This window comes from Polyodon spathula, chromosome 13, assembly GCF_017654505.1.
Source record: "Polyodon spathula isolate WHYD16114869_AA chromosome 13, ASM1765450v1, whole genome shotgun sequence".
Taxonomy (NCBI): Eukaryota; Metazoa; Chordata; class Actinopteri; order Acipenseriformes; family Polyodontidae; genus Polyodon; species Polyodon spathula.
Window position 1 is genome coordinate 8,309,554 of NC_054546.1, and position 288,358 is coordinate 8,597,911.

Below are 288,358 nucleotides of genomic sequence, written 5' to 3' on the forward strand. Positions count from 1 at the left end.
AAAGATTCTGGTTTGGGATCTCAAGCACAATAGGAAGTAAGAAACTCTAATGTACAGGTAAGTAAGTTGGGTTGAGTTGAGTGGGAGATGGAAGGGGGTGATATTGGGGCGCCAGAATCACCATCTTGAGGTGGGCTAGTTGACAAAACACAGAGGATGGAAGGTGCCCACTTGAAGACCCCAGAGATGTACCCTACTTAGCTCAATCCAGACGGTTGACATGCTGATGAGCTGGGTAGACCGCACTGTGGTTGATCCCCAGAGCCAGCATCATAGTGGTTGTGTGTGCTGACGTACTGGGGAGAAAAAAATAGACTGATCCCTGGAGCCAGCATTACACTTCAACCATCAACACCAGGCAGAAGGATATCTACATCATCAAGTGAAAGGGGAAACGCAAATGGATGGAGATGCAGATGGATCACATTAGTTTACTGTAAAGCTACGTCTTAGTTGGTGCTTATCTTGGAGAGACCCGAGTTCAAATCAGCATGAAGTTTTAACATCTAGTCCCATGTAATGGAAACCATGGTCATGACTTTGATGAGACGTCTCACCATCTTACGGTCTCTCCAAATGTACCAAGAATGTGGTTTCAACATAAATGTATTTATTATAGGTTGCGTAAGTGTGGTCTTTAAAAAAAAAAAAAACCTGGTCAAGTGTGGTGCCATTACAATATTGTTATTTTTTATGTTTCATAAAAAAAACATTGATACATTGAACTTATATTTAAAAAACACAACACATTTTTAGAGCTCATCTTTATTACAATATAACTCAAGGCATTTGTAAGTGAGTGAGAATTCACAAAACTGTTTCTGCACCTGCACAGAAGTGATTCTCTCAGATTATATCACTGCCATGATTAAATAAAGACTTTAATGGAAAGTTGCTATAAAGAGATTGCATTCTTCTTAGCTTGGCAGTGAAAAGAGATCTAAAATAAACACACTGCTGGTAAAACAGTGTAGGATGCACTCTGCACAGAATGTGCTGCCCTCAGTTTAACTGCGTTGTTCTGGTTTCAAACTGGCGCACAGTGAATTCTATAGGGGAAAAAAGTATTTAGTAGAATCATTATTTTGGTCTGAATTCTACTACATATATTAAATTGCACACATTTGGAGAAAATAAGTGTTAAGTAATTCACATTCTGATCGATTGCCACACATTTACAAACTTGGTAAGAGTTGTTTTCATAAAGCAGTACCGTATATAACAGACAAGGACATTAAAACCAGAAATGCTGTGATTTCCTTTCAGTGTTCATTTATATTTCAGGCTTTACATCTCTGAGGCGCGCTGTGTGAGGTTATTACAGCTATCTGCAGAATTACCATACAACTGGAAAATTTCATTTTTATAGAAATATGTAATGTAGTTGGTTAGATAAATATGTAAAATAAGAACTTCAGTTTATAAAACTGAAATATATTTCAACAGAAATACATACTGACAGCTGTACCCCGCCAAGGGGAGATGTTACATCATTACCATAGACACACTTCCACACCAATAAGATGTACACCACCGACCGGACTGGACTTTAAACCCATTGCAGCTCACTTTGCAACAGGAATAGCTCAGTCTATATCTGTGATAGGTATCACATTCAACACTCCCAGGTGAATTGCCAGCTCTACTTCATGCCAGCTCGATGGTTTTCTACAATATTACAGGAAATTATACAGACATATCTGTTGTGTTCCCAAGAATGTGAAGCATCCATTTGGAAATCTATTCCTGTTTGTGAGGAAATGAAATGGTATCCCCATAATCATACTGTTAATTAAAAACAATATTTCAATGTATTTCGATCTTAACCCCTGAAGGTACACCAGCAACTGAGCAGTTGATCAAACGGTTCCTTCTTAAAATACATTTGAAACTCAAGTATCACAAGGAAACTGACAATTTGGATGACCAGATAATCTGTCAGTACATTTTAAATCCCATTTTGTGCATCATTTTATTTGTGGGACACATATGTCCCTTGTACCTTAAAGGGTTAAAGGGAAAGTTTAAAACAAATGCTTGGTGTACACCATTTCTGAGAAAAACCTTACAAAGCACACTACTGCTAATAATAATAATACATGACCTGAACAAGAAAACGCCAAGCAGGATCTAAACTTAACATTGCCCAAAGGGGCGGTTGCAAAGTAAATATCTCTCACAAGCTTTATGACATCATACAGAACGAGGAGTTAGTTTCACTGAGGATCAAAAACAAACACATTCCCATCCACTTGCTGTGTGTTAATTAGAGAGATGCAGTGCTTCAAAATTCCTTTAGAGAGCAACACTGCAAATATCTTTAATGCCAAACAAACAATAAAACTATTTAAGTTGGAAAGTAACACCTTACAGCGAGAATGGTTTGTTTTCTCTCCCTCAGTGTTTCTCACAATGCTGTCAAAGAAAGACCGCTACAACTATAACAGCAATGTGTCCTTCTACATTGGGGAGTACCAGATATCACAGACCTAGTTATAACAGCACATAACAAACCATTCTATTTTTATGCTAATGCTCTCTGTGTTTTATTCCTTAGAAATAGTAGGGTCAGCATGCCTGGGTAACTTTCCTTCATACTGTATATAATACAACTACTAACGAATACCTGAAGGAAAATGTGATTATTTTAAAGATATCAAGCACTAATTGATTGCAGGAGGTGATTAACTAACAAAGTCTTTTTGAAATGGTAGTTTTGCCATTGTATCTGAGCCTGCAACCATACCACCCTGTTAGGCCAATGTTTTGGTAGCTTTAATAATTTCCACATTTTTGCTTCCTCTTATCTCTCTTACCTTTATTTTTCAATTCAAAGACAATGCATTTTGTTCTTAGACATTACATATTGATCGATAAATTGTAAATAAAGATTTGGAAGAAGACAAGGAAGGCACAGGTTCTTTTGCCCTTCATCATCACTTAGCCACAGAACAGAAGGAGAGAGGCAACTGAAGCATGGCAGCTGTGTTGAATCAGAAGACAAAAGCAGCAGATAAATTCACCAGCAAAATACATGGAGGAGTGCAGGAATGTCTTGGAGAACTTAACTTGGCTTTGAAAGTGACACTCTGCACTGCAGTCCTGTAAGGTCTCAGAAAGCCAGGCAGCAACGTATCCTCCTAACCCTGTTTAGACTCCCACTGGTCACTGTCCAGAGCAGTGGACAAAGACATTATACTGGGCAAAGACAAGGAGCGACAGCCAAGAGATACAAGTATAACAATTTATTTAATATAAAAACACAGCTTCTTTTAAAAGATCACATACATGATTAAACTCACTAAACAGAACTCACAATAGCAGGCAAGTAACACGTGTAGATTACAATTAACATCAATTAAGTAATTAAAGATTGGATTTCAATACAAGTAAATTGCAATTAACATCAATGAAGCAATCAGAAACTGAATTCAGTGCTAGTACAATTAGCATCAATGAAGTAATTGAAGATTGGATTTCAAACAGGTAATTGTACAATTAAAATAGGCAGCTCTTAGAATCAGGACCAAGTAATTACTACACTCCAAGCAATTAAATAGACTACAACCATGCAACCCACTGGTCGCTGTGCAGAGCGCTGATCCTCTTAATCCTAACCCTCTCTACACCCTCACTGGTTGCTGTCTTGAAGACCACCCCTTTTAATTTCCCCTCTTTTGCCTTTCCCTGTGATGTCGCTGTGGCATTTCCTTGCGCTCCAATTGCAGGAATAAACTATTGTTATAAAGAAGGTGTTTTAGCATTGTGAGAAGTGCATATGGAGGGCTGGGCTTTTCTTGCCAAGAATAGCATGCTGCCAAGTTAAGATGTAAATCAAACAGAAAGACTATGTGCTGTAACCTTGAGATGCTGAAAAGCACTGTCTCAATCTGTATACATGAATCCTTCAGAAATCCAATAATTGCCAGCACTGCACAAATCATTTTGCTCTCTCTCTTTCAATATATATGTGTGTACCTCTCCCTCGCCTGTAACTCAGTTTAATAAACAGCACATCTTATCTCATTTTCTTTCTCTATTTCTATTTTGAACTTTTCTGAAGTCAAGTGAAGTTTTTAATCACTTTCAAATCCAATACCAGGCCTCTTGATTCTAACCCTGGCCTCTGAGGAGAGATACTGGCTTTCCATCCTCCCTCACACTGACACGCACACATCATGAATTGGTGAGTTTACATCACATGTAATAGAAATGTATTCTTCGAGAATGGTGAAGTGTAAGGCAGAGGGAGAGAGAGCGAGAGAAGGAGATTGAGTAGATGGTATTTTGAGGTTTCCTGCTAATCAGCAGACCATGCATGCAAATTATGCCCTTCTCATTAAAGCAAATCGCCTCGCGCTGCACGCTCTATAGAGCAGCATGCCTGCCATTCTAAATACCTGCGTTAGATTCTCCAAAGCTTCTTTAAAATGCAACTGGGTGGCAATGTTTAAATAGACATGCTCTGGAGCATTAATTGCTGCTACTACTGTGCACCATGAATAATGGAAATGTGTCTGCAGCCTCAGGGTTCGTGTCACCATACAACACTGCACTCACTCATAATTGTAAAGACAGAATCAATCAGCTACATACAAACACATTTTCCATGATAACTGAAAAAACTCACAGCAGGTGTCTTGCAACTGCCTCTTATGTATCAATAAAATGTTTTTTTTTTTTTTTTTTTTAAAGAGCTCAAAACCTCAGTCGAAACATTTAGGTAAGATTTAGCAGAGAGCTCAGTGCTGGGGATCTGAGAGCCAGCTAATTAAATACAGTCTAGAATAACGAACTCTGTACTGTACTGAGGATCAGAGAACCAGCTAATTCAATACAGTCTAGTATAGAGAACTCAGTCCTGGGGATCTGAGAGCCAGCTAATTCAATACAGTCTAGTATAGAGAACTCAGTCCTGGGGATCTGAGAGCCAGCTAATTCAATACAGTCTAGTATAGAGAACTCACTGTACTGGGGATCTGAGAGCCAGCTAATTCAATACAGTCTAGTATAGAGAACTCAGTACTGGGGATCTGAGAGCCAGCTAATTCAATACAGTCTAGTATAGAGAACTCAGTGCTGTACTGGGGATCTGAGAGCCAGCTAATTCAATACAGTCTAGTATAGAGAACTCAGTCCTGGGGATCTGAGAGCCAGCTAATTCAATACAGTCTAGTATAGAGAACTCAGTCCTGGGGATCTGAGAGCCAGCTAATTCAATACAGTCTAGTATAGAGAACTCAGTGCTGTGCTGAAGATATGAGAGCCAGCTAATTCAATAGTCTAGTATAGAGAACTCAGTCCTGTTGTTTAAAGTGTCACATAATTCACAAATAGCTCCTTTCTTTGAGTCTATGTAGATTTAACACAGTGTGTTAGAGACTGCTGGTCCGTCAATTCAGCTACGTATTGAAGCCACACTGCAGTATTCTGGAATCACAGTGAGAATCAGGCTCCCAGGTTGGTGCTCTGTGGTTAGACTGTGGACAATGCAACAGCGATTCAGCCACAAAGAGACGGTAATAGTAAGATTATCAGTCTCCCTCCAAGGTTGCAACATTGTCAGAGCTGAACAGAGTGAAGCCGCAAAACAACAGCCTTTCATTACAACCCAGGTCTTTTTCAATAATTAATTTTTTTCTACTGCAGGTAGATATCAGACAGGCAATACTCTACTGTCTGGCACAAAGCAGTGTCTGATTCTGGAAGTAATGATTGTACTGGGAATTGTAGTTTTTAATAGTAACTTTACCATGCTTCCTTCTGCCATTCTTCCCTGTGCTGTAGCATGATCCACTATGCAATACCACAATTCTGTCTGCTATGCCGCAGTTATAAGAGCTATACTATGCTTCCTTCTTCCATGCTTCCCTGTGCTATAACACCCCAGTGCAATACTTTACCAGCTTCCTTCTGCTTTTCTATGTTCCTCTATGCTTCCCTAAGCTATTCAATGTTCCCCATTGCTGCTATCAAATGTCTATACCTGCCTTTATCATACTTCCCCTTTCCTTTGATGCTTATTTTAAAAATCCAGTCCTACATTCTTCCCTTTGTACTGTTAGGCCTACAGCTGTGTATGTGCACTCCTCTGCTGTGCCTAGTTTCTGGTAGTGATGTATAGTGGTATGTTTAGCAGAGGTGAGTGGACAGGTTGATGTTTTCAGTCCTGTCACATATAAGCCAGCTTTACATTCAAATTGAACCAAGCTTCTGACAGTGCAGTGGGACTGTACAGAACAACGTCCAACCTTCAACCTGTGTGTGTGTCTGAGTGTGTGCGTGCACATGTGTGTGTGTGAACATGTGCACGTCTGTCTCAGTGTGTGCGTGTGTGTCTGGGGTGAGTTAATCACAATAGACTGTTTACACTCCTCAACAAACCCATCAGTGTAATATCCACTAGGACTTTCCACAGGAAAAAAAAAAAAAAAAACAATATCAAACTACATCACACTTGGATAATGACATTAAGCACCACGAAGTGAATAAATTGTACCTCTCCCTAAACCCTAAGCAGAATGAAAGGTGAGGGACTGTCTGTCTGTCTGCTTGTCCGTCAGCAGGGGCACAAACCCTGCAATTCTAAAACATGCATTTGCAAACAGAAAGAAAATGAAGAATGTGCAAACCTAGCAGTCTCTGAGGTAGCAGCCAGCACGGTGTGATTAAAGAGAGTGTTTGTTAAGAATTATATTAGCGGGATCGTTTGCATTGCAGTCACACTGACAACACGGTAATCCACTTACACTCATTTAAGAGACTAGCAATCTATTTTTTCAAATACATATCATCAGGAAAAAAAGTGCCAATGCTGCAGTATGTTTAACTGAAACGGGGACCAAGCCAGCGAGGATGCAGGCAGGCAGGCAGGCAACTCCTGAAGAGGATATTTTACAACTCAGAGCCACTAAAGACTAGTTTACAACTCAAAGAGCTGTAGAGAAAACAACATGTCTGCCATAAGAGGCTGGGAAAATGTTCGCCTGACAGAGATCGGGTTTATAACCATGCACTAGCCATTGACGGAATTACGTTTAAACATCCCAAAATACTGGCTAAAAACCGCCCCCTTTATAAAAATGTAATTCTGTCTATGGCTATTGCATAGTTATAAACCATATATAAGGCTTTATTAATACTCTATAACATAGTTATTAGGCATCTATTACATATTTATAAAACATTGATAAGCAGCACCTGAATATAAAGTGTTACCACATAATCCAACTGATCAACACAATTTTCAACTGATAGTCAGGCCTTTCTTATCAGTGTTTTGTTGTTAATTTTTTTTTTTCTGGGGAATCAAACTGGGTCTGGTTCATAGATGCTGAGTGTGAATGGTTGTAATGAGAAGGAGAAAGAGATAGAGAAGGAAGAGAGAATAGTAGAGTGTGGTAGGTGGTGTTAAGAGAGAGATGGGGAGAGGAGGAGTGAAGGAGGAGGAAGGAGTAAAGTGTGGAAGGTGTTTGAGAGGGAGGAAGGGAGGAAGGGGGAGAGAAGGATGGTCAGAGAGCAGTAAAGTGTGGAAGGTGTTTGAGAGGGAGGAAGGGAGGAAGGGGAAGAGAAGGATGGTCAGAGAGCAATAAAGTGTGGAAGGTGTTTGAGAGGGAGGAAGGGAGGAAGGGGAAGAGAAGGATGGTCAGAGAGCAGTAAAGTGTGGAAGGTGTTTGAGAAGGAAGAAGGGAGGAAGTGGGAGAGAAGGATAGTCAGAGAGCTATAAAGTGTAGAATTTGTTAGCGTGTAAGGGGGTGAAGCACAGTGTCCAGGGCAAGGCAATTAATCCTAATCGCTGTGTTAAAGGGCAGCTACTCTGGTCTAGCCCAAGCAGCACATAGAAATTCCTGTGAATTCATGTCATTTACCCCCAGTTAGAGATGCTCTGAAGCAGAACTAACTTCAACCTGATACAGACCTGTGCAGATTTAAAGGGACAGCACCCTGTTCTGCTGCTTTTAGCCCGAGACTATTATTTTGGTGATATATTTTAAATGGGACGAATTACATTTTACATTTTACATTTTAATAAAAGATAAGAACGAATTCTGGCCAGTCAATGATAACAAGAGGTAGGTTTTTGACAGAAATAAATCATGCAGTCTGAGCCAATGAGACAGTGTCCTGAATGCGTCTTCCACCAATCAAATGTCATTATAAGAGGAGGAATTCTCAGAGATGGGGTGTATCATTAATTTGAAGAATTGCAAACTTAAAAAGTCAACAAATTAGATTGATTTTTTCTCAAATACATTAAAAAGCAATCAGCAGAAAGAGAGCAAAGGGGTCTCTTGAAACAGGAAAATGAAGTAAATTGAACAAACTGTATAATAATGTAATAATCACCAACTTGTTTTGAGCACTTTATCATTTATGAATATCATAATAGCCTTAGTATTACAGTTATTGTTATCACAGTGATGAATGTGGGAGTGTGCGCTTGGCTGAGGTAATTTATGAAGCAATCCATCGGAGTTAGTCCATGACCTTCAAACAGCTGCTGCCATGGCAACCAGGATGCTCCCACCTGGATGGATGTATAACATATATGACTGTATTACAAATTTCTACCTACATAAGATGCATTACACTTGATAGCATACGTTATGGTACTAATATACTAAATTCAGTGTTTATTTAGAGGTGTAACTCTAACAAACATATTGACTTAGCCAGACTACAATCTATCTTTACATTTTTAAGCGATTTCCCCTCTTTGATCTGACACTTGCCGAGGGGTGGGTAATTGCATTTGCATCTTTAAGCCAGACTGCAAAGTAATTTAATACATTTAAAGTGTGTCACAAAATCTAAAAACAGTAACACACCGCATAAGTAGTCTCACTAGCCAGTCATGTAAACTGAAGGCTGGGGGAGGTTACCTATGTGTGAGTTCATATTTATTAATACAGGCATGCTTTTTGCTGTGTTTCATTCTGCTGGCTGCAGTGGCTGGACTATAGGACAGATTTCAAACAGCCAATACAGATTTCAAACAGCCAATTCTCTGTAGTTAAACAGCATTTGAAATTCAAATTTTTCAGGGTCTGACTCTTAGTAAATGATTTTCATTTTATCCCCCTAACCCTGACCACATAACTGAGATTGATAGCATCTCTCTGTATTCCACTTTCCACAATAAACCAGAAAGTTCAGTGAACTGCCTCGATCTCAATCAAGCGCAGTACTTTGTGCTCCATGCTCTACAATCGCTCGAATATAATATGAAGTGGGCTATATATCCCTGGCTCCACCCTCACAGCACAGTGTGTGATATAATAAGAGGCTGCTTCAGTCCTAACATGGTCTGTACTCTAACATTCTCCTTCACTCTCAATCTGCAATATAATCTTTGTCACAGAAGGTTGTTTTATTACCAACACTTACTCGAGGACTCTCTGACATGTGTTTCAATTCCTGGTTCTACAATAAAAATGAAATCATATTGGATTCACCTTGAAAAGTGCTGGCCATGGTATTACTAGGTGAGCACAATTTAATTATAAAAAGTTACAAAATAGAGCCGTACTTCACAAAACTATTGCTCTCTTTTGCTGGACACATATTTTCTCCTTTTAGCCACTGCAGCATTGCTGGTATCATCTGGTTTTGTCCTGAAATAACTTCACCTCAGTTTTCATTCACACTGGTTGGATATATTTAGTGTTTTCCTCTGCTCCTCTCCCTAGATTTACTGAGCACTGCATCTCTTATCACTCCTCACAGTGTGGCTGAATCCATTCCAATTCTGGGACACCACCATCATTTTTAGTCAGTTATCATTTTATTGTATTTGCCATCACTGCAGGACGCCTAGCAATCCATCCATAAATAAATTCAAACGTCCACTAAAGCCTGCCTGATCTACATGGTCATCTACACACAGGATTGCACAATACCTGAAATGTACAATCAATTGTATTGCATTTTGTGATACAAGTCCCTAGTGGTGTAACTGTACTGTAACCATGTGGTTCAACATGCAGAGCATTCAACCGGAAAGGAGGCTCCCCTGTGAGCTTCAGCACTACAATCACCTTCCATCTTTAAATAGACAACAACTTCCATAGCTGAATTTCATTAAATGGGGGGTGGCGCTGGAGGCAGGAGTCTCTTAGTGATCCAGGTTGCGTTAATAATTTGTTTCTAGCAAATGACGATAACACGATAAGATCACCATCTGTTTGAAATGATATTAAAATTCAGTTTGTGCAGCTGATCTCAGCATGTATTTCATCACCATGGCATGGTGCGGATTATAGACCAATTGTAAAATTAGACAAATGCTTAGGCAAGAATTATTGATTAGGGATCCCAAATTAGGAATTGGACTGCTTCCCTAACTGTCCATCAGCTCTAAGGACTAGTCCCCCCTGCTTCCCTTCCTGTCCATCAGCTCTAAGGACTAGTCCCCACTGCTTCCCTTCCTGTCCCTCAGCTCTAAGGACTAGTCCCCACTGCTTTCCTTCCTGTCCCTCAGCTCTAACTACAGTACTAGGGTACACTGCTCAGCTCTAATTCAGGACACCTGTGCTGTGTGTCTAGTAATCACAGAGCTATCATTTGCAGATCTGCAAGGGTCTCAGCCACCGGGATGGAGAGTGAAATTATAAATGAGTGTTTATTTAGACAAATTGAGACATACTTTTTACTTTTTGTTCCCTATGTCCCTTCAGCTGGTAATGCAACATTAATGTGACATTACTGGCAGATTGGGGGAGGGGTGTGTGTGAGTGAGGGGGTGGGGGTTGATTAACGCAAGCAGGATATAATTAGTGAGGTGCGACTAACAAGACGACAGTGGAACTCCAAACACACATCCCTTATCAGCAGAGACGAGCCACAGAATACAAGGATCTGTGTCGCAGAGATAAAATATTCTGCCCAGAATGCTACCTGGCACACACACTCATATATGTACATGCACACACACACACACACACACACACACACATATTGGAAAAACAGGAACTGTACACTGGTGGCATAATTGTACTACTTAACAGAGGCTGAATAATGCTGACTCTGAGCACACAGTGAAACCAGAGACTTCTTCACTGTGTGGATGGTATGGGTTATTTGAATAAATGAAATGGGGATGAATGTCAAATGTCAAGTAGAATGTGTTTAAAATAAAGTTTAAAAAAAAAAGGTTAATGAAACCTGAGAATATCAAACAGCATGCCTCTACATCAGTCGGGTCCCAAGATGTGACCTGTACATCAAAAGGGACACCTGAAGAACGCTTGCACATGGAGAGTTCAGAATGCTTGCACATGGAGAGTTCAGAACACCTGCACATGGAGAGTTCAGAACGCTTGCACATGGAGAGTTCAGAACGCTTGCACATGGAGAGTTCAGAACGCTTGCACATGGAGAGTTCAGAACGCTTGCACATGGAGTGTTCAGAACGCTTGCACATGGAGTGTTCAGAACGCTTGCACATGGAGAGTTCAGAACGCTTGCACATGGAGAGTTCAGAACACCTGCACATGGAGAGTTCAGAACACTTGCACATGGAGAGTTCAGAACGCTTGCACATGGAGAGTTCAGAACACCTGCACATGGAGAGTTCAGAACGCTTGCACATGGAGAGTTCAGAACGCTTGCACATGGAGAGTTCAGAACGCTTGCACATGGAGAGTTCAGAACGCTTGCACATGGAGAGTTCAGAACACCTGCACATGGAGAGTTCAGAACGCTTGCACATGGAGAGTTCAGAACACCTGCTTGCACATGGAGAGTTCAGAACACTTGCACATGGAGAGTTCAGAACACCTGCACATGGAGAGTTCAGAACGCTTGCACATGGAGAGTTCAGAACACTTGCACATGGAGAGTTCAGAACACCTGCACATGGAGAGTTCAGAACGCTTGCACATGGAGAGTTCAGAACGCTTGCACATGGAGAGTTCAGAACGCTTGCACATGGAGAGTTCAGAACACTTGCACATGGAGAGTTCACACACTGTGAACCTCAGAATACAGCAGTCCTTCACTGCTCAGGTATTTTTCAGGGGATTTCCTTTGAAATGTGACAAATATTTAAACTTTTGTGACCCAAATTCTTGCTGCAGAGAAGCTTAAAACCAAAGAAAGAACAAACGTGGTTGTCTGTACGACTGAGTTGCTTTCCACAGCACACAAGGCAACCCCAATTACACTTCTACTGTACAAGTGGGACAGAGATAGAAACAGGAAGACTGCACTGTAATCATAAGAGTTATTTATGTGGGGGACACTTTTCACTTTTATTTCTCAGTAAAGTATTTGTATAATCGCTAGGCAGTATTGAATCTCCACTAGGACCCAGCAGAAAAGCCAATCCACTGAGGGAGGCAGCGTTGGAGCAGAATGCATTATAAGTGATCTCAAGCTGAGAGGAGAAAGCAGTGCCTGCTTGTAAAGAACTGTTTCTACGAGTTTTTATTTTCTTTTCATTGTGAAATTTCTCAATTGTAATACCTTTTCCAATGTCTATGGTTTCAATACTCGACCACAAAGATTCTGAAGAAAATGAATGTTTATTTTTAATGTTGTTACTATATGCCCCAGCTACAGAAACTGTCACCTTCACTTTTGAACCAAAGTTATGCCACTGAATGTAAATGCTTAAGACAATTGGTATGTTGGTTTTATATGTTATGTACACTGGTACAACATGTATGTTGGCTAATTTAGATGTTTGTAAAGACTGTGTATGGTCTCAGTGCGATAAAGTATTGTGGATTACCTGCAAGCCTCTTGTATGGTCCCTTCATTCCACATTCAAGATACCAGGCCTAGTCTCAAACAAGTTTTTGACACCTTTTCAGACACAGACAGCTAATGAATAGCAGAAACTGTCTTTTCAAATGCTATCCCTCACAGGTTGTGCCAATCCTCCCTGCCTGGCATCTGCAGAGATGTATGAGTGTAGTAATGGGAAGGGTCAAGCAGTGCCCGGCGACAGTAGGGTTGCCACCTGGCCCCTTAATTCACTTTGGGACTGGACAGGGTTTTTAAGTTGCACTTAAACTCAAAGCAATAAACACGTGATACTGCTCAGTATTAATGATTTGAGCGGGAGAAGGCAATATAATATTAGAAACTATAAAGAAACTTTAAAATATATATTTTTAAAACTATAAATAAAATAAATAAATATTGATGATGGTACTTATTTATTTATTTATTTAATTTGTTAAAAGCTATTATTGTATTGCCTTGCTGCCTCGAGATAATTAATTAACAGAATCAATTTAGCAAAGGGTTAGCGCTCGATTTCCTTCAGTTTAAAGGCAACTTCAAAATCCTGTTCTGTCTCGCAGCGTTCCCGAATTACGGGGCCAGGTGGCAACTGTGGTCGACAGTGAAATCTCATTTCAGCAGCAGGTTCCCCTCTCCTCAGGGAATCCTCCTTCCTCTTCTCTCCTCTGCCACGGATCTGCTCTCTCTGTCACTGCCATCCCCTGCGATGCCTGGTTACACAGCAAGAGCAGCATGCTGCCAGGATGCATTCTGAACGTGCAGATCACCACCATTCCGAGGCCACACCCCATTCATGAAGCATCAGTTGCACAACTTCTACGGCTAAGATCTCATAAACTCTTTATTTGGCAACTTGTCCGTGTTATGGCAACTGAAGGGCTGTATTGGACTATATTCAAGCTTGGAATAGAATAAAACTGGTAGTTGTGTTGAAATTGTTATTTACTTTTGTCGGCAAACAAAATACACGACTTTCTTTTATGAATATTACCCCCACCCCAATCCCAGATGTTTTTGATTGTTTAGATAACTCTACTGTCAACACTCCTGACTTCCACAAAGGGAACAATCTGTACTCAAAGATATTAAGGTGTTGTAGCGAGCCTCCCATTCCCAGACAGCCGAATAGCTCCTCCTATCAGACCAGTACTGCTACTAACTTTTTAAAATGTTATGTTAGTCTACCAAAACCCCAGTTTCAAAATGTGGACTGTCAATCAAAACACAAATTTGCAAATCAGAGCTTAACAGATTGTCTATCTGTAGGCGGGACTCTGACAATAGGTCAGTGTTAAGTGACTGCTCTGCTGGCAGTTGTGATACTAGCCAACGGATGGTAAAAATTCAGCATTTAAAAATTTAAAAAATGACATGCTTTTGGGATATTAATTTGTTAAGTGTGTTCATTGAATATTGTTTTTGCTTATTAGTTGTACTGAATGCATTTGTGCATTAGGGTATTTTTTTTTTTTTATAGAAACGTTTCATACAAACTTTTGTATTTGATAACATTAATTTAAAATGCCAATTGACGTCCATGATTAATACATTTTTGTGACTAATTTGAAGCTATTAATATGTTTCAATATTAACTAAATCGAGTAATTAATCAATTGATAAATTCATCTTGTTACACAATTGATTTATCACGTTTACATATGCTGTTACTTGTCTTGTTCACAGTCATCTTAAAATAACCACTTTACAGTAAATACTAGCGCCAACAGTCGCAAAACATAGTTACCGTCAGAACTGCTTCCACATTAAATATTAAAGATTGAAATAACTTGTGAAAGAAATAATTCATTGCCGTTACTTATTTGCAAATAGTTTTTCAACATTTATTAATTTCATAATTTGTCTTGCATTGAGGCTTTCTTCCCTGTCTGCTTCCAGTTTGACAGGCTGTAGTCTGTAGGCATAAAAGGAGAACATTAGATTTATAACAACCTGTCATCTATTACTAGTTTATTTTAGTATTTTCAAATATAACAACATGTTGTATAGAACATTCCTCCAGGTGTGCAATCCTTCCACAACATTCCCCTCACAGAATAAAGGCATTCAGATAAATATATATAGAGTATTATGTGCTGCTATCAAAACACATTCGCCATGTCCTTCTCTCTCACTTCGACTCTATTTCTCCATCTGTCCTCTCCTTCTTATCTACAGCTCTCCACAATGCAACATCTGGACTTTTGACAGGTACAAATCTCCAACTGTCAGCCTCAGGATGAAGACCGACATCTGTTGAGCTGATGTATTGACCAGAGAGAGAAGTAGATTGTGGGGGGTGAAGGAGGTAGAGAGAGAAGGGAACGAGGGGGTGGGTTGGAAGTGAGATAAGAAAGAGAAAAGGGACATAGAAGATGCAGAGAAATTAAGAGAAAGGGATAAGCAGGGAAGGGGAAGTGATGAAAGACAGAGAGGAAAGGGGAAACGACACTGTTGTGTGTAGCTGTTAATATTTGATTGCCTTATAGTTTAGCCAATCACTGGTCTTCAGGCCATAAAACTATCCTGTTACTTTTAAGTGTACAGTATAGTGAGATGTAGCAACAGAGTGCAGCCAGCTATGGCAAGCTAAATGATCATTTAGAGATATTCTGAAATATTTAGAGATATCTGAAAATTAATTTGAGATATCTGAAAATTAATTTGAGATATCTGTATATAAACAATTTTGAAGATATTGTAATTTCATGTTTAGTTATCTCAAATTGATTTACAGATATCTTTAAATAATATATTTTGCTAGCATGGTTTGCCATAACTTCCTGTTCATTCAGAGATATCTATACAATAATTTAAAGATATTTCGAAATAACTGCCTGTTCATTTAGCGATAACTCTAAATTAGGCTAAGATTTCTCAAAATGGCTTCCTGTGCTCACTGTGTTATGCTCTAGCTGCTTTTAGAGAGAGGGGAGGAGGGGGAAAGGATATAGGGAAAGAGGAAAGAAGGAAAGGGGATGACAGAGAGAAAGAAATAAAGGCTGAAAATCTGAAATATTTTACATCTACTCAGAGCCCCACCAGGAAGCACAAGGACCTTTGACTAAATAAATGTCAGAAGTGCTCATAGCTAGAGTGTGATTATAAATTATTAATAATACAGACGGTCTGGAAATTAAACATTAAGAACGAGGGGTTTCCCACTTAATCTTCAAAGCCAGGTTGCCAGACAGCTGCCATGGCACATTCCTACTGAAGACAACTGACAGATATCAACAGGTGCTCTTCTATACTGGGACACAGATAATGAGGTGCCCCTGGTGGCTAGTTAGAATTACACCCCCTGAGGGCTTTTCCTGTCTGATCTGGGTATTCAGCACCTGTCTAACAGTTCTGCAGTGCCACCTGACGGAGAGTAAAGTCTCAATCACTCAAAGGCTTTTCAGTCATTTTTGCAAAGTGCCAATAGTGCAAGAGATATGCATTGTTCATAACATAATCATGATGAATCTCTGTTGGCCAAAACAAGGAGAAAATGTCTGTTCAATGATTTATAATTTATTACAAAATTTACAGGTTGAGGTCAAAAGCTAAGTACAGAACTTTGAAATTGAAATAAAAAATGGTACTTTCAGTTATGTGTGTTATTCTATTCAACCTCTTCTGTATTTAAAATGCGATATGTTGGTAAATAATCCCATTTATCAAGTGTAAATGCTATATTAAATATTTAATATTATATAGATAATCAGATTAAAAAAATAAATAAATAGACCAAAAAAGATGCTTACAATCAATATAAGATATTAAAATAGTGAAATAGCAACAGTGAACATCGTACTTGAAATCGTACAATAAAATTGTCATATTATATATTTGTACATACATCTGTGACGTATTCCATACTGTCATTTTTCATCAGACCCTGGAATTCTTGAACCAAGTTGCGTCTGTTCTCTTTGTTTGAATTTGAATTCCCTTCTCCTGATTGGCCTACACAATTAGCGAATCAAACGGAGCCAACAGGGTCCTAATTTCGGTAAACGTTATGGTTGTCCTCTGTACCTGTATGTTTAATGATGGCATATTTTATGATTAGCAAAGCAGGTCGTAATACAAGGTTTTCATATTCGTCTTTTAAAATATTATATTGTTATGTTTTTTTTTTTTCCTCTAATGATTAACGTTTCTAAATAACCAAAGAAAACGACGAATCTGTCAAAAAAAAGGCTTTAGAGTTTGTTGTGCTGTAGTTCTCTACCAATGCTGCCACCCTGTGGTGATTAAGCGCCATAGACTGAGCGGAGAGGTTTTTTTTTTATTTTTATTTTCAAACTAACCAATCAGCGCCAGAGGGTGGGAAACGTATATCCCTCCCCACCCACTTCTCAGCACTGGCCAATCATGAGCATACTAGTCAGCGCGAGGCGGAGAGTGGCGGAGGATTCAAACAGAAGATGGCGGCTGAGAAGGAAGCAGACAGAAACAAACAGAGTCGCAGGTAACTAAAGAATCACGGGACTAGATTGGAAATGAAAAATAACCGAGCTGCATACTTGTACAATAATATATGTGGACTTGAAGACTAATGGGAAAATATATGGTCTAGTTACAAATAATACACTGAATGTATTTCAGTCAACCGGGCCTTGTCACTGTGTCCACTAGTCTACAGGCTGTACTCGTACAATACAGGGTTTCTACGTGTTGAAATGGTTGAATAAATACACCGAATCACCTGTAACTGTAATAATACACACAGTACTGTATTTGTGTGTCATGCATTGAAACTAGCGGGAAAGATCATCTCAGTCAGCGTAACGTAGTTCCTGATTTACAGTACAGATATCATTGTGTATGTTACGTGTGTTTCCTTGTTGTACACATTTATTTGAGCTGATGTCAAAAGTTGCAATGCATTTGGTTAACTCGCCATTCAGTTTAGTGATATGCTTGATTGCATATCTCGAACCTTGTTCATTTATGCAGTGTTATGGAAGTCAATATTTTAGTAAATGTATTGGTTTTTATTTTCAGTTTGTAAAGGTAAGGATGTTGTTTGTATGGGGCAGGTAGATGCAGCTATGCGAGGCCGTTGCTGTAGACATTTATATATCATACCAAAATATCATCTGTTTTGACTAGTTATAAAATGTCAACTGCAAAGACAAAAATGTTGTTATTTAAAGCTAACTGCAAGGATATTATTATTTATTATTATTATTATTATTTAAAGCTTCAATTTTTGAAGTGTATAGGATGGTTCCCCAGATATTTTATCACATCAGGAAAAAGCTCAGGAATCTCTTGAGAATGTAGCTGACAGTAGAGACACAATGTGGTCGTTGTTTTTTTTCTTGCTGTCCCTGTAAATGTTTCAGCAGTTTTAACAGAGAAGGCTGTATAGCATGTTTATCCTCTTCTATTTGAAATTGGCTAGCTGGAGAAAACATGCCTCAGGGAAGGAGGAAATAAATAAACCCAACAAGACTTGAATCAAAACAAAAAGCAGTTTTAGAGCAATTGTAGAGTATTTGTGATGTTTTTCAGCAGGATACTTGTTTTAAGAAGTACACCAAACTAAACTGTAAGCACTGAATTTTTTATAGGGATACATTTTGTAATGTTGTCATCAGCCATGAGACCTGTCCACGGAGCCAGCCCATCATCTTCAATCCTGATTTCTTTGTGGAGAAGCTGCGGCACGAGAAACCTGATGCTTTCATGGAATTGGTTCTCAGTAACATCACACGGCTGATTGACCTTCCAGGGACTGAATTTGCTCAGCTCCTGGGGGAGATGGATCCCAAACTGCACAGTGGGGCTGGGGTGGCAGCAGGGTTTCTTCGCTCTTTAAACTTTCTCAAACGCAAAGGTCAGTGCAGACAAGAGTCGATTACAATCAGTATACCTCAGATGATGAAATGACTGCATTTACAGGGCTGTCATTATTTACAAATCTGAAAACAGCAAAGTCAGTGACATCCTTGTTTAGGCTTTGGACTTCAATCGGAATGTGTGTGTGTGGTGACAGGTTGTGACACTGCTTCACCCATGTTCCAGGGATGGAAACGAGACACCTATTGCATGGCAGTTTCATCCATTTCAGGTTTTAATAGAAGCTTGATCAGCCACAGTGTATAGGTAACAAGCGCATGTGTCTTTAAACTCGATAAAACCAGGAATGGATCAAAATGCTATGGTGCTCCACCAGTACTATAAGTTGCACATTGGCACTTGTATATATTTTATTTATTAATACTGTGCTAATATCTGATAAGAGTAATTTTTGTAGCACCATAATATTTTGAGAATGTATGCAAGTTTTAGAAAAAAAAAAAAAAAAAAAGCTTAAAGCAGTAACTCTAGTCCATGTTAAATGAAAAGTATGTTTCTTCTTCTAGATAAAGGTGTTGTATTTGGAGCCCCTTTGACTGAGGAAGGGATTGCACAAATTTATCAGCTAATTGAGTATTTGCACAAAAGTGAGTTTTTATTTCTTTATACATACAAACTTTCAGATCTGTGCTGTACTGTCAGTGGAATGCATATTGTTCCAATATCACATCGGTTCTTTTCAGGAGTTCTAGGCTGTTTTGTCAAAGCTATTTTTGCAACATAATTTGCTTATGTATGTTTTGCTTAGCCTTGTTCCTTTTGCAATTGTTTTTTTTTCCAGTCTTACAAAATACGATATTAAATCACTTGCCTTTTAGAGTAATGCACTTCTTTTTGAGCTGACTCAAAGCATGAGACTTTTTAATTGTGTTACAAATTGCAGGGACTTAACGTGATAAATTTCAATTTAACCCAGGGAGGAAATTTGTACCAAATGGTTTATATTTATGGATGAAATGTTTCAGACCTACATGTGGAAGGGCTGTTCCGAGTCCCTGGGAACAGCATCAGGCAGCAAGCTCTGAAGGAGTGTCTGAACAACGGCATTGATATAGACCTGGATTCTGGGGAATATCATCCTAATGACGTGGCCTCCTTGCTCAAAACGTTTCTCGGGGAGCTGCCTGAAACACTGCTGACTCATAAGCATTACCATGCTCATCTTAAAATAGCAGGTAGAGTAAGAATCAAAAAGACATTACACAGTGCATTCCTTCACAGTCCTGCAACTCAACACACCAGTGTTGCACTGCAGAATCAGAATCAACTGTTGATTATCAAGTGTGGTGTATATATTTTGAAACCCACTATCAGAAAAAGGAGGGATGATTATTTGGATACACTTTGACATTAAGACAAATTCTGTTTTTGACATTGAAAGTTGAGACATGTTTCAGCTTATTCCCCAGGATATGTCAAAACAAGCAGAACAATATGAAATATCGTTCCAATACATACAACATGGTGTACTGCAAGAGTAAAGTAATGTGTTTCAAATAAATGCCACAGGGGTTTCTGTAAGTGGTTACACTGTTAGATACAATTTATAATTTGTTTTTAGACATGACCCTGTTTGATGAGAAGGGGAATAAGACCACAGTTCCAGACAAAGCGCGTCAGATTGAGGCTCTGCAGCTGCTGTTCATGCTTCTCCCACCTGCCAATCGCAGCCTCCTGAAGCTCCTGTTGGATCTTCTCTACCAGACTGCCAGGCAGCAGAAGGAAAACAAGATGTCTGCCTCTAACCTGGCCCTCATGTTCGCCCCTCAGATCATGTGGCCAAAAAATGTAGGTTGCATTTAGATTTGTCTTTAGTATAAGCAATAGTGGTGAGTTTACATTTTTCATATAAAAACATTTAAAATGGAAAAATAAACAACTACACAAGAAATGTTCTTTTTTCTGATTGTAATTCTTAATTTGAGCCACTTGCCAATACAGGCAATTGTTTTTAAAAACGTGGACACTGGATGCTTATTTTCACAAGCAAGTGAACCTTTACAGGTTTAAATAAATTCCAAAATAGTTTCCCCATGTTCATCTTGAAGCAGGTACTGTTATGACTTGAAATGAAATATATGTGTAGAACAAACCACAAAACAAAGTTATTATTAATATACAGGAGCAATGGGGAATGCAAAATACTTGCCATGCATGATTTCTGTATGAAATATGCTGCGATTTCTGCATCTCTCCCTTTTAGTTCACTGTCATAGTGTCTCTATTTAATGTTTATCTGGTGCAGGGCATTAGTGAGTAATATAGAAAGGCAGCACTGTATGAATGACATCTGAAACCTGATCTCTGACATAACTGAATTGTTTCTTTTTTGTGTTGTATCAGCTGACGGCATATGACCTCCAAGAGAACATGATGAAACTGAACTATGGCATGGCATTCATGATCAAGCACTCTCAGAAAATATTCCGGGTTAGAACATTTTTTTCTTATTACCAAATAAATCTAATAAAAAATCGTAAGCAAGTCAAACCTACTCTCTTTCAACTTAAGGCTTGCAAACATATTTTTCAGGTATTATTGAAAGGTAATGTATTAAACCTTGATTTATATAGAAAATAATTAATAACAAATTGTTCCTTTTTTGTAGGCACCTGTTTACATTCGAGAGCATGCCAGGATACAATTTTCAGGATCCAAAATTGTTCAGTCCAAGGTAAGGGTATCTGCCTTGATTCCAGTTTCTCACAGCCTCAATGTATGTGTTACGATAACTACCATATTACAATTAAATTATTCTAGATACGCTGTCTTGTAAAGTAAAAACAAAAAAGCATACAGAATGTATCGCTATTTGGTGATTTTTACCTGGTGGTGTTTTTTTTGTTGTCTATTTTAAGAATGTGTTTTATTTATTTCTGCCTTTTCTAGGATGACTTGGACCTCTTGCCATCTCAAGTCTCCAAAGGCCTGCTCCCCTCTAAGCGGAACTGCATCAATCCACCCTGCTCCCAACCAGACGACAGTCGCTGTCACACAGAAGAGGCGCTGAAGGAGCTCTTCCGCCATGTCCACAACATGCCAGAATCCGCTAAGAAGAAAAAAATAGTTAGACAGGTACAAATACAGGCGATGGGAAGGTCTTTTCATCCTTCACCCTTTTAGACAAAGCCCATTGCAAACAAAGATGAATTGCCATACCAATATATGCCCCGATCCTGTCTAATACTATACTTTAAATGCTACATATGTGTTAACATTTAGCGTTTGGAATATTGGAATTCAACAGACAGGTAGACTTAAAGCTGCAGACATATTTCTTAAATGGTTGTCTGCCGAATTACAGAAACAATTTGGGAACAGCTTTGCACATGCTGCTATGGGCTGCAATGTACAGGGTGATTAGAAAGTAAGTTTACCACATCAACGCACCATATCATTGATGTGGTAAACTCACTTTCTAATCACCCTGTACTCTACATGGCAGCATCTGTTGTATGTGCTCGAGCTGTTTTTAATAAATAAATAGACTTTCTCTTGATTTTAACTTTTCACAGTTTAATAAGCAGACGACCCCCAGTACTCCAGTGTTTGACACGCAGACACCTCCCAGGAAGAAGCACGCCAGATCTCGCTCATTTGGAGGACTAATAAAGGTGGTGCTACTTGGGTTTTTTGTTGCTTTGTTGTGCAAGGATCTTTTTATTTTTTATTTATATGTAACAGTATTTTACAGGAAGTAGTTTTTTTTTTAACATGGTCTTAATTATATTTTTTATAATTCTGTATTTATTTTTTTAAACAGCGTAAAGTATTGGGGAACCAATTTGTAATGGAAAAGAAAAACAAAACTGTGACCCCAGAAGCAACTATTTGTAGCTCAGGACAGATAGACAAAGCGTGTAAAGAAAACATCACTCTCAATGTGGTAAGTCCTAATGCATACATCTAGTGTGACTTGTATGTATTAAAACTTAACTTTATAGAAGGGTATCTGAGCTGGTACAAATGGAATTTAATGTCCATAACCAGAAGCATAATTACATGTTCTTAATATGAATTGTATAAATAAAACAAAAAAGTATGTTGAAAAATCCCATCTAACATTATAGAATGTTTATTGTTTAATTTTGATGCAAGCGCTATTCCTAGTCGTTTCCCATGCAGAATTGCTTATATAATAGAATTATGAATACAACAGTGCCATCAAGCTGTAGGAATATTAGTTTTTGAAAGTACAAAAGTGTGTTTAGCTGTTGCACCTAATGCACATTTAAGAAGTGCCATATTAATAAAGAGCAAGCAAAGACATACAATTATCATTCTAATTATACTAGGACGTGAAGGTTTTTTTTTTTTTTTTTTTTTTTTGATCTGGGTATTATCTTCCTAATCCTCTGAGACTCAGCCCTTAGAAGGGCACTCATGGTAAACTGTGCCATGTGGACGATCACTCATGTTTTGTATACCTAAATCACATGTTTGAACTTGTTGTTTGTTTTCTTCTTCTTTTAGGAATCCTGCAGTCTTACAGGTGTCTGCTTTTCCCCAATGGACGAGTCTTCTGTTTAGGAGTTCAGTAAAATTGGTCTTTAGTTCAGCTTTGATTGTGAGATATTCTTTACACATTACCTCTAACATGAACTTACCTTATTTTTGCATGGACTGCATTATTGAGCCATATAGACATTTCATTGTACTGTATATATGTTAATATATTTAACTTTGTAATGCCATATTGCACACAGCAGGGGGATGGAACGTGAACTTTTAATTTGTATTAGTAGATATATAAGTTTGTATTCTATTGCCTGTAAGGTAACCTTACTAGCTTTTAAAGGCACAGGTGCCATTACTGACTGCTGCACCTACCTGTAGTTATCAAAGCCACTGCTTTATAGTTCGGCCCATATAAAATCAGTTTAGTTCCTTCTGTACCAGTACTTCACCAGTTAAGCTGATACTGATCTATTTGCCAACACTTTATTACATAATTTGTTTTTTGCCAAAGTATTATAATCATGCCTGGTTAACTTGATTGATATAGGCCCACAACTCTGGAAGTGCTTAGAGCACAATCTGACTGCTCCACCTCAAGAGGTGGGTTTACTAAAGTACTGGCTTGCTGTGAAGGATGTGGTTTTGTCTGTTTGCCAGTAGTAGAATACATTTGGCACCACATGAAAATACTACCTTACTCCGGGGGTCTGCCCACAATAAATGGAAAAAGATGAAACATCAATACAAGTCTTAAAAGTTGAGTGTTGGAGGGAGTTCATTAATGCACCCCATATCTTCACAACCCTTAACCAAAAAGATGAATTCAAAACCCTGCTGGAGTGCTCTGTAACAAGTTGGGTATTTGAGGGAACTGAAACCATAAGTAAACTAAGATATAGAATGATTCAGTTCAGTTGCGAATCCAACAGTTACTCTACTGTCTAATATAATTGATAGTCTTAAATTAAAAAAAATCCTGTGGTTTTAGCACATATTACTGCGTTGTTATAGAGTAGGTAGACTTTTAAAAAGCATGCATCTCTTTTTATTTTAGTCTGAAAGTCTGGAGAAGGATGTTGGTTTTGGAAAGTGATATAATGACATTGATTGGGGTACTGAATACTGTAAGGAAGGGGCTGTTTTTTTATTGCAGGTGAATTTTAGATTATAATAAACAAGCGGCAGCTATTATTACTCAACATGCTCTTGTTATTTTAAGACATACATGTCTGGGGGGGGGGGGGGGGGGGGGGGGGGGGGGGGGGGGGGTAATGACTATAGAAAAGAGACATAAAGTCAATCAGGATCATTTATTTTAGCTGTAATTTGACCTAGATGTAATGTTATGTGTAGCCTGGATAATATCCCTGGGATAAAACACCAGGTGGCATAGTAGGAAGTCTTTTTTAGAGATGTCATTTCATTGGTCCCTGGAATATTTTTTACATGCTTTTTAGTGGTGGGACCATTAATGCTGTCTGCTACTACTTAAGTGATATTAAGCCCCAGAACCAGCATACCTACTGCCTATTTACTGAATATAAAAAAACAGCCTCCATATAAAAAAATCGAGACAGAGCAGGTAATGTAATTATTGATTTTTTAAATGTTTGAGAGGTTAATACAGCTGTGGTATGTAAAACAAGAAAGGAATTGGGGGTAATTTTAGTTGAGACCAGTTTAAAATCTGCATTGCTTTTTAAGTATGTTTTCTTAACATGAATTTAACTTGTGTGTTTGTTGTTTTTTTTTAATATATTTTTGTATTTTTTTACATTAAGTGCCTTTGCTGATTGGAATCCTTTGACTTCCATTTGGACTGTATCAGATGTGTGTTTTGTTGCTGAGACTGAAGTTTAAAAAAAAAAAAAAAAAATCTGATTAATGTCCACAGTTATTACATGATAAAAATATTAGTTATGGAAACCCTCAACTGTTTAATGCGTTAGGAAGCAACAACATCTTTAACATGGCTTTAAATTCTATTGTGTGTTTACTTTGTTTTATGGTAAGTCACCCATCTTGTATCCAGGACAAAAGAACCTGCCAGAGCAACAATTTTATTTAATACGGTTTTGTTCTGTGGCCTACCAATTCTAGTTTTAGTAGTTTTTTTAAACTGGTGTGGGTACCGCTTTTCTTTGCACATTTGACCCTACTTGGACAGTTATTTACTGAAAATCTTGGTATCCCTGAATAAACAATTGCCTGATTATTTTAAAAGTCTTTATTGAGAGGAAATGTAGGGTACATTTTGGGGCATAACTGCACACATGAGTTGTTAATTGAACTAATTTGCAATAATTTGAATAGCAGACCTTATGTCCATGGATACCAGGTTATTTAGCAAGGAACTAATTAGCCCAATCCCAAAGCACCACAAACTAATAGAGATTTAAAATTGGTAGGTCAGGATATTGTGATGGCTACATGACCATTAGATATTAACTCGATCAAATCAAAATGTTATTACAGTCACGGGATCCTCTAACTTCTGTTTGCATTTAAGTCTGTTACGTTGTAACCACTATGGGGACCTGAAAAAGGTGATTTTTTTATTTTTTATTTTTATTATGATAAAAACACATGGACCTATGCTTCTTGGCTGCTCCTGGTTGAAAGGACATTAGTTGATTTTATTTGACTGTGAAAAGTCCAGGTACTGTTTTTATCTATTATTTCTATTAGCTATAATCAAAATGTAATTTTTTTAATTAAATGATGATTATAAAACCTGTTTCTCAAATAGCAGCTTTTTTTTTGATGGTGGTTGTTAAATCCAGCACTGGGAGAGGGGGGTGAAGTGAAATGCATCCCTCAATTTCTGTCCTAGTGGATTAGAGGTGTGTTGGATGTCGAATCCAACTCCTAATGTTATTGAATGGGAGAACAGATCCATCCTGGTTAGGTACCAGCTGCTGAATACATCCACCTTCCTAATACAGAGACTAAAGGTTTCAGATGTAGCCGTGTTTGGGTTTGACAGATTGCAGTTAGACAATACCTTCTATAATATAGCCAAACTAAATGATGTAAGGTTCCCTATTACTTAGGGGTGGGAATTAGTGAAATTTCAGAGAGTAAACCATCTATCCAATGTATCATTACCCTAGGGTGTAAGGACTGAGATTAGTTTTGCATATCTCTGTTGCTTGCGGAAGCCTAAGACTAGAACGACTATAATAAATACCCACGCACTTCAAACCTACAGCACTGCATTTGTATTGTATATAGCCCTTGATCATAATTAACTGGCTCTGCATTTCAGGGGTAAACTGCGAGTTCCTGACTCACCAGGAGAAAAAGAAGTATGGTCTGTGTTTTATTATTTTACTAGCTGGGTAAGAGTTCATGGCGAGGTTTGCCAGTACTCCTATGTTTGTTTTATTTAGTTGTATTTCTGGAAAAGCATAATTGTGTGTTTTTTGTATTAACAAGTTTAAAATGTTTTTGTCTTCATATTTTTATGTAATATATAAGATGTTTTGGTTTGCTTTTTATCTTGGTTTCAGTTGTTGGATTAAATAGGTTTTACCTTAGCCTGTGTCTGATTTGATTTATTTATTTAATTTCTTCTTAAACAATGTACTGTTTATGAATGATCATTTTTCCCTGAATAGACATCCTCTCAATTCATTCTGGTTTGTGACTTGGCAGTTAAAGTTTAGCTCTGGCAGTTTATCTTACCCTGCAATTAATTTTCTATGTGCTTGTGGTTTAAAAAAAAAAAAAATGGAAAGAAATATATTCCTACCTGCTATGATAAAACAGTTGGAATTATCCTTCTCTGAATAATATTTGACCCATTGCAGTAAAAATAAAAAAGCCCAATTAATATGTATTGAATGTACTGTATTTTAAACTGTAAACATTAAAATATACAATTTTTGTTTGCTTTGGTTTACATCAAGAGACTTAATACTACCTGTCTAAAATAAACCACCAAAAACCTACTAGATCTACAGGGTGGTTTTATAAACAATGTGGCATTAGGGAAAAAATGGGGACAGAATGTGCAAACATCAGAGCTGACATTCTGGAATAACGAATCAAAATATTTGTGTTCGGTCAAAGGTATAGCTTAATTTAAACATTCTGTCAATATTTCTGTGGTACATTTATACATTCTGTATTTGTCATTCTGAAGTGAGCAAGGACATTTTCTATTGATTGAGGCTGAATTTTAATCACCAGGTAAATCTAACGAAATCCACAAACTTATGTATGTGTGATTTGGAATAATAAATATTTGAACATAGAATATATTTACAAGGAAAAGTAATGTGCCAGGGGTAGGGTGTGATTTAGTCACCTAATATTGGTATAGAGTTTTTTAATTGAATTTCTAAATTACAAAAAAAAGCACTTCAAAGGAATACATTTAAAAGTTCCATTAGATCATACATGGCAGAATGATAGATGAATAATAATGTTGCCATGGTTCTGCGGGATAATGCCTTCCCATAAGAAGGATATCCTTCAGCAAAAAAATAAATAAATAAATAATTCACCTTACTTAAACTCCATTTAGCACACATGGGATGATATAGGTTGTGCCTCACCAAAGAACATATACTACCATTAAGGGGTTTATAGTTCTGGGTAACCTAAACATGCACTAACTAGGGAATTTTGAAAACGGTGAATCAAAACATCAGAACAATCTACTTTGCTCTCAAGTCAGTAAACAGTGAGCAAAAAGTATCAGAGTGATCCACAAGGGGGAGTAGGTTTAAAGGATAAAATAAAACAATGTTTTCTGCACATATAGGTAGCTATATTGTTTGTTTCAAAGCAGCTCATGGTTTTTATTTTTATTTTGTCCCACTTTTGCCCTTTTCCAAACTTGGCACCACTCAGCAATGAATGTGCTCAAATACAGCTGAAATTGCCCTACCTTCATTGGCTACCTATGTGGTAAAAGGGCTTGATCACTGATTTTTCAAAGGTTTACGTTGCAGGTCTCATTAGCTCTGATATTTCAATTATGCTGGTAGAATAGTTTGTTGTATGGTGGGTTTTTGCTTCTTAACACAGATCAACTCAATTCTTCGTTTAGTCTTTCACTTCAGAATGTATGAATACGTTTAACATTTGTAAATTGAGTGGTTTTGCTATTTTAAGCAAGAGGTCATTTTAAAAAATCTCATTAAAAAGTTTATTAAATGGAAAATATGCCAAAGTTGGTGACTGCTAAAAGTGAGTGATGCTTCTCTGTGCCTGTTTTATTGATCTGCAATTCATTTAAAATATGTCACCGATTAGAAAAGTGGGACAGGTTGAACAGGCTAAGTTGTTTCTTTGCTAATAAATGGTATGTACGTGTGTCTGTATGACACACTTACATACATGTTTGTTTCTGTATGTTCTTTTTAACATCAATGTTTTTGGTGGACTTTAACCAGTAGGGAACGCTGGCTGCCAGTCCATCAACCCTAACATATATAGCACACTACCTCCCAGTCCCTAGTTCTATTTATCTACGCTGCCTACCAGTCTCTTAACTTTAGTAACTCGGATGCATTGCTATCCAGTCTTCAACCTTGTCTGCTACCTTTTACCTTGCTTGAGAACCAAGGAAAGCATGAAAGGACGCACTCTGTTTTACAGGTTGCTGCTCTTTGGTCTGTGGGGGCTGCTGTGAGACTGAGATGAGAGATTGTGAGAATGAGTAGTTCAGGGTTCTGGGAGGAGGGGGGGATAGGTAGGAGGAGTCGGGTAGCTGCTATTTGTAGCTCCTTTTGATGGATGACTGCTGTGCGAGTTTGTGTGTGTGTGCTCTCCCTCTTCCCTTTTTACAGGCAATCAGATGAAGGCTGGAGAGAAAGGGAGAAAGACGCAAAGCAAGCGGGGAACATCTCCATAAAGAGAAAGAAGGAAGATTTCTAAGCAAACCTGGAGAGTAGCTGTCAATATTTTTATACATTAGATTTTATTTAAAAAAAAAAATATATATATATATATATATATTTATATAGAATTTTTGCTGAAGATTTTTTTTTCTCCAGTAGATCTGAAGATATCCACACACGTTTTATATATCTGTCTTGCTTTTGCACATTGGTGTGAAAAGGCTTTTTCAAAGCAGAGGGATCTGGGGGATTGGGTAGCTGTTAGCAGGAGCTTTGCACAGACGGGTGGTTCGGTATGTCTCTTGGAAGAAGCAGCAGCAGCAGCAATGAAGCTGGCACAACGCTGGCAAAAGCTGGACTCTGGGTTGTGTTGTTGGGCACCCTGTTTGGAAGCTATGCCAGTGCCTGCCCAGCACTCTGCACTTGCAGTGGCACCACTGTGGATTGCCACGGACTAGGGATCAAAGCCGTGCCCAGGAATATTCCAAGGAACACTGAGAGGCTGTGAGTATTCTTCTGTATATTGCTGTTCTGTCTTTCACAGGGGGTTTACTCACTTGTACACAAGTACACTCAGGAAAAATGAGGGACACTGTGGGGGACAACATCAAGCATATCTGTATTTCCCTTTAATTAAATGAATATGATTTCATAACAATTTGCTATATATATATATATATATATATGTCAGATGTGCTATACACATGGATAGATACATGCATGCATGCATAAATACAAAATAATATTGTTACCTACTAATCTAGTGGCGTTTCTGTTTATTACAATTTTTTGTCTAAAAAAACAAACATTTCTATATATGCACATATTGTGTGTGTAATACTGTATATTTAGTACACATTATAAGCCAATGACACAGTGTGTCCATAACTTCTTAATACAGAACACACATGTTTTGCTCCCAAATGTGTGATGACATGCATTTTATTTTCTTTGCATTCTTCATGATGCCGCAATAGTGCCAGAACTGCATCTATCTTTAAAAAAAAAAAAATGTATGTCGGTCTGAATTCTTGCAACACAATTTATATATTAATTAAACGTACCTTTACTGCTCAGGATTTGACATTTTAATTTATATCATTGATTGCAGTGTTAAATTATTTTAAATACAGCACATTTCTTTAAGATTCCTACACCCGTGTCAGCACTGAACCAAATCACTGCTAGTTCAGTTGAATTCATCGTCAGCTAAGAATTGCACTCTCATCTCTCCACTTTAAAGTAACTTTTAAGTCTTATATAGTATAGAATTAACTTGTTTTTGTTAAATCAGCCAGAAAAACGTCAATGAAACAAACAAAGCTCCTTTCGCTGAGTGTCCTTAGAGACCCATGTGCTGAGATGCATGCTGCTATCACAGGCAACATTTAAATGATGCTCATACTCATTCACCATAAAGGCAATTAAACACAGGGCCATTCTGGGCTCCCTCTTTTATATGCAAATGTAACTTGTAATGAAATAACTGATTGCAGAAAAGAAAAAAAAATCTGGTACATACATAATTATTTGGAATAGAAAGGAAGAAATAATTTAAGGATATGATGTAAAATGTACAAAAATGCATTTGGAAATTGCAAGCATGTGATATGGGTCAACCAATTTATTATTATTTTAGCATTATTTTAAATTCTCACCCTGATGAGCAGTCCTTTCAGAAAAAAAAAAGCAAGCCCATTACTGTCTTGCACTGGAGGATGATCAGGAAGAGTTCTAGAATTATTATGTCATTGTTTTTTCAAGGTTTAGTTATAGTAAAGGCAAAACCTGTTTTATAGCCAGGATTAGCACTAATCGCAGTCTGTTAAACTAGACAAGAATGATCTTAAAAGTTACATTGTTTACTACTATTTCTGTATTTTTACCAAACAAAAAGGTGTGGTGCAGAGTTCAGTATGGTGGGGTATTATACCTGAACTTATGTCACTTTGATTTTTCATTGCTATATTTAGAGACTGGCTCACCCAGTTGTGATGACAGTTTTTTGGGGTATTGCCTTTTGTTACCAACTGGCTATTGCACTCGGACGTCTGCAAGGTCCTTTATTAAGAGATCCCATTCTCCATGCTGTGGGTATAGGTTGTGGTGACACAAGTTATGTGTTATTTATATCCTTGTCAGGGATATTTGTTTCTGTGTTTCTTCATCATCTAATATTACAATGAGACTCTCTCATTGCGGCAGTAATGGAGTGTATGTGGCAAAGAGGCTTTCAGTGTGAGGGTTTCATTAATGATGGTAGTGTAATATTAAAATATTTAGTTAAGAGTCTCATGAATATCTTGTGAGCAGCCTATTATTGTGAAGAGAGCAACTCTTGCAGATTGTAGTTGTAGACTTGCATCCATTGTTTAAAAGGATAGTTCTAATCATTTGGTTTGCTTTTAAAACAGAAACTGTTCCAGGTATAGTAGGTTTTACAGAGCTGAAAATGTGTTAATAGGTGGATATCAAATCAGAATTTCAGAACTGATTTATAATTGTAGATGTATGGATTCAAAACCAGTATCTCCTGCCTCACTAGCTCCCAATCCTGCGGTCGAACCACAAGGCCACACTGCCTTTCCCATTTCTGCACTAATTTCCATTCCCCATCAATACCTAGTACAATATAACAAACTGACTCCCAGTCTCTCACTTTAACAAGTAGACTGCATTTCCTCCTGATGCCTTGTCTTCCTTCATTAGACTGAGCAGTTTCCTAGTATGGACAGGCTATAAACCAGCTGCCTAGAACTCATTACAAAGGCCCATTACTCTCCTCTCCAGCTGCCCGACACTTCAAGATCTGTGCTGACAAGGTTTGTAAACATGGAAGGGAGACAGCAGAGTCCCATTTTCACTTGTCAAACAGCCTTTCCATCAGAGCTGACCTCTGTGCAGCGCAACCAGATTCTTTAATGACTGCGAGCAAAAAAGGGTCCCTTCTGGCAGCTTTAACCATGAACCTTCTGGACAGTATAACTCAGACATTGTCTATTTAGCTAAACATTATTTATAATGTTCAACACTGGGTATTCCCTTACTCTGCTTAACCCTTTAACTTCATACAAATTTGAGATCATTAAGTAATACTAATGAACTACAACCATTTGGTTTTCAGTGGCCTTTCATGTTCAGGCATAATCTCCTAGTAAATAAATCAATCTTGCTGGTGTGGTGTTTAGAGATGGACAGTGGTAATGCAATGCTGTTTGAGTTGTCACTCTTGACATGAGATTTAAAATAAGTAAATCCCCATAACACTTGAAACGAGCAGGGACTTGACCCCTATTGAGCTGCCAACATTCTCTAAACCGGTGTGAAAGCTGCAGTTCAACCAGGATGCTAAGAGTGCTGGGTGCTCTGTATATTTATTTGTAAATATAAATAAACACATGAATTAATCTTCAAACAGAGGCTGTTTGTCCTTTGATGACTGGGATGGTGCTCAGATGCCTTTGGCTGTTTGGCATGGCACACTGTCTGGTTAACTGACAGCTTTTTATTTATCTGAACTATTTTTTAATCCAGACAAGATGGAACAAATCCCTTACAAGGGACAGTTGCTGTTACCCTAATGAGGATGAACAGTTGACAGAAGATTCCTTGGCACTGCACAGAGGTGCTAATCCACTATGAAGGATTAGCACGTTTCTGTCAAAGGGCAACAATTCTCCCTCTTGCCAAAAAATAAATACTATTTTGGCAAAATTATTACATTTTTTTTATCAGGCTTGGCTGCTTCTCTGATGTTGTTGTTATTTATTATTAAACGACAGAACCAACAAGAGTGACAGTGGTCTAATATGGTCAAAAATGGGTTTGTTTTTACACTAGACTGTTGTAATGGAAGATCAGAAGAATTGCATTGACATTGTGTGTATACTGCTATTTTCTGGCAATTACTTGTGTGCTATTTCCACAGCTTGATCCATGGGTACAATAGCTGTATGTGCTTGGTGACAAGCAACATATTACCTTTGGTGCTAGTTTACATTTTGTATACTATCTTCACACCACTGTACATTTAAAATGACAGCAAAAAAAAAAAAAATGAAGTAATGAATTGAGCAGAGCACTATGCGAGTACTGACGTACCTTGGGTTTCTTAGACCATGGAAATAGATGACTGCCTATCAGCCCATCTTGATTTTGACTCCTGGTGGCTTTGCCAAGCAGCCCACAGAAACTGTTCTGTTGTTTTGCTGCTTTGGTTTTTACAATGGCAAACCTTACATAGTTAAGGAATTTAATAAATGCATTCCTCAAGAGAACCACCACACCCCCAACAGTAACCAGGACCCATAATATCCAACAGCCTTGCCAAAAAAAGAACGGATCTTACTCGCACCTATTTTCTTATCCTTGTACAATATAGAAATATGGCTGTTTGTAGTCCAGTAAGCCTTTTTGGTAGAAAGAAATTGCTCTTATTAATTTTCAATACAGACTTCAATGTCAATTTCCTAATGTTTCCCAAAGACCATAGGAGTGAGCTTTATCTTGAACCACAATATATGCTCACTGTACATTTCTCCAGCTTGTATCATTTATGTTGCAGATAGTGTAGCTGGTGTCCCAGGAGTGTTACCAGCCTCATTTTCCATCCCAGAGTCCCTGCGATCTTGCACATTAATGTGTGGCAGTGTATCCACAAGGAATTGAGCAACAATCTCCAAACTCATTCCACGTGTAGGAGGCTGAGTTTGACCTTGGATTCAAACCGTTATGCCACCTGCCTGTCCCCCCTAACAGCCCTCCAGGTTTCATTTTCTGTTCCGTGTGGGTAAAATTGAATTTGTGTTCCTTTGCCCTGAGGGTAATTTGAGAAAGCCATGTGCAAGTCAGTGCTGATAAGACAAATTGCCCGACTACACTTTTACCCACCATCCTGTGGGAGCGGTCAGGGCTGTTGGTGTGATGGGACTGTGTTTTTTTTTTTTTATCGACTGACTGTGATGCCCTATCTCATTCACAGAGGGGGGGCTGTTTGTTCACATTTTTAGAGCTGAGGTGGGACTGACCTCCACTCCTCTCAACTGTCCTTGAAAGACAATTCTATTCTATTATAACACTTTTTCCTTAACAATATTTTCTATTATTAATTATCAAGTACAATTGTGTAAAAAAGAAATTGATATACATATATTTACAAGACAGTATAAAACATAACAACACATGTTTAATTAAAACCTCATATGTTTTAACTGGTCTGAAGCAGTATTACATATATCTATAAAAGAGTGGTTCTAGTAAACCATTTTGAACAAGTAGAAATAAATGACAGTATTTGGTTTGCAGCTCATTTTTCCCCCACAAAGCCAAATTCATGTATTAGATTTAAGTGATAGTTTCAAAATAATATTGCATGCATTTTATTTCCTCTGTCGCCAAAGAAACTTAAATATATACAATGGATTCTTATTTTGGGATTTTTCAGGCTCTATAAACTCCTGGTTTTTCAGCAATGTTCTGTGTTGTTTCAGGTTTCTGCCTCTCGGGTTTAATCATTCATTTCCACAGCTAGGTAGGAAGCAGGGTTGTTAGCAATGCTGATGTTGTCATTTTTTAGTGGGTTGGCATTTCTGCAAACAGATGTTTGGCCTTCTCTTTAAAAATAAATGCAGCTAAAAAACTAGATGAAGAATTTTCTTTGATCTGAACGTGACCCCTCGGTGAGTACAGCTGTGCTGTAACTCAAGTGACAGACACACGGAACAGAAAAGTCACTACAAAACAAATACAAAGCCTAACCCCCCGTTTGTTAAAACGCTCTGAAATTACTTCCTGTTGTGTTTACGTGCCTTTCTGCAGTGTTACATATAGAGAGGGGCCGGCCATGGAGGGCTTTAAGCCCAAACACAACTGAACAGGTTACAAGAAGTGGCATTGATCAGTGCCGGGCATGTTAAGCAACGTACTGTATATGGCTGTGGTTATAATCTGTGGAACCCTTGTTTGTGCTGCACAGTAGTAGGGGATACAAACCTATTCATTTTTTTAAGTACCTTGAAAACTGCTCTCTTATCTGCCACAGTGGGTGTTAGTACCATATTAAAGGATTTAAAGTAATTAAATGAAGAAGAGTATTCCATCATACTACTGAATCTCCAAAAGAAAAGAAACTGCCCAGCTTGGCTGTACTGTATATAAAATAATGGAAAGTTGGCCGCAGTTGGCCACATCCTCATTATCAGCATCTTTGAATGACCTTCCATCCCTTGGCACTGCCAGCCCGGAGCTGTTTTTAACAAATATCTCTGGATAGCCAGATTATTTAGCTTGGAAAACACCCAAAGGCTTTCTATTAAACAACCGCATGGAGTCATAATTTGCTCTATTTTTCCCGCCGGCCAGGGATTGCGTTGCACATAATATTGCACAATTCGAAACAGGTCTCCTTTTATGCTTTGGGACTTCCAACAGATGGCAACCCCCCCCCCCCCCCAAAAAAAAACAAAACATAATGAGGTTTTCAAGGTTTTTTTGCAGCCTGTTAAGTTTTTAAGATCAGGTCTGGAATGAACATATGACAAGCCCTCAAGTCAACCAATCAATCTAAGATCCAAACATGACCTTGTGTTTTACTTTGAAAACAATCAAAGGAAATGTCACAAGCCTACAACCCGATAAACTGATTACATGGTGAGACTACCTCCTTTATTAGAAAGCATGTGCAAGATGTGTTGATACCATTAAAGGGATATTATTGGCCTGTAAATCCCATCAAGGCAAAATACCTTGTTTTACATTACGTAGCTTTTGAACATGCAGTTATAAATTATACAAAGAAATATTTTGGTTGTGATATTCATGCAATTAAACACTGGGAAAACATATGATTTGTATTTTGCTTTTCACCAGGGACCCCACCATAAAAAACATTCTTTGGAACTTATGTTGGCTAATAGTTTTTAAATACGCGATTAACCTGTGTTGATGACCACCTGTGTTGAAAGACCACCTGCTTAAAATGTCCACAATGAATCCTTATGTGTGCAATCCTCATGTTAAAGCACCTTGATATGAAAACCATCTGTCTACAATGACCTATTTTTATATGGTCCCTTGAGTGGTCATTATTATAAGCAGGATTGCATGTTCATTGAAATAAAAAATAAATAAAGTAATACAGCTGAGTTTTTAAATTGTGTGAGGCAGGGATCGTGCGGTGTAAGGGGTGGGGAAGGAACATCAGATCCTCATGATATCACAGATCCTGTACTGCTAACACTGCAGAGTCCTCTTGCTGTTTGTGGGCTAGCACTGGAAAGACCTGGCAATGAGGGCTCTGCACCTGCACTGGGATTTCCTCACTGCTTGTCCTGGAGCCACATCTTGCTTTTGGATTAGTTTAAATCATGTTTGCTCAGCCCAGATTTATGTAAAGATGTTCTGCGTTAGACTCCACAAGATATGGCCTCTCTATAAACATTGAGAAGCCCTGCTGTGACGATATAGGACACAAACACTCAGCTAGAAGACACTTTAATTAGTAACTTTCTTTCTTATTTATATATTCTATAATCTACTATATTCTGGTTTTGGAGGCAATGCTTTTTGCATTAAATTTTATATGCACCAATTTTAGCAAAAAGTGACAATGCATTTTTTCAAATCACACTCAATTGGATGTTATGACTTTGGCATCTGTATATATCCCCCTATATGTTCCAATGTATTTAGTTTTAATTCACTTCTTAAGGTGTACATGTTTCCTTGAAATCCAAATGGATTGTTTCTTTAAATAATTTTAAGTAGTTTACAGTGTCTTTCTTATTGTGGCTATACCAAATACCATAGGATTACGAAATTGTGTGAAGCAGTTTAATTTCTTTTAATGCACCGTAAGTAATTCTCGGTTTCATTTCAAATGTGTTCCCTGCACTATTGAACTGTGTCTCTGGCATCCTCCTGCAAAGCGTGAAAATGCATTACTTTAATTAGCTTGGAAACCCTGACGTGCCTCAATAGACAGACATGTTCGAGGGGGTTCTGATATCAGCATGACTGGGTATCTTCTTGCTGTTTTCAGGGAGCTGAATGGAAACAACATCACACGCGTCAACAAAAACGATTTTTCTGGACTGAAGTACCTCCGAGTATTGTAAGTGCTTGTTTTTTTTTTTTAATCTATAGCGATATCTGTTTATCGCTATATGTGTGTGTGTGTGTATATATATAATATATATACACACATACATACATATACACTCTGAATTCTTCCATGTGATCCTCCCACTGCACCCTTGAGCAGAAAGCCATTCTTTTCTCCTTGTGAAGTATCTTTATATAAATAAAACGATCTACCCCCCCCTCCCCCAACATGCCATTTTTAGACGTCATAGTTTCATGTTGGCTTTCATCTTGTCAGAAGTCATCAGCAAGCCGGAAACGATCCCTTTCAAGGAGGGAGTAAGCTGGATTGCTGGATTAGGGTTTATGTGCCTGTAAAACTCCGCTCCCCGAGGGACCCTAGCCTCTGCGTGCACACTGAGGTTACAGCATGGTTGTTAACATGATTAACTCTGCGGTAAAAAGACAGCCGGGGAGTGCCCAGTGCGGCCTTCTCTCGGATTACTGACCTCTGTCACATAAACAAAGAGCTGCCCTTTGACCTTCTGGATAAAGACCTGGCAGCAGGATTCCTGGAACTCTTATTTATATTAGTGGAAAGCTTCTCTAAAGATCTCTGTCGCAATCTCTTATAATGTAATTAGTTCTTTTCAATGTGTCGAGCAGTCGGGAGTAGTTTTCACCTCTCCTCTTAGAAAATGTTATGACAATATCCAATCACAGAAGCCAGATATCTGTCTTAGTGAATCTGTCTTTAGGCGGTTCAATTAAAAAAAAAAATCTGCCATTAAAATTAATAATTGCAACACAGAATATGTTTATATAAATGTAGTATATAATGCTATATATGTTCAAAAAGAAAAGCTCTTTAATTACTTTTAAACAAAGCTCCTTGTTAGTTTTTACATTTCTTTTTTTTAACTGTTTTGAAATCTTACAGGTGTTTTTTTTTTCTTTTTTTGAAAGATTGTATATCTGTCCATCTATAAAATACTCCTCATCCAAAATGTACCTTTGCTGTTGCAGTCTGAAGTTTTGTGCTCCCTCAAACTAATGTTTCTATTGGCTCCTCCCTTGTTTCTGCAGACAGCTGATGGAAAACCAGATTGGTGTGATCGAGCGTGGAGCATTCGATGACATGAAGGAGCTAGAGAGACTGTGAGTGTCATGGAGCTTCTAGCCAAAATTGCAATAACTTCATATGAACAATATTTTGATAGAAACAGAAAGTGTGTGTGTGTGTGTGTGTGTATATATATATATATATATATATATGGATATGGGTGTAGTACCTGGTTTACATTCTTGCTTGATCTAGTCAAATATAACCCAGTATTTCTCTCTCATACCTGTCACAGCACCAGTGTTCTTGTGCTTTTCAAATTACATCAATTACACTGGTGAAATCATAAGCCAGAAGCGTTTGTATTTGAAGAATGATTTTTCTATAACGGATGAAAATTATAACTAACGAAAAACTGCAAATAATAACATTACAATGAACACATTTAATAAAGAAGTTGTTAGAACATGACCTGAAACATTACAGGCGTTTGAACAAAACACAAAGCTATAAGGAATCTGGGAACTTGAATGAAGTCTGCAAACCATTTCTTGACCTTCAGTCTCACAATTTATAATGTTGTCTAAATCCCTTGATTGATTTACTGCCTTGTATTTAAAGCTTAGTCATCCGTTATAATAGAAGGGACTTGGATTGCAGTTCTCTTAATTAAGTTTTCCTGCAGTCATAATTAAAATGTGTACTAGAATTACATTTTAATTATGCACCATTATCCTGTTAATGACCTTTTAAAAAAGCACAATCTAACAAAAGCAAACAAAGACTATGAATGAAATATAATGTGTTTTTTTTGGAGGGAGGCGGGGGAGGGGGTTGCATACAGTGTAAAATAATTGTGCATTTTGGTTCTTTTTTAAAAGTTGCTAAGTTGCGGCACCATAATTAATTTTGTAAGTAAATCAAACCTTTCATGTCCAGTTTAAAACTGACATCAATGCCAGTGTGTCGAACTGAGTGCGCTAGGCCAGACCATTTATGATACAAATATTTCCATTTCTGGGTGCTATCTCTGGGATCAGTTCCCCAAATATCCTAGCATTGAAAACAGAGGTGCAACAGCATAACAATACTCACTTCCATTCTTTATTATGTATTATTTAAAAAAAAAAAAAAAAAAAAAAGTTTGAGCCAGACGTCCTTCCTCAGTTTGTAGTGAACACGCAAAACCCACTCTGGTGCAGACATTAACACCTGACCTCAATTAGTTCATTAACAATATATTCATTTAAAATTTGAATACTCACCATAATAGTGCAAGTGATGCCATTAAAATATAATACAAATATTGGAAAACATACTTATACTTTTCATTTATAATCACATTCCTGTGGTCTAATATCAGCATAAATAAATGTTTCATTTGCAAGGCACTTACATTATACTATAACTTGACAGTACCTCTTTTTTTTAATATGTTCTATTTTATTTCTATTCCAAGTGGGTGTAAAGTTTAACTGAAAGCAAACACAATCCAGGAAAACTGGGAACATGATAGTGATATGTAAATATATCACAAAGTATTGTATTCTTGTTTTTAATATCATATGCTTTCTGGTGTGTTTCTGTAATATGGTAATGCATAATTGCCAATTTTAAAAGTATGTTCTTCAAACTGTTTGAAAAATAATAATGTGACTCTGTGAAAAGTTTCAACATATAACATATAAAGAGCCTGTAAGTGATAACTGTCAGCTCTTCATTTAACAGACCTAAATTCAGAAAGTCCAAGTGTGGTTTGTAAAGAGTTGATCATTAAAGGTAATTCCAGGAAACCGTAAATGACTGGCTATTTCCCATCTGTTACCATGACCATTCTTCATCAGAAGAATGCTTCATGCTTAAAAGCAAGAATCTTGCTTGTTAAGATGTCTGGTTTATATGAATCATTTCCAGTTTCTTGCTGATTGATCAAATAAACATGATTATTTCCTAAATTGTGTCCAAGAGAGAAGCATAAATACACTCCACAGTTTTAGAAATATTATTGCTTATGTAAGCGCTGTAGAGATCATTAGACTTCAGAACTGCTAAGCCAAGTATTTCTGATTCAGTGCTGGTTCATTTTGCAATCATCTTATTAATGTGAATCACTCTCTGAGTATGAAGTAGAAGAACATAGGGGGGGGGGGGAGGGGCGGGGTTGGGGGTAGTTCCGCCGCGGACTTAGCCTTAGGCGCCGAGGTGTACAAGGGTCTCGACGACAAGGTCTTCTTGCGTCGAACGAGGGCTGACATTCATTGACTGTAAGGGACTGAGACAGGTCAGGGGTCCCCCCTCTTATAATGAACTTAACTTCCTAGATCTGTATATATATATATATATATATATATATATATATATATATATATATATATATATATATATATATAGCAACTTTAGAGACTCGATCAATTCATTTGAAACATCAGGGCGAATAGAGAAAAGCAGCATTTATTATAGATTTATTTGACGATCCATATGATCTCTCCTTTAAGATGTATTGTTTAACTTCATTTAGCAGATTGCTTCTGTTTGGCAAATAAGTTTATTGCGTTATTATATTAAAATAATATTCCAATTGAAATAATGACCTAACTGTGAAAACAACACCATATGGCATATGTGCAGTAAGAAAACCTTCCTGGAAAAAGAATCCCCCTTTTGTTCAAAGCTTCTGACAGCTTAGGAATTATCTGCGTATGTCTAGGTCTTCAGTAACGTGTCCCTGATGCCTCTATATAATTGCTCCTCTCCTGTTGTTTACCAATCCCAGTGCTACCCTTTAACTGTTTAATTGCTGTGTCAGTTTCAGGCCTGTCCTTCTGACTTTGTAGGGTCACAATGGGGCGCGAGTAAGAAACAGGCAATAGAATCACTTGCGATAATAATATGTAAACCAGGAATTAATTACTAAGTAACTACTACACAATTGAAAAGAACAGGAATTCTCTTTTAATGTGTTTGTTTAGCAGCTACCCAGGAAAGCCCTGGTGAGATACAAGCTTGCATTCCTAGTGAAGGCTGCTTGCGTTAAAACTGAGGGGCTGAGACACACAGAGGTCAGCGGAGAGTGTGAGTGAGTCAACGGTTGAGCTGGACTAGGATCTCCTGGCTCTCAGGGTTTGCTTTAATCACCAGAACGCACTGCCTCTAAGTGTGTGATATGCATTTACCTAATAAAAAAGCAATTGTAAGAACTAGATAATGACCATTATCTACGTTCGGCTTTGCCGTCCAGTACTGGATCGTTCATTCATTATTTTCAATTGAAAACGGTTAGCAAGCGTCTTTGTGTGTCTACACTGTAATTACTGTGTGTACTTTTAATGCAGGTGTTCAATAAGTAAAATGCTGTAAGGTGCTAAATAATTCAGCTTCTAGAAGAGTTTAGAATTGAACATGAGTCACTGTTTGGAACCACGCAACACTGCTGTGGAATTTCAGAAAGCCTGGGAATGGTGCAGAGGAATGCTGTTCATTAGAACAATAGGCAGGGACTGGGGCGTTAATCAGTGATAACGACGTGCTGGGATCCCTCCAGCGGTGCTGGAGCTCTGTAATCTTCTCTCCGTCTGTCTGTAGGTAGTGTGCACACAGCTCCTTCGCAGGGCAAAGGTACAGACTGAGAGGAAGGTTTGGAAAGGAATAGGTGCCCCCAGGGAGAAGCATCTGGTTAAGAGGGGTTGGGAAGGGATTTATTGTCTGCATCTCTCCCACTGCAGAGGCAAGTCTACTTGGCGCATAGAGCTGTGACGTGGTTAATAATAACAGACTCACATGAAACAAAACCAATACGTCTTCATGTGAAGAGAAGGGGATACCCAAATAACAAGGAAACTAAGACAGAAAGTGTAGCCAGAGTGCATGTCTCAGACTGAGCTACTCAGAGACACACCCCTGCAGCTTTATTTGCTATTGCTAGGTTACAACAGGAATAAAATACAGAAGAAAAAAAAAACTGTTTAATTGCATGTTTTCCATGTAGAAACTACACTGTGCCAAAAGGGTTAGTGCCTTTTAGTTATCGTAACCAACAATAGAGTTACATTTATTGTTTGTTAGCTTCCAGAAGATCGTTTAGGGTGTTTTTGCAGGTTGTTATGTCAAGTAAGAAAAAAAATTGATTTGTTGTTTTTTTTTTCACACATATATCATTTGTACAAGTGTTACATCACTTCCAAAAAAGTGGATATTACCGTCACTCTTTCCACCATGTTCCAGAGTACCTCTGAATTCCATTCCCTAGTGTACTCTCCTAACTAACAGAAACAATGTTTTCGTCCTTAACACTAGAACTACCAGAGTTATACACATACCAAGAACTACCATGAGCACTCAATTTGATATTATAATGAAAGGACAAACAATTGGATATAAGTCTTAGTTTTATGTAGGCACCTCATATAAAATAAGAAATGGGTTTGTATACAGACATGTTAGATAAAGTGCAACTGCAAAAAACGATAACAAATTTTAAAAACAAACATTTGCAAAGAAACAAGGGTATATACAAGTATATTATTTAAATATGAAACTATGTAAATAAGTAACAAAAATCTCAAACTAGATTTAACATTTCGCTAAAGATTTAACTGGCAGCTAAATCTGGAGTCTTTATGCAAATGAGGCCCGCCTGTTTTCTGCTGTCACGCGGTTTAATTGACGCCTGTAATGCTTAATTTGCATATTTCTTGATTAGAATTACCCTCGCCTCCGACTCGGTGGCCCAGAAAGGTGACTTCTCGCTGCATGAACCAGTACTTCTCGGGGGTGGAGCTTTGCAATGAGCGTTTTGTGCTCATCTCTTCATGTGTGATTATGTCACCTACCAGCCCTGCTGCTGCCTTCCCCCATGCACGCTACACTATATGCAATTACAGGCAGATGGAGACAAAGTTACAAGTTAAATTATAACCAAATTATATGTATTTAAGAAATAGTGATAATACAAAAGAAGAAAAAAGAAAAATCAACAAAAAAAAAACCCTAGGGGTGTAAATTAAAAATCTTTATTATAATATTTTACTACAGAAGAATAAAAGTAAACAGCAAATTGTTTACAAATACCGACATGACTGTCATTTACTGTCCCGGATGTACCTTATTTGCGCAAAATATCTACCTGTGGAACAGGAAAACTATGTATTAAACGGTACTGTGTATATTAAAGGCAAAAGACCTGCCTGTGAACAGGAAACCTGTACGTATTAAACGCCATATACATTGTAAATGAGTCAGTTTTAATCAGGGGAATTCCTCCATGTCCCTGCTGTTTGGCAGGGACATGCCTCCTCAGTACGTTGTAAACAGAACTCTGTTCTAACAGGATCTATTATAAGTGGCGTGTGTCTGTATTGTCAAACCACCAGTCCTGATGGTTACAAAAGGCGATAACTGCTCACGACAGACAGTAGATGCTACAAAAGGCTGATTGAATTACAGTAGACAGCTTATAATACAAGAAGCCCTTCATGTAAGGGCTGCATACTGATCTAATCACAGTTCAGTACAATTTCGACACAGTGCTGACTGATAAATACAAATAATAAAATAGAATACTGGACTATATAAGCAAAATACAATTGTTTTCTATGTAGAGGTCAGTATGATGGTATTATATCGCCCTTGTTTTTGCAACCTGGGTCTCACATTTTTGTCAAGATAATTAATACATATATTTAGGAAAAGTCAGAAACGCCCAGCCCTATATCTGCGAGACAGGTGGAGTAAATTAAATTAAAAAGAACCTCAAATAGTCAAATTGACTGCCTTGGTAGTTCTAGTGTTAATCGAACTGTGTTAATCCTTAAATCTCTTAAATTACAACCCACACAAATGCACTAAATTCCAAACTTCTCCTAAACTGACCAAAATGAAAAAAAAACATATGATGATGAATATTTTTTTTTCAAACATCATTACGTTAAACAAATGTTTAACTGTGTAAATGTTGTTATTGATTAGGATATGACTGGTATTGTCACTTTGATACTGTCTGAATGTCTTGAGGATTCCTTGATGTTTTCAGCATTTATTTAAAAAGCTGGAATTGTTTTTAATCCATTCTAGCTGGCATCTGATTTTATTGTAGGACAGTCTTGTCCAGTCCAGTCCAATCCTATAGGAGATCGTGGTCCATCCCTAGTCCATTTTGATACCCATGCTTGTTGAGGCAGAGTGATGTGTGGTTGAGCCCCCTAGCTCCCCATACCTTGGTCCTATCTCACTCTGTGTAGCTGGCATGCACTTAATAACTCGGTACGGCCTTGTCACTTCCTCCTTTTTGTCTGCTAGATAAATACCCAATAAAGCCATGCCAAGGGCTTGTACAAATCAGGGTGGTTCAGCTTCCTAGACCAGTGTTGTCATGGTGATGGAGTTGGGAAAGGGGGGGATGAGTTGACTCTTTCTGGCCCCCAGCCATCAGTCACTGACTCCTGCTTTGATTGTAGGGGTGAGGGTGGGGGTGCAGGGGCGTTCTGCATGGATGTGAGGGTCTGTTGTTGTAGGTTAATCTAGAGAGCAGGAGAGAATGAAAGAAGCTAATGGAAAGATGGGAAGGTTGTGGAAATTATGGACCAAGTCTAGAGTAAACAGGCCATGGGGGGTAATAAGAGGGTGCAATAAGAGAGAAGGATAAGAGAGATTCTAACACTGATGCTAACTCCCCAGCCCACTGACTCTTCTACTAAAGACAGGTGTCCTTGGCATTGTAAGACCTGTAGAAACTCATTGCCACTCACTTCCAAAGTTCTCCAGCTGAGAGAGTTGTATAATGTTCCATACACAGAAGAGCTCTCTGTAAAACAGAGTAATTAAACATAGCTCCCAGCAGTCTCCTTGTCAACTGTTTTCCATCAGGCAGAATTTCAGTTTGGGCCCCATGATGGAAACAGGTTTTATTCAATTATATATATATATATATATATATATATATATATATATATATATATATATATATATATATATATATAAAAGAAAGAAAGGTCCACTTTATCTGAGGTATGGTTGGAAAAGTAACCACCGGACTGAAAATCTGCAGTATATTTGTTTGCTGCTCTTCTGCTTCACCCTTTTTCAGACGGGAAAGTTTATTTCACTCTTTGGTTTTACAGCTAGTGGGATCTCAGCCTTGTTTTGCCCCCCATGAATAGTACAACAACGTCTTTCACCATACCTTGTACTAAAACTAAATAATATGGTTCACACACAGAATACACAAAGCGTGTTTTAATACCAGCTGGAGAAAGTTCAAAATCTCTGCTTTTGCACGCTCCCTAAAGTAAATGAATTAATCCTAAGAAAGGGATTTAGAGATGAGCAATGTAGGAAAAAACAGCTGAGTTAGTCGCATGCTTGTATGAAAGGCTTTCGGCTCAGGTTCACTAATCTGTTATGTTTTCCTTTGAGGGATTCCAGTAAGGGTGCAGGGCCTGGAAGTTTGAGGGTTTAGACTGCTGAGGCCTTCCATCTCCTTTCACCTGCAGGGTTAACTCTGTTCTGAGTTTCTACATGACAATCTTCATCTGAATCAGAGGTTCAGGATTAGACCGTGTTGGACAGGTGTAAAACTTTTGGGGTGTCTGTCTCCTCTCTGGCACGTGTACGTATTTGCCAGTAGAAAAGGCAATAGGAAACGAAACACTAATCAAGTTTTTACATAAGTGTTTTTACATAACAGCATTTTAAATAAGACATGCGTAGAGAGGTGCCACTCTGGCAGCAGGCCTTGTTGTGAACAGTAGTGTCTCAAATATAAACAGAGTTTTAACAAATAGAAAAATAAACAAACCACAGGGTAAGTGAGGTCCACACACACGTACCTGGAGAGCAGCCTTAGATAACAGGTCATTTCCTGCTTCTTTCCCTCCCTCTCTCTGTGTGTCTTTCTGTCTGTGTGTGGAAATGAATCATAGCCCTGTTTACCATACCTCCAGTTTATTTATTTCAATGAACATTGGATAAAATTAACATATTTCTATCTGTGGTGGGATGTAGCTATAAGGCATGAACAGCACTTCCTGGGGAGTAACTTCAAAAACTGTTTTCCAGCAATAACTGGGATCCAGTCTAGCTGTGGGCTTCTCTAGTGCTACATTCTGCTGTTGCCATGAGAACAGCTCACAACAGTAAAGCCCTTCCTAGGTTTCACATAGACTAGACTTCACAGTGTTGATCAAACGAGCATAGACAAAGATTTAGATTTCCTCAGGAAGTCTTAAGGAAGCATATTTGTTTTCTCTACCTCATGCATGAGGTTGTAATGTAACTCCAACTTTCCATTGAGCTACTTGGGCTTCCTTCCCACTGCCTTACAACACTACAGTCCATGACCACTGAGTTTCTACAACCTGCTGTCTTGTTCACTACAACCTAGCGCTAGATGTGCTCTGCCCCCACAGGACATGATATTCTCTGAAAGCATTCTATAGCTCTCCCGTCCTCCTGCCATCATCTTATTCCACCTGCTGGGCTGCAGCGTGGTGCTCTGATCTCATTATTCTCTCCACGGGAGAGAGATAGAGACAGAGAAAAGAGCCACAGGCCTGACTCTCTGAAAAGAAGCTGGATGGGGATTCTTTTTGTATGAAGAGAAGATAATTTGGGGATGCAGGAATGGAGTTTCTTTCCCCTCTGTCTGATCCCCCGTTTTTCTGAGCAGCAGGGGGCACTGTCAGTTGGAGAAGCAGATTCAGAACCAAGAGTTGAGGGTGGACTGAAGTTGAATTGTAGAACAAAGTGCAGTGTGTTACACAGTAAGAGGTGGGTACAGTTAAATACAGGTATAGTTAAACACAAAGAGCAGACACTGCCCTGGCACAACACTTTAGTCTGTCCATACATTATATACCACTGGAAAGGACATGGCTGGCAGCAGATAACACAGGTCTGTTTTACTGTCCACAGACCCAGCATGGTATATGGATATGTTTCATATCACAACCTGTTTTAATGAACACCTAAATAAGTACTTTAGCTAGAGAGATGACAAGGATTTTGCTATGGTGTATGTTAATGGTAATTTTTCAGTTTACCTCACTATTGTATGCATTTGCTACAGTTTTTACAAATCTTTACTGTACTTTTCTATGCTTCACCATGGTATGTTGCATTAAACTTCTATATCGACACAATGCTCTCCATCCTTTCTCACAGGTCAGTGTGTGTGCTGTGTGGCAGCTCAGTGCTTTATCTGCTCTGTTTTGTAAGCAGAGGAGTTTGGTCTTGGAAGCTGTCAATCCAAAAATGTTCAAAAGCATACAAATCTATAAAAGATGGGGGGAAAAAAGAAAAGCTTTGCAGTTTTTATTGGACTTGTCTCTGCTTTGAAATCTCAGTATTTTCATCTCCCTCTGAACACAGGGCACCTGGATTTGCACTTCAAAGTGCCCCAGTCGGTAGGATGCCTGTGTGATGCTGGGCCTGTGAGGATGAAACAGAAATGAAATAATAAAGATTACACCCCCCCCCCCCCCCCCCGTCTCCTCCCCTCCCCTCCCCTGTGAGGGCACTGCTTCTAGGAACCTGCAAATCCTAGACCAGAGTATGACAGTCCTTTTAATTGGGTTTGAAGCAGCTAAAGATCAGTGGCCTCATATCGGTTACTCTTTTAATGTGGAAATAGAACACCATTGATGAAACAGTCTGTTAACACTGATGCAGATTGGGTTTGTGTGTCTGGGAGCAAGCTTTAATACAGGTTAAAAAAAAAAAAAAACTAATAGGAAACTAGAGTAGTATTTGTATATAGGTGTGTGCATAATCGTATCACAGCTTATTTGAATGTATGCACATCTGTGCCTTTTTTGTGGCTGTGGGAATCTGTATGGGTGTGTGAGTGTGCTTAATATTGTCCGTATCTGTGGGCTGTTTGTCTGCATCTGTGCAATTATCTTTGTATTTGTGCATCTCTATGTGTCTGCACAGTCTTGCCACTGTGTGCGTGTGTCTCTAAGGCATGTTTTGTGTATATGAGTGTGGGGATGTCTGAAAATCTGGTTTCCCAGCTCCCTTCAGAATAAGCTTAGTGGATATTAAACTCTGGGGAAGTTAAATGCTCAGGCCTTGACAATGCTGTGGGTGACAGTCCCACAATGGATAATGGTCCAGCCACAAAGGATGGTAGATGTGTCATTAGCTTTCTCCTCCATTAGAAACTTGTGTCAACAAACCATAAAGCTGCCGGCTATACAAACAGCAAACTGTTTTCCTGAGCAGCTCCCTGCCTAGAGAGGGGGCAGGTGCTGTTAACAAGGTTAGAGAGCAAAGCTTTAGTGTGATGGCAGGAGGTTTAAACTACTCTTGTAGCACTGGTTTGCAATGTGGGAGCAAGAAAGTTGGATTAATAAGCTATTTGGTTAAAGCCCTGGGCTGCATAGTGGAAGAAACAGGTTGGAGAAACTCATTAGAGCTAGGCTGTGGTATGGGAGAAAGCTGTTTTTAAGAGCCAACTTTTCCCCCCAATTTGAGGTTTATTTAATCCCTTAATGCTGGGCAATACACAATTATACAGCTTGCTACTTGACACTGTAATCACTCTTGTTGGGAAGAGATTACTCAGGGATTTAGGCAGGTTGAATTAACAAGCCTAGTCTCTCTGCTGTGAACTGCTGTGAAATTGAAATTTTTGGAAAGAAAGAAAAAAAATAAAAACTCCTTTGCCTGACACAGAGAGAGGAGATTTGGTCAGGACTGTGAACCTAGTTTCCTAGTTTCTAGCTGGACTGGGAGGCACAAGGAGGTACAGAGTCTTTCTTCCCCAGGGGTCAGTGGCTTAGCTTAGCATCACAAGTTCAGTACACAGCAGTGAGCAGGCTTTGCGTCTCCATGAGCCTGGGGACCAGGATCTAGAGATCAGCCTGACTGGTTAAAGATTGTGTGGCTGCTGCTAACAAAGACTCTGCATTTCTGTAATTTTACAGTAAATGTGAAAAGTTTTGTGTTTTTAGTTTTAAATGCAGATTTTACTCCCACTTTACACCAGTTACAGTTGTGGAAATGTTCCATGGGGTCAGCTACTCTAAATGAAGGCTCATCATTCCATCCGGCAGTTTCACGTCCGCTCTAAAAAATATCGTAATGGCAGGTTCTCACCGTTGTTTTGATGTTGATTGTGGTTTTGGCCCACTTGCATGGTTCGTCATATGATATGATATTATACAGCTTCAGGCTTCCTTTTAGCTCAGCTCGATGTTTGTAACTCTTGTTTTTCTTTGATGTTTCGTTGTTACTGTACCCACCACAGTAACGTGCATGAAATTGATTTTATTTAAAATCCCAATTAGACTGCACCTCACCGTTGTAACTCGCTACCTGTGGAGAAAGACCAGATCAATAGCCGACCTTTGCCAGCTTGTTGAGCACCTTAGTCACTACCACTATGTTGTGAAAAGGAGGCTGTTGGCTTTCCATCAGTTCTTTACAGTGGAGGTTACATGCAATGCTTTCCTTATCACTCCAACACAGTGATTCCTCTTTCTGCATTGATTGCCAATGGTTGGGGGATGCGGTGTTGCTGACTTTGCAGTTATGTTGTAAATAGAAGTACTGCATGATCATGTGTTGTAGTTTGCATTTGAAGATGACTCCCTTTTAAAGGTCATCTTCTCTAAAATCCCTATCCCTGTAAAGCGCTTTTATTTAAAACATGAAATAGAAATGTGAATGAGCTGAGGGAGTGGAAGGTGCAGGCTCGGCTGTCAGACAGACAGCTTTACGAGGTGTCCCCCTGAAGGGAGGACCCTCTTCTGTGTGAGGGGGAGCAGGGAGAGCAGGTCTGGAATTCTTCAATACAGACAGTCTGGGGTGGGGTGGGGAGGGGGGGCTTAATACTCGGATCTCAATGAAAGATAAGATGTGGTATAGAGACATATTTGCATGTGCACCTCCTTATAGCGTAGAAAAAAAGCTTCCAAAATGCTTATTTATTCAAATAAGATTGAAAATGATTTCCTCCGCCAAGTCAGAGAAGTGGGTTTAAATGTCCAAGAGAATTACTGTACACTATATAATTCAGAAATATCAAAAGTTAGTCATTTCAGTTGTATAATACTATTTTGACACATTATGAATAATAATCTATTGTAGGTTCAAAAATATTTTTATTATAATGAGGTTAAAAAAAAGGATCTTTGCTGTTTTCTGCTAATAGAGGATTGTTTCACCTTCTATCTGGCAGAGAAATGAAGTGGTTGAGAAACATACTGTAGGACTATTGACCACCGGAGACACTAGTGATCTGTGACGATCATGGGTTGGTATTTAATCCATTTTGTTTGTATAAACACATAAGTCCATTTATGTACACTAGTGGACAAAGCATCTTCATAAATTACCCCCAAAACCAAGCATTCTACAGTGACAGTAGATGTTCTCTTATATCATGGAAACAACATTAGATAATAAATCTGGTTGTTTAATTACTATGTCCAGCTGTGTTAGTGATGATGTGTAAGTTGACCTGATCAAAATGTCACCGACAAGATGAACGGAGCAGTAACTGAAGACTGATGGAAAAATGTTTGTATCTATTAGCATTCCCAAATGCTGACTGCTAGGTCCAAACCCATTGGCTGGAGAGGTACCCAAACACTTTACCCCAGAACCTTGGTCCAGTCCCATGTTTCATTCCTTCCTCCCTCCCCAAGAGAAAGGACTGCCCTTTATCTAAGGCATATGCTTTCCCAGGGCCCCATTGTTAACCGTCGCTAAGCAACACCAAGGCCTTGCACTGTCGCCACGGAGACGAGGGGCCTGGGTATTTGGTTTTGGGTCAGGCGCGATAAAGGTGGCACAATGGAAATGGGCGTCCCCAGAACCTCCTCAGTCATTTATCAGGCTATTTTGGGCCCACTCGCCTCCATTCAGGACCCCCGGAGAGGGGGCTGGAGATGAGCTGTCAATCAGTGTGATGGCTAGAGAGAGGTTTCTAACACACACACACACAAGCATACATACGCACTTACACCTCCTGAAGCAAAGAAGGATGAGAGTTTCAGCACACAAACTACTAACTGTAATATAATCAAAATACTTGGTAGGGCTTTAATCCAGTGCCTGTTAAGTACATTTCGCTATATTGAGATGATGGGTGGATAAATATTATATTAATTTGGTGTAATTATTCATACAGTTTGTCTCTAAATATGCCTTAAGATCTTAGGACATGGTTTCTTAAATACCATAGTGCCAAAAATAAAATACAAAACTCCAAGGTGAGAGATTGTTTGTTTTGTGCCCATGGATTGGAAGAGTTTCCAGGTAGCTTTGCCCAATAACATATCAGTTATTTATAATAATATAATTGTAGGTATCGTGCTTTAAGCTTTAGGCTTTGCTTTAATTACTTTTGGCTTTGTTCGAGCTGTTATTAGACTTGGCTGATTAAGCACATTCTTTACATTGTGAGCTTACTGTAATTATATCTGGGCTTTAATTAGTCTTGATTTTTGAAAATCCTTTATTGTACATTGATAGCACAAGTAACGCAGGTATTGTGGGATATGAGTCTCAGATTTTACTCATTTCTTTTCATCTGGGTATTTTTGTTTTGCCTTTTTTCATGTCATTCATTGAAGTTGTTTTCTTGGGTGCGGTCTGCTGTTTCTGCAGGCTTGTGATCCGTTCATAGTGCACATAAGGTGCACAGACGGATAACTCTATGATTACCCATGCAGTTATCCATCGGTTCATGCATAGTTGGGTATGCTTTAGCTAATGTACTGTTTATGATTCTATAAATTTTCAGGTTGTGAATAGCAGGCGTGGTGGTTAGAGAGAAGGGACTTGTTACCAGGAGGTTCCCGGTTCAAATCCCAGCTCTGCCATTGACTCACTGTGTGTGACTCTGAGCAAGTCACTTGACTGCCGTATGCTCCTACCTTCAGCTGAGATGTAAAACTGAAGTTTGGGTAAAAATCGCTTTGGATAAAAAATATCTTCTAAATGGCTAATTTACTACTACAACTACTACTACTACTAATAATAATAATAACTGTTAGACATTCGCAGTGCTGAATTATTTACTTATTAATTTAAATGCTACATTGAACATGTATATTTTATATAAAACAGATTTGGTTTTCCTACACTGGATGGCTCTTCAGCTGTCCGACTCTGAAGTGATGGTGAGACATTCTTTTGTTTAGCCTGTGTCTCGCTCCCATTGATGGAACTGCGTTCATGTGATTGGCCTGCGTCTCGCTCCTATCGATGGAACTGCATTTTTGTGATTGGCCTGTGACTCGCTCCCATCGATGGAACTGTATTCTTGTGATTGGCCTGCGACTCGCTCCCATCGATGGAACTGCATTCTTGTGATTGGCCTGCGACTCGCTCCCATCGATGGAACTGCATTCTTGTGATTGGCCTGTGACTCGCTCCCATCGATGGAACTGCATTCTTGTGATTGGCCTGTGACTCGCTCCCATCGATGGAACTGCATTCTTGTGATTGGCCTGTGACTCGCTCCCATCGATGGAACTGTATTCTTGTGATAGCTCTATTTTGGTACTGTACGATTGGGGTGCTCTGCCTCTGCACTTTGATCAGCAAGATGAACGTTGAGCCAAATCTTCTTCTGAAAAATAACCCTTTTAACTCCATTCTGTCTTCTCTAATGGTTGGAAATCCTATCTTACTTTAAGGCAAACAGTAGGTTCTCTCTATCATTTGTAGAGAATATCTTCCTTTGAAGAAAAGACAAAGATCAGGGGCATAAACGCCACCATGCACTTCTGTTTCCATTCACTTAGTCTTTCATAAACGATGTATCTTTAAACCAGCAGTGCTGGATGTGAAGTATTTTCAGTAAGTAGGAAATGTAACCTGCGATTTCCCGATTGTGTTTTTGTATGGCAAAGTTAATTTCATATACAATTATTGATCCCTGTTTAATCACAAAGTAATGAGTAAGTGAGCAGGCTGGATGAGATCAATCTTGCCATCTCAGTGCTGAACACGGGGCGATGGCTTTATCATGGCTGCTTACTCCGCTTTTGTTTTTACAGTAGTCAACAAAGAACCCCCTTTAAACATTTTTTATTTTTAGCACTGAAAAGAAAGTTTGATGCCATGTTTTTAATTGCAGGTCGTGGATTCAATGTTAAAAAAAAATGTGAATGCAGATTTATCTCTAAATATTCATTAAACAGATGTAGTCCATCATGCAGTTTAAACAATAAGGAATTAGGATTTAAAGCTCTGATAAAATGTAATGCCCCATATCAGATTACTTTATTACTGGCAAAATTGATAGCAGATTATTTCCCGGTTGAAACACCCTGTCTCCTATTCAATACCTGGCACCCAATTTCACAACTGGGTCTATTTTAGATATAGCTTAATAGACAGAGCATAGCAAATAACGTAATATATCTACATATTAATCTTCATTATCAACACTGTCTGTATTAACCAGGCAGTCAAGTAAAGGTCTGTTAATCCAAGTTTATAAAAAGGAAAGGCTTGGCCGAAACGAGGAAAATTAATAATTCCGCTGCACATGTGGCTCATAACTTTCAATGCAATCATGCGCTTGAGTGGCAATGCATTTGGTACAAAATTAAACCGTTTACATTTTGCTAATTTGCAACAGCTGGTTGACAGCTGGATAGAGTTTGGCTGCTTATAATGGAACGTTCAGATGGACTGGAGAGGCATGATGGAAAAAAACCCCCCAAAAAAACCTTCAGCTAAATTGTAATAAATTGCTACAGCAGAGCTTAGTTACTCTGGAGATGAACTGCAGTACACCTGCGCCCGCACTGCGTTCCAGTGATCTCATAGCGCATTCCCAGTGGTCCAGGTTATTGGGCTAAACAACCGTTAAACTGCACTCCGCGGTTCATAACAGCAGCAATGGCCAAAAGGAGTGGAGTTATGCTCTGCTGTATTTCAGGGATGTAATGCTGGTACACCCACACAAGTCAAAGGTAATCAATGCATTCCGGCAGCCTGAAGCAAATGTGCCTAATGAAGTTGACAATGCCTTTCCAAACACTGCGTGAAATCAGCTTATTACTAGCTTTTCTTTCGTTAGCCCTTTTTGTCTTTCAAAAACCATATTAATGTTACCTCAACAAAATGTGACGGATGCTTTCTTTTTTTTTGGGGGGGGGTTGCATTATTATGTGTCAAGTGGCAGCAATGTTTCAGCACTTCTGAGTAACAGCATCTTTGATAAAGCAAGAGGTTACAATAAATAAACAATACTTTTTTTTTTTTTTTTTTTTTATGGGCGAAGCGTATCATTTTGAAAGTCCTGTGTCTGTTATAAACATTGAATTTCACTGTTAAACAAAATATACAGCCACTCATAGACTGCATAGATTAATGGGTTTCTAAACTGTTTAACAACTTGGAGTTTAAAGACATGCAGGCAATAACATTTAATCTTCCAAAAAAGTACTATAAAGCACTGCAGGCCAAATAGTTCATTTTCTTAGTGAATATTAGATATCAGTTTTACTGTACAGTACACAGGACACACATTAGGTTATTGAATGCAGCGATATTATAGGATGTGGGTTATTCAGGGTTCCAGCAGTAAACTGTGAGGGATATTGTCAGCCCAGCTATGGTTTCAAGAACAGGGAGCTGGTTCACACAGACCCCCAGGCCCAAATCTTTCCCCCAACCCCCACAGCCTCTGTGCTGCTAGGAAACCTGCTGGTGATCTTTAATTTCCCTTTGCAAATATAAAATTAAAGGAGGAAAAAACTAAAAAAAAGCAATAAGCAAATATTAGTCCGGGCAACAATGGAATTCCAATTCAGCCATTCTCTCACACTCTCTACCTCTGTCTCTCCCTCCCTCTCTCCCCCTCTTTCTTTTTTCCTCTCACACTCCCTCTTTAGCTTGCTTGCTTTCTTTCTTTCATTTTATGGTGTAAACTGTTTTTTCACATTTGCAAAATAAATAAATAAGTGGAAATGTATTTTCGCTGTGACTCTTAGATTGATATTTAAAGCTTTTAATAACAGAAGTGCTCAGACCCTTCTCAGGGAATGAGGTGGTGACCTTTTGCTCCGTGTCTGGAGCTCAGGACAGATTGTGCGCTCTGTGTAGTTTTGTGTGACTGGAGGAGAATAAATATGCCAAATATTACCGGGTGTCAGGGCTAGAGCAAAGAGTTATGGTCTTTGCAGCTGGGGTAATGAGACTGATTCATAGAAGTGGGAGGGCTGGTATTTTTGTCTGTAAATACTTGTTCACTGATATTGTTATTAATACTCTGTTCACTGATATTATTGAAATCTCGGTTCAAAAGTTCACTGATTTTCAATCAGTTTGGTATTGCTGTCAGGTATCTCTGCCCCTCCATTTCGCCACCTGAAAACTTCAAGCGACACTGCTCAGTAGCACCACCTGCTGTATGCAAGAGGTGTGAGAGCAGTTGGAGCAGGCTCCCCTACAACCACTGCTGAACATTGCCTTTGTCTAGGTCAACCAAACAAGGCAGAGTGTTTAAAACACAGGTCCACTCAAAAATACAGGTCTGCTCTTATATTGGCAATAAATACAGTATTGTTCTCCTGTATGTTCAGTGGTACCTTTTATAGACCAGTATTTCATCTGGAAATACGAAATATATATTTGATTTGCTCCGCGCTCTCCGTCTTCCCAGCTGGTGCATTGAGAGTGGGGCTGTGTGTCAGCAGCTCCCCTGAGTCCTGCTCTGTGTGATTGTGTGTGGGCTGCGGGCAAGTCAGGGCAGTGGGGCAGAAAATGAGCCACTTTCCCACTGAATAGCCAAGGGAGGGATGGAGAGAGATATAGATGGATAGATGAATGGGTTGATAGATAGGATGGATCCTCATTGGTTACTCTGTCTGGAGTTCATCTAACTGTGGCCAAATCCCAGCCAAAAAGAAATTTTAATGAACTGGCAGCGTGGCTCGTGGCAGAGTTAGAGAAGCGATGGATTCAATTCAAATGGGTTATTGACTTTATGTCTTTAGAGGCACCAGACCTGTGAATTTACAGAATCATATTTGCAGGTGGTGTCTTAAAAATTAAGCAAAAAGATGAGTAATACATGTTAGACAACAGTTTCTAAAATGGTTTTAAAACTGTTGGAAAAGCACTGAAAAAGCTCCTTGGCACACAATGTTAGCTGGTGATGTCACCCTTGCTTGCACTCAGATATTAGTCATAAGAAGCTTATAAACCATAGTCGGTTTTGGAAAATGAGAATTTGGAGTAAATAAGGTATATTTTATATAGATACATATTTTATATAGATACGTTATTTATTTTGCTCTGGGTAAAGGGTGTCCTTGATATGGTTTATTAAGAACAATCCCATCATAGTCTGTGCTCAGCTGGAGGAATGCTGTCACTTAGGGAAGGATGCCTTTATACAGAGCAACGTAGTGAAGGTCAGAGTCCACTTGACCCCCCAAGGCCACAAGACCGTTGTCTTCATTCGCTTATGACAAACTCCAACTGGTTTCACACCAGGGGCGTATTAGCTATGCCAACCTTGAAACATTAACTTCGCTTTAAAAAAACATCTTCATTGCTTGTATTTGGTCTGCAGTTTTGAGGGTTGTAACTCAGTGGCTGCTGGGGGCAGTCATATTAAAAGGACAAAAAATAGACAAACAGTTCGCAAGGTGACTTTGATCCTCACTTTTTTAACAGACCTGATGATTATGTGATTGAGTAACTCGATTTAATTGCAAAGCAGAACATCTCTCTTTTTTGCATGCGTTAGTGTCTGTGTGTACTTCAGAATATTATCACAGTGCTGATCACAAATGAGAATTAATGAGTGCTGGTTAATCACATAATATATAAGCAATAGTGTACACACAACAGCTCATAATAAGAATGTTATTTTATCTGGGGTCCTGGTATACAGTAGGCTGTTAGCCAGAAAAATTTCATTTTTGTGTCACTTTGATGTTATTTAATTAAATGCTTTCTCTGGATTAGTTAAAAAAAAAAAAAAAAGTGAGCTTGATACTGGTGTGGGCACTGAATGATCCAGGAAAGGTTCCAATGGATATCCTGATAAAAAAGTGAGAACTTCCCTATCTGTCAGAATATTCCAGAAGTACAGGTTTGTCCTAAACTGAGAGTAGAGTAGCCAGAACTGATTTAAACAAGGGAGTCCAGATGCACTATGTTGTTTTCCCTGATGCTTCTACCCATGCTAGAATTTAACTTATATTCTTACACTCTGGACAGTTAATGCTTGATCTGGGATTCAAACCTAGATTTTCTCAAGGATCTAATCAATAGGCTGACTTAAAGAGAGAGAAAAAAAAAAAAACACTAGACTACCTCTGTTTTTTATTTTTATTTTTTGTAGTAGAAGAACTTTTGGAACAAAGTTCCGCCAAGGGTGACGATCTGGACTCTGCTGCTGAAGAAATCTTTGCAACCAAACAAATTTCTAAAGTAGATTTGTAGGGCAGGATTTTTTGGGTTGACTGGTTTGAGTGCCGCTTCTTCAGTGTTTGTATGCAGGACCTTTCTCAGTACATTGGTGCCAAGGCAGGGAAGGGTTTAGACTAACCACAGTGCGCGCTGGGACTTAAGGAAGGTTTCAACATGATTATTTCTGTGAAACAAAGAGGTCTACAAGTGTATGATGGGTCAAATCTACAACACTGTTACTCTGTGGACCTGTGTTTGGAGTTTATGGGTTACGATGCAATGTGGGACTTCAGTATTGTAGCAGTAGGGCTTGGTGGTTGGAACTGAGAGAATGCGTAGCAGTGTGACCTATCAGTTAGAACAAACTGACTTGCAGTCAGTGTGGGATACTGGTTAGTGCTATGGGAAGCACTGTTATGTTTCAAGTATAATTTTAGCTTTATCCAGTACCAAAGGGCTGGGATTAACTGTGCAATTGAACCTACCATCTCCTGGGTTTTTGGCACTTAGCTTTCACTATGCTACAATGCTTACTGGAATTTCATTAAAATCTTCCTCCAAACACACACACACAAACAACAACCATAAAAGTGTTCCTTGTTTGTCTGAAAAGGGAAGTTTGCGTTTCTCGCCCTGGAGAGCTAATGGCTCCAGAGCCTCTGAATGGAACGCAGAGCCTGGTCAGAGGAAAACAGAATTTATGAGCTTTGGGAGAGAAAGCAAATATGAGAGGCAGGTCTATTGTTGCCATCGTCCCAGAAAAGTGACTGCAGCTAACCCCGACACACAATGCCAACTCAGCTGTTACCAACCCCATTGTTCCCCTCTACTCCCAGAGGGCTTAGTCACAGTTACAGCTGGGTACCTTTTGTCTCCTAGCAACCGCCACCTCGGCAACTTCCACGCTTTCTCAACACTTACGTTACAGAATCTTCATTTTCTGACACATCTCTTTTCTCAGTGACTGACACGCCCTCTCAGTAGGGACACATAAATCGTACCCGTAGTGATGATTTCATAGACAGTGCCCCTCATCTTTCAATTCTGTTTTCTTAAGGGGTACATTATTATTATTATTATTATTATTATTATTATTATTGTTAAAGTGTCATTATAGGCACTTAGTAATTGGCAGCTGTAAAAGAATATAAATGTAAGAAATAATGAAACTGATAAACAATATTAGTTTTGTCAACTATATATGTTTATTGGTATATCGTGTGTTGTAGTGTGTTGTAATTGTGTTGAATAGAGTCGCTTCACTCACTGATAGAACTGAGCCCTGGACAATGCATTCACTTTAGTTTTGTAGATTCCAAAACACACCCTTTTAATGATGTCATTTATGACCCCTCCTCACTATACCTGTGTACTTGTGGCAAGTTTCCAAGCCTCACAGACATTCCTTTACATCTGTTATCTCTGAGATTCTCCCATCCCCTCATGCAACCAAACAGCAGAACAGAGAACCCTTCACAAATGCCCATAAATGGTCACATTTTCTCTCCCTCTAGTCAATCCAAGATACCCCACCACAACTCTGTGCTCAATATCTCTGCATTGAAAGTGCCATACATTCCAAATATTCTAACAATATGAATATGGACTATCAACGTTCCTTAAAATAAACATTCTAACAAACACACACAATACTGCAAACAAAGAAAGGGTGTCATGTCTCATAATTGCAACAGCAGCTTCTGCCTCCGGTCGTTTTATAGTTTTTGTATCTTGAAAAGCCTAAATATTGTATTATTGAATTGTATTCTATACCTTGTTAAAACATTAATGGATGAAGCTATCAGTATAATGTATAGTGATGCGTTTGTGTACTTCCCAAGCTACACTCCTATCACAACTTTGGGCCATGGCTTGTATTAAACAAACAAAAAACAAAACAAAAAACATGGTTCTCACTCTATGGACCTAACCCTAGGTGAAATCATATTCCCTGGACTGCAGGCTGAGTCAGATAAATCTCTGTATCTCATTATCAAACATGACGTCGACAGCTTAATTACATCTCTTTTTAGGTTTTCTGCATGATTTATTTTTCCTCATTAGCAAACAAAGCAAAACATTTGTTAAAAGGATGTGAGCATTTCTACATTGCTGGGCTCAGAAAGGTGATCTTGCTTAACACTGTGTTCATTTGCTGTCAGTTGAGTGAAAGTGCTTGTTTTGTTGTTTTGTTTCGTTTCCTGCCTGTCATTTGTTGGTTGGGGGAGTTTGAGGCCTGTCCACACAGTCCCACAGAGACCCTGGCCTGGAGCTGCCTCTGCGTGGCTGTCAAATCCGTACAGGAAAGCTGTTGGTATGGGAAGCAGTAAGACGCTCCATGTAAAATTTATGCTGGATTTACATTTGTTCTGAATGACAGCTTTAATTATTCATTGCAGCTCTCGGTAATGAAAAGGCACTGACCTCCAGTTTAAATGCATATTCTGTACCCAAAACAAACAAACAACAAATTGTGCTGTGCGTTAGCACTGCAGTAATTCGAGGTGAGAGTGTCTCCAGTTTAGTAGACTGTGCTAGTCTGCACAGACACCCACACTCAGATTCTGCATACCTACAAACACACACAGGGCAGGGAGCACATACACCCACAGATAGACAAACATTCATTGGCTCATATGCATTAAAAAAAAAAATAAAAGTATAAATCCTCTTGTAATAATTAGAGAGTGTGATTATTGATTTTTTGCTTGAAGCCGAGGCATGTCTCAGAAGTGTTACCATTGTTTATTTTTTGATGACTAATTCATTTTTAACCCCTCCTGGAGATTTGTATCCCCTGCATGGGACTATAGTGAAGGCTGGAGGCTGTCTGTCTTTCTGTATGTCAAGCTTACACTTTTACAGGTGCAGTTTCTACATTGAATACCATTGTGAGCTCTAATTTTGTGGAATAGTTTTAGTTTATTGGCTTCCTCTTGAAATATCTGCTTGTATTTGCTGGTACTAGTCCTGCCAGTTTGGCTTAACATTTCATCTCTTAATTAATGTAATGAAAGATGATATCTGGGCATGAAAATCAAAAAGTGTGTGGACTTAAAGTTTGAAGTGCTACCTTTTCTTTCTATTTTGTATGTTCTGTGTGTCTTTGTTATAAATCTCACTGCAGTTTACTAATACCCCTGCTAGTGTACACAGAATTTCAACACTTTTCTGTTTGTGTGCCTGCTTGCATGTTAAATGTACTTTAGTGCTTATATTACCTCCAAAGATTCTGTTTGCTACAGTGAGCTGAATACAAAGCTGTTGCAGATTCCCCCTGAATTATTTTAACTGAGAAATTATAAGTGGGACTGGCAGGGCTGTCTCTCTAAAGCAGGGGCTTGAATTCTAGGATTGATGCAGGGCTCAGGCTGGCTGATATCTTTATTGTTTGAAGTCTTTATTTATACCCTGATCCCTTCTCCACATTCTCTGCAGCCAGTGAGGATCACAGTGCCTGTCTGCAGATACTTCTCCAGCACCATTCATCACCACTGAGTGACAGACACTCTCACTATTTATACCAGCGGGGAAGGGATCGGGGAGAGGAGGAAAGAGTGGTAGGCATGGGACAAAAACAAAGGAGGAAGAGAGAGGGAGAGTGCGAGTAGGCAGGCTACAGTCCGTGGGATGAGAAGAGAAGAGTGGGGAGGCTGCATGGAGGGGCACATCAGGTGTAGGACTGAGAGCTGTAAAAAACAAGAGCAGCAGATAAGAAAATACCAGTTCAAAAAGGGAAACAGAGGGGAGAGAAAGTGAGACAGTGGGAGAGAGACAAATGCATGTCATGGGTCTGTTTTTATTGTCATGCAAAGCAAAGCCCTGTAATTGGGATTAGCGTAAGGCATTAAAGAGCTGTGCTTAGCCCAGGATCAGACACTAGAACACGCAGAGCCAATAAAGAGATTTCACCCTTTCCAGATATGGGTTTTTTTTTTTCCCTTGTTGCATTGATGAGGCTGAATTGTAACTGAGACCTCTCTCCAGCGAAAGCACCAAACAGTTCCCTTTAATTTAAACATATTTCACTTCACTGAGAGTCAGACACCCCCTTTCTTCATTTACAAAACTACTTCAAGAGCTCAATAGGGAAACCTGTCTCCTTTCCAGAGTGTGTGGTAGGGTGTCATTAAAACCATTAGAGTCTGGGGCAATAGACTCCAGTTCACACTGTCTAGTCTCCCAGCTCTAACCACTAAGCCATGCTACCCTCCCAGTCCCTAAGCTCTAACCACTAGACCATGCTACCCTCCCAGTCAAGCTCCAACCACTAGTCTCTGATTCCTGCAGGTCTTTTCACTTGGCCGCACTACTTACCTATCCGTCATAACAATAGCGTTACCCCTTTAAACTACAATCGAAGCAACACTTTCATAGTGTTTTTGTTTTCTGCCTCTTGTCCCCTTCACCTATACCACAGACTCCCCTCCCCCAAAGGGGAATTTCTATTTGTATATTTGCAGCACCTCTATAAAAATAGTTGTGTGCCTCATTCACCACCTCTATATATCACTGTGAACTCCCAGGATAGCAGGGAAGTGATTGAGGGCGTCAGGAGGGTGTGTGAGCGGCAGTCTGGCCTTCCCCCAGAGAGGCTGACAAAGCTGGTCATTTTGTTAGAGAAAAGATTTCTCTGCAGGATAATATCACAGCTGATCTGCAGCCTCTCAGATCGGGGGAAAAAAAAAAAACCCATTTAAAAGTTCCCTGCCCTGGGAGTGATGTTGAAAGTCTGGATGTAAAGATAAACTGACTAGATTAACCTACACAACATGTGATCCATACACTGTTATTACACGCCACCTTTGCAGTCATTGAGGGATTACTTAAGGAACATTTAGTTGTGGCTGACAAAACGTCCTCCGCCTACAGTGTTGAAAGACGTACCTTCTGGGGAAGGTATTCTAAAACATAAAGGCACAGGCTTTGCACCTATTAGCAGGAAAGGCAAACGTTGATCTGTATGCACTCCGTGCAAAGGAGGTACAGCCCAAGTGCTGGTTCTTAAAATGGGTAATGAAGCATGCCATACAATACTTTCACTACTACTGCTAATAAGAAATAATAATAATTCAGACACTAAACCTAAATGTGATTTGTATCACTGTTGTATGAACTGGGAGGTAATAACTTTGGCAATACTGGTACTAGTCCCACCAACAAAGCACAATCAAATTGATTTGAACTGACAGAGATTAGAGAATGTGTTGAAGAATTGGAGAGAGGGATAAAGAAACAGATTTCGAAAGAGGGTCTGTAACTGGGAGAAAGAGAGATCAGAGCTAGGTAGAGGAAGTAAGGAAGAGCAAGAGAGGGATTAGTGAGTAAGCGAAAGAGTGTGAAGGGTGGGTTGGTGTTGCTGATATACAGACAAAACAGTGTTTGCTTATAGAGATGTTGCCAGGTCCTTTAGATGTTGTTTAAGGGGAGATGTGAGGGGCCAGGAATGCACACTTGAGTCTCGGTGAACTGAACCTCTTCCCTGTCTCCCCCTGCATTGAAATGGCTTGCATTCCTGCCCCAGACAATTAGACAGTCAGCATTCCCAATCCATGCAAAAAATAAACAACCAAGCTGAGACACACATGCAGAAGGAACAGCATCCACAGTGGGATGAGGGCTTTAGGAAAGAAAAGGGATTGTTTCACTTTAACCCTCTCCTTCCTTCCTGACTGCCCAAATCAGAAGTGATTGTTGTATTTATTTGGTATAACTGAAACTGAAACCACCAATCACTTGACCTTTAGTTTCAGTGGAGCAGGATGGTACAGCATGTTAAGTGGAGACTGGAAAGGGACTGTCCAACAGAGAGCTGCTTTATAGTGTAAAAATAGTACTGGGTTTTTTTTATGAGGGAGTGGCTTTTATGACCTTAGGGACTGCACTTTTAAGGACCACCATCCTTTTTGTGTGACTCGGTTTGAGTTAGACAATGGGACTTAACAGGTTAATGTTTTGGAAACGCGTAGAAAATGCTGCCTCTGCTTTTGCCATCCCTTCAGGGCACAAAATGAGATGATTCGTCTTAACGAGCCTTTTCCTAGTGGTTTTATGTTAAATAAATAAATGGGTTGGATTCTGTTGGATAAGGAAGGTATAAACACTGTTGAATTAAAATACATCTGTGTGGGCTGGACAGAAGCAATGGGTCCAGCAGTTAATATGGCACCCCAGAGATTATATAACATTTATATAAAGTTAAAGGCAGTGCAATTGTGTTCAATAGCAACCGATAACCTGTCTGTATATTTTATCATTTGAATAGCAATGGTAGAAACAGTGGAGCAATGTTCTTTCCTGTAAAGTGCAGCTTAACTACATTTAATTTACAGCTAAACTGGAACCCAACCACGAAACCATCCTTGCATTGCACATCTGATGTGGAAAATGTAGTGGCACTAGTCAGTGCAGACTGTGAAACTCCTGCGAAGTGTAGTGTACTGTAAAAAATAATACCATGCAGCTATTTATTGCATACCTCTTTTGACTTTGAAGCAGGGGGTTAAGTAACACACAAGGCGCTGTGCAGTACTGCTGAGACGGGGCTCTGAGGAAAGTCTCCAGACCGCACAGGCTATTCTCCCCAGGGCACCCATTTATCTGCTGTTATTACTGGCAGGGATTCAAATCCCCTGCAGGTCATGAGCACACCTCTCCCAATCAAACTGTGACAGCAGCACCCTTCCACAGTAGCTTGGGTTTGAGTCAGCCTCTATGACACACTCCCTCCTCATTTCTCCCTTCCTTTACTGACAACTTTCAACCGATAATGATAGAATTTGCTCTTTCTCCTCAGATTTCTGGCTATTGTCCTACCGTACAAAAATGTCACATTCCTATCCAGCTTGCTCAATCCTCATCTACAGCAGAAAGACTCTAGGATAACAAATTAAATAGTTTGTGTCCTTTACTGAAAAAAAGGAAAAGTTGGGCATAAATAAAGCTATTAGGTTAGTTTACTGTTCTGCAGTTTTGAGTGGAGTTCTCTTTACCAGTCCTGTCTATGAGAAGGTGTCTTATTCTCTTATCCCCTCTGCCCCTCTATCTCGTCCTATCTCTCTGTCTCTCATAGCTATTGCATCTGTGCTGCTTCACACGGAATATCAAAAGGATTCCAACAGAACACCTTGTAATTACTAATCATTGGAACTGTCGTTTTCACCCTAGTTTGTCTCCAGGGCAAGCAAACCTATTTCTTATCTACAGGCTAATCAGAGAAGTGAGTGTTCTAGTGTCCTTTAGTTTTAATTGCAAAATGCTACTGATAAAGATCACCTTTTCTTTAAAAGGGTGTGGCCAAATGATTGCTGTCAATTAGAAAACAGAACACCCCTCTTTCTTTAGATCTGATGAACTGTGAAGTGTGCTCTAGCAGTTTGAGGCAATGCAGACTGCAGAGTAGAGCTCAGGGTCGAAGAGTCTTAATATGAGTTTACTCAGAGCATATTGGTAGCCAGTAGACATTGTAATTGTCCTGCAGAGTCTTTCTCCTAAATGATTTTACTTGTATTACAACCTGGTACAAATATGCTACAATTTTGCTAAGGATAATTTAAAAATCTTTCTTAAAACATAAACTTTATTTATTTATTTTTTGGATCCTTCCTGTTAGTTTTGTATTTCTAAATGTTGTACTTGCCTTTTAAGAAGACAGTCTACCCCTCCCCAATCACAGACACTAAACCTGGCTCTGTGATGTTACTGTTTTGTGAATAGACAAAGAAGCAGGTAAGGGCTTCAGTCCCCAGGGCTATCAACCTTTCAGAGTTCTAACAGTGGACTCTTGCTATCCTTAGGCTTTCAAACTGCTCACCTTTTCCCAGGCTTTGCAGATTTCTCAGCTAGCCTTGCCTGTCTGCCCAGTGGATAGACAGACAGGGGCTGCTGGGCTGTGAATCTTCACACCTCATTTCAGCATTGCACTCGTCTCCAAAAGCAGCTCCGTGCACAGAAGCACCAGCTCGCAATCTCCCTCTGCTGTCAATGCCTAATCTGTCACGGGCCAGAGCGTTATTGAGCTGTGAGCTGCCGTGTGTGTGTGTATGTGTGTGTGTGTGGGTGGGGGGAGTGACAGGGAGGAGGGTAGTGCACATCAGTTCAGTTTGCTATCCTGTTAACAGCTTTCCACACCCCATTAGACTTCTTAATGAGCCCATAATGGTTTAATTACATGCTACTGATTAAGTGGGATGGCAGCAGTGGCCACAGTGATGAATGTCTTTAATTAAAGGAGTGTCCCTCTGAAATGAAACCGCTGATCATGTGGGCGTTCTCTGTCCAGCCTCAGTGAATATAAAGCGATTTTCTGTATATGTGAAAGGATGTGTGCATGTAATCTAAATCCATTTCTGTTTAAATCCGGTCCAGTCACAAGCATTTTGTCTCTGGTTATAGCTTTGCAACATGAGTGAGTTTTACATGGTCTAGATCTGCACTTCCAGGCCTTGACCAGCACTTAATACTTTTATTAGACCTGTTAACCCTATAATACAATGAAACTATGTCATAGGAATACCTACTGTGAAAAAATGTGTTTCAAGCTTTCATGTTGATAAAAATGTGTAGGACAGTTTAATGCATGCTTTACTGGCTAAACATTGAACATTTTGCCACAGTTAGGTTTGTTATACAGTAGTAGGAAAAGGGCCCTCCTCCCTAGATCTCTGACCCCACCCCCTTCTCAAGCATTATTGCAGTTACAAGCAGTTTACAAGGTGCTGATTGCTGTGTGTGATTTATGAGCTGAGGGCTGAATGCCAGAGCATGCTGGCCCACTGAAGGGGAGAGAGTCCAATACATCCTCTCCTGCATGGATCTGGACAGTGTCATCTCCCAGAGACAAACCCAACTCTTCTGCGATTTTGGAAACATCTTGTCCTCTGTAATGAGTGATTAAACAACCCAGGAGACTGACTGCACTGGGATAGGTCTTCATGCCAGAAACCTGCAAGAGCCAGACCTTAAACTTTGTGCACCTGTGTGTGTACTGGTGTGAGTGTAACCTTTGTTAGTTTCTGTGAATGTGTGTGGGAATGTGTGTTTGTTAGGACCCAAATCAAAATACAACCAATCAGAAGCACCCTTGTCAGCATAGAGATTTCGACTGGGGTTACTCATAAAGATGTATATGACTTTTTTTTTTTTTTTTCAACCTACCAGCCACATACTTGGTTTTATGCTGATTTATAATCTCAGATAATTCCACTTAATGCCTTAAATGTAGTATCTGATATAAAGTTTTATCTCCACATATGCCTGACTTGGCAGATGAAGCTTTCTATCTATGGAGCTGTTATATTCTACAAAGAAATTACACTTCAATAATAATATCATCCAAGGGACCCTGTGGATATCTTGTCTAGATAATAAACGGCTAGGTCTACATAGAGTAAACTTTCACATTAAGTGTAGTAGTTCTTACAGCTGTCTTTAATTTCACATGCTATAGATGGGCCACAATGGTTTCTTGAAGGCAGTTCCAAATGCTTCCCCTGTTTATGCTGCTGTGGCTGGCTAAACCTGTCCCCGGGGCAACCTGAGCGGTGTAGGTTTGACTTGCTGTGAAGCAGGCAGTATTCCCTCTGATTCACACTGTGTGAGGAATGTGACACAGCAGCAGCACAGGGGCCACAGACAATGCGTTGTGAGTTTGGCAAGCTTCCTCTACATTTACCAGCTCTGGATTTGCAATTGGCTGGTTGGGTTTAAGGGTTCAATGCCCTTGACCTTTGTAGCTGGAGCAGAAATAATAACACTGCCTGCATATTGATTTGTGTCCAATTTAGCGCTTTGATTCTGCCGCTGATTCAAATAACATTTTAGAATATGTAAAACGTTGTGTCTGTTTTGGGATGTAGATTGATTTTGGTTCTGTTGAGCTTTGTGTATGTATGTATGCATGTATATATGCATGCGTGTTGCAGTTTATTTAATAAAAGAAAGTTAGTGGCTCCCTTCCAGGTAGGTGTGTCCTGTAGTGCCATGTAGAAACTCAAAGCAGAATTGGTTACTTCCTCCCAGAGCTCTCCAAGCGGAGAGACACCAGACTCCCTGTAACATAAGCCTTATAATTAAAGGTGCTGAGCCCATATATTGATGAGTGCTTGGGTACCACAGAGATACAGAAGGCAAAGTTTAAGGTCTCTTTCAACACAAAACACTTAACACCAAAGCCACAATCCCACCGTCGTCAAGACAACCCAACATTTTCAAAAGGGAATTCTTCACAGGATTCACAGCATTCCTGAAGGACAGTATGGAATTTGTTCTGTTCTGCGGAATACCTCCCTATCCAGGTGCAGTTTGCCTCTTTTGCCTATTTTGAAATGGTGAGAATGATAGCATAGACCTGCCAAGGTCAGCCACAAAAACCTGTATAGAAAGTCAAAGCTGAGTTGTGAACTATGTCTATGTCTTGCTTGGCACCCCTAGAAATAACTGTTAGACACTCAGGGTGGAGTTAACCACCTGGTCCTGCTGGGCGCCTCCTAGCCCTACAAGTTTATAAAAAACCAAACCAGTTGAGTCCCGTAGATCTCCTGCTGTATGAGCCCTGAAGGTAATCCGCTTGCAGCACTGAGACACTCATACATGTAAAACCCATTTTGCTGGAGGAAACATTTTTGGGATCAATGCTGCCTGTTTAAGTGTTTAACGACTGTCCCGGCACGAGAGAGAAGCTGGCAGGACTGTTTGTGTTTTTCACCTCGTGGACAACAGTTCTTCTATAAACAATGGGAAATGACATGGACAAACAAACAAAAGAGTAGACATATGACTTGAAATATTGTAATTATTTGTAAAGCTTGCAGTCATTTTATTTTCAGGTTGCTTCATGATGATGAAGCAAAAATCTACAGTGACACTGCCCTCCAACAAGTAACAGGACAGCATCAGACTGCCAAATTATTAACAACACATATACACTGCCCTCCAACAAGTAACAGGACAACATCAGACTGCCAAATTATTAAGAACACAGGGTGACTAATGTAAGCTGATTACTTGAATACTACCAGAAGGCTCTATATTATAGAGTGACATAGAGGATTCTGCATGACCAAGTCCAGAATAGCTCGTTTTCTTTTAGTTTGGCTGAATATAAAGCCCCATTAGGATCTAAATATAAAGTGGAGACAGATTTGGCAAGCTGTTGTACATCTTGGCTACTGTTTACCTGCTGTGTTCATGTGGATGCAAACAGATGTCTTCAAATCCATGCAGTTGTGGGGGTTTCAGTTTGGTACATGACACGCCACCAAGAACAGAAACTGAATGTGAACTAAAAGTTATTTTCAGATGGTGGCTGAGACCTTACAAAACTGAAAACAACACTTAAAGAAAATACCGAAGCCATTACTAATCTATGTATTTTACATTTTGCTTCATTTAGCTGATTATATTGATAGTAGTCCTTTTTTTTGACAGGGTTTAGGTTTATCGGTTATTTTTAGAAGGAGATAATTTCACAGGGAGGCAACACAGATTTAAAAAATGTTCCAGGAGCCTAATGGCACATTACAACATTTCAATAGTTATTTGTTTTTTTTAGAAGGTAACGCATTTAAATCATCAGAAGTATTAATAGAGCAATAAAGATACAACTGACTAACAGTTTAAAAAACAAAATTAAAAAAAAAGATTCATTTCTGTCCCATCCTGCAATACAGTCTTTTTTTGTTGTGTAAATGTACCCTGTACTGGCAGTTGAGCCTGGAGATTTGCCAAACCCCTTCTGCAATAGGCTACTGGGGAGTTCTGTACTTGAGTGGAAGATGTTTAGTAAGATAACGATAAGACATAATTTGGAGTTGATTACAAACACTCCCCTAAATGGAGAAATTTATCCGACTGTAATCTCCACCTGACGCTTCCCAGACCCCCCCTCCTGCCCCCTGGCTTTGGGAGGACCTGTGTTTTAAAGAACCTGAACAAGGTTGTTGAAGGGAAGCCTGGTGCAAGTCCAGAGGATGATTCAGAATGCAGGGCTCTGACTGTTTAGCTGTGTGTCACATGGCTTGACACAGTTTTCACATGGCCACACGTGAAATTATTCAAAACACATGGTTTATTATTAGGGTTTAACAAAACTGATTGAAAATACACAAATAAACTGTAGGAATCCTATATCCCACAACGTACTGCTGCCTGGGTTTTATTTGTTCTGCCTCCCAGATGTAGGGTAATGTATTTAGCTGCCTCAGAGATAATGATCTCTGTCCAGTGTACAGTAATAACAGGTCCTAGCTTTGTTAGGTATTTCACATACATATAGCTAGGTAACAACTATGGCAAGCTGACAGGAAACAACACAAAGGCGTCTGTATTGTTCATTTGAATTTATGCTCTGTTAGATTTGTATTTTGCTTTTTATAATTGTACGCAAATTAATATGAGAACTTCTTAATGGAACACAGCTCTAGCATCCGATTCTGCAAGTGTTTCTAGAGCTCATTAAGGAGCAGGGTGACAGTGATGAAGAGCTGAGAATGGAGTGTTTGAGTGTTTTAACACTAATTAATATGCAGGAAGACCCAGAGGACTTGAGTGTATAACTGAACCCTAACCCTCTTCATTTCTATGACACTTAATGTACAATAACTACTAAGCTATTGGCTGACAGACCACATTTGAAATAATGAAGTTCTGTCTGATTGAATTTTATGGATGCCCTTAAAGAAAAGTAATAGTCTACCAGTGCTAAGTGACGGCAGGTTAAAAAGTGCTTTAGGCTTCATCGTGGCTCTGGAAGTGAACACAAATGCAGGCCAGCCAAGAATAGACGTACTAGTAAAACTTCAGCAAGCACTGGAGAAATTCTACCAGTGGAACTTGAGCAATTAGTTGTCGGCAGGCTCTTTAGTTGGAGATTTTGGCTGTGCAATTTAATGCTGTCTGCTGTTGTTTTCCAGAACGTGGATCTGATAATCTATTCAATTTGCATCCCATGTGATTTATCTGTGTCTGCTTGACGTTTTTCAAATGATTTACCAGACCAATTAGTTCTAGCAGCCCTGTTAAATAAATAAAGATACATAAATGTTTGTTGGGGGAAGGACGTATTGGTATTTGTCAGCGTGTGTGTGTGTGTGTGTGTGTGATAGAGAGAGGAGTGGGAGCTTGGCACGGCCTGCACTGTACTTACCATGAGGTTGAATGAAAGGCTATAGGGAAGTCCTTCTATGGCAGCTTTCATAATAAATGAATCAGTTAAAATAACAATACTAAAAAAAAAAGATTCAAACCCGATAAGTAATGGTTCTTTTATTAGAAGAGGGTTAACCTTGGCAGAAGCAGCAGAACCTCACACACGCTCTAGAAACAAGAAAGTGAAAATGTTAAATAAAAAAAAAAAATTGAAACTGGGTCATTAGGGAATGGAGAGTTTCTGTACCCTGAATGGAGAGTGGCACAGTCCCCACCACCCTCCCTGGTCAGAGACACAATTAGCCCCCTGCTGCGCCAAACCCTAATCCACTCAAACCCACACAGCCAGGGGAGGTGTCCTAGAGCTGTAAACCACAGCCAATCGCTTTAAAGCGTGCTAAAGGGATTAGAGGGAGGCTTAAACTGCTGATTTCAATCATTCTGTAATTTCAGCAGGGACCACTTCAAACACAGCTCTCCCCCAGCACACAGTAGCGTGAACAGAGTTTTGGTGAAAGGAACTGGTCAGTTTGTTTAGAGAGCCCTGTGTCCGACACCAGGGGCCACCCTGCTGGGAGGGAGTGAAGACCGTTCTGTTATGAGTTTGGCCCTCTTAACCCCCAGATCCTGGAGTCTCTATGATTTCAATGGAGCGCAGGGAAATGAAAACCCAAGGCAGTGAAAGAGTTGGGCATCAAGTGGATGGGCCACTGGGGGACGGGGGGCTGGCGTCTTCATTACTTGCCACATCTGATTGTATTCCAATTTTTGAGCTACCTTACCTTGTGAATGATTCAAGCGAATGAGCTTTGTGAAGTGACATTGAAAACACAATTCATGTAAACACCATAAATAATCATGGAATTGTCAAAAGGAATTCTAATATATCACTACCTATAGTTTGTGCAACTGTAATAAATAGTAACGTTTTACTGTATTGAGCAATACAAGTACTATACTAATGCACTGCATTACCATACTTGCTGCTGTGTCTGATTTTACATACTGAGTTATTACTGTCTCTAAGAAACATGAATAAATGACTGGTCCTTTTTCATGCTCAGTCTCATTTCCCTGCCTCTCTACTGTGCTCTGATGTTGTTCCCATTCTCTCTGGATCTCTCTGGGGGCCGGGGGGATTGAGCCTGCTCCACATAGGAAGCAATGAGCTCACTCTTCAGGGCCTGAACAAAAGCTGCCACTAATTAAACCACTGGCCAGGGATTCCTGCCTCTCTCACACTCTCTCCCTCCCTTTCTCTCTCTCTCTCTCTCTCTCTCTCTCTCTCTCTCTCTCTCTCTCTGCACACAAGTCCCAATCAATGGCTATTGTGTGGGTCTCTAAATGAGACTGACCCTTCACTTCTTAGGGGACCCCTTTACCAGGCGAGAGGTTAATATTAATGTAACAGCAGTGGAAGTTAGCCATATAATAAAATACTGTAGTATTGTATACTAATAGCTAAAACACTATCGTTTATTGTACTGTGTGAAATACTATGATATGCTATATGCTATTTTTGACTTTACTATATAATACTACAGTACAGTATTTTATAATAGTTAAGTCTAACTGCACATTTGGAATGTGTTACACTGCAGCAGTGTGAAGTGTCGGTTTACAATGAAGGCATAGCACAGCTATAAAACTGTGTTAAGTAGCCGGAACTGGTTATCCATGGCAGGCTTAGTTAAGTTTAATGAATGCCAAACCTTGTGTACCTCAGCAAAACAGACATTAAAACATTCTATTAAAAAAGTGAGAGTTACAAGTTTTTGAATAAGCTTTTCAAATATAGGTGAGTAAGCACATTGCTGGCTGTTAACATTCCCAGGCAGGTAAATAGAAATCACTGAGAGAGCCAGGGGAAGATTATCAGAGTGTCTTTCGGGGTTCAGACACGGGCAACCATCAGTCCTACCTCAACAAACACTATAGGTAAACTCCTCAGTTACCATGAATCATTGATGAGCGCAGCCAGGATGAATTATTGAAGCTCTAATGACTTAACCTGCTTTCTCTGCAGTGACCTGAGCGAGAACTTTATCCAGGCCATCCCCAGGAAGGGGTTCCGTGGAGCCACTGATATAAAGAACCTGTGAGTACACCCAGCGCTGGAACAACGCTGCCTGGGCCCTCCCTCAACACACACTGTGACACCGCCTCCCAAACCAAGCTTTCCACTCCAGCAAAACTCTCAGCTATACAAGGGCTGTCTATACAGAGAGCACATTCTGATGCTGTAGCACTCCAAACTCTGCTTCTTAAGTAAATGTACCTTGCTCTAAAATGCTCTTCTACCATAGCAATATAAGGCCTCTATCGTTACATATACCGGTAATGCTACCATCCAAGGCTCTCTGTTTGTACTTACATTGCCCTGATGTTAAGCCTTTATTACACACAGGCAATTTGTTTTTATGGTATTCTTTCCCTTTTACCACAGTTTTTATTTGTATTTACATTCACTTATAGTGGGATTTTTTGTACTGCAATTTGAACTTTTAAGTCTGTGCCATCAGTTTAAATCCTAGGTAGGAATTCATAAAATAAATAAGTTGAGTAATATGAGTTTCATCAGACCAAAAGATTGTAAGCTTCATTATGCACCACAACTTCATATTGCACAATTATAGTACCAGGGCTTTTTCAAATCTCCCACAATGAATGACACAGAGTATAACCCTAAGCTTGTCTGTCTCCTCTATGAATCAAACAGGCAGCTGGACAAGAACCAGATCACCTGCATTGAGGATGGAGCCTTCCGGGCGATGAGAGGGCTGGAGGTCCTGTAAGTAGAGCTGCAGTGTCCTGAATCCACTTTCCTATTTCCCACCCCCAGCCAGCACTCCCCACTGCAGACTTCCATTTGCAATAAGCTACTGTTATTGCACAGAGCCCACCACAAGGGGGCACAACAGTGCATCAACAAACAGGAAGTAACCTGCGCCTTTGAGTTTAGGCTGCAATCCTGCTTTTTTGGTGCTTTTATAGGGGCTAGCTATAGCTGGAGTAGACTAACAGGGGGACATACACATATATTACAGTAGCTAACAGTGCCATGCTGCCAGTGGCACACATTCTGGTTGCAAGACATGTATTAAACTTAGTCTAAAACTGAACCTTTGATGATTTTGAAATACAGGCTATGGTACCCATTGTTTGTCAGTACTCTGGGTGTAAGACAAAACCAATACAATGGACAATTTTGAGTTAAAGGGGTGTGGGGGGGATGTTCAAAGCGCACTAGTGCCATTGCAGTGAACTCTGGAGTTAAAGTTTTTCAAGCAGAAGGAAGCCAAGACAAGAGAGAGGCTGGGATGGCATGGAGGCTGTGGGGACTGCCTAGTCTCATGAAAGCCTGAAGCAGATTTGCAGTAGCTGCTGGAATCCTTTTGATTGGGTGCCGGTTTTTAAACAGTCCAGTTATCCACAAATGACATTTCTTCTATCTGTGTGTTGTCCTCCAGGACCCTGAATAACAACAACATCAGCAGCATTCCCATCTCCAGCTTCAACCACATGCCCAAGCTCCGAACCTTGTGAGTAATGCACCCAATTCACAGGCTTTACAATGCAAAATAATAAAGCAACATTGTACAGCAAGTCAGTTTCAGAGTATATAAAGTGTGAAATACATCTGGTGGTTCTGCTTTCAATACTGTGTCAATTTAACTACCACTCCTCTTTGCAAAAGTTTAAACAGGCAGCACATGCTTTTGTTTGTGGTTAATACAAACACAAATAATACAAACAGCTGCTGCTCTGCAAAACTGTTAGATTCATTGAGTGGAGCATCTCCAGAACATCTACAAGTCATGAAAAAAACTTTTTTAAAAACAATAAGTAATTCTAAAAGAAGTAGCCCAGTAGAATTAGTGTTGCCCCTTTTCAGGGGAGTCTCGGTGCCCCATTGTCACACACAGTGTGCAACTGAAAACCAGATGAAAGTGATACATTCACATATCCTCCAAATGCAAACTGACACTCCGGATCAGTGTTGGTGCTGAGCCAGTGGCCACACAGTTACCACTTCCTTCCTTTACTTTGGGGAAAACATGGAATGATGGAGCCAATTCCATGAAAACATGCTTTGGTTTATAGTTTTATAATATACTGTACTATAATATAATATAGCAAAAATGCAGTACATTATTATAATTCAAGTACTACAGTGCTGCAGTTATTAACTGTAATATTTGTGTGCAGGAACTATAATTATTGCAGTGTTACCACACTTTTGACATTTTTGCCTTGGGATCTGATGATTTGACAGAAATCTGGAAGTATGATTTCGTCAAATAAGAATTACCAGTAATAGTTTTGTAAATAAAAACCAGACAGTGGATGTTGTTATTTATTTTGATAAGCTCAAACAAGTTAAGGCAGAATTCAATTTATGTGCGCAAATGTTTTTTTTTGTTGTTGTTTTTTTTTATTTTTTGTTTTTTAAAAAAACAATTTTTGTTTTTTCTTGTTACCAATAGCGATATTACACTTTCACAGTAACTACAGGTCACATCTAACCCATGCCAATAAGATGTATAAATGCTTTTCTTTGATATATCAGTTAAGGCCATAGGCCACAATACAAATTAGGTCTGCCTGTAGGCCATTTCTAGCTGCTTAGAGCTTTTCCATTGTGTTGCCATGGTACTTAGTTATAAATCCAGGTTAGTAATTCTCTGAAGTGCCAGTCATTCTAAAATCATACATGTATGTGAATGGTGATATGATGCTTTTCAACCTGCCTGCCTTCCCAGCCGCCTGCACTCCAACAACCTGCATTGTGACTGCCACCTGGCCTGGCTTTCCCAGTGGCTGAGGCAGAGACCCACCATTGGGCTGTTTACCCAGTGCAGCGGCCCAACACAACTGCGTGGTCTCAATGTGGCCGAGGTCCAGAAACAGGAGTTCGCCTGCCCAGGTAAGCACTTTAAACACACTTGGTGCTGTCCCTTCACACCAGTGCAAACTGTGCTGTTTTTTTTGCTAAAGTAAAAATAAAATTAGCAATATTTAAAAACTAACAAACAAAGATATTACACTTTGCAATTTGGAGTAAAGACATCTGGTCCATCGGTTTACTTTTCTAAAGAGTCTGCAAATGACAAGGTACAGCTATAATTCTCTTCTCCCAGTCCCCGCACAATCATTAAAGATATTTAAAGACATGCTCCTGAACGGAAGAACAGTATCCTTTATTTAAAGAATCACATACCTGTACACTGAAAACAGAGAGAAACAGGAACATACCAGCACAGTGATCAAAAACACAAGGATGCAGTTCTGCTTCATAAGCTGAAATTGAAATTAAATGTATCCCTGAATTATAAACATATTACATTCTCTTCCACTTACTGGGAGAGGTGAGACTGGAGTGACTGCAGGGTCCCCCACAGCCAGGACTGCATTCCTTTGCTGGGGTCAGCAGTGTGCAATGGGACTTCATACACATCCCTGCACCTTTCGTTCTGGGTATTGAGTGTGACACGTGAATCTAGGTTACTAGAGCAGAGACACTTTGCATTGTCTGCAATTGATTTCTGTGTGAAAAGAGTGAGAGAGATTGACAGGCCTGGGGATTACAGTGCTTTGCAGCCTACGGTCATAGCAAGATAACCCAAACAAGATAATCCTTTAAACATGCAGTTACTGAGAGATAACCTAGATCTCCATCCACTGATACCAGCGCCCATGGTGTGTGGAGTGCCAGCTGTGCTGTTTATCAATCAACAAGCACCACAGCAAGGTGCAGCTGTGTTTCAAGGTAGGAACAGTTTGCTGAAGTATGGCGAATTCCCTTCCTCCAAATCAGAAACATAATAAAATAGCTGTGCCAGTTGTTAAGGTAAAAGGTGATTGCGTGGTAAAATACAATTTGGCATGTCTAAAAAATAACAAGCACAACTTTAATGTAAATATGCCACACCAAACTAGCTGCACTAAGCACAGCAGACCTCCTCAGTGCTGCAGGAAGTGTTCTTGATGTCATAGCTCTCTTTACTGAGAGTACAAACCAACCAATGCCACATCCTTGGGTCAGGTACACTGTGCTGTTGAAGTCAATCAGGGTCCTGTCTACCTGGACCTTCAGAATAACAATATTCTGTTTTGAAATAGTTTCAGAAAACTAATGTTTGTTCGCAATACTGTAATGTAACATCAGCTGTTCAAGACCTGTAGCATGTTAGTAGCACGTCAGCCAAACCTTTCACGTGCCAAGGCTCCCTTAACGAAGCCTTAAACCCCAGCAATCTTGCGGGCAGTAACTCAGCTCTGTGGGAACAGCCTGTCCCTGTCAGGAAGTTTTGTTTTTAATAAATGAACCAAACAAATTAAACAGAGCTCATTACGGGCCTTGTGTTGCAGGGTTTCCCCTGTGTGATTTGAATCCGCTCTGGGTACAGTAACAACCCTGCTTTTTCACAATTGCTGTTTTTCTCCAATTGGATTGAATTAGTCTCTACATCCATCATGGCTGCTATGTCAGCTGTGTGCTGATCTGTGTGTGTGGGAAGCTGTTACGCTAATGGTTTTTATATAGCTAGGTGGTATGACCAAATATTAACTCGTAAGTCGCTGAAGATAAAGAATGGAGCCAGACTTCCTGAAACTGGTCCCCACTGGGCAAAGCTCTTGGGAGGAGAGGGATACTTGGAGGTGGGGTCTGGGGATCTGGGTGGTTTTCCAGGAGCTGGAAGGTTTAAAGCTCCCATTTGGCACATGTCTTTATGTTAGAATGAGAGGCGTGAAGAACGCAGAGTTGTAAAGTCATATGTTGTTAAATTGCTTTAAGATATATGCTTGCTGGAGAGAGAAGATGGACCCCCCCCCCACCCGTGTAATGAAACTCCATATGAGAGCGCACTTCGCCATAGCTCTTGTGCTGGAGAAAGGGGATTGGTGTTTCTATTAGGATAAGCAACATGCTACTAAGCAGCAGGAAAACTTAAAACAGACTGAACAGCATAAACTTTTGCATTTGGTCTTCAATTGGGTTATTAAAGGGCCAGTTAACGTAAAAGTGCTGCGAGAACTGCCATGGATAGGGTTAAGTGTCCCGCCCCCCCTCAAACACACACACAGACACACAAACACTCGGAGCTGTGACCAGCCATTGAACTCGCATCGCATGGATCATTAGAGCCTGGCTCGCTGGCATGCAGTGCTCTCCGCAGCAGGGGAGAGAAACAGGGGGGTGACTTTTGTGCCGGGAACACCTGCGTGGGATTTGGGGGGCCTGGGCTGGATGATGTAGAGTATTGGGTTATGTTGGGGGAAAGCCCAGCGAAACCCAGACACGGATTGGATTTCAGGGCTGGACGCCCGCTGGTTAACCTGGGCTGAACTGGTTTTCGTTGTCAGTGAGTTGGAAACTGGATTTGTAGCTGTTGGGCTAATTTCTACTCTCTTCTCCATGGCTCTTGTTTAAGATTCCTGTGCAGTATTTCCTGAGGTTGTCTTTCCTCCATCTTGCATTAATTTCGTGAGGGCTGGCTATTGACAGTGAGGTGACTGACTATTGAATGGTAAAAGAACATAAGAGGAGGAATTCATCTGCGGTGAAGTTCATAGTTTTAAAATAAAAAATCTGAAAATATGTATCTGTTTACAGGACTGCTATAAAGTGACTTGGTCACTTAACTGTGTTGAGGAAAAAAAAACAAATTGTGAAGGATGGTTCTTGAGCTGTCACTAAAAATGGCAGAAACTGTATTTTCACAGAACTCAACATTTCTGTACTGCTGGTTTCCTTCAATTCATGTTCCAGTGGATGTCTAGTGACTACAGCCTAATGTTAAAAAAATTGTGCTTTATATTTGAATAATTACAGTACTTTCATGTGCGCTCAGGATTGTAACAGCGTGTCTTTGTCTATGTGCATCCTTGCATGTGTTAGTCTGTTCTCATATGTTTGTATGTTACTATGTTTGTGAATGAAGAGACACTGGGAATTCATAATAGTCTTCAAAAGAGAAAGAGGCTTCACACAGAACATCCAGGCTCTCCACCCAGTGAAAAGTGCAGTCTGAAGAGATGTTGAGCCTCTAACTAATATAACAAGCAGGTCTGTTTGTGTTCATCTTCGTCTGGCAGCGAATAGCAAATGTCTCATTTTAACTCCCCACATAGACTGAGAGAGAGAGAAAACAAGACCTATCTCTGACCACAATCACAAATCGCTTCCTTATGTATGTAATGCAAGATTATCTACTTTTATCTGGGATCGTGCCTGGGAATTTCTCTCTTCCCAGGACTGAATTGGGGTGGTTAAACTTCTTAAAACTTCTCAAAAAAAGGGTTGATTAATTATCAGCTTTTGAGATTCATGTTCCATCACTGGTGGCAAATGTTATTAGCACTGTAATTGTAAATGCTTACATAAGCAGCTGTTTATTATAAACTAACGAAATCAGGCTGAAAAAGACATTCTTTAAATACTGTAACTTGTGGGTTTGAAGTTTTGTGAAGACATGCCTGTATGTCAGTGGTGGGCCTTAATCTATTAAGAATGAATACAACAATTGCTAATGCATATTGAATGCAGAGATTGCACACACTGGCTACAGTTTACATTTTAAATCTACAGTCCCATAATGAATGTTAACAGTTGAGTCTTTATAGCATTATGTGACGAGTTTCACAGTGGAGTATTTATTTAGCAATCAAACCCAATCAAGTTAATCTCTCTGGAAACAATTAAAGAGAGCAGGCCAGACATACTGCAGCCGCAATGAGTCTGAAAAAAAAACAAACAAAAAAAAAACAGTTTCACAGCCCTTCTTGCATTGCAGACAGGTTCCATGGCTGATTCCAAGACACGGGTTACTATGGCAATCTGCGATGTCATATTAGAACTGGTTCATCTGAACCGCTCTGCTATCGGATGCATCTCGAAACAGCAGTGAAATAAAAGCAAATCTAGAGACGCTCTCCCTCATCTCACATGTAATATCGGGTGTCATTCTATCATAAGCTTTTGATTTTTCACTTGGATGCAGAATATATTGCACTGCAGTGTGCAAGCAAGGAGGAAAACAGTCACTTTCACTTGAGGAAAAGTAATGACGAGGTGAACTTGACCTTGTCATACTTTATTATGTGCAAATGTCATGTCTGAAGCAGCTGATGGCTCATATTCAATTCTTATAAAAAAAAAAAACCATCTATTCATAATACATGTCATGCCAGTGCAATCATTAGCATGGGTATATAGGGAGACAGATATCCCCGTAACTTACTGGGGCTTTACATTTTGGGAGATATCTATTTATGCCATTTCCTTTCTAGCTGGATTGAAAGCTGTAAAGCCTTGCACTGCCACTCTTCCAAGGTTATTCAAAGCAAATTGCTGTAATCTCGCTGGCAGACCGCATTGAGTGTTTTAAAATCCGATTCAAGGGCAACCATGAGTGCGAGTATCAGCTCACCCCTTACTGATTAATGTAAAGCACGACTCTATTTTTAAATCTCTCTCCCCTCTCCTAGCACATGCGCAGTCCCCACATTCACAGCCCTGCAGCCTGGTGGCCGGATCCTGTCCAGCCATGTGTACCTGCAGCAACAACATTGTGGACTGCAGAGGAAAGGGGCTGACTGCCATCCCAGCCAACCTGCCCGACAGCATGGCCGAAATGTGAGTAGACCCCAGCGCTGGGATTTCTCTAGGAAGTGTTGCTAAGAAACTGTAGCTTTTATGTATGTCCTGTATCAGGGATTTTATTATAGTGATCTGTTAATAAAATGTGATAAATAACATACAGCAGTTACAACATGTTGCCGATCTCTGCCAGATCCTGCGTTGGTCACTGGTACCAATTTTACAATATTAGAAGGATTTTTTTGCACACTGGTTGTCATCTTTCCTGTCAACCTAGTTAACATGCAAATGACAGTAAATCCCCTCCTCTCACTTGGCTTTTACCCCACTCATGTAGAGAACTTGTGAAAATGATGACAGGTGTTGTCAAAATGACAACCAAGATTACATTAAAGCTGATGTCTGATGACAGTATGTGAAGCACGGAGGGAAGGAGTTGGCTACAGTGTGTTGACACGAACCATCAACAACTGAACTTTGGATCTTGAATGCGACGCAACAGGGAGCCATTGCGGGGGCTTCAGGACTAGAGTTGAGTTTAGCGGTTCCTTAACTAATCAGTGCATCATGACACGGCTGACTGACAAGAGTGGGGGATCAGCAACTCTCATCCACAAACCCCAGGGGAGAGAATAGATGATCACCCCGAAACTGCACCAAACTGAGCAGTCTCTACTAAACATCAGTCTCTTTAATAATGCAAGGGGGTTAAGCCCAGAGGAAAACTCTGCATGTAAATGAGATCTGCTGTAGGAGATTGGTTCCAACAAGGACCCTTGATCTGCACCCTTCACCCCACCCCTGGCCGGCCCTTCAGAGGATGGAAATATGCAATGACAATATATTCATTGAAAGAAATAACAATAATAAAAATCATCTTGGTTTCTATACATAGGTTGAGGTCAGATAAAGAGGAAACTGCATATATGCCCTACACAGGGGGCAGCAGGGACGATGGTCATTACTCATTATATGTTTATATTATATAAACTCCTGTACCCTGTTGTTTGGAATCAATAAACCCCATTCTTTACATTTTGAGGACTAATAGGATGTTTTGGCAAGCTTAAATTAAAAATAAAAATAATAAAAAAATAGTAGGATTCCATGCTTTGTATAAATAATGAGAAAAACCCCACAAGGGATGGAAAATGTGCACCTTATTTCATAGTCGGTATACAATTTCACCAAGTCATCTAGCCGGCTGAATTTCCTCTTTCCTCTCCTGCTAAGTATGTAATGCAGACACACAATACTCATTTCAATGCTTTGTTTATGTTTCCTAAGATCAACATTCCCCATTAGCTGAGTTTCGAGTACCATTCAGGATCTCTTTCAAGTTTATATATGACTGGTACTGTGAAAAAAAGAAAAAAAAAAGCTTGCTGATACAGTTTAAGGAATTATAAATTGATAAAGGACAATAACATTTATAAAAAGTTTCTGTTAAATCTCTCTCTCTCTCTCTCTCTCTCTCTCTCTCTCTCTCTCTCTCTCTCTCTCTCTCTCTCTCTCTCTCTATATATATATATATATATATATATATATATATATATATATAATTGAAACATATTCAAGTTAGTTACAGAAAAGAATATATATATAAATGGCTCGAAATTAACAGTGTGGGTACCCTTCTCAATTGCTGCAGTGCCCCTTAAAATGTATGTTTGTTCACGGCCAATATGGCCGCAGTGCCCTTTCAGCTTCAGCAGAGATGCATGTAGGAAGTGTTTGGATTGAAACATTAACATGATTTTGTGGTTAAATTGCATCAGTGTGGGGAAAAAAAAACAGCTAATCTGCAAAACAAATGTGCAAAACTTGATCATTTTTTCACGTCAGCAAAAATGTTTACGATACCTTCTATGGAAGTTCTTCACTGTAACTAACTTGAATATGTTTCAATTAGTACATATATAATATGATATATATATATATATATAGAGAGAGAGAGAGAGAGAGAGAGAGAGAGAGAGAGAGAGAGAGAGAGAGAGAGAGAGAGAGAGATTCTGTGAGGTTGAGAAATACATGTATAGTTTGTATCTCTTTACTTACTGAGAGTTATGGTCTGTGTGTCTCTCAATCTATTGTGTCTTTCTCTAGATGAATAACTGATTACATTAGGTATTCCCATTCAATTAAGGCAATCCTTGCAGCTGATAAATGAAATGATCTGCATTGATTATTCACTGGCTTTCTGCTTTACCCGATTGATTGAAACTCCCTCTTGCTGATTTCTTTGCATTGGGAAACAATGCCCCCTGACCATGATTTCGGAGCTTTACTCCTGACCCAGATCAATTTCAATCTGCTGCTTTTGAATGCACAGATGTATCACCTGGGCACCTCGTCATGTCATGGTGCCGTGCTTTTTGAGTTATTGATCGCTGCTGCAGGAGTCATTTGTCAATGTTTAGACAAGGACCGTCTGTTGCTGCAGGCTCACAAATGCATGGATATTTCATGTCTGGGGCCCTGTGGTATCATATTGGTGTGTAGAATGACCTTTAGAGTCGAAAGTATCTCACGTTTGAGATGGGTGCTAACTCTCCACTGTTTGCTCTGACAAAGGTCTTGCGACCGAGATGCTAGTTTCTATTTTCTTATCAAAGTTTCAATTTGGTCGTCTATGCACCTGTACGTGGGACTAATCAGGAGTGCAGATGTTCTACAAATTTAATAATGGCTATACCAGACATGCTTTTGAGTGTTATTGAGCGTCACCAATGCACCCTGCTATTTAGTGAGACTTTCTTGGACTCCTGTCCATTGATATCTCACTATTTAATCCATAACCCAGGTACAGAAGATCATAGGTCAGTACAGCCATTTATTATCCAGTTAATGTCGGTAGTTAAATTAACGCTTTACTTCTACACTGCGTAAATCGAAGATACCAAAGTGAGCTTGGCCTATGGTTTTCAAACGTTTTTAGGTAAGTTTGGAACTTGAACAAATCCATTCAAACCTTCAACTTGTCTGTAGAGTCACACACTTTATATAACCACACTAATAAATAATGTTTTACTTCATTCTCAGCCTTTGCTCGGATATTGTAATAGGAGTGTTGCTTTCAAAGAGAATTTGTAGCGTCTCTTTCAAACTAAAGTCACCACTGAATTCATTTACGTCCCTGAAGTCATTTGTAGAATGCAGTGCCTATGTAAACACATTTCAATCTAACATCATTAGGCATGGATGGCAGCCGTCCCCTGCTCACTTGTTTCTGTTCTGAATTATTTTTAACAAGCGTCCCTTGAAAAATCGCAGTGATTTGCAGGGGAATCTGTGCCGCAACAAACTAAAACAAGGTTTCATTTAACCCTCTTGAAAAGCTGCAGAAGAAAACACAGTTTTTGGTGAATAGTATATTCTGCTTCAGATAATTAAGATAATAGATAATAAAAGCACATACAATTTGAAATCCAGCACCACCTATTTCCTATTTCAAGCAGATTTTAAGTGAAAAGTGGGTATTATTTATTGCCCACGCAACCCGGGAATGAATTTGAATGTGAAAGTAGTTCCGGGCTGCGGATGTGCACAGGGAGTGGTGCTTGCTTTTCCTCCCCGCTGTGTGGCAGGCAGAGCAGGCACAGCAGTTCTCAGGCAGCTACCCCCAACACGGGCCAGCAAAATGCTGTTTATTTATAGGTCAGTTCACAGCTTTTAAAATTCCTCCCTTAATTAGGCTTAGGGGGGTTTGTGTGTGGGTCTCGAAGGCAGCTGCCTGCACTGCCGCTCTCTGGAAAAACACAAGCCAGCCCATTAACGAGAGCCCTAATACATAGCGAGCCCCTAGCAGCCACTAATGGGATTTTCAGAGCACCAAAAAATAAGCCTTTATTGTATTCCAGGATCATTCCAGCACATCTGAAGCCGATTAGATTGAGATTTCCGAAGTTTCTGCAATAAATGAATCTTTCTTGACCGATGCAACCACACATGCCTTTAATAATGCAGGCCTGTGATGCCCGCTGCTGGCAGCCAGACAGATGGACAAACAAAAAGTTGGAGGGAGGATGCTATTTTTTTTCTGCTACTTTCTCCAGGCAGCTGGAGAGAATGAACTGGCACTGGAACATCTGTTGACTTCCCCACAGCTTATTCTGCTTTGTGTTGCACGCTCTTGGCTTGGCATCTTGCACTGCCTGTAGGATAAGCCTCTGTTGTGTTGCTGTAGAAGTGTAGTAAATTGGCACTAAAACTTCACTGCATCAACAATTTGTGATTGCGACTTCTGTTATGATGCAGATTCAGCTACACAATTATCATAGTCTGCTGTTTGCTTCAACATTCTGCACTTCAAAAACAGCCTAGTATTTACCAAGAAAAGCCACTTTGATCAAAGGGTTCTACTACTGGTAATATGGACTGGAGGGCATGGCTTTATAACCCATCTGATCACCACTAGATAAACAACAGGGTGTTTTTGAGCATTTTACATCATCATGGATTTCTCTGGATTGCATGTTCCACTTGTTTTAGGGGTAATTCAGTGTTACTGCATATAGGTAGTCGATGCTATGCAATGCTGTAAAATGCTCTAAAAAGATCCAGGTGTGGCTTATCACTGTGGATACCGGTAAAGGTTGATCAAATCGACCGCTGTGTGCCCCAGCTCTGAAACTAGTTTGAAAGAGCAAGACCAGTGGAAACAAGACGTTGCATCTCTGCTGGCTCCTGCTGCAGGGGAAATCATTTCTGACATACATGATAAGATAGCAGTGCTAACTGTGTCTGCTGACTGTTTTATCAAATTTGTTTTTGTCTTCAGACGTCTGGAACAGAATGGGATTAAATCGGTCCCACCGGGAGCCTTTTCCCCCTACAAGAAGCTGCGCAGAATGTAAGTAAACATTTCAGTGCTAAAGCAAGCTGCTGGGGAAGCAGAAGAGAAAGGGATGTACTGTACTCGCTGCCATACCACCTTGGATTCATAGGGTCTGCTCAGTAAGAATTGCCAAGTTATGGGACCTTTGTCCCTCCTGTCCAGATATTTGACCAATCCCCTAAGCAAGCAGGAGTGGTCATCTTCCCAGTGAAGCTCTGACTGAAGGTCCTGTCGACTTAATGAATCCCATGGAACTGTTTCCGAGGTCAGGGAAGAGTCCTGTTTAAATATTTCAACTAAGCTGTCCCTGGCTTATGTACCTTTGCTCTGGGTAATTTGAAAGGTATAACTTTCCTGGCTTCGGTTCCCTAACGTTGTTCTGTCCTATTTAATAACCTGCTCATTATCCCTGTTCTTTCAGTGGCTGGATATGCAAACATTATGTTCTTTTTAACTGTAGAAAAAAAAAATCTCCCAATATTCTTTTTTTCTGCTGCCTTTGTACAGTGAGTGTGGTCCCTCAACTTTGGCCAGAAATACAGGGAGATAACCAGGCTTTGAGTAAATCCAGCTATTATTCCCTGGTTCATGATATAAATCAATTGTGAGTTTATATATAAATGTACACTGTCCCAGAAATACTGCTCTGCAACAGGCTGATCACCAGTAACAGCCCTGCAATTTCTACAGGTAACACAATTCATTCCTGGAGAAAATAAACCCAATATCTGCTGTGCTGTATGTGCGTGTGTATTAAACCAGTCTGCACGCTGTTTCTCTCCAGAGACCTGAGCAACAACCACATCTCTGAGATTGCACCTGATGCCTTCCAAGGACTGCGCTCTCTCAACTCACTGTGGGTACCTTGAAAGACAAGTGTGAAAAATACCATTGGGGTACAATTATAATATCTATGTGATAATGTGAACAGACACATGCCTGGCCATTAGTATGTCTCAGCATTACCAGCAATGTGGAGCCAATTTTGCACAGTGGTCCTAGTATGGTAACACACAGGTAGAGTGTGCTGTGTGGATTGATTGTTCCTACTCCGAGTCTATCACAAAATCGGAAAATGTTTCCACCTGGTACCAGTCTAGCAGTGGGACAATTGCTGCTGCTCTTGTCTTAACATTGCCTGTTAATGCAGAATTATGGCATTGTTGTGCCACTTCATTGCCCCTGAATATCACTGTGTAAGATTTGCAGGTGGTGTGGTTTTTTTGGGGGGGTTTCTGTACTTATTTTCCGTTAATAGTATTTAATAAGTGTTTATTTTTCAGGGTCCTTTATGGAAATAAAATCACAGACCTACCCAAAGGTGTTTTTGATGGACTGTATGCCTTGCAGCTATTGTAAGTAACATAATAATTGTAATCATAATAATAGTAACATCAATTACCAAACTGTCCACTCAGTGTACTGTAAGCAGTTCACTACAGTAATTGAGGATTTCCTGCTGTTTGTGTTTGTCTCTCTCATTCCAGGCTGCTGAATGCCAATAAGATCCACTGTGTCCGTGCCGATGCCTTCCAGGACCTGCAGAATCTATCCCTGCTCTCGCTCTATGACAACAAGATCCAGACTCTGGCCAAGGGGACCTTCGCTGCCCTGCGTGCTGTGCAGACTCTGTGAGTCATTTCAGTCCGAATTTTTTTGAGGTTTATTAACCTTCTGCAATCTGTGTTTCAACCAACGAGCACCAAAAATGAATTGAAGGGCATGAAAAATGTAACTGTCCTACTGAGATCTGTGTTTGCATTAAATGTGAGTGACGGGTTACATAATTGATTTTTTGCTTGTATTTCTTTTTTAGTTTTGAGATCATTATTCAGAGTTGTATAGTACCTCTGGTACAGTAATAGCTTCCAGATAAAATTCTACCCGGACCCAAGCAAGGTTTGAAGTGGCTTGAAATGCATAATATCACACAGCATGCATGAATTAATATGCAGTAGTGGAAAAAATGTCAACCTCTACAATGATTGGAATGCAACCTTGGCCGCCTGACCGATTTTCTCATTGGCAAACTAGCCATTGAAGTCATATGAGGACAGCATTGTGTGGATAATTAATTCTGAATGATGCAAAAATGCACTTACTGTCTAAAGCATCATATAAAATACTTCTAATATGCATTACCATGTTAATCTGAGTGAAAAATGTCAGATTATCCAAACTTTACTGGTAAATCTGATGACTGATATGTGATAATCTTTCCAAATTAATTAGTGTCCTTTTGGGTTGATCATTTTCTTTGAGTGGGTGTTATGTAGGCTGTCACAGATTGTTTCTCGTTAGATCAAGCATAAATTTGGCTTTACTATTCAGGCACCTGGCGCAGAACCCATTTATCTGTGACTGTAATTTGAAGTGGCTGGCAGACTACCTGCGCTCCAACCCCATCGAGACGAGCGGAGCGCGCTGCGCCAGCCCCCGGCGCCTCGCCAACAAGCGCATCAGCCAGATCAAGAGCAAGAAGTTCCGCTGCTCTGGTGAGTCCGTTCTTCCTCTTCAACCCCTTTACTCAATTACCAAATATATTTATTTAACCAGGCAAATCAATCAATCAATCAATCAAACAGAACAAAAGCACTTAAAACAGTCATAAAAACAGGAAAACAAAATGAACCATTCCAATGTACAGCATCCCGGTCAGAGTCATTATTTACAGGATTTGCAACCCTGGTCAGATTTGAAAGGGTATTGTGAAGAGGCTGTTTTTGTGTTTGAATGCAAAGAGGAGATGCTTGATATAATGATATACAAAGGCACGCTGGGCCAGATTAGTTTAGGGATTTTGAAAGTAGGCACATCATTTGATCTTAGTGCATAGGTAAAGTTACGTGTCTCCTGTTTGTGTTAAAATCTTCTAAAGAAATAAACAACAAAAAGCAACGTACCCATTTTAATTCATAAGATTGGAGAATTCTGACTTGTATCGATTTTGAAAATATAACCAACAATTGCAGCATCGTTAACTGTTGCAGCACAGATTGTGTGTGTCTCAGCTGTGAGGTTAACAACACAAGGGTATTGGGAATACCCAATAATGGTTTCACTGCCATTTACAGTCAATAACCGTACAAGTGTATACTGTACTAATATTTTTTCATTCTGTCCCCTTGGCAGCTAAAGAACAGTACTTTATCCCAGGTGAGTAGCCCCTCTGTTTTTTTTTATCCCTTTCAGCACGCTCTATTTCTTTTCTCTGACCTCACAGTTTTGATTTGCCCCGTGTCGAGGGGGTTTGGTCGGAGCCAGGACTCCATACAGTCCCCTCCAGCTGTCTAGTAAATTTGGCAGAAGCTTTTCACAATCCTTTGGCTCTGTCAAGATGACAATAGAACTGGATTAAAAAAATAATAATAAAATGCTGGATTCCTCGCGACTCGTGAACTACTACTTTTGAGGAAAAGTCAACCAGAATAGAAACCTCAGTGGAACAAGCAACATTAGCATCCTGGGAGGTTTTACCATACAGTAGTCGGGGCAACTATCTGAGCAATATACACATTGGAACAACGTCATTGGTGTCCTTTAGCAGGACACTTGTGTGGGTAGCTAGTACTACTGTATTTTGTAACAATAATGCATATAAAACTGAACAAAACAATACAAGCTGATATGCACAGAAATACCTTCATGTACAGTATATATTTCTTATTGGGAAAGATGGGTGTCAATTCCAATACCTGGGCTGGATTTCTCCACCTCCCTAAACTGGATTTGAGCATCACCACTGTCCAAATTCCATTAGTCACAGTTTTATAACAGCAAAAAAAAAAAGATGTCATTTCAATTGTAAATTCAGCCAATAAGGCAGCATATCTCAATTAGTAGACCTGCAGTTTTAGAATTGGGAGCCAGTGTGGGCTTGTGGTGTTAGAATACAGGACTGGAGGGCAGTTTGGCCTCCTTTTTTTTTTTTTTAAGCTGAGTCTGGGAGCCATTGTAGTCTAGTCTTAGAACTGAGGGACTGGGAAGCAGTGAGGTCTAGTAGTTATAAATTATGGAAGGAAGTCATGGTTTTGTCCCAATGATTTTAGATTTTCCTAACATTTTCTCATCAATTTGATGCTCTGCTTTCTCTCCCTTTGCAATCACTAACCAGGCCTGCACCACAATAACTGTGAGTACCTTAGTCAGCCAATCAGCGTCCTTAATGACTTTCCAACAGCCAGTGGCAGGGTGTTTTGAACGCAGTGAGGCGCAGTGGTGTGCACTCAATCCTCTGCTGGGCAGCTGGAGAATCCAGGCCAGGTTTTAATCCCTACCGCTCTAAGAAGCACTGATTTTAAATGTGCAAAATGTGTGCTATGACTTTCCTGTTCTGTCCTTGAAAATGCAGCAGAAAAGTTGTAAACTTTTTGCTGCATGCAAGGCATTTTTTTTAGTCTCTGTATTTTCTCTGTCTCTGTATTTTCTCTGCGTGTGTTAGCCATACTAGATATTTATATATTTGGAGAGAAAAAGATAAGAGTGTCCAAAGGAAACTAAACAACGAGGGGTTTATTTATACTGTAGTTCAAATAAATGTAGACCTGTTTCCAGTGAGGTAGTTAAATTAAGCTTACTTACAGTCCTATTTGGACACCTGTTTGTCCGAGCACAATGTGCCACAGCTTGTCACTGACAACCATGTGCTCCTGCACAGTGTGCAAACATGGTGTCACCAAAAACAACAGAAGGGTCTCAGCAATGTCTTTGGCTTGGGATGGGCTCTCACCAGTATTCTAGAAGATTGTGTTCTAACCCTGCCTCCAATGTCAACCTGCTTATTTAGCACTTTGTGATGGTGGTACACTATGAAAGGTGCTATATAAAATCAAGATTGATTATCCACTGCCACCCTCACTCATCAAAGGCACTACTCTGACACTGTCTGATATATGGATGCTGTTTACTCCTCCACCCTGACTCTAAGGTCCACCCCTAAACTTTATCTGCTATACCCTCAGTTTAATACTGACTCAGATATAAGGCTAATGTCCATCCGTCCAACACTCAGATCTCAAACGGATCTGAGATTTTTGCTGTGCTGAGAAAAGTGACCCAAATGGACCCTCCTTGTTTCCAGCCATTAGATACTTTTGTTTGAAAGTTTGGCTCATCTAAGTCCAAGTCCCTGGCTTCAGGTTATGTATTTGCATACCTGTGTTTCAGGCACTGAGGACACGCGTCTCAACAGTGAGTGCAACAGTGACACGGCGTGTCCACCAAAGTGCCGCTGTGAAGCCAACGTGGTGGACTGCTCCAACCTCCGCCTCACCAAGATCCCAGAACACATCCCACAGTCCACCGCGGAGCTGTGAGTACTCGGAGGGGGCCTCCCCAAAAGCAGCACCTGCTTCCAGCCTTTCTCTGGATTTTTGAGGAGAGTTTCCATGCACTGGCGTTTTTTCTCGTTCTAACCCTACCTGTTCTCTCCTCAGACGTATGAACAACAATGAGATTGCAGCTCTGGAGGCGACGGGCGTCTTCAAGACTCTCTCACAGCTCAAGAAAATGTGAGTAACTGTCTGATGGACTGGCAGCATAAAGGACATTTGGAATCTGTATCAAATGAGTGGTAGAAGAGAAACCTTTTTTTTGAACAAAAATAATAAAAACAAGACCAGTAAATACTATATTATGATGAGTAACAGCAGTTCCCTCAGACCCTCAAAATCAGTCCTATGATGCATGTCAGATATAAGACCAGGATATGCCATTTCACTTTTGATGATGCTGTGAATATTATTATTAGTAGTGGCTTTACTACTCTGACTACTCAAATTATTATCATTACTGTTACTATTATTGCTGTTGTGTCTATCATCATTACAGAGTTGAAAATAATGCAAAGCTATGCAATATGAGTCTTGTTTCCATCTGTCTCATGATGATAATGAAATCGTTATTACAGTGGTCTGTGCCCCTAACCTCTCGGTTAACTCTGTTTCGGCAGTAACCTGAGTAACAACAAGATCACGGAGATTGAGGACGGAGCGTTTGAGGGCGCCATCGCTGTTAACGAGCTGCACCTGACTGCCAACCAGATGGACTCGGTGCGGAGCGGCATGTTCCGTGGGCTGGAGGGGCTGCGCACACTGTGAGTGCTGCGTCCGCTAGGGCTGGCTGCAGACTGGCTGCTCTGTGCTGCTCGCTCGTACTGAAACTCTCTATCTCTCCTGCAGGATGCTGAGGAACAACCGCCTCAGCTGCGTTCACAACAGCAGCTTCACGGGGCTGCGCAACGTGCGTCTCCTCTCACTCTACGATAACCAGCTCACAACCATCACCCCTGGGGCCTTCGATACCCTGCAGTCCCTCTCCACACTGTAAGTGGCCAGGGCTCCTGTTAATCGCTTTTATTCCATCAGAATTGTACTGCTCCTTGTTCTAGTATTTAATTAATAAATGTCCTCATCCATCTGCTGTGTTTTTTTTAGATTGATTATCAATATTTTTCTCTTCCGTATACTCATTCACTAATATTTGAAACAGAATGGTACATTGATATCAGTATATATGCTAACACCTGCTTTCTCTTGGTCTTGCACTGGTCCAGCTCTCTCATTGCTCTCCCCACTTTTCTCCTCTCCCAGGAACCTGCTGGCTAACCCCTTCAACTGTGACTGTCAGCTGGCCTGGCTTGGGGACTGGCTGAGGACCAGGAAGATTGTGACTGGCAACCCACGCTGCCAGCGCCCCGCCTTCCTCAAGGAGATCCCTCTGCAGGACGTGGCCTTCCTGGATTTCCGCTGCGAGGAGGGTAAGGGTCATGCCAGCATATGAAAAAGCTTGACCACATACACTAAACATGATCTCACCTCATGGAGACCTACCTGGCTTCTAATGATATGTTGGCATTTTCTTTAAAGGCTTCACAAAGAAATCGTCATTTTCACCTGGATATAGGGGTATATCCTAGTAACGATTTGGTATCAAAAGCTGCTTTGGGGAAGCTTGATGCAATATACCGTTCTGCTACAAGATTTATAACTTCTTACCTTACTCATCACTGCAGTCTTTATATTATGGTTGAATGGCCTTCATTGCACGCTAGGCGATGGGATCATTGGCTTAGGTTATAGAACTCTGATTGGGAAAACCCCACTATATCCGCGCAACCTATTACAGTTCTCTGCTTCAGTTTACAATTCATTACGATTCATTTATTAGACTGGTTCTTCCCAGAGTGTCCACTGTTTCTGGGTGCAATTCATTTCAGTTTGCGGCTGCTTATGACTGGAATGAATTTCAAATCAAATTAAAACTACCAAGTTTTGTTTCTGAGAATGTTTTTAATTGGAAACTGAATTCACTGTTGCTTGATGCCTGTCTATGTACATGTTAATTTGTTATTTGTTTGTTTTGTGCTGTTATGACGATTGCCTCTTGACCAGATCGCCATTGTAAATGAGAATTTGTTCTCAATCTTCTTATCTAGTAAAATAAAGGCTAAATGAAAAAATTAAATGAAAATTAGAAATGAGACACTGCTCTTTTACACGTCTTCATTTTTTTCCTAAGTGCAATATATTTTTATGTGCAAATGTACTGTTGTGTTTGAATGTGTTTTTGTTTAAGTAACTCACCTTTTAAGAAATGTCTCTTTCCACAGGCCAGGAGGAGGCGAGCTGTGTGCCACGGCCCCAGTGCCCCAGCGAGTGTACCTGCCTGGAGACGGTGGTGCGCTGCAGCAACAGGCACCTGCGAGCCCTGCCCCGGGGCATCCCCAGGAACGTCACCGAGCTGTGAGTGCGGCCAGGGGGGCAGAGCCATGTGGCTGGCTCAAGGGAGGGAAGGGGAAAGGTTTTGTGACTGGCTGAGGGTTTAAGTGTGGGCTGATTCAACGTGAGCACCACCAAAGCAAATTGATACTGAACAACCGCACTGATTTCAGAGTTTTTCCATTTTTATATGATTCATCACAATTAGTTATGTTCTCTTCCTCTGATATAGAAGTACATAAATAAACATTGATAAATGTAATTGGTCTATTGGGGTTCTAAAAATATTGCCTATGGGCATTTGCTGTAATATAGACTATTATGCAAGCTGAAAAAGATAACATTTATGGAAATGTAATATGTGTACCAAAAGCACACCAATAAAAAATGACTTCTCCACCTCACATGCTTGGAAACAGGGCTCTTTGGTGGCTAACCCTGCTACCCATCATAAATAAATATCTCCAAGCAAAACTTCATTGTAACAACAGGTCACCTCCAAGGCATTCATGCCTTAGACTTTCTTCAAACCCCTGTCAAGTTTATATTATTGTCTCACCTATGTGGTTTATCTCCCAATACCTCACGGCTGGGCACCTGGTGAGAGGACCCCTCGCAGTTAAACACCTCTGTCAATGCACCTACTGTTTCAGAGTGACAGCGTGCTAGGCTGTCATTATGGGGAGCAGGTGCTAGTGAAGGTGGAGATGATCTCAGCCTGCATTCCAGGTGTGCCCTCTCATCTTTAAAGCTGGATTCCTTGGTGTAGAAACACTGTCATTAACTGTGCGGATCATCCCCACAGCCCCCAGGCTTTAGCGCTGAGGGTGAGGGACAGCAGAGTACTGGAGGGTAAAAAGGTCAAAGTGGAAGCAGCTATTACCACTGAGATCGAGTCATGAGGTTGTGACTTTTAGTCACCCATGACTCTCCTTTGAAATTCATCTTACAGTTCAAAGGTTACAATACCAATCAACAGAGATTGCTCCTTGCTCCCATCGACTGTCATCCCACAGAAAGGAGACAGGTATCCCCAGCTATATAATGCCAAGTTGGTTTCATAGCAACCCATAAACAGGGTTTGATGCTAATTGCCACAGCTTTGCGGCTTGAAAGATGTGTGACCCTGGTAGTACAGTATCCTAAAGAAACTGTGATCCCACAGCTGACCTGCTGAAGAGAGGAGACAGACACTTTACAAAACTTCACTCCTGCTGCTGAGAGATGAATGTGACGTGGGTCACAGCTATTTCAGTCCTGGTTGTTAGAGTGACTGGAACTGTGCTCAAATAGACATCGAAGGTGACCTGGAGACCTTTCACAACCCAGTCAGAAAGCAGGCTGACTGTTTGAAGTCTAGTTCATAAACCCTGGAGTCTCGTACTCCAGCTGCTTGATGCCTTTAATGTAAGGGCGAATAGACTCTGGGGTTAAAGTTGGAGGAAACTTTGTTTCACTGGACACCGTGGCATACACAGGGAGATAGTGTGACCTGGCATTTACAGCTTAAAGGACAGGAAGGCAGTGTTTGAGTAAAACGTTGTTTAACTTGAGGAAACCACACAGCTGTTAACGTCAATATGATTAGCTCCCGGCCTCCAGTAGAAACAATATGTGTATCATTCCTTATCCTTCGGTATGGGAGTTGAGCTCCTCTAATTATTGTTTTCGTCTTTCCGCAGGTATTTGGATGGAAACCAGTTCAGTATTGTGCCAAAAGAGCTTTCTTCCTTTAAATACCTTCAGCTTGTGTAAGTCTCACTGGCATGACACACAATTAAATAAGAATAACATAATTTAGAAAGTCCAACAGGCTTGCTTCTATTAGTTTTACTTATGTACATGTTCCGGCTTTCTGCCCACATCCGTCTGTTTCAAATACACATTGTTTCAGTATACATCCCTCAGTAACCATTTATTCTGCAAAAAGTATCCTCTTTTATTCTGTCTGCTTGTTTGAAAGTTTAACACCAGTAATTGCCCAATTGTATTTGCTTGTGTTTGTTTGTTTCCAGGGATCTAAGTAACAATAAAATCAACTCGCTGACAAACTCATCCTTCACCAACATGAGCCAGCTCACAACGCTGTAAGTAGGAATCGCTCTCTAAACTTCCAGTAAATATTCAAAGCAGAATAGGACAATTGCAAGGAAATACTCAGACCAGTAATGTTATTTTACACAGAAACACTTACAAGGGACACGTGACATAATGGAATGTGTTCCCCTTTTTAATCACAGTTGAGTGAGAGCGTTGAAATGAACCACACACTGTTGCTAAAGAAATAGAGAGATGTAATTGATGGTGTTGGTTGTAACAATGTTGTCTCTGCAGGATCCTGAGCTACAACTCCCTGCGCTGCATCCCGGTCCTGGCATTCAGGGGCCTGCGCTCCCTGCGTCTGCTGTAAGACTTCCTTTATTTACAGATACATTGAGCTCTACTTAGTAATGAGGGCAAGGGCAAAGGAACATTTTCTGAAAGGAATAAAACCATTCCAATAAGCTTGAACACGTTTTACAATGTCATTCTAGTGAAACCCAAAAATACCCAGAAATACCTCCTTCAAATAATAATAATAATAATAATAAATATTTTATTTATTTATTTATTTTTTAATAGATGCCCTTACCCAGGGCGACTTGCTGTTGTATACAAACAATACATATGAAGAATTACAGTACAATTAAGAGCAAGACACAAAATACAATGACTTCAGTCCTAATAAGAGCAAATATAAAACACAGTACGATTTGATATCGGGGCAGTTCAAGAACAAGTGTTGATAGATACGTCAGGGTTAGATACAAGAGCAAGTGAAATTCAGAGTACTAGAGATTAGGTTAAGTGCAGGATTAAATACAGTAAAATATGCCAGCTGTGTTTGATTATATACTGTGCAGGCCGTTGACAGGTCTGTGAGCCTGAGAAATACAACTGAACATAAGAGAAAGCGTAACAAATCACATGACAAATCACATGACAAATCGCCTGCCACTGGAGTCTTTGGAGTAGAAAATGAGACATCATCATTCCTTGCATACTGTTTCACAGCACATTAGAACAGGCCAGGCTGACATGAAACTGGCATGTTTTTATGTGCCCTTGCTTCCAAGAACATGCATGATGTGAAATCATTTTTCTTAGGCAACAATTGCAAAACATTGTTTTAAAGGAATGCATGAGCCTGGAAATCACTGTCCTCACCGAAACACACTGCGAGGAATTGCCATCTGCCTCCAAGTGGCATTACAACAGAAATCACATGACAGATGGCATTCCGTGGATTTCAAATATTGTCATGACATTAGTTTCGGATGGCATGGAATAAAGAAGCTGTGCAGTTTACTATTGCTCTCTGCTGCATATCACTTGAGAAGAAATGAACGAATGTTGCTGGGAACAGAGTGCTTAGTTTAGTGGTTTGTAATTTTAATAAAATTGTCAGATTTACAGATTTACGTAAACAAAAACCCCTTCTCAACTGTTTTGTAACTTGAATTATTGTGTAATTATCCGCCTTGTTCAAATTACCTTCTATAAGTGTCACATTGGGACTATTGGCAGTGCTAGTGTGACAGCAAAGTGAACTGTGGCTCTGCAAGGGTTAAGAAAAGTGAAACCATCTCTGCAGCTATTGCTTACATGGCTGAGACTCCCCGTCTCTGTCTTGAAACTCCCGACCGGCCAGGGTGCCGCTGCGGACAGCAGCCTGCACTGTCTGCCTGCACCCGGGGGAGCTGGCCCTTTAAAGCAAGTGGTAACGACCTGACAGATTAAGACATCCATATTGTTTTACAGCCATTAAGCCCCCTGGCCTCGTCACCCAATCATCCTGCTGAGAGATCAGGAAGGAAAAGACAGGCACTGCGATAGAGGATACCTAAAACAGACTTTCCTAATTAGATCCCGCTCTCTTATTAGCGAGAGAGGAAAGCCGGGAGAGTGGCGATGGGGTTCTTGGCTCGCGATTAGTAACTCAATACCAGCCTGACAAAATTCCAGGGCTGCTCTTTTCCACTAGTTTAACCCTAAAATAAATAAGAAAAAACATGGCCTAAGACATTTGGCACAGGTGTTATACGAGTCAAACAGGGTTTCCCTTGGCTTTTTAAACTGAGAAAACTTTCATTTCAGAATTAACTTCTAATACTGATGTTCCTTATTGTATTTCCAGTAGTAGTGGTAGAGGAGAGGGGTTCTGCTTTTACAGCTGGGCGCGACAGATTGAGAAACGATTTAAACCACATAGTCTGGGCGCTGAGGGTGCTCAAATACTAGACAACTGCTGTTCTCTTAACTGCTATGAAAACCCTGCAGTCTAACCACACTAACAGCCATAGTTTTGAGTCCCTGTCAGATTTAGTTCTGCAGCAGTTGTTATTAATATGTGGGCTCTGATCTCAACAACAGCTGGTCCAGTTTTAATGCTGAGTAGATGGGCTGAAGATAAAAGCCCAAGACATTCTACCACTCAGACCCCTGATTGTACTTTAGTATTAATATTATTATTTTATAATGTGTAGTTTTGAAGTGAGATGTTTCATAATAAGACGATTCCTGTGTCATTGTCTGCAAGTCAAAGTTAGAAGGAAGAATAAACAGCACAGATGGTAACAGCACAGGCAGTAAAGCACACGCAGTAAAGCACAGTGAACGCATGGCAAAAGCGCAGTAAACTTCAGGATAGCATGCACGGTTATACCATGCAAACAGTTTTATTCAAATATATTTGTTCTTCTCTCCTGTTGGATCTGTAAATCAGGTCTCTCCATGGCAACGAGGTGTCCGAGCTGCTGGAGGGAATGTTCAGTGATGTACCGTCTCTCTCTCACCTGTAAGTACAGCTCCTCCAGGAGTTCTATGGGATTGCTCCCCAAACTTTGCAACCAGGGGCATTTTGTAGGATGATTGTACTTAAATGTTCAAATCTTAACACTCTCAGGTGTTTTCTCTATTTGGAGCAGCATTTTTAACTGCAGATTCGAGCCATTTTGAATATTAAATATATGCTGAATGTTTATTATAAATTCGTCGTATTCTTATCCAACAGTTCTGTATGATTAACATACCTTCTTAAGGGTGTGTGTTTTTAAAAACACACCGTGAAGGTCATTGTAGAGTTTGTTGTATAAAATGTCACCTGCATGCAAAAAAAAGATTTTGTGGGTTTGAAATGGTTACAGGTTATGTTACTGGTTAGTGATTTCAGGAGATCCTTCGTGTTACTTTACTGTTTATGGTGATGTCACAGAGGTGAACAGGTTTGCATGTTTGTGTCAGCAATTGATTTCATGTTTTCAGCTGTCACTTATGGGATTTCTTTGAAAGATGATGGTGTTTTCTAAGTAATGGAATTGGATTGATTTGGGAGGATGATATTTGGATGCTGGGAGTTGTAATCTGAGAAGGGGGTGAGGGGCAGACAAGGAGAGAAGCACATTCTGCCATGTATCTGGGTAAACAAGTAATAAGCGTTTCAAAATAACGTCCATCTTCTACATTCATTTCATTATCCTCTGTTTCAATTGTCATGATGTGGCAGAGAACATTTTTTTATATTAATTATTTTGTATTGATCCAGTAGGGTCCAAAATTTAATAACTGTTAGCCCAAAACAGTACTTCGTATAAACACTGTACAGCGCTGTATAATAAGCTACTTCTATTTTGCTGTTGGCACTGGTTCACATATGTGTTTGTCATAAACATGAGCATATGCAAATTCAATTACCTTAGCACACTTTCTTTGATTAAAATACTGCAGTGGTTTTCACCTGTAGGGCTATAGCTCCACATGCTGATTGTCTTGAGCCCAGTATCTTGAACATTATGGTCGTTTTTTGTTTAAGAAAGCTAAAATGTTAAGCAGATGCCTAATAGGAGACATAAGGTCTGCCAGTTAACACAGATGCCTGTGGATTGGGGATAATAATGGTTTCAGACCCTTGACAGAACATGGGGCTGATCTCTGGGAATCCAGTGTCCGACGTCATAAATAATAGAGAATGGAAACATTTACTGCAGTTTCATTTATCACTGGAGATGCATCGTGGAGGCACCAGTGCTCATTGTTCTACATTTGAAACAACTCACTACTAATTTTCTGTGCGGTACTTTCTCTGTGTAGCACGCATGTCCCCATGCAGGGCTATGAATCAAGCACACCTTGATGTGAATGTGGCTCTTGCTGATCTCTCTGTGTTGCCTCTCTGTGGCAGGGCAATAGGAGCAAACCCCCTGTACTGTGACTGTCGCCTGCGCTGGCTGTCTGACTGGGTGAAGACTGGCTACAAAGAGCCAGGGATCGCACGTTGCACAGGGCCGGTTGGCATGGAGGGGAAACTGCTTCTCACCACGCCAGCCAAGAAGTTTGCGTGCCAGGGTAAGAGTCCCGATTACAGTACTGGCCGAGGGAGAGTTCAGGGGAGATCCTAAAAGATACCACTTTGATTGGTAACTATGAAAAGAAAACATACCAATATATATTGGGAGCAGGACGGTTAGCTGAGGAAAAATATTGAGTATTTATATATTAAGATAAGGGTTTTACTCTGACAGGAGCGCATTTCTGTTTTGAGGGTGTGTGAAAAAGGGAACATTGCTCTATGTTTACCTAAAATGTAGAGTAAAAAGTATTAAAATTAGTTTTAGTACACAATAAACAGTAGAAGCAATGTTCTCATCATTATGATGATGCACTATTATGAAATACATTGTTCACTTTGCATTTTATCTGTAAATACATTTTGTAAAAACCATATAGTTTCCTCCCTCTGTGTGTCTGTGAGTTAGTTAAACAGAATTCTTTTGAAAAAGTAGGAGAGCAAGGACTCGCACTGGAGCCCTTTGCTGGGACAATGTTGCTCTCTGGTGGTGAATGATAAAAAGTGCATCTCTGAGATATTAAACTCTATGTTCCCACCTTATGAACCCTGAGTTTGAACTTTTGGGCTGTAAGCAGGTCCGATAGACCCTGCTGTCCTGGCCAAGTGCAGTCCCTGTACCTCGAACCCGTGCCGCAACCAGGGCACCTGCCAGAGCGACCCCGTGGAGGTTTACAAGTGTACCTGCGCACCAGGATTCAAGGTAGGCTGCTTCAACACCCCAGTCTCGCAGACACAATACAAATGCACACATGCACTACATCTGCTTTGTTTCGTGTCTGCAGGGGAAGGACTGTGAGACGACCCTAAACGCCTGCATCAGCAACCCCTGCGCCAATGAAGGAACCTGTCAGCCCAGCCCGGGGGAGAAAGGAGGATACAGGTAAGAGAGCGGGTGTTAGCATGGAAACAACAGGAGGAATGAGGAAGGGGTGGCTTTTTGTTAAACAGAATAGATGAACATGAATTAAACTTGATCAGATACTGTTTGTTTCTTCTAGTCTGGTAGACAAGCATTTTGATATGCATCTTTTTCAATGTCGGTGTACATGCTTGACTGAGGAGTTTCTTTGGTGTTTAACTGATATACCGAGTCTCTCTCTCCCCTGCAGCTGCACCTGTCCGCAGGGGTTCAAGGGGCCAGCCTGCGAGGTGAATCTCAATGACTGCGAGGACAACGACTGTGAAAACGGAGCCACCTGCGTGGACGGAGTCAACAACTATACCTGCCTGTGCCCCCCTTACCACACTGGTATGCCAGTTACAGACCTTATAGCTGTGCATAGGATTCGACTTCTATCACAAAAAAGTATTATATATCCAAAGTACTTCAAAATGTTACCGGGTCCAAAATATTGCATTATACTGTCATTTATATATTCTAGATTATAAAGTTGACCCAAATCATAATACTAGGGTTATGTACATTGATTCAACTCACCACAGAGTGACCTCCTGATTTTCGGGGTCTCCTCTGCTTCTCCAGGTGACCTGTGTGAGGAGTTGGAAGATGTCTGCTCTCCTGGAAGGAACCCGTGTCAGAAAGGCTCTAAGTGTGTGGTCACTGCCTCGGGACCTAAGTGAGTAAAAACATTCCCACACCTGGAAATCTTCTCTGTCTCTCGCTGTCCCAGCCCTAACTCTGCCTGTTTTTCTGTCAGGTGTGAGTGTGCGCCTGGCTTCGTGGGTGACGACTGCAGTGTGAACTATGATGACTGCGTGGATCATCGCTGTCAGAACATGGCTAGATGTATAGATGAGCTTAATGGCTATACCTGCGTCTGTACTGAGGGCTACAGGTAAGCACCAGCGCTGCACACAGGGGGCATTACGGAAAGTGAAAACTAAAGCTACAGGATTAAACAACATTATCGAGACATGAGATCAGCCCGTTTAGATTTACATGTATGGGTGGCGATTATTAGTCAGTACATAGATACAGGGCACCCAGTGTTGCATATGCAGACTTTTTCCTTAATCTCTTCCCTGCTTCACAGTTCATTTCTTTTGTCTCCTCTCTCTCTCTCTCTCTCTGCAGCGGCCAGCTCTGTGAGCTTCCCTTACGCTCCGCCATTCCCTCCCCTCCCTGCGAACTGATTGAATGTCAGAACAGTGCCCCCTGTTTAGAGCGGGGAGGGCGTGCGCTGTGCCAGTGTCTACCAGGCTTCGGGGGACCACGATGTGAGAAGCTGGTGAGCGTTAACTTCGTGGACCGAGACTCTTATCTGCAGCTGAGTGACCTGAAGAACTGGCCCCATGCAAACATCACTCTGCAGGTAACCATCTTCATCCTTTCAGTCAAGAACTTAGTCATTTACGACTTTTATTTAGTTACTGCACATACTATAAAAAGGTCAGATCCCGCTCTCTATTACGGGTGCGTATATATGTATATATATATATATTATATTATATATATATATATATATATATATTATATATATAATTTTTGTTTCCCCCCAACATATATAACTAAATGTGATGGGTATAACGCAGATACTGGGCATATGTCAATATCAATTGACCTAAATATGAATATAAACCTTCCAAGATATTTCCATTTTCACATATATACTGACAGCACTGATCTAAAGCTGCAGACTTTCTGTGTCATCAAAGCATTTGTTAATGCATGGTCCACCAACCGCAAAAAAACCCATTAGGAAACCCCAACAGCAACAACCTTACTATTGTCTTCTTGAGAAAACTTGGCTTTCACTTACAAAAAGACATCCATTTCAATATATACATTTTAGGGTTATTTAGATATTGATTTCATGCTGTGTATGTCACCCCTGACTCTTTGGACTCCAGGTCTCCACAGCAGAGGACAATGGGATCCTCCTGTATAACGGAGACAATGACCACATCGCTGTGGAGCTCTACCAGGGTCACGTCAGGGTCAGTTACGACCCGGGCAGCCAGCCCAGCCACGCCATCTACAGGTCTGTTAGGTGTACTGCTCTCATTCTGCATTGCGGCCCCTCTTATTCATTCACTCACACAAACTGCTTCTCCGCAGCACTGAAACCATTAACGATGGACAGTTCCACACAGTGGAGCTGGTGACCTTTGACCAGATGGTGAACCTGTCCATCGACGGGGGTGCCCCGATGACCATGGACAGCTTTGGAAAGCTACACCCCCTGAACGGAGAGGCACCGCTATACGTGGGGGGTAGGGGGCCTCTGCAGATACCTCCTTCTACCACAGGCACTCTTTACTACACTTCTGTCATTCACACCCAGCCGCTCTGATCACGCTTCACCACCGCTTGCATGATTTCAAAGACACTGTATTTGCTAGTAGTGACATATATCTTTGAAACTGTGTTCTTTAAACAGTATTTTTTACAAACCCTTTTTAAAGGGCCTAGTTAAGTCTGAAGATTGGTTTCCTTTTTGCTGTGGGTGTCCAGACAGCTGTCTAATTAACATCTGCCCATGGTGTTGACAGAGAACACACATCAATACACATACTGTATGAATTTCTGTAGATTCAGTATTGTTTATTTGCACAGCGATCCAGAGAGAGGAAAAAAAAAAACGCATTTCAATTCAGAAAGGTTTTAAATGTAGATCGATTTACATCCCCTCTCAGTGGAATATTTTGTATAAAAATTCTACTAGGCCCATCCTAACCGATACAGTCTCTTACATTTGTACAGATTTATTTAAAATGATATATGTTTTTCCGCATGGTGTTCTTACACTGGTGTACACACATCCTGGTATATTTCAGTTTTTACCAAAACATTTTGACGATAACATTGGGAGTGTGTAGTGGGTTTGGTCCATTTTGTTTGTGTGGTATGGAACTTCACAGGCATCGATTAGCAGTGGTTATGTTGTATTTTTATGCAACATGTGTTTTTTTTTTTGTTTGTTTTTTTGCACGTTTTGTATACTGTCTCCTCAATGTACATTACTCATATAACCCCCCTGCCTGTGTTAATGTTCCCACTCCCACTGTCTGCTCCCTGCTCACCGCCTCTCCCTCTCCCCATCAGGAATGCCGGTCGATGTGAACGCTGCTGCTTTCCGGCTCTGGCAGATCCAGAACGGCTCCAGCTTCCATGGATGCATCCAGAACCTGTACATCAACAACGAGCTGCAGGACTTCACCAAGACCCAGATGAAGCCGGGCGTGGTGCCGGGCTGCGAGCCCTGCCGCAAGATCTACTGCCTTCATGGCATCTGCCAGCCTGACGGTGCCACGGGACCCGTGTGCCACTGCCAGCCGGGCTGGAGCGGAGTACACTGTGACCAGCCTGCCAGCAACCCCTGCCAGGGCAACAAGTGAGAAACACAGCAAGGGACAAAGAGGGAGCGGGAGGGGAAGAGTTACACTGTGGGGAAAGTACAGTGCATTGTTACAAGAAACAGCCAATTATACTGCAGCACAACAGTGACTGTCATCTTACATCACTACAGAATTCAAACAAAACTGCAATGAAACTGCAGTCAGGGTGTAGTTAAACTTCACTGGCAGTGCATCTAAATAACTGTACCAATTTACTGCACATTGACTGATTTTTTTTTGTACCAATTTATTGCACATTGATTTTTAAAGGTTTTTTTTTTTTTTTTTTTTTTTTTTAATTCCAGAAGAAAACTTGTGAAATGATTTGTAGGAATGGTTTCAACAGTATCAGAAGAGTAGATAGTAATAGTATACACTTGTAGGTTCTTGCTATCCCTCAAGGTTTGTGTCTTTGTGTACAGGTGTGTTCATGGTACCTGCGTGCCACTCGACATGCTGTCCTATCGCTGTGAGTGCAAGGAGGGCTATCGCGGTGCCCTGTGTAACCAGCAGGTGGAGCTCTTTAACCCCTGCAATAAACTGCAATGTAAACACGGGGACTGCCAGATCTCTGATGCCTGGGAGGCCTACTGTCACTGTGACAGCGGCTACAGCGGGGAGCTCTGTGACACAGGTGAGGGCACTTGCTGCAATTTGAATGTATTAAAACATTATTTATTTTTTATAAATTATAATTGTTGGTTCTTAATTAAGTAAAGTAGTATTACAGCAAAAAAATCTTGGCATTTACAGAAATATCAGCTGGGAAGGGTGGTAGAAAATTCATGTTTTTTGTTTTTCTAAAAAGTAAGTTGCTTCAAATTGCATACACTGATGTTTACAAATGTCCCCTTAGCTTAGTATGCAAATTGTAATCATTCTGAGTGGTTTGACTATATAGTTTACAATATAGTATAGTAATACTATATAATATATATAGTAACAATCTACTATTCCTTTCCATTTAAACCTTCAGGCATCATTGTCTTTAGTTGAGTCTATTGATCCATTTATTTTCCTTTATTCTATAGTGTATATTATCTAATTTTATTTATTCTAAAACTAGGGAGTGTAGGTCATTCATGTTACGAGAGAGAAAGATTGAATCAGGTGAAAATAAAAGTTTTGAAATGTCTTTACAATATTGCATCAGGAAAGGTGTGATTTCTGTACATGTTTTCTCCATGTAGAGTTGGAATGCCGAGGGGAGCCAGTGAGGGATTACCACCAGGTGCAGCGCGGCTATGCCATCTGCCAGACCACACGCATGGTGTCGTGGGTCGAGTGCAGCGGGGCGTGTGAGACGGGTGCCCAGCGCATGAAGCGCAGGAAATACACCTTTGAGTGCAGCGACGGGACCTCCTTTACAGAGGAAGTGGAGAAGACCATCAAGTGCGGCTGCACGGGATGCATGTAGTGGAGCTGGCGGAGCCAGAGATTATATATATATATATATATATATATATATATATATATATATATATATATAATATTATTAGGGACAGCAATGTTTGTAAAATAGGGACATTACCTCCCTTCCTGGGGAGTTTGAAAAAAAGAAACAGAAAAACATACAAAAAAAAAAAAAACAGAAAAACACAAAAAAGCCATTGCGTCTATAACATTTTTAGAGAATCAAGGGAAATGCAAGTATTGATATGTTTCATTCAGAAAGATTGTCCTACTGTCACATATACACGGTCTAGTCCTCTTACCCCTTTAGCCCATAACCTTGCTTCTGAGAGGATGACGAGGTGATACAAAAATTAAAAGTATAAAATAAGCAATCAAACATTTTCCAGGTACAAATCAACAGCACAGCTGTTTATTCAACCCTGGAGATTGACCAGCTAGCCCAGAGTTTTTTGGAAGTTCAGAAAGATGGCTGCCCTACAGTGCAGGAGTTACATTCAAAGCATGACCAGGAATACTGAAGCATGAGCAGAATATCAAGTATTTAACACAGGGCATGGTGCGTCTAAGAGACCAGGAGTGTAGGTTAAAATCCTGGAGTTCTCTCCAAGAACTTACATGCAAACATACATACACACATACAGAGCTGATGAGTTCTTGTATCAAATTGCCCTTTAGAGACTTCACTACAAAAAGACTCAGCAAACTCTGTGTACTCCTGTCTGCTTTCTCCCAGGTTGGCACTGGCCGGCCGTGCCACTGCAGTGACAGAGACGAGCGCTTCACCGAACGAGTTGCATAGCAAGTGCGTTATTTCATTGAGTCAAGCCCTGTCCTCAATTTGAGTGTAACTGGATCTTTGCCTGCAGTATTACTTGTGCAAATTATTGCCTGTTTGGCACATTTTACAGATCAATATGTAGAGTTTTTTTTTTTTTTCCTAAACAAAAAAAGGGTGCAGAATATTTGTTTTTCTGTTTTGTTTTTGGTTTATTTTGTATTTTTGCTTTTTTTTTTTTTTCCCTGATGTAACCTAACTCCTTTAGTACTCTCTTTATACAGAAATGCCTAACAGATTCTAATATATATATATTTGTATTTCAGTTTGGTATAGTATTTTTATATGTTGAGTAAATCAGTGTTTTCTGGAAGCTTCTGTAGGAAACAACAATCTCACATTGGATTGGTTCCCCTAGGTGTTTCGTTCGTTTGTTTGTTTTCTTCACTCACTCGAACAAGGCGGTTTGTGATTGGTAAGGTAACCAATAGTTGTCCTTGCCCTAGAGGAGGCAGTATTGTTCTTGGAAAAAATGTTTAATATTGTATATGTCGTCTTCCTTGTGAATATTACATTGAATTCATTCGAAGGTTTCTGTGTCTTTTTTTTTCATTTTAAAGGTATTTCTGCATTTAGAGAACGAATACATTAATAAATACATTTTTTGGTTTCATGAGATTAAGGTGAGTGTTCTGGGAGTACAAAAAAAATAGTTGGAAAGCAAGAACTATAATTCTAGCCATGTAGCAATACCATGTAATGGAAATAAATGGTTAACATGAGTTTAGTACGTGATGCCTATGCTTCCTTAAAATAAGTAACACTGGGTGCATTTGCTGCTTTGTGCCCAGGTATGGCTCTAAGAAATGAATGAAGGTGCTCCCTTGAAAAATAGGTACTGGAGTATGTGCAGTGTAGTTCGAAGGCCACTAGTCCACCAATGTGCCACATTTTCATGCATCCTCATGGTGACATTACCCATGGCAGAATGACAAAACCAACCAGATCGTGCCTGTCTGCATGCATTACTGTTGCTGCAGATGAGTACCATATCTATGCAAAGCATCCTTTTTCTCCAGCATTTCCATGAGCTGGCAAAGTGACTTTTGAAGCACACTGTACTTATGTTGATCAAATGAGAGAGAGAATGAGAATATTGATTTATGCATAGCAGGAGTGTCAAAAATCATTCAACATATAAACAAATAAACCCAAGACCACTAATAATCATTCCAAGTAATATTTAATGAGATTTTGTCAAAATAAGCACATTGGAGGAATCAAAAGGCATCAACAGGGAATAAAGTATAAAGGATAAAATAGCTTGAGATTGAGAGTGTACAAGGGACGGCTTACATGCACACACCTGCACTACCTCTCTACAGCAGCTACATGGGGACACAGTGCTGACCCACCCCACTAATCCAGGAGGCTGGCGCACACATGCATTAAAACAAAACAAAGCCAGAATTGCACAAGAAACATATGTTTAAATTACAACATGTGAGTTTCATTCAAGTTTAAACAATCCAAAATTATTTAGCAATAGTAAATCTTGTAGCATGTCTGTAAATGTGTGTTCAAATGAGTATAGGAGAATGTGTGTATTTATGGACTATACACTACATACACAACATTGTTATAGAACGTGAGAAAGAAAATCCCGAGCACAGTTCAATGTATTTGTTTCTTAAACCACCTGGGGGACCTACAAGACCCTGAATAGATGTGATGAGTATGTGAGATCAACAAACATGAGGGCTTATCCATCCTGAAGGACAGAATACACAAATACAGACTGTTAGTAAAACACCCTGACATTACTCTTCCCTCTCCCTCACGCTGCAGCCTGCACTCCCCATCTTGTACACTGCACCATTTTGAGAAAATTAACATGTACAGCAAGATCTAGAAAACACATGCCCTTTAATAAATGCAGTTTTAGGACTGCTGGCATTTGTACACAATTAATCCAAGTTGCAAAGATTTAATAAATTCAACTAAATATATTTTTTCTTCCTTTAAATGGTATGTATTTGTTAATTCAAGTATTTAGTTTTTTCTTAGATATGCAAAATAATAATAATGCAACATAGTTTTCTCTGAGTGCAATTTATTAAAGGAAATATAGTTTTATACATATTATACTTAAATCACATGAAAGATTTCCCCCCAGCTTACTGCAACACACAGTATTCTGGTACTATAAAACAGAACAGCATAGAGCCCAAAATCTCAAAAAACTCTTCTATACAGAACAGTCAGTGTGTGTAACAGTGAAAACACAATAAAACGTGATTGTTCCATTGTACCATTTTTCAACCCTTTCAGTTATAAATACAAGATGGCATATTTCTGCCTGAACATATCCTACCAATCCCACTCTACAGCTGATCTACCCATACTAAGATACTAAAATATAGTTCTGCCAAACATTTCAGTTGAATAGTATTTTATTATAATTTAACAATAAGGGGCCTGTTGGATTTTTGGCATATCTAGTACACTATTTCAAATATACAGACAGACTGTATCCCTGAATACACTTCTGTGTCACTGCAGTCAGACCTGTGCAGCTGAGGAGATAGTATCAACAGTCAGTGCGATTAACTGAATATGAAGGAGTATTGCACTTGGTAAAGGCAGGGCCTCATTCTCACAGATCATCAATGCCTGGGTTGGTTATCTTTTCTATTAAATCTAGTTCCATTTCCTTTCCTGTTACGTCACATATTTGACTATGTGATCCTGTTAAGAGGAAACTGTACGGGAAGACAGAATACAAATTACAGAGAAGTTTAAATATGTTATAGGAAGCTACAGCTCTGAATTTTAACTTGCTCATTAAATTAGAATACACAGCACACAGGTCAACTTCAAACATCTATAAAAGTGAATGCATTTATGATTTCTTTCAGAATACATTTCCTTCCATGTTCTCTCTCTATATACATTCATACATTAAGAGCTACATGCAAGAGGAATAATTTATGGCAGTTCACATTACCTGGAGTATTTTCAAACTTTACAGTAACTTATACCAATTCTCTTCATGCACTAACTGCAAGGCAGAACTTGCGCTGGAATTTAAATGAACAAAAAATGAAGTGTGGTTTTAGGATAGTCTTTTCTCCAGGGGGAAAATAATCACATTGAACAAAAAATAATGGCTTGTGTTTTTAGAGGAAGAAAGTTTTAGAGGAATTGTGCTCACATTTCCTGGAGATCTGGTATAATGCAACAGTGTATTAGAGGAGCTGTAGCTGGTACCAAGCTGTACTTAACTGGAAGATATCCCACAAACACCAACAGAAAACCAAAGCATTGTTTACAGTTATCAACTTTTGTAGACTTCACCAGGCAAAAGCCCATTATAGCTGTAAATGAAACTACGAATCAACACACAAATTAATATTTTACAAACAAGGCTTCAGGCCTGTCTTTAGCTCAAACTGTTGTAATCCTAAATGTGATGATCAAACATTAGTGGATCTGTGAAGAACTAGGTACATTTCAAACACAGTAAAATATACAACATTTTTCAATCTACAGCTAAACAGAACAATTAATCTTCACAACACCATTTGAACTGTAAAATACATGCTGCATAAAAGAACGGCAACATGATAACCACAATAATTCTATTTGTATTAATGAAAAAACACATCTCATTCGATAGGGCGAGTTAACTGGGTGTATAGGAACCACAACATGTAACTCACTTGTATTTATGCTTTGTGTTTAAATTAGGTAGATGTCAGCACAGGAATGCTTGAGATGCTCATGTATTTCTGATAATGAATTGTATTGAACTTCCCTGGACTAAAACACCACGCATCGTAGTGCAGGGGTCTCCAGTATGTGGCAAGAGAGACATCGTGCTGTGTCAAAGTTTAAAAAAAAAAAAAAAAAAAAAAAGGAAAATACACTGTACTTCATAGATGTGAAGATGCAACTCTTCCTCAAAGAAAATGAGTCTCAGATTTCACTTCTCAGAACAATGCTTTCCCTTTCTCTGTTTAACTGGGGGTCATCCTGCATGGAGAGGAAGCAATAGGAAATGACTGCACTAGAAACCAAGATTAGCCGCTCAGCCCCATCGCTCTTCAGCTGGACAGAAGTGACGTTAATCCAACATCACATACACTCTCTAGTCCTACACTGTTATAATAGCTGAAGCTTTCTGCTAGAATAGCCTAGCAAAGTTTATTATATTCTATATTCCTAGTGCTAAAAAAAAAATATATATATATATATATATAAATTTCTGTTAATGATACTAGAGTACAACCAACCAAAAAAACAAATTCTCAAGTAATATTGCTTAAAGTATTCAGCATTTTCTGAATCCTTTGGGTCCTGGTGCACTACATGATTTCACAATTTAAGCCCTTGATACCCAATCAGTCTTTAGGGCAATCCATTTTATGTGAACAGTGACTGGGCTAGGAGTTGCCATTTTGCGTAAGGTCCTGCTGCAGTATCTGTAGAGGATCAGTTGAGGACTTGATCACACGCTAGGACAGTCATGTCCACACTATCTGCACTCTGACTCGGTCTCTCTGGTAGCAATCTTGTGAAATATTACATCAAGTTAAAACACGGGTGGATTTAAAAGGTAACGTTGCCATTCTTACCGTGGCACAGTAGGAGAGGTAGCATTCTACTTAGCTTGGCAGTGAAAAGGTTAAACAAAAGCATCCGACTATTACATTATTATAAAAATTATTTTAAAAGAAAATCAATCAAATGCCACGGTGAAAGCTGCCGCTTCAACCCCCTTTTAACAGGAGCGCATATTGTAGATACATATTGTATGTCTGTGTGCACATCAGCTCTGTCTTTTAATTCATGATGAGCTAAATCAAATTAACAGCCCTATAGTCCACGGAATCAAATACTTCTGAATATATGTACCAGCAGTTGCAAGGACAGAAATGAACAAGCCTAATTAAGAATTAATCCCAACATTTCTGTTCCTTTTCAGACATTTGTGGGCTGTTTTGGGCTTCCAGGAAACAGTGGAAATTATTATTATTAATAATTTTTAGTGATGCTCTTTCGAGTGGGTACCAGTCACACTTTGGCACTGAGTAACAGACTATGTCAGACATGGCTGCGGGTTCGAACTGTGTATCGCACACTAACGCTGCTCTTAGAAGTACTCATACTCTAAAGGCAACACAGCTGTATATAAATGTACTGGGCCTTCAACTGCTTTTTTGCAGCGGTGGCTATTTATAGGCAGCTTTCACTGTTGTCATGACTCCCCGGAGACAATAATTTTTTTTTTAATTTGCCACTTGTATAACAAATGCTGTGTGCTATGCAGAAAATCAAAATCGACCAAATACAGCACATGCAAAACTGTTCAAGCTGAATGGTCCTGGGTTTGAATCACAGGCACCTCATTGCTCACATAGAAACAAAGCTAACAGAATCAGAATGCCTTACAATGAGACTATTATCACAACAACTACACTGTCATAAATAATCACTATATATATATATAAAAGTTATTTTCACAGAATCTAAGAGTGATACATTGGGAGGCTATTTAAACCACTGGGTTCACATGTAAATATATTAAGGTAATTCAAACATAAATATACAAAAGTAGCAGCTTTCTAGCAAGGGGTATAAAATGGCATTGCCCTTTAAAATCATTTAAACAAGAGTAGAAGGATTCGGGTGGGACTAGCTTTATATTACTGAAGCAGACTATCTGCGTGAAGACTGCCCCTCCTGCTTGTGCATCAAGTATAAAAGCAAGCCTTCCATACCACTCTGACTAGCTATACATCTTAGAAACCATAATCAATAAGGCACTGCCCCCTCACCTGATCCAACTCCTCGACCCTTCTTTGATTGCAAGCCCAGTTTTATACCAGACTGGAGCTGTATTCTTCAGCAGCACCACTCTTCCTTCCTCATGATACTGTCTGTCTCTCCTCTCTCACACCACCCCGCCAACATGTATTGGGATATACTGTACATACAGAGGTGCTGTATATTTGAATGGATAACTGCACCCTATTCAAATGCATGCAACAGTAACTCAAGTACAACACATATTGGTACCAGTGGCTTCAATGTGGTACGAGACTTGGAAGTCCACATTCCAGGCCAAAAAATGTAGTAATATTTTGCTTAAATGGACTAGTAACTAAAGGATATGAATTTGACCATCTCTGACTTTTTCTAAATTGCTATACAGTACATGTTGCCCTGGTAACCCAATAAGAACATACTTCTAGTCTTGTATCTTCTATTTCAGAACCTTATTATTTGGTAACCATACATAAAAAGTGTATGTATATATATATATATATAATATAAGATAATATATATATATCTTAAACATATATATATATATATCTCCATCCTTTATTTTAAAACCAGTCTTGTGATTTGTTAGAACACCATTACAATAGATTACAGTTAAAACCACAGCTCCCTCTTAACAACAGCCTATATTCATAGCATCAGAAAATATACTTTAATTCTTCCATAGCAATGGTACTCATAGCAACCACTCTGACCTAGACTGATGCGCTCACCTTTTACATTAGAGAAAAAACTAGGGCAGAAGCACATTTTCTTCAGCTTTCTGAATACGAGCTTCAAAAAATTCTAAATAAAAAGAGATGCTAAAAACACCAAATATGCAGCACTTATAAACATATTCCATTTTTCATATGCTTTGCATCTCATATGTACAAATATGAAATACTGTACAACTAAATTATGTGCTCAGTAAGTGGGGTAAGACAGACAACAAATACCCCTCCCCCAGTTCTGAATTTAGTCACGTGTCCCAATATTGTTGGAGGTGTGTATTTCAGTAGCTACTACTGTCCAAATAGCCAATACTTCCTTATCACATTTTCCCAGAAACACACATTCCTTCTTGTACATTGTTTACTGGCATTTTATTTTTTATTTGGTTATAAAGGCTTGCTCAAGCTTATGGAGGGAGCTTAAACATCTTTAATGCAAGTTTTACACTCAAAAACATATAATCGCTTTACAATAGTTTTTACATGGCTAATTTTTTTTTCTATTTGTCTCCCAAAACACAACCCCATCTACATTATAACCACACAACCACCACCTCCACCTCCACCTGCTTTCCAAAATGTTTATTTCAGTTGACGCTGGACCTTCTGGTACGTTTGGACAGTGCGGGTTGTATGTCTTTCATCCTCTTTCTTGTCTGTAGCCCCAAACTGCCAGAAACTTCAAGCTTTCGCTGAGAGCGAGTCAGCACCTGATCCTGGGATGACACCACAGCCACCTTGCTAAGTGGGGGAAAAGTGCTGGTCATAGCTCTCGTCTTGGAAGACTTGCTCTGGTCTTTTGAGTCACTGGGCTCATTGGGGTTAAATCGCATACCTCTCAGCTGTGGAGTTGCTTGCATCCTATCTGCTTCTTTGTAAGTTTTGGGTTGTTTTGTGTTAAGCCTTTTGACTTTCTGTTTTGTTTCTGAAATGTTGGCAGCCACAGAAATTCTTTGAGGTTTTCGAGCTGCCACTGGTGTGTTCTTCAGCGGCTGCTTCTTGTGCCTGTTTTTGTTACACAGAGCAGATTGTCTGCTTTTGCTCTTGGTTCCCCACTCCTCTGCAGCTCCCTTTCTGGTCACAGGAGGAGCATCAACCTTGGTCATTCTGTTTCCAATTTTCTTTTCCACCTTAGGCTCTAGAGGTCTCACCCTCTGTGAACCCCCTGATTTGGGACCAGAGGCCAACATCGGAGACATATGCATGCTCTTGTGGTCCATTCCAGAGGTCTCATTTGTCTTTAGCCTGTATTGCTGCACCTGCAGCTTCCCTCGGATGTTGGAGTACTTCCTAAGGATCCTGGCGCTTGCTGGGCTCTTAACCCCCTGAGGGGTCTTCTGATTCTTAACTACTTGCACCTTGGGAGCTATATGGTTACTGCTTGGTTTAGTGGAAATACGAGTGGCAGTGGATATTTCTTTTCTTAGCCTCTCTTTGCTACTGCCATCAGCACCTGTATGCTCACAGGCTCTGGCCCACAGCTTTTGGTTCTTTAAATTGTTCTTGGCTGGGGAGGCCATTGCAAACTTTTTTAGATGTTTCTTCAAGCGCTCGGCTTGTATGCTGGGGTAGACATCACGTGATGACCCTACAACACTGGAAGAGGAGTTATGAAAACAAAGCTGAGTTTCAGATGGCAGGCGAGTGTTGATCTTTTTAACTATAACAAGAGATTTGGTTTCAGTTGTCTCCAGGAACCACTGACAAATGTTGGAAAGGTTGAAGGTCTTCATGAATAGCATCTGCACTGGGGAAAACCTCTGTTGATCTAGAGCTTTGGACCTTCTGACCCTGCGTTTGCTCTTCCATATCTCCTTGAGCCTGTCCGCTTTGTTTTTTGGTTTGGGTGCAGGCTGGCCTTCCTTCTCCAGCTGCACCCAGCCTTTGTGCACCTTCTCATACTTGGCATTGAGGTTGGTGATGAGGTCTTGGTTCTCCTCTTCTGTCAAAGCCTCCAAGAACTTGGGTGGGTCTTTCACAGAGAGGTCAACATTCGTCAAGCCAAATGGATCAGGCTGCAGACAGACATCAGCCCTAGCTTGACACTGCTTGCTTATTCCCTTTCTTCCACCTACCATGGATACCTCAGGACACTGCAAGTTGTAAGACTTAAGGACTCGCTTCTTGTGCCTCATTAATTCCTTGGAGGTCATGGGTTTAACTATTCCCCTCCCATTCAGCAAGCAGTTGCTGCCTTTATCAGGATGCATTTTGCTAGATCTCTCCAGAATATTGCCCATGGAGTCACCAGGTTTGCCTCCCACTAGTTCACTGTTCAACAGAGGTGATACCCCCTCTTCCTCTGACAGGAGCACTCTCCTCCTCTCTGAATTGGCCTTCACAGTTACCCACAGCCCTTCCCTTTTGCTGGTAAGGTCCTTTTCGAAGGTAGAGATGCTTCCACCTTCTCTGTCTTCGTCGCTTTCAAGTTCCTTGGCCAACACAGATTTGTAATTTTGTCTAGTCCGCAAAACATTCTTCTCTTCTATCTCCTCGTCAGAGCTGCTTTCAGAGCAGTCCTCAAGGCTGTTGTCTGGATCACCAATGCCCTCAAGTATGGTCTTGTGGAAGCAGTCTGCTGGGAAGCTCACTACATCTGTCTGTTTTAACTCCACCGATTTGCGGAAACGTTTGGCTCCAGGACTTTTAAACAGGGTGACTTGCAGCTCAGGAACGTGCAGAGGGCTGGGTGTGGTCTCTGATGTGGTTTCTCCCATATTGGATGGGGCCTCATCAGAAATCCCTGTCTGTTGCCGACTCCGCAGGAGCCTGTCTGAAGTGGCAAACACTTTCCGGTGCCGCTTTTTCATGCATGTACTTTCAGGAGTGCTCCTTCCATCATCTACCTCCACTGCTTCATGCTTCACGTCCATTTCCATTACAGTGCCTCTTGATTCTTCTTCCATTTCTTTATCCTGTGAACCACAAGCGGAGAGACAACTTTCACTGCTCTGCTGCAGAACAATTTTATCTTTCGGACTCCCCTTGTTACTTACTGCATTATTGTACTGCATTAATGTACACTGCTGTTCTGATTCCTGCAGCTCCATGGTCTCAACTATGGTTCCTATATCATTTCTTGTGTCCTCTACTTGTAGATTATCATCAGGAGTCATCATGGGAGATGTGGATCTTGATGTGGGTTGCAGCTCACTGGCACAGGTTTTGACAGTATTTTCCAAGAGCATCTCTGATCCCAGCTCACTTCCTTCTATCACTGCTGCTGATACTGGGATTTCTTCCGGTTGCCCTGACTCCAATTCTTTCTCATCCTTTTGTCTATCGCTGGAAGGGTCTTCTTCAGACTGATCCGTCTGGGTCACGGTTTCAGCACATATTTCGTTAGTTAAAGGCATTTTTGTCTGCTGGTGCTCCGTTTCCTTGCTTTGTTGCTTCACTAATGAAAGTAGAGCTTTTAAAGTTTGGGAGGTGCCATCTTTGAGCTGGGGTTGGTCGGTCTTACTAGTTTCAACAATTTGCGCAGCATCATGGCCCACAGCATAGACATCTCCACCCATCTCCTTGACCAGTGTTTCTTTTGAGGGTGCATTCTGGGCAAGGGTCTCGCCACAGCTGCCAGCAAAGGGTACATCTGTTGGTGGGACACTGTCTGGCTTAGCTAGCATCTGTTTGGGTGTTATCAAAGTAACAGATTCTGGCATCAAAGAGGGGCAGTTACTCTTGCCATTGGCAGCAGATTTCCCAGCCAGTGTGCGGACAGTTTTCAACTCCCAGTACTCTTCGCTGCACATGTGGCCTCTGGTGCTCTTTCTAGCAGTCCGCTGGGAGAAGATAGGTTTCTGTGGCACCAGATTGCATTCCGTAATGGGCTTGCTGATGTAAACAATGTCACACTGATTATCAAGGTCATTCACGATCTGGCAGAGAGCAGAACTACGGGGCCTCAGGTAGGGCCCCCCGATACTCTTTCGGGCTGTCTTAGGTGAAGCAGGGGAGCTTGAGCATCTGAAAGAAACGGTAGTCTTTGTTGCCCTTCTAGGGCTCAGGCCAAGCCACACATCTTTGGTATCACCTAATGAACCATTTTTTTCTGCATGATAAAGGTGATCAAAAAGCTGACCAGTCCTTCCTAGTGAAGGATGGAGGCTTCCTGGTGCCAATGCCACTCCAATACTTTGGGAAGCTCCATATAAGTTTGAATACAAAGCAGTGTCTGAGCTGCTCTGCAGATCGTCTAAAGTGCCAGCAGTGGGACAAGAGCCTATAACCCTATTTGCTACATCTACTTTATTGACACAAACGGTGCCACAACTTGGGTTGCTTTTCACCTTGTCAGAGTGCCCAATGTTCTCTCTTCCAGTTTCGCTGCATTTCAATTCTTTAAGATCTCCAGAAACCAGAGGGAGGTGGTCTAGGGGGATGGAACGATACAGGCAAGATGAAGCAGGAACTGCGTTTCCTTTTGAAGCTGTAGTCAGAGAGGCTTGTTCGATTGTGTTGTTTTGTGCACTCGTAACTTCTATGGAGTCATTAATGCTTCCCGTGGTGGTTGGAATTTCAGTGGATTTCTGAGAATCATTAAAAGGGGGATTCAGAGAGCTGGTCCCTTGCTCAGTGCCAGGGGCCACAGTTATTTGCAACTGGCAGACAGGGCTACAGTCTGTCTCTGCCATGGCATCAGGGCTCACTTTCTGTGGACTTTGAGAAGGAGTGAAGAATGCTACAGGCTTTACTTCATTCTGCAGGAACCCCAAGGCATCAACAATCTGCTTCTGGTGATGGGGGCACAGTTTGGCCATAAACTGCTCCAGAGAGGAAGGGGGCTTGTCATCTATTGCTTTGGCCTGGCTCAAGTCTTCAGAATCACTGGAAAAAAGGAAAAAGAAAAAAAAAAAACATAAAACCCTGACTTTGAGCAAAGATGTTACCAGCAAAAGATATATTATAAACAATGTTTAAAAAGAACAAAACAGTTAAATGCCAATCATGCCAAATACAAAAAAATGGTACCATAATTCATTGCTAAAGGTTTTATAATAAAAGTAGAATGTGAAGCTCTAGAATACAAACTGATCTTTGAAAAGTCTTAATTGCAGCAGGGCTCTCTACTGGGTCCATGCCTTGGGTTTCTACACATCACTGTAAACTCAAGCAGGATGTCTGAGATCTCCTGCCGCCTTAGTAAATACATTTTCTGAAGGGTCAAAAAACCCTCACATACCAATACAACTTGCTCTATTGTTGGATTTGATGCATCTGTTTCACTGTAACCTGCAGCTGCTCTCATCAGGGAGCCCTATGAACCAATCTACAATTTTACTGCAGAAATGATTTAAAGTGAATGGTTTTTCCAAGTGTCCAGAGCTGAGGATTCCTGACCTTGATGGAATTTGTGATCTTCATTAAAGCATGGCTGGTTAATGTTCCTTTACAAACTTCTTTTGTATTACCCGATTTAGATTAAATGTTGCTTTAAATCACCACACTGCCTTCCTGCCAAGATTAGATTTGAGTAAATAAATTGCAGGGAGGATGCTTTTAGCACTGCACCGAGAACAGCATCCATTTATTTTAATGTGATTCCCGCATCACACACTGGCCTGAGAGATGCAACACATGCAATGTAGATTTGCGAGGCATGACAGAAATATGGCATGCAGCACAACACAAGGTCACACAGAACACACAGCAGAACCCAAGGGAATCGTAAGATCAGCTGAAGTGGAACTGTTCTGTTTATGCACACAAACTGTAATTTGTTTTTTTTATTATATATTTTTTTCTGTCATTTTATTATATATATGACAGAAAAAAAACACAAGCAAAAGCAAACACAAAACAACATGTTATGTTGTACCAGAGTTGCATAGATATAAAAATTTACAAAAAAAAAAAAAAAAAAAGTTCTCCTTGGTTTCTAACAGTGAGTGAAGCTTGAAAATCAAGGTGAAGTATTGCACATCCCACATCAATCTCAAACCAGCATGTTGGTTTAATTTGCAGTTAAATTAAAAATAACAAAAAAAGCTGTATCCACATAAATATCATGTGATTAAAAACTTTTTATTTGGGAGTCATCTGGCCCCAGAAGTTGTGTCATTATAACAGAACATGGAAAGCAAGAATTCCTTTGTAGTACGATACCCTTGTTGGGTGTTCGTGTAGGGGTGTGTGTTTATTTTTATGATCCAGGCTGTGAAAACCCAACCTGTTACTCCCTGCAATGCACTGTGGCTTTGTGCTGGTTCTTCTCCAATACCAACAACTGGTAGACCATGACAGGCACGGCCAATTTGCTATACATGATTTCGCACAGGCTACCAGAAAATGAGAACCTGCTTTTTTTCCCCAACTAGTGGTGGGGTTCTGCTAGCTAGTGTGAGAGACTAAATAATATGCACCTCACAAAAGGACAAGCCCAATTCCCCCGTGGCAAGATGTACATGAACTATACCGGATGGTCAATAACCAATGCAAGGTTTGATGAAATCCAACCGTCCAGTCCCCAAGATTTAATCTCCATTAGAGTAACCAGATGAAAGTTAGAATCCGGTCACCTCGAGCTACATTCTTTAGGACCTCAATATTTGTAGTAAAACGTTATCTGTATCACGTTCCTTCACATATTGATTGTACGAGACACAGAATAAAAGGACAGACTACAAATATAAATAGTTACTTGGATGGAGGCCTCTATTGCAAGTCAGACTGAAAAAACAGATCACCAAGACCACAGCTGGATACTCTCTGGAAAATAAAAGTATGTTTAGATCTAAATGAATCACTGTATTCAACATCACAATGATCCATTTTGTATGCCCTGAATACTTGTAGGTCATGTGTAACTCAACATTACCCTTAATACTGGCCTCATGCGTATTTAGTGATTTCTCAGCTGTTGCATCATCTATTTATAATGAAATTTTACTCTTAATTCAGGAAAAACTGCTTGGAAACCTGCATGGTTTGTAGTTCCTCCCCTACCCCCTCTATTTAGAAGGGCAGCTTTTCACACCATGCCAAGAAATTGGTTATAAATCAAGAATAACCACAACCACATATTTTTTTCACAACAAAATTTATTAGAAGAATAGTGGTTGGAAAAGAAATGATTCTAGCATCCAGTGAGTACGACCTTACACAACATTACAATGTGTTGCAGAAATGGAATCATCTAATAGAATACAACATAACCAGTAAAATATTACACATGCACAAAGACAGAATTAATCAGCATTGCCTGACATTCAATGCAAGAGATCACGGAAATAAAAATTCATTTTCTTTTTTGTAAAGAAAAAAAAAAGTACTTCATCACATACATTAGAAGACAGCTTATTTATTTTTTTCAATTAGCCCAAGCAAACCAAAATAAAATGGAATTGCATTAAATTATACATAGTGCAATCAAACCAACAATTCTTGTGATCATTTAAGTGCTCCACTAAATAGACGTCGATCATAGCTTGGAATCACATGGTACAAAAAGAAACTGAACAAAAAATATACATAAATAAAAACCACAGTACAAGAGAAATATTAAATTATACAATTGTGTCAAACTGTAAACAGTAAATATTGAAATGAGGTCCATTAAGTTATTGGGGTGTCTGTTGTCTGAACATCTGACTGAACCGAGAGGAACGTGGGTCATTGTTTTCAAAGTGCCCTTAACTGTAGCAAATTGAGGTATTTTCAAAAGAATTAATTTCTTTGAAAGAAAACAAGCCAACTTTGAAATGATCAGTAAACAGTGCACGTACAGTAACACAGCCCCCACGTAAGCACTTCAATTAGATATACAAAGTCTGTTTTCTTCAAGATACTTGTATAAATACAGCTATTACTTCCTTTACTACCTCAATGTGTTTGTTGTCTTTGCTTAACTGTTTCCCCATCAAATTTTCTTTTCAAAATTAGGAACAAAAAAAAAAAACTTAAATGCACTGGTTCACAAGAGCCTGCTAAAGGTTTGATGAAACATTTCTTACAAAAAGATGCCACTCACACCTTCTGGGCCACTAAGACAAAGTAAGCAATGGAATTATTCTAGGCGATTTGTGACTGTGCCCAATAACAAAGTTAACATTGAAGCCTTTTACAAGGAACCCCAGTTAACATAGATTTTATTGAACCCCCATCATTAACCCTAAAATGAAAAGTCTAGGGTAGTCAAGTGGTCCAGAATGTAATTAAACCAAAGTTGATTTGATACAAATTAAAAAATGTGGCATAGGGACTAGATTAGTAGCATGCACTACTACAGCCAGCCTATATCTTTCAGCAACATGGTAGCAGTAACATAGCAGCCTAATAGAAGGTACTGTCATTTAAAAAATGTAAAAGATTGCTCAGGAGTAGTACATCTCTAGCAAGGTTTATAAGAGGTTTAAATAAACTTGTTTTCAAAAGATTAGGTAAACTCACATATAAAAAAACAATATGAAACATTCTAATAAAAACGGACAAGATGTCAAGAGAACAGGACCCCGGTAATCTGGTGAGCAGTAATAAAAAGTACAGAATGCCACTATTCAAGTGTCCGAGGCACTGTGTGCTGGAGAGTTTAATGCAGCTTTAAAAACACCGTTTGGCTAATATTTCACCTAAACAGAGTTAAAAATTGACATTCATTAAAATTTAAAAAAAAAGAAAAAAAAAGAAAAAAGCACCCTCTACCAGGCACATTTTCCTTTTTTTTTCTTCTTTATTATTAAGAAAAAAAGTCACTGCTAGGCTTCAGAATCTAGCGAAAGTACCTGAATTGAATGAGTAGTGTGTAAAATGTCCCTGAGCCTGGAAATCTGTATATACAAGTAAATTCACACAAATCTGTTGATTTTTAAACAGCTTACAATGGACACGCAGGGACAGAGAGAGAGAGAGAGAGAGAAAGAGCACACAAACAGTTCTGTATAAGTCAATAATTTTTTTTTAAAAGCATCAGGTAGGAACACAACAGTACCAGCAATACACATGGTAAGTGTGCATGTTAACAGTGAACTGCAAAACATTTTTTTTTAGTGTGTGACAGAAAAAAAAAAAAGTAAATAAAAAAATAAGTTTTGCAACTACAAGTGTTTTCTGAAGCTCCTAAGCAGCATTTCAAAGATATTCACTACCAAATGGGACTGTCCAAACAGTGCACTACAACCCTGGGGACTGCTACTGTTCAAATGAGCCATTTATTTTTTGCACCATAAGGATTAAAATTCAATGTATCATTTAAGCAATGCAGGCAGTAGTCATCTTGGGTGTCTCAGGAGCATTTTAATAATACCTTCCCTGCAAAACACAAACTCAAGGCATGGGTAGTGCTGATACTTGATTACTATGTACAAATCTCCCTTCATTTAATTTTCCATAAATATAATGATTGTAAAAAAAAAAAAAAAGATCCACTCTGCACAATAGCAGGCTTTTCTGTAATCAAACTTGAACAGATTCTCCTCAAAAAGATATTATGAACATGGCTTGAAAATTGAGGGAGAAACTGTCTGCTAACTTATTCCCTGAATTGAACAACAACAGACATTTTGTTTCCCTTATATTTATATATATATATATATATATATATATATATATATATATATATATATATATATATATACATATATATATATATATATATATACACACACACACACATACACACATATACACACACACACCACACACACACACACACACACACACACACATATATATATATATATGATATATATATATATATATATATATATATATATATATTTTTCGCTGGCGCTTCACTGTTTGTCTTAATACATTCACTTCTTGAAGTGAAGAAAAAGATTTTCTTATATTATATATATATATATAATATATATATACTATATATTAATATATATATAATATATATATATATTCCTGAATTACAGCTGTAAAAAGCAGTAATTACTTACTAAGGAAAAGAGCTAAATACCTTGCAGGGTGCCCCATTAATCCTATTTAAAAAATAAATAAAAATAGAAGCTGTAGTGGTAACAATAATTAGTTCTACTTACTGTAGGGATGTTGCAGTCACCTATAAATCAGGACTTGGAATTGGTCCAATGATTAAGCAGAATGTGAAAACATGAATTCCACTAACCCTTAGGATCAACAGAAATGACAGATCATTTACCTTTCACTTTTATTTAATTAGTCTTCTTTTCAGAGGATGACCCCTGTCCTGTTTTGAAACCATGAAATCCCCTTATCAATTATATACTATTAAAATATACGAACAAAGCAAGACAAAAATGTGAATGTTAACAGAAAAGTTTTAGAAAGTCCACTTTCCTGTGTTCGCTACAAGTCAGATAAACTGCTTTAAAACAGTATTAAAGCATATGTTAATAAACTTTTTTTTTTTTTTTTTTTTTTTTTAATATATAAAAAGAATGAATCTCTAAAATCACCATCAACTATCATAACCCCCCCTCCCCACCATCAAGTGCCCTAAGTTAAGTCCTGTGCACTACAGTGCTGCCTGTAACACAACCAAAGGCTGGCCCACAATGAGTAGAGAGACACGTTGCTGTTTGTGGATAATGACACTTGCATGGCCGTTTTGAGGTATACTGTGTTGTTAGGGTTAATGAAACAGAACGTACAGGGAATCTGCATTTATACAGTTGCTGGACGGTGCAGAGAAAGCATTTAAAATCGGTAAACACTTCCTTCATTATTAGAATCCCAACCCAAAAATAGAAAACCAGAGCTAACCATGGTCCTGTTCCTATCGCTACAACTTACACAGGTAAATACAAAACAATACATCTTTAGGTCAGACAGCCTGTCACTTGATTGCCAGCTTTAGTCTACATCCTCAAATTGTAATCTTTGGCCAGAACCCAAATAGCCATCTTAAATTTACTGGGATATTTATTTTAATGAGTCTCATTTTCTTTCTGCTCACAAAAGAGCACCTTTGGTAAACAGATCTGTAGTGCGAGCTCCAGGATATGTTTGCAAAAATCAACATTAACAGCAGGAGTGTGGAGTTTCACAGCACCAGGCGGGATCACTCTGGTTTTCAATTCTTTTAACCTGGGTCAAGGCGCAAAACGAAATCTTACTTCACTCTTAACTTTGCAAAAAATACAACATAAAAATCTAAATTGGACAAGATGGGAAGATTAGCTAGCATGGGTGCCATTCCATTTAAAACAGAAGACAGAGCGCTATATGCGATGCCTAACTAGGTCAGCAAGAATAAATCATGTCCAATCTGAGGGGTATCATTCCTGCCACTTGAAATGCTCATACATTGTTATCATTCCAACAATAAATCAAGTCACATGTCTTGTACAAATGCTAAAGGATTCAGTCTTTCCAAAAGAATCTTGTAAACCTCAAGCAACAAAATTCAGGAGCAACTTCCACTATATTCTATCAGGTCTTTTAGGGCTCATGCTGTTGTTAATTCATTCTGACCAAACACGTTTCTCTATTACAACAAACTTATGCATTTTCAATTGCTTTTTCATGGCATCTAATAAATACAGATGGTACTAATAAACATGAATCAGGCTGAGGTAGTAAAGCCTATTCTAGAACAGACATGAGTTGTTTTGATGGCAAAAAAAAGTTTTAATTAAAATAAAACAGGAGTGTTCTAATGAAAGGGAGTGTCATGAAAACACTGTTCTTACAAAGTCTGTTAAAGAGGTGACCATTAAGGCAGCAATGAAATATATGGCCATGAACCAAGATTTCAAAAAACACATTGAGAAATGCTATACAAAAAAAAAAAAAAAAAAAAAAGATACACAGCTGTCATGCGAGCACCGACCAGAATAACTGAAAACGAAAAGTTTGACAAAGTGGGCTACTCGACAGTACAGATTTGTGCCAATAGGTTTTAAATGCAGTCTCTCAAAACAGTGATAACAAAATGTTGACGTGCACCGATCCCCCGTTTTCAAAATACATGAGGAAATAGCTGTGTCTCTTTCACAAACGTTAACGAAATACCAAAACAGAGTAAAAAAAACTTGGATGCACAACAGAGATAATCCTTTGCGAACCAAGTAAAATACAACACACCACTCTAACAACCGTTGTTTGCTAGAAATCATTCCAAGTTTTCATACTGGGCACTACTTTAGAGCTACTGGTACATTACCTCTTACTCCAATGCTCAGAGCTCAGTAAAACATCTTTACTATGTAACCGAGACACTGAATCTGACAGCAGCTGAGAAGTACAAAGTCGCGAGTCTGGGACCTTTTCTATTTCATTGGCAAAACGTTAAACGCTGTTGTGTCCTTGACTGTTGTGGACACCATATGGGTGTCACTATTAGAGTAGAATTTATGTTATATAACTTTTAATAATCATCTCTGGATCCCTGATGTGTGCTCTAACTGGTAGCAAGTAGCTGTAAGACCTGATGTGTGCACAGCTGATCCGCTGCACTGAAGTAAACCTGGGTCCTGTAATAAGTAATAAAACTGCTTTTAAACAACCTGAATTATGTTCTAACTGGTAAATACCTAGCTGTTCTGAAGCCCTGGTATGTTTGAACTGTTTTACAATCAGCTGTTCTTGAGATGTGACCTGAGGTATAATGGAAGTGATATGTGGTATAAATAACTGTACTTGTTACTATAAAAGGATATGGTCATGCCAATCCATCGGTCCCACCTTTAAGCCTCCATTTAATGCCTCAGAATTCCACAAATTAGTGGAATTCTACATTCCATTGTTGGAACTACATTTTAGTATTATCGATTCTTTTCACAGAGTGGCTTGAACACTCCAGCTGGTGTTAAATGTGCCACGAGTATTACTAAATAATAATGCTATGCAGGCTTAGTTCTTCCTCAGTCCACACAGGATTCCAAAGTACATGTGGAGTAGGGTTTGTGTCACAAACTTGGTTTCTTCCCACTCTATAAAAAGCTTTGAATAGAAATGCCCTTCAGGGTCAGATCAGAGCTAGGGAAACACAAGTAGGCCATTTTGGGGGACCAGTGGGGACATTGCCCGAGACAGACAGTATTAGCAGCAGTTCTGAAAAAGTTGGGGTAGGATTGTTTGTGTCTCCAAGTTACCAAGTCAGACTTTGGTAGCAAAGTCACTCCACTGAAAGATCTAAAAAGTACTGCAGGCACCATTCTTCATCAAGTGCACACAGAAAGCTATATTCAATGTGTTTGTATTTTGTTTACATAACCAGTGTAAAAAAAAAAAACCTTTATATGAAAATGTAAACATGGTTTCAGATATGTTAGGGTTATGTATCAGTAGTCACCTAATGTGGCGCTTTGTGTTTTTAATTCTTTCTAGAATCCAGGCACCAGTTATCTGAAGCCATGAGTATACAGTATGTAAACAGGTCTGAACTTTGTCTTCTAAAGTGGCTGTCAGTAAGCAAGCACAATGAGTACTTGCTTTTGCTAATTTCGTGTAATCAAGTTAGGTCAAATACAGCAATTAAAAAAAGGTATCGCATTTCAAAAGATCTAAAAAGACATAACTAAAGTTATACGATTTAAATAAATACTTTGTGCTATTAAAAGTGTGTTAGGCATTTAATGCACACATGCTGCACCCCTGGACTGCAAATCTACAGGCCTTCAAATCTGGAATATGGTACAGAGTTACTGCATATTACTTTATTAGTATTTTGGTATCCCACAGCCAGGGTGCAATTTAAAAAAAACTTCAATGCCAGAGGTGGCCATTGGATAGTAAAAAAAAACATAAGTAAAACATACAGACAAATAGTGTAGCATACAGCATATTGTGTAGGCATACGTGAGTGTGTTAGTGTATGGAGTCATACAGTAAATCTTTATATATCCTTTATTTAATGCTTGTATTATAAGGAGAGTATATGTGAAGGTTTGCATTTATGTACGTGTTTGTGTAAACTTTGGATACAAATCTTAAGGATCTGCTACTGAAAGCTCTTAAAATACAAAAAAAAAAAAAAAAAAAAAAGGGAGATAACATGGGCTCTGGACAACTGCTAAACACATTCCCTGGCAGCAGAAGTACTGTGGTTGAGAAGTTCTCAAAAGTGAATACCTGAAGAGATTTGCTTGACAGCTAGCTGTGTTTCGTCATTTCAGACCAGGCAAAGTTGAAGGAAGTGCGATCAGAACCGAGTAAGTGCTAATTGCAGTATAAAAGTGAACGGTATGATCTTAAAACTGCTTTTTCTTTTTTTTTTTCCTGAAAACCAAAACGTGGCTTCCAGAAAGTTCCACTGTAGGGCTTTCCCCGCTTTTGACTGGGGTCCCATATCTGCCTATTTAATAAGTTATCAGGGGCTAAGCCAACGCATATACATCTGATAGAATCTCCCGTTCTTTTCAGATATGGTGGGGAGAGAATTAAAACCGATCACCAAGTTTGGCCATCTGACATCGACCAGTGTATGCTAGAGGTAATTATTTATATATTATATATATATATATATATATATTATATATATATATATATATATATATATATATATATATATATATATATATATATATATATATATATAAAAAATAAAAACCTAGGTTGGATCCATGTTTGGATCCAAGCTTTAACCTTCAGAATTTTCATTCTTTTAAAAATCAGTCACTAAAGCTTATCCGTTACCCTCCCCCTTTTAAAAAGTGCTTTTCAGAAGTTCATAGACATGAGACCCCGCCACCCCCCGTATACAAAATATGTATATACATATGAATCTGTTACTTTATGCTTAAAAGGAAATGTCAGTTGAAATGACAGGCAGGCATTTATCACTACCAATAATTATAGTAAGAGCAATAGTTATTTCCCCTAACTTAACAGCCCCCACAAAATAGCACGTGTCAGCCAAATGATTTCACCGGCAGAAAATGGAAAAAACAAAAAAATATTCACCAGGAAAAATGTAGTGCAGAAACAGCAACAAAGAGAGGTCTGACAGGGTCATCCAGCTCAAGTTAAGAGCAAAATAAATAAAAAATAAAAAAAAAGGATACAGAAAACGTGTAGTGCAAATAAAAGCAAGAGCAAAACAGAACTGCAAACTGCTTTTGTCTTAAAGACAGAAAAAAAGTGATGTTGATTTGAAAAGCAAAGTTCAATAACGGGTCTGCTTACAACTAGGTGGCCTTACTAGTAGTGGTTTTAAGGAGCAGATCCAAAAAGATAGGTAAGTGATCCTTCACTTATTTAAAACAGGAGGCTAAAAGGTTCACCCATTGATCATTATATCATTTTTTTTTTTTGGGGGGGGGGGGGGGGGGGTGCAGGATAGAAAGAGATTCATATCTGGTCATCAGAAGTAGACTGGAACCATCCAGCTTGATCCACAAATTGGTCTAATCTGTGTCTAATCAAGCCACAGTAAAGTCCTGTTCAAGCTTGCTTGGGAGGAGGGGGAGGGATACTCACTCAAAGCTACAATTTAAAAAGGTATCAGGTAACACGGTTTCAGAAACCAAATGCTTGCTACAGCGTTAAAGAATTACTGTAAAGTGAGCAAATAGTTTTTTCAAAAAGTTTCACTTAATTCTTGCGTTTGTGCTCACCCAGATACTGCAAAGTAAACTGGCACTCTACTGAAGCCCCACCCAATTTCTTTACTCGTCTTTTGAATCCCTAGCCCCCTGCGACCCTTCACCCCGGAGCGAAGGATCCGACTCCTGCCCCTCCATACTGGAGAGTTTCATTTTTTTCTTTGGAGGGTTTTTCAGTGTTCCCAGCCTCTCTTTCACTTTGTACTCCAGTGTACTGTGGGGGATCCCGTATATGTTTTGTGCCTTTGACACACTCATCTTTCCGTTCATCACTACCGAGATGGCCTCCTCCAGGATCTCGCTATTATACTGCCGGTAGCGCCCCCGTTTCTTCCTTGGCTGCTTTGAATTGGGGTCTCCCTCAGTATCAGAAGTTGGGTACTGTTGTCCAGAAGTTGACTGTTCTGCATCTGAACCCCAGAAGTCAGAACCCCTCTCAATACCGCAGCCTGTTCTCCGGTTCTGTTTGGGGAGAATGGCCCGTAGCTTCTTGCTGAGTGCGCTTTCAGAATGAGGACTCACCACCAGCGACCCATAGCCGTACAGGTCTGAGGCGTGAGAGTCCCAGGACAGGTCCATGCCTCGAACCTGGGGGATCTTGAGATCAACTGGAGCAGAGTTTCCAGGGTCCCTTTTTCCCTCCTGCAATTTTGTTTGTGTTGAACCCTTGTGGTATGCAACAGAATTCTCCAAGAGAAAGGGGAGGGCCTTCAGGTCATTAAGTGCACTGTTCCCCCTGAACTTCAGGTGGTTGTCAAAACGTGGCTTACTCCAGGAGCCTTGCCTGGAGAGAGTGGAGTGCTGTCCATGCTTTAGCAGCCCCATCGATTCCAGGCCACCTAGAGAGACAGGTGGCTGTTGCAGCTGCTGCTTTCTGTTCTGCAGCTCCTCTTTAATCTGGAGCGAGCGAGCCATTGGAGGCTTAAGAGGGCAGGAGTGGCCGTAACTCTCCCTGGTCTCGTCCTGCAAGCTTCTCTGAGGCAGCCCATCCGTATCTCTGGAATGTCCGTCTTCACGGTTGCGGTCAGCTCTCTCTGGTCGCCTAATTGAATGGAAGGAAATTGGTGTAAGCAGGGCTTGCACAGCTTAAAGGAGGGATGGGTTTGGGAAGGTAGGGTATGGCCACTCCTTTATTAGAAGACCTTGCTTGGGTAACATCACTTTTTTTTTTTTTTTTGGCAGGTTCGCTTTTCGTGTACAAGTACTTAAAAGTAAGAAAAAAAAAAGTCAAGTTATTTGAAATTGAAGTTTATTTATTTTTCTTAAATACAAAGTGGTACACTAAAATCAAAAATCATAATAAAAAAAGCTTAAGGGCAAAGAAATATTTTAAAAAGAAATTAACGGAAAATATATATAAAATTAGACAGATATCTGAACCCGTCAGCCAGTCTCAGTGGGAGGGGAAGGGGGGGTTCTCGTAGCAGAAAAGCAAAGCCTCAAGCAAACTTTCTGAAGATAGCACCAGAATTGGAATTGACAAGGGTTACTGTCCAGTAGCGTACAGCGGTTCACAAGTGTGACGTTACCACTAAACAAGTACAGCAATAAAAGAGTAAGCCAAGTGATGCAGGGTGTCACATTTCAAATGAAAGCTTGCTTACATACCCCCACACACACAGAATGCTACCAGGGAATTAGTCTTGGGGAATAATTTAACTGCTGCAGTGTAGCACGTTTCTAGCAAACCCACCCTCACAAGGCAGGCGTGCACATTATTCATTAAGCTGCCACGGCAAGCACTTTGGCTGCCCACCCTGCTTTAGCATGAACTCAAACAGGAGGCAAAAAATACATACAAAACATATAAACACACGCACACATAAAATGAGGGTTGTGATAACTTTTAAAAACACTTTTTAGCTCCAAATAACTTTGCAGAAAGACCATGCTACAATAACTAAACATGTTCAGAGTCTTGCACTGAAAAAACACTTAATTTGAAAAGTGCTTCCCAGCCAGGTGAGTTACTACTTGAGGCTTTAAGCCCATTACAAAAAGTACAAACAGAAACATCCATCACCAAAGAGACACACGGCTAGTCACGATAAAGAAACCTCATGACACTGGACTGAGTCCATACAGCAAGGCAGATTGCCATCACTGTTGTGTCAACACCACAATAGATTAATATCATAAGCCATTCAAAACAATGGGAGAACTGTTGTGTGCGTGGGTTTAAAAAAAAAAAAATGTATTATTGTCAGGTACAGATCGGCTTACAATGCCAGTTCAAGAGAGGTCCTGATACCAAGCCAGTAAACAGTTTCAAAATGAACCAATACTAGCAGAAGGAAATGGAACTAGAAGGGGAAAACTTACCAGAAATACTTTACCTATGTATTTTATACATTTACCCAATGATGGAAGATGGACTAAACAGATATTTAAAAATAAATAAATACAAACAACCACCACCATGCAGACACACCATCCCTGAAGCTGCTAAGCACTGGCAGATGGGTAAATTATTCCCAGTTTTAAAAACATTTTCTGCAGCACCCATCTCAAAAGCAGTACCAGGTTCCAATAAAATCTGTTCTATCAAACTGCTTTGGTGCTCCATGAATCTACGAGTTAGTCACCACTCACAATTTCAAACTTACCCACAGTAGTAAAGTTTGAGATGCAAAGCAGCAATTCCACTGCCTACAAAACTGCAGTTGAATGTAGCTCACCGATAATGAACTGCCAACTTCAATAACGCTTTTAAAAACCGCACATTCGTAACAATTTCTGTTCTCACCTCGAGTTCTGGCAGAAATTTCTTTCAGGTCATTTTGACAAATGTAAATGTAGGAACAGGCACAAGCACTGTAAGAATAAATAAATAAAAATAAAATAAAAAAGGGAATGAGTTTGCTGTAGTATGGGATAAGAAAGAACTCCATTGCCACTTTACTGAATCCATCATAATACAGATGCATTCAATAGCTTTTTTTTTCCCCCAATGTTCAAATTGTTGAAACTGGTTAACTGTTCTGTGTATGCATTACTCCCTGCATAAAGGACCTAGTAATAATATAAAACATCTGTGACATCTGGATTCAGAACACCAGAGGTTGACTCATGTGGTCACCCTGAGACTGTTTAGGGATAAAGGGGAAGGGGTATTTGTGATCTACCTTTCAAAAGGGTAAATGGAGGGCACATCCTACAGGCGATCAAAAAAAAACAAAAAAATAAAATAAACAAGCACCTTGCAGTTGTTGATGAATGGATGGGGTCTCAAACAAGTGCACACACTCAGAGGCAAAATATAGGGTTAATTTCACTTCACCGTCCTTTAAAAAGGATGACAGGTCAAACATTCCTTTTAGAAATGGATAAACAGTCAGTTGTTAGTCTGTCCGACCCTTCTGGTTACTAGTGTGAATTTTCTCTTTGGTAGCTGGGACAGAGTAAAGATATAAATGTGTTTTTCCTTACCCTTTCTCCAGGGGGGCTGTGGAGCAGCTAGGAGAATTGTTGAGGGATGAGCTGCCTGGGCTGGGACTTTTTTTGGTGGACAAATCAAGTACTCCGTCTGAAGGAAGTAGAGGCATACAGAGTCACGTTAGGAAAACATGTTTAGTCTACAAGTCTTAGCTGTACATTTATTTTATATATAAAATAGCAGAGGGGCAAATGCCTTATGAAGACTGCTTGTTCCATAGATGGTCTGTCACATGGGCAGGATTTAATTCAGCTGAGGTGGTTTACTCCAAATAGAATTGAAAATAAGGCAAGAACACACACAGCCAGGAATAGTCATACTCCGTAAGGCGATAATCAAATAACAAAACATAGCAAATGAGAACCAGTTAAGTTACTATGAACATGTTTTATTACTCCAGCCCTGCTTTAATTGACTAACAGGCAAGGTCTACCTTGGCCACTGGACTCAGATTCAGATTTCTTAACAGTGAGATCCAGCGGAGAGTCTTGGTCAGCCATGAGAAGCTTGCTGAGAACGGGGTTCTGTGCAGAGGCAGCAGCAGACGCGAGCGACGGTGCTTTCGGCAGGCTTTGGTCCTTGGTGCCGTTGGGCTGGATGGGGTCCTGAGAAGAGCTGGTTTTTGAGGTATATTCCGCAGCGAACTGTCGGATCATTCGCTGCATTATCTCGCGAGCCACTAGAGGAATGTGGGGGTCGGAGACCCTGGGGACATCTGACAGTGAAAACAAATTAAATAGTATGTGAGCAAAGCACATCCAATTGCAAAATTAGAGTCATCAGTATCATGGAAAAGTAAATCACCAGGGCCTACATCCACTTAATTAAAAAACATTTAGACACTGTCCATAAAACCAGGCATCTTACACATCTATTTCTGCAGCATGTCAACAAAATATATCCATAAAGAATATTTTAGCAAGTTTCTTCACAATTACATAACCAGTTACATATGGCATACTGACACCAAGCTATCCCTGTTGCTAGAGATATGCCTTCCCAGCACAGGATAAAAGCTTCCAGGTAACTAATGTAAATAGTATGTTTTTGACACTTGTACAAAAGTAAATTTGCCCTGGCTAGAAATCATCTAGAGCAGCAGTGGTGAGATCTTTAATAAAGTGGAGAAAAATAAATAAATAAATAAAATAGGAGCAGGTTACACTATATAAACCCAGATTTTGTTAATCAATGACACAGTTATCAAGTTTGATTAAATTAGAAAGTATGCCTGGCTACTTCCACTATACGCCTGACGTCTGGGGTACGGTACTAAAGGAGTCTCAAGCCTGTCATTTTCTCTGTTTCACTAAACTACGGACAGCCACACCTTTTCTGTAGAAGACTGCATGGAGGAACTCTTCCGCTTGCTTCTCGAGTCGGTGGATTTTGGAATGTTCCTGTTTGCAAAGGGCTTTCTCCTCTCCAGCCTCCGGAGTGCGTGTCTCCAACAAATGTTCCTGTTGCAAACCACACACACACACACACACACACACACACACACACACACACAAGAAGAGCATTATTAATGTCATTGTTTCAAATGAAAATGGTTCAACTAGCAAAGGTCTACAGAAAATGCAGAATTTACTAAATTCTTAAACTTACAGCAATGAAATTAAATTGTCAGGGCTCTGAAAAGTCATTTTTATACAAAAAAAAAAAAAAAAAAAAAAAAAAACAAGAAAAAAGACATAGTAGAAGTATTATCCATAGTAATCATGCAAACTCCTTACACTAATAATGTTGCTGCCAGACGGTTGACATTGAGGGTTCAGAGACCAGCGTGAAACATGCGTCTCAACTTAATGGCTGCACCCACATTCACTGTTATCATGAATAGCTTAGAAACTGAAATGTCGCAATTTATATAACTACTTCAAGGACATTACATTTGTACCTCTGGTAAATAATGATAAATACAGAAACCTCAATAGAGAAAACAGATAATAGGATATTAAGTAGGTTATATAAAAAAGTATATATAAAATAAACAGATAAAGAATCCCTTTTAAAAACATGCTTGCAGTTTATCTGTTAGCTTTAAGTAACTCTACAGAAGTACCGACCCTAGGAGAACTCATTCAAAATGTTCACACAGTCTTGTACTAACAAAATACTAATACATGGTTCCAAACATGCACCAATAAAGAAATACAAATATTTGACCGTTTCTTTCAAGAATCAAATGAAACTTCATTTAACAGGTTAAAACCAGCAGAGAACAGATGAGTTTTATTAAATCTGCCAAGCCAGGACACTGGGGATAAAACCCCTGCCCTTAACACAGAGACACATCAGTTGAGGACTGACAGTGTCCTGAGCACACTGTGCTACCTCACATCCCATTCTCTAAAACGGCAGCATGAAATACATATACACTTACAGATTGAGGCAAGCAGAGAAAGGAAAGAACAGAATGGGCTTACTTTCACTTTTTCTCGTCTTAAGCAACAGAAGAGACAGTTTTTATTGAACGACCAATCAGAAACCCCTTCTGGCTCATAATCTGTAGGGAAGGAAAAATAGCCTTAAATACATTTCAGTCAGGAATGAAAAAATAAATAAAAAATGCCAATTAAGACAGGAAACACTTATTCCAAGATGTATTTAGCAACCTGTACTTCTGACTGCTTTTCTATGTTGATATACACTACTGGAAGTAGGATAACAGTGTAAAGATGTAAAAAATGAATTCTCTATTTGCACAATTCCACACAGTGTAATTGAGTAACATTCAAGTACCGATTATACACCACAAACTTTGAACTCCCTAACTGGAGTACGGTTATATTGTACCCAATATCACATCAGGTTAATCGTTGCACATTAATAAATAGTTTTATTATCTGGAACTCAAAGGAATCAATTTGACTAAAAAAAGAACTGTTTTGATGCAGATAACAGTGCATTCAAGTCAGGGCTGTTGCCATGGCAAAGTCAATTTTCTTCCAGTATTCAAGAAGCTTCACTTGAACATGCGTGTATCAACAGAGCAGTGCTGTCAAGTGTAATGAAATGTTACAAGAGATATGACTTTTCTCCAGGCTCACCAGGTTTGAAAAGACAATTATACAAAACAGGGTCATATTTAGTGTTTGCTACAGTATAGGCTTGCTTTAATGGCTGCTTTCATTAATCTAGGCCTGCACGGTAACATTAGGCAGTCAAAGATTTGCAATTCAGGGTCTGTAAAACCAGCAGTAAATGCACAGGAGATTAAAAACAAATAGAGGTTATTTGAACTTATGGTTTCTCTCCTTCTTGGCTGCCAGCACATACAAGATATTTCCTCTGTTAATTAAAAAGATTTCAACCTAGAGCGCCCTCTTGCTGAACTTTATCTATTTGGTCTCCTCTAAATCCAGTTCTCATGTGTCAGACAGACGCATCTCACATCCCATTTTCATCTCTCTACCAAAACAAGTTTTATTCCAAGCTTTCCATGGTTGTAAAAACTTCCTCATAAATTCTCCAGCAATTGTGCCCTGCAATACCCTTAACCCCATCATTCTGGCATACCATTGTAGCTCTAGTTAAAATGTAACTGTGGTCAAACTTGAAAGATTACTGACTGCCATTCACATACTAATCCTTAAGTGCGGTTGACAAGTGCCTGATCTTCAATTAAAAAAATGACATTTGAAGCCATCTGTATTTACAAACTATGTACATACCTACAGAGAGGCACCAATTATTTTCCCCACAATAGAGAAACACAGTTTATAAGCAGACAGTCACATGTTGACAAATCAGATTCATATTTGAACTCCACCTTCTCCATTAAATCATTCAAAGATGCATGCAAGTCGTCATAAGCCTCTGCTCAAGAAACATCTATTAGTTCAAGATTGTACAATTTTAATCATCAAATATCATATTCCTAGTCTGGGCACCTTTTGTTATAAACAAAAAGTATTTAATCAAATTAAAACCATGGGTTATTTAGAAAACATTCCGACTTTGGTATTCAAACAAAATAAACAACATTAAGTCAAGAGGTGAAACAATTCCTTCTGAAACACTGATGTAAACATTTTTTTTTTTTTTTTTTTTTTTTTTTTTTAAAAACACAAGATATTGTGTTATTTGCCAAAATATTTGGAATTCCTCATCAACTGCTCTTGGAAAGGTATTCTTCCGATGAACTAGAGATGTCTGCCTCTAATCATAGTCTGTGCAAAGAGGCATGGTTTTGTGTAAAACAGTAGGTATATAGCATAATGTTTACAAAAAAACAACACGTCTGCCATTAGTAAATGGACGGATTAAGGGAATTAATCTCTCTGGTAAATCTGCGTCAATTGTACTTTGGGAATTTAAAAACACGTTTTCTGTGCATATACTAACTTCTTTAATAAATACTGATGTTGGGAAGTGATGCACGAGTCATTTGGACAAAAAATGTTTTAGGTTGTCAGTACCCTACAACATGGACATGGGATGATTAATTAGATTAGCAAGTCATAACTGTCTACTCACCCGACACTGGAAACATCCCAAAACAGAATTTCTTTATACGGAGCAGTGATTGTATTGCGTATGCCTCAACTCATCCCTTGTAAATCTCAATACTGAATCAAGCTCTGTTCATTGACGGTCTGCAGATTACCCTGCTGAACAACAGCAGCATCGTCTTTCAGCAGCATTTCAATAGGTTTCAGTTTGTACACTGCAGGTGGCATCAATCTCTCAAACAAAATGTAACCCATCACCCAGATGGTCATTACACTATATTCTTCCAGAAACGCAGCTAGCTAACCTCACCGGAGTTCAAAACATCCTTTTAGGGTGGGATGCAAACAAAATTATGGACAGCAATTGGAGCATTTCATGTATTTATTTTTGGGAGATCTACAGTAGCAACCTCCCCTACAAACAGTATTTGCTTTTATACAACCTGCTACAAAAGTACTGATACAGTGTAGCAGTGTACACCAATCTGTAAACTAATAAAATAGTGAACACAATGTAACATTAATTGTGCACACTAATGTCTAGTGCCGGTTCATCGATTCACCGCGATATTTTCCTTGACGACACGATTATGACCCCTGTATCGGTACACAGTTTTTCTTGAAGTAAAAATCTGTTAACATGAACAAGAGCATGCACTAATTTGTGTCTACACTGATAATTAGATAATATCACTTATGAGCATGAACCCTACCAGCCTCACCTACCAAATCACAGCGTTAAGGATGTTTGTCAAGTCCACCAGCGGCTGAGAAAAAAACGGAAATTCAACCTGCTCCGGCTGGTTTAAAATCCAGTGTGGACTCGCCTCATGTTCTTGATGAGACGCTGTGTAAAATGTGTACGGCTCGAATCAAGTATTCAGGGAATACAACCAATCTGATCAAAGCACATCACCATCGCAGTTACAGACATCATCGGAAGGTATGATAACGATATGCCCAAGCTACACTAGAAACATTAACTTATTCAAAACTATCTGCAAAATCTGTGTGCGCTAGCAAACTTGTATTATTATTTACAGTATTTGCCAGGCTCCAGACTGCGACTAAAATGGTTGCAAATGCGACCAAAAAAATATGTAAAACAGTATAGGGTTAGGCGCATTGGCACCTGTAACACACAAACGCTGCCTCTCCCTTTAAAAGCATGTGTCAGTATTTAAGAATGCTCCACGATGTTGGTCTAAATGGGGAAAAAACTGCTATCACATGTTTTAAATAAACTGAAGTGCGAGACAAACAAATAACAAATAAACTAAAAACAAAAATTTCATTGAATATAAAGCGCAGATAGATGCTGCATTAATACAGAATACGGTAACCCCAGTTTCATACAACAGTTTGGACGACGACCAAACAAACCCGAGTGTTTTAAAATGTTGCATTTAATATCGTAAACAGACAAACCAACTCACTGCAATTAAACTGTGAAATAAAACGGTAACATGTAATCATAAGAGCTGTCTGTGTTACATGCCGTCAGACCAGGACTTCACTAGCACTGAGCACTGGAGCTGCAGCATGCCAATTATTTCCCATGTTGCAACTGTACACAGTTAGATGCGCTGTCAATAATTCCAGACACGAACTTGCAAAACATTTAAAATAAACATGCAGAGTTCATTGCTGTCATCAGCTACATAGTTTAACCACTCCGCAGAATGTGGCAACAAACAAGTGAGTACAGACATTACACTGTTTTAGTATCACTGCAATGTCTTAACAAGTTAAGCAGTTGAATGACAGCAACCAACTTGCTCCTGAAGTGGCACCCAGCAATTTCACTTGGCAACCAATTGTTTTTAGCCTAGGTGCCATTGGCTAAACAGGAAACAAAATCAAAACAGGAGTGAAGCTTATTTGACTAAAAGTGCTTTACCAGTGTTATTGCAAACACTTGCACAAGCAAATGAAACAACTGTGTGATTTAATTTTCATGCTTAATTTAGTGTATCATGACCCTTGTATCGCGATGTATATCGTGAACTCTGCCGATACCCAGCCCTGTTAAATAGACAATTAGGCATGTCTTGTACTTCTAACTATTATCGCTCAATGCCACAGCTGTGACTGTTGCTGAGAAAATGATTACGTTTATTCATATTTTAGATCAACTGACACAGGTCAAATAATTTGCCTCAAGGCAATACATTAATTCACTTCATGTTTCTTCAATGTATTCTGCTGTGATCCCTACGTACACAAAACTACAGTATAGTCTGCAGACTGCACCCTGGTATACAGGTTGAACCCTTTCAAAGTGCACCCCATTGCATCCTGTCAACCACCATTAAATAAATGTCAACTCCATCAAACTGATCTAAAGTTGATTTTCAGACCAAACAAATGTTTCTAGAATTGGGGGGGGAATAAAAAAAAAAACCTGAACAGTCAAATTTCTCAAACTTGCCATTGCCCGAGGATTTGATTATATTAGAGCAAGCCCTGTTGACAAATTAAAACAAATGCTTTTTTCAAAATGTCTTTTTAAATTGATCTTGTAATTTTTTTAAAAACTATCAACACAGGTTGCTATGGAAACAGTAGGCTGAAAAAAATGTTTTACACCGAGGACTAAATTTATTTTAGTTTCTTCAGAATACAAATGACTCAAGAATAATCGCATCATGATGAGACAAGATGATCAAAAGCTACACTCCTAAAATGATCTACTGACAGCTAAATGTATTTGTCAGCAATGGCTACCAAACTAGCAGTTTAGAAAAAAATATGCAGTTAAGTTTAATGCAGCCATTTCCAGTTTATATAAAAAAGCCTTGGATGGTTACATATACAGTCCAAGGTTTAGTCATTTTCCACCAGATCCATGCATTGTGCTTTTAAAAAACACAGATGAAAGCTTAGACAGTCAGAATCTCATTATATTAAGTGTATTCTTTATTTACATACTGCTTAATATACCACATAGGGTATCACCATGAGAGATTGTTTGTGACCTTAGCAGTTGAAAAAGTGTGTTTACTAAAAGACATAAGGTCCCCTTAAAAGGGATTCTTATTAACAATAAACAATTACCTTTAAATACGGTGAGGTCTTTTACGAGTCCTGGTCCAAACAGCCCTTCCAAAATGCTTTCAAACCCTGGAAAAAGAACACACACAAAAGCACCTTTAATACTGTTGTAGGAGCTTTCTCAAACGTAAAATCTCACAGGATTGGTGTGTGGAGACAGAGATTGTACAATTTTAAAACAAGACTATCAGAAAGCATCATTCAATGCTACGTGAGTAGATGAGACAAACAGTTCAGATGTATAGTCAGCTGACAAGAAAAGGCATAACACAAATTACTTGACATGGAGAAATGTGACAAGTTGATAAGACTTACTACCACAACCGATGTACTGAATAGATCCAACAGTAACTTATTCAATCCCCCCAAAAAACACAGAACTAGGGGTCTGAGAGCAAGCAAATTCAGAGCACAACTCTTTATCCCCAGAGTACTTTGCTTTAAGAAAAAGAAACCATTACTTGTGTTACGATTTCAATTAGTAATACAGATTTTCTTCAGAAACCGAAGATTAACTCTACTCTGATCAAACATACCCTGCCACATTTGCTTTTTCACCAATCTGTCACTGTAGCACATATTTGTATCATTCTTATTAACTGTAAATATTGGATTCAAATGTTGCTTAGCAACCACATCAAGTCATGCATACTGCAGTAAAATAGGAGAACTGCTTCATTTCATGCAAACGAGCCCTTGGTGAAGCTTAAGCCAATTCCTGAAAAGTATAATTCAAACAGCTATATTGGGGGACTGAACAGATTTGGGGAGAAGTTATCTCCAACTGTTCTATTGTGAAAGTTAACAGTCTAGTTCAATCCAAAGAAAGATTTGCACACTTATTATTTAGCATACAATCAACAGGTATATAGTCAGCCGTGCAACTGTAGCTATCTGATCAAATTTGAGGTGGTAAAGCACAAACTGAACTGGCGTGCAGGCGATTGAGCAAATGAAAGTACTGTGGGCTGCCTAGCAGTTACTTTAAAATCCTACCGGTTTTATTCAGTTTAACAGAGGGCCTCTAGCACTTAGAAGTTTGACATGACTTTTAGCAAAACTTACCAATTCTTTTAAAAAAAAAAAAAAAAGTGCCACACATCCCACTATTTATATAATTCTATCCAATACATTCTTGTTCTCCGAGTAGAAGAGAAATCCAATTATTTCATTTATTTGCGGCAAAACTTCATTTGACACATACGGCTTATACTAAAGAGCTCTGGAAGCAGATATGATGCACCTATTTTTTATTTATTTTTTATAAAAACCGAGACAATTGTTAACCCTGTGTTGCACATCGTCCAGATAGCATATATCATAAGACACTGGGTATGGGCACTGAAAAAACATTACCACGGACAGCTGCATTTCAACTGCAGACAAAAACAAAACAGGGAGTAAATACCACATCTAGTGCTTGGTCAGACACCAATAGAATAAATGCAGCAGTAAGGCTGACAAAATAATCCTCAAGGGACACAGACTACATGACTGCAGATCAATTAAAGGTCACACTGAGCCACAGTTGTACTGTCCGTTAAACTCGCTGGTAAAAACAGCAGATCTCTCGTGTGCTTGTGGACTGCACTTCAACTTTGAAATGTCTACCACCTGTATCGCTACACTGTCACACAAACCCCCTGTGGTATAAAGTATTGTTTCATCGAAAAACACAGTCACTGCTGACAAACCATACAAGAAGATAAATTATGAACAAAAACTAAAATCGAGAGAGAGGTTTGAGGGAGTTGATTAAATAAGGGGTGTGGTGTAAAACCTTTATGATATAAAAATACATCTGTGTGATCTTGCTGTGATATCGTCTAGCCTACTATCACCTACCACAAATATACCACGATAAAGTCCACTCCTTGCAACTGGTCCGGATCATCACTTAAGCTACTGTATCATTATGAATTACATACTTCTCTGCAGGCTGCATTTACTGTATTTTAAACAACCTAGAATGCATTTGCTGATCCAATGGTACGGATAATGCTGTGTACACAAATCATTTGCTTAAATTTATTTCACCATAACTACCCGCACTAATAGTTCATTATTTCTCCATTGTTGTGCTGTAGAACACCCAAAATAATATCTACAATTTCAGTCAACTGCTTCACACCAGCAATTATCTAAATTACATTTCAAATCAGCCCTGTGGTTTTCTTGAACTGCTATGTATGTGGTTTATTAAAAAGAAAACAAAGGGCTCCCGAGTGGCAGATCCAGTAAAGGCACTCCGCGTGGAGTACCCTGTAGCCTGGAGGTCGTCTGTTCAAGTCCAGGCTTTTCCACTGCCAACCGACGAGAGCCCCCAAGCGTCACCCAGGTGGGGAGGGTTTAAGTTGGCCAGGGTGTCCTCGGCTCACTGCACACCAGCGACCCCTGTAGTCTGGCCTGCAAACTGCCCAGGGCTGCATTGTCCTCTGACCCTGTAGCTCTGGATTGGCTGCATTGCGAGCCTGCAGAGTGAAAGAATCGGTCGGCTGACGGCACACGTTTCGAAGAACAGCGTGTGTTCATCTTCGCCGCTCAAGTCAGCGCAGGGGTGTTAGCGATGTTCCGAGTCTAAAATACAATTGGCTATTTCAAATTGGGAGAAAAACAGGGTAAAAATCAATTGCCGACGAGTAAATTATATAAAAAAAAAAAATTAACTGGTGCATTTACAAATGTTGCTTGAGATACTGTACCCGATAGCATTACTTGTTAACTAGAAGAGCACTTTATTCCTTAAACAGACTCCATTGTTCGAAATTACTGCTCCAGTATTGTTTGAAAGGATTCCGCTCACATGCACACAGCACTGAGTCAGCTACATGTTGTGTACAAGCTGTGTGACCTTGCTCAATTACAAACTAGCAGGGTTATGCAAATCTAATTAGCATCTAAAAAGCCTCAGGGCAAATTAAGGCACCAGTTTCAATAGTGTAGGCCTACTTGCCAAAGTGCTTAAGAACACATTTTCGGATGATTAAAAGCTGGTCAACCTCAAAATAGCCAAATCTTTGAATATCCAACTTTCTCTGAAATTGATCTTGTTTGAATGTATTTCTTTGAGATACTATGACCTCCCCTATTGGTACGCTAGTAAATGTAATTTCAGATGTCCATTTAAATTGCTGACAACCATTTGAGTGCTTTGACGAGTTTTGTACAGTAACTCAGTGTATCAATTGCGAGAAGGAAAAAAGAAAAAAGGCCTATTTGTTTATAATGGCCACATTCATGTGGCTAGATGTGCTGGAAATACTGCATGCACGGTTACCGCAACTAACAGATATTATGAGGAGCAACTGCAGACCGAACAGGCTGTCAAAAGTGACTTCAAGATAAGCTACCAATTCTTTCAAGGGATTTGGCAATTCCTATTAAAATAACTACTTCTGATAATTGGAAGGTTTTGAGACGTGAATACAAGGCCACTGGGAGTTTGAATATTCGTGGAAGTATAACAGTGACTGTTTGCAATTCATAGAGTGCGGTTTATAAAATACAGCTCTCCTATTGAACAAAGGGGATGAAGATTTCTGTCATTTGTGAGCAAGGTTTCTATGTAATCCCCTGGCGCACACTTCTTTCAGTGTAGGTGGAGTCTATGGCAGGCCAACTCTGCAGATATTGGAACTCCTCTGAAATCCTGGAATTTGCAGTCTTCCACAGAGTCATCATATTCTGCAGCTACATCATCATCAGACACAGACTGATAAAAAATGCTTGATATATTCAAATTGTTTGATATGATTAGGGTTACTTGATTTACATCTGTATAAGCCATTATTAAATACAAATACTAAAACACACAAGATGCTCCACAGAACACTGCAGTTTTTTGCATACTTTCCTGCAGATTTGGACTGCCTCTAGTGAGGTCTTTGAAATGGAAACTTAGCCTTTACTTGTTGAGTGTGAGCACAGAGATGCATCTCTGAATACTGCCATTACAAATAACCTGTATAAATGTTTAATACATTCATAAAGTAATGATGATCTTACATCACTTGTTACAGATCTGCGATATGAATTTCACAGCACTGTTTCTTAAACAAAACAAGGCTGCAAGAAACTCCCATCAAAGTTTACATTACAGTATTCAATTGTTGATATCCAAGAGAAACACAATCCATGCAACGTGGTGGTAGAATGCTTCCGAAACGAAGATTTAAATAAAAAAACCAAAACTAACAGTATACTACAAAATGAAGCAGTTCTATCACAGACTGAGTTCCTTTGGAAAAACACAAATGCAGATATAAAAAGGGGTTTACAGTTACTGCACATGCCACAAATGCAAGCCAAGTTTAGATGCACAATACAACACTCACGCCAACAACTAAATATAGCCACGAGACGATTCTCACAAGTCGCCCAAAACGCAGACAAAAAGTATCCATAGGTCACCATAAATGTGATCACACACATTTTATAAGCTTGCAGGTTGGTGAAAAGTCTTGCACTTGTGGGATTATTCTATAACTGCCAAGACTGCATGTCATTTAACATTCCTCTCGACCTACATTTCTCTGAATTAAAGCAGGGTTGGGTTTTTATTTATATATATATATATATATATATATATATATATATATATATATATATATATATATATATATATATATATATATATATATATATATATATATAAGAATTTGCAGGGACATCTCCTCCCAGCTGTACTAGAAAACAGAAAATCCAATTTCAGCTTGACCAGGGTTGGCCACACAAATGAAGCAACGACATAGAAAAATAAAATGGTAAGACATGCCCCGTTACAGAGCCCCTGCCCCATCATTCACTCGCCGAAGCGAAGTGCAATGGGGTCCCAAATAAACAACTGAGCACTGGTGTCCCAAATAAACAACTGAGCACTGTGTTAAGACCCACTGAAACCAGGTTTATTTAGTGGTGCAAACAATAGGCCTTTTTACTGAACACACTATAAAAAGCAAAGTAGTCCTAAGTAACAACTGTGTGTGTTTGGATTGACACAGAAAGAGGAAACCAAAGAAAGAAAAGTACAACTGGGAGAGTGAGGAGGATTTTTCTCTGTCGTACTCCATTGCTAAATTCTTGTAGTTCACCATATTGTAGTTCACATTTAGAGGTTGCCACAATTAAATAATTTGCATTACTTATGTATTCACTTTAGATTGAGTCTGGTATGTAACCAGTCACAAACCACCATTTCCAACATATTTACAGTTTGGAGGTACTGTAGAGATACAACTATGGTAATACAAAAAATTCCATAATTAAAATATATATTATATATATAAATCCAATTTTATTTATTTAAAAAAAAAGCTCCGACCCTGAGCTTGACTGACTTCACTATTACAACACACACCCTCTAAACCCTGAAACCAACAGCTCACACCAAAGCATTCAGGACATTCACCTCTTCCTATTTCCCAGAAAATAGTCCAACTCCATGCTTCGACATGCAGCTGCAAGGCAAACTGCAATCCTGCATGGTCAGGACTCACATATGGTATTCCCTTAAGTGCTGTATTTCAACCATTCAAGAAAAAAGCCTCTGCACTTAACAGAATAGCAGCCAATAAATAATTAAGTAAACAAGTTAATAAACTGAGAACTGTGTTAAGTTTGAATTTACAATACCGTGCACAAGAACTTGAAGTGCAAAAGCACTGCTGTGAAACAAACAAACCAAACACAGTTTATAAAATCAAACTCAGTAAAGATCGGTTCGATTAAATAACATGTTCTTATAAAGAAATGTAATGGGATACCGCTGTAGCATCAATTTATATTCTACAAAAAAAAAAAAAAAACACAGTGCACGATTGAGACAGTTTAAATACATGACTGATCCACGAACAATGCAGATATCTAGTAAATGGATGTGCTGGTGTTGAAAAGATAAAATATAAAAATGTGCAAATTCAGATATGGTTACTACGAACGATGTGCTTAAATAAAAAACCTAATAAAATAGATTCAATAATTTCCATTCCTGGTTCACACCAGTCTATTTCCGATATTCAGAGAAAGCAAATAATATGTAATGTATAAGAAAGTGTAATGTTACACTGATGAGTAATAAAACATGGGGGGAATAAAAATCACTAGATCTGTTCAGCAGCAAAATCACATTTAGTCTCCAGGACTGGATTTAATTGGGTCAGTAGGACAACTTCATTTAGAGCAATGTTACAGACAGAAATGTACACAGTTTGAAAAAAGTTACCAGTTTCCAATTTAAATGCACATTCCTGAACTTATTTTTTCTGTAACTATTGAGGGGATAAGGCTGGGAGAATATTCTATTAAAGGAATGACTGTTGAGGACAGAAAGTCATTTTTCAGATAAAAACCATCAAGGTTTCATTTTTAAAAATGAAACAAAACAGAGAGGCCCTTCAGCCTAGCTACGTGCACGGAAAGCGTGTTTCTGGGTAGTGAGCGAGGTGGAATTAATAAATGTTGAATTGAGGCTTGCAAAATTAAAGCTATTGTGATCAATAAAATTGCTTAATCAAATAGCTGCAGCTCTTCTGAAATCCACAGCCACACACATACGAATCTCAAGTGCAGAATACCAAAGCAGAGCTCTTTAGGCCACTAGTTTGAGTTTCGCGAGTTGCACGTTGACAAGCCACAGAAATCATGAGGTCAGGTGTGACTGATTTCTGCACAGTAAACGCTGAAACGGTGCAAACCACAACCCAAGCAATATCTTGCATCATCAAGACGTAGCCTCGGGAAATGCAGTTTTAAAAGGGAGGTTTTTCTTATAAGTCTTGGTGATACAAGCATGTGATGTAGCACTGGACTCCTTTAAAAACATTATTCAGAGAATATTATTTCATTTAGAATGGTATGACAAAACAACCAATTCCTTTCAGTCTGTTTGAGACAAAATACAGGTAAATTAGTTCAAGGGAACTTCATGACCTTATCTAAAGTACACAATGCTCTGTGTAGTGTGAAACTCAAATACGCATTCGCGCTACTTAAGGGCCAGGCAGTTGGCACATAAGCACAGGTGGTCGTCAACTGAAGGACCCTGGTTCAAAGTCCTGTGTGATGTACAGATCTACATGTAAAACAGCACCAAAGGGAGTGGTGCAACCTGGCTGTCAAGAACAAATAACACACATCTGTCTTGCCAACTAAAGACCATACCAAACTAAGCATGAACTTGAAAAAGATCAAGACCACCAATTTTGGTTCCAAGTTTTTTTTTTTTTCCTGTATATATGTTACAATTAGTGACAAAGCAGCACCACAGAAATATGACAGGTAAAAAGCAATACACTAACCCACCCAGAAAGACGCACTGAATTCAATTTCTAAATATAAAACTACATTTAGTTCTGTTGGAGGTTAATCAAATCTCATAGAAAACAGTACATTACTGCATTTTCAATGCACATACTGGAAGTATGACTGATGCACATCTTAGTCATACAGTGTCATCCCAGCATACACCAGAAGATGAGCCTTTACAGTGACACGGTGTTACTGTTGGATTGGATTTGGTTTTTTTTTGACTGAAATAAGACTAGCTGTGGGTCAAGGAAGGAAATAAGAGTATACAGAGCCCAAGGCTTTCCACAAACCAAGCCGGGCTAACAAGAGTTTATTCTATGGCTATAATCTGAGGAATTCCTCACCTGGCTATCTCGTTCTAAAGACTTGAAATAAAAAGTACACGGTAGCTAACACTCACTGCTTGAAGTGGTCAACTAAAAAATCCAGTTTTGTACCAAATATAAAAAGAAATCATTACAAATAAAATTAAAATGTACTTATATTTTTTGGTTTGGTTTTTTAAAATTTTTTTTATATAAACCAGTAAATGTGTGTGTCGGGGGGGATGATACTGGACCCCAAAGATTACATGTGATAATATTTATAATAACTGGTGTGCATATTGTTTCATTGGGCTCATGCAGTTAATAGTCCCCCCAGAGATTATTAAAAAATAGTGCATGGTGTAGTGTGTGATTAATGCAAATTTAATTCCCACCCTCTGAGCAGGATTCTTGGATAAACCTCTTGGTTTTCACCCTCTGTTTATGTAGCATCCCACCCCTCGGATGCGCATTCAATTCTCATATCACACACTGCCCCGTGTATTACATGCATACAGACTGCTTGTCCCTCCTGCCGTGAGTGGCAGAGTGTGCGGCAATTGTGTCGGGACATCAAGAAAGGGCACTGGCTGTTCTGTCTTCTGTATTGTGCGATTGCATTAGTTAGTTTGTTATGCATTTTAAATGTTTATCATTCTTCATTTGTTTTTATATGTCTGCTGCGCCTTTTCATCTGCCATTTCTTTCTCTATCTTTATTGTACCATTTTGTTTGTCCTTTTACAATTCTGATGCTTGATCACATTCCCTTCTGTAAATGTTACTTTACTGTTTTGTTTTGTGTTTGTCCAGGGGCTGCTAATGATAATTAGCTCACAGCTAAATCTGGTAGCAATGCATTTCATGACACCTCACAAATGTTAATTTGTACACTGTCCCTGTTAAATATATAAATACATTTAAAAAATGATCCTCAATTTAACATTTTAGCTAGCAGTGTTTTTACAAATCATTAACAGTATATCTGTTGTTATAGATCTCACACACAGCCAAACAGACAACTTGTTCATTGTGAAAAACAACTGAGTAGGATCAAGTTCATACAAGATCCTCTGCAGTTTGGTTCCAACTGCCAAGCAGCATAATCCTTGTCTTCAGTGTCTAATTTTTACACTTGTCAATAAATAGGTCAGAGTCATGGCGCTGTGCAGATTACAAACTTGAAAACACACATTTTACACTGGAATCTTTTCAGTAAATGTTAAATATTTACCACTAGTTACAACACGGCTGAAAAAAAACACACAACCAATTAAATTAAGACCCTCTCAAGATCCCACCAAATTCACTCGCTTGGATCTAGCGAGATGATAGTAAAACGCAATGTCAAGAGGTTCCTACTGGACCGACAATCCCACAGTATAACGAGAAATGTATACAAAACAGGATACTAAATAGAAGCAGGACAATATAAGTATTTGATGAGGTGGGTATTTGAATAGTTGTGTACTGGCATATGGAATCACCGTGAAGTGAATCCCAATCACATAACATACTAGAACACGCCAAATTAAAATGACGGGGGAGGGGTTGAGGTTCAAAACGGAGACATTTTACTTAACTCGCGTCTAAAAACGTATCAATGTACACACTGCTGAAACTAGTATTCACTTAAGAAAACTTAAATGACCAAATTTGCTAATGAATAATTAACTAAATAACAGGTGTCTGAATAAACAAGAACTAGTAAAATCAATTTAAAAAGATGTTTTAAGAAATGAAAAATCATCTAACATTCAGTTAAAGGCACACGTGATAAAAAGTGTTTTCTAAACACGTCGTTCATTACAAGTGCATTTATTAAAAAAACAACAAAACGAAGGCGACTTCCCCTTTGCAGCAATGCGCGCTCGAGTGAGGGCAGCCCGGCGGCGCGCCTCAAGACCAAGGCAGAAAGGAGCGAGCGAGTCAGCGAGAGGGAAGCTTCACTCCCCCCGGGAGAGCCTCGCAACAAGAGCGGCTGCAGATTGGTGGAGGCATGTGATCCATCCTCAGTGCGGTAAATAAACTAACAGAGCTGCAAGAGAAAACCCTGATAAAACCAAGTTCGCCCACGTACAAAAACAACGTCTGCTGCAAGATGAAGCAACAAACTACCAGGCACGCGTAAGACCAAGAGCCCCATACGTGAAAACGTAAACACAACGCAGCTCCTGCAAGGGTGCGCGCATAGGCGAACAGTTGTGCGAGGCAAAAAAAAAAAAAGAAAAAAAAAAGGCTCCGTGCTGCTCCCGATGGTTGAAAACAGAATTTTTTCCTTTCTGCACCGAGTGGAAACAACGAGAGTCGAACTCCACAAACACCGGACACCCTGACGCGAGGACCGAGCCCACATGCAATGGAAAAGGAGCTTACCTACACAGTGAATTAGTTTATGCCTCCACGAATCCAGTTCCTGCCGAAAGCCGCGCCTCTCGATCGTACATTGCTGCCTTTTGCACAGACTCGCCATTTTCTATCGCCCCCCTCCCGCGGGCGCGCACGCTCTGCGTCTTCGCGCGCACGCCACCGTGCCGTCGGGTGTGGGTGGAGTTTAGAAGAACGGCGTTCGTCCCCCTCCCCGAGCACCCGAATGAAGAGTTCGCGTTTTTAAACCAAGGGCAGCACTTGACTGTTTCCGTCGCCCGATTTTTGGAATTCAACCAAGAAGGGAAAATGTAGCCAGCTGTGTAAATAATCTGAAGTAGTGTGTAATTTAAGGTCGCATTGTTTTTTCGCCTCTCTCTCTCAATCGAGCCGGTTTTCTCTCTCATTTTATGTGTTTAGGTTCAATGAGTTCGGCGTGCTAGAGACTAAAGGTATGCATACGGGAACACACATTTCCTTAGCATTTTAATTCAGATGTGTCGAATTATATCTCGAAATCCACATCGTCCTGACCTTCGTACGACAACGATGTGTAGTGTACTCACCTCTCAGTAACCCTTGGCCCTGAATTTATTTTTCAGTATCTTGAGATGTATTTTTAATCACACCGCAGGGTATTTCTAAATCGTTATTCAGAGTAGGTTTGCGCTAAAAGCTTGTGCACATCAAACTTTCGCTTTGCCAATCTACCCTACCGAGGGGCAGGGTACAGGTTTTCATTGGGTTGATTTAGTTTTTGCCTTTTCTGGAATTGTTAATCCCACCCTGCGGGTCAGCTATGATTGGCTGAAAAGGAAAGCAGCTCAATGAATGATTTATTGGAATGCACCATTTACAGTAGGTAGGAGGGGAGGGGAACAGCAATTTTATGATAATAGAAGGTTCCATTACCTGGTGTAATGCACAAAGGGATATACAGTATTTTCAAAGCATTTAATTAACTGCTATTTTTTAAAAGAGAAACATAACATAGAATCCAGCTATTTTAATCACTCTCGAATTGGTGGTTTATCAGTTTTAACACATTCTCTGCTGATAAATGATCTATCTATATATATATATGGATATTATAGATATAGATCTATATATATATTATATAATATGTGTGTGGTGTTGTATATATATATATATAATATATATATATATATATATATATTATATAATATATATATATATATAGAATACTGTATACTATACATATGTTCCATTATCACTGATCTATTATTATTATTATTATTATTATTATTATTATTATTATTATTATTTAGATTATCCAGGATATGCACATGTTTCAGATACAACACTATTGATAAATAGCTGCTTGCTGATACATGTGCTGTACGTGCAATCGTCTGCCTTACCATTGGTGTGAAACAATAGCACAGGAAGCAATTAGGGTCCAGGAATCAGCAACAATATTTCATGTATAGCAGTCTAAGGGGGGCAGTGATACAGAGTAATCAGCAGATGCCGAAGGGGAGGGAGTGCCACTACCTGAATGTAACTCTGGTAGGTAAACATAAGGATGTTTTACTTGAGATAAAGCCGCCACACTTTCCCCATTTCTAAATTCATTTACTGTATATAGTATACACTCATAATACTATATTTGCAGTGGGCGACTGAACATCTTTTTGACCTACATCCTAACATACTGTATAAAATCTGCATCTCCTTGTGGCAAGGCAGGTTCAGTGGTGAGCAAGATTGGTTTGGACAGATGTCCAGGGTCGCTGGAATTAGGGATGCCGGGGGTGCAACAGCTTTGCATGGCTTCTATCATATACCGGGGTTACAGTTTTGTTCATTGCTTTCAGCAGCTACACTTTAAAGATTGTTCCAGTGCCATTGCAGAAGCCTGGTAGGAGTAGTGCTGCCCACCACCCATCAAATAGGATTAGTAAGTTTAAAGTTCTGCCAGTAAACCTCATCTAATATGGTAACCCTGTATCATGTTGACATTGTTTTGACCAGGATGGTCACACAAGAAACGCCCCACGTGTATTGTGTGACCAGGCCTTCAGACTAGGGATGGAAAACAGAACAAGGTCAGAAGAGAAGAGCTGTTCCCAGAACATCCCTTATAACTCCATGCCTTTTTCAAGCTCCCTAATTTCAGGGGTCTGTTAATAAGACATAGTACTCATATGTTTTGTAAAAAGTGCCAATATTATGAGTAAATGAATACATTCGTTAATGCAATTGAAACACACACATGACATACAGACATACCACTTAAGCTAATTAAACCTGCAAGTTCAGCGCCAACACTGCCCCTAAAATAAATGGCCGCCATGGTAACGGTTCTTAGGTAGCTGCGCCAATCAGATATTACATTCAACACGTAGTAAGTGTATCAGCCAATAGAAGCGAGCGATATTAATATGTGAATGAGGTATTGCTACAAGAAGAGGCGGGGGCTTAGGGAAACTAATTATCGCCAGTGGGTGTACAGTAAAACAGTTGCATTGCTGGTGTGCTCGCCTCGAACTGTAAATGCAAAAACGGGAGGATTTGCATGATTTTAAGACCCCCAAAACACAGGTAAACATTTTATTAATTTTACCTCATAGCAGCGACTGTCAGCTAGTAATTTTGGAATTGGTTTATCTTTTAATTGGCTAAAGTAGCTCATTAGAAGTGATACGCCGGTGACGCGACCGAAATTGACTTTGTTACTGTAGCAACATTTACTGTATTAAAGAAGTCCATTAACGCTCGCGTGCTTAGAATACCAACATAATATTTGCACAATTGGCATTATTTTGCTCGCCTTATAGCGGGATAATCATTATTGCAAAGTGCTAACCTTGACAATGTTGCGGTTTTAATTTCTACATGTTGTTATTTGTGCTTAACTGTAACGGTAATCTGGAGTAGCCCAGGGGCATTTTTTTAAAATATAACTCTTTCTGAAAGTTTCACTGCTTACCCTGGGTTTAGCTTAAATAAGTTCAGTGATGTTGGTTTCGAGGTTATCCTAGTTTCCCCACAGTTATTTTCGTGTACAGTGGTGTATCTACCGTCACGTTCACAGAAAGCTCTCCATACACAATCTTACCGTTAGGTGTATATTGCAGATTGCATCATTTAGAGCAAACTCAGTTGAGAAGGGGTTAAATGGCCATTATCCTAGAGAGGGACTGGCCTGGATTTCTGATCCAGCAGGTGAAACAATCCCTTTGTCTGATCTGGATTTATTTAGCTGCCAGACCTTGCCTCCACTGACCACCAATTTATTGAATCCTTGATCAGTGTGCTTTTGTTTACCCATTCCACCTGCCTCTAGTCTCAGCGTAACTGTAGTGTGTTTGACTTGCAGGCAGCCTGAAACATGACACTGACGAGAGGATCCTTCACCTACTCCAGTGGGGAGGAGTATCATGGCGACTGGAAGGAAGGCAGGACATTTTAGACTTCTTTAAACTCTACCCAAAAGACTGCATCCCCTCTATCAAAGAGTGACACGTTTAAATTGCTCCACATACCTGCATCCCCAGCATGGTGTGTGGAAGCTGTGCTGTCCAGGAATAGGCTAAAACTGCTCCATGTACATAAATGCCTACATACAGATAAATAATAGAATTGTGAAATTCTTCAAGGGTAATTCAGAAATTGTGTTTTCTTTGACATTAATAGCTTGCTTTTAATTAATTATTTTTTTCTTTTAAAAATACGGACACAAATCTAATGTAGTGAATTTCTTACTTGCCCTTGGAGAATTTCTGACTTACGTCTCATTTTGCCTAACGCATAATGTGCATGTGAGTGTATCCCATTTATTACTTGGAGAAAAATCAATATTAGCATTGTTAAAGACTAGCAATAAGTATTCTGCATAGACCCAATACAGTTTGTTTCTTGTCTTCTATTTCTGCATGCTGAAAAAATGTAGAAAACTTTATACTTGTGCAAACTGAGTGGGTGTTAAATTAAGCACATGTGGAAAGATCATTACAAAACAAAGTGAGAAAGTTCTACAAATATACACCACAGTTCAGATGTATGTAACACATTTCTATGGAAGGCCTATTTAAAACAATTACTGTAGCATACCGTGGTAAAATCACAGCAAAGTGTAACAAAACATAGTAAAAGTATGGTGAAGCACAATAAATAAATTACTCACAGAAAAAAAAAAAAAAAAAAAAATAACCATGAAAAAAGACACTGACCTGAAATTGAGCAGGCTGCATTCTGGTGAGTGTGTGCAGACCAGTATCAATTAGGTTATTTTACAACAATAAGGACTTTACATGAGTAAATGTTTCTCAGTCCCCAGTTCAGACTGATCCTACCACCTGTCTGTAATCCTTTAACATGAGTGTGTTTGATTTGTGTGGCGTTTATGAGGCTGCTGATTTCTTTTTACAAGTGCCTTGTGTGATTCTTGCACTGCATTTTGTGGTCAGTGGTACAGTTGAGATGATTGTTAGGCTGGCTAACAGAGCAGTGGCAGGAGGTTCACCGCATTATAAAAGTCCACTGTTAATGGAGCTGTGAATGGTTCTATTGTACCAGTCTGCAGTTAATGTACTTGCACTTGGAACATTGGCTGACACAAAGCTCAACCAATTAGGCTAAATCCTGATTAGCTGCCAATCCATGACCTAAACAATAAGACTGGCCTACTGTAGCTTTTTAAGATCTTCCATCTTCACATACTAAGTATCTATTGGCTTATACTACAAGGGACATCTGTCTTTACTGTGCAGCTAACTGTAGGGTTTCTGTTGGTGTGGCTGCCTCTGTCTTTAGCAGGGGAGCTATGAGAATAAACTGCTGCAATAGATCAGATTAAAAACAGGCATATACATTTATTTGGCATTTTTTATTTGTTCTATATTGTTCCTTCAGGGGAGTTCTTTAAGGGGTTCTGTCAGTTACACAATAAAGCCACTGAATACTGAGATTAGGAAAAAAGTTTGCCATTAAGATAAGACGCGTAGACACCTTTCTCTGAGTGGCTTCTTGAAAACCTTGATCCCTTACGCACTTTGTAAAACCAATCCCATATTTAACTGTCGCACTTTTGTCTCCAGGTCGAAGACACGGGGTTGGGCAGTTAAAATTCTCCGATGGTACCTGCTATACAGGACAGTTTGAGAACGGGCTGTTCAACGGCAGTGGAGTCTTGTCATTTTCTGATGGGTCAAGGTCAGCTCTCACAAATTGTCTTTGCAATCAGGGGTGATCTAAGTTTAAACTCAGAACAAAAATGACCAACCACAACAGATCCAGGGCAGAGTCACCTTAACCTTTTTGTTTTAAAACAGTATTCAATGTTGAAAGCAACATTGTCACACCCTGCAGGTATAGCAATTCCAGATGTGTTGAGATTATGGTCAGGTGTGTGGCAGGCTTGACTAGCAGGGGCTTGTGATGACGGCGGTATTAGAATGTGGGGTTTGTTTATGATCAATATTTCCCCTTGGCTGATATTAATAAAGTGCTCTGCTGGACTTCCAGGTATGAAGGGGATTTTGCACAGGGTAAGTTTCAGGGGTGTGGAGTGTTCACTCGGTTTGATGGGATGAAGTTTGAAGGGGAGTTCAAAAGCGGACGTGTGGAGGGATACGGTAATTATTTATACATTTCTATTCTCTCCTGACTTTTGATGTTAGAGTTGCTTGTCTTGGAATCTCTCTCTCTCTCTCTCTCTCTCTCTCTCTCTCTCTCTCTCTCTCTCTCTCTCTCTCTCATTTTATTTTCTCCTGTTAGGATGAGAGACATTGGTACCCCTGTTGTATAATTTCAAAAGTTATTTAATCCAGGGCTAAACACTGCAGCCTGTAAGATCTGTTATTGTAGTAAGGAGTTGAGTACAGCTGGCGTTATTAGTATAGAAACACAAGTGTAAAAGCAGTCAAACCTCCTACATTCAAACCTCCAGACATGGGAGGATGCATTCCAATGACACCCCTGCAGAAGCAAAGCATTGTAGTGTTCATATATGAGAATCCCATTAATTGAAAACACACACTCCATTGAAATGTTTGCTTGAAAGTTGTATTTTTTGATCCGGACAGGCTTGTTGACATTCCCAGACGGAGCTCACGGAGTCCCCCGGAACGAGGGAGTGTTCGAGAACAACAAGCTGCTGAAAAGAGAGAAGTGCCAGGCAGTGATCCAGAGGGCGCACAGTGCAGCCAAAACAGCCCGCGGGCTGTCGGTATGACAGCAAGGAGACAGCACCCAACAGGGACCTCAGGGATGGATGACAGGGTGGCACTTTGCTCTGTTTTTGTTTCTATTCTGCTTGGTGCTCTGCAGTACTGCACTACAGTGCTCTGTCTCTCTGCATTGCTTTGTGGTAAAGCCACTTTTTGCATGGTTGGTTTTATGGGGCTTATCCTGCTGGGAGAGTATCTACTCAAAAGGAGCGATATGGAGCAGAGGGTCTCCCCCTGCTTCGAATCTCTATAGGGCTTATACTCCTGGGGCAGTCAATCTCCTTATAATTTTCAGTGTGATTCTGTTCTCTTGAGTTTTCATTACAGACTCTAATTGGTGAGTCTTAGCCCGTACAGAACATCAGAACCACAGTCTAAAAGTGCTTAGCACAAGCCTGATTTTAAACCCCAGATAAGGGCTTTATGACATGCAGAGCTACAACACTGTGTCATCCATTGCTGACTGTTACAGCATTCTAATACAGACACTCTAACCTTTCAGCTGCTTAACGTGCATTTGAAATTTAAATTAATTTATGGAAAAAAGCGTGAATAGTAATATTATTATCATTGTTCTTATTGTTGCTGTTGTTAATATTATTGGTATTGTTGTCGACATTATTTATTAATGCTGAGGAAGCTTGCTTGATTGTTTTTCACATAGTCTGAAAAGAAATACGTTTTATGCTTGTAACATTAACACACTTTTGCCTTAATATTGTGTTTTGTGTTCTGAAGGTGCAGCATGTTAATATGGGGCTACCAGTCACTTGGTCTCCAGCCAAGTGGTTCTCTGCACTTACCTGCTTTAAGTAGGTATTTGTTCTAATCAGGTTCTTAGAAAAGATTCCAACACAATACAAATTATATTGTCTCTGTATCACACACAGGCTTGGGGTCAATTTATGTTTTTAAATTCCAGTTCCTTTTTAGAATCAATTCCAATTCCCATTCTCTTTTAATTAATTCCAACACATCACTGATCAAAATTGCAATTTCGCATTATTCTGTTAAGATAGTGGCAACACATTACTTAAATTGAAGTCACTGTTAGTCAATTGCATTTGCTTCATAAGACGGCAGTTGAACAATCACAAAAATTATTAAGTGTCTAATATATCAATATCAATTCCAATTCCTTCGCAGGACTCCAGGTCAGACTTGTTGTCTTTTCACAATGACTCAGTGATCCAGTTATAGATAAGTCCACACTAGTGATCAAGTTATATAAATAAACAGGTTGAACCAGACCTGAATTTGTATTAAGAGCACCTAACATTAACAAACTAACATTCATTAGTAGTTTAATCATTTTGTATAAAAAAGCCCAGCCATCTTGACTGGTATATTCATTTAAAATGGATGTTCCAAGTCCTGGTTACCAAAGTGAGATTCAGACTACAGCGTGACACAGCTCAGTCTGTTGACTCTTCCTCATGACTACCCCTGCGTGACACGTTACAAGTAAAGGGAACTTAAAAGGGTTCCCATGTCAATATCTAATCAGGTTAAAGTCCAGTCTGACATACCTTAGGACTGTATTTGTGCCTGAAAGAAAAAGCGGTAAACAAAGTCAAGCAAAACATAATCCCACAGTTCTGAAGCCCGTGCTGTACACAGCCCACCTAGGCACAAAATCAGAAGCAAATGTCAAGAATTTAAAAAAGTAAAGCCAATGAAAAACACTGCAGTCTCCAAAGTGGAAAATCTGAATTTAAAACCCGCCTCTGGCTCATTGTACCTAGTTAGATTACAACAGCAGAATCCGTCTGGATCATCCCATCATTTAAAACATAACCCTGTATATTGTTCTTTAAACTGAGGCAGCCTTTGATGTCCTTCATTTAAAACATAAACCCTCGGGCATGTTTTGGCTATGTATAAATTATTAACCTGCAAGACTTTTTTGTATTAATTTTTTTTAAATCATCTTATTTATAGTAACCAGGAGTTGGAACAGACATGACAAGCATCAATTCTATACCATACCATATTGACTGACTATACCATCACATGTACAAAACAGTTAAACTACACAACAGTGTTAGTCCACGATTTAAACAATACTTGTGTGCATGACCTCATTGACAGAATCATATTCCTTGGCCACAGCCCATGTGTGGGTTATGGGGGGCAGTTACTGCTGCTTTTAATACAGATAAGAATAATTGTTGTTTAATTATTAATGTTGTAGATTTCATGTAGAAAACCTATCCCTTCCCTCTTCTTCCACAAGCGTCCAAATATACAGGGCACTGTTTTTGTAGTTGGTGTGCTTCTAATATTCTTCATGACCTTTTCTTTGAAATATTGCTGTGCTGCTGTTTGTGCCTTGAGCTTAAGCCTTGAAAATGATTCAAACCTTCCCCTCACCCCATAAGCAAACAGAGGCCCAGTCCTCTTCCTGACAGCTCTACAAAGCGGTCTACACGGTTATTGTTTTGGGAGGGGGGATTTTGTGTGGGGTAGGGTTGAGCTATTTATGAAAATGTTCACATGCACCATACACTGAGAGAGATCACTGAATTGCCTGCAGCATTCACAGTGCAAAAGTTATCAGGCCTCTGTTTTTATTGCTAAGGTTTGGAGTTGCTGTTTGAGAACAGGGTTCTGATTGTCAAATGGTGGCTTTAAAATCCAGGGATGACCTTGATAAGTGACTGCTGCATCATTTTTTTAATATTATGTTTTTTTTCTAAACAGCAGTGCCCCCATGTGGTTAATCTGCTATATACACTTTAGATGAAACATGGAATGTAAGATTTAAATATTGTTCACAAAGACACTGAGCTTTCTAAGTTTTTGCATTGTGTGCAGTTTGCTGTTATGTGAAAGCTTTAACACAACTGTAACTAAGGAGTACTGAAATAAATACCTTTACATTACAAATATGTCTGGAAATGATTTATTGCAATTATATTGGAATTGCAGTTATTTTACAGAACAGCACACTACAAGTATAGAGCGGTAAGAATGGCAGATAGGAATATTCTGTTTGACTGGAAATTACACAATTACAAATCACACATCTTGACATTACGTGGTATGAGGTATCTGTCGTCAACACAGAGTTAAAGCAAAATAAAGCAAAACAGTTAAATATTCAACATCCCCATCCTTAGTAGGTCGATTTTGTTTTATATTAGAACTTTTAGTGGTGTAAAATGTTGAATGGAGAGACTGCATGTGTCTTTTCACCTTTATTTTGGCCCCACAATCTGGATACACGCAGGACCCTTTTCTCAACTAAAAACACAATAGGTTACCTTATATATAGTAACACATCTAAATTCAGAAATGCAGGGAAGAGCCAATACAGAAAATAGTTTAGTGATTCAAATACAAAAACTGGTGACTTGATAAGGGAAGGGTGATTGGGGAACATTTAACTATAGAAAGATTGAGATTCCTGAAATACAACAGTGAAACCGTTTGTGCACGAGTTTCCTCAGCCTGGGTGTCCAATGCCAGCCGTTGCAGGTGAAGTCACTCCATAGCTGCTTGGTCTCGGACTCAGTAAGCAGGCAGAGGGGGTAACAACAGTTACTACCATGATACCCAAACCAGTCCATCGCCTGCTTCAGGACTGCAATGCCAAACTTGCGAGTTACCTGAGGAGGGTTGGGATAAGCTGGTTTAAGACACAGTGGTACTGTAGCGTGCAAGTCCTTACCAGCAGTTATTACCAACACATCAAGAGCAATGTGAACTAATATGTATACATGCTATACCGTTACAATGTGTCATGCATTAAACATTAGTACTATCCTCTGTGATTTCTGAACAGGATCTGTATTACTGCACTGTATTCTTTTTGGTTAACATTTTATGGTTAATGAACATTTATCATGTCATAAGGGTTATAATATTTAATTTCCCAATTAATAGCCACAAGATATTCTATAGACCACGATGCCGTGATGTTCTAGCCTGAGTAAGCTGCAGTTTCTACTCACTGCTGCACTGTAGAGCCTCTGCTTTTTCCCACTGGCCTGAAACATAGGGTTAGTCTAGTTGGCAGACTTGTTGTCCAAGGATATTTGCCAGGGCACAAATACCACCGACCGTACTTTGAGACAGAGTTATCTGCTGAACTCATTAGCCAAATTTGTCCTGAACACTTACAATTAGACCACATTTTTTCCCAGTGCCTCAGCTTATGTGACTTTGGGAGAGTTTCCATGTGTGTTCTAACTGTACTCGAGACATTGTGCTCGAGCCAAATGAAAATTGACCCTATATATTTTGGGTTTCCATTGGCTCAGTTTATTTTACTCCAGAAGACCCTCTTTTCACCCGACCTCATGAAAATGAAGGGAAAGGAGGAGTTTGATATGCAAATTAGCCATGCGCAGTGTTCTAATGCTGTTTTCAGACAGCCTCCAGTAAATATGGTTTCCATGCACAGAGAACAGCTACACCAGACAATCTCACCTGGAAATGCATGGTTGTCAGGTGACATCTTGCTTAAGTGAAACTGTTTAAAGCACAGTGTTAAGCTCATGCAATTGCAATACAGCTGTGATTTGTAAATGCCTCATGCCTGGTGTTTAATATTGTGTTTTACTGCTCTTGCCCAAATTGTTTTTCAGATGTCCATTGGTGGGTATATCATTAGTAGTGAATAATATTTCATCTAATTTATCATACGATTTATTCATTAAGGAAAAAAGAAAATAATTAGCCCTGAGGTATATAGAAACTGTCCAACCCAGGTATTGCAGATCACCATGGGTGAAAGCCAGCGGAGACATAGGATTATAAAGATCTGTGCCAGACACCTTCCACGTATGCTCACAAGACTGTCTGGATTGGGAACAGTGGATGTTTTCATATGAAAATGAGTGTAGATTTCCTGTGTTTTACATCAAGCTCACGAGTAAATGAGATTTACCCTATCCCTCTCTGCATCCACAAACCTGATCCTCTCTCGAGCTGTTCTCTCAAACGTGCGCACGCATCGCCACTTCACGTGTAAATAACCACACATGGAAACTCCCCCTCTGTCACACTGCCTCACAGTTTGTCTCACGCTGCCAGGCACCTCTGTCCCTAAGGCCTGCAGTCCAGATTACCCCAGGCTTTCCATGTTAATAATCAATGAAAAGCTAGGCTCGCTGTAGGAGACGCATGCTCTGGACCATGGGCAGGCTGGCTGTAAATACCATTCCTGATATTCTGGACTCCATCTGTTGTCAGCAATCAGCTTCCTGTGGTGTGCTATAAACCCACACCTGTTCGCTGGCTCAGAGCGCTGCACAGCTCATAGACTGTATATGGTTTGGCAAAGCCCCAGCCCCGGCAACAACACAGAGACACCGAGAACGAGGGGGAATTGAAAGGATAAACCGACACAGACAAACATACACTTATAAACAATAACACAGAGACAGAATATAGCAGTTATGTGCTACAGATTATTTCTTTGTAAAAGAAAAAATAAACAGCCTTACCCACAGAATAGGCAGCCAGCAGATCCAGCCAGCAGATCCAGCCAGCAGTTGGAAAGCTTGATTTGGGGTTTTGTGAATTATTAGAGCGATCCTAGTAATCTGAAACAGATAATGCGGTACAGACAAAACTTTGTCCATTTAATAGATACAATTAAATATTAAAGAACGCTATCTGTCTAGATCATAGTATTGTGCAATGCTCTGGCTGGCTCCAGGCAGTGGAAATGGGGCATAAACTGTCACTTTCTACCTAACATGACATGATACACCAGGGTATCTCACAGTGGCTCAAATCAGAGCTCTGCACTACTCCTGGATATAGCTGCTGTACATTATTACCTGCATATCGTCTGTCTTCGCTGTTTATTAAGCCATCCTGTTGGAGTAGTAACATGTCTAAAAACAGCAGGTTAACAGAACCATTAAACTGCAAGTGTACCAGAGCAACTATGGAATGTGACAGTGAGCCCATACTCCAGAATGAATATCATCCCTCCATCAAACAATTCCCATCTGATCTTCAGTATGCCTAAGCATGTGGAAGCCTGCCATTGAGAGTGAGTGCATGTATGTGTCTCTGTTTCTGTGAATACAGTATGTATATTAATGCCCCAATTTTGCAAAACGTTTGGCAAACAAGAACACGACCAATTATGCCTGTGATAAAATTCCATGCAGGGCTTGTTTGACTATTCAACACACTACTAAGTGATTAAGAGCTCCCTCTGGAGCCATGGCTAGCTGGTTCATGGCCAGCCTCTTGTTTGTTGTACAGTATAATCTGCTGAGCTGTGCATACCACTAAGGCCTGGAACTGTTTTGTTTTTTTTCTCTGAAGAATAGCTTTAAAATAGAAAAGCGCAAGGTGTTAAGAATGTTGCTATTTGCACAGTCTGTTATATACCTTTAAACTCAGTCTTGTTCTTTATAGAGAAGTTTAATTTAAAAAAAAAAAAAAACTCAATTTAGCACATGATTTATGTCTTTATTTTCATTATTGACATTTTCATAATTTTACAATGCAGCAAATGTTTAAACTGTCAATCCTATTCTACAAAATGACATTAATCCAGAACATTTGTTGAGATTTATGATGTGATAAAAGTTATTAATATGACCCTGCTCTGTAAGAAAGGGCAGGTCTGGTTAACCAATTTTCGGACAGCCAATCTGTATTTCTGGGAGGGTTAATTCTCCTTGCAGTACAACTCTGTCACTGATGGCACTAGGAAAATATGTGCCCTGAACCCTCACAGCCTGGGAACAGCAGCTTTCTTCTGTAGTGCTGTTGTGAATGTGAATACATGGTACAGTACACAGTACAGTCAGGAGCTATACAACATGTTGAGATCTGTATCTTGCCTTATAATGCAAGTGTATTACGTTTTTCGGCATTTCAAACTTTATTTGAGTCACTTTTATAGTCGTGCCCACTTTCCAGTATTCTAGGAAATGCCATATATGAGCGGTGTTTGTTTGTCAAAAAATAAATATAAAGAAGTCTCTGTCGTTCTTTTCTGTAGACCTGAATCCAACATTGGCCAGTTCTGACAGTCAGCCCTTCATCTATCACATAGTCTATAGGCTGACAGAGGTACAGGACAGACTAACAAGAATGTCCTTTATCCCTCCCACCCACATATCAGGGATGTATGACATGGGGAGTAAAAGACTGACACTGTTGCTAATGACAAACAGAGGGTTTCAGTCTCCAATGCTGCGAGTCCTTCCTCTTTCACAGGCACTGTGAGCAGTATGGTTGAGAACACAGTGCATTGCTTCGCAGGGCAATCATTCTCTCACATTTTGAATGTTGAATGAATCATTAAATTGTACATAAAAAAAAAAAAAAAAAAAAAACTGTAAGAAGTACAACAACCTAAACTTTAAACATGCAATTCTATTAAATAGAGTAGCTCTAAAACACAATTGAGACAATCGTTTCAATGTGTTTATCGTTTCAGTACAACACTAATTTGAAACAGACCAGAAAACACTCCCAGATTTATATATATATATATATATATATATATATATATATATATATATATATATATATATATATAGTTAATGGATTGAGGAGTGAATATACTGCATGTATCACACCTCTCACAACTGAAGGTAACAACCGTCAACATGCAGTATGGGGGGCTGAAATATACCACCAGCCAACTGCTGGACAGTCCTCCTTTGGGTCTCTCAACCCTCCTCTTCCCCTTATCAATCTCTCCTCTACCCCCTCTCTAGGCTTTTTTCTCTGCTTCAGAGTCTTTGCTCTGAACCAGTCCCTCCAGCACATCCTTGGTGTCGAATTGCCACTGCTTCACCAGCTCTGTGGGGGTCTTCCCATCCTGGAAAAGAAAGAGAGCTTGACAAGCAACTCCACTGGTCTACAAAGAGAGTAACAAAATAAAACTTCACTCCATATGCTCATCCGCCAGTACTGATCGAAGTGTCATTTTGTGTGTGTGTGTCTTTCAGGCCTTTAGCTCTTTGGCAACTGCCTTCCCCCTAGTTATTAACAAATACAGGTTACACTAAATCACTTTATTTATTATTTTTAAATGATGTATTTCCCTTGTTTAAAAACAAAAAAAAAAACTACCACCCTAGTCTTTTGAGCAATTTCCCTAATAATTACAAAAAACAACTCAAAATGTTAGTTTACCTGTTCCTGCCTGTATGTTTGTTTGTTTTTTTTTCCAGTTTTATTTTTTAGTTTGTTCCCTCATCTGCGTGTAAAGTGAAAATAAATAGTGGAATCTTTCTTTTTTATGTTTGGTCCAAGTGGAAGGCATACCGTTTGCAACCACTAGCTGGCACTCTGGCTCTTTCTCTCACTCACCGCATTCTTGGCCATCATGTTGGCTCCATGCATGATGAGCAGTTTGACGATTTTGTATCGGTTCAGACGGACTGCATCATGCAGAGCGGTATCGCCTTCCTGAGAAAAAAGAACAGAAGAAAGTGTGACAGTGGAAATGTTTTCGTAGCAGTTAGATCTGAGAGAGGGAGTTTGGACGAGGTTGGACTGAAGGACTGGAGGGTGGTTTAGCCTAGTTGCTTCAGTGGAGAGACTGAGAGGTAATGCAGGCTAGTTGTTAGAGCAGAGGGACTAGGAGAGAGTGTGGGCTAGGTAGTGTCTGTCATAAAGTTTGGAGTTCAAAATGTCTTTTAAGAAACACATTTTAAAAGCAATACTGGAGGACACCGAGGAGGAGAAGCATACCCTGTCCTTGGCGTTGACATTAATCCCACTGGCTATCAGGTGCTCCACAACATCGTAACGGCCTGTCCTGGTGGCCACGTGCAGTGGATTGCTCATGAGCTGCAGATGAGGATCAAACAGTTTGTTTTATACCGAGTGTAGCTGAGCAGTAGTTTCTATTAGAACATGCAAAACACATTTCCGAAGATCTATTCTGAATAACATTTACGAATCTCAATCATCACATACTCCATTCATATTATTCATTATCTCTATCTGTAATTAAGCAACATTATTGCCTAAGCTACAATACCCACCTTGTCCTTTACATTGAGGTCAGCTCCACTGTTCTGCAGAGATTTGAGGACATCCAGCCGGCCGCCTCGACAAGCCCAGTGCACAGCAGTGCAGTCCAGCTGGGGGGGGGGGGGGGGGGAGTCAGCAATGCCATCATTTCAAATATATTCACTTACATAAATACAGGACCATAACTGGGATGAAAATAAACATCAAATACTCTAAAAGCAGTGGGAAATGTATAGCTGTATTCAAACCTCACACAGTACACAGAGAGAGGAGGGTTTATGTTTCCCAACTGTTGCCCGGCTGAACATCCATAAGGCAGCAGCGACTTTGGGAAGTCATAGAATCTCACCCTGTCTCTGAAGTTGGCATCGGCACCTTTGTCCAAGAGTTTCTGGACGATTTCAGTGTGGCCCTCAAGAGATGACCTTTGCAGGGCTGTCCTTTTAAACTGGAAGGAAACAAGAGCTTTATATTTTATCTTGGCTAATACCTCGCCACCATTAGCAACAGGTCATATCGTTTTGTACAGCGAATGTCCTACCTAGAAACCTATAAAATACAGTAAAAATCAAAGTTGTTTTTATATATAGACTGGAGAGGGAACTAGCCAAAACATCTGTCTACTTGACTTAAGAATGGAGGAAGTGTGTGTATAAAGAGACAGCATTCCCAGGATCAAACACAAGGGAGTGCTGTGGAGACACAGTCCTACCTCATCACATGAATCTGGGTTGCCTCCATCCTCAAGGAACTTCTCAATGACTTTTATTTTCCCTTCAACAGCTGCTTTCAGGAATCTTGGGACATCAATGGGTCCTGTCTGAAATACACAAATTAGTTTTAAAGGTTGCAGTCCGAGAAATTCTGACTGAAACACAGCAGGCCATGCACTGGTGAGATACGATTGCATTTTTTATCAGCATTCTCACTTATTCTATATATCTATATATCTATGCAGCTAATTATAACAACAATAATAATAATAATAATAATAATAATAATAATAATAATAATAATAATAATAATAATTATTATTATTATTATTTCTGCCGTACTCACAATCTCCTCAGGCTCTGGCTCAGGAGGGGGTGCTACTTTCTTCTTCCGGTTCTTCCTCATCTTCCGCAGCTCGATGAGGTTCTGGATGCTGCCCACGTCGAGGATCTCCATGCGCAGGTCTGACGAGGTTTTCCGCACTCGCTCCTCAGCCTGCAGCGAGACAAGGTTTAGACACACAAGATCAGGTTCCGCAATCCGGTTTTCCAGGAGTAAAGTCCATGGTCTACATTATGTTATACTTCACCGTCATCATCATGGGTGAAAAAAACAAAAACTGAATTTTCAGGTATATGTTCACTTAATCTTTTTGGAAGGTGAGGTCTATTGAAACCATCTATACATGTACAACAAATGTACTTTTAAAGAACTGGAAACTTGTCCATAGTAATATCTACCTTTCCTGACTAGTATTGGTATTTTACAGGTTTAAGGTTTCCTAACAACAATGAATAATTTATTTACTCTAATGTAGCAAGTTTCCAAAAAAAAAGAAATAATTCAAACACACTACCTTATGGAAATAACATTCAGATTGCACAGCAGTTTGATCCATTTCTGATTTTACTATAGGTTTTATAAGACTTATCTGAACTTGTTACCTACATACTGTGGCTAAATAAGCTCCTAGTAAAACCTGGAATGGGTGAAACTGCTATGCAATAGGAGTATTATTTCCACTCCTGTTGAGTTAACTATACACTGAGCTCTGGGACTCTGACCTCCAAATGCACCTCCTGTAGGTGACCTCCCTGGATTTAGGATCACAGTACAGAAATGTTTGTGCTTTCTGGCACCCACCCCCAGAATCATGCTGAGGGATTTACTGCAGCCTCTCACCCCGTCCATGTCGCCTGTCCATCAGTTTATTACCCAGGATCTATGATTAACTAATTGTGTTATGCAGCAGCTATTTCAGAATACTTGACTGCAGTGCTTGTAAATCTTCAGCAGGCAGGCTGTTGAGACAATGCGTCATTCAACTCTTTACAACGTTAGTATCTCACCTGATTTGCTTCAGAAATAAAGTTTTCATCAGCAAAACAAGCAAAAAGCAATATGCCTGCAGTTTTGATCCTTGAACACAAAACAAATGAAATGCATCTGCCAGAACTGTGCCTGGCCTGACCCAAGAAGCATTTGCTTGTTTACTCCGCTGCCTTTTCACAAAAGAGGCTGCCAAATTGGAGAAAAAAAAGTCTAGTTTTGAATGACCCGTCCTACACAAAGCAACAGCATATCTCAATTAAGCATGGTATGTCTCCCACTGTTTAAACATTTTGAGAGGCTGTTAAACTGTGTAGCCCTCTTCCTGTGTGTGTGTTTTTCTGTAAGCCTGTTCAAGTTACCTCTTCAATATTTTGTCCACCCTGTTATCATCAGGATGTTTGTTAGTTTCACTGGATTGCCACACCTGTAACATATATATGTTGCAAAGAGAAGTGTATTGGTTCTTTGGGCTTTGAGCTGAGATTTCAAGATACGAAGATACTTCTGTAGGAAATGTGACATTCAAATCTCAGCTCCCACAAGACCAATGTTGAAGCTATGATGAACAATACAGAGTTAAGGACAAGCACTGAAACATTATTTGCTGTGAAAGACATATATGTCTCTATTTTAATGGACAAAATGGTGGCAGGTCTTAATAACTCCTAACCTGCCCTGTCAAATACACCTTCCCACAGTACAACTATATTTGAAAGATAATAACAAGCAGCCATTTTTAGCATTACTGAAATAGTTACCATATCAATCCCCTTACTTGGATTTTGGCGAGCCCCTTGATTTTTGGTTCACTGTACTTTTCCTCTTCAAGTTCTGCCGTGTCAATTTTCACAACCCCCAGCTTCCTGCAATGCGCCTTGAGTTTCTGCAACCCAATTTTTGTAGGTACAAACCAAGTTAGTGCTAAACAAAATTATGTGTTTAATAATAATAAGAAAAATGCACCATATATTTTCAACAATATGTCAAGGGAATACTCCACTTCAGCAATGAAGGCATTCAGTTAGCCCCAATTATTAGGACTGAACAAAAATATTTTAACCATTTATATATATATATATATATATATATATATATATATATATATATATATATATATATATATATATATATATACCCCTCCACTTCCCCAAACCCAATGTATAGAACTATCCTGTCTAGTTATCATGAGCACATGATTCTTACCTGTACTAAGACCGCTATTTGTTGTGTGGTAAGATACTCACCAGAACTTTTACAGAAGTCACTGTTGGCACATCTAGTTTTCAACAGTTACACAGAAGACATATTCAAGGTTTAATCTGTAAATTACTAATAATATTTGACATTCAATGAAACTTACATTATTTTTCTTCTCCATCAGCAATTTCTTGTCTATCAGGTCGGTAGCCCACTCGACTTCAGCGTCCATCATTGGGAATATAGATTAGAATAAAAAATTACAGAACAATAAACAATTTGTATAGTTAGGTGATTTGGAAAAAAATAAACAATAAAACAGTAATATTATATTAATTTTTTGTTTTTTCTGTTGGTAATTGGTATTTAGTTAACGTAATTAGATTTATTTGGGCGAAAGAAATCGTCCACGTATGTTTCCTACGGTGTTTTCAGTTCTGGATAGTAATGCTGTGCGACAATCAAGCGGGTGTCCTTTTATTTTCCCCAGTGGAATGCTGCTGGGTGCGGTGAACTTTATGCGTGTGACACTGGGGGGCAACAGGTGTGCACATGGTGCAGCCGCCTGCTTTTTGGGCGCATGACCGCGGCAAGCCTGTGCTATGAGCTCACCCTTTTTACTGTCTCCCCCACTGCGTCACCCATTGCCTTTTTGTTCTGTAACTTCATTTCAGTACATACTAACTTTATTTCATTGGTGTCAAGTGATAGCTTGTAAATACTGCGCATATTTGACAGAACCATGCGTAGGCTACTATTATATTTAAGACGGTTGGTTTGGCATGAGCAAAATGTTAATGGTGAATAAGTATATAGTACCTTGGTTGAACCTCTCATGTTTATTCCCGTGTTGCTTGGCTCGAGTCCAAGACAGCAAAAATGGACAAAATCAGTCAAAGATAAACAGCAGCATCTGAAGGTCATTTCCACGTATCCTATTGGGGTGTCCAACACGACAAACAAAGCCGTAAAGAGAGAAACATTCTTACATCACAAACAATAATCATTTATCTACTTAAGGCTGCGGTTTTGTCACAGAGGTCACGTAAATCGTGAAACCAAGTCCGTGAAATCTTGGAAATGGATGTAAAAACACTTTTGATTATGCGCTTTCTTTGTTTCCTTTAAAAATACACTATGTCTTGCATTGAAAATACAAATCTGGGAGCATCTGTAAATTGTTTGGTTGTGTATGCACGCAGCATTTAAGTGCAGCTATGTAGGTCAGCAAATGATAGGCATATAAATCGGTGATAGCTTAAAAAATGAAAAACAAAAACTGTGAATGAGCTGTTTCCTGTAAAGACAACGAGCTGTTTGTTTCAGAATCCTGAAAAACTCTAAACCCGTACAGTACTTCTGTTGCAGATAAATGCGTAACGCCATGCGCAAACAGCAAGCAGCCCCGCTTCACTGTGCGCTGTACGGGACGCATCGCGTCGCAGCCTTTTTTACTGCGCAAAGTGGTCGCAGCTGTTGTTCATACTTTAAATACAGACTGCATTCGAGAAATTGGATACATTTACATTTAAGCAGATGTGCTGAGTTTGTACCTCCATACAAGAAGATTAAATTGTTGGTACATAAAGAACCCGAAAGGAAGAATTTCAACCGTTATTCAGAGAGACGGGGGTATGTGACAGTGAGATATTTGAGGTATTTTAGAACGGCAGATGTAAATCTAAATGATCAAGTAATGGATGTTGTAAATATTCACATGTATCACAAGGGTATGGTACATCTACAGTTAATTTCTTGTTTACATAAGGGAGAAAGCAACATAAAGTTAATACAATCCTTGAACAGGGAATATCGGGACAATACTTCCACTGTATAACTGTAACAGTTTTTTTTAAATGTTCGAATAGTTTGTCATTTATACCTTTATCTTTTTGAGGTACAGCATTAGATTTTACAGTTCCTCGGTAGACCAGCACACTCCATAATCCGACACAATTTTCTGGTCCCAAGCGATGCTGGATTATGTTTTTACCGTAATGTGTTATACCTTGCCCATTACTCAGTACAATTACTCATATTTGTTCAGATTCCTTTTAATGTACTGGAGAAAGCATTAATATTACAAACAGAGGGATATTCACAAAGATGCAACGTACACTTCATGTTGATAACGTGACCTCAATTGACATGTTTACAGCTCTGCATTTGTGTGTGTGAGAGGAGAGGCAGAATACCGTGTGTGCGCATACAGTATGAAGGGTTGGGGAGGAGGGAAAGTGTGTGGAAGGAAAAGAAAACAAACAGCAAGGGAAATAACTTACCACATGGTTTCAGTATCAAAGGGCAGTGGGGCAGGCTTTTAGCACTGAAGTATAAAACTCAAAAGGCAGATCGTATCACTCAAAAAAAATCACATTAACAGCATTTCCATTGATCCTATCATAAAGGCTACTAGCAAAACGTTTCCATTGACTCTGTCCTTGTTAATCCCATTCATAGTACATTTATTTAGGTAACTGTAGTGCTGATAGTTAAAGACTAGAAATATTGGGACATGCTGTTTAGATCAAATCAGCATGGCATTTTCTTTTTTGTTTTATTTAAACCAGTGTCCTATATCATATTTAATACACATAATAATACTTTTAGAAAATGCAACCATGTTAAGACGTGTGTGTGTGTGTGTGTGTGTGTGTGTGTGTGTGTGTGTGTGTGTGTGTGTGTGTGTGTGTGTGTGTGCCCGCGCGCGCATTGGTGAGAACTAACCAGTGATTTATGTATTTATTTGACCATTGGAGGGAGTTTAAACCATAGCACATGACGTGATTATTTTGTAGGAAATTCTGAGGTTTAGCGTTTGAGGTACTGTAGTGCAAAAAAAAAAACCAAAACAACAATGAACATTTAAAACAAATATGTAGGTCCTGGTTGTGCTACAGGGAAAAATAGGTATAGGTGGGGTCACCAGGGTGTAAATACAGAACTATCTCACTCAAATTAAAATTGCCCTCTACAGTTAAAGAGAAGATTATATGGTGTGTTGATTCAGTGGGCAAAACTAGTGAACCATCAAGTAGAAGCTTGTGAGTACTATGTAGTGTAATCAGTGTTTGTGGTGATAGGAACACACTCGGCTTAGCTTATACAATTTTTCAACTAGGATACACATATGAATGTGTGCTTTTTCCAAAACCTCTCTCAATATTGACGTTGAATGATGGAACGGAAGACTTATGGAACACTGAATTTTGACAATAGAGATAGTTCATGCTAACCTTGCTTGTGTGATCCACCTCTGTAGCAGTCTTCAGCAACTAAGGTGAGTACGCGGTTTCAGTTTTGACAGTATTGCTCTGTAAGTATAGCCTGACGTCCTCAAGGTGCAGAGTGCAACAAAACAGAAAGTCTGCACCCCGACACCATGGGTTTGTTCTTGTGTGGCAGGCAGAAGAACCTCTTGTTGTCCATTGTTCTCCTGGCTGGGTGTTACACTGTACTGCTCTGCCCTGCATACTTCCCCAGGCAGCTGACAATCTGGAGAGAACACAGCATGGAGCACAAGCTTGTTGAGGTAAAATACACACAAACCCAAGAGAGACTTCAATACACAAACACCGATACACCAACTCCTGCATCTACATTGGCCAACCTAACAGGAGTCTTTTTCTCTATACACGGCTTGACATGAGTTTCCGAATAATATGCATGTCTTTCATGCACTGTTCCTTATAGATGGGGAAGTAAATAATGCTGAGAGCAATAAAGAATAGGGAATTTAGGTGCAATAAACTATTTTCAATAATAGTGTAAATTGTAGTTTCATTTTAAAACCTTTGGGGAATATTTATGTTATAGATTGTGCAATAGACAGGGAAGCCCAGTTATCCAGCCATCAAGAGCTTTTTGTTGTCCAAGGTAGTTCCTAGTCTTAGAACAGCCTTAAGAAGTTCTCTGCATTTAGGGAAATACATCAAAAGCGCTTGTTGTTTTTGGCCTTGCTATTATCTTGTTCTCGACTCAGTGAAGGCAGGACTTACTTCGCCTCTTTCAGGTTCTGCAGAACCGTTCCACCTCCCTCCTGTCCCAGTCCTGTCGCCCTGGCTGGAGCCGGGTCAAGCTCAGAGAGGCTTACCAAGGCCAGCTCCCTCCTGGGGTCTCAGTGTTCCTGCAGGGAGGAGTCTTAGGCACACTTCGAGAGACTCCCCCCTCCCCTGGGTCTGTAGGGGAGTGACGAGCAGGCTGTGCCCTGCAAGGACTGCTCCAGACCAGCCTATCCTTCGAGCTAGGGGGTGCAGAGATGGAGCCAGCTGGGACCGCACACCGAGCACAGGGTTCACTCAGGGTATGTATCACACACTTGTAGTAAAAATGGACTCTACAAGACAGATCAAATAACTAAAGAATTTGTATTTGGCATACCAGATATGCATTCTGTAATAAATCTAAACCTCCAGACTGTACAAATGACTGCCTCAAATTGATAGGATAACAAACGACCCTCTAAAAAAGGTTGGTGAAAGCAGCAGTAAAAGAGAGCAACGTCCTCAGTGTGCCATGTGTTTGTGCCTGGTAGTCTCTTTTAGCTTTTACAGATCCAAGGTGCCTGGTCTGGACCTGAGAATGCTACATACAACCTCTACCCATTATGTCACAATTCTATCATTTGTTACAGTCGTCTTTGTTATTACTGAATTCATGGTATTATTCATACCCCTCATGCCAGGTTAAACAGTCTGGTTTTGAGGAGGACGTTGGCTACAGAACTACCGTCTGTCTGACCTACCCAGAGGGGGCGCCCCACTCTGCCAGACAGCACAGCAATACCTCACTGCTGGTTGTGGCGCTGTACAAGAGACCTAGACTGGTTCACCACAGTTATGGCCAAGCAATCTGTAAGCGATCTGTATCTCTCAGTTTTTTCACTTATTTAAATTTAAGATGGGAATTCATTAGCAGCTAAAAAAAAAACACCGTGATGTTTACCTATATTAATATTTACCCCCTTAAAAATAATGCTTAGATTCAGTACCATCATATACATCACCAGAAAATCTGTGCATACAAAGTATAGCCTGTACTTTTATTAATAATTGCCTTAAAAGTACTGTACCACCTCCTGTCTAAGACTGTGCAGCCCTTGCTGACACAATTACAAAGAAAAGTAGATTCCCCCAAATGTTCTGTTATTTTCTGCAATTTATGAAGGAAATATGATCTTCCTAGAAAGACCACATATATTCTGTACAGCAGTTAAACAGCCAGAACCTTCTTATACCACATGCTGCACTGTAGAGGTGTAGAGCTCCTGTACTTCCGTTATTTAACAAGGCAGTCTTCCTTCCTTTGTTTTTCTGTGTAGGGTTGGTGAACTAAGCTGTGGTTCTGGCAGACAATGTGGAGTCTTCATGCTGAAAACTCCAGAATCCTGAACCCCGAGATCATCCGGGAGACCGCGTTGGGTTTCCTGGAGTACCCCACACTCCAACAAAGCCTAATCAGTCTCAGCCAGGTCAGCGTCACCCTTAAATTTCTGCATTCCCAGAAACACGACTGTTAATCTTGATTATGCTGATATATGCTTGCTGAATTGTTAATAAATATGCTTGCTGAATTATTTGTCAGTCCTGAGCCTGAATAATGCAAGGGTTCTATTGCCGATGTGCTGTGGCTATTTTGGCTGCTTCACAGGATACCTTGTGCAAGACCAGTATCCAACGATGTTACAATGAAAAGCTGCCAGTTGTCTCACAACACCTGTTAGTGAGTCACGTTGTTAAATACAAAAGGGGGTGGGCAACGATGCTAAAATCTAAAGCCTTTTAAAGTTAAGTTCTACTCTGCCAGCAACTAAAAACTACTCGTCTTTCTTTCTGGTAGAAGGTGCCCACTCTGGGTGTGATGGCAGTCGTCATGGTGCTTCATCTGTGTGACAAGGTCAGTCTAGCGGGGTTTGGATATGACCTGAAACACCGCAAGGGCCCCCTGAACTACTACAAGACTCTGAGCATGGACGCCATGGGGGCGCAGTCACTTCAACGGGGGAGCTGAGAAAATTCATGAGCTGCAGCAGTGAATGACCTGACTGGAGGGGGTCAGCTGGTAGCCCAGAACTCTGGTTCTGGAAGTCTGATGGATCACCATAGCGACAGCTCATGTTATCCACTAGGAACATGGAAGACTTATTCGGTTGTAAATAGAGACAAGAATGCTTATTTTAAATTTCCTGTGCACTACCATGTTATGCAATCATTTATTAAAGTAAATAAAAAAAAATAATAATAAAATAAAAAAACCTTTAACATAAATGAATGCTCATGAGGAAGCATTAACACAGATTTCAATCCAAAATTAAAAAAAACAAAAACAAAAACAAAAAAAAACACTTTGGCCCTGTTGAGCTTTTACTTTCCCATACAAGCTGTGGCGAGTTTTTTCTTTTTTTACTAGGAAATCATCTGCATTAACATTTTCAAATGTCACCAACATTGAACTCCAGGGAGGCCACGTGTTATTGTCTTATCAATCAGTCTTGTGCAATGGGGGTTCAAGATGGCTCAGCCTGGGAAAGACCTCTACAGCAAGGGCATTAGGGGGGCTCCCTGGAGCAGAGTGGGCAGCACCTCTTCAAACTAGGGGAAATCAAGAGGTTCCGGAGCAGCTTGGAGAACACTTCTACAGCAGGGGGATTCTCGTGGGCTCCCATAGCTTCTTGGCCAGCTCACAGCAGTGCTGGACGATGCAGTCAGTGGGAATCACCCCGAGGTGGATGGTCAGCAACTCATAACATTTCACGATCTCAGTGTGATGGTCCTTGCTGTAGTACCTCAGAAGCTTCCTGTAGGGGAGCCAAAAACAGGAGTATTTAATTAACAAGAAAAAAAGCCACAGGACAGTGGGGAGTGACCTGTAGAGACAGCGTGATGCAGGAAAAGCAGGACCAGATTTTAAATATACCAGTACCTGTAATAGTCACCAGCGAGCATCCCTATCGGGGCAGAGTCCTCAGACAGGACAGGCAGCTCAATCCCCTCTAACTTGTATCCCTGTGGGGAGGCAATGGTCCAGAGTAAGGTAAACAGTCATGCATAGGTTTACACAGATAGAAAATGCAAGTGCAATGTAACTGATTGAGTCTAGTCTGTAATTCCACCCAGAGGAAAATACCTGGACTTCCAATATTATATATATTTAAAAAAAAAAAAAAAAAAAAAACACAGGCCCTACCGTTTCACTCTCAAACCACAGGAAGTAGCAGAAGTAATAATCGCCATCTCTCAGGGTCACTGTAGTGTACCCTTTCTGTAGGTAGCGCCGTGCTGTTCCAACCAGAGACCACACCTAAAGAGAGAGGGAGGCGGTTATAGAAATTGGGCCTGGGCGTGTATTACTACTGTTGCCCCCCCCCCCCCCCAACAACAACAGACTTGGTATCTACTGAAGGCAAGAGGCCAAACAACTATTTGATAAAGGATTAAAGGAACATCCCATTCAGGCCTGTTCGTGAGGGGTGTCCCCTGTCTGCCTGTCCCACCTTGCTCTTAATGAAGTGAGCGAGCGGCCCCTTGCCCAACTCTGTGGTAGAGAGGTCCGTCACATTGAGGGAGGGGGCAATCATCTGCCCTGCCGTGCGATCCACGTAGATAAAGTGGACCAGTCCTGGGAAGTCCTCCAGGTAGGTACAGCTCAGGGTTAAGGAAGACACAGATCCAGCTTGGCACTGCAGAGGATAAGGAAAGAGCGACAGCGAGGAATAGCATAGAACAGCGGAGGAACCGGTATGAATTGAACACTCTACTGTACCATAACATTATTAGCTCTAGACAACTGAATTATCAATGTCTAATTACTGGCATTTATTGGGGTGCATATATTGACAGGGCCCTAGAGTAGGTGGCTACTGGACTGGAAGGATATGACACCATGGTGATGTTCCTTTTGCTCTTCACCAATAGGAAGTCCTTCCAATCCATAAGCTTTTCCCTGAAAATGAAAACAGGAAGAGGGTTACTGTTATGTAGCATAAGTGTGTCGGACTGTGTGAGTGGCAACGTTTATGAGACTAGTTTGTTTGTGACTGTATGTGGGACAGACCTGGTGAGAGAAAGGGTTTACAGTAGCAAATAGTATGAAGTGCAGAAGAAATCGTGGTAAATTCTTTATAAAAAACACAGTGCAGCTCAGGTGCTGTGTCCAGTACTGTGGCTGCCTGAAAGTACTGTCTCTGTGGATTAACTGTCTCATGTTTGATCACCTTGAGCACTGAAAACATCTCCAGTTTGTTTGATAAAAACAACCGCTTACTGCATCATGGCGAGGGCCTTCTCCTGCAGGCTCACTGAGAGGCGTTGAGGGCTCCTGTGACTCTGCACAACGAAGTAGTGCCTGTAGACAGCACACAACCAAGTCTTCATTGCACGGCAGGACATCAGCAGCCTGTGGACACACACATAGATCTTGTTTCCACTTGTAATTGGAAACTCCAGATTGAATAGAGATACAAAACAAAACAAAAAAAATCTCAACAACTCATCTGGTTCCTGGCTCGCATGGGAAGATTTAAAAATAGGTTTTAGTTCCAGGGATTGGACACACTGCAACACCCTACTTGCAGTCCCATCTCAGGAAGAGCCCCTTTGTCATACCAGAAGCTTTTTATCTGCCTATTAAGGGATGTTTTACTCACTCTCTGGAGGTTCCCTGCGCTGCTCTGGAAAATGCCTTGTTCTTGAAGTCAGTCCAGGTGTTCTGCAGCTGAGGAAACTAGGACATGACAATGTTTTAAAAATGCTCCATTTCATCTGAATGTCTTTAAATCAAGCCTGGGCTACACTGACTTACTGAAACAGCAAGGCACTGCTACCCGGTCTCTCGGCTCTAACCCCTGTGTGGTACCTGTATCTCATTGCTGCCCAGGGCCCGAATGAACTTGTCCAGCTTGTTACGGAGCTCAGAGAGGGGGGGCTGCATGCGGGGGAGCGAACCCCCCTCCTGTCCCTCACTCAGCTTCTTCTCCAGCACAGTGAACGCCTCGAGAAACTGGTATAGAGACACGGCCACCTGACTGTGTGGGATCTGAAGAGGGAGAGATACTCAATTCTCACTTTACTACAGCTAATAAAAATACATCTAGATTCTTATTCAAGCAATATGCCCTCTTTTTAAAAAAGTCATTGTCTTTTAAAAATGCCATTGCTTGTTGTCATATATTTGTAGGATTCACAGCTATAAAATTTCAGACTTAAATAAATAATAGCCAGCTTGCTGTTTAACAAGAGCACATCCCTTCAACCCACCCATAGCCAAGGCTTGTCTAACCTTGGTCAACAGCACCACTGAGATGCCCGGCCAGAGGGGCAGGCAGTACATGGAGTGAGGCATCATGGGACAGTAACCCTCCTTGAACGTGGCCTCCAGAAAGACCCTGCGGGGGGTCGCTGGGTCAGGGGGCTGGGACGCTTGGGTCTTCAGGCTGTCCTCTGCCATCTTAAAACAAGCAGAGCCATTAGGACAAATATCCAACAGGACTAAACATGAAGGAACCGGAGCCTATCAAGATAAATACAATGAGGTTACGTAGCAAGCAACTGAAGACTTCAAAACTATCAATCAAGCGATAAGGTAAAACAAAAAATAGTATACAGATGACTACTGGTGGCTGGAGTCAAGGCACCGGCAGTCTTGCACATTCAAATATACAAATAAGATGCTGTATATGCCTGTATACTGAGAGCAGAGTGCTTCCAACAGGAGGATGGGGATCAGTGTTACCTGAACATCGGGATCAACAAACTGAAAGACAGGCGTGCTCTTTCCTTCCATCTCAGCTGCATCTGAAATGAAAATACAGTGTCAGGTCAAGCCTCTTGTACCCAAGAGCCACCAAACCAACATCGAGAGGCTGCTGGACGCAGAACAGAGTTCACACAAAACCAGCCACAGTGCAGGACCAAGATGCGTTAATATAAAAACAAGCACACACACAAATCGAGCTTGTCTGCACCCACCTGACTCCCTGCCTGTGGGAGACGGCTCTGGGGTGTAGAACACTTCTGGACCCTAAAAAAAAAAAAAAAGTTTCACTTAAGATTATTATTTAAAGTTACATACAATACAGTTTCCTGTACAATACAGAGGCCAAAATTCTCCTTCAATGTGTTCTCCTCTATACCTCACTAAAACAAAACCCCAAACTCTCCTACAAACTGTACCCTTCCATACCTCACCATAACCAAGCACCCAACTCTCCCTCAATGTGTACCCTCTACACCTCATTATAACCAGGCACCCAACTCTCCCTCAACAGAACCCCTAACTTTCAAACTGCCCTCCCCTGGAAATGCCTCCAAGTGTACCTCTTGTGTTGTGCTGGGTGAGTTGGTGGTGTTAGTAGAAGTGCCCCCTCTTCCTCCTGCCCTCTGAATGGGGATGCTGCCACCGCTGCTGCTGCTGCTGTAGACAGGCTGTGTGGACAGCTGGGTGAGAGAGAAGCGGATCAGAACCAGTTACAAGTTCAGCCGAGTTGCTAGCCAATGAAAGCAGAGGGAATGGCTGACTGGCCAATGAAAAAGTTTAGCTAGTAAAGTAAGTTAGGCAAACTGTGGGCATGTTTGTAAGTGAACTGGTTAGTATGGTGTGGGAAGTTTGTTTTGTTATAATTGCAAAGGAAATTTGCAATACTTTTATAATAATAAATCACTAAACAAAGTGTATTGGACAAAGTGCCTAACACTTGTGAACACCACCAAACATGATCTGTGGTTTACATGGCCAAACTATTGAATCAGCCCTGGTGGTTCATCAAACCTCCAGGACAAGTCCTTTGGTCCTGCCTACCTCGAGGGCTGTATCGTCCAGCTCATTGTTGCTAGGATACAGGTTCTGTACCAGGAGGATCAAGGCCAGCAGGTCAGAGGGCTTGAGCGAACTGGCGTTGCGGCTGCAGGGAGACAAACGAAAGACATTAAAACAGCAGTAAACTGCAGCTCCTCCTTACTGCAGTTACCACTAGGGTCTGGTCAGCATTGAAACAGCTCGATAGGATTCAGTAGGGTATTTTACAATGATAATTCAATAAAAACCATTTTGTAAATGTTATCACAAAACAAACAGTTTTATTTCAAGCAATTTTATTTCTTAATCAAAAACCATCTGCATAAATCGACAATCAGAATAAAATACATTTATAATTACTGCATGAAGTACAAACTGAATGACTGCATGGCTAGTGCAATCATGCCTTAGTTACGAGACCAATGAAGGTAGTAATACTAGCAAGAATTATTAACAAGTGTTTTTATATAATTGGACAAATGAAGTGTTACGATAAAGAGCAGGGTTACCTGGAGTAGAAGGCGAGCAGCTTGGTGTTCACCAATATGAAAGCATGCAGCACCTCTTCCCCAGCCCGCTCGGGGCTCCCGTTGATCTGCTGCACCACACGCCGCTCCAGGAACTCGATGCACTGCTCACACAGCGTGGGGTGGATCAGCCGCTCCACCGCCTGCCACCACAGGGGGACACAGAGAGCAGGTCAGTGAGGGGGAGAGACACATGGCTAACAAAGTAAATGAAAGGAAAGTGAATGAGCACTGACAGGCACAAGAGGCGAGGCGAGCAAACAAGCTAAATCACAAACAACCAACATCACATCAAGCAGTTCCAATTCACTCCATGATTTTAATAATGGGGAAATTAATCTCCCTTTTCATGTTCCATAAAGACAAATTTCTCTCTGCTCACTTTCTCCGCTACCTCACCTCCACTAGAAAGCTCTGGTCCTGTTCTCTCAGGAGACTGTACGTTTCCAGAAGGCTTTGCAGCATCTTCCAGAGCTGAATCCGCTGCTCTGTGTCCTGGGGTCGGAGCCTGGGGGAGGAGGAGAGGTGTGAGGGAGAAACAGTTTACTCCTTTAATGAAACAAAAAGGCTACTCAAATTCAAAATGAATGAATGACAAAAATATATTAGCATGCAGCTATCTGGCCTGTACTGCAATTGATCAAATCTCAAAGCACGCGTTGCCGTTTCAGTTTTATTTTCTTAATAAAGTTCCTACTCCTTCCTCAGGAGGGCGCTGTTGAGGGTCACCATGCCGAAGTGCACCTCGATCAGCTTCTTCATCACGTAGATCTTCCTCCTCAAGTCTGCCTCAGTCTCCTCTCCATCCCCGTTGACAGCAATGTACAGGCATTCTCCAAACTGCAACACAGAAACCAAGATAAACATCACATTCTTTTATTGTCTTTAACATTCTACACAAGTCTAAAAAAAGTCTAGAGGAGATTGAAATGGTCTTGAACAGGGGAAGCAGAAGTGAGTCCACCCTCCCAAAAGTCAACCACTAATCCCTAAATACAGGCCCATCCTACAGGGATGTTTTTTTTTTGGTAATGTTAGGAACGCAATAGTTAGTCTTACATATCACACAATAAAATATGATTATATCATTATTCCACAGGGTACCTGGTGGAGGATATAGAGATGGGTGTTCTCTGTGACAAAGGAGGTGTAGGTGTCGTTAATCTTTTCAATCAGGGTGCTGCAGGAGATGATCAGAGGAGCGAACAGGGTGTTGAAGCTGTCTTCAAATGCAGGGTACTGGAGAGGGAGGAGAGAGAGGAAAGAGTAGCAATTCCACCACCTGGGCACACCTTAAACCTTCTCACTCACATGACCGATCGGTCTATTTTAGATGTAATCAAATCAAACAATTAAATTAGCAATAAGATTTGTATTTTATCTTACATCTACTCCAGTGGAAGAGTTATGCACTACATTATTTTACTGTATAGGGGATCATGGCACTAAATATATAAGGCTGATGTCTCACTGTGTCTCCCTCATACTGCCTGGGTCCATACTGATCTTGAATGTTCTGCTCGAATTCACGGTCGGCCCAGTAGAACAGAACCTCTGCGCTTTCACTGGCCACCAGCAGACACTTCATCTGCAGGGAAACACAACAGGTCAGACAGGCAGGTCTCAGTAACATCCACCATTTTGAACACATACAGTACCTGCTCGACTTGAAATGCAAGACTGGCAGAAGGACTCTACTCCATTGACACACCAGTGTTTGTTGTACACTACAATGGATCAATGCATCATATATCCTTTTTATTTGTTTTCTAAAATCTCTTTTCATTACAACTCTTTTTAGATACCATTTAACGATTATACTATTTGCAAGTACAGTTCTTAAGAAAACTAGAACGTTATAAAACTATTTAGTAAACTTACTTCTTTGTTTCAGCAGATTTCACTTCAGTCTCATGTCTATCTGGTCTTCCAGCGAGTTTCCTTGTTTCAGTTTGTTCTACCGGTTGAATCGACTTGCAGATTTAGCTCGTGTTTAAATCAAACTTCAGTGTTCCTCCATTCTACTTCTTCAATAACTTGATCTTGATCATGTGATCGCGGCCCACGTGATGTCTAAGGCACTGGGCGTTCCCCTCTTAAAGATAAACTGCAACTGTTTATTTGATAATCGTAACTTAATTAATGCCTATTAAAACTACGATATATGCAACGGTGCTTGCAAACCCCAAGCCATGGTCTCCCAGGCTTCGTTGTTGAGTGAAAAGAAATCCATTGGACTTGGAAAAGTTAATGGTAAAGTTAAACTTTGCCATATCCTTATTCACTGGGACAGTGGGCAGCGCAGCCTGTTCAACTTGTATAATGCATTTTGGTTTGCTTTACCCGTCTCAGGTAACTTTCACTTATTTATTTTCTTTAAGAGAAGCAGGACTACACTTACCAGAATGCACTGGGGTGTGAAACAGTCCGAACGGTGCCAGTGAACGTGGAGTCATATGGTAACCCTATGTATTGTAATATGTAATGTATTATTTTATTTATTTATTTATTTTACACTGTATTTAAGACTAATCAACTCAATGGCTATTTTAAGAACATTTATTTAAAATTTGGAAAGACTTTAAAGTGTATACCCACAGTGTAAAATGTCTGCGAAAAGTGTTACAATAGAAAATACATTGTGAGCCATTTTAATGCAACACAGAGCTGTAAAACTGTTTTCGATTTTGTCCACACAAATGTCTACAATACCCCAAAGAATAATGTGATGTGTTACAGATTATTACCCTGTCATGCTTTGCCCTGTGCAGGATCCTATTACAAACATGTCTGTCATACCAAAACCTACCCAGCAACTGAGAATAAATATATATATATATATATATATATATATATATATATATATATATATATATATATATAATTTAATGAAAAGAAATGCGTCTGTCTGGCAAAATTACTTCAGAAGATGACCCAAAATGAATAAAATATGATATATTTTGATTTCCCTGCCAAAAATGCACTTAGTGCCCAAATATAAAAGTCTGTGGCATTCATGTTAGTGCACTAGCCTTTCGCTATTGGAGGGCTGGGTGTGAATCTAACTTTGGCCGAATAAGTTATAGTCTCATGGCGGGCTGTAGTCTCAGAAATAGAGGCCCAGGATTGTATGGGCATGGAGACTGTGTTTTGAATCCAGGATAGGCTAGCAGTGTAGATGATTGTATGGGCATGGAGACTGTGTTTTGAATCCAGGATAGGCTAGCAGTGTAGATGATTGTATGGGCATGGAGACTGTGTTTTGAATCCAGGATAGGCTAGCAGTGTAGATGATTGTATGGGCATGGAGACTGTGTTTTGAATCCAGGATAGGCTAGCAGTGTAGATGATTGTATGGGCATGGAGACTGTGTTTTGAATCCAGGATAGGCTAGCAGTGTAGATGATTGTATGGGCATGGAGACTGTGTTTTGAATCCAGGATAGGCTTGCAGCAAGCTTGCAGTGTAGATGGAGAATTGCTGCAGCTTGTGTTATTCTTGTTATAAGCCTAAACTATGGGGGTGCTCATGATGGATGGAAATGAGCAATAAAAAGTGGCCATGTTTGAAAAGTATTTAACATATGTTCTTGACATCTTGACGTACACTTTATGGGCTCATTCAAGACATTGAATACTTCGCTAGATCTAACCTCTCAAACCTGGCCCCTTTTCAGTGCCTGTTTTCATCTGTCACCTGCACCCCCCCATTATAGGCCTTTTGTGGGATTTATCCTAAAACAAGTCCAGGTACTTCCATCTACGATATTATGTGGAATGACCCCACTATGAGCCTCTCCTGAACCAGCGTGTCAATAGTTGCACCCAGTCACAATACCGTAAGCTCCCAGGCGATTTGGACAGGCAGCATGTGTCACATGCACCCACCTGCAGCCACTCATATTGGTGCTTAGGTCACAAAGATGACAATTGTGTCCATGGAAAATGATAGGCAATTTGTTTTACTTGCGTTTAAAATAAAGAAAGCTTAGGCACATCTCATTCCAGGTGATGCACTGTAGACTTTACTGTGACTATTAACAGACGGTGGATCCCTGCTCTGCTGATAAATGGAGAGGACCTCTGTCTCCAGTGCTGCCAATAACCCAACTAAATTCATCACAAAATGAAAAACATTTACAACTTCAAGACAACATTGCGGGGACAGTTCTCCAGCAAACTGACCCAACAACTACAGGACCTAATTTGTTGTTTACAGCACCAATGACACGTGTCCAAATCTTATGTCACAGGAAAAAAATTGAAAGTCAGCGTTTGCTCTCAGAAAGTTAATAACACTTCAGGGCTTCCACTTCAGAACTGGCGAATGAGCCCACATTCCCAAAATAGATTCCCAGGACAATTATCTTCATGCTAGGTTTGGTTACCTTTTGCACGGTATAGTTATCTAAAGAGAGTTTGTCTTGCAGAGGTAGCTTTATTTACTCTCCAGTTCAATCCAAACAATTACCTATATCTGTTTACAAAGCCAAACCATTTACAGTCCATACAATAGTTCATTAGGTATATTCAGAATTGTGTAGTTCAGTATGCAACTTCTTCATGGTTAGCGTCCTCTTAAACCTTCCTGCTGTGGCTTCCTGTACCTCTATCCCAGCTCTTGTTCCCGGTTCCCTCTCGCCTCTTCCAGCCTTTCATGGTCATGGAGAGCGGCTGGTGTGGATTATCCTGGTTAGTCCCAGACTTCGGGAATGCTTTGCATAGCTGCAGGGTTTGGCAGATGGGATTGTTTCCCATCATGGGCTGCTTCACAACATTGTTCTGACAAGACAATTCCCATTCTTGCCACAACAAAGCGAGAGGCGGGCTGCCGGGAACATCTGCTGCCCTGGCGCTGCAAAAAAAGGTCTGGTTTAAAAGAACACCCCTTTGAGGTGCTAGTGTTTACCTGCGCAATAATACCCACTTTGCGTAGCTCTGTGTTTATTATCAGAGCTAATATTTTTTGGTATTAATTTACTATCACATATTTTTACAAATACGTGGAAAAGTTTAACGTTGACAGGATATATGGTTCTGAAAATGAAGAAAGAAGTGTGTGTTGAAAGGGAAACAGTCTGTATTATCAGGGAAAAAGTCAAAGTTGACACAATTTTAAAGAGAATATTTGACCTGGAATTCTTTTTTTTTTTTTTAACTGACAGTATTGTTTACCTACAGAGCAGTACAGCAAGATAACTCCGCTTTTAAAAGCAAAGACAATGTGTGGCCCTCAGTGGGAGTGTAAATGAACAGAATTCAAGTGATTCTAACATATCCAGACATTTTTAAATCTAGTAATAAACGCACAGGACATTACACATTTAACATGGATTAACACAATGGTTTGTTATTAAAAATGTTTTTATATAATATCAGTTTAATTTCCTTTTGAGGACAAGTGTGGTGCATGTTTTGTGCTTAGGGAAAAATGTAGTAAATTGATCCATTGTGCTGGAATCACATAGCTGAATAAAAAAGGTGACAGGCTTTGTATCTGGGTTGATATACAGAGCTGCTCAGCCACCATGAACAGTGTGCATGCCTGAAAACAGCTTGCTCTTCACATCTCAGTGTATCATTAAAAGATAAGTTATAAATCAGTGAAAAAACATGTCGGGAGAGATTGATCACCCCTGGGTCTCAGAAAGCAAACTTTGCGGCATTTAATAAAACACGAATGGCACACTGTCTTCTCTAACTAGTGTCTCTCTTGTGGGCTTGATTATCACCGAGTTCCCAAGGCTTGTGCTACACATTGACTGGCCAGAGAGGTGGGAGGAGAAGGCAACAAGCCAGCTACTGGTATGTTACATTGTATGTGTCTCCTAATACGATAGCTTTACATGTTGCTTGTGATTATATATCCAGTACAGTGAAAACCTCTTAATGTATGATCTTTGTATGCCTTCGTTTTGATCATGTAAAGTTGTTGACTTGATAAAATAATGCAATGTGTGTTTTGTATAAATAATGTGAAAAACATTAAATACATGAAGAAATACATTTTCTTTGCTACAATATGCATTTGATTAAATGTGCCAGTTTGACTATGCTGTTGCTTCTAGGTTATCTAATACCCAAGCAGCAGAGATTAATTTTCTCTTTTTTTCCCCAGTTGCTGAGATGCCCTTTCTCCACTCCAACTAGTTTCTCTGGATTAAGGGTGGGACTCAGACAAGAAGAGATAGCGTCCCTCCTCAGACTCATCCCAAGGTCACCGTACAGAGTTGAGATCAGCACATTTAATGTAATCAAGACATAATGAATCCCTTAATCCATTATAAACATAACAGCTAAACCAGAGGCTGAGCTGAGGTTTTGAAATCAGGATATTTGACTCCAAACTCAGCCAGGCTGCCTACTAAAGATTCCTTTTAAGGTACTTTGTGACAGTACATTACTGATATCACGTGCACAATTTATATAAGTAGTGTATTATTTTACTATAACGATACATACACCATATGGACACAATATTTTTTAAATTGTATTTGTTTATTTTATTGCTGCATAAAAACACAAAACACAAAAATAGTGGTCAGTCTTAGAATTTTCCGAAATAAAATAATTTTCTTCAAAAAGAAAATATGAACAACTCCACATAAACAATTCAAACACATTCTGAAAAAAAGGACTTATATTGGGAACAAATAGCTTTTACAGACATAGTAAACCAACAGCATGCCAGCAGATTAGTGTCTCTTACTGACTGGAAAACAACATGTAAAGCAATCTACAGTACATCACCATTCTCCCTGCTAGAGATGACCTTCTTTGAGAACCACTGCACCTGCCATGGTTCCATTGTTGATTGTGAGTTGTAAGATGGGCGAACCGCGCACTTACAAATGCATTCCTTTTCAAGATGGGTTCTGTTGTGCTGTTTTAAATTGAACCCTTTCACTCCTGAATTACTTTTGTTGAGCTAAAGAAGAAACTCCCTTATTGAGTGTACATTAGAACAGGACCTAGCAATCCCAACGTGATTTTTGGATGGAATATGCTAACATACGGCACTGAAATGAGGCAGGACCTGCTCGGACTGAAAGGGTTAACGCATATATCTATAGAATATATACAGTATATAGTTTTTTTTATGTTTTTGGTTCTGAAAATATAATTTAAGAAAGATCATTTACAACATTAATGGAGCAAAATAAGTAATCCCACTAGGATTCAAAAAAAAGTGAGCCCACTAGCTTGAGCCGCTGTCTTTTTAACTGCTGAGCTAAACTGATCACTGTCCCTCACACCCAACCATTCAAAAACACTGGCTGGCTGCCCATCTCACTATTAGATACTGCCTCCCATTCCCTCAGCTAGAACCATTAGACCACACTGACTCTCAAATACCCTCTAAAACATTTACACATGAAATCACCTCTTGCCTATTACAGCATAGTATATATTTGTAAGTTCTTTTTTTAACTGCTGAAGTATGAGCGTCTTTACCCTACAGCATACAGATGATGGCCTCCCATGCCCTTACAGTATCTCTTCTCAGCATTGTTTTCCAATCTTCTCCCATTTCTCTTTTAAGATTGAGCCCAGGTATGCAGAAAACTTCACGCAGAGCTGCATTAGAGGGAAAATGTGCCGCAGTGTGTTCCTACAATCTGCAAACAATGGGGAGTTCAACTAAACCACTTGGGTTCTAACTGTTATACAGCACAGTGCATACGTCTTCTATTAAGATTGTATCACAAAACATATCATCTTTTTGTTTATACAGATTTTGCAACTATTTAAATAGTGCCAGATGTATACAGTGACATGGCTATGTTGCAAGGAAAGTTTGAGATTTATAGCATTGCATATTAAGAGAAGGGAAAGCAGCATAACTTGGCTGTGCAGAGGATTGCCTTTCCTGTGGTTGAGCTAATCCTATCAGCCACTCCTGCCAAATCCACACAGGTCCTGTGAATGGAGAACACATTGTTGTCTAGAATTCCAGAACTGAACGTCCTGCTAATGTCCCAGAGAAGCTGTGCGTGTGAGAGAGTGTGTGCGACAGAGAAGCACAGAGGTCAAACCCAGACAGAATGCGGTCATGCTTCTCTTCATACTGCAAAACTTGAAACAAAGCTGTTTTTTTTTTGTTATTGGTTTCGAACCACACTCAGCAGGAAACTTGCGACTCTGCTTCCCTCCATAAAGAGATTTTGTAAGGAATTTGTGCACATACAAATCACATGCACCCTCAATGAAAATTGTGTGTGTATGTGTGCATGCGTGTGTGCATGTCAGTGTGTGTGGTCAGTGAAAATATGATAAGACATCCACCTTGCCGAGAGCAATATTCTTTGAGCAGATCTACAAGGTCTTGGCTGCTGTCGTTAAGGATTACTGATTCTGCCCCAGGCACCCGTCCTTTCAGTAGCCTTACAGTGATATCTGTTGGTTTATTACCCGCACATAACCTGTTTTTACACTGCATTTTATCACCCTGAAGTGTTTTCACCCAGTGACCTGTTGTCACGGACAAATAGGAAATGGGGACATCAAAAGTCATCATTTGTAATGAAACTGCTGTGAATTTGGTATGCTAGCTCACTGTAAAGCTCTTTACAGAGGCTGGTTTCACTGAAAGGCCTGTGATTGAACGCAGCATAAGTGAAAGTGACCCATAGATGACACCTTGCTTGACTGATTAAAGGAATATTCCCCTGGGTAAGCAGGAAGGATTACGGAGAATGGTGTGTGAATTCAAGTCTCGGAATGGGGGGTGGCAGGGTTGCAGCTATCTATAGCGGCAGGCGTATGCGTTGACGTTCTTGACCACGTAGAAACCGATTGTCATTGGCGGCATGACGATTGTGCGTCCAGAGCGCAGTATCTTGGGCTTTAACTGTGGGAAAGTTTCATCGTCCAACATCTTGAGAGGCTCTCCGTTTAGCTGGACAGACCTGAGGGGCAGGGAGCAGAAACAAGCTGTTTTTTATTAGAAACATAAACAAGTCTTTGTTTAAACTCCGAATCAATAAAACATAACTAGGTGCTTGGAATCTGGGGAAAGACACAACTCTGTAGGATTTAGGGCATCAATTTCCCTAAACCCCAGACTTCTATCTCTGCTTTTCCACTTAAAATAAATACAAATCTTGGTGAATGTAGACACTGAATTCTATAAAGAACAAGTCATCCACAGATTTTGGTTTTTTTTTAGGGATGTGTGTCAAGAACATGAAAATGCCTTTGGAAACCTTTAATAATATACATTTTTAATTAGCTTAAAATGAACAGGCCTCACTATCTCTGCTAGTGTCACTACCTTTAAGACAGAAATCTGCTTGCAATATAAAAGTTTGCTCACTAGAGGGTGGTGTTGTCACATATATGACAAGGAGCGTTTCAGAAGTATAAGTAATTAATAACATTACCATTGTATAGCCATTTATTTGCAATTTAAGGAGCCACTCTTAACCACCCCATAAGATTTTCAAGCCACAAATCAATCCAGGACAAAACAGGTTCTGACAGAAACCACTGAGCTCACAACTTCAACTGTACTTTATGGTGGCGAGGGTCAAGGTGTGTCAATATACTTTTTTTCATAACTTAACTTTTTGTGATGCTTCCCAAAAAATGATGCAAATTGCACTTTGGAATGAAAACCTTGATACTTGAACCCTGAGCCCATTTTGTTGGGGATGCTGTTCCTCTAGCGTTAGGGTTCCGGTTCACAGGTACCCCAGCAGGAAGTGGTTGCTTGGACTTTTAAAAGGGCCAGAAATTCCTGGCTGGTAAAGACAGATTAAACAAATCTCACAGGGAGCCGGCCTGTAACTTTGTTAGAAAAGATAAAGATAGAAATGATTTTCCCAGTTTCAACCAGTCACGTTTCACCCCCTGCACTTTTATTAACAGGGCACAGGAATAGCAGTCTTGTAGCGCTAGTCTTGATGTTTCTCGCTGCCTGCGTACTTCTCTCTCCCTATCTGCTTACCTGGCTTTGGTATAAGTCTTATCCTAAGCTTCCTCCTCCTTGATATAAATCACAAATCGAAACTGCAGCAACCAGTCCTAACCCATCTCATACTGTATGTGCTTCGCTAGTGATTGCCCCATTAACAAAGCTACCCAAAGGGAGCAGGGACCTGCCCAGATTAGCCATAATACGCTTCTGACCGAACGTATGCAGCCTTGCGATCTAGTTCCAAAAGACATGTACTGTTTAAATGGAAACAGAGTTAGTGGATGTTCTTCCAGAAAAGTGTTTATGTAGGTTTGCTGAAGGTAATAAGGTATGTGTGTGTGAGCAGAAGCAGGATGATGCCACATATTTCCTGCTTGTTTCCCAGGTTATATTGCTCCACAGTCTGAAGCTGCCAAATCCTTTCTGTTATTTCATACTGATTGTTATTCAAAGTAGTCACTAAACAAGCATTTAATCACCTGGAGCTGAGAGGTAAGACATGGGACTAAACACTGATTACCGTCTTATCACTCCCACAGCCATCTGCAGCTGATATATCACAGGCTTAGGGTGGCGTGCCTCATTTTAGATTAGCCTGTCTCCATGTTTAAATCTGAAATGTTGGAGGTTAGCATTTATTCATTTTTCTTGTAGCAAGCGTACCATAGCAAAAAGAAGAAATGTTTGTATTCACGAACATCCTGCAAGACTCAATGAAGGTTATTTATCAAGGAAAGCCACAGGTGTGGAACTGACATCAGCAATAATTCAATGACATTCTAGTGGATGGCCATACCAAAGAAAACAACCATAGACAAGAAGTGGACCGCACTGCAGAGGAAGTGATTAGATTCCCCTAGATTGCCCGTCTAGTCCAAAGTGATATTGATGGTAAAAGGAGGACCACTCAATACTAAATCCAAGCAAGACATGGATTTAAGCTGACGTCTAATATAAAGCTGCCGAGTCAAGCGCATTCAGATTTCACAGCTATTTCACAGTTGCTGGACTGAGACTGTACAGCAGTTACTTTGTTTAAGTATCATCGTACAATACTTAGTGCTAGGTATTAAGAAGAGTTTGCATTTTGATGTGATTTCTAATGTAAATTATGTTTCCATGTGTTCAGAATTTCCTTGACCGGATAAAAAAGCCAGAGACAAGTAAAACTTGGACCATGTTTGGCAATATTACACATCAAAATGAATGTAATGAATCAAAAGAGTTATTAGAGACATGAAATATGGATATATGGATATGGATTTCTCACTACTTTGAAGCTCATTAAGAGTGACAGAGCTGGAGAGCCTCTTCAATCTCTGTATTTCAGTGAAATACATGCTTAGAACATGTGGAACATATCTGGGTTATTGAATCTGCATATTAACAGTTGTGAAGGTACAAGACTTTCTTGTGTTGACAGGAGTCTTCAGCAGATATTAGCAAACATGAGACACTCTCACCAAAAGACACAGTGAGATGAATGTAAGCGTGTTACTGCGGACCTAGCTCTTTAGCTGAACCGTAAGACGTCCATCTCTGATGCTATGCTTGTGTTTTGCATTTAATTTAACAGGCTGAGACGTCAATCTGTTAGGGGTCACTGTGCCCATTGTGGAGATTTGTTTTAGAGAAGATTGTAGTTTCATTAAATAGTTGCTGTGGTCCTAAATTAGTTTAATATCATGCAGGGTTATTGTTCAAAAAAACAACCCCATTTGACAAAACTCTTCTTGTACAGTTAAGAGTTCTGAATAATCCCAGACACACACACACACACACGCAGTCCTATATTTGTGGGGACTTCTCATTGACTATCACTATATTTTTATTTACTATTTCTAACTCCAGTCAGACAAAACTACACACAGGGTGAAAGTCGACAACAAACTAAATATATGGGCACCTTTCTAAATTTTGTTCGCACATCGATAGTAATACCTGCCCACATACACACACAGGTCTTCAGACATACACTGAATGTAATTCGTTTTTATCAGTTTTTAGCCTTGGGTGCCAAGTTAATATTACATCTGGTACTAGTAAATTCTTAATAAAACTTACTCTAGCATTCTCCTCCGTGAATTAAATCTTTCAAAGACTTAAACAGAAAAGGGGCCCTTCTCCTCTAAAGGTTACAGGTTCAATAATTACACTGTAATCACATTTCAGCAGTTCGAAGGCCACATCAGATGATAATCATACAGGAATAATATATGAGCTCAATTCAGGTTTAGAGCTTCGATGTTAGAAACTGTCAAGCACATTGGCTAAGTAAGATTAGACCTCAGGAACTTTAGCCTCCAATATGCCACTTCTCCAGAAAATGAACGGAGCAAACATTGTTTTTGTGGTTGGCTTACAATCATGCCTTCTAATGAGCCACACAAAGATTTGTGACTGAAGTCCGGACTTCCAGGGCTGTTCAAATGCTGGAATTTGGGGTAGATGTGTTGCTGGTCAATTCACTGTCCCCTTCTGTTGTTTGCAGAGTGTCGGCATGTTATCAAACCACAGGTTGTATGCTACACGTCCTGGACAAGGTCATGGGAGGTCAACCCCACAACACATTGACCAATATCTACACAACATAGCAGTGAGCAATCCATCACACATGGGCTCAATATCAACTTCAGGACAGCAACATAAGTCACCATGAGAGCAAACTGCAAGAACCAGATTAAATGAGTCTGATGTGATGTAAAAATGACAAGCTGCAGATCTACAACTGACTCCACAACACTGAATATACTGTCTTGAATACTACCCAGATCACTAGCGCTGGCAGCTCTGTCATTGGGAACCTGTTTGGATCACTGATGACTCAAGATTTCATCTATCCAATAAAGATTGACATATTTCAGTTTGAAGAGCCTGAGGATAACAATTTACTCTATACAACATTGATGAACATGAACATCCCGACGGTACCTAGACACAGCCTTAGACCCTGTAATAACATTTGCTGGTGCATTCATTCCTGAGTTTGTCCTGATGCAAGATAAAGCCTGTTGTTAAACTGCCAGGATTGTCATGGATTATCTTGGTACAACAGAGGCTATGGAGAAGCCACCAAGAAGGTCTCATGAATCCAAGAGAACACCTTTGGGGTTTTGTAGGATGTTGTGTTCATTAGCTCTGTACCCTCCAATTACATCAGAAAGCTTGATGTTGCACTAACTGAAGAATGGGACAGGATCCCCCAAGTTGCCATCTGCTGCTTATTAAAAGCATGCTCCTGTCCACAGGGGAGCCTGTACTCAATACTGACATTTATTCGAACCATTTTCAAACTGTCTGACAAAATTGATCTCCAGAGACCAAGCCTATGGGTATTTTGATTCTCATGGGTCTTATGTTCACGAGTAGTATATGTCCCAGTGTTTGTTGGAGGGTAGGATAAGGTTGTGGCTGCAAGTTCTTCTGACCTTCTTATGTTTCATGTCCAACTCATCTTAAAGTGGCCTTGATCATGCAGAACACTGATAGAAATTGCAATGAGCAGTTTTATTTGATATCCCTGTCAATCTGTTCCTCAAGTCATTGTTAAATTAAACTGCAACATAAACATCTGAACTGGACAACATGAAAAGATCTTCCACGTTGTCCTTTCCAATTTTCCCATCCCTGTTCCTGAGATTCTTCCAGAACAAATAAACTTTATATCAAGCAGTTTTTTGTTTTTTTTTTACCTCTGAGGTTATTTGTTTAAAATACCCTCCTATTTGTTTTATCAACGCGTCAATAATCTGACAATCCAGAAATCCAACTTTGTTTACGTTCCTTGAGAAAAAATGTCATATCGCTTTTTCTCAGCTGATTAGAAATGGAAAAGGTCTGCCAAGTTGTGGTAACCTGGGTAGTTTTTTTTCAATACCTATGAAATGCGATACAGCCCTGGAGTCTAAAGCCGGGTAGTTTATTCCTTATACTTAGCCCTTATGGATTAAACTCAATTCTAAGTGCATAGCCACAAATTATGATCAACTGAAGCTGGCAGCCCAATACTTTAAACAACTGTATTCAATAATGTACTCTCTAACCTTGTTTACACTTGGCTTTTTTATCCCACATTGGGAGCTGCAATGAGTCCAGTGTATTATTGGATAAGAAATCAGGGTTTAAGACCCCATGTTTCAACATTCATATCCATGTTCAAACCTTGTCAATTTTTTTTTAATGAAGTTTCGATATAGCTTTTGATTGAGTTTTCAAAGTTATAGGTGATGTTATATGAAGTAGAGAGTGAGAATTTCACTTTTTCTTATTACACAGATTTGAGTGTAGGTCTGTCCCAGTCCTAATGCTTTGCATTAAGCTCTTCCTAACCTGTTTGTAAACTGACTGACAGAACCATTAATAGTTTAGAGCCGAGTTATCTGGGTAATTTGCTTGCTTATCCCCTAAATTCCCAGACATACATGCTCTTAGGTTTTCTGAAGCTGGTGTTTGGCTGCTCTCCCATCTATCTCACCACTACTGGTGCCAGGGCTTTAGGCAATTTCTCCACAAAATGATGGCCCTCTGCCACCCGTGAATCCGCTGCCTTTCAACATTATCAAAACCCTCTTCATATCTTCCCCAATGTTCAGTTTAAAGGGATGCCCCTACATGGATGAGATACAGAACTCCCAGAAAAACTCTAGTATATAGTATATAAGCATAGCATTACGTAAGTGAAGCCATGGATATAATGAAATCCACTATACATATCACATGAATAAAATTATAAGACTGTTGGAAAGTGTCACATTATGTTCTAATTCTTTTATTAAGAAAATCTGAAAAAAAAGGGTGCTTATTCTTAATTTTATATTGGTAATTTAGTACAGTTTCCAGAAACACATTTATGTTGGGGGTAATGCTTATTCTTAATAAACTCTAACAGTAGGAGAATTTGGTGGATCCCATACTTACTTTGCCTGCAATCCTTCTATGCCATAGGGCTGTAGCAGGTACTGATGCACTGCTTTGCCTCGGAGAGTTCCGACCAGTTTAATTTTCTTTCTTGATCGGTGTAGGTTGATAATATAGAGAGTTATGGATCCTCGCACATAATTGTGACTGGAGGGAGGAAAAACAGGAGTTTGGGGTGGAAAGCGTTTCAACCTCTCAATTCAGGAATTACATTTAAACTTGAACTTAACATTTAAGTGACAGTGGGTAAATGTACATAGGAATTCCATGTTTTACAGTTTAATAAATCAGGTTTTAAATAAAAGCAGGCATCCTGTTTTCTTTGCTTCATGATTTTATTGTATTTGTAGGTGGTGGGTTGGTGTAAGATGTAGTTCTTTTAACTTTTGCTACTGGTATCTTGAAAGGGTTTCTATGCCTCTGTATCTCCTATTTTAAGGGTGAGTGATAGCGTGTGGGCAAGGGGACCAAAGCTTTATACCCAATCTTGAGCTGCTCTTGAAAACTCCCTGCCCTCTTCTATACACCATTCACTCTTTTTCCAATCACACCAAGAAATATTTCTTTAGACTGCAAACCTCCAGAACTCTTGCATCCTTTAACAGGAGCCTCCAGCTGTACCCTGTTATTGTCACTCAGTATACAGCTATGACCAAACGTTTTGCACCACCTTGAATTTTAGATTGAGACCCACCCAAAAAAAAAAAAAGTATAGGAACATAATTTGCGTCTTTTGTTAAATATCATGTAATCAATGAAACTATGAAATTATATTTCAAGCCATAACAGTTGTCTGTTTTTTGTATGTAATTCAATATGTTAACATAACATTATTCAGCGAGTTTCATTCGACTTTATGAAGCAAGATTAGTCAATTCAATAGGGCGATGCATACCTTTTGGCCATAGCTGTACACAGAAATCTGCTAGAGTGTGTAGACATTCCGATTTTCTTATCGGAGCAGGGAGGGATCCAAACTTGAATACGCACAGGAATTCAGCAAACAGGTTCTAAACAGCAGCACTTGTTTTGAGATTTAGGAATTGCTTGCTAGTCATGAAGGGGAATGACAGTATCATAGATTATATTTCTAGCTTTCACACATGTTTTATAACAGTTCTGTAAAACAGAAATCAATAAAGGAACTTGTGTAAAAGAATGCAGTGAGGAAGGTGGCCCTGTCTGAAATCGAGAGTTTCTCTCAAGGCGGGGAGTGGAGAGTAAATCTATTCTGGTGTTGAAAACCCTGGGGTCGGTAAATATCGACTGGGTTAAATGATAACTGCCTTCAAAGGGTATGATGGCACTTTTTATCTTGTCACAGGACAGACCTGTATTGTTCATCCTGCAGTCCAAACGTATCTGAGATGGGATGAAGGTCCCAGGCACCTTTCAGCGGCTCTTTCACATTAAAAAAAGGGCCCCAGCGCGCTTGATAATTGATACTCGTTAACTTTTATGACTCTGCTCTCTGAAAGATTGGGTGTCTGAAGTTTGGTATTTATATATCTTTATTATTGTCAGAAAGGGAGTTATACATTTACCCTTTGCTCATTGGGTTCGCTTACCAGATGTCCCATACGTCCCTTAGAAACAGAGGTTACTGTTCCTGAAGAAATAAACCCGTGATCATGCCCTAAGAGGCTTGTTCCCTTATTTACTATATAGAAAGTTCATTTTTGTAAACAAGGTGACCCATTTGCAAAGGGTGATTGGGTATATTACTACAGACCACAAGCAGCCTAGGACCAGAAACTATTTCTGTCAACCACAAATTGAACAAGTATTTGATAACATACACCCCTGCCGCTACTATAAAGACTAAATTACAGCTAGCGGCAAATACATCGTAAAAATGTACAAATGTACACGCTGTAAGGTTGCATATATAACCAGAAGGTGATTCTCGATTACTTGTGGTAAATAACATTGTAACTACGTTTCATCACACTTGGATAAATGGTTCTCTAAGTGTAAGTGTGGTATACAGTACGTACTAAAACTAAAAGCAAGATTATATACGGTGTGTAAAACTCTACAAAGAGGTACAGGTCTGTACACCCTCGTGTCCTTGGCGGGTGCTTGCTGATCTGGGTGGAACTCACTTTTGGAAGCTGGTACAATGTGCGTAGATGCGCAGTTTGTCCCGGATGACTCTGCCAGGACGGGGTTTCCTCTGCAGACCAGCGACGTGCACGGCAAGGACCCGGGGACCCACCAAGTGCTTGAAGAGCAGCGACAGCCAGTAATCCTACAAGAAAAATGAATACCATTACAATTAAAATACAATTAGCAGTACCTCAAGAATTCTGAGTGGGGCTTTTATCGACACAAGCATTGCCAGCAATGACAAGATATTTGAGTTTGAAGCTCACTGTAACTTGTTTGATGGAGATCTAAAGATTTCTTGTTTGAATATATATATATATATATATATATATATATATATATATATATATATATATGTGTGTGTGCCAGGACAGACCTATATATAAAATATTCACATAAGGCTTTGTTATTTTCAAATGAACCTACAATGGTATCATCGACTGCAAAGAAGCAACAGTTAGTACCTTGAGTGGTACCTCACTGAGCCGGCTGGCACTATAACACAGCTTGGATGCACAGACATGCTGCTTTCCAACCTCCCCACTGAGTTCTCCTCAGCTAATCCTGCATGGCCTTCAACCCCCACTGCTGAGATCTTTATTATACTGCCCCTGTCTGGGAGGGGGGATTTGCCAGCGAACTCTAGGAGATTTATAGCATGGTGAGGAAAATGTGCCCAAGTCAGATCCGTCCTGTGGATGGACACATCAGCATTATTGTATCAAGGCAATACAAAATGCAGATAGCCATCTGTTCTTCTCATCTGACTTGGAAAGAAGTCTGTGGAATGAGTTTTGGGATCTCAATTTAGCGGTGAATTTAATAATAAAAAAAATACAATGCTGCTTTGTGACCGATGCTGTTTCCAAGTTAAATGCTGCTACTAAAGCAAACCTTCAGACATACTGTAGAAGGATATGTCACAAACATTCCGCTGCACAACCAAAAACAGCAAAGAAAATGTGCCAAAAATTCAATGAGCCCTGATTTTAAAACATAAGCTTACAAATTATGTGGAGATAGGTCATGGAATTCAGCACATTCATCAGTCCACCAACCTTCACATCAACAAAACAGTTAACATACCAAGAATTGCATTTTAATCACTGTGCCACTCTCCTTATAACTGCTTTAAAAAATGTGTAACTAGCAAAACAAGCAACATCTGTGATAAAGATAAGACACTTTTTGGCATTCAATGTAATATTAAATAACCACACACTGCAGGCAACAACATATCTAGTTCACAGTTGTATAATGAATTGTTACTATTTTAAAGCTACTATAACTATTGTTTTGTAGTTTATCTTTCTATCTGTTGATTGAGCATAGAACTTGCTTTTATTGTGCTTTAAGCGATTGTAAAGCGAATGCCTGCTGTCCTTGGGAAACAGGTGTGACAGGAGAGAGCTGTCATTTATACAGGAAGGTATAGAAGTGAACACCTTCCTTATCATACTTATCAGCAAATCAACTCTCAACGCAGTTCACAGAGTTCTCAGGTCTGTGAGCAAACTACTCGTCCCGGCTCACTGACGGTCAGATAGCAACAAGACCGCACCTCTCACTGCACACATCATTCTTCAATCCTATACATGGCACCTAGGCTTCCCCATGAATCAAATGTTGCATCTCAGTGGGTCTCTGCAGCATATCCCCTGAAATAAACACCTTCACATAAGGTAAGAAATAGGGATAGTTTTGGGTTCTAGTCTAATGGTTAGTTTTATACCGTTTGCAAAGCTGAATACATGCAGGATATATATATATATATATATATGTATATATATATATATATATATATATATATTAATATAAAAAAGTTTACGCTAATTTGAGGACAACCCTAAATTATAACAGGTGTTGAACATGCACTGAACAATTGCCAGTCTGCTGGATTTATAGTGCAAGGAGCACTCAGTTCCACTCTAGTTCTACAGGAGTTAATAATAATAATAATAATAATAAAGCAGTGTAAGCCCTTAATGATCTTTCTTGATCTGAACGAATCTTAGAAACAGAAATTACTTATTTATTGTGTGATACAATCCAGTTTGCTTTGTGGAATAGATTAAATGGCTTTACACTGTAATCCATCCAATTCAATGGCTGTTTCACAGCTCAGCAACTATTCTTCCTAATTTGACCAAAGGAATCGCGGAGATGTACAGCTACACTGCTGAGAGAACAGAGCCAGGGAAAATATTTTCCCTAAAAAGGCCCATAATCCAGGAGCTTGTCGAATGGCAGGAGGCCAGCTGGTCTGACTACACTATTCTCTTGCTGCTGTATCTCAGAGGTATACAGTCTAACAGCTACTCACACAGTTAGTTTCTATAACTGCAATTACACAGTCCCTCAGTTTTTCAAAACTAAACATCGAAACAGATACATTTTCAAGACATGAAAATCGTATGTTTGTTTCACTGCTCAGTCATCTACAACAGATTTACGGGCAAGCCTAGAACTGATTACTAACGGGCAATCCAGAATAAACTGATCATCAAGTTCTATCAGAGTTCCATCAGTTTGGATTTCAAACTGTCAGACTCCCAGTTCAAAGCATGTTGATTTCGGTCTGATGACTGATGGAAGCAAAAGGAATGAATTTCCAACGGGTTTCAATTCAATCCCAAAGGCAGCTGGAAACAAGACATCAGACCATGAAACTGTTCTAGACTGTCTAAATGTTAGCAACAGAAGACAGTTTTTTTTAAATTTTTTATTTCAAGCTGTTTATTTGTTGCATTAAAGCAGGTATTCTTCATATAACCAAAGCTTTAAGAACAGGGCCTGTTAAGATGAACATATAAATATGCCGGTCTGACAGGCAATATTTAATAAAGAAATGAAGTGATCAGCTGGCAGTGAAGTCTCTCTCTCTCTCTCTCTCTCTCTCTCTCTCTCTCTCTCTCTCTCTCTCTCTCTGACTCTCTCTCTCACTCAGCAGTTCCCAGCTTCAACACCTAATTGAGCCGTTCAGATAAACATGTTTCCATCAGGAAGTTCCCATGCAATCCTGCATATGGCAGCGTTTATGGGCTTCTTTTTAAAAGCACCTTTTTAGCTAATTTACAGCTTAATAGTGTTTATGGATTCTGGTATAAAATAAAGCTGGTTATTGGGAAGAGAAGGGACCTGGCCACCCAAAGCTGGGTGGTAACCCTTTTAGACTTACAGTCCCAGGCTACCAAAAAAAGCATTTGAGCTTTATAACAAATGCCACCACAACTATTACTACTTAATAATGCTTTCACAGCCATTAGGTTATAAAGTCGTCTGTTGTTAAAAATGTCTCTTGTGTTTATACTGTGGCTTTGGTGTCACCCCAGATCACACTGATATCCCAAAATAACAGTGACAGCTTTAACTAATAGACCTTGAAAAAGGTCTCAGAGTCTCGTAACTCTTACCGCTAGGCCGCACTACCTTATAGCTGGTTTCAGACACCATTTCAGGTAGGCGTGATGGCTATGGAGGAAATGTTGCTTGTAGCAATACATACCTATATAAAAATACTGACAATGCTGATAACTGCCAGCCTCACAACATCTGGCTTTAATGGCATATGAGCACAAGACTCCAGATGCATCTCCTTTGCTGCCAAGTTACACAGAGCTTCAATCAAAGAACAAAACCTGGATGCAGTGAAGGCAGGTGCAAAGGGGTTGGGGGATTGGCACTTTTGTAGCTAAACTCAGCTCTCCAACTCAATTCCACACACCCATCACAAGCACAAGACAACTCAGTTTTCATCTTGCTATTGACCTCAAAAGTAATTGGAATTAAAATAATACTAACTTAATTCCAGAACTGCAATACACTGCTACTAACCAAAATGCTTGTCTACTGAACTTACCAGCCCTCCAACTCTCCCATCATGTTCTGTAACGTCTACAAAATCTCTCCATTTCCTGGTCTCCACCACTGTCACTGCATCCTCACGCACACTGAAATACTGTAAATACTGGAGCAATGCTCAACCCTAATGAACAGCAGCGTGCTTCTTTCTCACTCATGCAGACCTTCGAAGCAGGACTAGTGTTAGCAGAGTAGGGGAGGGTGGTGAGGCTGTCCTTTGTTTCAGGCTGCAGGGTTTGGAGTTCTTGTTAAATTTCCAAATCCTTGCAAAGACTCCTCTCATGAGTCCCAGATCAAAGCAAAAACAGAAAAAAATGTCTTTATTAAATAAAAGTTTATAGTCTGCAGGCCTCTGTAATTGGGGGCACGTATAAAAGTAATGTGAAAATGTGCTGAGAATATTTACAGGGTGAGGCAATGCTATAAATGTTGCCTTTATGGCCAGGGAAAAGGAGATCTTTTTCTTACAGGAATGTTGAGATTATATATAATAGGTATCCTGAATCAATCCTGTTTATGCTGTGCAACATCTAGTCATTGCTTTCAGAACAAGATAACGAATGAGATTCAGCAACAACTAATGTTGTTATGAAATGATACAAATTTTGAATTAAATTTTTTTTGTTTTTTTTTAAACAAAATTTATGAACTAGGGCAAAGACCTGTCCTGTGGAATGCAGAAAGTCTGCAAGAATATTAACAGAAATATGGGAGTTGGCTTTGTATTCCTTTGAAGGTATTTGAGAGTTTGCAGTCTGTCATCTTTTGTTTGCATTCCATGAAAAGCGATGTCACTGGGGTGTGAATGTCACTGTGTTATTTAACTGCCTATGCATGTGTCATGGCTTCATATAACTGCATTAGATCCAGTTTATGAGAGCCATGACTTTATTATCGCTTTGTATACTCCCTCATTGGATTTTATAATGCAAAACAAATGGCCCGCCCACTCTGTACCCAATAAAAACTGGAATTTACTGCATATACTTTATTTACCTGTGTAAATCAATCCCTGCATCTCGATTTATCTGTAACACTGTTGCCTGCCTACAAGTTCATGAGTGCTGTCACCACCGGATAGAGACTTTACAGAAAATTCTGAACCACCTTAAAAAAAATCCAAAAGAAACAAATTTGTGGATTTTCAGGTGTTACATTCCCTTCATCGCATACAGGGAAGCATTTTGTTGTCACCCCGTTAATAAAAGAAGAAACACGTAGCTAGCTGAGCCGCTGGGTTTGGATTGTGGGGCCCGAGGCTCTGAGAGAGAGGGACTCGTCCTGACTGTTCTCTTCTCACGAGGGATTAAGGGGATGGAGCTGGGTTATAAATTTCTAGGCAGGCTGACAGGTTGAGGCTGTTGCGAATTCTCGCAGTGGGGAGCATGGCCGTTCACACAGATGCCCAACTATGTTAAAAGCATTGTGATCCTGGTAGGGGGCGATAGTTGTAGTGCAAAAACACCAGGCTTGCCAACTGCTGAACTGCTGGATACCAGGGAACAAACATCATCAGATCATCAAGTTTCGTAATACTTTTGAAATGTTTTTTTTTTTTTTTTTAAACCCTATGACACGTCAATAAAATCAGAAACACACTGTAATTATTTTTAGGAGCTTTGGTAAGGCTACAGTACGTCAAGTCCTTACACTACTCCAAATCACTTCTCCTGAAAATGACTTTGTACTCTAAATACAGATTGTCTACTGAAGTCTATTTAAAAAATTGGAGTCTAAAAAAAGCATAAAGATCAAATGAAGTCATCCTTCTATGGTGATTGATCCTACTAAATCGCTATATTTAAAAAAAAAAAAATTGCTTATTCTACAAAAATTATATAAAGTTAATGTTTTTTTGTTGGCTTTTTTGCTAGATATCCAGTATTTAAAACAGTTTTTAAAAGTCGTGTAGTGAATGATGACAATGTGGAACCTGACCAGGAGGCAGAGTGACCAGATCTTTAGAGCTTAGGCACTTAGAGGCTGGGAGAAGATGAAGAATTGCAGTACCAGGTTAGGATTACAGGACTGGGAAGCAGTCCTAGTGGTTAATGCTGAGGCGCACTTCACTGTAGCTGTCTAACAGTAAAGCGTGGTAAATCGTGGGGCTGCAGAGACTGGAATGGCTCCCTCCTGTGTGCAATGGAGGCTCGGGTTGCATGTCTCTCAGCAGCTGGCTGTTCCACATAGGGAGGACATGTGCAGAGGGGGGCTGACCTGGGCTGCCGACAAAGGGCTAATGTTTCACTCTGCAGTCAACACCATTAAACTGCTTTCATCTCAGCTAATAGCTCCCACGGGAAAATCGCAAGGTGCCAGAGGAGCCAAAAGGCTGGGCCAGGCTTCACTGTCAGGAGTTCTGAGATTCAGGGATGCTGTATGTTCTGTTTCACTCTGCTGTCAGGGCACTAACCTGCAGCATGCACTCTTTCACTTTGCTTTGTTAGGGCACTAACCTGCAGCATGCACTCTTTCACTTTGCTTTGTTAGGGCACTAACCTGCAGCATGCACTCTTTCACTTTGCTTTGTTAGGGCACTAACCTGCAGCATGCTCTCTTTCACTTTGCTTTGTTAGGGCACTAACATGCAGCATGCTCTCTTTCACTTTGCTTTGTTAGGGCACTAACCTGCAGCATGCTCTCTTTCACTGTGCTTTGTCAGGGCACTACCAGCTCCACCTGCAGAGTTCTAGCGCTTTCTGCTGGGAGGCTTTAGAATCAATGAAAACCAAATACTTCAGCAGATAGGACTGAGCGGAATATCACCCTTGAACCATAATGAGTACCTAGCGCTGTCACCCTTGAACCATGAGTACTAACACACTCTGTTCTCAATTCTTCAGCACCATCTTAACTTACAGTTGCCATTTGACTATTAAAAAAAAAAAAAACACCTTGCATGTCAAAAGTGAGGAAATCTCACAGAATTCAACTTTGCAAACTTCACAGGGGGTGGTGAAACAGTTCAGAATCACCAGAAATATTTGGTGACTGCATCAAACTGAACTTATTACATTACTACTGGTATTATCTGTGTACCTAGATTTTTCATTTTTTATTAAGCTGAGCAGGCATCTACCGGTAGGAGAAGGAACACTGAAAATAAACTTGAGATGGTCTGTGAGATTCATAATGAATATAGGAAGGTTCCAGGTGTATCTTTTTCTATGCCAAGTTAAACAGGACTTCAATCAATAAATAAAATGTCTGGATTTAGTAAAGGCAAGGTGTGAAGGGATTCTCCTTCCTCATATTCATATTTCTGTCAGACTTTCACTCTGAACCTTAATATTGAGCATTATTTCACTTTGCAACTGTTCAACCTAACAGCTTGAAGCATGCTCGTCTTTTACCCAAGGATAAGCATCCAAAATCGCACAGTTAGTCACGTCACTGAAGACATACAAACATGGCATTGATCTTTCAAACTGTAGTTCCTGGTCTTAAGTTAGTCATTACAGTGCCAGCTTTAAACATTTTGGCACATGGTTTCCCCTTTTCCCTTAATAAAAGTTAATTCATTAGGCTCTTTGTGGATATTGATCTCAAACTATTTGAGGATGAAAAATAATACCAAAACCGACAAGAAGAGCACAGTGAGGACAACAACTACGTGGCGACCTAATTCAAGCATTCAAAATTCTAAAAGGTATTGACAGTGTCGACCCAAGGGACTTTTTCAGCCTGAAAAAAGAAACAAGGACCAGGGGTCACAAATGGAGTTTAGAAAAAGGGGCATTCAGAACAGAAAATAGGAGACACTTTTTTACACAGAGAATTGTGAGGGTCTGGAATCAACTCCCCAGTAATGTTGTTGAAGCTGACACCCTGGGATCCTTCAAGAAGCTGCTTGATGAGATTTTGGGATCAATAAGCTACTAACAACCAAACGAGCAAGATGGGCCGAATGGCCTCCTCTCGTTTGTAAACTTTCTTATGTTCTTATGTTCTAACTGATCAGTGTTCTGTATTTCAAAAAGACTTGAGCAATCGCAGACTGGAATTCATACACTGATATTGATGCTCTGAAACTCACAGGTAAAGGGTTGAAATTCTGGTCCACCAAGTGATTGTACCCATAATCGAAAAAAGAGTGCCGTATGACAACGTCAATTCCTTGCATTGCAGACAATCCCAGTGTATTTAGCCACCTGGAAAATATGAGGGTGGGGCGGGGTGACGGGGGAGGAAGAGAGAGACAACTTCAATGTTAAAACTTTAAAAAGCTAATTGCAAAATTACCTCGTAAATGGTAAACAGCTTATGGCTGGTGTGTTAGCCTATTGCAGTCACTCACTTCACCTTGCTCAAGCTGATAGTTGCTTCAATGCACTGAAAGCACTCTATAGGGGCTACAATTAAAATGCTGTACTCTGGCAGAGACAGGGAGGCAGTCCAGTATAACAGTTTGTTTAGACAGGGAATACTCACAGGAAGCCGGCTGCGTAAGTGTCTGATAGGTTGTTGGTGCCCCCGGTCCAGGCTGGCCCGACTCCACCAAGCCACACCTTCTTACCCGGGGCATGAGTCTTCACAGCCTGTGGGCAATGACAGGAGGGAGGGACGGAACATTAAAATAGTATTACTGCTCCAGTGAAATATTCTCCCACATCTCCAGTTCTTTGTGGTTCTTCCACTGTGTGGTGCTAAGAGATGCTGGTTGTGGTTGAAGACCCCTGGCTGGAAATGGGCTTTTGATAACACACAGCTGGAAGGCAAGGTTGACTTGCACTGGCTAACCAGTAGCACCACAAGGCCACATCTACAACTCGGGAGAATTTACAACTTTTTTTATGGTACTACCTACCTTTTTTATTACCCAAGTGGCAACATGCAATGTCCTTCTAAAGCTCACAAATGAACTACTGATTCTGGCCCGTGGCTTGCTTTCTAGAGTTTAAGTTGGCTCAGTAGTACCATGCCAAATAGGATACCACTCCTGCGGTTGTGTTTTAAGAAGTTTGATGCCATTATGGTTATTAATATGATAATTTGGGTTTCCGCCAATACATAATGCACATACTGTAAAAGTCCTATAACATTAATAAATTGGCGATATGGTAAACTGATCAGTACGCAGTGGAAATGTCACTTTTTTGGGATACCACCATTTTACTGGGGAATAATTTTATCTGCAGGGGTTTGTCAAGCACTGTGTCACCCTCACTCAATCCGTATTCTGTCTTGTGTCCACTCCTGGTTGTAGTACAATGTTGTCCCTTGTCCCTCATGCTTTGATGTATGCAGGCTAAACCATGAGTGTATTCGAGTTATCAATTACATTTACAATACCAAAAATCTGAAAATGCACGCAATCAGATGTTGAACTAGACAAGATACTGCAGTATTGACATCTGTAATAGCACACTGATGAAGGCATGGAACTTTTGTCTGCTTGAGTTAGTTTCTTCTAAATTCTACCTAATCAGAACCAAAAGGAAAAGCACCTGTGCTGTACTAAAACATTTAAAAACATTCTTACATGTTTTTTTTTTAAAACCCTAAAGTAGTACAGCACATTCACATTCTTCATATTCAAAACCAAAAATATAAAAAGGAAATCCCATTTTATGCTTTCACTAAATGTTTGGCACAATCACCTACCTCCCATAACTCACTGAAGTAACAGTTTATTATTGAGCGATGTAGCTGCACACCAAAAGAGTGTAACACAGATTTATGATCAACTTGCCCATAAGGTGTGCCAAAATCACCTACTAATTTGTAGTTTGCCAATGTGGCATGGTTTGCAGTATTGTAATTTTTACTGTGCCAAAAGGTAATGCACATTTAGCCTGTCGAAAGATCAAAACAGCCACTATGGCCTATTGGCACACTCCCCTCGATCTCTCTCATGTGCGGAGAATAGAATATACGTATTGTAACCAATTAATCCTGAAGCATTCCACACAAAGGACGCTTTTTGTGTGCATTCAGGAGTTTCAATCCCAAAGATTGCAAGGAGACCTACAGTATCCCGAGGCTGAACTGGAAAGATGTTCCTCCTTGTCAAGTGGTTTCAATACCTTCCCTTTACTTATTTTCCATGTAAAAGGGATATTTTATATCATCTTCATATTGACAGTGTGTCATTTCCTAGCATTCTCTATTGCTGTCCTCTGTTGTTTAAAACAAACTAGTCCATCAGAAAAGTCTGTTGACAAGCAATTGGTTGGATTATCCTAACAGCTGTGATTTCCGTCCCCTCAATAATTGTGATTTTGTATAGATTTTGCATGCTAACTTCCAATTGCCACAGTTACATCAGTGGCACACCCCTAGTGGTCAATTGTGAAATAACCTCACTTTAGAAATTCAGCCTTTAGCAGTGTTTTCAGAAGGACATTAGTTTATAAGCCTGGTGAATAAGCAGAAACAACAATCAAGAATTCTAGAAAACACATTCTCCATTATATATAGTATAATGGATGGATGGTGATAAGAACTTGAACACAATAAAGTTGAAATTTTCATTTCCTTAACAAACTGTAGAGGTATCTGCCTAAAACCTTTAACACACTTATCATATCACTACAAATATTTCAGACACTGTGATTTATATCTTAAAAGTGTATTTGCCCCCCTTATCCACCCCCTGCTCAGATCACCTTCAGCACTTTGGAGATCTGCTCTGTAAGAGTGTCCAGCAGACGAGTCTTCATGAAATCAGCAACCTTGGCAACCCGCCCGTCAATGTCATAACTGTGGAAGACAGAGATCATTACCAATCAGAACACATCTATTAGATCATAAAGGGACTATGTCTGGGGCTTGAATTTCTCTGTATACATGTATTGTCAGTGGGGGTCTAACTTATTTATAGTGAATCAGAAAGCCCTGTAAGGATTAGTCCTGCAAGTCTTTCTGATCCGTTTGAAAAAACAAGCCCTCTGGCTCCTCTTTTGGAATTGTGTGCAGATCAGTTACATGCAGCATGATTGACACCTATCTTGCGTGCACTCAGCAGCATTTTATAACTCAGCCTATTAGTCAGGCAGTGTTTAATGCAGATGATCAGCCACTGAGAATACATTTAAAGTTCTCTTATTAAGCAGCCTCTGAAACTGGCACATGGAAAAGGTTTCATTTTGGGCAACCATTGAAAGGCTGAAGCCCTAGGCTCTCTTGCCATGCTTGTTTTCTTTAATATAGTTATCATTTAAATATCTTCGGCATCTTAGTCTGCATTTATTTCCACAAGATCAATTAGGATTCAAACAGAACTATTTCAATTTGACTAATCTCACAATTTTTCAACATATTCATATCTTGCATGTTTTTTTTTTTAATATCAGGTGGAATAAAGGTCATTGATTATAGAGGACTTCCAAGAAAGACCCACATGTCCTTCATAGTTTACACAGATTAGATTTAAGATTCTAAATATCCTTTCCCATTATCCAGCGAATAAAAGCTGCAAGTGTGCATTTTTTCTAATGTTCTGTGAGTTTGTACTAGCGTCCTGCTATTAGGACTCCTATTTCACTAAGCTTGCTGATTCTGAGCTGCCTCTGCTTGGAATGTCTTTCTGACTCTTCTGAAGTTCGAGTTCATTTTGAAACTATGTCATCGGGCCAGTCCAAGATAGAGTGTTATTACAGCTGGGGCTCTTTAATGAATGAAATGACTCTACAAATAACCTTATCTGTCCTGTATAATAAACTTCCACTCTTGTTGGTTTCTGTGTTGCCTGTTTGTGGAATATATTGTAATCCAAAAGGAGATTCTTTTAAAAAGTAATTTGCTTCATAAACATCTGTTTGAGCATTACTTTTGACAGATATGTGATCATATTTTTGGCACCCCTATCATCCAGATTGTATAATAATGTTAAGTAATCCAAGAAGGTCAAGTTATATTTTTACATGGACCGTGTCCTTTGCTAAAACATACTGTGTGCTAATGGCTCTCATCACCGGCGAATCTCAGAATGAGACATAGCTTGTTGCTCTTAGCTGGTTAAGCTGGATCTTACTTCCAATAGCTGTGTCCCCTCAGAATTATGCAATTATCTCGGTTGGATAGTTTTCATATGAAGCTGTTGCTTTGAAAATGTCCTGTTTCTGTCACATATTACTGTCGTGAGGAGTAGAAGATGAGACAAGTGCAGCAAATAGCAAAGGATTCAGATTAATTAAATGAACATTTTGGCATCTAATCCTTTAACCCCATGAATATTTATAAGGACCGGGCCAGCTTGTAAAGGGTTTTTTTCCTGTGTTTTAATTCTGCCCCATTTGTTCCACAGGACAGCACAGAACTGAACCCACAAGCCCTGTCTCCCTGCAACAGGATTTGAGTGGAGCAATTCTGCACAGACCATTGCAGCTAATAAAGTTCATAAACACAGGTTAAGGATTATAGATAATGAGATAATAGCATCATTAACACCAGGTGCTTAACTAATCCCTCAAGCAATGCAATACCAGATGTAAACCCCCCCCCCCCCCCCCCCCCCCCCCCCCCCCCCCCCCCCCCCCCAAAAAAAAAATAAATAAATAAATAAATAAAATAAAAAAAGTCACCTCTTGCTCCTGGTCTGTTAAGGATTAATACACACGCTCATTTCAGCATCTAGAATTAGGTGACGCTTCTGATTAACTCTGAATTACGTATGTCTCCTGTAAGGTGATTATGTGGTACAGTAACTTCCTAACCACTAGCTCTGACAGCCTAGTTTCAAATCATCTTCAAATCACAGTTCAAATAAACTTGCTTATCTGGTTTTAGCCCTCAGAACAAGCTGTGGAAATGCACATTATGATTATGTATTTAGGGGAAGCTTTTGTTTAAATGCCTCATACCAAACCTCAGAATTGTTTCTATAAGCTTCTTCTGAATAATTTACAGAAATGTATATCAGATCCCTTTGAAAAGATTACTGTGTGAGAACACACTGCACTATTGTTTATTAAAATATGCTAGTCACAACTCCCTCCAGCATATGAATGCATGCTACTTTTAAAATATTGCATTAAAAGGAACAAATAAGACAAATGCAGAATACCTACTGTTGCCATGTAACTGCATCTACAGCAGAGCCTGCAGTCTTCATGAACCTGACAAGGAAATGAAAAAGAGGTTATATTTTGAATGATATTTAAAGGAGTAGATGCAGAGTTCATCTTATTTGGGGCTGATAGATTCCAAATTCCAAACAAATTGCCATCTCAAAAGGGACTGATTTGAAATGCTTTCCTAGTGGCAGACAGAAACTATATATTATTTTTTGTTGGAAATCTAAACCCCAGACTCCATCTGCTGGTACCAGCACTGCCAAATTATCAGGTGTTTATTCTCTGTGACAACACAGACACTAAAACCTAATAATACTACTTGCTGTATAATTCTAAGAGAGAGAGAGAGAGAGAGAGAGAGAGAGAGAGAGAGAGAGAGAGAGAGAGAGAGAGAGAGAGAGAGATGTTATTCACCAAGGTGTTAGGATCACATCCCAGACAGGCATGGCAGAAATTTCCTAATTTGGAAAATATTTCCAGGAAAGGCTCTAGAAATACTCTTCCATTTATCAGCTCACACCCATGGACCCACAGCTTATAATTAAACACTCACTGATATCTGGTCAACCATCAGCCATGTTAGGGCCCGAGCCTTCCTAAATCAGCCTGTCCACTCCCTCTCTCGCTTGTCTTGTGTTTATGTTCACTCTGTCTTTTTTGCTATTAATCATAAACTGGTAGCAGCAAGTGGTGGCATCAGCATTTTATAAAAGATTCAGTTCTAAACATTTGTGGTCACCCGTCAAGATGTGCTCCATACCAAACCCACAGAGGGGCAAGAGGGGCAGGCAGCTGTGTAACTGTAAGAGTGTTGGACAGGGGCAGGGCTGTAACCATAAATCTGGCATCCCTGGAGATAACAAAAACTCAAATCTACTGATTTTCTGGAGCAAAATAATAAATATAATACAGCTGTAGTGAGCACTTATTGGAGGATTATTAGTAACTGCAAAATGTAGTTGGACTGCATTTTAGCTGGACTTCTGTTAATGGCAGGTTCTGTCATTATATTATCAGAGTGATTAAAAAGTACAGTAGGAGTTATCACTGAGGAAGCACAGGGCCTGTGATTATGCATTCGCTCCCCTTGTTGGATGGCAACCACTTGAATACTGTTTAAAACTACAGGTTACTAAACAGACCGACTAATCAAATACAAAAATCATAGAATTACATTTTGTGTATCTTATGTTTTACATAATACTTTATTATGCCTATAAAAGATAGACACATTTATATTGGTATCACAGTTTGCAAAACATTTAATTTCACTGTTTAATTAAAAATAAAGCATCAAAATATAAGAGTGAACAATTTACTGTTAAATGCAATACTTCCTTAAACCTGGGATTAATAAAAGTCCCAGAAACCTGGAGAAGCAGCTAATCACAATTTAAAATGGTACATTAACCGAAATGTCAAGTATTTACAAGGAAAACGATGTCTGTGCATTGTTCTGGTAACGCCTCAGAGTTAACATGTGGGCTAAATTATGCTTCTTTCGAGATCACAGACCCATAGCACTATAACTCAAAAACAAAGTTTAAAGACATTGCACTTAAACAAACACAACTCCAGTCTGTTAATTAGACTGTTAGAATAGTAACCTCCCTTCTTCAAGATTTAAATGGGTAAGAATGTTGGTATGTTTGCTGTAAAGTCAGGAGACACAGAGATGGGGCAGCATTTTGGCTTATGGCTGAAGCAGGTGCATTCTTACTGTCAGGCTGTGATCTATAGCCCCTGGCCGGCGATGGGAGAGCAGATGAGAGATTTACACAGGTGATTACTAATTGCAGAGCGTGCCTGTGATTAATGAAGGAGCTTTACTGGGCAGGAGCTCGGAATCACACACGCACACCCGCACCCACACACATGCATACGTGCAACTAAACAAGCCAAAACTCTCACTCAAGTTGACACACGGAGGCAAGTCTTAATCAGAGTCAACTGTGCCAGTGTTCCTCTCCCACATGAGGGCTGCAGTTCTCTCACTTCTTCTAAGCACTCCCCTCTAATTGTGCCTGAATAATGCCGTGGATATTTACTGCATTGTTTATTGTCCTGTCAGTGGTGTAGTCCTAAATTGGAAGGTAGGGGAGCACCACTAAAATAGCGTTTTCTTTCTCCATCTCTTCAGAATACTTTAGATTACACGTCAAAACGAAGCTCTCTGATAAATAGTATTGGATCTGTTCTGGCTTGACTACACCACTGCCTGTCATTACACCTGAGTGAAATGTTATAAAAAAAAAAGTTCACCACTTTCTGAGCTGCATTAGTCTGGGCTGACTTCACATTGTCTCTACAAAATGCCACCATTCTGCAGTTGATTAGAGCTTTAGTCAGTGAGTATCTGAAACATTTTATTTTCCCTAGTAACTCGTTTTGCTGTGGATACACTGTGTGCTGTGGTTGTAAGATTTGTGAGGTGTGAATGCAAACTGCTGCTCCATTTGGAGACCATTAGAAACAAAGGGTCATATTTTCAATGTGTTTTCTCCATTCTTCAATCAACTTTTTTGAAAAGGAGAAAAAATCATGTTAATGTGACCAAATGAAACACACTGCGAGTAAGTAAGAGGACTTTAAATATATAACTTAGTGGTTTGGTACTAGTTTTGTAAAAGTAGCGGGTGTTTTATGTTTTACCTCTTTCAAAAAATAGGAGTTCATTAAAAACTGGAGTAAACACTTTGAAAATATGGCCCGAGGTGTTTAATCTCAAGGGGTTTATTCAGGTAAATAGAGTTGTTCCTCATACTCAAGATCGCCTTTAAGCAGTATTTATTGACAGGTATTCAATAAATCCATTCATTAATGTGTTGATTTCAAAACAAGACAAGTTGTCCTCCCTCATTGTTTACAACTGAGTACTAATCAGTGACAATTAAATTCTGCACCGAGTGTCTCATTCTGGACGCTGACATTCTTACTGCTGCACTGGTGGACAAAAGACGTGAACTGACAATGAAAAGTACAAGAACTAGCTACATTCTCCATAAGTGCTTCTCTTTACAGCTCCACAAACCCAGCTGACACAAAAAGCTGGCCTTATCTTCAGTCAGTTGTAGCCCTCTCACCATTGTGAGGTGGTTTTGTGATGTGAAGATGGGAGCTAGGCTAAGACCACAGAACTCTGATCACTTCGAACCCAGCCCTCCAAATGTGAAAGACATGAAAGGGTAGCCTTGACTGTTTACTCCCCCTTGAATTAATACTTCACTACAAATCCCCATGTCTACAGATTATAGGCACTCAATTTGCCTGGACATTTCTCATTGAGGGAGCACAGGATACAGCTCAGGAAATGCCCGATTTATATGGCAATGCCACTTTGGAAATATTGTTGAGCAACTACCTTGACATGTCTGTCATTACCTCTTAATAGGTTAAAGGGTTAATCCCTTATCTATCAACCTATTGACACAGCTAGAGTACAACACGTGTCCTAAGATCACTGCAAATTCTCAAGTAGTTATAACTTCAAAAGGACTATCACTTTGCCTTTACAGAATCTTGAGAATTTCGATTTTAAAAGACTTTAGTGTTGGCCTGTGAGCCCTTGTAAAAGCGATGTTACATTTCAGAGGGATGACTGTGGAGAAAAACAACTACTGCACATAAATAATTCGTTTCAACGGGCAGAGCCAATTAGAATCTCTGGAGTGAGATAAGGCTAAGCTATAGCTGGCTATGAGGTAGGAGACAGCACAGATCCTGTGCTTTCAGTCTGTGTGAAGCCCAGCACAGGTGGAAAATCGCACTTTCACGTTATTAATCAAGGGACACTTTATTTAGCTGACAGAGTGTTTAATCTGCAAGGTTCTCTCAGGATTAAGGGCTGGCTTGATGCAAGATAAACATTTCCTCTCAGGCGAGTGCTACCTAAAGCAGGAACAGCTCAGAGAGGCCCCCTGACAAACAAAGACTGCAGAAGCACCTGATTAGATAAGGACTGAAACTAGAGACTATACAGGATATGGTTTACAAAAAATGGTCATAAGACTAAAAACTGAGTTATAGTCTTATCTTGTTTAAACTTAACACAAAGGAACCACTGACTCTCTTTAGAAGTAGATGAACAGCACACAGGAATTTGCCAGGATGTATAATAGCAAAAAAAAAGTGATACATTAATGATACATTCCTTTCCAAGCAATGTTTTGCTCATCATACAATTACTTTTCAGAACTCTCTACACAGCAGAAGTTTTCATAATTCCCTATTGAAGTGTGATCAAACGCTGCGTTACCATTCTCTGTCAGCTGAGATCCAGTAACCAGAGTCCTCACACAGTGCCCCCCTGAGCCTCGCACCACTCACCTGTCCAACAGCAGTATGGCGGGCTTCCGGGGCTTGCCAATGTTGGGTCCGTAGAGGCTGGCGCGGTTGTTGTAGAAGCGCACTGACTGCAGAAGTTTCCGCAGCTGGAGGTAATCCCGAGCCAGCTGGCTGCCGTTTACAGTGCGCCCCACCATCGCCCGGTAGCTGTTGGGCTCTGCAGGGAGATTTGCACTTTAAAATAATTTAACAGTATATTCAGATGAAAACAGCTTATTTCCCGCAGCGTAATTCAAGAAGGCATGAAGAACAGAATTACAGAGAACATGACATCAGAAATGAATTAAGCAATGACTGTTACACACATTCTGGAGCTGGGTGATCCAGCAGCAATACTTGAAAGGCATAAGGCTCTTTATTAACTAATCGGAGGCAGAACAAAGTTCCAAGCAATTTCTGCTCTTTAAGACAATTTAATAGATATATATAATATTGTTTCTTTTGAAGCTTAGAGATGATGCCGAACTTCACCTTTTTTGAATTGATAGCAAAATGCAAGAATATTTTTACTTATGCAATTTCCCATCATTCCCTACCTCCCATCTCAACTCTATTCCCTGCCTGCTCCCTATAGCACTCACCGTTGCCCAGCTCCCAGGAGATGTTGTACTTCTTGCTAGCGCTGTACTTGAGGAGGCTCAGGGAGCTGGATCCATTCCAGGAGTTATCAGGGTTTCGGTGCAGGGCATTGAGCCCGAAAATGAGGTGCAGCCCGGCACAGTCGGCAAAGTTGTAGAGTTTGTCTAGAGACCTGGCTGGGAGAAAGCGATTTGCAGTTGTAACTTTGTTTCTTTAATCTTTTAGAAAGTCTTTCTTTGTATCTTTGGTAGGAGTTTGGGAATGGCTAGGGGTTGACAAAGCATGAATCTTATGTCTGCACAGACCTGGATTAGGGACCGTACATGATATAGGAAGGACAATGCTAGGGACAAAGCCCTCTGTCAATTTGCTGGCCAAAATAATTTAAGAATAAAATGTTTGCATAATGACCTGCATAATGAGAAAAGTGTGGAATGTTTATATTTTGACAAGCACTACTTTGCTGGTCACACGTGCAAAAAAAATGTGAACATTTTATTAAAATACACTTTACAATTTAATCACAATTTAAGATTAGGCTTTAATTTGTGTATACTGTAATATACACCATAATACATAAATATTTCATTGCAAAAAAATAAATAAATTAGAAGCTGTTTATACACTTAACTAGACACACAAAAGAAAGATTGAATGCTTTGCAAAATATAATTATTTATAATTACACCATGAACTTAATTTGCGATTTTTATTGCCTGTTGTATTTTCAGAGCTCTTGTAGTACCACGTTCACACTTGAATCCAGATTCCAGGAGAAACAAACTATACCATTTGAATCTGGTGATTTCAGAAAGACATTTTAGTGGTGGTGTCTCCAAATGTCATGGCTGTGGACCGTAAACTCATGATGGTATGAAGCCTGCAGTAATTGTCACTCTGAAAATAAAAGGTGCTTAACCTCCTCTCACCAGCGAGACCCGTGTTCTCACTTCCTAAAGCGTGGCAGAGGTGCTGTGGACAGCCAGGACCTCCTGCACTGCACTCTTTAAAGATTGCTTTGAAACTCTATATTTTAAGAGCGGAGCAAAAAACATAAATATTGCAATGCACTTTGACCCCATTTCTTGTTGTAAAAAAGCAACTCAGAAAGTGGTTCCAATTGGTGGCACTCTAAAATACCGAGGCCTACAAAATGCATGGGCTTGTAAAACCTGTCCGTCAAAACTTAATTCCTTTGTAATCCAACAATGATCTTACAGAGTCAGTCAAGGAAGTTTGGACTGTACCACTAGCTACATTTGAAACCAAACACTTGATAGATTTTTGAGACAATTCAGTGAGATTGTCCAATGTGCAGTAAAGGTTAAAAATAGTTTTTACATATCCGAGAAGGCTGTTACCATATAAGCCCTTGTTGAAAATATCAGATCTATAGGCTTCTCCTGTAAATTCTGCAAGGCACAAAAATAGCATGTTGAAAAAGGTGCAGTGTATCATATCTATATTTCTTAATACTGGTACTTGTATAATATTTTTGTTTTAAATTATATATTTGAAAGGAGGTATAACTTGATACATTGCTGTGCAAAAGTCTTCGACATGTTGGATTTTTCTAATCTGATGCATTATGTGCTGCAACAATTTACTCAAAGCCTCCACTGGTGTTTTCTACTATTATAACAGCCTTGACTTGCATAAAGAAGGAAAAACATTGAGTGAAATAGCTCACATCACTCGATTTTCAAGGTGTGGTATCCAAAGCATAATCAACAAGTTCAGAGAAACATCTGTAATTGACAAACCCAGGACTGGAAGACCCAAAAAGCTGTCTAACAAGGATGAACAATATTTGAAGATAATATCCTTAATAGAAATAAGCGTTGAATTGACAACAGAACTAGCAGAAGGCACAGGTGTCATTGTCCATCAAATCAACAGTCCATCAACAGCATCTTTGACCATTGTTCCATAGTCCAATTTTTGTGTTCTTGTGCATATTTAGGCATTTAGTCTTGTTCCTCTTTCTTAACAGAGGTATTCTTACTGCAACACATCCTTTAAGTCCTGATTTCAAGAGTGACCTTTGAACTGTTGAAACCACAGTCCTGGGTTTGTCAATTACTGATGATGTTTCTCTGTCATTGTTGATTATGCTTCGGATACCACACCTTGAAAATCGAGTGATGTGAGCTACTTCACTCAATGTTTTTCCTTCTTTATGCAAGTCAAGGTTAAAGTAATATACATATATAAGTACTGTGATCGAGCTGCACTCTCTCACATTTGTTGCCCCTTTAAAAATAGACCCAGGACACACCGACTGGACGTTTAACACTTGGTGCACTTTTAATATTTACAAAAATAAATAAAAAGAAAATAAACACCTAGCTCTTTTTCGAGCACTAACTAAAACATAAACGGGAACCTAAACTAATTACCAGACAGCTAGGCTGTTTACCGGCTGAAAGACAAACAAAACACACAGTGTTACACATCGTACCGTTCAGGACTACGACACACAGTCTGCCTCCTCACACACCAGCCCCGAAGAGACGGGCTGCTTCCTTTAAATAACCTGCACCCGGCTCTAATTTACAATGATAGCCAGGTGCAGGGGATAATTAATAATAAAACAACAATACAATTATAATTAAACAATTAAACAAACAATAAACTCACATTTTTTATACCGGGAGGATTTTAACCCCCTCCCTGCTGTGTTACAGAACTTCAGAGTATACTTTTCTTTTATAATGCTTTTCTAATATATTATTAAGCTGGTACTCAGTCCGTAGATAAATGCATAACTCCATCTTACTGGGTTTTTGGGAACATTATACAAAGCAAACAAAATGAATGAGTTTCTCTAGTAATTATAACAGAATTCTTTCATTTTATTAGACCAATCAAGTTCCCTGTTACCTTTAAAAGATTCGAGGCTTCATAAGAATGGGACATGATATATACGTGGAATCCGTCAATCTGTTCAGTTTCACCAGCCAGAAAAAAATCTCTCAATTTGAAAAATCTCATTTTAAAAGTCCTGGGAATAATAACCTATCAATTTATCACCTCCCTTTGGGATCCTGTACTCAACATACATCTCAATGTTTTTGGCATTACAAGGCAAAAGCTTTAAAACATTGCCATTTAGTTCCCCCAGATGTCACCAGCCCTTGATGTATATGCCTGTAAAGGACAGGAGGCCAACTGTGTTTTCGATAACACTCTAAGTCCACAGTCGCTCAGCTCTGCTTCTCAACAATATAATATACTGCAGCCCTCAGCTCACCAGTACCGCCTCTCTCTATAGTTACAGTACCATTTCAATATATATATATATTCAAACACAGGCTCCCTTGTACAACATATCGAAACGTTGGGCAGCTGGCTGTTTGAGCTAATATATATATATATATATATATATATATATATATATATATATATATATATATATATATATATATATATATATATATATAAATACAAATAGAATTGTATCAAAGGGAGTGTTGAAGGGAAACAGGGCCTTGGTGTCAGAGCGCTGGATAGAGTAGGTCCAGGTGTAGTGGAAGGGTGAGTGATTCCAGACCTCCAGACACACCTCAATCCATTGTCCCAGGAGTCTCTCTGCACTTGAGCTTCCAGATGAGCACACACCTGTGCACCAGACAATCATAGAAGGGCTTAAAAGAGCAGGGCCTTGTGTAGTTCAACCTTTAGTGATAACCAAGGCTGTACAATCGCATTAGCATTCACAACGCTATCATTATCATTTCAAATACTCTGTACCAGGTACAGTGAGTACCAGGAAGCAACAGCTCAGCCACGCTTCAATTAATTGTTATGCACTTGAAAAATCAATAAATCTGTAAAAATATCAAGCAAGCAAGGGGATGAGTGGTTTGTTTTGATGTGCTCAGCTCTGAGGTAGAAGTGGTAGAAAGCCCAGCTGCTTCCTTGTTGTTTGATCTGATAAATCCATCAAGTGTCCAGTTTCAACATCATCTGTTGTTTGATAATACAGAATTGAACTGTACTCAATGGAGATTTGGTCACACCCAACATGCTTAATTGGAAGGGTCTGCTTGGTGAAGTCAGCTTGGGTAAGCTTAGCTACCTGTTTTACTCCTCTGTTGGTCTTTGTGGCACCAGGCTAGGCATCACTTTCTCTAACAGGCAGTTGACTGGATTTCATCAGCAGCAACTCAGAGCCAATGTGTTAGAACTGCTAGTGATACCAATGCTGGCCTCATTGTGACTTCAATCCAACAGGCTGACTCCAAGCAGCTACACATGGGAACTGCTGAGAGCCACGTGCAGTAGCCGAGTAATGCCCCAGAACATTCAAATATCAGTATAAAAACCACTGTGGTTTTATTTAAAAGCAAAACTCGACGAACAAGTACACCACAGTAAGTGAATATAACACTGAGTAAGACCATATTCTCTAGTGATTTAAGCAGTATCCAGATTTTAAAAATCAAACAATAACCTTCTTGAAACTGTAAAATGACTATGTAATCACACATTTTACACCTATTATTAAAACTGTTATTGTTTTTGTTCAAAACGTTGTTTGCTGACATATGGATTAGTCCCATTTTTCTCTCGTGGCACTATCACACGGCTTCCTCTGGCTGTGCCCTCAGCTCTCACATTATAACCACTTGGCTTCCCTCAGTCATTTGGCCAGTATGCCTCTAGGTTTGTCTGACCACTAGCCTGCAAGTTTGAATTCCTTTTGTTTCGGTCTAACGTACCTCAGGCACAGTGATTCACAAAAGATGGGGGGGGGGGGGCTAGAGAGACAGTGAGATCATTGGTGAGGCAACCAGGTAAAAACAGGAGGGCACTACAGCTTTAAATGAAACCAGGCTACTTCTCTGTAACCTCTCAACCATGTTCTGTACCTCATAAAATGGAGGGATCTGGACAATGTCACAACAGCTATCAGATAACAAATATTGGCAATCCGTAACCAGCAAGACTTTTTGAGAATGCCACGGCTCATTTCTGCAAGATTCTTTTTGTTTTCAGTTATGCTAATTGCGCACAGCGAGGAAGGTGCTGCCAAACCTGAAACCAAACTTCTGAACAAGCTACACTGCTCAATAAAACTTCCCTTCTTTATTTTTTATGACATATTTACTTAACCTGTCAGCAGCACTTTTGAAGAGAGGTGGAAAACTTTTTTTTTTTTTTTTTTTTTTTTTTTTTTTAATGCTTGTAACCACACCGTACATATTCCCTTGGAGACAGTGTGAGAGGTTTCCGGTTGCACAGGGAGAGAGGGAGTCAGGGAATGGGTAAATAAATAATGAAATAGAATAAAGGACAAACTAAGTGGTTGGAGTCACGCAACTTGCTAGTTGAATGAGAGTAGCAAGCTATAATGTTTTGGAAAGGACTTTGGTGTTTTTTGGTGTCCCAGTATCACTTAGTATCCAGTATCAAATTAAAAATTCTGTGGGTTGGCTTTTGCCATTCAATCTGGGAGCCACTAAAACTCATAGCTTTTTCAAATCACAGCAATCTTTATGATTCCTGAATAGGTCTGAAAACAAATGGATCCATCTGTAAAAAATAGACATTTTAGTTTATAGTTTATTGATAGTCCCTTTAAAGGCTGCCATTTGCCTGTCCAAACAAGGGCTTTAGATAGGGGAACCACCTATCCCTAAATGGGCGGGACAGTCCCAAAATGTAAAGATCAAGCCCCGGTCCTGGGCTTAATGCTTCGGTGATGGCATTTGTCCCAAATTCCTAGACATAGTGCAACCTTACAGTTTAACACCACTGTGGCAGAGCAAAGCTCTGCCGTTTAGAAATTGGCAGGGATGGGGTTAATTTCCCCTACCTGCCTGGGTTTATTATGTTCAGGTGGCTGGGGTTGATTAGTTGATTAAATGATTAACTTAATTAACAATCAATCAGCGCCCAGCCACCTGACATAAATTGGTCTCTACTTCTCAATTTGGGAGGAGGGAGCAGGTTGGTGGTTTTTTGTATTTTTGGAAAGTTTGAATCCAGCGAAGGCATCGCCCAGCCTGCAAACCTTAATTTTGTAAGTTTTGTTTTGTTGTCTCTTTTTTCCCCCCCATTTAAAAAAAAAACACTGCTATACTGCTCTGAGCCTCCTGGATGCGCTATATCCCACTTTTGCCACCAAATGTGACAGGCTGCGAGTGGAAAAAGGCCCAGAGACAGACTGCGGTTCAAAAAAAAACTAATTTTATTATAAATAACACAAAATAAATGTGCACAAGGGCAAAATAAATATCCTTAAACACAAAAAGAAAGACAACAAAACTTACAAAATTAAGGTTTCAGGCTGGGCGATGCCTTCACTGGATTTAAACTTTCCCAAAAATCCAAAAACCCAAAAACCTGCTTCCTCAGCTCCCTCCTCCCAAAGGAGAAGTAGAGGCCTCCTTTTATGTCAGGTGGCTGGGCACTGATTGATTGTTAATTAAGTTAAATCTCCTCCTAAACCCCAGCCGACCTGAACATCAATACAACCATGGCAGGTAGGGTCACTGAACTAAAATTGTTCTGCCCTACAAGCACATCATAGCACCGGGGGGGGGGGGGGGTCCTGGTTTGTATGTCCCCCCCCTGGTCGGTGCATTATTTTGCAATGCCTTGCGGGGACGCCGTAATAAAACGTTACGGAAGGTGAGCGAGACCGCCTCGGTCAACTTTGTTATTTTGAAACAATAAAACTTATACAGAATATAGTTGACTGGGGGGGGGGGGTGTGGGTGTTGGGTGTGGGGGGTCAGGGAGTCCCTCCACCCACTTCTGCTCGTCGATAGCCACTCACTCTTCGGGGGACACAGTAAAAAGAAAAAAGTTTTAAAAAAATGTAAATATACCCCAGCAAAAGAAATGGCAAGTGTCCCATTTTTGCATTTTGAAAAGGTTGTCACCCTAGCTTTAGATAATCTGAACAGGGTATTCTGTGCTCCATATAGAGTCCAGATTAAACAATACAGCCATTTATTTTCTTCCAGATGCTGTAGGGCAATGAGAAGCTAAGGAGTTAAAGAACCCTGGAGAGGATGGGAGGCGGAAGAAATATGAAACATTAAGAAATCATTTCTCCCTAACGCTGTACTTCCTGGTACCTCTCTTAGCAACAATTACATGAGCAACGGAGGGGTCTGGTATTCCTCAATAATGAGGAACAGCGTCTGGCCTAAAAATGGAAACTGTTTACATCTAAATCCCCTTACCACAGAGCTTAACTGTGGAAACCACAAAACACACTGCAGACACAACAGCAGGGCCTGGCCCAGTTACCATGTCAACCCTCTGGGGCTCCGATTCTGGCAAAACAGAAACTGTATTTTATTGAGTCATAAATCAGAATTAGAATAAAGAAGCTCTCTTGAACCAGAAGATGGGCAGTTGCAAGTATGTATTCACACAATACAATATGATTAAAACACCCCTCCAAAGCCAAATTCAGTCACATAATATTTCATAAGTTAAGTCTTACGCCAAGATACCCTTCCGAGCCAATGTCCACGAGCCCTGGAACTGCATAACCCAGATCTTTAATTACAGACTCGCTTAGCTTCACTGCAGCCTGTGGCACTCACCAGGTGTTAGGGACTGCGGCCTGCAGCAATCCCCTCCCCCTCTCATATCCCTGCCTCCCTCAGCTTAGCACAACTAGTGATAGGGCAGACTGAACCCCTTCTTGGAGGAAAATCCTTCTTTTTGTGTTTTTAAACTTCATGTCTATGTCATATATATATATATATATATATATATATATATATATATATATATATATATATATATATATATATATATATGTGTGTGTGTGTGTGTGTGTGTATATATATATATATATATATATATATATATATATATATGTGTGTGTGTGTGTGTGTGTATATATATATATATATATATATATATATATATATATATATATATATATATATATATATATATATATAGGAGCAAGATATTTATATAAAATCCCTTGCATGGTAAGTAACTCTATCGCATTAGCTCATAAAATTAGCTAATAAAACTGTCATTTCTCTCTTACTGGAAGAGTTCTCAAGCCCAGCTTGCATTCCCTTTTATAACCCTGTGCCTGTGAATGCAATCATTTCCTCCCTTTTTAATGAAAGCTGCAATTAGAGGCGCTGTGTCACAATGTGTTTCAGCCCTGGCCAGCATGGCTGGTGCAGTGTTGGGGAGTAATGCAGTAGATATGTAGTGCGGTATTGTAATCAGATTACATTTTTTGTAACTTGTAACTGTAATGGTTCCTTTTTCAGACTGATAATGAAATGTGGCAATGGATTACACTGTATGTGAAAAAAGAACATTGTTACTTTTGGTTACATTTTATTAAGAGACTATGGCTAATGCACAACGTGGAAATCAAAAAGCACTTAAATGTCACATTAATATTGTCAATTTATATATTTATAATATTTATAGCTGGATTGTTACAAATATTTTACACTACAGCCTGACCAAAAACCAAACCATGTCTTTCAAGGTAATAAGTTACTGTAACTAGGTACAATTTTGTTCAAGTAACTGTAATGGATTACTTTTTAACAGTAACTTCCCCAACACTGGACTTGAGACATGCAAATATATGTTAAAATATACATTTATTTTTACCAATCAGTTATTTGATATGCTGGGTATAACTGTACTTGAATGCACAATATCAGGTGCAAGAAATCAAGCAAAATGTTTTTCCTTGTAGAGCAAATTTTCTAAATAATGACAATAAACAAAAGATGTTGTATTCAGTGCATGCTAACACTAGAGAGCCCCCACAGGACTGGAAAACAAAATTCTGCATTTTAATTTGAAAACAAGAAATTGTAAAGGAAGTTCATCCATAGGTCAGAAACTTGATACGGAAGTGAGTTATTTTAGAACATGTAGATTTAAGGCTGCCAATATCAGTAAAGGCTTTCTTTCACTTTATACACTGCAGAAGAGCCTGAGCTGGCAAGCACGGTGTTTTAATGTTTACTTCATTAGCTGTGTATTTAAGTCTGGATAACCCAAATTAGTAACTCAACCCAGAGCATGCTGAGAGTTCAGTGAAGCCAGAACGATCCCTAACAGCTGCACTTGCTCTTGATTTATTTATTTTCTTTAGGATTCATTAAGTTAACAGGTTTAATAGTATTAATCATACAAAACCGACCTTGTGCTGTTAACAGTGTGGAACAGTGACCGATTCATATTACATGGTGCTGGAGTAAACGGGTGTCTTTTATGTGATTTCAAATAGATCTTTCTAGTTGGCTTGGCTGGTAAGTTGTGTTTGGAGCACCTCAATGTCTAACATCACTTGCAGGCTGATAAGAAACAACGTTTAGGAATGTATAATAATACAATAAACTGCACTTACAATGCCTTTGTAATGCAGTGCAGTGCTATCACAGTACAGTAATGCTGCAAAAATGCATCCAGGCTGGAACGTTGGTAATTTGCATTGTTATTTTGCAGTTTTCCCACGGTTTTCCCATGTTAATTTACTAATGTTGCTTACTACAGTGCATATTAGTAATTATACCACGCCTCTATTTGCTTTTCTAATCTTTCAGTACTTTGCAATGCTTTAATTATGCTGCCATTATACTTCACTACACATTGCAATGCTTTGACCTTGTTAAGCTTTTATGGGTCAGCAGTACAGTATGTATTTTTTGTAAGGAAGCTGTCCTAATCAGACTGTCAAATTCACAACCAGGTCAAGCCCTCCTTTTAAGGTCCTGTGAGTCCAGCAGTCCAGAAAATTCCATTATTTCTCAGACCTCTTCAGGCTGTAGAATCTTTTTCCTTACGAAACAGTCAAAATGAGCAGATTTAAAAAAAAGGAGCAGGCAAGAGTCAGGCCTCAATCTGGAACGATTAGTTGAAGGAAGTCTCTAGCAAACGTGGCAACTGAGAACAATGCAGGTTTCGTCTGGATCCTACCCTGATTTATTACAGCCCCTTTTCAGATAGCCCAGAGCACAGCTTCCAGCTGAGAGAGAAAGAGGGGTGGGGTGGAGGGGGGTCAGGACCTGGATCGGTTAGTTCATTTTGTTTATGGTTAATAGCCAGCAATTAGGCCAGGTATGCCATGAAAACAGACATTCTCCCCAACTTTATTTTGTTTATACTCTTTCATTGCCTTTAATTCATAAGCACACACTGTATTTAACTTGTATATATTGGAAAGAGCTGTCTGAAGACATGCTTATTTGGATAGAATTAAATTACATAAAGCTACTAAATTAATTTAAAACGTATTGTGCTATTTTTTTTTAAGTAACAGCGACCTTGGGAACTGTGTTTCCTATAGGTTTCACACAGGATTACTAACTAAATAATCAGTTCCTTCTATAAAGTTGTTGCCTTATTACACTGTGGCTGTTTCAATGAAGTCATTTTTCTATGAGTGGTTTGCATTACATATGAATCAAAATTGATGGAATCAACATTTAAACAAATTAGACTTTTTCAGGGAAAAGTTACATTAGCAGAAAATTAGATTAGCAAAAATATGTCAATTTCAAGCACAAACATTTGGCTAAATAGCACTGTTCTTGTTTTTCTTTAGTTTATCTATACAAACAGCTCACTATACAGCCCACATGTGGTCTGCAATCCTTTATTTGACCACCTAGTATCTAGCAGTCTTCAAATGACTCTCAGAAAATCCAAACGAATACAAACCTCTGATTCAAACCTATTATAGGTGTTTGAGATGCGAGAATTGAGGTGGGGGTCTTTTTTTGTCTCCTGAGCTACAACAGAGCATCAGTATATGTCATGCTTCTTCAAGGTATCAGGAATATATCTATTTGACTCACAGTGGCAAGCAAGTTTCAAAGGAAGGGAAATCATGTGTTCTATAGAAGCAGGTAAAGACAACGCAGTTGAAAGGTCATGGTGTCACGTGGTTTATCAGAGATAAGGAAGGACAAACGCATGGTTGCTACAAACAAGCTGAAAGAGTAAGTAGCTTGGTTCTAAAAAATATAGCGTTACACGTCCCCACGTTAAATAACGTGCTTTTTCAAAAAGGCTGCTCTAGTGCACTGATAGTGTAAGGATTTTTGTTCACATTGTCAAACAGACAACACAGAAATAACAATCCGTGATGCGATATGGAACAGAAAAGCCAGAACACTTGTTATGTTTTTGTTTTGTTTAGTCATTCTTCCTGCAGTGATTTAGAGGACAGATCTCAAATCCCAGAACACTAGTGAAAAGAGCTTTGAAACAGACTTTAAAATTATTAGTGTAAAAAGCTGTCAGGATGTTAACAAGGAAAAGACAAATTACAGGTACATTATTTAAACAGTTGTAGCAACACGTGGGGATGCTATATTTTTCAGGACCCTGCTACTTACTCTTTAAAGCCATTTAAGTGACACCTAATTAGAAAAATTAATAAAACTCAGCAACAGGGCCCCACTGTCAGATAGTGCCACCTGCTGGGAGAGGTTGAACTTCACTTGAGTGGCGACAGACTGCCCTTACAGCAGGTAGTGTCTGTCAATAGACTACTACACTTGTAACTATATTGTCCTCACCATCAACCCCACTAAAGAATCACTCCACCTTGAGGAAAGCAACCTCTGCTGAGCTCTGCTTGTAATAATGCTATAGACATATATATTAGTCTTAAAGTGTGAGAATCATAGTGAAACTCCACTCCATAGGTTTTGCAATAACACTGTACAGTGCTAGAGTCCCAGCGATCATTAAGAGGCTACATGTTATTATGCATGTGGAAAACATAAACACCTGTTTTTAGTTTATTCTGCAGTATCGTGTTTGTGTTTTCTCTCCAAACGTAACGACTATTAGCGTGACCAAATAGCTCGATTTTTGCTTCATCACTACCCAAAAACTTTGACCAGATCATCATTATCCATAATTTAAATGCTGTTTTGCAAACTTTAAGCGATTGTCCTTGTGACGTTTTCCTAAAAGTGGCTTTTTCCTTGGCCTGCGACCATTGAGACCTTCACCATGCAATACTCGACCTCTGGTTGAAATGGAAACCCCAGTCTCACTTGCAGCCAGTTCACTTTGAATATCTTTGGCAGTCAATCTCGGATTGTTATTAAAATTCCTCACAATTCTTCTGCTTGTTCTTGGTGAAAGAATCTTCTTTCTTCCAGACCGAGGGAGCGTTGTGACAGTACCATGAGTCTTGTACTTCTTGATAATAGAAATAATAGTTGAAATTGGGATACTCAAATGCTTGGAAATCTTCTTGTATCCTTCTCCAGCTTTATGACAATAAATAATTTTCTGCCTAGGTCTTCAGATAGCTCTTTACTTTTCTCCATATTGACTTATTGGTAATGACAGCTATCATCCTATGCCTAACCCTTTTATACTCTCTAAGAATGTTCACCTACAATCCAGCATTTTCTAGACTTTTTAGAATTAGGTTTTGAATTATCATATTGAAATTTCAAACCTTGTAGACAATACTATCATAGCACAAAAGGTATGAATACTTTTGAATTAGCATTTTTGGAATTATAAGTAATTGTAGACATCCATTTCATGTAACTTTTTTTCCTCATCCACAAAAGCAAAACATTTGCTACAAAAGATTTTTTCTAAAATTTCCATTGGCGTATGTAAACTTTTGACTACAACTGTATACAAGTAAATAAACAAATCAATCAGTCTCCTTCCTAGAACCAAGGCTAGCGCCGGCATGTGCTTTAGAGAGCAAAAACCATCTTTCTTTTCCTTGCACATTCTGTAATGCTTGAGGGAGGGGCTGATTAAGCTAATATTACAAGGCCATTCTCATTCAACAGATTCAAAGTGCTATCCCCTCTCGGAGTGCTTGCTATTATTATTATTATTATTATTATTATTATTATTATTATTATTATTATTATTGTTATTATCTTGAGGCCCTAGTGGCCTGCTCAAAGTGAACTGTCATACTGTCATGTTCAAACAACAATCCTCTAAACCCCTGAATATCAAAAAGTATTTAAATGTGTTCTTCATTCTCCAGCTCTAATACTATAATCGCCCTGGGATGGACCACTAATTTAAAAAAAAAAAAAAATTGCAATTAAGCGCAAGACAGCCGAAACAGAGATTCGAGGATCACCCTGGGCTCTTAGCATTGGCATTGAGAGCTGCTTAAAAAAATGGATCTGTCATCTAATAATGGACATTCTTGATTTTTTACAGATGTGGAGGGTTTTCTTGTCATTGGTTATGCCGCTCTTAACATCTCTGTTCTGAATATTTTCCAATAAGAGTGACAGGTTTTTGGTGACTATAGCCCCAGGCCAATCACTTGCTATTCTGTTATTGTGCCTCAAAATATTTTTGCATTAAAGTCACAGACTGGGATGAAGATTTTCGGCCAATTAAGATTATTGCTACCACAGCATTTAATACAGGACAGTTGCTAATTCATTGTTGTAACCATCCAAGCATTTTAAGTGTTAATTTAACTATTCCATACATCCCCCTTGTGTCATTGGCTTTCTACTCCGTTCTGAATGCACTTTTACTCAGCTTCCTTTTGCTTTTCTGGTCCTACGTTATCGTCCCTATAATGCTTCTGTGTATAACTAAGTATTTTTTAAAACACTTTATATTGAGTCTTTAATTACTGTGTATTCACATAGTAGTTACTCAGTAAATACATGTATACTTACACATAATTACCATGTTATTATGCATAGTTACAATGTATTTAATGTAGAAATCTTTTTGCACGATATAGCAATTGCATTAGAAAAGGGTTAGAGTTGGGGTTAGGGTTAGGGAGGTTAGGATTATATTGTGCATTGTAACTGCATAATATAATTGTAATTATGTGTAAGTACACATGTATTTACTGAGTAACTACTATGTAAATACACAATAATTAGATAAAATTAATGTAAAGTGTTCCCTTTTTAATTATATCTGGCTTTATTACTATTGTTTAATAATCTTTGCCCTTGTAGATAAATACAAACATTTTACATGTGCAGAAATAGAGTTTACAATAAAAGTTCCCTTCACGTATTCACTGCACTCAGAATGTCATGTTTTTGTGCTGTATATTTGATAGGAAAAACATATGTGAGGCCCCTACCCTCTAAAAGGTACAATACAATGGCACTACCTGCAGACATTCTCACTGCATGCCTAATGGATGAAACAGCCATGCACTGTATCACATACTGAAGGGTACTTCACAGCATGCTTACCTGTGGGTTACACAAAGCTCTGAATGTAAAATCACTTATTCTAGATTCCCTACAAAGAACGACTGACTGCCAATAAACAAGGGACTGATATCCTTCATGTCAAATGACATCTACAGTAACGACAGACAGACACTTTTCTAGTTTCTTCCACTCTGCGGTCGCAGCATGTGCTTTCCTGAATAATAAACTTTCTTTACTGACAGTTTCCCCACATTTCTTTCACATCTTGTAGTTGCATAAACACGAACAATGGAAAATCCTCCTTGAAGAGTAATCATGGTGCTGGAAATACCATCTAATCTAAGCTTCAGAGTTCTCGCTTGCTGCGATTTTGCATTTGATTCATTATTGAGAGCTGTAGTGTTATTTTTCAAGGCAGCATGTTATAAAACATTATCGCCACATGCCATTATTTGGCATATTGTTCACATATTTATGAAAAAAGGGTGTTCCAAAACTTCCTGTGGACGTGCTAGGGTAGGATACATTTCATCTTGTCGTGGTCATGCCTTTGCTAGAGAGCAGAGGTAGCTGCACCGGGTATTGGTGGCTTCCATCGACCCACGATGGCCATGCTGACCTGTGGTATAAACAGTTCTGTGATAACAGGCTCTGACAGGTCTAGGTTACTATGTCGCCTGCAATGCTGCAAAGCATGTTTCCCACCGATGTTTTCTGAATGCAGAAGAAGCGGGATGTTCAAAAACAGCATTTCTAAAATGCCTTCCAAAAAACGGGAGCCGTCCAAACAACTTTTTTTTTTTAATTTTTTGTTTTTTGTAGGTGGTGGTGTGTGTGTAGCTTTAGAGAGTCAGGCACTCCTATTGGGAATTGCATTGCTTGAGGAAATGATAGGGTTTCAATAAGAGTGATTGACAAAAACAAAATCCATGATTTGTAAAAACACTCTCACATTGTGGCCTCAGTGGGTGGAGGTTGGAGGTGTTAAGTGGAAACAAAATGTGTTAACCATGCACAAACAGAATGTTGTTAGACTGCAAGAGTGTGTAATATTACAGTGATCACAAATTACAATGCACTTGAGCTGCAGTCTACATGTATCTACATCCTTACAGAAAAACACCACTGGGATCAGATTATAATATCAGTGCATTACCTTGAAGAACCCGTAAAAGGACTGTTAGCAGACCATGCCATTACCAGCAATAGCAATACAATGAGTTGGTAGGGTTCATTCCACTTGGGGTTTGCGCAATCAATGCAATGTTAACCTTGTGCATATCTTGCAATCACTCTTGTTTGTTAGAGTGTGGACTGATCCAGGAAGTATGGATAATACAGGTGGTAATGAGAAGAGATTTTGGAAGGCTTGTTAAGTTTTTCTTAATAGAGCAAAAAAACCACAAAAGCCAGTCCAAAACCTCAGCCTTTTTGATGCACTAAGTCAGGGCTGGAAGCAGTGTGCACATGTGGTGTTGTTTAGAGGTGTCAGTTGCTGTCAGTCAAGTTCAAGTTTAAAACGAACCAGGGCAAGTTTTTTTTTTCTTCTCTGTTAAGGACTCCAGATCCATGCAACATACCACAGAAAATGTCATTTTACTTTTGTTCTGCTCTTTCTGGACCAGAACAAATTGAATTTTGCAGCTATGGGCCTAAGAAAAACAAATCTGAAAGGAAAAAAAAAACATAAAAATGTCAGGGTTTTTTTTTTTTTTTTTTTTTACGTGTTAAATTTGAGATTCTTGTAGAATTTAACTGCAATGGTCATTGGAGCCCTGAAATAAACTTTACAGATTTTTCTGAGCTAAGGTTAATATTTATCAAAACTGCAGGGCTACCAAACCTTGAGACCGAAGCTGCCTGCCTGTCTATCTACAGCCAAGACATAGAAATTTTGTATGTAGGTTTCCTATTCATTCGATCTCCAGATATAGCTTGAATAATAACACAGCTATGTTCAGTTTCCACCACTCAGCACTGCCAAATACAAAATGACACCCAACTACTGAAATGTTCCAGTGTCAGCTTGATTCTGTGACATAGTTACATTGCTACCACAGAGATGTAATGCATGTAAATGGTCTCCATGCATACTACTATAAAGGCCTGAGAGGACTGCCAACACAATGTAAGTGGGTTCCAAAGACCTTATTACAGACAGCAAATGCTTCAGCAGTGTACAGAGCTAAGGGTATAGAGCTAATATACCTGATTGCCAATGCATGTTTCACACTTCTCCTTCCCTCACTCCTTAATTCCTCCTAACTCAAGGGTTAACCCAGCTGCTGAAAGGCAAACCCAAATAGTACACATTCTCAAAGCAGTAATTTAATGGTACAGGTAGTGTAACTAGAGAAACATATTTATTTATATTTTACAGCTACAAGTCTGCATAAACACTTAAATTGTTATTTTTAAAAGCTGGGCTTGTCATATATGATCAGATTATTGTACTGCATTGTATAATAACTCTATAGTGATATGCAACAACAATGTTTTCTGGCACCAACATGCAGTGATCAAAGCTTAATTTAAGCCATTTAAATATATTAAAAAAACTGGAGACTGAATTAGTACACCAGAGTACAGAGTAAACTTGAGTAAAATCATTCATTTCAGGTGAGGTATTGACAAAACCGCAAGTTAATATATCTTTGCCACTCCTTGCATGAGGATAGACATTTTAATGCTTGGGGGGAAAAAGGAAAGAATTTATAGCATGAGAATCTAAAACCCTGTATCTGTCTTTCTGTCTGTCTTTGACATTCAGGTAGGCATGGTAGGCTGCATAAGCAAAAGAGGATAGCACAGCTGTTTAGTCTTGCTTACAAGCTTCACTCACGTTTTCTCTCTCATTCATACTTTCTGTATCCCCTACATAAAAGGTAAACCTCAATCAACATAAGGGAACCCTACAGTTAAAAAAAGAAAATTACTTCTTTAGCTTTTGCCAAACTGTTTTTTTTTATATCTCCCCTGGATCTTTACTCCATCATTATAACCATCAAAAATGTCAACTCAATTCGGAATTACGTTCAAAATAATGAGGACTCTTTTTTTAAAGAAAAGCTTAAAAAGAAAGGGAATTTCTCCAGGTTTACGTAGCTTCAACAAACATATGCAAGATCAACCCAAATCAGAAGAAAAACCAAACCAGTCAACTTGTCTCTTTTCAGGTACAGAAACTTAAGTGGTTTTCCTGTTTAGGAAGGCTGTTGTACTGATGGAGTGACAGCTTCTGTTTTTAATAAGAAAGGGCTCCATTGAAAAATAAAAGACTCTGCAACTCTTTTATTAACTCCAGCTTCTCCTGGAATGTTATCTTTGTTTTAATTTCACTAGTTGCACTTACAAATGGAAAAGACATTCATTTGATACAATATTATTCTTATACTGGCAAGGGTGCATGTAAATAAAGGGTTACGTGAGACTTTACAGTTAAGTAGCTGGCCAGACTCCCTAAATAACTCCTGTATTCAACATCTGGGCTGATGTTTTAGTTTTAGGAGAAAGCTCATCTAGGGATGATCCAAACCCCAATGCACATAAGCAGTCTTACAAACTGAACAATGGTGCAGCTCAGGTGGAAGATTTTTAATAGTTGTGCAGCACATTCTCAGGTTGCTTCTCTGACAGAAAATTCCACTGAATAACTAAATTAACACTTGTCATTTTCTATTGAAACCTGAATGCATACCATTGACAATCTGACAAAATCACTTGCTTTCATTAAGAACTGGTTATTCTCTCTGTTAATTGCTTCTGACTGTGCAAAACTCCAAACTTAGCATTGCTTTTACAAGACTCTTCAGTTTGAACAAACTCTTAATTAAATTTCAGCCATTCCCCTTATAAAAATGTAGCAAAGTGTAATAAAACATAGTAAAAGCATGTCAAAGCATAAGTAAGCATTGCAAAGAATTGTGAGGTATACTAAAGCATATTAATAAATATGGCAATCAAGAGTAAACTATGGAAAAATGCATAGAATATCCATGGGAAGATCATGGTAAAATGATAAAAAATACCATGCAAAAATACCTTGTAAAAATACCATGCAAAAATACCTTGCAAAAAAACCATGCAAAAATACCTTGCAAAAAAAACATGCAAAAATACCTAGTAAAAATACCATGGTAAACATTTATAAGGGACTCCTTGTAGTTTTCATTTATATTTCTAAAACAGTAAATTGTAATATATGTAGAAACACAGAAATAAACTATTTAAATTGGAAATATATATTGAGGAAATTAAATTATTTCAAACAAAATCAGTAATAAATAAGATTAAGAATATTAAGAATATCTAACATTAACTAAATTAAAGCTCTGATCTGCCTGCATTCAACACTGACGTGTTTCATATCAAAAGAAAAGTACATTTTATAGGAACATATAAATAGGACCTGTGTTATTTCCTTAAAAAAGCACATGCACTGATTTTAAGTAAATCATTGTGAAATTCATACATACACAAAGGATACTGTGCTTAACACCTTCACCTTAATATGACCAGCCAATCAAAAAATAATAATCTTTATATAGCGCCTTTCATAGTGGACCACCATCACAAAGATCTTTACAAGATATGAGACTAGGGTGTGTGAACTACACATCAGCTGCAGAGTCACTTACAAGAACATCCCCAAAGACAGAACACAAGAAGGTTAAGTGACTTGCTCAGGGTTACACACTGAGCTGGGGACCTCCTGGTTACAAGCCTGTTTCTTTAACCACTGGACCACAGCCTCCTAAATATCTCTAGCCCCCTTTGGCCCAATAAAACAAGAATTTTACCAACTAAAATTAGTATTACATAACGTTAATGCTTATTAGGGTTACCTAAGAAGAGAGGTGAACTTTGATAGAGAGTTCAAATCTATGCATGTATGTGATTAGATAACAGATATCTTACCGTACAAATGTTAGTTAATCTGATTGTATCCAGTACAGTTTGGTTTTGTGTATGTTTTGCATGCAAACGTACAGTTTTGAGTGATTTTGAGAGAATCTCTTACAGTTAATTTTATAGAAGTTGCTTTGACTAATTGCTTGAATGCTGTTATTGTTGTTTTGCTATGTTGTGTGACTAAATCATTATTGCATAAACAAACTGAATAGTCTTATTTGCAAGGCTGGAATTTGAGTCAAGGAGGAATTGATAGCCTTCTGTTTGTTTCAGTATGTAAATATTATGTTATTTTCAGAGGATAAGGATTGATATACTTTATATACTCTACATATACCTAATCCCTCAACAGTATACAACACTACTACTGCCATCAATACCAACAGACTACAATTGCTGCTGTCACTGTCTGATTCTTTCAGAAAGAATGCACTTAATCATTTTGCAATGATGACTGTAATTTAATATTTTTCTGTTTATAATATAATCTGTCATAGAACAGAAAAAACTCTTTAGACACACAGTCTTAAACTGGGACCATGCAATAAGCCATATGAAGGAATATTATTTATATATTAAAGTAGGCCAACTGCCAAAAATCCCCAAATCAGTATTTTAAGTATTTTAAAATGTTTGGCAGAGCCTTACCCCATGGGTTTTCTTATAAAGTAACGTCAGTGTGAAAGCGCAATGTAGTCATTTTGTTTTCAAGTACGGCTGCCACGACACCTTGTCCTAAAATCACCTACAGCTTTATCTGTAGTGTCAGGATGTAGCCTCATTTATGGTGAATATGCATTTTTACCCAGAGAAGACCCATTCTTCACAAGACAACGTCTTATTTTAAGAGTGCCCTGGCAGTGCAGAAGAAGCAGCAGCTGATAAAAACACAACAGAGAATAGAAATATAATACTCTTTGGAGTCAGATACATTTTTCTACCATTTTTTGAAGAGCTGCAAATCTTCCAGCGCCTGAATGGAGTTCAATGCTGATTGCTCAGCAGCTTGTGAGAATGTAAGGAATGAGAAACACATACTACAGAAATCAAGATACTATGGTGTGAGAAGGGCACCTTTCTCAAATGGCAGGAATGTAGTATGTCCCTTTTCAGGGAATATGTAGCAATTTTCAGGAAACAGATCAGACACTGTTGCTAACCCAATATCCTTTCCTATTTTAATGATTAATGTTGCTCCTCCTTGCCACACGAAATGCATTCCGACGTATGCTTGGTCATGTAATACAAATTGGTCTTTGCACGCTTTGTACTGCAGTTGGAAATGTCTTATTATTTCTAACTGCCATTATATATGCATTCCGATATGATGGAACTTTAAGATAAAAACATACTTGAGTCATCTACAGTGCTGCCACTTAAAAAACTTACTAAAAAAAAATGTTTTATATATATATATATATATATATATATATATATATATATATATATATATATATATATATATATTATATATATATATATATAATTTTTTAGTATCTGTTCAGGAAAGCAGAGGATATAAGGGTTAGAGCGATGTAAAGGAGATTTTATATTGACCTGCTATCACTTATTTTTGTTGGTCCATAGAAATGTATAATACTATCCATTTTTCTAATTCATTTCATTGGATGTGGCTACAAACACCTACCCAGCAGTAACTCATAAGAAAAGGTGATGCTCTTCATTTTTCATATTTCAATACCCAGCTTGTAGCTTCGACAAGCATTGAATTCAGAGCTCTCCACAGCAACAGAAACGGTTAATCCTTAAACAAAAATAAATGACTTCATTTATTGCTACATAAACCACTGGTGGTAAAGACATAAATAATTTGTCCCAGTGAATTTACATCTTCACTCTTTGATTATTTGAGTAATTCCCACTTAGAACCCTCATGTATCCTCTCTATGACATGTTTAAGTATGCCATCCAAATCAGAATAATTAGAATACAGTAGCTGGAAAACTTCATTTAATTAATTTTAGTTTCACAAAACCATGAGTATAGTGTATTTAATTATTTCATTCATTTTTAATACTAGACGCATGATCATTTTAATGAGAGATACTTCAATATACAGGGTTTTCTTTACACTGTTTAACTGAATTAATATATATGGCACTTTGGATAAATGCAATCAAAACTGTTTAAAACGCCTGGAATCTGCAGAATATCGCTCTGTGTATAGGCTCTATTGTTAAAAATTATTAAACCAATAACTTACATAAATAGCCCAATTTGCCATATAGAGGCTCTTAGTATTAAATTACGAAGTACAAGCAGTTCAAAGGATAGGGGGAACTTTGCCGGGCTTCACTGAGATGATCGGATGGGGGACTGGGTAGCTGGGGTGGGATTTACCCAGTGGATGGCTGGGAACACTCAACCTGCCAGGTGAAATCTCCACATCAATGCGTCTCATTGGGTTATTTGCCTCAGCTCCTTTCGGGGCACTCGCTCTGGGGCTCCCTATGGTTATTATTATTAATAAACATAATTGTTACAATTCATGAAAAAGAAAAAAAAAATCACATTCCCAGAACATGCTCATAAATAACAAATGACAGCCTGAGAGTCAATTAGGAAAATAAAAATTGTCTGCTTGTAATGAAGGAGGCATGTTTTGCCTTGGGACCTGGACAACTTAAAAGTTGTACAAAAAGTAAATGTAGGGAGCTGTTGGTGCTGCAAAGCTTGGTGAACTGAAACTACAAGATGATTGGAGCCTTGGCCAACCACCTAACATTGTTCACTGTGTTAAAGTATGATTCGATTATTGAATATAGATGGGAAACAGAGTAAACATATATTCAAATATTACTGTGCGTTTTTCTGAGCCTCCATTGATTGTAGACTCATAATGTAAATCAAAATGTGGTCAGAAGTAATAACAAACGAGAAAATAATTATTCATGGTAGGGGGTATTAATTTGAACGTTATAAGACATTTGAGTTGACGGCTTGCCATTGTGAATAAATACTTCATAATTACTCTGCTAAATTCTATATTAAGTTACCATTCTGTTATAGCAAGAGCTTGATAGTTCAAAACGCCTGTGCTTAAAACATTTAATCAACTCATATTTACAGTAATTGATTGCCTTTGATTGATTGAAGTTCTAGCAGGTTTATGCCAGTCATAAGAAACAACTATGAATAACTTTGATTGCTCACTTGTGGTATAAAACAGATAGCACACAAGATTCCAATACAACCAAAAAAAAAAAAAACTATAAAACAGATTATATGATGAAACAGTTTGTAAAAAAATATATATATATATCTGATTACATTGCAACATTCCTTAGGTGTTGTATGATTTCAGAACAGTGCAACTTAGTCACTGCTGTTTCTTGTATTACAGAAGCTTTACAATTTCTGTATTTAAGTGTAAAAATCAATTTGTGTCTGAATGTTCATACTGTAATATACAGACTGTTGAAGAAACACCTGAGGTATCTATACAGTATAGAATGTGGGCCACTATGAAACACATAAAGTGTGCTCATTCCATAGACCGGTTCATAGTTTTCACAATCATTGGTTGTCTCATGTGCTGCACCAGTTCATGAAGTAAATATACTGCTAGTTGCTTTTTTAAAGTATAATGTGCATTCATGGGTATCAATCTCTGCTTTCTGTAAAAAACAAAACCAATCCCCCCCTTTCTTTCTTTTTTTGAACGGTGCCTGAAGCAAGGTGTACACTCACTTTACTGAGGTTGAAAATTGAAAATGCTTAAGATAATTCTAAACCTTTTTTTCCTGTGACCTTGGCTTGTGGAATACGGCTGGCTTCACTTAGGAAAATCTCCTGTCTTGAGATCAAACATGGGATAACTTCTAATCTATTTCTATATTTACAATATGTACACAAGTCGGTATATCCTTTTAATATATATTAGATTTCACAAAGTGATTTTCTTGAGTTATTAAATTAGGATCCATGAAAAGATTATTACTATAATAATAATAATAATAATAATAATAATAATAATAATAATAATAATAATAATAATAATTTCCAAAGAAAAAACATGAGATAAAACAATGCCATTCCTATTTGATTTCTAACCATGCAATCCATTATCAAATATCCCTCAATTAGATCCTTTCTTATTTTTCTCCCAACACAGTTTACCAAAATTGGATTTTGGCAGACTTTCTTTGGCAGGTATGTTCTGCATCTGAAACATTAATTTTAATGCTAGCATGGTTCAAAAGTAAACATGAAAAATATATAGTAATATTAATATTAACATTACCCACGCAAACAGGAGAATTTGGAACCTTTCCACCAGTAATTAAAAAAAAAAAAAAAAAAAAACACTTGTGCAGAAAAATAGTTGAAGAATTTGATCAGATTGCAGGAACAAAATACAACAGGAAAAACATCTTAGTCTGCTTAATATCTCCAAAAATCTTTCCAAACACAGCCTCTCATGTTTCTCTGCACAGGAAACAACATCTGTTTGAAACGCATATCCTTTCAGAGTTTACAGAATATGCGCTGTGTTTGTTTGCTGCGTGTCTTAGAGTGTCACGTGTGTAGGACTGTCTGAGTAGGTGTGTGTTGCTTCTTATTTGACGTGTAGTTATGAGTGCTTGCGTATCTCTGCACATGTTTTGTTTTGCTATCTGTCTGTGCCCATACGTTTGTGTGCAGATGCTACAACATTCAATATAACACGCTTAAGTTTGCACAAATGGACTTTAATTCCTATACTACAAACATCTAGGTCCATATAATGTGATTATTGATACAGGTGTGTTTTTCTGTGTTCACCCGTTTGCGTCTCAGACTACATATTTATGTTTATATGGTTAGTATGTGTGTGAATGACTGTGTGTTTCTTTGCATGAGGTGGTCCCAAGATTACTGACACAAATAATTTCCTGTCAAGTGATTTCTGACCCTTAGATGACAGAAAATGTCTTTGAACATTGGTAACATCAACATATTAGTTCAGGACATCACATGTATGGCAACTCTCTGAAACCATTTCAAGTGTGCTTTGGGGTATTAATCTGAAGAGGAACAAAACTACTTCTGAATTAGCAGCGTGGATCGATTCATAGTAGTGGCTGCCCTTGTGCTACCTCTACCTTTTTCTTTGAAGAGATGCAGTGGGCAGTTGAGTGGCTGTTATTGATGTATAGGAGTGTGATAGGGATGAAATGGCTTTAGAACAGAGCTAGGACTTGAAGATGTGCTCAGGACTCCTTGAGCCAGGATCATGTGTGTAAGATAGACTGATCCTGTAGGAATCTTTTATTTGGCTTTGATATAAGCCCCAGCTCAGCTAAGCTCAATAAAGAGTAAGACATGTGGGATTTCTTTGCTGTTTGTTTTTCTTTGTCTTTCACACAGAAACAGTCAGCCAATTCCCATTCCAATACGTCAATAGAAGGCACTGCCAATAGAAGGCAGTGCAAACCTTGTACTGGAACTAAAGCTTTGTGAATTGGGACAGTTGTCTTTCTGGAAACTTCCACGGCTGTAGGGCTGCTGCCCTGTGGCTTAAATTAAGCTGTAAAGGCGACTGTAATTGAGTTATGATTTTGCATTTTTTTTATTGTGGTTTTGTTATGGGTCTGTATGATAATATTTATAAGTATTTCTATTAAGGAGCTATTTTTAAAAAAGGCAACAGAAAATATACACTGCCAATAACTGAAGACCTTTCAGTCACCATCAAAGACAAACCTGCTGTAGATTTGTTAAATAATAATGGTATAAAATGTTTCAGATGTTAAAATTGAAGTTTGGCAACAAAATAAAAAAGAATAATACAGCATTAAACATCTTTATTAGCACAGACCTGCAGGTGCAAATAATTATATTCTGAAGCATTGCAGTTGTAAAAACAAACACAAAATATAACAAGGCGCAGAGACCTATTAAGAGGGGAAGGTGCTAAAAATGCATGAAACAGAAAAGCTCTGCTCCCATTACACCCGTCTCCTGCTGAGAAAGACGTCTCCTTGAGAAGCACAGAGAACTAAGAAACTCAAAGGGTCCGGAACTCGGAACTGGGGGTCTGAATAACATGAACCGAAGCGCTGGAGCACCAGACAAACAGGATGGACCCATTTTATGAAGCATTTTGGCTTTGTACAGCTCTTACAAACAATTATAATGAGGTGATTAGTGGTTGCTAAGTTCTGAGCAAACAAGGCTGGAGTTGGGATTTTATAGCATTTCCCCATCCGTTCACCCATGCTGTGGTGTTAGAACTATGGCATTGAAACAAAACCTATTCAGTGAGCACTATGCCTTCTGGCATGGGCAACATATCAGAACTAAGTTTAAAATTGTATGTGCAAAGCTGCTTGTAACTTATTTTTTAGCATAATTCATTTTAATAAAAAAAAAATCTTGCTTGACGATGCTTCGCTGAGTGGTGAAGGTACTCTTTGCAAGTTTGTACCCCATAACATAAAGAGGCTTTTTGTGTTTTGATCCAACGTAAATAGGCTGTACATAAAAATGTACCACGGATCTTCTTCTCTTCTCAAATTGTGTGTCCTTTAATTGCTACCTACATTGCCGTGCTGCTCTGCAGACGCTCCTGAAAGAAAGAGTAACGCAGTCTCAAGAGCTACACCATGGTGAAATTATTTTAACACATAAACCATTCAGGTTCGCTACTCCCAAAACCAAACCAGAAGCTTTGAACTCCACGTCTTGTTCACGGTGAAGGATGAATGTAAAACAACGCACCTGCTCAAAAACAGCAAAATTTCATTTAAAAAGCTGATCTGGAACTTCTGGGGCTTTTTTTGGATTTTTTTTCCCCCTTTCTTTCCTGACAGTGCAATAAGTATGATAAATTCCCAGAATATTTTGGGGACTATTGCCAACAGCAAGCGGCATAGTAAAATCACTTTAAATCAGAACTAGCTATCAAACAGCAATTGGAGATCTGTGACAAATCCACTACAGTTTCCAGCAAAACCAAAGATATCATCCCCACATTATAGAGCTTTATGTAATCCTCTGTGATAGCTGATTTTGATAACACACAGCTGTCAAACTTTTCCTGGTACCTTCAAGTTCCTCATCCACCCGATTACACACACACACACCAACATGTGCACTCTCTGACACACACACACCCACACACGTATAAACAAATATGCTTCAAACAGGAATTACAGCATGAATTCCAACAGACAGACTGCTTGGGTTAATTGAGTTATATATTTTATTGCCTTGGCCTTGATGGTATGATGTGCAAATTGTCTATAGACAACAGATAGCATATTTAATTGACATGATTGAATTTCTATATATCATTATAATGTATTGCACCGTTCTCAGCTAATTAGATTGCTTACAGGTGCAGTGATGACCCCTGCTGAGTTGATGTTCCAACGGATTCCGATTGTCTTTTGACTCGCACAGTCTACATTTACAGCGCGAAATCCAAAATGATTCCAAAAATCGTACCATGAACTCCGAAATAAGCACTGTTTTAAAAACAACCAAATCTGTAGCGACTATAACGGTTAGGAAACTATTACCAAGAATAAAAGGCCTTTCCGTAACAAAGGAAACAAATGTCAGCTTGGGTCAATTTATTATAAACTGCAACGGCTAGGCTCCAGATCATTATTGCTTAATTACACACCTAAAGTACTTTCTCACTGCTACACACTAGCCTGTCCAAAGGTAAGAAGTCTAACACCCTGTGTAAGGGAATTTGTCGATCAGCAAAAATATTCCAGATCTACCTATTCTATTATCCCCATGCATGTGTTATTTGAGGTTACCTGTTGGTAACTTTGAGGGGGCAAAGTTTAGAAATATTCTGGAATTCATGGGATTCCCTGGTTCTGCTCTAACTAAAAACACTGGTCTTGTAAGCCTATGGTTAGTCAATTGGGATAGCAATAATTAGAGAACCAATCCTTGCCAAGCAAATTCCCCTAATTTGATTTTGAAGGGCCAAGACTTAATTGTGTTATTGCAAGACTTGAGAGGTAAACTTCATTTATTTTCAGATCTTAATTAGAAACAACTGTCTGTGTTTTGGAAACCACAGTGCAATTGGGGACCCCCCTCTTAAAAAAACAGATTAGGATTTTCTTTTGTTTTATTTTCTTTCTTCCTCATTTTATGCACTTAACCTCCCAACCTTCCTTGGAGTAACATCCAGACTGAAGGGAGGATCAGTTCAAATCCGTCCCTGCGTGTTATATGCAATTTTGGGTAGCGTTGATCCACAGTTAAGCAAACAAGAGTTCAACCAAACAAACAAAGAGGCTGAAATTGCGTGCCACTTGTACTTTTGAGTCAGAAACGCACTGTGTAGATAATATCTCTTTGAAATTGCTGTGCACGATCTTATACCAAAAACAAAACAAAAAGAATCTCATGAATAAGGGACCTTCATCCAGTTTACAAATGTTCCAAGCTGGTCTGTTCAAAATGTTCTCTCTGTACAAATTGAACTGCAGGGGTTTGTGAAGCTCACCATGTTGGCAAGGACCTTCGTGTCAAACATACGTTTGCTCCATTCCAAACCAAAAAAAGTTATTCTGATTACACGATTACCTACTGTCAGTCCGACCCTGTTGTGTAACTATACAAGCTTCTGCACTCCTGCCTGTCCCAAGCCAGTCAGTGCTGTGACAGTGATCCTAATGCGAACATATAGTTTAGTCTAGGTGCACGCACTGGAAACAGCTAATGTTACATGCAGGCACAAACCTGGGGCACCAAGAGTGCTGAGTGATGGGTCTGAGCAAGGCTTTGTGTAGAAAGCGGTGGGGCAAGAGCTAAACCAGGTAGAGCAGGAAGGAGGGAAGCCTTCGATTCAAGGAGCATACCATCCTAAATGATTTAAAACCTATACACTTGGTTTAATTAACCTATACACCTTGGTAAATCAATCTATCCACCTTGGTTTAACTTCTTATTAAAAAAAAAAAAAAATTAAATAAAAAAAAACAACAACATACGGGTCAAAGGTCCAGTATTTTCCTAACATATAAATATTTTAAAAGCAAAGACAGATATTGATTCCTTATATATTGGATTACTGTAGTTCTAGAAGCTAAACATGTCTTGTATATGCTGTAATAATCATCAGTATGTAAAGTCCCCTACCTGTTATTGTGATGTTGCTGTAGATGTTGGAGAATTGCTCTTTGAGCAGGACCAGCTGCATCTGTGCAGCCTTCTCTCTCTGCAGCTCCAACATGATGTCTGGATGACTGGCCAGCTTGCAGCCCTTCTGCTTGTCCAGGGCAATGTCACTTCGCACAATATCTATAGGCAGACAGAGGCATGCACATGAGGGACAGGGCAGTCTTGGGACATAGCTAGTCTAAAAGCAGTGTGAACTCTAACCAGAGATGTGGAGAGAGGCAGCAGCCTTAGAAATGTGTTATGTTTGAAAGTTGCAAATGTTTTCATGATATACTATATTGTTAGTTCTTCAATAAAATGTTTTTTAGTTCTTCCAGCTCAAGTTATTGCCTGTGTTATGGTAAAAGTCCAGTTCTGGTCAATCTTAAGTCAGATAATTTAGGATCTTTGTTTTTTCAACAGAAAATCTAACTTTGGTTATGACAAATACAGGCACTGAATAGATATATTCACTATGTATTGCAGCATGTTAGACTTGTGTGGCACTTGGAGTTACACAGGACTCCTAAAGCCTTACAATGCACGAAAGCGAGACATTCGGTCACTAGCCAGATCCACTTGGTTATTCTTGAGATTTACCGGTAAATGTCCGAAATGAAGCATTATTGTGTTCATTTTGGACAATTACCATTTTGCTTGGTAAATGTCCGCATTTATCAGTAAATCTTAACATTTGCCAATAGTCTGACTTTTACTGTAACACATGCACCTGACAGCAGTCTCTAGGGAGTTATATACATGTTATCTGTAATGTGAAAGAAATCCATGATAAACACATATGATTGACAATGAAGTTCATACAATGTAGTGACAATGACATGTCTTGTTTCTTCTATTATCATAAAAACACAAACTGCTCAAGAGCTATAATAAACATTCAGTAACAACGAAGTACAGAAGGTTATAGCTCCATGAATACTAAAAGCTAAATGGAACATTGCTATGTGGTGTTCCACAAAGCTGGGATGAAAATAATTGAAAAGATCCTCTGTGATGCATGAAAACAGCATGAAAGCAACATTTTCATTGCTAAGATCTTTTATAGCTGCAATTCTTAGTTTTTCCAAAGATCACTCTGAATACCAGATTTACCACTAGGTGCACTGTACACCGGGATACACCAGTGCATGCATGTGGACACACCACAGGCTACACATCTGGACACACCACTGGATACTACATACATGGATTCGATACACCTCTTAATGTATCATTGTCCAAGTACGAAGGTCCAGCTCATTGCCTTTGCTATTCACAACTTGCTGTGTGTTTAAAATGAATAACATTAACTGTGTTTTACAGTACAGTGTGCAATCCAACAATAAAATAGAAATATCTGCTGGGGTAAATAGAAATGTCTGCTGTCATTAGCCAGTTTGCATCGCATGCTTTTCCTCACAAAACAGCAGATGCAATAAAAGGATCCAGCCCTGTGTTGCTCTGCATGCTGACACGGGACAGGTGTTAAAGCACTGCTTGTGAGTGTGTAAAGGCTTTGCCCCTGTGCAATGGGCAAAATCCATCACAGGAAACTGTTTCCTCCACAGCCATACAGGCACAGGGTTTTATTTGGGAACAAACCTGTCTATTCAAAGAACTGCATTACAGCTTCCCTACCCCAGCAATGTGTCAGGAGACAGAAACATGCATGTTTAAGTTACATTTTCCCTTCCTTAATCTAGCATGTGGCCAGGGTTTTTATTGAAAGAAAGAAGCATAGATTACATTACTACTACTACTACTACTACTACTACTAATAATAATAATAATAATAATAATAATAATAATAATAATAATAATAATAATAATAATAATAATAATAATTAGTTGTTTATTGATAGTTATGTAACATTAGCAGCTTCCAAAGAATGGTGAAAACTTTGCATGATGATAAATGCTTTGTGAATATGGGCTTTGATTTGAAAATCCAAACATGCACAAATCAATATCTTGAATACTTTATGCATAAAATAAATCAAACTGCAAAATCCTTTATATGTGTGTCCCTTTGTTCACATGATAAATATGTAACTTGTTTAGGGGGGATACAAGAGATACAGTAATAGAAGAGATACAGTAATCCCACCTAAAAGAGACAAAGCAACTGTGCACCTTCTGTGCACCTTGCACTCCTTCACTGTGCTGAACTAAAGGGATTGAGAGGATAACCGGTTGTGCACCTTGCACTCCTTCACTGTGCTGAACTAAAGGGATTGAGAGGATAACCGGTTGTGCACCTTGCACTCCTTCACTGTGCTGAACTAAAGGGATTGAGAGGATAACCGGTTGTGCACCTTGCACTCCTTCACTGTGCTGAACTAAAGAGATTGAGAGGATAACCGGTTGTGCACCTTGCACTCCTTCACTGTGCTGAACTAAAGGGATTGAGAGGAAAACAGTCTGGATTCTGCATAGCCAGAAGAAAAAGGGATGCAATTCGAAAAAGAAAATGATCATCAGCAAACAGCCCCTCTGAAATACAATAACACATATAACACATATTATATTAAAGGGGGTGAGAGCCCAATAAACTCAATGTGAACTGTAACCAAATGCTCAGAGCTTTTTCCAGTCAACGGACCGGTCTACACCCCATAATTATCAGAATAAGGTTTCAGCTCTGCTGGGAGAGAGACTGAACACTGACAGACTTCCATAAAACAGTCTGTCAATTACTTATCTATACAGGGCAGTGTGGCCGCCTAGACAGAAATGAGGGACAGAAGGCATTGTGGCTGACATAGTATTATTTATATTTCAATCAGGTGAGCTATTAATTGTCTATGATTTCCTTACAGGGAAAGTGTAATGTAATTTATTTATTTTTTTTTTGCCATTCCCAAAGTGTGCTCTTACCATCTTCATAGTTCTTCAGGTAGTAGTCTGGACCCGGGCCTCCTCTATGCTTGGCCAGATTCTTTAGGTTGTGGAAGTAAAGAAAGTCTGTCCTTTTCCCCCCAAACCTCAGATAGGCTGGGGCAAGACCCCTTGCCAGCGTCACCAATCGCTTGGAACTGCATGGAGAGACAGACAGAGCGCAACAGATTACTAATGCAGTCCAGCTGCCAGAGTTCACTTAAACACAGGGCAGAGTGAGCCTGTCTGGAGTTTACACAGGCATGCATTGCTAGAGTTGTGTTAGCGCCAAGGGGAATCATCCATAGGAACGAGAAAGCCAGGCTCTATTTAAACAGGGGTTGCTGTTTGAGTTTGGTTACCCCGTTGACACTGATCGAGTTTGGTCTCACTCCCAGAGTCAAAAGATCCAGGAAGGATTTAAAAAGGGAAGTTGCAAGAGGTTGGTTAGCCCGAGGTTGAAAGATATGGACTTTGTTCCAATTCTAAAACTCACTCCCAGATTCGTGTAGTCTTAAATTTTTTCCCGTCTATAAAAAAAAGTAAGAAGGTATCCGTGTTTCAAGAATTGTTATTCATGAGTGTCGATTATATATATATAAGCCAATTGGAATATATATATATATATTATATATATATATATATATTATATATATATATATATATATATATATATAGATATATATATATATATATATATAATATATATATATATATATATATATGGACATTATTCCCTTAAAAAAAATTGTGGAAATTTTAATTAAATTAATTGTTTTTCTAAAGCCATGTTTTTAAGTTATCTGTAAAATCCGAATACCTCGGGAGAAAAAAAAAAAAGTGCTCTCTCAGATGTGTTACCATGACATTTACAGACACGCGCTGTTTTCTTTATATATGTTTCCTGATTTACTTACAAAAAGAACAAGATGCGATTTAAATTACACAAGCAGGAAGACAAACTAATGCCAACTAAGTTGATATTTGTCAAATACATTGACATACATGCCCCTGGCATACAACAACCCAGAGGCATAACTGATTAACACTGTGTTGAGGCGCGGTTTTTGATGTGTGATGTTCATTTTAGATGAAAGTGCATTAGTCGAAACTCTTTAGATTAATCTATTAAATAGGTAACCTACCTACTAGGCCTGCTACTGTTATTATTTTCACAAGATGTTTTGCTATTATTATTATTATTATTATTATTATTATTATTATTATTATTATTATTCTAATATTAGCCTCATTATTATCAGTGTCGTGTCGTCGTAATAGCTGTCACAGTAACGTTCGTCATGTAACTAGTAGATCGAAGGAAAAAATAAATTTTGTTTTAAATTGTCCGCCGCGTCAGAATACCCAGCAAAAAATAGAATACCTTACAATCAGTTACATGCTACATTATTATTATTATTATTATTATTATTATTTATTATTATTATTATTATTATTATTATTACCCTAAAATAACATATGGTAATATTTAGGAATAGCCTGCTAAGGCCAAAAGTTTATTAACTTAAAACTATATGAACGTAATTTTGATCTTTTCTTTAACATCAAAATCATAGAAACTGCAAAATGATCTCGCAAAAGTCTAGCGGAAGCCATAACAGTAGTACCGCATTTCATGTTAGATTTCGAAATGTCACAATTTTCAGTCAGTTTTTCTTTCAAGTATATGGAAAACTACAAAGCAGTATTTTTGTATAATTCAATGTATTTCGTAACATTATTCAGCAGGTTTCATTCTCTGGGGTGATGCACAACGTGTGGCCGCAGCTGTAGTGGTGTTATAAGATGTTTATCTTTGAAGATACACGCAGAGAAGTTGGATTGATGTTGTTCAGTTATGCTCCAATCAGAAATGCTCCTTAAACAAATACTTTGTAAACAAAATTTGAAACTTTACAAGCCATTAAAAATGAAAGACAAAAACAAAAACACGAGAACGTGAATGCAGTTTATTAACTTGAATTTACCAAACACAAAGACCTGAAAAACAAACAAACAAACAAACAAACAAACTGAAAACAAGAGTCTAAACTAGTGAGTCAGTTTTCTTCCTGTTAAAAATCAACTAGGAAATCAACCCCCTGATTCAGTAAACAAAGATAAATAAAAACAGCCCTACAAAGACCGTGGCAGTGTTTTCGTTTGGAGAAAAACGTCCAAATAAAACTACAACTGTTTTCCCTAAACGGAAAAGACTTTTAGAAAGTTGCATTTAATTACGGACAAAATACAATTCTGTCTTTAATTTACAAAACGTAAAAAAACATCCTGACTTAAAACGTGTTAAACTTGTTGTATTGTCTTGTTTCTTTTTATTTAAAAACGCTAAGTTTTGTTATAATTTCACTATAATTCATTAGATACAAATGTGTATGTGTGTGTGTGTGTGTATATATATATATATATATATATATATATTATATATATATATATATATATATATATATATATATATATATATATACTCACTGTTAACTGTTAAAAATTATATTCTGTGAGCAGCATAAAAAATATGTTCCTGCATCCAAATCTTTCTGTTGCTGTTAATTATTTTTTCTTTTTTTTAATTATCAGATAGAGTTCCATTTGAGACCCCTCTCTTTAACATGGCCCCTCAAATTACGTACATTGAAATAGTTTGATCGGCAAAATTACGTTTAGAATTACTGCAGTGTAAACCTTTGAAGTCTTGGGGCCTTTCCCATGTATTCAATGCAGGGCTGGAGGCTAGACATCTCGAGGAGACCAAGCACTGAAATAAGAACTGACAACTGCAAATATTCACTTCCAGGTCATGATTTCTGGAGGTTTTGTAGCATCACTTGGGGATGCCTTTCATTCAGAGGCACACTAGATGTGTTGCTCTCATCAAAACAAACGTAATAAACGCTACAACAGTTCCACAGAGATAATTAAGACGATTGTAGGCTGTTACTTCTTTTTTTTAAATCTACAGCTCATCAAGTTTAAAATAAGTACAGCCCAATGTGTTTATGGACGGTCTGGGAATTCCAAAATAGCCTATATTTTTCAGCAGCAGTGTTAGCAATTTATTCGCTTGGAAAACTGGGAAATTAATAACAGGTTTTCGGACTTTGCAGTTGTATACGGTGCCCCTTTAAAAAAACTAATTGTAATACACCATCGACTGGTTAGCTGGAACCTTGGAAGACTAGTCACTGGCAGCTTCCAATAAGATAATACTATGATTTCTAATATAATAATAATAATAATAATAATAATAATAATAATAATAATAATAATAATAATAATTATTATTATTATTATTATTATTATTATTATTATTATTATTTATTATTATGCTTTTATCCAAAGCGACTTACAGACTTGGGGTGAATTATGAATCACAGTTGCTGCTGCTGCAGTCACTTCCAATAGAACCTCGGTTTTACTTCTCATAAAAAAGCAATGTGATATTTTTGGGGCCTGTTATAATGATTACCCTGGATTGCGTAATGTCTTTGAGTGTGTTGTCCTCTCCCCCTGCTTTTGCGATGTGTCTTTTTTATCTGCATTATATAATGACATATGACATATTTTTCATCCAGCTGACATACCGCATGCTGCAATATGTTAACCATGTATTTTAACTAAGAGCACATTGCATTTGCCGTAATGATGAAACATTATCTGTCTGTTAGGGGAAAAAAAGCCATTTGGATATAAGACCCCTCTTGGGAGGCCAATCTATTTAGATTTGCTTACCTTAAGAAGTCGAGCCAGCCGTCATGAATGATAGAAGGGTCCAATTGCAAGGAAAGGAAGTTTGCATTCAGAGTCTTAATGGGACTCCTAGTGTTCACGTCAAGGAGAATAAGCGTCCTTTCCGTGAACCCTTGGGACTTCCCCCCCGGGACAGGTCTCCTGTAGTTACCTGCTGAAGATTCCGCGGGCTGCACCATCATAGCAACGGATGCCACCCAGAGCGAAGAGGCAAGGATGGAAGAGAGGCGATGCTGGGGCATCGTCATCATTTAAACAACGGGAGGAGCACCTCGACTGAAAATCCGGTTGCAGTTTAAAAAATACTTTTCAAGAGGATCTTCCTTGGGACCAATTGTCCTTCTCATTGAGTGTAGATATCTGTTTCTCTCTTCCTCTGTCTCTCTCTCCCTTTTTCCCCCAATGTTTTGGAGCTGGTGGAGGGAATTCACGCCCCTGGACAGCCTTCTCAGGAACTAGTGCCAAGAGCAGATATTTCCCAGCACCGCCCCTTTAAGAGGAGCGAGAGAGTCTGATAACTGGTTCTTAAAGGTAAGGTGGTTCTCATTTAAGCTCTTGGGGAGTACTTTTGCAAATTACGCCTCGTGGAAGTTATAAATATTTATAGGTTTACATAGACAACATAATGCTGTAAACCTTAAGGAAGGACACATACACGCCCATTAACTAACACTGTAACATATTAAAAAAAAGCATAACTAGGCTTATAAGATATTGAATATTGCACATATTTGAATTTGTTCAAACACTATTTTTAATGGTGCCTCTAAAACCTTTCATTTGGCATTTCTGTATGTTTCTTTTTAGCATAAAACCCCCCCGATGGTTACTGAATGAAATGTGAATATGGACCTTGAAGTCTATACGAAACAGGTTAAAACCCTTTAAAAAATATCAACATGTATATGCTTACAGGACTGAATGCAATATGTATGGATTATTTCCCCAATGTGAGAGAAAACATTATTATTATTATTATTATTATTATTATTATTATTATTATTATTATTATATTATTATTATTATTATTATTATTATATTATTAATAATAATAATAATAATAATAATAATAATAATAATAATAATAATAATAATAATAATAATAATAATAATAATAATAATAATAGTTCCTTAATGAAGTACGCTGCCTCGTGGCTTACTCAGTAGCCTATTGTTTTATAGGGTTGACATATAACATCACCGAGAAAATAGAAAATAACAAGAAATAATTGAAAACAAATGCTTGTGGTGCTAATAAAGTTTTCTATTAATCTGTGGAGGGAGAAAAAATAAATGCAAATAAACACCCTATAATATTTGGAAGCTGATTCCAGGAAGTTAGAGCCAACGTTCCTGTTTCATCTTTAATAAAAATATATGCATATAAATAAGTTATGCTGCACGTTAAGGCTATGCAGATTTTTGTTTCAAAATCCATGAGAAAGTATTTGAGTATGTGGCCCGATAGAAATATTCTGCCGATTTGAAACACACACACAACACACATGCTACCTTTGTATACGTGAATCTGGTTAAGCGTCTCTTGTTTTTCAGTGGTTCAGTTTAAATGCGCTTTATCACAGAGTAAAAATTACAAAAAGAGAAATGGACAGGACAATATTTTACTTCTCATATATTAAATGTGAAGTTTTGAAACCATGTGAAATGTGAACAGGGATAAGAGATTTGTATTTGAAAAAGGATAATTGGTTGATAATAAAAAGTCTTGAATGACATGTAATACTAATATTTTGACTACACTGAATTGCTTAGTAATTCTTCTTGTTCACAATATCAACGCTGTAAATCAAGTGTTTAAGAAGTACACCTATAAACACATTTGTATACCCCATTAATATACTGTAGTGTTCATTTGGAAACACTCAAATGTGTATATAAGCTGTTCTACAGGATTTGTATTGAGTTCTTAAACATTTGGTTTTCTTAAACAATAAACATTGCGTTAATATCAGTGATGATACTGTCCTCTTTTGTGTGTGTGTGTGTGTGTGTGTGTGTGTGTGTGTGTGTGTGTGTGTGTGTGTGTGTGTATGTATAGGTATATATATATATATATATATATATAATATATATTATATATATATATAATATCTATATATATATATACATCTGTGCATTGGTTTCTCTATGCACTCAAACTATATAACGCTGAATATATACAATGTAAAAACTAATGTTTTAGCATAAAACTAAAATCTTATTGAACAGATTATAAACACATTTTAGTGTTTATTTCAGTGTTACCAAAATTTGAAAATTGAAGTGCACACTGCGTAAAGGAGTTCTATCAGGAGGCCCACTTATATACAACAAATAATTTGTAGCCTATATTCTATCATGCTATCAAAAGTCCTGTATGTCAAGAAGTATTGAAAATGCAGCGATGGATGTGCTAAGGCATCGATCCCCATTTTCTTTGTTGAATATATGTTATCACTCTTCTTAGTACAACCTGTCTTTCAATTTGGCCGAAAGAGCTTTACTTTTAATTTATCAACACATTTAACTTTGTTCAGTGTGGTTTTTTTTGTTTGTTTTTTGTCGATAAATATATTTCATTTTCTTATTTGTTCTCTTTTATTTCATAATCATAATTGGAACAAAACAGTTATTGTTTGCTTAAGAGCATTTTCTGTCAAATGTTGTCCCGCAGTGAAGTTTGTTCCACTCGCTTCAATATGGCGATACACTTGGATCAGCACAGCAGTTCCATAACCTTCTTTTAATGTTTACTCTGGCGTCATGTTCAATTTCTCTTTTGGAGCCGATGTTTTTTTTTTTTTTATAACCCTTAGCAAGTGGTCAGTTTCACACACATATTTCTCCTTATGGCTGGTTTTAAACCGCGATGTTTTTTCATAATAAATAGTAAGAAAATGGAAAGCCTCTGAGCATGTTATCCGCAGAAAACAAGATTACATGCATGACTAAATCTGTAAAATTACTTACAGGAAATAACAACTTAGGAATTTGTATAGTCCCCGTACACTATGCAGCTTAAAAAGAATATGTGTTAGCAAAATAATAGCTTCTAAGAAAGATACATTTTGACACCTGTCACCTCACCTTTTAGGCCAGGCAATATATTACAACAATGAAATTGAATATTTCTTAATTGTTGTCATTAATTAGATGCAAATAATAAGAATAAAAATACAATATTAGTCGTGTTTAATCTTTTTTGCATTCAAGTTAAACTCTTTACAAATCGAAAGCAAACTATTCGGGTTCATTGTTTCAAATTGCTTCAATCTTACAGATTTAAATTCCAGTATACCACGTTACCATTTCCTGTGCCTCAAGTAAATACATATTTTTCTTATGTTAAACTAATTTAATTATATTCTTACGAGATTAAAATAAATACATAATAATAATAATAATAATAATAATAATAATAATAATAATAATAATAATAATAATCATCATCATCATAATCATCATCATCATCATCATCATCATCATCATCTAAATTGCAAAAAAATAAATAAATGAATGGATAAATAAAATACTACAATCACTAAACAGCTCCTTCGTGGTATGTTGTTTTAGACCAGTGGTCCTCAAAGTAATTTGGGCACGGGCATAAATTGATTTTACTTGGCTGTTTGCGGACAGGCTGACTATTGCATAGGTTCTTATATTAAGAGTTGTAGTGGGAGTTATTCTTGGCTCACTCTGATAAGGCCAAGTCTCAGGCAGTAATTATGCGTGCTGCGCTTATTGTTTAAATAATTTATATAAAATACGCAATTCAAATATTTATAAATAGCATGTTTACATAGATCACCACGAATAAACTAAATAGCGTCTCGCTTTAGTTCAATTTGGCACATTTGTCAACACTACTCTGTTTTAAACTAAAGATCGCTAATCTCCAAGACAATTATTCAGAGAAAGTTGATTCATAACTAAATATACTACGGTGTTTCCCTTCTCTGTTGAAATTAAAAAGGATTAATTTCTAAATTCGACTATTTTTCTCAATAACAGTCGGCGAAATTCAGTGCTTATCCGGCGTATTAACACCCCGTCTCTGCTCACAAATGATTGGACAGTTGTCAGATCTGTCACTTTCCCATTGGCTACTCAATTGCCTTTAGTTTTCTTGAACGGCCTCTGCTCACTTATGATTGGACAACTGCGTAAAGCCTGACAGATATTTGACTCTCCTATTGGTTAAACTTACTGTCAGTGTCTGCAACTGAAACAGACACAGTTTATGCCCCACCCAGCTAACTTATGATTGGACTACCGCAGAGACAATGTAGATATTCAATTGATTGATCGTATCTATCACAGAGGCTAACCAGGAAAAAAAAAAAAAAATAAGTCGAGAACGTACAAGCACAACATAAGCGAGCAAACAGACTGCAGTGACGCTTTTGCTGGAAAAGGTGTTTAAAGCTTTATTTATTTTCCCACGCCCATAATTTAAGAACAGCTGTCTAGGGCACCAAGGCCAGGCTTCGCGGGCACGAATTTGCCCTTGGGCACCACTTAGCACACACACAGAAAGAGAAGCGCACCCAGCCTGCTTTCTGTTCGTTTTTTTTATTTTTATTTTTACTGTCCCGTCTCAAATGGGCACAGTATGGTTCTTCAAATTTTAGACAGTTTCCGTTTTCATTTTGGGGGGGTGGGGTGGGGTGGGGGGGTTGGATTTTTTTTTTTAAAGGCAGGTGTAGTAAACGTATAGACTACAATGCAGGAGGCTGAAGGAAATTCAAATGTCTGCAAGAACGGGTTTAAGTCCATAGTGTTTGTTTCTTTACAAAAAAAAAAAAGAAAAAAGAAAAAGAAAAATACATTGTTTTGCTCTATTGAATGCAATGCTATACTGGTCCGTAGAAAGAATCTAGGAACAGGTTTGATAAAAACTAAAACAAACATTGTTTTTGTTTTGCTATACAGGCCTGTATATTTCTGCTGCTATTGTTACAATATTAATATTGTTACTATATTACAATATACAATAGCAGCAGAATTATGCAGGACTGTCTGGTAAATTACTAAACCACGACCCATTAACCTCAGTAGATGTTATACTTGCTAATGCTTTTGTACTTTACTACCTGGGAGCCTGGGACTGAAGTTTTTTTTTTTTTATTATTATTTTTTCTATTCATTTTGCGTTCTATGTTCCCACAGATTGTTGAATGTTATATACCATGATCACTAACAACAGTGAGATTTAATTATTATCATTCGCATGTGATTTTTGTCATATGGTACAAGGCAATAAAGGCAGCTCAAAGCAACCCATGAACATAAGTGATTCTCAACTGGGCTGACGGACCACCCTGTAGTGTATGAACTGTCCTTAAGAGTGTAGAAAATATAACCCATGTCCACAGCGCTATATTGAGGAATAATCGTAGAACTGTATAAGAACAATGTAGACTATATGTAATAACCACAGACAGATGGACACACTGATGATGTTTCTCATATATATATATATATACATATATATATATACACACACACACACACACACACACACACACACACACACACACACACACACACACACACACACACACACACACACACACACACACTACCGGTCAAGTTTTAGAACACCTCCATTTTTCCAGTTTTTATTGAAATTGATGCAGTTTAATGTCTCATTGTACTCTGAAATTAAAGCACAGAACAAATAAAATATTGGAGATAAAAAAGAAATCATGGAATCGTTTTGTTTAACAAAATGTTATCTAAATTTTTGACTCATCAAAGTGACCATCTTTTGCAGATATAACAGCCGAACTCACTCGTGGCATTCTTTCTACAATGGAAATCAAATATTGTTCGGAAAGTTCTTCCCAACACTGTTGCAGAAGTTGCCACAAATGTGTTGCACTTGTAGGTTGCTTTGCTTTCACCCTTCTGTCCAGTTCATCCCAAACCAGCTGGATGGGGTTTAAGTCTGGAGACTATACTGGCCATTCCATGATTTGAAGCCTACCGTCTTGTTCTTTTCTTCTAAGGTAGTTCTGACATAGCCTGGAGGTATGTTTTGGGTCATTATCTTGCTGTAGGATGAACCCCTGACCAACAAGATGTATACCAGAAGGTATTGCATGGTGCTGCAAAATGCTGTGGTAGCCATTTTGGTTCAGGGTGCCACTCATTCTGTGCAAGCCGCCGACTCTGGATCCAGCAAAAGAGCCCCAGACCATCACGCTTCCTCCTCCATGTTTGACAGTTGGTGTCACACACTGAGGAACCATCCTTTCTCCCACTTGACGGCGTACAAAAACCCTGTGTGATGAACCGAAGATTTCAAATTTTAATTCATTGGTCCATAAGACCTTCTTCCAGTCTTCCGTAGTCCACTGGCGGTGCTTCATGGCCTCTTTTTCTTATTTTGTCATCTTAGCAATGGCTTTCTTACTGCTACTTGACCTGTCAAACCTGCAGCTCAAAGTCTTCTCTTCACAGTTGAAACTGAGACTTGCTTACTTCGACCAGTGTTAAGCTGTGCATGAAGCTGTTGTCCTGTGAGCCGCCTATCACGCAAGCTGTTGACTCTCAGAAACTTATCTTCTGGTTCTGTTGTGGCTTTGGGTCTGCCAGACCTCTCCCTGTCAAAGTTTTCTCCAGTTTCCAAGTGCCTTTTGATGGTGTAGGAAACTGTATTCACTGACAGCTTGGCTTTCTTTGCAATTTCTATAAAGGAAAGACCTACACTTTTAAGGGTTATAATGGTCTGTCTGTCTTCCTTTGTTAATTGCCTTTTTCTTGCCATTATGTTAGCAGTATACTCCTTCCTGCAGTACAATACTGTCTAAATAATGATTAAGAGTGTGTCGTAACACAGTCTGTTCCAACACTGCTTTTATACAGACAGAGGGATTGTAAGTAATCAACAAAAGTTGGGACACCTGTAGGAATTGTTAGCATCAACTTTCAATGCTTAATTTACTTCCATTGCTGCAGAACAGCTGTAAGTTGTTAACCCATTACTTGTTCCCTGAAAAAGGCCTTTTTGTATAACTCTGAAATGTACATTATTTTTCAGTTTTTGGTAACCTAAACTTTTTTTTAACCTCTGGCAATTTACCACGTACCTTTGTACCATTTCAGGTTATTCACTGGACTTGAACTTCAACTTGAATATATATATCTTTCCATAATGAATTACATCACATTACATATATGTCTATTCTGACTTGGTGTATCCACAATTAACACGCTGGAAGAAGGGCTTCATGCCCATATATGGTATTTTATTTACCATTCGGGTCTGTAAACCCTTCTTCCAGCCCAATGACTATGTAGCTGATGCATTCACACACAATAGTCTCTGCAAGTCTCATTGAATAAACAAATAACAGCAATAACAATAATGCAAATAATAAGAGAAAACTATTCGTCTCGGAAGATCTGCATTGCATTGCACTTGCTTCAAAACGAAACAAAAAAGCGCAGACAAAATCGATGGTAGGACAGGTTATTTCTGTTGATCTACATATATAGGCGTATTAACTTGTAACGGTATGCGTGTGCGTGGTACAAGCCGCAAAACAAACATTTTTGAGAGTCTGATAAGAATGTAAGTCTATTTAAAAAAAACTAATAATAATAACGCTGATGTAGTTTCCTAATTCTACCATTTTTTAAGAGTGCAGACGCATTTACAATACAACACTGAGCTGATGGAAACATGAATAAAACTACATCAAAAGCGCACGCCAGCGGTGGTAATTAGGGGCAGGTTGCAACACTCCGTTTACACAAAAAAAGAACACGCGATGTTTTTAAATGGAAAAACACATTGGTATATAAAAAATATATTGCACAAACTGGGCATGCACCTTTATAAAAATGCTTACAATAAGGGACGACCAGCCCTTTTGGCTGAAAGAGCCAGGAGACCAGCGGGTAGTTCAGAGGCAAAAAAAAAAAACATAAAAACAAACAGCCTGCATGTTTAAAAAATAAAAATAAAAAAAATCTGATTTTACACTCTAAATCAAATATTTCAAAATTAAATGCAAAACTTGTCTGTAAACACATCGTAACATTTATTGTGTTCTTATTATGACCAAGCCTATTACATAATATACACTGCTAAACCCAGAGACATATTTTAGAGCCATTGGCTGGATATCACTGGTGTATAGGTTAGGCAACGAAACGCACACGTTGCGCAAAAAAGGCAATTAAATGTAACAACAATGCGATTAAATAAACACTAACAATAGTATAATGAATCCAATTAGGAAAAAGAAAATATAATTACGCGAGATATCCGCGGGACCTGGCCATGCTTCAGGCGGCGCTTGTTAAAAACAACTAAGGCACATTCACTAACATCTGGAGAAGGAAATATTTTGGAAAACCATTGATCGTAAATCAAGGTGCTTGCGTTCGTTATAATAAGCCTATTTGTATAAAATGCAGTTTACAGTCACCCACATAATTGAATAACTCGACAATATGTACATTCCTTTTTATTCCCTTTACCCATAAAATATTCATACACAACAGCATTACAGAATCAGGTGCATGAGGAATGCTATGAACTATGGTTATTAATGCTCGGCTGTACAAACAATCAAATCAAACTGCTATTTTGAAAGCAGTGTATCTTATTTCAGTGAACAAGATGTGAAGAACGGGCTGCTACTGTACGATTTTCCACTCCAGGTATCCCTTTGTGCCAGTGACAGCACGGCGTCTCTGCAATTAACTCTCGGTTAGGAAAGTCTACCCTTTCCCTGCAGTAATCCCCTCATACGCGCAAGAGTCATTCTGCACCATTAAACTTTCAGGGCTTTCATTAGTTAAATAAGTACTTACCGGCAGGCATACATACATACATACACACACACACACACACACACACACACACACACACACACACACACACTCTCTCTCTCTCTCTCTCTCTCTCTCTCTCTCTCTCTCTCTCTCTCTCTCTCTCTCTCTCTCTCTCTCTCTCTCACACACACACACACACACACACACACACGTACATACAAACATACATGCACACATACATAAATAAACACATAATTCAATAAAAAAAGCACTATCTAAAAATAAATCTCTCTAAAAGAATTAGTCTAAAAATCAATGTAAATAATAAATCCATAAAAAAGACAAGAAAAAGTTTTCTAAATATAAATAATCCCAGTCGTCTGCATCTTTGAATAAATGGGCTGGATACTTGATATGGAATAAAATATAATGGTCTGGTTAAACGGAAGAAAGACAAAAGCAATACCATATAATAACGGGTGTCAGCGTCGACTTCTATTTGAATGATATAACGTGCAATTTCGTTATTTCAAACGTTTTGAAGAGTGCGACAGTAAGAAGTCCCAGCTTTGATAGCTGCATAGTTTCTGTCAGGGTTAATCTACACTATAAAAACAGGGTGCTTGAGGATTCTAAATGTAACCCTAAATCTACCATCTACTCCTTAACCTAATGACTAAAACTAACCTAATCTCTGCCCCTAAACATAACTGTGTTACTATTAAAGTCATTTTTACTGTTATTTCAACACCGCATTTTATCACCTTCAAATAGCTACATCTGACGTCCATTAAAACGCTTGATGGGGACCTATTCTACCTGTTGGGAGGCTATTAGGAACCTATTAACCCATTCCTATGGGATGATAGGAACGTCCCATTGAATCGATTAATCTCACATCGGTTAGGGTTCTCAATGGTTCTATAGTAAACTGTTGAGGTAGCCACGGTTCTTAATCGAACCATTGCGTTTAAAGGGGTTCTTTAGGGTTCTTAATAGTTTGAAGGAGAAACTTTTTTTAAAGTATATTATTTTAGAGCATGGCGTTTTATAATCAGCAATCATTTTGTGGGGCAACTGAGTGACTGGGTTTACAAAAGCACAGAGCATGAAAGCAAGCGCGCCTATAACAGGCGCCGCCGGTTTTTCTGTTTTCAGAGTCTGTGGGTGCCGAGTCGTGCTGATGCAGCGCTGCAAGGTTACAGTCGTCCTCGTTGAAGTATTAAAATACCTGTTGTGTCTGTGCTCACTACCTGGGATTGACATCACTAAAACAACCAATCAGAGATATGATACGCTGAAGGTAAAAGAACAGCACATATTCGATTAGACTGGTTGTCTGCAGAGCGTTTGGAGATGCGTTAATCTCCCCACTCATTAATCATCATCCTGGAACTGTGATGCGTGGTCCCGCCCATTGAAGAAGACCTAACGTGAAGAGGACGTTGCTGCTTGAGGAGACGATTTGTTAGAAGTTGGGAACAATTCACATTCATTTTAACAAAAGGCTACCGCAGCCCGCTATGAGGCACGGGCCTCATTTAAAATCTTACACATAATGATTTACTTACGCTCTCCTACACGCTGCTTATCAAATGCATAGGAGCGAAATAAATGGTGTTAACGTTAACGAGCGAGCTCGACTTTTCCCGCTTTAGCAACCTTCTTCCCACGCAGGGAAGCGCCTTTTCAGGCTGCTGAAGCATTTTAATTATATTTAAGTAATAATGACCGACAGGCAGGACATTTCCTGGCCGTTAGCCCCAAATGCGTCACTTCCTTAGCAACGGTCTTAACGACCACAAATCTACACAAGCTAACACCATAGAGTCGCCAATTCGTTACGGCATGTCTGTGTGATTCGCTTCCCCCGCAGTGTGCATTGCTTATTCATTTATTCGCTCCTGCAGCCTTAGGGTTAGTGAAATGTAAAGGCACGTTTTATAACACGTATTAAGCATCTACGTAATAAAGTGAATCACAAAACATTAAGATAGGATAGACAGTAAGTAAGACATTCATTTATAAGAAAATGCAAATAGATAAACGCCCTTTAAAATTCCCCATCCTGAACTACAAGAGGTAAATAGCTCATGCTGAATTCAAAATTGTTTTGGATCTTTAAGGAAAAGGAAGAATTTTATTTTTTGCTAACTAGACAGACGGAAATGTGAGTTTATGTCTGTTTGAATATGCTTCAAGCCATTAAGTTATGTCATGATATTATAGCGATATTAAAGGATTTTGTAAGGGTTAATGTGGCTGCTCAAGTAATACAGCATTTTTTATTGTTTACAGCGACACTGCTAAAATTCCATAAATGCGTGCAGTTACTGATCAAGTTTTAATTTGATCAGAAAAAGAAGACAATTTAATCGTCATTGTTATAAGCGCATAGCTTGATCTCTGCCTTAGCTTTTACCGAGGAGTCAAAAACTAAAATCCAGCCCTGACTAACAAAAAATGACTATACGTAAAATAACGTATAATAATGTTGTAATAATTATGTTAACACGTGTCAACAAGTTCATTTCCGTTTTAAGTAATGTCTTGTTCCCTTCCAACATGTTAAAGGAGAGATATTTCAATAACAATACATTATTGAAAGCTATGAAACATGAGCAAATATACCATCACAACTTTTAACACACAAAGGAAAAAAAAAACGGAGGGGCGCAAATATTATGATTGTCTGCCCCTGTCGTTCAAATACCTAGTTACGGCTCTGCTGCCAGGGCATTGCCCTGCCTGGAGGTCATTATTGCTAGTATGAACCGTCATAATGGTGTTAACAACAGTAACATTAAGATTTATAACCTTCGACGGTATAATTCCGCCTGTTTAATGTTTTTTCTCAACAAACAAACCAAACATTTTAAAAAAATCAAAATACAGTTTAGTTTTAATTATTATTATTTTTTTTAAGACAAGGAAACATTTAAGACCGCTGTGGTTTGTCTGCTTTTTCGGAAAAAAAAAAAAAAAATTAAATAGGTTAATATAACAAACTGATTTGATAACTAACATTATCATTAAACAAAGTAATGGCTTCGGTTTTCAGTGTGCTTTTGCAGGTTTGCAGTTTGCTGATTTTTAACTGTTGACTGGTGGACATCAATAATTGCAGGAGTTAAGACATTGGAGAGATGTGACCAGTCCCGTTTGCTGGGTAGATGGCGCCAGTAATTTTGTATAGAGGACTCGTTTTTGTGACTCGTTATTTCATTATGAGTTTGTTGTGGTTCTGTGGTTCTGACAGTTGACAGTAACTAGATGTTCTTTACTGTACTTTATCGGTGATAGTTGTGTGGGCATTCTGAGGGCATTTCCTGGCCATTAATGTCCTACAGCAACCAATCAGAAGACAGCATTCCCGTTCTATTCATCACAGGTTTATAAATATAATAGAAATTAAGAGTTTTTCTATAGCCCCATGGTCGTGTTTTTTTTCTGCCTTTTTTAGATTTTTGTTTTCACGTTAAATTGAACCCGTATAAGAAATACACAAATATGTATATTGAATTATGTACTTAAATACAGCCAGAAAGGCTAGCTATTATTATTTAACCTTATGCTGTCTGTGCGCTCTAATTTCAGGACTTAAATTCTGATAACGCAATCTCTCTTCAGGGTTGTCTCACGGCAATCGTGGGACAATCAAATCCGTCTTTCTCAGCCTTGTCATTGGATAAAGCTAAGCACTAGGGGTGAAAAAAAGTATCCCTACATGTCAGTTTTCATAACACGCTTCAAAAACGCGTAAACAGGAAACGCGTCCACCAGCACATATTGGGAAATGTAAAAATAGGACAAGGTCGAGAGCAGACTTCTACTTGGCAGTGCGCACAACACACTACATCACTTTTATTGATTTATTTATTATGTATTTTATGTGTTTGCTTGCTTACAGTGGTGGCCACGTTATTGTATCACCTATTATCTTACTATTACTGCTTTATGCTCACCATATAGTTCGTTTTCAATAGATTTTTTTGCTGTCCGTGGTTCTATTGAATTCTATAACGTTTGTTTATAAATATGATTTTCTCTTCATAATAAAAAGTAATTGAATGTCAAGAAAGATACAATACGTTATGTTTGTATGCCAAAAATGAAATGGATTTATGTATTTGTTTGCTTTTTGGCCACATTTATTGCATTAGTCCAGTATAGTTTGGGTTACTGCTTTGTCGCCATTTATACTAAATTATTCATGTTCTGGTTAAAAGGTTTTATATATGGTTTGGTGATGTACTTTGTGATATTCTGCTTAGTCTGGACTACTTCGATAAAACAGCTGAGTGTCTGTAAATAGGGCCGTTTTGTCATACAGGCCATGGCTCGGACAAAATCTTGTAGCTCCTCAACTGTAAAAACTGGCAGTTTTAAAAATGATTTATTATTTTAAATTTTGTTATATATATTTATTTTATTTAGCATTTGCTAAATAAATCGCCACTTGCCAATTAGCATCGGAGCGCTGTACAAGGCAAAAAACATTAAAATCATTTAACACATAGTGCCATGTGATAAAAAACAAAACAAAAAAATGGTATATCATAAATAATCTAAAAACACACAGAACAGTACAATGTAAATATATTGCACAAAATTATACACTTTCAAATCATATATTAAATTATTAAAACTGTTCCAGCTTTCTAATTACCCAAATATTCTTTGATAAAGCAAAGTTTTTAATAGCTTTGTAAACTTAAGAAGGCTCGAAGTAGGTTCTAATTTCCACTGGCAACAAATTCCATAGATGAGCTGAACAGTGCAGCCTCCCAAATTAACTCGAGAGAAAAAAGGAGGAGAAATATGGAGGGAACCATTCGAATGTAAATTCCTGGTATTGTTTCTAACAGGAAGAACAGCTTAAAGATAGGCTACTCAAACTCCATTTAATGCTTTATAAACAGTGCAAAGGATCTTGAAATCTATTCTGTCACAGACTGGGAGCCAGTGAGGCTCCCTCAGACCCGCAGTGAGTGCAGCAGAGTCCCAGACACAAGGAGAGCTGCCATGTTTTGAATCCTCTGAAGTCTATCAACTTGGACCACAGGAAGGCCTGAATAAAGGAAGCTTTGGGCTTAAACGAGTTTGTTCAACTGTCCTAAAAAGGCAACCTGGCAAGAATGGTTTAATAACTTTTAAACTACACAAGAGAAAAGTAGAGGAACTAGCCACTGGTTAATCTGGGGGATAAATAAAAGGTGGTTATCAATAATCACTCCTAAGCTCCTAGCTTTAGTAACTACAGTAGCTGTGGTTCCATTAATATTCGGAGGGGTAAAATTATTCTCGAGTTTCTTGAGAGTTGCTGTCGATCACAATAGTAAAACCTCTGTTTTTGAAGGGTTTAGTTTCAACCAATTTAAATTAAGCCAGGTATCTACCTTTGACAGGCAGCACTCCAGACCAGCCCTCAACTCCTCAGCATTGCCCGAGACACACACATACAGTTGTGTGTCATCAGCATACTGGTGGTACTGGACTCCACATGCCACAATGATCTTCCCCAGGGCTCTATGTAAAGATTGAATACAATGGGAGAAAGTGTGGATCCTTGAGGAACCCCATATTTGACCAACAACAGCAATGACACATTGGACCCTGCTGACAGCCTACTGGTGAGGTTGGTAAGAAAAGGCTTAAAGACAGAGCTAGACCAGTAATACCAAATCGGTTTTCCAGGCGGTCAAGTAAGATCTGTCTAACCTCAATAAAGAAATCTTGTATAGATTCACATAATTCTGGGGAGCCTTCAGGAATATACAGATAGTTGTCTATTTTGCTTAGTTTGGAGACAATCTGAAATAGGGCCTTGGGCTTATTTAGACAAAACTCATCGCTTAGGGGCCATTTCATCAATTATTATAGCCAGTACATTGTTTAAGGTTGTTGTCATGGATTCACAATTATCATCAACAAGCAACGAAATATTCTTAAAATTTTATTAAAAAAATTGTCTGGTCTAACAATCTTTTAGGTCTGCACAGTGGTTTCCTCGCTTTAGCTGTCTTAGACAAGGCCATAACTTTAAAAAGTTCATACAATAGTGATCAGTCCAGTATAAAGAGATAATAGAGGACACCTTCCCGGAGCAACCTCTTGAAAAAGTTAAGTCCAATGGGTGACTTTGTTTATGTGTTGAGCTTGCAACAGATTGGTGAAATCCCAATAGTTAAATTTCCGTTGAAAAAAAAAAAAAATTAGATGAGAGAAGAGTTTTTGTCCAACCAGATATTGAAATCACCCATCACTGTAAATTAGGGGAGTTTATTTTCAAAGGAGCCAAAAAAAAATCCTCGGTTTTTATTTTAGGATAAAATATTTCTATATTGACAATAAAATTTTAAATTTTAAGTGTCAGTTATCTTTAAAAAAAAATCTTTTAAAAAAAAAAATATATATATATATATATATATATATATATATATATATATATATATATATATATATATATATATATATAAATACAAGAGTTGATAAATCAAATTGCAGTGTTTTACTTTTTAAAAAAATATATAAAACCTAATAGTGATTTTATTTTATCAATTGCTTCGATCCTTTATATTTATTACAGAAATGTATACATTGTGAGGTAATTCGAAACCAACTTGAGTTGGCCTGACTTAGTTCTGTTTTGCTTTTATATTGTAATGGTGAGCTCTTGTGCACAAAGTTTGGGTACAGTCTTCATTGGTGTAATAATACACTGATGTCACAAACTGAAATGTTTGCATACTTTATTTTGCTTAAAGGTTTTCATTGTAATTATAGTAATCATAGATTATTTATTATTGAGTGGTTTTGGATTATAATAATCATAGATTATTTATTATTGAGTGGTATTGGACTATGTTTTTTTTGTTTTGTTTTGTTTTCTTTAATATAATTTTCTTGCTTCAGTGTTTGATGTTGTAGGTGCTGATGGAGGAATTGGCAGTTGAAGATGACCATAGTGTTCAGACACACTTAGAGGCAATACACAAAGAGTCTGAAAAGATTAGGCCAAACATAGCAGCCATACAAGACAGCATGAGTGGAATAGTGCACACTAGGGACACAATGATGGCAAACAAAGCAGCAGAATACCCTTGATTACAGATCCTCAGCGGGTATCTACACAGTTTATTATACACTTAAGGGGTGATTTTCCAAGCTTTTTGCTTCAGTGCAAAATTCCTCCACTTTTTCCTGATGGCAGAAAAAGTTTATATGTCACAAAAGTAAAATTAAAACATCAAAGTTGATGAGATTAACTGATCCTACATGCACCTAAGTTGTTTCTTACTAGTTCAGTAATTTTAAGAGTACTTATTTACTTGCAGAAAATATGGAGCACATAGAGAACTTGAGAAAAAACCTTTGAAAATCAGCCTATATGTAAATTAGAAAAAGCAGTGTTATCATTTCCATTATGCATTGTGTCTTGAACTTTGCTTACCAGGAAATATTACTTCAAAACTGGAAGTACGAGAGCAGTGGTTTCTTTGAAAGACATTTGGATGTACAATGTTAATTAATTTAAACGTTTATTTTCAGTTGCTGTTTGAAATTGAGCTATGTTTTGGACAAAATATGTAATTCAACATGATGAATGGACTGAAAATTCTACTCAAACTAGTACTACAGCCTATCTGGGACATGCTTACAAAATCTGCATTGATTCAGTATATTTTCAAAGTACTTTATCTGGTTTGTCAGTCTGTCTATAAATTATTTGTGCACAGTATGATACATGTTACAATCTTTGCTGTGTAGTTCTATAGGATACCATTCTCTTAAAACACTTGAAAAAGTATATTTCTGGAAAATTGTTGAAAGAAATCAAAATTGATAAAATGATCATATTGAGAAAACGTTTAATTTTTTGCACTGTAAACATGAAGTTCTTGATTTTAAGAATATGTATTTTTTTATCTTTTTTAAAATATATTCCCAGGATTCCTACAATTGTTTTCAGGGCAGCTCTAATGCATTGGCTACTGATGACAGATGGCATGAAGATCCATTTACCATGCTCACTGCATTCTCTTAAAGGAATTTGCTCTTATAAGCGAATATTTTTACTATAAGTTTACTGCTCTTAGTCGAATTTGCTCTTAAATGTAATTATTTACTGTATTCTTTATTTTGCTCTTATTTGATTATTATCTACTGATTTTATTATACTTCATAACTGCTCTTATCTGTAATGTGATATTTTGCAATGTGATACTTTGTATTGTGATATTGTGATTTTGTAAGAACTGTAAGTTGCCCTGGATAAGGGTGTCTGCCAAATAATAATAATAATAATAATAATAATAATAATAATAATAATAATAATAATAATAATAATAATAATAATAATGGTCTGAGTTTCATGGAGAAATATTTTCTGATTTATTTAAATTAAATTCATTAATTAAATTAATTTTATTGTTAGAAAAGTAATAAACAATGTTTCAAAAACATGTCATTGCTGCTGATTTGTTCAAAGGTTGATGCTTGCTATTATGACTTATTATAGAGGCCAACGTGAGGGGCTGATTCATTCAAAGTTTCTTATGAACCTCAGTGCTTCTACAAGGTGTCCTATAAGTCACGCACCATAGGGGATATCAATCTATGGCATTTACAAAATGCAAATGAACTTGTTTGGGCTTTATGAGCACTGCAACACTTCTGTCTTTGTCAGCTGTGTTCTTTGGTGTTCCGCTAAGTGGCTTGTCATTTACACTTCCTGTGTACTTAAACCTTTGCAGCAGTCTGCCGACCCTTATAATGCTGGTTCTCGGTCAGGATATGCATCATTGAACTTACTGGCTACCTTCCGGGGACTTTACACGTTCGTCTTTACTCAGTGCCATGATTAAAATACAAGATGTGTAAAAAAAAAAGTACTGAAAAATGCCACGTTAGCCAATGGTGCACGACTTATGAGACACCCTGTATATACTGGAGAATCCTTGACAGTGGATTCTTTAAAAAGAACCTCAGTGATTCTATACAGATCCCCTGGTAGTGGTTTATTTAAAAAGAACCTCAGTGATTTTATATAGATCCCCTGACAGTAGATTATTTTAAAAGAACCTCAGTGATTCTATATAGACCCCCTGGCAGTGGATTCTTTAAAAAGTACCTTGGTGGTTCTATATAGATCCCTGGTAGTGGATTCTTTAAAAAGAACCTCAGTGATTCTGTATAGATCCCATGGTAGTGGATTCTTTAAAAAGAACCTCAGTGCTTCTATATAGATCCCCTGGTTGTGGGTTCTTTAAAAAGATCCTCAGTAATTCTATATAGATCCCCTGGTAGTGGGTTCTTCAAAAATAACTTCAGTGGTTTTGTATAGATCCCTGGTAGTAGATTCTTTAAAGTAACCTCTGGTTCTAAATAAAGCCTCTGGTATACAGTTCATTAAACCTTTTATTTATACCTATTGATAGAACCTTATTAAGTTCTATATCGAACCTTTTGTTCTAAGAGTGTAATCATGACTGCTGTTATAACAGTGAACTTGCTAGCCATTTCAAATAAACCCCTTCTTAAGATGACAAAGGAAATGTCTGTGAAAACTTTTGATACAATCTGGGTGTATATTATTTGTTGTCAGTGTCTCCGATTTTATTCTTGTATTTAGTGATAACGTTCTACCAGTATTTTTCTCTGTACATTTACAGATATTTCAGAAAAACAGTAACGTATGGTGGTTATATCGCTTTACAGATGAGTGTAATAAGTTGTGTATACGTATCTTCAGTGAACCCACAATACATTTTCTGTACTCATTTATTTGCCTCTAGTCTACCCAAACAAGGGATGGACTATTCTTAACGAGGAACACCTTAATACCCCAGGCTAAGGAATGACTTGCTGCAGAAAGAACAATCGTCCAAAAGAAAATGTAACAAAGTCCAGTTACTTCCTTCCCCGTTGTGAGACTGGGTTTATGGGCTCCATAAGGAGTTCATTAAATTAGGTTTCTTTCTTTCTTTCTTTCTTTCTTTCTTTCTTTCTTTTTTTCTTTCTTTCTTTCTTTCTTTCTTTCTTTCTTTCTTTCTTTCTTTCTTTCTTTCTTTCTTTCTTTCACTTCTGTGGCTATTTTAAATGTTAACACGTGAAAAGTTATTTTATACCAGGAAATCTGTGCTTGATATAGTGTGCACTAAAATTATCTCTGAAACACGCTCTCCCAGAAAGATGTTAAGAATGTGTATCTCAACAAATGTTCAATCGCGTGACCTGTCATCTCTTTCTTCCTTACTAACCAGGTGACTTGCTGTCGTCGTAGACTTGTTTGCAATAGAACAAAAGACAACTTTATTTATTTATGTATTTATTTATTTATGTATTTATTAGTAAAACATTGACTATGTTATCTTTAGAAATAGTAAGGCACAATCTTTGTTATTGTTTTCATCTTTAAAACACTTCAATAGTATTGTAAATTTATACGTGTCACCGGCTTGAGCTGAACATTGTGTGTATTTCGAACCCGAGTTTGAATTATAGTGCAGTGCGTGGTTGGTAATTTTTTGCCCGCTGGCTGGTTCAATATGAAATATCTGTCAGTCCTATATGCAACATTCAACTGGGAAGCAATTAGCTGAATTAGAACAAACTTTATAAAGAGCAATGGATATACAGTATTAATATTATTAAAGCGCTAATCCCGACATACAATTTAACAAATTCGTTAATAATTAAATAATAATAAAAAAAACCCTAAAAACAAAAGCACTACACAATATAAATTAGAACGAAGCTTACCTTTACTCCTGTGCAATCGCAAGAAATGTTGCCTGTCCCGAAATTATTAGACTAACTTCGAAAATTGGGTTGGCATTATCAAATGTCAACAACCATCATAGAGCTTGGAAGAAAGAAAAAAAAAGATATAATCCCACTTTAGTATATTAAAGAAACGGGATGAAGTAAACAAAAGAGCAATCGAGAAGTCGGAGTTATGCTCTGGCGGGAGAGGTTGCTGCGCTCGTTGTTCTTTTGCATGTTTTGAATTAAAACACTTAGTGCAGGGAAAGTTTCATAAAACGCACGCAGCTAGTACTGTAATAAATTCAACCAGTCCTTGAAACCCCTCGTATTTACATTAAGCGCAGCATATTGTCTGGAATGGCACGTATACGTTCTGCTCTGTTATGTGCTGGGGACCTTTCTAGTGTAATTTTCAACAGCATAACTGCAAATGCAGTTAGTTGCAAAGGGATATTTGTCGCGTTATTTTTTGTCAAAATGGGCAATATAATAGCAGTATAGCATGCTACAGTAAAACCTTTTGTGCTATTTTTTATATCAAACATTTTTATAGGCAGAGAGCACTCGTTCATAGTATACGTAATAGATAAGTGAATGATGGTTGTTATAACAAATCCTGCCCTCAAAGTTGTCGATTTGACTACAGCTGAATTGTTTACAGTGTACTACATTAATCCAGGTGGAATCGCTGTTATTTTAAATGTGCTAAACAAGCAGTGATTGTGTCCAGCAGTGATTTATCCCGACGTGGTATAAGCTGAGCAAAAGCCAAAATCATGCAACCAAAGTATTTGCCCCCTTTGGGAACTGCAGTCAAGCACCGCAGAGCCCAAACTCGCATGCAGCCAATAAAACCCGAGAATTCAAATCAATTTAACTGAAAACGTCTGTTCCGCTCTCTGTTCAGTTATAAGTCTCAACTTGATGCGTGTCTAAAGTGTTTAGAATCAACGAATAATTTTGTGTGTAGACTAGGGGTGCGATTTGTGAAAGTGCATAAAAATGAAGACTACGCCAGCCACAGCGTATTTTCCGTAACTGTAGAGGTATATATGTTTATATAATAACCAGGATCATTTCATTATATATTTTTAGGCCTTTTTAGTTATTTTGATATTTATCAACACCACCACCACCACCACCACCACCACCAACAACAACAACAACACAACAACAACAATAATAATAATAATAATAATAATAATAATAATAATAATAATAATAATAATAATAATAATAATAATAATGCAATCATACATACATACATACATACATACATACATACATACAGCCAATAGTTTTTAGTTTCATATTGTTGGCAGTATGAGCAAACTCCTAAAGCCGTTTTTCACGTACAGATTGATTTGTAACAATGCACACTTTACCGGAATAAACATCTGACACAGATAACTGCTACTGCAATAAACTGAAGATAGATTAATATAGATGAATAAACCAGTTTAAGTCGTCGACAAGTCTTACCTCTTCAACTATTACAAAATTCCCGTGGTCCAAAAAGAAATAAAAGTTGTGTACAAAGTGTAAAGAGTGCCATCTTGTGGGTTCTGATTGCCATGTTCCGCTTCTGTACAAACTCGTTTGTGTTAGACTGTATAGGCGAGACTTGAGTGACTGGAGGTGTTCCGGATCACACTGGGGACAGGACTTGTGGGATCGGTAGTGCCACGGTTGTGTTTAGTGCCTTCTTGTGTATGTAACCTCGTACTTCAGCAAGGGTCTGCAGAACCATTCTTTTTTGTTCTTATTCCATAAGTCGATATTTTAGCTTGCAGGTGTCTATGCAGATAACACTGTAATAAACTGACTGTACAGAGTGCTAATCTATAGACACGTATACTAAAGAGATGCAAAAGAATGCACGTGCTCAAACTGCAGTGTAAAAATAATCTTAAATGCCGGACAGTGCAGTTCTAAAATAAAAACACACTTAAAAAAATGTACAAACACCCACACAAATATCCACACAAGAAAACATACACAAACGTAAAGTAATAAGCCAATGTTCGTTTTCAAGGTAGTGCTTCAAGAAGACGGTGTAGTCGGAGTACTGTAACAGAGTTAGTGCATGAGCTGTAGTGTGTTGCTAAATTGCATTGCATCACTGTAGTACAATATTTCGTACAGACATCGGGCATGTACTTTGTAGCTAACCCGGCTGTATTTACCGATTCCTCCAGCTGCTTCCTGCATGTCTGCTGCTAAAACGAGGAGCAGACGAATGAAGAGGGGAGAGGGGCTTACCATGTGACTGAGCTCTCCAATGTCTCCAGACATTTCACTCAGCCACATGGCTGCGGATTCTGCGGCTGTGAGCTCTCAGCTCTGCATCTCCCGACCCGGATCCGTGCCCCTGCTCATCATTTTTTAGCTTCTACTTGCCGGTTTGTGTCCTTGGTTTACTGGGTTCCCGCCCCGAGAAAACTCGGGGAGAGCTGTCCGTGGAAAATGGGTGCTGAAAGCGACAGAAGGGACGCGATTCCGTCTGCGTGTTTATTACACACAGCATCCCAGCGATTCAACAGAACTGGCAGTGGCTCTCCATCGTCGTATGCACTTTCGGCATCTTTTTTTATCGGAGAGATTCTTCCCCAATTGGTGGCTTCAAGACACGGGTTGGCACTTGCTTCCAAGACCATCTGGGTGACGCGGCTGTTAATGGTCATCTCATTTCCCACCTGTCCCCATCATCAAGCTCGTGGACATGCAGGAGCAGCAACTTCTACACCGGGGAGAAGCTCCTGAGGATGCTGCGAGTCACAGACCCTTACCATGACCTGGTCAAAGCTGAATGTCATCCAGGGCACCCTGGAGCTCCGGACCAAGACGGTAGAACGACTGCTTCATGCTCGGTTCAGACGCAATGCTTGACTTTAACATCATGTCAGAGATAATGCAGAGCAGTTACACCAGGAACTACGAGAACGAGCGGTCCAATATCGTTGATATCCTGTTGGTGAAGGACCTGGCGTACGTGGATCCCGGTGACTGCACCACGCTGAAAACCATCACGCAGTTTTACAGCCATCCACTGCACTGTGTGTTCAACGACACCAAGCTGGATGCAATGCTGGAGAACTTCAAGAAAGTAACCCGAAACAGTCACTGTCCATCTTTTGTAAGACGTACAGATATCTTTATACACCCATAAGTGTGTATATATATATATATTATATATATTAATATATTATATATATATATATATATATATATCGACTAAATATATATATATCCCCTTGGTCCAGTGTTTTTGTGCTTAATCTTTAAAACTGTTTTTGTAAACTCTATGGAACTGGAAAAGTTGACCTGCAATATCCTCTTTTCTCAAGAAAATGTTGTTCAGTGACCTAAATTATTAAATTACATTTTGAATCAATAAAAGAAAAAGAAAACAAAAAAACACTGGTTAATTTCAAATAATATAATTTGCAACTTGAATTAAGATCCCATCAATGGATGGTGTGTACCTACAATATGTTGATAATGACAAACTTCATTTTCTCATTTCACCCAAATAGTGATCTTATATATATAGTTTTATTTTGCGGGTTGTACAATGACTGTTGTGGGTCTGACCCCTAAAATGTGGGTCACTAGGATCAGTGGTTCTCCAGCCTGGTCCTGGGGACCCGCTGTGTCTGCTGGTTTTCATTCCAACTGAACTCTAAATAACTAAACTAGACTCTTAATTGAAAGGATAATTTGCTTAATTAAACCCTTTCAATTGTTTGCAGGTCTTAAATAGTTGCAGAGTTCAAGTTACTTATAAAATGTTATAGCTAACTTGAAATCATCACAAGCCATTAGAGATACTGTCGTCATATTTGCAGGGTTTTATAAGCACTGTATGCTCAATGTTTTTGGTGAGCAAGACACTGACCTCAAACCTGATATGACCGCCATAATAAGTTTGCTTTAATAAGTTTCTAGAGGCAAATAAATTATGATTTCTTGTGTCATAAATAAGGCTGTATGTTTACATTTTTATAGTGAAGTTAAGAGCAGCTTTTAAACAATGGAAGGGGCCTTCTCAAGGAAAACTGTATATGTCACTTTGTATATCTAAACTCTGTCATTCTGTCTATCAGTGTGTGTTGTGATGTTTGTCTGCCCCACTGACTTCAGAGCAGCAAACCTACTCACAGCATAATCAGTTTAAGACAAGACCTCACAGCTTTAACAGAAGAAAGGAAAGTTTAAAACAAAGTAAGAGACCAATAGAATTACAGCATTACTTCATCCATCAGCCACTTTCAAGAGCTTTGAGGGTTAAATAAAACAAGATCACAGGCAGCGGTCTTACCCGGATCAGATTAAAATCTAAACTGATTTGAAGGCATGTGTGTGTGTGTGTGTCTGTGTCTGCCTATTACAGTGTTGCCTGAACTACTTTATGTATTTTCACAAATCTTCGACACAGGCACCACCAGCAGAATTAGCCTTAAGAGATAATGTCTGCAACACTGGGCAACAGTGACAGAAAGCCATGTTGTCAGATTGATAGATCCCATCCATTCAGTCAGCACCGGCAAAACTTTGAGCTGGATGATGTGTGCAGACCCGCACAGCTCTAGACTAAAAACATTCAAACTCATTTTCAAAGGGAGTCATCATTTCCAAATTCAGTTTAAATGCTTGTTGACATTTGTTGTAAATAATTAAAATAACCTGGTTATTTATTTTGTCTAGTTCAAAATTGTCGTTTTTTTAACCATGGTGTTTTTCCAAGCCACTGACTGTGGTCATGGAACGGCAACTTTCTAAGGTAGCAGAGATCTCTCCACCCACACAAGTCTGTCACCAATATACAAATATGTGATGCAAGCAATACCTGTAACAATACCTGTACCTGTAACAAGAAAAAAAAAAAAAATTCAACAATTGTTTAAAAAACTCTGTGTTATAGTTTTAAAATTATGGTATGTTTGTGTGGATTTACCATTCATTCTGTGACTCATTGACAAAGAGAATACAAATCACACAGACCCGGAATGTGGAGTTCAAGTTCCAGATACTGCCACTGTTTAGTTTCAGGCAGTTAGCAACTCACTCAGAGTTTAGCACTGGCAACTCTGAGTACTATAATATAGAAGTTTGTTCCACTATTAACTGCCTGCAATCAGAGAGAAAAAAAAAAAAACTATAATTAACATCCCAGTCATTATCATTGAGCTGCGTCAAGAAAAAAGGAATGGTCACCTTCGTTCAAGTCTCTTCTTTCTCTCTCTCTCAAGCAGTTTTCATCTCTTCAATCTGCCAAATGGATTTTTCATTGAATGGGGGAGTGCACACAATAAACAATCAGTGCCCACCCTTGTGAATTCTGCAACACAGAGTGAATAGCAATGCAAGTGATCATTGCTCCATTATAAAACACACATTCTGTTGCAGATGCTTGCGGAGCTGTCACGGTGCGCACAACCTTGTTCATGTGTTTCTCAAGCCTCTTTCTCAGTCCCCGCTTGCTCCATCGCAGGGGGTTCAGTTAAAGGGTATTTTGTCTCTGGATTCCTGCCATTTTTCATTGTTGGGATATTAAACCCAGTTTATTATAAAAATCACAATGAAGTAGCTGCAAAGTCAAAAAAGAAAAATCAGTGGCCATAAGATTTTTTCCAATTATAAAAGGTGCAAACCTAGACCCACAGTACAAGAGACATAACTGTATAAGCACAGTGATTGGTATAGTACTGCACACCACAGCAAAACCAGTGTTTGGGCTGCAGACACAGTTCTTGTAAGGCACTCTACCATAAGCTGTTGCTAAAGAGGGTTTGGCAATCATTTACACAGATGTGCATATAAGTTTACATATATATATATATATATATATATATATATATATATATATATATATATATATATATATACACACACACACACACAATGTTGTGCAAAAGTCTTAGACATGTTGCATTTTTCTACTCTGATGCATTATGAGCATCAACAATTTACTCAAAGCCTCCACTGGTGTTTTCTACTATTAGAACAACGCTAACTTGCATAAAGAAGGAAAAACATTGAGTGAAATAGCTCGCATCACTTGACTTTAAGGTGTGGTATCCAAAGCATAATCAGTAACTAGAGAAACAGCATCTGTAATTGACGAACCCAGGACTGGAAGACCCAAAAAGCTGTCTAACAAGCATGAGCAATACTTGAAGATAACATCCTGAAGGAATGGAAAGAAGACAAGCATTGAATTGACAACAGAGCTGGCAGAAGTCACAGGTGTCATTGTCCATCCATCAACAGTCCAAAGCACCTTTGACCATTGTTCCATAGTCAAATTTCTGTGTTCTTGTGCATATTTTAGCCTTTTAGTCTTGTTCCCCTTTCTTAACAGAGGTATTCTTACTGCAACACATCCTTTAAGTCCTGATTTCAAGAGTGACCTTATTACGGTTGAAAGATTTAGTGGAAGCGTATGATAATTAATGGAATTTCATTTATTTATTTTTTTTATAGAAATAAACTTGTGAGTCACTAATTTACAATAAGATGTAAAATGAATTCTTCAGTAAAACCTTTAAACCAAGTTTTGTTTCTGTCTTACTTGTTGCTGAGTCTTACATTCCTAAACTACGTCTACACTTTCTAAAATTAACATGTAAGGTGAAAGCGATGTAGCGATTGGATGTATAACCACACTGTGCCTCAGGAGGTACTTTGTTCTTAAATCACCTTCCAAGTTTAAACTCAAATCAGTAAATATTATCTGCTGATAGGCTAACACATAAAGGGTTAATAACAACACACTCAGTGAATTACACATTTCACATTTATTTTTTTAAATGAACATTTCTCCTTGTTCTCTCAGCTTCAAGGCGAGAGTCAACGTGCACACAGACATTTACACACAAGAACAAACTAAAGCACACATCCAGATTTGAACTGTCAGATATAAGATACAGATACAATTAACATCTTAATTCTATAAATCACATAATTAAACAGGATTACATAAGACCAGGAAAGGTCAATTACATTGCCTAATTTGTTGTGCAATTCATAGACGAAATGACAAAAAACAACCCCCTCCAAAAAGAAAATAAAAAATACTAAAATCCATGAAACATGAGGCAACTTTCAAGGGAGCATTGCCTGGTGTTTAACATTGAACTGGCAGCTTCAGTGCTGTAGTTGGCAGAAAACACTGCCTGTTTCATGGTTTTAAAGGAGAAATCAGTCTGATTAAGAGAGTGCTCACACAGCACTATAAATGCAACATAAAGTGACTATCGAGCAGCAAGGTCCATTTAAACATTAACCATTGCTAAAGAGAGATGACATTCTCTAGCCAAAAGATCTGGGACGTAGCAGTTTCTTTAAATCACACACTACATCCTCATCATTAACCATGTTTTTCAGGCTGCATTTCTTTTAAATTATTATGCACCACCCACTGCTGGTTAAAAGGATTTAAAAACGAAGACTTTCCAAACATCGCCTTACCTCCTGTCACAGCATTCTCACAAGTGCCTTATTCTATTGCTGTGACTTGTGATAATGCTGTTTAAAGAAAAGGCTTTGGCAAATCAGTGCTACAGGTTTAATAAGTATTATTAAAATCATTTCTGGGTAGCGAGAGACAGCACGTTTTCTACTGTGTTAAAGTGTACGCATTTCTGGAAATGGAAACACAATACTAAAATGTGTTGGAACCCAGGCTGTGGGTACAGACACCATAATATTACTGATCATCAACTAATTTCAGTATCCTAGAACCAGGCAAAACACATACATGGCCCAAAAAGCATAGACAGAGGCTGCCTTTAAAGACACACAGCTCATTAAGTTACATTAGAACATCAAGTGTTAATTCAAATGTGACTTTTCTTGTAGGTATACATTGAAAGCTATCTGACCCGTTGTCTTCGACTCATGGCGAGCGAGGTATGGTTTGTGCAATTAGACATGACTGAAGTGATCGTCACTTCTGTAGCATCAGCAAGTGCTAGGAGTTGCTGAAGACAAGGAGTACTACTGGATCTTGGTGACAGCTTCGTGGATGGACTCTGCCACATAGTCCAGGTTTTTGGTGGTCAGGCCACACATATTGATGCGGCCACTGGCCATCAAGTAGACATGCTTCTCCCTGATCAGGTATCCCACTTGACTGGCTGCAGACAGGAGGAGAAAAAGAAGGTCAGAGGAAAGATCATGCTGGGGAGGTCAGATTGGAAGGATTCCAACAGCAACAGAATTCATGCTGCCCTTACTGGTATTAAATAAGACAATAACAAAAATATATATATATATATATATATATAATATATATATATATATATATATATGCCTGGATCACGTTCCATCTGCACTATCCAAAAACAAAACAAAAAAAATCAAGACTTAATAATGCATCAGCTGTGCACCCAATTTACACAGAATGCAAGGATTTCCATTGCATGTGGACGCAGCCCATATACTGACCAGAACCCGATCTACCAGTCACAAATCTCAACGGCATGTACCAGGTATTTCCATTAAACTATTCGATATCTAATAGAAGAAACCACTCCCCCCTTCTACGGTAGTCAATGTTAACCTCCCATGAGAAGCTGCAGTACGTACGGTTGAGTCCAGTGAAGCTGAACATGCCGATCTGCTGGGTGATGTGCTCCCAGGTGCCAGGCGTTCCCAGAGCCTGCAGCTTTGCCTTCAGCTGTGACCTCATCAACAGAACACGGTCTGCCATGGTCTTCACGTTGTCCTTCCTGCAACACACACACACACACACACACACGTCCTCAGAGAAATAAACAAAAGACACACAAGCCACATTCAAACACACCTGGGCATTTCCCACAGATGCACAAGTCTGAATTCATTTAACATTTCTGATTTCTACTGCCAATGGACATATGGGATTACAGTATGTGGCCAAAGGAGCTGTTTTGCGCCGTTGGAGTAATTTCGACATACAAACACCCCTCCAAAAAAGAAATGCACCATACTATAGACCCCTGAACCGTACCATTCAGCAAATAACTCGGGGGTGGTCAATGTGGTGGCTACTATCCGGGCACCCTGTGACGGGGGGTTAGACCAGATGGTCCGGACGATCTTCTCCATCTGGGAAAGGATCCGACTCGCGTTGTCAGAGTCCTTGGCCACGACAGTGAGGTTCCCGACTCTCTCGTCTGTGGAAGGGAAATGTTATTTTTACAAAACAACGAACAGATATTTAAACACCACTCCAAAAATAAGCTTTAAACTTGAGTTTGGGTGGAAGGGCAACCATCAGTCAACTGTGGAAAACTATAAACTGGATTTGTCGCTTACCCCTCGCTGTTCTCAATCAATTTCTCCACCTCCACCAATCACCATCTTCCTTGAATTACCCCATGGTTTACCACGGAGGGTTAATCTCACCCAAACAGCTAGACCCACCTAGTGGATTTGAGGCCAAATGTCTACTCTTGATCACCAAAAAAAAATACCATTCGTTTCAAATGGTGTCGCAAGAGGTCTTCCTCAACTACTGAAGTTAGGTGTGCACATGGAACAGGTTTAAAATTGCAAGTATAATACTGTGAAAACAAAGGGATACAATTTTTCATTTTAAAAAACTGCTTACTGTACAAGCCGAAGTTCTTTGAGAAGGACTGTGCACAGAACAGCTCAAAGCCCTTGGACACGAAGTAACGCACAGCCCAGGCATCTTTCTGCAGGTCCCCTGATGCAAAGCCTTGGTAGGCAGAGTCGAAAAAGGCAAACAGCTTCTTCCTCTACAGTAACAGAAGGGAAAGAAAATTCATGTGTTAGAGGTGTTAATAAAACTACAGTCAGTGATCCATCAATTTGGGTGAATCAATGGTGTCTAGTAGCCCCATATGAACATACTAGAGCACACCTGGTCCCATGGCAAGCCTGCTCCCCAGTCCAGTAGCTCACCCTAACAGAAAACAGGTCCTTCCAGTTCATCCCTTAACCACTTCCTGACAAGTGTGAGCAGCCTCACTCCCCTCACAGGGAGAGCAGCCCACCTAGCTCCCCTCACAGGGACAGCGGCCCACCTCGCTCCCCAGGCCTCACCTCCATGATCTCGGCGATCTGTTTCCACTCGTCTGGGGTTGGGTCTGTTCCAGTTGGGTTGTGGGCGCAGGCATGTAGCAAGAACACCGAGTACTCTGGGGCGTTCTGGCAAAAATAAGAAGTGGATGTTACGCAGGCAATCATATTTCAATTGTAAAAAAAGGGGAGGTATGGGGGTGCAATACTTGTTGGAACATGCTTGCTCGAACCTTTATCTCCTCTCTTAACACTTCAGAAGCGTCATGTTGTTATATCATATCAAATGGCTTGTAAACAAAGTAATAAGGAAAATGTTAAATACCTGTAGAATTTATATATTGTTAAAAGCAATGTGACAACATAAATATAAGACACCTTCTGTAATGGGAAGTTGAGCGAATTGTAAAAACACCAACTTTACTGTTAGAATCATAGATATAAACTGTACAACCACTATAAAGCATGAAGGCTGTATTATTGATATTTCTAGAGGTTAAAGCAATGTGGATGTGAAAGGCTTCATTTTTAAATAGATAATACTGGTTATGGAACTTAATTAAGATAATCAAAGGCTATGCTGTGCACCAGACATTAAGACAATAACTCAGTGTCTCTACGCAGCTGCACCTTCGAACTCACATGACCTCTATATGGTTGCCATATTAGGACAGAGGTCAGTGCCATGGTCACCAACACATTAATCATGCAGGGTTTAGAAAACCTGGAAAAATACAAAATCATTAACTCAAATGGCTTCTGAGATATGAGGCTCTGACATTGCGACACCCATTATCAAACTTGACCTAGGGAATCACAGAATGCAAGTGTGTACCGACAGTGAGAAATTATCTCGAAGACGTAGGCCTTTATAACCTGGAAACCAAAGTCACATGACCTCAATGTGAAGGCCATCTTAGGTCACAGGTCAAAGCAAAGGGTGCCATTAGATTTGTTGTCACATGATATCTTTATGATCGAATTCAGAAACAGCAATTCCTGCAGTGCTCTTGCGCACACGCACACACGCACACCTCCAGGTCCTCCAGGAATCCTGCCAATGCCAGCCCACGCTTCTCTGCATCCCAGTACCGATAGGGACGGACATCCGTGAACCCTGCATCACCAAACACACCATTGTGGTTCTCTGGAGAGAAAAAAAAAACAAAAAGGATTCAAAACAAGCCTTTTCACATGTCAGCACTTCAAGCAGAGATAAAGGATAAGCACTGAACGAAGTCCACATAATTCAGTCACCTGCACAAATGTGAACAGAAAAAAAGGACATAAAAACCATTGATTCCTATTGCAAATAAAAATGTATAGAATTGGACAGACTGAAATCCCATAAAAAATACAGAGAGGAGAGAGGAGAGAAAGATCCCTAGGGTTAATGAAAAAAATTACTGGAACGCTTTCAGAGTTAGTAGTAAAGCAGGCTTGTATAATTAGGCAATGACAGTACCTCTGATGTAATGTGTGTATAAGGCAATAATGATAGCTTGTAACATGAATAACAGAGCATGGCTGCTAGTTGAGTGATGCAGAAGTGTGGTGTGGCAGAAGGATATTGCTGAAGTAAAAAAATTCAATTTTCCAAAGAAAGAAACCTGGAGAAAGAGGTCTTGTTTATTTATTTAGCTGCCGTACAACAATCCTCAAGGTCTCCAGTAGTCTGTGCTGTTGCTGTGCGATCACAGGGCTGTGTGATACATATACTGCTTACACACAAACATCGATCATCAGGTTACAAGGTCAGTTCAGCTTGGACTACAGGCTCACCCCAGGTTGGTGCGGAAACGTAGATGGGAGTGGTTGTGTTGTTTTTCCCATTGTACCAGCGGCGTAGAAACTCAGCCCCTATCCTCAGAGCTCCTGTACCGCCCAGAGACTGCACTCCACCAACCTGCGACAGAGATACATTGAGCACACAAGCAGGGGTTCCAATCACACACACACATGCTATTCAAACTATTAAACATACACACACTCATCCACCTGACCTCAAACACGTGGCCTGTATTCCCGTGTGTGTATGAAAGAAAGAATAAATCATGTAGATGTGTTTGTGAAAGTAACTGTGCGGATGAGTGCTGAACGGGGCGTGTGTTGGGGGGGGGGGCATTTACAAATGGAGCAGGTTGCTTTGTGCAATTCCAGCTCATTAAACTGTATTGGATAAGGTCTGGAGTGGATCCTCTCAGCCCTTTTCCCCAAGACTCCTACCCTGTTCTCCTTAATGGCAGGGCTGTCCTCCCCAAGGGCGATTTTGGAAGCGCTGGCTCTGAACTCTGGCAGTCCCAGGATGGGCAGGTACTCGTGGTTCAGGCTGTGATCGTTAGCAATCAGTTGCTCCACCTTTTGCACCACGGGCAGGACCCACGGCTGGCATTCATCTGTGCGGTACGCTGAGGGGGCAGAAAGAGGCACAAAGACAGCTGCTAAGAATTTACACAAAACACAAGAGGCTTAGGGTTACAACTGTACTCCAAAACAATGTGAAAAATCTGTTGACAGGGACATACGCAGGCCATTCCTCATGTGGTAGCACAGCCCTATATCATATTTTCTGTTTCCCTGACACTTGTATACCAGTTTCAATAATCAGATCAGATCAAATGCAGCACTGTGCAGAATGATATGTTGTCAGTTTGTTATATGTGTCTTTACATTTAATTAAAAACGCCAGGAAACAGAACCCCTGACTCTCACTTATGAGAAAGGGAGGAGAATGCACAGTGACCTATAGTTTTAAACAGCAAGCAGACTTCACATTCCTGAGATCTAAGTGTTCAGAGCAGGAAATATTTTTAAAAATTATTTTCCATTTCCATTAGAGGCGACAGAATCCTAAGCAGCGCGGCATTCCAGACTGTAAACTACTTTAGTTAAAAAAAACAGAACCCCTGGAATTATCCAAGGACGATTACTACAATTAGATGTCTATTCTACAGCGACCACAACCAGTTAAACACATCAATAATGATCTTCCTTACCTCCCACTCCTAAATTCACTTTGCTCGGGTGCTTGTCCTCTCTGAAATCGGCTGTCAGTTTAAAGACGGCCACCGGAGCGGCTTGAGGCACCTCGGCAAACCGTGACATACTGGGGGAAGGCTCGTTAGCGGGATGCAAAACGCAGAATGCCCGGAAAACAGATCCAGAGGTCAGAATACCGAGCTGGAAACAGACCGACTGTCACCTTCAACTCCGCAAGGAGAGAGAATAGAAGGCGTGCCGGAGTGAGCCAATAAAGGACGTAGTAAATTGACTGATTTGCTACTAGTCCAATTACAGCAGAGCACTTTGAGATCAGACGGGAGGTAAGGATGACAAACTTTTTGCAACCAGTAGAGAAACACAATGCTAATGATAGAAGAAGATACTGACCAGTGACAGAGAGGAAGGCGTAACGGAAACAGCATTTGACATACCGTTTGCGAACTACCGTTGCTGTCTGAAAGAGCCACGGAGTGTCGCATTGCAGAGTGACAGGGCTGTGATTGAATGAGAGGCTGATTTTTAGCCACACCGACGGAGCTTGATCAGAGCGTGGAATCTCTCTAACTATGTAATTGGCCAGTTATGGCAAAATTAATCTCATCTTTTAGAAACATTACGTAATGTTTAATTTGTAATTTAAAATTATAATTACAAATACTATGAATGATTGTAAAACTGATCCTCAAATACTGTAGACAGCGAATGCACTGACAGAAATAATGAGTTACCATAAATATAGTTTTGGTACTATATTACCGGCGGACGGTATAATTTAGTAATTGCTGTTATTCCAAACGCCTGCGGCCAATGACCTCATGTGTTTACACATTCAGGAACCTGTGTGGGTGATCCATGTCTCCACCAGTCCTAACCACTGCATAACGTGCATTCTGGAAAATTATGTGTTTAAAAACATAAAATAATAACACGCTTAAACAAGATAAAATAGTGATAAAAGGCATGCTTAAATCCAACATTATATTTCCAATTCCAATGCGCATCCTGGAATCTCGTGTAACCCTAAGTCTCTTGATTTGATGCTAATGATGACGTCTCTAGAGTTAAACCAAAAGTCAACAACACAGTGTAGGCCGCACCACAAGGTGGCAGCAAAGATTTGCAATGTAACAAAAGAAAATGCTTCTGGTACTTAAAAAACGTGTTCTGTAATTAGCGCTCACTTACTATTATCCTATCCAGCCTTTCACTGATGTTGAGCAAAGACCCAAGACAGTGACATAATATACTATATTAAGGTTACGTAAACAAAGCTGAAAATATGTGTGTGTGCACTTCTTTTTTCTATAAGAGAGAAATGGCAGTCAGGCATTGTGCCAGCAGCAAGCTTCCCCTCTGGGCTCTGCTGGCACACCCCGCTATTTGGAGACTGCTAGCTGGGCTGTGGTCCTCCTAGGAGACTCTTGGTCAGTTCTGCACCTGCAGGATCGCGACAGTGGGGCTGGTGTTGGTTCTGTGAAAGGTTTTCCTATCTGTGATTTTGCAGGCAGGGTTTTATTTTCTGAACCACCAGGTTTGTAATAATCACATTTTTGGAGCTGCCAGAATTAGTTTAAGGCCCCGGCCTTAATTCCTGAATAAACTTTCCCACATTCTGTGTTGTGAGTACTCATCAAATTTTCATACTGCATGGGTGTCATTTCCTGGGCAATTTTACACTTAGCCATAAGTGCTAGCAAGTATAGCTAACAATAATTGTCAGCAGACAATGAATTTACCCAGTGTAAAATACTGAACATGATTGCTAGCCACTAAGCCACAAGAGTCCATCTCAGGAGCAATGTCGCTGGCAGTTTTTCTAGCTGTCATGTAATGTCATTACTTTTTAATATTAACAGGTGTCTTTGGGGCTGTATACTTTACAGAATATTTTATATGATCAAGTTCTGTTTCAATGTCTACAGCAGCAGTAACCTTGGATAGTGCAGTGTTAAATTTACAGTAGATTTGCTGGTAATATTGCCAGCAATATTGTAATTAAAAGTTGCCAGGTGTAGAATAGAAAAATTGCTGACAATTTGTGTAAAACATCCCTCCTTGTCCAATCACTGGAAAGTAGTATCTGTGATTCACCTTGCTTTTTCTGTGCTGTGTAAAGCATGCAAATGCATTGTGTAGGCATGGGAAAAGATGACCTTTCGTGAGCAGAGCCTTTAGGCAACGTTCCTATTTTAAGTCTCAAGCCTCTCGAATCTCTCAGCGACCGCTGAATGGCATGTGGCAAATGTGCCCGGTGCTCTCCCTTCATCTCGGGCTGTCTCTGCCATCTGTCAGCGCCTAACACTGACCTTGGTCCCGAGGGTAGGGATAGTCAGATATTACAGCGGGATTGGGGTCTCAGTGAAAAAACAGGCACCCTCACAATGTACCAGAAGTGATATAATATATTTCCTGTATCTACTTTGCTCTGAGTTTTAAGAGGATAGTATAGAGTGGTCCCCAGGCGCCTGCAAAATAATAATTCTTCCACTAGAAGTCAGCCTTGTTTAGGTTCCGCAGCATTACTTTCTGACACTGAAGTTGAAGACTAAGTAGTTTCAAATGCCATTTCAACTGCAGTTTTCATTCCTCTTACTATTCGATGGTCTGTTGCTTCTTACGTGGTTATTGTGATTTTCCCTTGAGCTTGTCTATCCTAAGTGCCAGGACTGAACAGTCTTTCTCATTCCATTGAAATCATGTGGCAATGTGACCTTTCAACACTGCTAGCCCCACCTACAGAAACAGGACACAGATATCCATATAGATTTAGAAGTGGGTTACCCCTCTACAGTCCATATATTAAAAACTGTGTTCAGTAATCTTTCAATGTTAGATACATCATACAGAATGTTATACCATTCAATTTCCACTCACAAGGAGACATACTCAGTCCATTTGGATAGGTTTGACTAAACTCTGAGGGATTCATATTGTCATGAAGATTCAGTGTCAAATTATTTAAGACCAAAGGAATATGGTCGTCTTAAATTACCTGGGAAATCCAATCCAATACTTGAAGTTCAAACATATGAAGAAAGTGCATCAATAACAACATATATATAACTGTGGTAAATCAAAGCAATTTATTGAATACAGAACTGGTTCAATTTACTTGGTAAAGCTGTGCATTACTTGTGTATTATTCTTTGTTCATGTTTGTTACTAACCAATAACCAAATTTAACTCTTGTCACTAGAGCCTTGCAATTCTTCTCCACAATGGTACATTTCCAAGGGCACAGGAACCCCACTGCCTGCCTCACCCCTGGAGTGAAGGACAGTGCACACACTCGGTAACATACACTTAGATGCGGGAGGAAGGAAGAACCATTTGTTGACTGCAGTTTCAAGGATGTTAGATTTGGATAGATGCTCAGTCCCTAACCTTAGCATTCAGTAATCAATATCCTTCATTGCCAGCCTGCAGTCAAACTTGTCAGATTTCAGAGCTTGACCATTTTGGGTCTGGTGAGGAGAGTGCTGAGATAGGGTTAGGGTTCTTTGTGCTGTCTGAATGGCCTGCTTTTGTAAAGGTTAAACTACAGGTTAGTTGGAAATGCCAAATATACCAACACAATGAAAAACAGAACAGTTCCTTTATGTTAACCAGGCAAAAATAACCAATAGTTACAGAGGAATAAACCAGCTAATTGTTTGTACATTTCAATGTAATAACAATGTAAATAATGATTGGGTTAAGGTTAGGATAATAAGATGAATAATATGAAATTACTTGGCAATATCTTCTAGCAGATATAATTCCAGGTAACTATCTGGTTATTATAAAGCATCACTGAAAAAAACACAAAAGTTAAAACTTTTAATAAGGGTCAACAGGGTTAGTTGTATCTTATCTTCCAGTAGGGGGCACCATTCTTCAAGCATATTTTCTATAGGATAGCCATGGGAGCTATAAAGGGCTTCAATACATAACTTGGTCCCAATCACACTTTCTCTCTGTCCAGTTTAAAATTAAACCCCTCCAATACAAAACCCATGTTGTAAAAAGTGATGCAGCCATATATACCACAGCTTACTATGGAAATGAGGCATTCTCTATAAACTTCTTATTATTTATATAGACATGACATTCGGAATCGATGGGACGCTTTTCTTTACCCAAAACAGCATGTCACTTTGATGGACACACCACACACGTTGTTTGTACTAGAGCTGCCTGCTCCCAGCCCAAATGTTTACCACACAAAAGGTCAAATTGTGTACATAAACAGAAAGGAAATTAATATGAATTATTAATAATTTCGCAAATAACAAATATTTTCAAAGTTCTAAAGTATTTGCTGGGTTTGGATACAGCTTATCAGGAAGTTTACTTGTAGCTGGCAATAGGACTGAATGGAAACGTTCAGGGCAACAGTGTGGCTTCAGTGTCAGTTTGCAGAGAGAGCTAACCAGCTTTCTGTGCTTTCTGACCTTCAAATACAGCTTACACATGCAAGCAGTTTAGTGGTGTCTCCTCAACTCCCAGTAGGAATTCGTCCATGTCAGGAAACAGTTCAACATAATTGGATTGTACTGCTTGAGACTAAAGGACTGAATAAGGTTTAGGTCTGACCAAGTAAAACATGGTATGAACGATGTGCAATTAGTCAAGGCTAACACTACGAAATGCCAAGAACTATCAGATGTCTTTACCACAGTTTGTTGCTTGTTCAGTTATTTTGTATTATTTTTTTTAAATGCTGCTTTAAGGATAGCTGCACCATAACAAATGTATCCCAAGCTTAAATTGCTTCTTGTAAGTTTTATACAACTGTCTGAATATTGTCTTTGTTTTTGCCCTTGCTTCCACATAGGGACCTCAAGTCTGCAAGACCAAAAGAGAGTCTCATTGGAAGCTCACATAAAACTTCATAATATTGATATCAAGGTTGATTATTGAATTATCAATGTCAATTATGAGCCCTCGATAACCCAGTTATCTTGCAGAGAGGTTTTTAACACAGCTGGGAGTTCTGCCTTCCCTCCTGGGCTCAGTTCCAACCCCTCTCCTTTCCTCCTTGTCTGAGACCCCAGCACACACAGAGATTATCATTATTTATCCTACTGGGTCAGCAGCACAATTACAGGCCAGGTCTCAGCCCTGCTGTGATGCTGACAATCCCAGACGGTACTGATAAGGGTTTAGGTGGAGTTCCTAACTTTCCTTGACCCGCTGAAACACTGGAGATCTCCCAGATACAGAGAGGGCCCTCAAGCTGGTGAGAAAATGGGGGGGGGGGGGGGGGGGTTCTCTCTCGAGCCAGTCCCCTCTCCTTTGAAAAGGGTCAGTTCAAGCAGACTTCCAGCATGCCTCTCAGAACACAATGTCAGCAGGTGACACTTTCAGTAGAAGGGCGAAGTGAACCTTTAACCAAATTGACTGCTGTTTTCAGGCAACACTTTTTACAAATAAAATAATAATATAACTAATAATAATGCCCCAGTGTAAGAAGTGGATATCATTCATACTGACAGCTTGAATGTGCAAATTTCTTGTTGCTAAAAGTTTCTTCAAAAAAGTACTGAAATAGAAATATAATCATAAATAGAGTACAACGGGACAAAGCAAATTCCTTATTGATTGAAAAGCACATGGCCCAGAGAAGACATCATCCTTAAAGTAAAATACCATCAATTACGACATTCCTTTGAGAGCTTTTGTCTGGCATCAGCTCACCCGAACTGTCAAGCATTGACTAGTAGAGGCAAGCTCAAAAACTTTCATCACTGGAGCAGAACTACAATGAAGGTATTTTTTCAGTTTATTTTTTAGTTTGTCTTTAGAGGCACATCAGTTGGGGAGTGGATTATCAATGGTGGAGGGCACACGCCTAGGAATATATAGAGGCACATGGTTTCTTTGGGCTCCCCTTATAAAAATTCACCACTGAATTTTGCTTTTTTCATGTTTACCCTGGTTTGCCATGTTTAGTAATATGCTCTACCATACCTCATTATTCTTTGCAATGCTTGCCTATCCTCTGTCATGCTTTATTACACTTTGCTTTTACTAGGGTAACATTTTATTAGGGGTTCGCTACAACCCTTATTGTATTTAAATGCGATAGGAAGCCATTTAAAGCCTAGCATAAACCAATGTGCGGAGCGCCAAAGCTGCCCGGCCCAACATGTTTCATTGGACTGGGTATGCTATGCTTTATATGTGAGGTAACAATTAGCCGTGCCATAATTTGACTAATGGTTTAAATCTAATTAAGGGTTAAATAGAAACTTCTCACAGAAAGAATGATTTATTAAAGTGTATCGGAGAAATTCCAAAGCTCTGACTCTATGCAGAACACCCAGGAAGCCTCTATTGTTAGAAGTACGAAGTTTCACTGGCTATACTCACTAACTCATACACAATCCCTGCTAATCCATAATGCCCCAGCAGCCCTCATACACTGCACCTCTTAACCCATGACTCAATTAACCAGATGCCCACATCTATGTGCTGCCAACACCCATCCAACCCAACCCTGGAATACATCACACTGGCATGCTGCTTATCTACCTAGGTTAAAGGCACTTCAGAGATCACTATAAACGCAGAGAAACACATGGCAAGCAGCCAGAGATCCTCCAACACCAGAGCAATACAAGAATCCCATGAACATACAGAATACCCAAAACCACAACTGAAAGACAGAGTGGAGAGCTAGCCTGTAGACTCAACCTGCATCAACAACGCAATTCAAACTGCTCCATCAAACTTATTCTGCCTTGCTGCATCTTCAATGATAGTTTTCAGGATTTCTTTACCTAACAAAAAGCATGGTAAAACTGCAACATTATCGTGCAAATATACCAAATATTTTTTTTCTATGGGGTTGGAGAGTCGAAAACCTTCGGTATTTTGTATATGTTTATCCTGTTGTGACCTAGACTAATAGTGCTGTGTTGTTTATGGTAAATGATCACGCCCCAAACCCTAATAGTATATTTTTAAGTAGCTTGTTTCCTTCAGGCTGACGTTGCCCTGGTAACCTTCCACACTGGATTTCAGGATTATAGTGAAGTTACAGTGAATAAGGCAAATGTAACATGCTCGTTTCTGACTAATGTTGAGAAGCTCTGGAGGAGTTTAAAACCAGTAAAACAACATTTAATAATATATTTGTTGCTTGAAAACCATAGACCTATTGTCAATATAGGATTAGTACTTTCCCTGTATCAAAAACCTAGTCACCCGATAAATAGTGGAATGACAGAATACAAATACTACATACCAGTATAAAGTTCACTCACTCAATCCCATCACGTGTACAAAAAAACAAGCTTAGACAGGTGGAATAGGATACAGGAAGTTAAAAAAAACAGCACATTGTCAGAAGACATTTCTATAGAAAGTGCTGTTTAGATGAGTATGTTCCCTCATTAATATATCAATAGTATGCAAAAGATTTGCATATATAACCACGTGAGCCACATTAGGGCACTCTATATGTCATTTTTAAGTTTGCTGGAAATAATTTGTTTCTCTCGATTGCAAAGAATACAGGATGAAAATGCACCTCAGACTATGGCCCACCCTTGGGGAGAACAGGGTACAACGACCTTCAAAAACTGCCACTGCTATACAGAGCTTTAAGTGAGGCCACAGCTAGTTTCATCTGTGACAGCTTGGGATCTCACGCTAGTTAGCATTAAAATCCTGTGTTGACTCCTTGACTTGTCCATTACTGGCGTTATCTGGGGCTAAGGTTTTATCCGGCACAGGGTCATGATGAAGATGATGTATAATGCTGCCTTAGTCTCCTTTGCTGTTTCCAGGCCTGCGTTTTGTTAAATACAGGAAACAGCCTCTTCCTCCCCGTAAACACTGAGCTGAGTCAGTCAACATCACCACACTGACACGCCA

At 39.2% G+C, this 288,358-nt stretch overlaps 10 protein-coding genes, 1 long non-coding RNA gene and 1 pseudogene across 14 annotated transcripts; 5 read left to right on the forward strand and 7 right to left on the reverse strand.

Moving 5' to 3' along the window:
• The first annotated feature begins 17,125 nt into the window (after window positions 1-17,125).
• On the forward strand, window positions 17,126-24,273 carry LOC121325450 (rho GTPase-activating protein 19-like). Its single transcript, XM_041267931.1, has 11 exons — window positions 17,126-17,209; window positions 18,318-18,583; window positions 19,113-19,193; window positions 19,572-19,781; window positions 20,168-20,394; window positions 20,950-21,036; window positions 21,215-21,280; window positions 21,496-21,681; window positions 22,122-22,220; window positions 22,370-22,492; window positions 23,080-24,273. Exons 1-11 carry the CDS (start codon window positions 17,166-17,168, stop codon window positions 23,134-23,136), a joined length of 1,446 nt encoding a protein of 481 aa, XP_041123865.1. The 5' UTR covers window positions 17,126-17,165; the 3' UTR covers window positions 23,137-24,273.
• Window positions 24,274-28,893: 4,620 nt separating this feature from the next.
• Window positions 28,894-104,984, forward strand: LOC121325872 (slit homolog 1 protein-like). The gene is made up of 37 exons (XM_041268957.1): window positions 28,894-29,420; window positions 36,955-37,026; window positions 38,082-38,153; window positions 72,617-72,688; window positions 73,310-73,381; window positions 74,061-74,132; window positions 75,354-75,517; window positions 80,083-80,230; window positions 84,975-85,046; window positions 85,816-85,887; window positions 86,315-86,386; window positions 86,519-86,662; window positions 87,363-87,526; window positions 88,164-88,187; window positions 89,146-89,163; window positions 90,198-90,342; window positions 90,467-90,541; window positions 90,982-91,125; window positions 91,211-91,354; window positions 91,622-91,788; window positions 92,641-92,773; window positions 94,432-94,500; window positions 94,765-94,836; window positions 95,084-95,155; window positions 97,515-97,586; window positions 98,970-99,133; window positions 99,710-99,837; window positions 99,920-100,017; window positions 100,247-100,386; window positions 100,621-100,714; window positions 100,796-100,933; window positions 101,173-101,410; window positions 101,949-102,079; window positions 102,157-102,311; window positions 103,144-103,432; window positions 103,859-104,070; window positions 104,627-104,984. The coding sequence occupies exons 1-37, from the start codon at window positions 29,212-29,214 to the stop codon at window positions 104,851-104,853; spliced, it is 4,554 nt and encodes a 1,517-aa protein (XP_041124891.1). The 5' UTR covers window positions 28,894-29,211; the 3' UTR covers window positions 104,854-104,984.
• Window positions 104,985-112,011: 7,027 nt separating this feature from the next.
• LOC121326260 lies at window positions 112,012-130,474 on the reverse strand. Its single transcript, XM_041269494.1, has 2 exons — window positions 130,407-130,474; window positions 112,012-117,014 (listed from the first exon to the last, which is right to left on the reverse strand). Exon 2 carries the CDS (start codon window positions 116,945-116,947, stop codon window positions 112,775-112,777), a length of 4,173 nt encoding a protein of 1,390 aa, XP_041125428.1. The 5' UTR covers window positions 116,948-117,014; window positions 130,407-130,474; the 3' UTR covers window positions 112,012-112,774.
• Window positions 127,364-132,542, reverse strand: LOC121326263 (ligand-dependent corepressor-like). The gene is made up of 4 exons (XM_041269497.1): window positions 132,427-132,542; window positions 131,530-131,811; window positions 131,090-131,186; window positions 127,364-128,702 (listed from the first exon to the last, which is right to left on the reverse strand). The coding sequence occupies exons 2-4, from the start codon at window positions 131,759-131,761 to the stop codon at window positions 127,724-127,726; spliced, it is 1,308 nt and encodes a 435-aa protein (XP_041125431.1). The 5' UTR covers window positions 131,762-131,811; window positions 132,427-132,542; the 3' UTR covers window positions 127,364-127,723.
• Window positions 132,543-133,291: 749 nt separating this feature from the next.
• On the reverse strand, window positions 133,292-149,139 carry LOC121326264. Its single transcript, XR_005951440.1, has 3 exons — window positions 148,593-149,139; window positions 138,611-138,676; window positions 133,292-133,605 (listed from the first exon to the last, which is right to left on the reverse strand). It is a non-coding gene; the product is annotated as an uncharacterized LOC121326264 (long non-coding RNA).
• Window positions 148,126-157,668, forward strand: LOC121326262 (MORN repeat-containing protein 4-like). Of its 2 annotated transcripts, none has more exons than XM_041269496.1 (5): window positions 148,126-148,236; window positions 151,927-152,005; window positions 153,647-153,761; window positions 154,074-154,183; window positions 154,634-157,668. In XM_041269496.1, the coding sequence occupies exons 2-5, from the start codon at window positions 151,939-151,941 to the stop codon at window positions 154,780-154,782; spliced, it is 441 nt and encodes a 146-aa protein (XP_041125430.1). In that variant the 5' UTR covers window positions 148,126-148,236; window positions 151,927-151,938; the 3' UTR covers window positions 154,783-157,668. The 2 variants fall into 2 exon arrangements, with proteins under 2 accessions (XP_041125430.1, XP_041125429.1); XM_041269495.1 differs by lacking the exon at window positions 148,126-148,236 and adding an exon at window positions 149,896-151,148.
• Window positions 157,669-162,301: 4,633 nt separating this feature from the next.
• On the reverse strand, window positions 162,302-167,480 carry LOC121325343 (ankyrin repeat domain-containing protein 2-like). Its single transcript, XM_041267772.1, has 9 exons — window positions 167,151-167,480; window positions 166,566-166,673; window positions 164,804-164,953; window positions 164,457-164,564; window positions 164,094-164,192; window positions 163,756-163,854; window positions 163,460-163,558; window positions 163,076-163,174; window positions 162,302-162,581 (listed from the first exon to the last, which is right to left on the reverse strand). Exons 1-9 carry the CDS (start codon window positions 167,220-167,222, stop codon window positions 162,474-162,476), a joined length of 942 nt encoding a protein of 313 aa, XP_041123706.1. The 5' UTR covers window positions 167,223-167,480; the 3' UTR covers window positions 162,302-162,473.
• Window positions 167,481-171,614: 4,134 nt separating this feature from the next.
• Window positions 171,615-173,066, forward strand: LOC121326111 (lactosylceramide alpha-2,3-sialyltransferase-like). The gene is made up of 3 exons (XM_041269280.1): window positions 171,615-171,840; window positions 172,308-172,457; window positions 172,826-173,066. Exons 2-3 carry the CDS (start codon window positions 172,341-172,343, stop codon window positions 172,994-172,996), a joined length of 288 nt encoding a protein of 95 aa, XP_041125214.1. The 5' UTR covers window positions 171,615-171,840; window positions 172,308-172,340; the 3' UTR covers window positions 172,997-173,066.
• Window positions 173,067-173,608: 542 nt separating this feature from the next.
• On the reverse strand, window positions 173,609-180,355 carry LOC121326110 (Hermansky-Pudlak syndrome 1 protein homolog). 2 transcript variants are annotated; one of them, XM_041269278.1, is made up of 19 exons: window positions 180,187-180,355; window positions 179,777-179,893; window positions 179,410-179,544; window positions 179,003-179,145; window positions 178,705-178,813; window positions 178,288-178,448; window positions 177,782-177,884; window positions 177,301-177,420; window positions 176,953-177,004; window positions 176,717-176,778; window positions 176,264-176,431; window positions 175,841-176,020; window positions 175,632-175,708; window positions 175,250-175,381; window positions 174,863-174,928; window positions 174,480-174,624; window positions 174,173-174,286; window positions 173,909-173,991; window positions 173,609-173,783 (listed from the first exon to the last, which is right to left on the reverse strand). In XM_041269278.1, the coding sequence occupies exons 2-19, from the start codon at window positions 179,891-179,893 to the stop codon at window positions 173,621-173,623; spliced, it is 2,130 nt and encodes a 709-aa protein (XP_041125212.1). In that variant the 5' UTR covers window positions 180,187-180,355; the 3' UTR covers window positions 173,609-173,620. The 2 variants fall into 2 exon arrangements, with proteins under 2 accessions (XP_041125212.1, XP_041125213.1); XM_041269279.1 differs by lacking the exons at window positions 179,410-179,544; window positions 179,777-179,893; window positions 180,187-180,355 and having other exon boundaries at window positions 179,050-179,141.
• Window positions 180,356-184,811: 4,456 nt separating this feature from the next.
• LOC121325173 (inactive heparanase-2-like) lies at window positions 184,812-248,300 on the reverse strand. Of its 2 annotated transcripts, none has more exons than XM_041267491.1 (12): window positions 247,880-248,300; window positions 244,133-244,290; window positions 241,235-241,396; window positions 213,053-213,226; window positions 212,454-212,628; window positions 208,122-208,169; window positions 205,719-205,812; window positions 203,542-203,648; window positions 203,147-203,261; window positions 195,246-195,391; window positions 193,141-193,287; window positions 184,812-187,213 (listed from the first exon to the last, which is right to left on the reverse strand). In XM_041267491.1, the coding sequence occupies exons 1-12, from the start codon at window positions 248,146-248,148 to the stop codon at window positions 187,048-187,050; spliced, it is 1,761 nt and encodes a 586-aa protein (XP_041123425.1). In that variant the 5' UTR covers window positions 248,149-248,300; the 3' UTR covers window positions 184,812-187,047. The 2 variants fall into 2 exon arrangements, with proteins under 2 accessions (XP_041123425.1, XP_041123426.1); XM_041267492.1 differs by having other exon boundaries at window positions 187,075-187,238.
• A 21,441-nt stretch (window positions 248,301-269,741) lies between these two features.
• On the forward strand, window positions 269,742-270,629 carry LOC121325873 (annotated as a pseudogene).
• A 3,612-nt stretch (window positions 270,630-274,241) lies between these two features.
• On the reverse strand, window positions 274,242-280,719 carry LOC121325784 (aspartate aminotransferase, cytoplasmic-like). Its single transcript, XM_041268794.1, has 9 exons — window positions 280,489-280,719; window positions 279,719-279,900; window positions 279,275-279,398; window positions 278,527-278,639; window positions 277,517-277,621; window positions 277,059-277,209; window positions 276,456-276,621; window positions 276,053-276,195; window positions 274,242-275,601 (listed from the first exon to the last, which is right to left on the reverse strand). Exons 1-9 carry the CDS (start codon window positions 280,595-280,597, stop codon window positions 275,462-275,464), a joined length of 1,233 nt encoding a protein of 410 aa, XP_041124728.1. The 5' UTR covers window positions 280,598-280,719; the 3' UTR covers window positions 274,242-275,461.
• Between the last annotated feature and the right edge of the window lie 7,639 nt (window positions 280,720-288,358).

Bases quoted from the DNA above. Each gene is read 5' to 3' on its own strand.
- LOC121325450 (XM_041267931.1), top strand. From the start codon at position 17,166: ATGGCGGCTGAGAAGGAAGCAGACAGAAACAAACAGAGTCGCAG. The intron at 19,782-20,167 runs GTAGAGTAAGAA...ATTTGTTTTTAG, and splicing joins TGCTCATCTTAAAATAGCAG to ACATGACCCTGTTTGATGAG. The intron at 21,682-22,121 runs GTACAAATACAG...AACTTTTCACAG, and splicing joins AGAAAAAAATAGTTAGACAG to TTTAATAAGCAGACGACCCC.
- LOC121325872 (XM_041268957.1), top strand. From the start codon at position 29,212: ATGTCTCTTGGAAGAAGCAGCAGCAGCAGCAATGAAGCTGGCACAACG. The intron at 29,421-36,954 runs GTGAGTATTCTT...TGCTGTTTTCAG, and splicing joins CCAAGGAACACTGAGAGGCT to GGAGCTGAATGGAAACAACA. The intron at 90,343-90,466 runs GTGAGTACTCGG...TTCTCTCCTCAG, and splicing joins CCACAGTCCACCGCGGAGCT to ACGTATGAACAACAATGAGA.
- LOC121326260 (XM_041269494.1), bottom strand. From the start codon at position 116,947: ATGGCCAAACTGTGCCCCCATCACCAGAAGCAGATTGTTGATGCCTTG.
- LOC121326263 (XM_041269497.1), bottom strand. From the start codon at position 131,761: ATGCAGCGAATGATCCGACAGTTCGCTGCGGAATATACCTCAAAAACC. The intron at 131,187-131,529 runs GTAGACCTTGCC...TACTTCCTTCAG, and splicing joins ATCTGAGTCCAGTGGCCAAG to ACGGAGTACTTGATTTGTCC. The intron at 128,703-131,089 runs GTAAGGAAAAAC...CCATTCAATTAG, and splicing joins ACAGCCCCCCTGGAGAAAGG to GCGACCAGAGAGAGCTGACC.
- LOC121326262 (XM_041269496.1), top strand. From the start codon at position 151,939: ATGACACTGACGAGAGGATCCTTCACCTACTCCAGTGGGGAGGAGTAT. The intron at 153,762-154,073 runs GTCAGCTCTCAC...CTGGACTTCCAG, and splicing joins TCATTTTCTGATGGGTCAAG to GTATGAAGGGGATTTTGCAC. The intron at 154,184-154,633 runs GTAATTATTTAT...TGATCCGGACAG, and splicing joins CGGACGTGTGGAGGGATACG to GCTTGTTGACATTCCCAGAC.
- LOC121325343 (XM_041267772.1), bottom strand. From the start codon at position 167,222: ATGATGGACGCTGAAGTCGAGTGGGCTACCGACCTGATAGACAAGAAA. The intron at 166,674-167,150 runs GTAAGTTTCATT...ATTGGGTTGCAG, and splicing joins TGATGGAGAAGAAAAATAAT to AAACTCAAGGCGCATTGCAG. The intron at 164,954-166,565 runs GTAAGGGGATTG...GTCTCGCTGCAG, and splicing joins AGGGGCTCGCCAAAATCCAA to GCTGAGGAGCGAGTGCGGAA.
- LOC121326111 (XM_041269280.1), top strand. From the start codon at position 172,341: ATGTGGAGTCTTCATGCTGAAAACTCCAGAATCCTGAACCCCGAGATC. The intron at 172,458-172,825 runs GTCAGCGTCACC...TCTTTCTGGTAG, and splicing joins GCCTAATCAGTCTCAGCCAG to AAGGTGCCCACTCTGGGTGT.
- LOC121326110 (XM_041269278.1), bottom strand. From the start codon at position 179,893: ATGAAGTGTCTGCTGGTGGCCAGTGAAAGCGCAGAGGTTCTGTTCTAC. The intron at 174,929-175,249 runs GTAAGCGGTTGT...TTTCATTTTCAG, and splicing joins AAGGCCCTCGCCATGATGCA to GGAAAAGCTTATGGATTGGA. The intron at 174,287-174,479 runs GTGGGACAGGCA...CTCTCTCTTTAG, and splicing joins CTCACTTCATTAAGAGCAAG to GTGTGGTCTCTGGTTGGAAC.
- LOC121325173 (XM_041267491.1), bottom strand. From the start codon at position 248,148: ATGATGACGATGCCCCAGCATCGCCTCTCTTCCATCCTTGCCTCTTCG. The intron at 205,813-208,121 runs GTAGGTATTCTG...TGTCTTCCACAG, and splicing joins GATGCAGTTACATGGCAACA to TTATGACATTGACGGGCGGG. The intron at 195,392-203,146 runs GTGAGTTTCAGA...TTTTTCTTGTAG, and splicing joins AGAATTTCAACCCTTTACCT to GATTACTGGCTGTCGCTGCT.
- LOC121325784 (XM_041268794.1), bottom strand. From the start codon at position 280,597: ATGTCACGGTTTGCCGAGGTGCCTCAAGCCGCTCCGGTGGCCGTCTTT. The intron at 279,901-280,488 runs GTAAGGAAGATC...CTGCCCCCTCAG, and splicing joins AGTGAATTTAGGAGTGGGAG to CGTACCGCACAGATGAATGC. The intron at 278,640-279,274 runs GTGAGCCTGTAG...TTTTCTCTCCAG, and splicing joins CGTTTCCGCACCAACCTGGG to AGAACCACAATGGTGTGTTT.